This window comes from Colossoma macropomum, unplaced genomic scaffold, assembly GCF_904425465.1.
Source record: "Colossoma macropomum unplaced genomic scaffold, Colossoma_macropomum, whole genome shotgun sequence".
NCBI classification, from domain to species: Eukaryota; Metazoa; Chordata; class Actinopteri; order Characiformes; family Serrasalmidae; genus Colossoma; species Colossoma macropomum.
Window position 1 is genome coordinate 10220617 of NW_023494787.1, and position 288358 is coordinate 10508974.

General features: G+C 38.2%; 1 protein-coding gene across 4 annotated transcripts; it reads right to left on the reverse strand.

The window, feature by feature from the left end:
• Positions 1 to 64785: 64785 nt before the first annotated feature.
• On the reverse strand, positions 64786 to 223146 carry LOC118805344 (protein shisa-6-like). Of its 4 annotated transcripts, none has more exons than XM_036566076.1 (8): positions 222569 to 223146; positions 201825 to 201967; positions 193583 to 193675; positions 135901 to 135916; positions 131293 to 131308; positions 87732 to 87756; positions 82956 to 83108; positions 64786 to 65467 (listed from the first exon to the last, which is right to left on the reverse strand). In XM_036566076.1, the coding sequence occupies exons 1-8, from the start codon at positions 223144 to 223146 to the stop codon at positions 64794 to 64796; spliced, it is 1698 nt and encodes a 565-aa protein (XP_036421969.1). In that variant the 3' UTR covers positions 64786 to 64793. The 4 variants fall into 4 exon arrangements, with proteins under 4 accessions (XP_036421969.1, XP_036421966.1, XP_036421968.1 ...); XM_036566073.1 differs by lacking the exons at positions 87732 to 87756; positions 131293 to 131308; positions 135901 to 135916 and adding exons at positions 84711 to 84731; positions 88159 to 88221; positions 187113 to 187181; XM_036566075.1 differs by lacking the exons at positions 87732 to 87756; positions 131293 to 131308; positions 135901 to 135916.
• Between the last annotated feature and the right edge of the window lie 65212 nt (positions 223147 to 288358).

Consider the following 288358-nt stretch of genomic DNA (forward strand, 5'->3'; position numbering starts at 1 on the left):
GTGACCAAAATGTAAAACGTTTTAAATTCACTTGCACTGAAAATAATATGACTAGCTGGCATTTTGCCATACCAATTATGAGCTTGACATAAATGTTTATTGTTGCAAATAGTTATCACAAACAAATTTGTCATATTTAAAATTACATTTGGTTAAATGTCTATATTGGAATCTTTGCAGGTACTGACAGCCAATGGCCCCCTAGTAAAACTATAGCCCACTAGGGGGACAAGGCCCACAGGTAGAAAACCACTAAATGCTACTGGAACTTTGACTGTTGCCAGGGTCCATGTTCTATGACCAGATGTGACAAACATTGTGCTTTTTGGCAACAAACACTCAAGATGAGTTTGGTGTAAAAAGAAGGTTGGTTATCCAGACAAGAACCTCATTCCTACTGTAAAATATGCTGGCGGATCTGTGATGTTTGGGGGCTGTTTTTCCTCCAAAGGCAGCAGAATCGAGCTTTTGACATGGCCACCCCTGTCCCCTCGACTTAAACCCTGAAAAAGGAATCTGTGGGGTAAGCTCAAGAGGACAGTCCAAAAGAGAAGACATAGGATCCTGGAGAGATCATGTAGTGAAGTAAGCAGTGGTCTTTGCTCTGTATTCTCATCAAGCATTTTTGTCTAGGGTGCCAGTAATTATGAACATTGTAACCACAATACGTTTATTCTGCAGCCCAACCACAAGACATTATAGCAAGCTAAAGATGTGTATAACATATTTGAGTAAACATGGACCACTGGGCAAGATAAAAAGAAAATATATCAAATGTAAACAATATTGATTAGATACAGTATTAAAACATATATGCTGCACTTAGGATATGACTGAGTTCTGACAGCAAAGTGAATATAATTAGATAAACGTAGAGACAAATGATTGACACTATTAGCAATATTATTCTCATTTTTTAATTCTTTATTTAATTTCTGTATAATTAGGCTACCAGGAGTTTATAATCATGAGGGTCTAAATACCTGAAGGTGGAACAATATAGCTGTGAAAAAAGGATGTTTGATGTTTGAATTAGAGTCAAAAATGCAATTAAAAACTTTACAGCCAACACTGAATACTTGCTAGCACTAAGCTAGACGGCTCCGCTCTTTACTAGACCACACCCTGACTTCATTAATAACGATGAGCTTAAAACTCCTCACTGCAGAGCAAGAAACAGGAAAGGAAGTTTCAAACCACAAACAAAAGTGAGTAATTTTAAAAGTTCCAAAAGAGGTGAAGAATAAGACTGAAAGTGTTGCTGTATTGCAAGCAAAGGATTGATGGTGTAGACTGAAAATGAAGCTCTAAACTGCTGTAATATGTGAAGTTGGGCCTTACCTGAATCAGGCGTGAGCTGATTGCCATGGACTGATATCAGATCAAATCAGCAGCAGCTTTTAGATCCATCACACCACCAGCGTCAACTCTGATCATTCTGTCAGTGATTCAGTGTGGTAATGTATTAGAGATGCTCTCTCAGGAAAACTCCCAGCATCTTCCTCCCTCCTCTCATCTCTCTCTCTCTCATCTCTCTCTCTCTCTCTCTCTCTCTCTCTCTCTCTCATGACTGTATCAAGTACAGCACTGCCAAAGCACAATAACAACATATTATAACAACAACATCAAACATTTACGTTAATAACAATATTTATTAGTGGATAATAACAAATATGTAATACTTTTTATAATGTAAAATGTTGTTTATAATTGTCTATAATTTTTTTCTTATTTTTATAACATTTTGTTTCACTTACTTGTTATTAATCATAATTATATCAATTAATAATTATATCAATTATAGCTATTAATTAGGATCATAGTCATTATAATTATTGTTGTTGCTTATATTATTCTACCATATTCTTGCTGCTTTCATGATCTTGTTTGTAAGAAATATAATTATAAACAAACACAAAAAAAATATTCATTTGGATGTTATTATTATTATTATTATTATAAAATCTATAATATATTAAGTAGAATATATATATATATATATATATATATATATATATATATATAACATTAGACGCATGATCTCTCTCTCACACGCACACACACACAGACAGTTTCTTTCTGTCTATCTCACACAAACACCTCTCTCTCTCTCTCTCTCTCTCTCTCTCTCTCTCTCTCTATCGCTATCTCTCTCTCTTTCTCTCCATCTCTCTCTCTCTCTCAGATGGATTAATGATGACGAATGACATGAACACACACCCTTCAGCCTCCGCAGTGTGTTTCAGTGAGGACCACACTGAGCACATTTGCTGATTCTGCATGTTAACGTCCACTCGCTAACAAACAGCACTTATGGTACCAGACTGGACGCTGTCATATTACGTAATTATTACTATAATGTCGTCATTCTCATTGTTAATGTTGTGGTTCCTCAAAACTCTTCCAAGCTCATTGAGGATCAGAGAGAGAGAGACAGAGAGAGAGAGAGAGAGAGAGAGAGAGAGTGAGAGAGACAGTTCTTGTTGTAAATTTTTTTTAACAGATTGTAAGACTGTACAATGTTTACTTCTGTGTTCCGTCTTATTTAGTTGTTTTTAAAGGTATTTACTGATCTTCAACACAAGCTTTGATGGAAGAAATGTCTTGCTAATATAAGATGTTCTTAACCTGTACATTCTAAAACAATAAATCACCTGCGTCACTCATGGACAGACCTCCACACCCTGACTACATTCACCTCTTCTCAAACCCAACCCCAGTGTTATTAGTGAGTTAATGAAGAGAAGTTTCAGCTCTCTAAGGCTCTAAAGAAATTCACACATTTATGTCCAAACAGAAAGACTTCCTAGTACTTAATTTTGCTAAATTTGCTAAGAATCATGTAATTTTAGTGCTTTAAGTGCTTCTGCGAGAGAAAGAGAGAGAGAGATGTTTACTGCTCTTTCTGTCAATAATCAGGCTCTTGTGCCGTGTCTTTGTCTGAGTTTGATGTCACACTGGGCTCATTAGCACCAATAATCAAATTCACTCTGCTTTCTGCAAAACGAGAGTGGAAAAGCTTAATGAAGGCTTTCATTACAGGGAGAAACATCATTACTCCCCCTCCTCTAAAGCACTAAAAGGCAGTTTGATATTTCCTCTCAGTGATGAGATCATCCCTTTATTCCTCTCTTGTCTCTCCTTCTCCCATCAGTGGCTAACAGAGCAGGAAAGGATGGACACTGACCATCATCACATCAGTGTGAACATCACTGAACTGCAGTGAGAGTCTGATCAGCTCAGAGCTGTGAGATCCACAACAAGGAGACACAGAGACACAGAACACACACAGAAACCACTCAGCTATACATCACACAGCAAAGAGACAGAAAAAAGAAAGAAAGAAAGAGAAAGAAAGGAAGGAAGAAAATGGGAATGAAAGAAATAAATAAAAAAGAGGAAAGAAAATAAAGAGAAAGAAAGAAGGAAGGAACATGTCAAATATCAAATAAAAAAGAAGAAGGAAATAGGGAAACAGAAAGGAAGAAAGAAAGAAAGAAAGAAAGAAAGAAAGAAAGAAAGAAAGAAAGAAAGAAAGAAAGAAAAAGAAAAATGAAATAGAGAAAGATAGAATGGATTAATGGAAACGACAGGAAAGAGAGAATGTAAGAAAGAAAGAATGAGTAAAAGAAATAAATAAGCAAAAAGGAGAAATAAAATGAGAGAAAGAAAGAAAAGAAGGAGAGAAATAAAGAATTATGGAAGATGAAAGAAAAAGGAGTAACAGAAGAAGAAATAACAAAAGAAAAAGAAATAACAAAGAAGAAAGACCAAATTAAATAGAGAAACAAAGATAAAAGAAAAGAAAAAAGAATGAAAGACCAGATCCACCTAAATGAAAAATAAATAAAATAAAAAATAAATGAGTAGGGCAGCACGGTGGCGCAGTGGGTAGCGCTGTTGCCTCACAGTGAGAATGGCCTGTGTTCGATTCCCGGCTGGGTGACCAGGGTCGTTTCTGTGTGGAGTTTGCCTGTTCTCCCCGTGTCTGCATGGGTTTCCTCCGGGTACTCCGGTTTCCTCCCACAGTCCAAAAACATGCAGTTAAGCTAATTGGACATGCTAAATTGCCCCTAGGTGTGAGTGTGTGTGAATGTGTATGTCTGTCTGCCCTGCGATGGACTGGCGACCTGTCCAGGGTGTATCCTGCCTTCTGCCCAATGACAGCTGGGATAGGCTCCAGCACCCCACCGCGACCCAGAAGGATAAACAGTTTAGATGATGTATGTATGTATGTATGTATGAGTAAATTAATATATTAATTAGACATGAATTAGAATTAGAATAGAAAAAATAAACAAATACACATAGAAATTAATACATTAATACCTAAATGTAAATTTAATAAAACCTTACATGAATTAACCGTCTGCATTTACATATGTGTCTATTTAGTAATGTCCCCTCCTCACTAATTTTTACATTTATTTATTTTGTGATTTATGTGTTTCTTTATTAACATGTTTTCTTTTTTTTTATTCATTTATTTCCATAACTATTTATTTCTATATTTATTTATTTCCCTATTTACTTATTTCTGTATTTCCTTGTCCTTATGATAATAAAGGGGCTGTCTCAGTCATTTATATTTCAGTTTTGTTTTTTTGTTTTTTTCATTTTGGCAGATCTGGTCCTTCATAGAAACACAAGAGAGAAAGGAAGGAAGGAAGGAAGGAAGAAAGACAGAAAGACAGACAGAAAGAAAGAAAGAAAGAAAGACAGAAAGAAAGAAAGAAAGAAAGAAAGAAAGAAAGATAAGAGGGAGAAAGAAAGAAAGAAAAAGAAAGACATTATGAAATCAAGAAACCAAGCAAGAAAGTAAGAGAGAAAAAGAGAAAGAAAGTAATAAAAGCATGAAAGAAATGAAAGAGTGGGAGAAAGAAAGAAAGAAAGAAAGAAAGAAAGAAAGAAAGAAAGAAGGAAAGAAAGTATGAGCGAGAGAAGGAAAGAAATATGAGCAAGAAAGAAATGAGAGAAAGAATGAAAGAAAAGAAACAAATGAGGAAAGAAAAAAGGTGGAGGAAGAAAAAGAGAACAATTGTGAGAATAAGAAAAAGAAAGAATAAAAATAGAAAGAAAAAGAGAAATACAAAAAGAAAGACAAAAGAAATTAGCAATGAAAGAAAGTAAAAGGGAGAGATAAAGAATAAAAAACAGAAGTGAAGAGACAGAAAGAATGAAGAAGGGAGTCAGTTGTGAGTCGAGCGGATGTGAGCAGTTTTAACGAGTCCTGATCTGCAGCTGCAGCTGTGAGTGAACTTTAATCAGTAATCACACAATCACCCCCACATCTGCACAAAATCACATCATCCTCTTCCTCATCCTCCCCATCATCATTATCATCATCCTCACTCTTCAGTGTGGAGGAAAACGGGAGGGCATTTGTTTTAAAACACTCCCACGTTTTCTGTCCTCAGAGGAGTCGGCGCTGTGCAAATGCCAGAAAAACTGCACAGCACTTTATTTAATGTAGCAGATCAGCACTACAAAATCTGCTAATGCTGTTGGAATACTAGTAGTAAAAACTGTTAATATTGTAGTAAACCTGAGCTTTAGAGGTTTATGATTTTGAATCTCAAATGTGGATAAATTCTGCACATGCAGGTGCTCTAACACTAGAGGGCAGTAGAAGACTGTGCTCGGAATCAGGGTCTGCTGTGGCAGTTACCATGAATACCAGCAGTACAGAGTTCTGTATTGATCTTTATCACAGACTCAAACCATCAGTATCTCTTCCTTTAGTTCTAGTTTAATGAGTTTTGCATTTGTTTTTTTTTTTTTAAAGAAATCAGGCTAAAAGCTGACAGAAGACACAATATTACCAGCAATAACAAAACAAAATGTTTATTTATCATTGCTTGTTTATGTTTGTCATGCTTCTGTGTGCTGTGTGCCTATAGTAATATTATCTTTACATACACACACAAATACTTATGTATATATACATCAACAACAAAGAAAAAAGCAAACACTTAATTACAGTTGACAAAAGAACAGAATAAATATCAGCCCTGAGTTCAGTTAGAGTCGATTCACTTTCCCTAAAGATGCAGCACAGCAGCTGACCCATCCATGGTCCAGCCACAAATGAGACCAGTTGTACATAATCATAAAAATCAACCTAACAAGAAACTATAAAGCACTCAACTACTCAACAACTCCGGTGTGCTCAAAATATGCAAATGATTCACTTTGGAAAGAATGTTTGTTTAGAGTTTCTAGGATAAAGGGGAATTCCACCATTTTTTCCAAAATTTGGCAGAATTTTATCATTTAAATGATTATAATTTTCAGTGTTTTGATGTAAAATGCATTCTCCATTCTAGAGATTATCAGAGGCCAGATTCACAACAGCTTCCTAAGAAAGAAATTACAAAAGATCTTAAGATAAACGCTAAGAAGTTTGTAAAAATAATATTCTAGTAATAATTTTGGGAGTTCTCAAGAAAATTGTGATTGTTTTCATATGTAGGTTGCAGGTTTTTTTGTCTTACAGCTTAGGTTGTCATGTAGACTCTCAATATTACGCTACATTTTACAGAATACTAGATTTTTTCAAATTTATTTTTGTGATGTTCATTAGAAGCTGCCATTTAAGAGGTTTACCCTTTAATTCCCGCAGGATGGCCTCTGGATGCCTCCCGGTGGGGTTTACCAGGCACAACCTACTGCAGCGAGACTCCAGGGTCATCCTAGGACCCGCTGGAGGAATTATATCTCCAAGTTGGCCTGGGAGTGGCTCGGGGTCCCAGGGATTATGAGCTGGAGGAAGTTGCGGGGGACTGGGTCGTCTGGGAGTCTCTGCTCTCCCAACTGCTACCACGACCCTATCTGGACTAAGCGGTTAAAGATGATGATGAGGTTTTCCCTATCAATTCGTACAGTCTACAAGTATGAGACTGTCATAAGGGTAAGAAAATATTTGAGAACATACTTTTACATTCTTTTATATTCTTTGTTCTTATGATATATAAGAGATCATCTAAAAAACTAATTATGAATTAAGACTATTCTTTCTTTGAACTTATCTTCACATCTCTCTTAAGTATGTAGGTAAGAAAAAAAAGCACATTTAAGAAGATTTCCTTCCTAAGATACTTTTGTGAATCTGGGCCCTGAATTGTTCAGAGCAGTGATGATGGGAATGCAAAGCATTTTATGCCATTTAAAGTTTCCCCATAGAAAGCTATTACACAAACTGATTATGAATATCACTGTTCAAAGAAAAATATGCATCTCTATTTTGTCCATTTATATTTTTTCTACATCATTTGAACACAGCTGCTGTGCTTTACATTGCATGAAAATTTCCTGATGAATGGACCAACAGAAATGTTCCAAAATCACCTGGAATAAAACCCTTTTTACATTAACTGACATTAACAGTTAAAAAGAAGTTTTCGCCCTCTCCTGTAAAGTTACTGTTTTAGAAAAACATGTTTTTCTTTGATGCCTGTTTCTACCTTATCAACCACCTAACAACCACTAAACACCACCCTATCAACAAGCTGGAATACCTGGCAACCTCATAGCAACACCATAACAACTTCATGGAATTAGTATAATAATCAAGTTATCAAAAACAATCAGTGGTGTTCTACAACTGCTTTAATGTGTGAAGTGCTATCAGCTTTGTCGGCCCATTATATTCCTGAAGAGAAGCTGCTCCACACTGACCAGAAGACATTCAAGTTCAACAGAGCGTTATAACAATGACAATAACATGAACATTTGTCAAATAATAACAGTAGTAACTATGTTATTGATTACATTTTTAATGAAGCTATTACCATTATGATAATTATAATTATACAATCTAGGAAACTAATATAATTGTATATATATTTTTACATATGTGTAGTGTTGGGGGGTCAGTAGGGTCGGGCTATGGGGACTGTTACTCTCAGGCGGTGACATATTTAGCAGCAAGGGGGGCTGTGTGCCTCTCTCCATGAAAGATTCCTTTTTAGTTCCTGTTAGTTTTTCAAACTTTGGGATCATCTTTCTAAATTTATTTATGTGAATGTTCATACAGTGATCACAAAGCTTCTCCTCTCTGGGCCCGAACTTTTTATACCTGCCCTTTTCTATGGCCAGGCTGTGGTCACTGAGCCTGTACTTGGTCAAGATCTGTCTCTGCCTGGTATCTCTGACAGTCAGGAGATACTCTTCCAATTCATACTGTGTTTTTAGGGCCTGATAGCATTCCAGCTTATTCTGTGTTTTAATTTATTTTTCCCAATGTTTCCCAATTATTACTCCTGCTGTTTGTGATGATGTGATTAATGTTTAGTCTGGACAGTAAAGCAGTGCTGGAGCGAGGTTGCTGTTATTAGTAGGTAAACCCCTTTACACTGTCAACGCAAAGACCAACCTGCAGTTCTAAACTACTTCTATAACAGTTTCTGTTCAAATGCCAACATACCCTTGCCAAAAAAGTAGGAAAAAAAGAAAGGGAGTCTATCTTTCATGTGTATCTTGAGTGCAGTAGGAAAAGCCTTCAGTGAGACTTTACCAAAGCACCAGCACCCAGTCCAGGCTCAAACTGGCCTTTGAAACAGGGGCCTTACAGTGGTGTGAGCCACTATCATCAGAAAACCTCAGCATAAGATCCATGATGAAGGCTGACAGTGAACAGGTCAAATCTGCAGGGTAATGAAGATTTTGTTAGGAGCTGTTAGAGGGTTAATAAGCCTCTGAACCAGCTGACTGAGGGAGCTCTTCTCAGGGTTCAGTTCTTGGTTCTGTAGTGCCTTAAAATGCAGCGATTCTCTGGGGTTCATCTCCAAGGGTGTCCACAAATTTAGACATCTGTTTGAATGTTTACTAACAGAGGGAATCCGCCTAATTCCAAGATGCATGCATTGGTTGGTGTTTTTCTTTGGACTTTTAGGATCATACTGCAGAATTCTGCATGTAGGGCTTCTGTTGGATGCTTGTTCTATCTAGTGTAGTGGACCCCATCCCTATCTGTCTCTCTCTCTCTCTCTCTCTTTCTCTCTCTCTTTCTCTCTGAATGCTCAGAAGGCTTTTCTGTGATGTGCACATGTGCGCGCGCACACACACACACACACACACACACACACACACACACACACACACCCAAGCCATTCAAACATGACAGACCTGTATTGCCTCATGAATATTTTCATCATTTCTTACAGTCAGAAAAGAACCTATTTTTTGTGTTTCTAAAAGAGAGCGTAACACACCAGCACAGAGAGAACTGTTGCAGCTGTCACAGCGGTCAGCGTGAACCATGTGTGTGTCCAGGCTGCCGGTCATCAGAGCTGTCAGGCTTCATTCAGCCACTGCTGAGAACAGACAGGGCCTGTCACACACTGTCAGAGTGAGCAGACGCTGATGGCCTGGCTATTGTGGGTGAGCAGAGGGATGATGGTGGAGGGGAAAAATGTCATTTCCTTCAGGTAATGTCCTGCAGAGAGCAACAGCTGCCATACTGATTTTACACTACACACGCACACTTCCATGTGGACGATAGGGCAGGGAGTGGCAGATAGAGGTATAGAGCTGCGTAGTTTAGTGTTCATTCTGTGCTTCATCACACAAGACTCATGTGATTAGTGGATGAGTAGTTAGAAGAAGTTTCAGGAAGACTATGGATTAGAGTTTCCTCTACTCTAAGGCCCGACTCTAAGGCCGTGTTCAGACTTCAGGCAAATCAGATTTGTTTCTCAGATATTTTGAGATCACTCTCTCCACTGTTATTTGCAAGTGGTCAGATCAGATTTGTGCGTCCAGACATCACCAGTCTATCTGCATGAGTTGCTGTGGTAACAACTTAGGCATCAGTAACTGTGTAGCTACGCTGGTGATGTGGATTTCAAATGCGGATGCAGGAGAGATGGAGGGGCATCATCTTGCCCTCCAAACTCTTCAAAATTCTCTGGCACACACACTTTTTTGAATCCCAGGACTTCTGGATCTCTGGATTTTACATTGTCATTGTTTGTCACCTTTCCAGTGATGCAAAAGACACTTTGAAATCAGATCTGAGTGGCCGCAGCATCCAGATGCATCTGTAAAAATCAGATTGGAGCTGCTTTTCAAACAACTTCCAAATGTGGTTTGGATTCAATTTGCAAAAATTTAGTTTTTTTTGGCTGTCCAGACTGTCAAAAATCAATCTGGATTTGCCAATTGGTTTTGGGCTGTCTGAATAAAGCCTACACTGGAAAAAAAATTGCGTCTGTTTGTCCAGTCTACCTGCTGCACTTTGACCAGTGTGCCGGCTGCACTTTGTCAGGTGTACCTGCCCAAATTTGTCCAGAATGCCAGCCACAGTTTGTCCAGGATTCCAGCCACAGTCTTTCCAAGTACAACCTGCAGTTTGTCCAGGATACTAGATACAGCAACATCAGGCAACAAGGCCACATTTTGTCCAGCATACCAGCTGCAGTTTGTCCTGGATATCAGCAGTAGTTTGATATCAGCTGGAATTGGATATCAGCTGCAATTTGTCAAATGTACCAACCACAGTTTGTCCAGCATACTAGTTGCATTTTGTCAAGCGTACTAACCAGAGTTTGTCTAGCATATGACTTGCAGGATGTCCAGCAGACTAGCTTTATTTTGCTTGTGTACCAGTGCATCAAGTGGCCTTTGTCCATCGCACAAGCTGCAGTTTGTCCAGCATACTAGCTACAGTTTTCCTATGTACCAGCCACAGTTTGTCCAGGATACTAGATGCATTTTTCCCAGCATACCAGCTGTACTTTGTTCAGTTAGTAAAAGGTAGCCTTTACTCAAGTATGAAAACCAGAAACAGGCTAATAAGATAAAAAAAAAATCAGGAAGCAGACTCTTGAAAACACAGGTGCCAGGAGTGGTTCACTGGAATGATGGCAGAGAAGAAGTATTTTTGGTTCCCTAAAGAACTTTTCAATTGATGCTTTATTTGTGAAAGAGATGTTTGATGGTTTGAATAAGGTTGAGAAGATCAATCAGGCCAGTCAGCAGAGAACTTCAAGGTATTTTTGGAGTGTGCTCAGTTTCCAAGCCCACTGCCAATGTACAAACAGAAATAATAATAGGCGTCCTAATTGAAACTTGCCTGCTCATGTCAAAAGCGGAGGATACAAGAGACTCACCAGACCTAAAAGTATGAGATGAAGCCTTTCAGGTCACCTTGCCTCCACGTTCTTAGCTTTGATTTTCAAGGCATGTACCTGCTGATGTTGTAGCTACACCTCCAGTTTCTTCAGGCGTACCATCAGAGCTGACAGAGTCTGACACCAAGGGACGGGATCTCAGGAGGCTCCATCTTAGTGCTGACCTCCACCTCCTTCAGTGGTGTTGCCTTCTCTGTGTCAACACTTGTGCCCTCACCGTGCCTAATCTCCTCGGTTAAAAAACCTCCTTCTTCACCAACTGCTGACACAAATCAGATATGATTTCAGCTTCCATAGCAAACTCACTTTAGGACTACAGAAATCAGCAATCAACAATATATCAGCCTTATGGCACTGGTCAGACTGTTCCGGTGTAGCTGCAGTTGGTAAAGTTCTTCAAGCTAAACATTATTGGCAGCCAGACCCCTTTACACTGTCAACGCAATGCAGTCAGACAGAGAAAACACTAATGCCAGCACCATTACACAGCAATGGCCAAGCTGCAGTTCTAAACTGCTTCTATAACAGTTTCTGTTCAAACTCCAACAAACTCTTGCCAGAAAAGAAGAGTCTATCTTTCATGTGTATCTTGAGTGCAGTAGGAAAAGCCTTCAGTGAGACTGTACTGGCACCCAGTCCAGACTCTAAGGGCTCAAACTGGCCTTTGAAACAGGGGCCTTACGGTGGTTTGAGCTGCCATCATGGGAAAACCACCGCATAAGATCCATGATGAAGGCTGATAGTGAACAGGCCAAATCTGCAGGGTAATGAAGAGTCAAAAACACAGGCATGACTTTCAAAAATGAGAACTTGATATGAGGCTAGTTTGCTATCTATGCTTTTTGGACAACTTTGGAGTTCTTTTTACTATTTGGCCTGGTAGAGAAGTGCCATTAAAGCTTTTTATTATTGTTTTTCTATACCTTGAATTTACATTATGTAACTAGTTAAATGTTTAGAACATAGTATAGTAACAATTAAGTACAGGGCGGCATTATAACAACTTTAACAAGCTGGCAGCTGGTAATTACTCCTTTATATAACTAGGATGAATTAAGCATTTTCCAGAGCTCACTTGTTAGTGTATTAAATATAATAAGATTTTCTGGCTTTCATTATTATGCCTTTATTAACCTTATCAAGCTAATACTTGGTAATTAACTATCTATTTCTAACTATTTTATTAAGCATTAACTAGGGTGAATTAAGCATTTTCCAGAGCACTTTTATTTCTGTACTATACAAATAGTCATGTGCACTGCCTTTACCAAAGTATTGGGTATAGAATGTGCTTACTATCAATAACTCCAATAATAAATCAACAATTAGCTCTAAATAAACGACTCTAGTCAACATGCAAAGGTGTTAAGGTCTGGTTTATAGGACTTAGTTAAGCAGATAGTCTGCATAAACTATGTTTATTAACAGATATACTAGTTGATACCTAACCTATTTGATAAAGTCTAATCAGCAAAGCACTAGTATAGTCTTAGCAAAGCACTAGTTTGACATATTCATATGAATAAATGATGTGGAAAAGATTATGCTGCACAATAAACAAATAAAACATGGTTGTAATTCAGTTTACACTCTTAGCTGAAGAGGTTTTATATACCAAAAGGTTCTCTGACATACAATACTGGGACCTCTTTGGAGCTGTTTAGAGCCAATGTTCAGAAGCTTCTTTAAAGAATCTTACAGTTGCTGTCAGATCAAAACCCCGGATCTCCAACATAGTAACTTTACAATAGAAGTGAAAAATATTCTTAACTTTCAATGTCAGTTAATGTAATAAGACATTATTCTAAGAAATGTTACACTATTTCTTTTGGTCCATTCATCATGAAATATTAACAAAATATAAAGTCCAGTTTTTTTTTTATTTCAAATAATGTCAAAAAATGGCAAAAATGGAGATGTAAGGTTTTATCCAGACAGTGACAATATAGTACAAATACTTATTCATGATAAAACCATTTTACCAAGCAAGGAACCATTTAAGCATTTGAATGATTCTTTGGGTTGTCTTTCTATGTTTAACCCTCAAAGAACCTTCTTTTTTAGGGCAAAATTCCTAATAAAGTAGAAATTAGCAGACAGTTAATTAGCAGCTGTTGGCTTAATAACCAGCTACAGACTTGATCAGACTTAATAAAGGCGTGATAAAGGATACCTGAAATGTTGTGCAAAACATTGTGATGTTTAATACTCAATAAAAGTGCTCTGGAAAATGCTTAACCCCATTGTTTAATATGATACTAATGAGCAGTTATTTGCCAGCTATTTGATTGTTTAAAAGCATTAATTATGGGCATCAGAATGTTTCTCATATTACATAATAACACATATAATAACATGTCATATCGCTGCTGTTGGAACAAAACCTTGTATCTCCATTTTTATTGTTTTTCAGTTTTTTACATGAGTGAAAATGCCTGTTGTCCTTTACATTGTGTGTAAATTTTATGATGAATGGACCAACAGAAATGATCCAAAAAGTCTGGTTACATTGACTTACAATAAAAGTAAAGTATGTTTTTGCTTCTCCTGTAAAGTTACCATTCTGGAGATATGAGGTTTTGTTCCAATAGCAGCGATATGTACACCTTATGGACAAAAGTATTGGGTACAGCTTACAATTACAGGAGCTTTTACAACATTCCCATTCTAAATCCATAGCCATTAATGTGGAGTTGTTCCCCTCTTTGTAGCTTTAACAGCTTCTACTCTTCTGGGAAGCTTTCTACAAGATTTTGGAGTGTGTGTGGGAATTGTTGCCCATTAATCCAGAAGAGCATTTGTGAGGTCAGACACTGATGTTGGATGAGAGAAATACTAATAAATGGAAGGGTTTTGCTGTAAAATGCATTATAGATCACTTTCAAGAATTTTCATTTTCTAAATAAAATTAGCTGTTGAGAGTGAGCTTTGCATATAGAAGAAATATCAATGCAATGTTATGGTTAATATCACTGTTATTTGAGAAATGAAAGTTGTGTTTTCTATTATATGTCAGCTATTAATCTTTTCAAAAACTTCTTCTATCCAAAAATATCCAAATCAATATTCAGTATTTTGTAGTGAAACTCTTCAGTTACAGCAGGCTTTAATGTCTCACTGATAATAATGACTTTTAAAGGTTAAACATAAAAAGAAAATAATGCCATCCACTACAATAGGACTGTAAAAATCAAGGCCTGGAGGGCTGCTGTGCCATTCTAACACTCAGTTCAACATGAGGTTTATGGTAATTAGTTGATTTATATGCAATCAGAAGCGTTCAATGAGGAAAAGTACTACACCCTGCAGTGCTCTGCTTCTCTATGACTGCAGTCTGAACTATATTGAGAGAACAGACAATCTCCATTTGTACAGACTCAATGAAACCCAATGACACTGATAGATGTGGATCTGGACCCCACACTGTATCTTTCTACAATTAATTTAAAAGGCCTCGTCTACTGTTTGAGTCTGAATGAGTGGATATTTATTGCAAAAAGTATGTTGCATGTGATGTCTGGATGGTTTAGCTCAGTCTGAAGAGACAAGAAGCAAAAGAAACAAACAAAAACATTCATGTCCACAGAGCACAGGCAAACCGAGAATGTATTTTCTTCCTGTTCTGGAAGTTGTGTCCTTACAATAATTGCTTATCGCAATAATTTGGTTGTTTTGCTGTTAAGGCACAGCTTTTCATTTAAACTCGCAATGCAATATGAGCGAATAGAGGCCTTGTGACCAGCAAACAGCCAATAATACAAATGAATAATATTTCTCATGGGTGATTTCTGAACCTGGAGCATAACTACTTACCTCTGCAGTGTAATATCCTCACTTCATTGGTACTGCCTTGATTGCATAACTTTAACCAGTTTGCTCCTGTTGACCTTTTACACGTACAGTCTTAATTTCCTGAGAAAGTACCTGGCTAGTTAGATAAAGATGGGTGAAAAATTAAAGGAAAAGCCAACAAAAAGTGTCTTAGTAATGTGTTGGGCCTACACAAACCACCAGAACAGCTTCAGTGTGGCTTTGCATAGATTGTACATGTCTGTGAAACTAAAGGAGAGATAGAACACTAATCTTCCAAAAGATATTCCTTCAAATATGAAGTGTTTTGATGATGGCAGTAAAGAGCTGTCCAAAACATCTGTCCAAGGCTCCTGTAAGTGTGCAGCTGGGTTGAGCTCTGGTGACTGGAAAAGCCATTAGCATAAGATTTACACACTTTTCATACTCATCAAACCATTCAATGACTGGCACATGGTGTGCAATTACACATTTCCACCAAAGAGGTCTCTAAATCCCCAAATCTGACTTAAGGATGATTTGAACTTGATGAAAATGTGTTGTGTATACAGTCAGGTTTTGCTGAAAGACAAAACATTCTCTACATTTTTATGATGTTTTCACATTTATTTTGATATCAAAATATGTCTCGAATCTGCAGACTTGATAATATCCCTATAGAATTTATTTATGTAATTAATAATGACATCACATTTAAATAATATAGGCAAGCAACAACAATAATCCTTGATCTATAAAACATTTCACTCATGCTCGCATCTGGACCAAGCAACTAAATCATTCTCCGATGGAAATCACAGGTCTTTGTTTGCTGATCTGTCCGCATAATCTTTGTGTTTTAACATCTGACTCATGACAGACACTCTTATCGTCCCTGCAGCAACAACTGCTGCTAATAATGGAAGATAAAGTACATTAAAAGCAAAGATATGTGTTTGATTTTGACGCATGGATTGCTGAATGTATTTTGTCCAAGCAAAAGAGACCTGATTGGGTAAATTCAAAATGATGAATCAATCATAAAGAGGTAGATATCAAGGGGGTGGGGGTTGATGATGCTAATTTGACGGACTGCAGGTTCTAAAGTGGACAGATGTTTCCATAACGTCATAGTCCAAACGTGCCCTGAAAGCTTGCTGGACATTTTTATATTGTCAGACTTTTTAAGGCCCTAATTCTTAGTATAAGCACTTAACAAAAGAAAAATAACATTTTATTTAAAAAAAAATTATTTCTTGTGGGCCATTATGCATTCTAGTTATAGAGATGTGGGCCTTCAGATAGAAAAAGGTTGAGAACCCCTGCCATAGACAAAGGGTTAATCATCAGAGAACTTCACTCAAGAGATCATGTGTTGAATACTAATGCCTCTTATCACAAAGTACACTGTAGCAAAGTGCACTGTAAAAATAAAACTGTTGAGAGAACATACAAGTTTAAGGCAACAAAATGCCTTAAGATTAACGGGTTTCTCAACAGTTGCTTTTGTCGTCATACTTACTAATTGTTCATTTTTTCAACGAGCTTACATTTGTTTACCCAACATTAGTCTGCCAATAAAAAATTATTTCATTCAAAAAAAAAATATAGCCTATATTACAGCACTTGGCAGACACTCTTATCCAGCATGGCTTCCAGTCTAATCACATTAGAGGTGTAAGTTAATGTAGCATTAAGAGTCTTGCTCAAGGAGGCTTATTGGTACAGCATTATGCGCTTGCCTGGGCAGGGATTCAAACCCGGGCCTGCTGAGTGTAGAGCAGAGCTGTTACCTGCTGTGCTGTACAAACTGCGAGGTGAGGACAGGAATGGTGATATTTTATCGTCACACACCCTGTCTGAACAAGTATTTAATAAATACATTCTCGTCTTTAGCTTACAGTTGGTTTAGCAGCCCTCCACCTAGCAGACTGAGGTTCAATTCTTTGCTTGGAACAGAACCAAAAGTACCTAGACAAGACTTCTAATGGTATATTAGTTACCTCACTAACATGGTTAGACTGTAAGTATTTCTGGGTGATGGCGTCTTCTACATAATATAGGCTGTTTCCCCTTTTAACCCTTTAAATGGACAAGCCCCACTGTTTTATTACACACTTCTATAACCTAAGTGTAGTTGCACCTAACATAGATAAAAGTCCAGAAAAAAATTAGTCTTCAATATCGCTGCTACTACTGTTTTTGTCAAGGCAACACAACTTTGTCCATTTTTATAGATAACAGTGTGCTATACAGTGCCAGAAAATGCATAAACAAGTCTAATTGAGATGACTTAATAATTCAGCATAGTGTAGGATGATTTGGCCATGCAGTTTGTGTAGTGCTAATTGGTGCTGTATAAGCTTCCATTGCTTTTTAGCTACATTAGCCTTGTAGATCCTGTGCAAAACTGATGACATCTGGAGCAAAGGGACTATTATGTTAACGTGATTTTTCAAGGAACTATCACTTTGAGACATACTGCACAGACATAACAAACGCCCCACTTCATTCTCATGGGCAGTCTGGATCCAAGGCCATTTGTTGTACTCCTGCCCACGGTCTCGGAGGTGGGCAGTAAACACCTGACCCCAAACTCACCCAAATTACCGCTATGGAAGCGAACGATCCTTAGCCAAGGTTACAAATAAATATTGCTGTTTTTGTATTAAAGGACCAAGCCTGCAGGATAACAAAGTTCCGGTTCAGTTCAGGAGAACCACAAAGAACAAAGGAAATGAACAAAATGAAACAACAACATCAAATTTTCAGTCAATACGTATTAATTATTCATCTAAAGTATGTGCAACCAAGAGCATAAATCTCTCAAACTGCAGGCCTATCGTACAGTTATTCAGTTAAGATTTATTATTCAGTAACTACTATGAATTCTTCAATGACTTAAATGAATTATTCAGTAACTACTACAAATTATTCAGTACTCTAATTATTCAACAACTACTATTAATTATTCAGTAACTACTATTAATTATTCAGTAACTACTTGGTAACTATGGAACATATGCACTCTTTAAAATTTATTTGTCATGCACCTGAGTGGCAAACATTAGCAAAACTGTTACTAAGGATCCAATACATGCAAGGATATCATATGTTTTCCACTATTGGACAGACTAAGCATGTACACTAAAAGGCCAAAACTATGTGGACCCCTCTTCTAATTATTTGGTTTGGCTCTTTAAGCCACACCCCTTGTTAACAGGGGCATAAAATCAAGCATCCACCTATGCAGTCTCCATAGACAAACGTAAGGGGAACTCTTACAGATGAATCAACACATCTTTCAAACAGAATAAAACATGTTTGAATAAAATCTGTTCATTGCTGGTTGAGTATCTAATTTAACTTTCTATGCAGGCTGGGTATTAGATGTTTGTTGATGTTGATTGGTTTCAAACATCCCCTGAGGGCAGATCAGAGTGTTACTATTATTGTATTTTATTTTAATAATAAATACGAATGGATGCTTTTTGGTTTATATTCTGTTGACTTTAGGTGGTGATAAGTTTTAGAGAAGAAGGACAGAATATAGCTTCACCATCATTTACTTCCAAAGGTTACAATGCAAAGTTGGATTATAATAATAAATCATAATATATATATATATATATATATATATATATATATATATAATTTAGAATGTTGTATCTTATAAAATATCATAAAATATATTATTTGTTAAAATATTAATTCATTATAATGAATGTACAATGAACTACAATTTTTTTTTTCTTTCTTCTTTTTATTTTAGTGTTCTGAAAAAGAGTGTCGGCTTGCCCCTTGTAACTGAGTTGCAAGGGGTAGTGCTTGAAATCTTGAAATGGGGCTCTCAAATAAAGAAGAACACAACTTCATTAACAGGCTACTAGCGGTGCTCTGCAGGCAACCCTGCCAGTCTGCAGTGACAGCAGAGGAGGGTGAAGTTCAGCAACCTCGCTGCTGGGCTTTAGTTACATTTAGAGAATCACATGCCTTCATAGAGGGGGGTATGACAGTTCTTTATTATCATTCACCTCTAATTCTTTGGTGATATAAGGCTGAACTCAGCTATTTGCCAGCTTCTTGTTCCTGTTTCACCTTAAATGGAGCAGCAGTTACATTCTGGCACTTCAGGCATCAACACTGCTGGACTATTTAAGGTGGAATGGGAAATTCAGCTAGCTAGCTACCGAGACATTAGCATGCTGTTAGAGATTAAACTAACATAATACAGTAGTTATGGCAATTTTTAACAGAGAAAATTCTCACATTTATGGGTTTCTTTGGTCTTGCTGGGTTTTCTTTTTCCTAATAACACTCCATTTGGAGTGTGTCTCTGAAAAAACTCTGTTTGGAGGGCCATGCAGCCCTAGCCCTCTATCTCAACAAAAATCGGGACACCCTACACCTAGGCGCGGATGCGCAAAATGGAGGGCTAAGTGATAAAAAATATAAAACAGCCCACCACTCAAAAAAGTTATAGCTCTCCAAAGTTCCTCCTGTCTTTAAGTTACATCATCAAAAGTGGGGCTTCCCTTGTCCTTAAACCAGAAAATCGTACACTAGAGATTACAGCAGCACCACTGTAGGATGCAAGTAAGCACGTTTACAACAGATGTTCCATCCCCTTCAAAATGAATGCACACAGTTTGCCAAAACCACATACAGAATAACTTAACCTCACAATTAGCCCTTGTATTTGTGATAACATATGCAAATAGCAAAACATGATTAGTTCTTGATCTATAGGTGCCGATATGGGATGATATGGAATTGCAACACAAAGAAGTCATGACTCTGGAGAAAATCAGAAATTTCAGAGTGAAACTTAAGAGTTGAAGGGCTGTTTAAGTGATTTTTTCCTACTTTGGAAACTTCCCTGTTCCCTGTTCTAGTCATTGTCTTTGCCTTTATGTCAAACTAAATGTCTGAATTTCTTCATTTTGCATGTGTTTCTTCCCAGTTCTTTTAATCTGTATTGTTTTCTTTTGTTTTTGTAGATATCCATGCTGTTTCACCCTCTTTTCCAAAATACCATGTTGAGAAAGACTTGAATAAACAGACTGTGCAAATTGTGTCCTGCTTTGCTGCTTCATATGTTACGTCGAGGGGAAGACACAAAAGCGTTCGGAGCGTGGGGTCTGCTGGGCTGGGATTGAGATCCACAGCAGTACAGTAGTTTATATGAGCACACTTCATCAGCAGATGTGTGAGAGATGTGTGTGAGTGAGAGTGCTGGAACACAAGCCTTAACAAAGTTACGGTGTGTCAGTGTCTGTCCTACAGCAACAGGTAGAAAGGTGACAGTGACAGCGCCTTCAGTGCCTGGAGACAACATGAAGTGGGTGATCATACTGACAACACATGCAAATATCCACTGTACACACTCTCTCTCTCTCTCTCTGACATCTCTGAGACCCCTTCCACTGGGAGCACTGTGGTCGGGTTTTCATCATTTCTCTCGTTGACAGGAGCTACTGATTTATTTAACACTGTGGAGGAAGAGTTTGTGTGTGTGTGTGTGTGTGTGTGTGAAAAGAAGCTGATCTGTAAGCTTCTTTTCCTTTGGACACTGTTGCAATCTTTCTCTCTCTCTCTCTCTCTCTCTCGCTCTCTCTCTCTCTAGATTCTAACTCTCTCTTTCTCTCTCCTTTCTCACCCTTCCCTCTATAACTCTCTACTTTCTTTTCCTCTCTCTTCTTCCTTCTTTTTTCTCTCTCTCTCTCCCCCTCTCTCTCTCTCTGTCTCTCTGTCTCTCTTCTAACTCTCTCTGTGTCTCATTCTAGCTCTCTCTTTCTCTTCTTTTTCTCTCCTCTCTTCTTCTTCTCTATTTCTCAACTTCTGTCTGTCATTCTCTCACCATTGCTCTCTCTCCCTCTCTCTCTCTCTCTCTCTCTCTCTCTCTCTCTCTCTCTCTGCCTCAATCTGGCTCTATCTATCACTCTGTCACTATCTTTTTCAACCTCTGTCTTCTCTCTTCCTCTCTTATCTCATCCCTCTCTTTCACCTCCCCTCTCTGTCTCCTTCACCTTTATTGGCATGAATGTAATGAAATACACTGTTGCCAAAGCAGTTAATAAGAAACAAATAAAAAATAAGAAAAAGATGATATAATAGATTATAATAGAACATTAGAAAACATGTTATTTACAGGGTTATTAGTAATCAAAAAAAAAAAAAGAAAAAAAAGAAATTCTCTCTCTTACACCTTTTTATTTCTCTTTTTCTCTCTTTCCCTTCTTTCTCACTTTCTTCTTCTCCTCTTTCACTCTTCTTCCTTCTTTCCTCTCCCCTATCTCCTCTCTTACTCTTTTTTCTCCTCTCACTCCTGTTCTCTCTCTCTCTGTCTCCCTCTCTCTCTCTCTCTCTCTCTCTGTCAGTAGAGGTATCTCTGCTCTGTCCAATTAAGGCAGAGGGAAAACGAATCTGTCAGAAATGAGACCTGGCTCAGCCATTGATCTGTTTATCCAATCCCCCCTCCCTCCCCCCCACACACAGATAGAGAGGGGTGGTCTGTGTCTTAATTACAGCACACATACAGAGAGTATAGACTACAGAGATAAGTTGCTGCTCAAGCTTTCCTTCAATTGAGTCTGTTTTCCACATCAAAATGAAGAAAAAATGACCAGTCTTCTCAGCGTGAGCGCACCCGAACATGGCAGGACGTAATGACATATCGACATGCAGCGGTGAAAACGTCTTCAAATCCTCTAAGTACAGACAATCTGAAGGAAAATAACCCTTTCAGGAAAGAATCAGAGGCTTTAAATCATAGGCAGAGGCTGCACTGCACCCCCTACTGGCCAAAGCTGAAATTAGCATTAAAATTAGCCTGATTAAAAAGACTCAAAATGAGAAAAGAATAAAATGTCTCTATTTTTTATTTTAGGTAGTAGAATGGTGTAATTATGGGGAGATTAATGTAGTGTGACAATCTTCCTAAAACACTGACTGCTTTAATTAAATTCATGTATTTTTTACCCCTTTAAATGCCAAACGGTCACTAATGGGTCCTGGCATCCATTTTTCACTCCTATAACAACTCATTTTGCATTGTTTTCCATGTAGTTACTGAATAATAATGCTTAGGATATCATTTCCCTGGAATTTGAGGGGTTAAAATATGAAACTGGATGTTCATTGGTTATTTACCAAAGCTAAAATATGAGCACAGTGTGAAGTGTCTTTACATGTAGTGCCTTGTTGTTTGTTCATATGAATAGGTTCAATCTGTGCCTATGCATAAAAAGACCACACACTTCCAACACAAACCTTAAACTCTGTGCTTTAAGTTCTATCAAAGACAAATGGCTTTTAAAGTCATAATATCCATATCTGGCTTTTGAATTTCTTGAAATTAAATTACATTTCTTTCAGTGCTTTTACATGTTGGCCCATATAAGTTTGCCTGAGAATAAATGTTAAATTGATCAATCAAAAGATGTGGCAAAAAAGTGATTTTTTTTTTTCGTAAATAAAAGGTTGATGGAGCATGTAAACATTGTTATAGTTTCACTCCCCACTACATACAGTCCATATATGGATATTAAGCTGCAAAAATAGCCCATTTTGATTTCAGTGTTTTTGTGATGTCACAGTAACCAAAGCACTTAGACACTCACTAAGCACTTCCTTGTATCTACACTTGTTCATTTCATCAGCTCCACTTACCATATAGGTGCTCTTTGTAGTTCTCCAATTACAGAATGTAGTCCATCTATTTCTATATCTTGTTAGCCCCCTTTCACCCTGTTCTTCAATGGTCAGGACCATCTGCTGTGCAGGTCAGGACCACCCCAAACTGTGCAGCAACTGATGAGCTATCATCACTGACTTTACATCTACAAGGTGGACCAACAAGGTAGGTGTGTCTACTGGAGTGGACACAGTGTTTAAAAACTCCAACAGCTGTGTTTGATCCACTCATACCAGCACAACACACACTAATATCAGTGTCACTGTAGTGCTGAGAATGATCCAGCACTCAAATAATACCTGCTCTGTGGTGGTCCTGTGGGGGGTCCTGACCATTGAAGAACAAGATGAAAGGGGGCTAACAGAGGAAAGAAACAGATGAACTACAGTCTGTAATTGTAGAACTACAAAGTGCACCTATATAGTAAGTGGAGCTGATAAAATGGACAATGAGTATAGACACAAGTAGATGTTCCTCATAAAGTGTTCTGTGAGTGTATATCCATCTCTCAGCCCACCGTAGCTTAGCTCCGCCCACTCATGCTGAATTTATAAGAAGTGTTTCAGCCCTGATTGCCTTAGTAATGAAGCACAATACATGGCAACCAGTCTCTTTAATTCTAAGCAAATGAGAAATTGAAAAGTGGTCAGGTAGAAATAAACTATGGCTGTATTTGGTTCATAAACCACACAAACCAAATAAATGAATATCAGGAGAAAAAATTATCAAGAAAAATGTAGAATATCTATCCTTTAAATCCAATCTTTTAATCACATGGGGCTACTGATTTAACATGTTAGATGGGTTTAATGTTACATGTTTAACCAAGGTGTCAGTGTACAACCTTTCAGCAGTTTACACCAATCAGACAAGCTCTATAGTAGTTTTCTCCTCATATACTAAAGTTGCTTAAGTGCATACAGTAAAAACAGAGGAGGAATTTCTCCCTCAGCATGTAGCCGCTTAGAGAAGATGGCAAAACAGCATATTCGGGTACGTTACATATTGTTGCAAAGGCTCCTGAAGCCCAGTAATGAAGTATAGCTGCATTACATTACATCTCCGGACTGTTGACAGAATTGCTGAGCATTATTCTAAACACTTCAAATCCCACATTGAAATGATGCAACTGAAATGTAGGACTATGATTATGTCTCAGTACATAGTGAGATGTCTACATAGGCAGAATTTTAAGCCATCAGATGCACTTCAATTCTTAGATACCTTTAAGGAATGGCTCTGCCACAAATCAATTTTATACCATTCTCCACTCTCCCCAAATGTAGTCGATCAGTCAAGACATGTTTAGTGTTCAAATTTAGATTCTTTAGTGCAGAGGTGCTCAATCCTGGTCCTGGAGACTTACCACCCTGGAGAGTTTAGTTCAAACACACCTGGCTTTAATATTCAGATGTACCTAAAGGCCTTCATCACCTGAATCATGTGTGTTATAGATTAGGAGTGAAACTAAAACCTACAGGGAGGTAGATCTTCAGGACCAGAATCGAGCACCCTTGCTTTAGTGCGTCACTGGAGCCACGAGTCTAATGTAGCTAACACTAGAAGTCAATAGTCACCGAAATTTGTTTTGCTGTTATGTTGAATTCTGACAACCGGAATGAATTCAACTCTTCATATTCATGCACGTTGCATCAAAATATGGACTGGATTACATTCATGATTTCTGCTTTTTTATTTCATATATCATTAGTAGAGGAGTCAGAATTCAGCACATTATCTGTTGTCTAAAATGGCTGCGCTCAGTGTTCAGCTACATTTTCATAGTTCCCAGTAGGTCATATGGGGTTCTGAACCATATCAATAACTCTGCATGACTTCAATCAACACCTGGATGTGGTTTGTGTGGGTTAAGAGAAGTTTTGGGATTGTATTTATCGAAATGATTTGGATGATTATTGAGTGTCTGTTAGCAATGTTACCCTTGTTGCCTACAATGTAGTACTGTTTTAAACCACATGACAAGCTCACAGCAAGTTCTAGTTGGGGTTAAGTAGTAGTTGTTACATGACATTACAACTAAGCCTCCTTTAGTAAACGAAGGCAAATAAAGTAAATTATGTCTTTTTGTTCCAGGTGTTCACACAGATTTTAAGATGAAAAAGAGAAAACATCTGAAAACAGTGGTTTTCTTCTACTTCATTCGCATATTTCAGATGTTAGTTAAATAAGTATATTGATGAAATTGACATTAACAGTTTGTAAATCTGTAGTTATTCAGAAAAAAATGTTCCATATTTTACTGATGTGTGATGTTTATTTGCTGTTCTGCACTGGAAAAAATACATTTGTCATTGTTTTTTGACATGTCAGTTTTCATATAAAATTTGAGTGTGTATCTATCAATCTATTGATCTGTCTGTCTTATAGATAGATAATATGTAATGCTGTATGGCTGGAAAATATACTTGTTTCTCACAACATAGAATTATATTGTATTAACTTTATTTGCACTAATTTATCAGACTTTTCTAGCAAGTGTTACAACTGTAACGGTTATTGCAATTTTAATTTTTGATTATAAATATGATTATTATTGCTTAAACTAAAAAGGAGGTCAGGGTAACTTGGATTTTGTTTAAAGTCTACAGACCAATGCAGGGAAGAGAGGATGCTTCAATCAAAAGTAACTTTATTGGCTAAATATGACACTACAGTTGGATAACTGGCTCAGGTAATGTAACTTATTTCACAGTGTAAAATGGTATGCAAAGGTGGCTGAGGGCGCTCATTGGGAAAGCGACTCAGGCCTTAAGGACAGAAGATCTATAGGGCAACTTAACCTAACTAGCATATATCTAAAAGAGAATTCTTATCGAATAAAATAGCGTCGAACCTTGACTGCACAAATGAAAGATAGCCAGCCTTACTTTGAAGTCGGGGGACAGGACTGCGGGTCCTCTGAGATGGGTCGCTTGAGGATCGGCTGGAGCTCGCACGCTGGGTGTCTCTTCGCTGGCCCTGGAGTCTTGGTGGGACTTCGCACAGGCGACGCGCTGCAGTTGATGACCAACTCCGGCGTCTCGCCTGCCCGAGGATGAAGCTTGGAACCAGGGCAGTCTACTGGCGAGGATTCAGTTTGCCAGTCGAGGCGCGGCTCTGGCTGGGCTTCAGAGTCTCTGGGCTTCTTCTTAGGGCTGTTTGAGGATGGAGCCGGGACCAGGCCAGTCTTCTGGCGAGGATTCGGTTCGCCGGTCGAGGCACAGCTCTGGCTGGGCTTCAAAGTCTCTGGGCTTCTTCTTAGAGCTGGGGAAGTGCAGTCAAATTTCGAGGCTGCTAACCTGAATCACTACCTATCTTCGTCAGAGCTGAAATTCCTTACTTGGCCATGTAAAGAAATCTTCACTTTCTTCTCTAAGGTTGGGTTAAACTTAAAGGTATAAACAAAAGACAAACTACACAAACAACAAAATATCCAGATCTGATCTAAGCGTTCTAAACTTCTAAACTTTCTTTCTAACTGTGGTTGGCACAGGCTTGTGGAAGTTTCTTCTTTTTTCCTTGAAACGCGAGCTCGAACCAACTGGAACTGGAGTGCGCGCCGGTTTTACCCGGCTGTTGGCCCCTCCCTTCAGGGGTGGAGCGAAGGTGGTGATAGGTTCTCTTACCTAGCGGGTAATTAGATATTCCTAGTTCTCGATTCTGATTGGGGGTGGTTTCTCTGTGAGCACCTTCCCAGGGAACTCCCTTCTTTGTTCCCTCTAGATTTGAAAAGTTTAGTTAGACTTAAATCAAACAGTTTCAGATGATTGAATTAATTTCCTAAAATCCACACAGACAATTAACATTTGTGCGTCAACCTACAGTTTTTATCCACATTACCTGAAAACAACTATTGTAAAGGCAGAAATAGTCTTACAGGTAACCCTTTGGATGTCTTTTCATGGCAGGAGATTTAACACAGTAAAATCATCACTTCAAAGAATAAAATCAAGTAAACGAGAATAGTAAAATAGAAGGCTAGATATAATAAGTGAAAGGAAACCCTAGGTGCATGCTTAGTGTTCTAAAATCACTACTTTAAATGGTTATTTCAGTTACTTTCAGACAGTTATCCTACATATTTCTAACGTCTGGTAAAAGAAAGGAGAATACACACTTTAAGTAACTGGGTATACAAATACAAGCATCATCTCTTGCAAATTAGATAGGATTGATAGTCAAACATGCATATCAATGAGTGTTTCTGGGGTCCTTTGTGAGCAACAGTCCTTACAGCGGTGATGTGGTAATTCTTGTTTTCACCCCTTGGGGTGCTGTGGGTCCATGTTGAGATCCTCAGGGGATTTAGAAAGTCTTAAATTTTCAGTTCAGATTGTCGTAGCAGTCCCATTCTTGGTATGTCTAGTTTAGTTAAAATGAATCCTAATGAATGGTTGCAGTTTGGAGTGGATAAATACCTTAGAAATGTACTTTCTGTTACTTAAAGATAAAGTTGTCCACAGGACTTTGGAGAGCCATATGCCACATTCCAGAGGGGGGTGCTCTGTTGCCCCCTGGGTCAAGGGAGAGGGGTGCTGTTTCTTGATTCAGCCGTAAATTTGACTGAGTTTGGGGTTGGGAGTGTTAAGTCGACAGATTTACACTTTCAACTCCAGACTCGCTGGAGCCAAAAGGCCCTTAGCTTTTGGGTAAACACTCAGCTTGAAGTAAGTTTCAGCCAGTGTTCGCTACACAACTGACCCTTTGTCTGTTACAGTTAAATCCACCCATGGGGTAAATTGTAACATTGCACTTCCCGTCATTGTCAATGGAATTGCACATGAATGGTAGGTACTAGAAACAAAGTTCAAGTGTACGTTTGTAGCAGAGATGTATATGTTGTGCTCCCCCTGCTTTTTGTCATAGAATTGCACATTGCACGTTATAACAGTTGTTGGTATATAAATTACTTGTAGATTAGCATGCTAGATATTGCTATGCCACCTCAGGCTGCTGTTTCAAAAGATTAAATAATCTGTTAGCAGGCTAGCAATAGGTTACAATATATAGGCTGTAATGAGACCAATGGTTCAAACGAGTAAATACATGGTTATGTTATTGGTCTCTGATTAGAGTGTCTTAATAAGCTGTTTTATAAGGCTTTATTTCATTTTAGGCCTTTACTTTATCAATTGGCCTACTAGACAGCTGCAACAAAACCATCAATCAATCAATCAATCAATCAATCAATCAATCAATCAATCAATCATCAGAATCAAATCTATTGGCCAAGTATGTTGACACACAAGGAATTTGGTGGATGGCCGTTGGTGTCTGTCTAGTATTAAATGCAATATACAAACAAGGTACAAATAATTTACAGACAAAGCACAACATACACTATACACAATTTACAAGCAGTATGCAGGCCATATATGGACAAGTAATATACAGACAATGTACTTAGTTATTTACAAACAATAGACAATCTATAAGCAACATACAGATTATGTAGGGACAAGCAATATACATAAGTGTGTGTGGTAGTGGAATGTAACTGTGTCTGGGAATGAAACTGTGGTGCACAATGGTATGAATCAGAGGAGCAGGGTGTAATAACTATCTGGAGAAAAAACAGGAGTAGTAATGGCCCAGCAGATGATATTACTGGTCAGCTGTTTATGAGGGTGATTGCATGAGCAAAGAAACTGCTCTTGTGCCTGGCAATCTTAGCTTACAGGGTTCTGTAGCATCTGCCGGAGGGGAGGAATAAAGCACGCGTAGGTGCAACTACCAGCAAACTTTTTCCTGACACAGTGTCCAGGGCGTCAAAGTCAAATCCGGAAGAGTCTTCTCCTCAGCAAACAGCTGTTATTTGGCTCCAGCTGGGTAAACATAGAATGTTAAACAATTCCTGCCTGCACTGGCAGAGAGCCATGTTTGCTTGTTCTGACTGGCTATTTTCACTCTGACAGCCTATCAAAACACATCACCTGCAATTAGAGGCGCCCCAAACACCACAGCCTGTGAATTCATTTACAGTGACAAAGTAATCTCCACACTGGACCAGTAACTGCCCTCTCTCTCTTTCTGTCTCTGAATAAAGGTCCAAACCCAAACACATGCTGATAAAATTCTGTCTGAGTACGACTTGTCCTGATTCACAGCACTAAGTTTTGAATACAAACCTGACCCAGCCAGAAAACATTTCGTCCAAACCTGACCCCCACCAACTGGAGACCCAATAAAACTCCACATTTTAAATGACATCACTGGTTAATCAAGCTAAGCAAAATGTTAATATACTTCTGTGTACAGCTCTCATCAGATAATCAAGAAACAAGATTTTAAAAAGCCTCACTTTCAGCCATCCAAATACAAGTCTGTCAATCAATGCCTTTGAACAACATCCCCAAAAGTTTTAGTTCGCATAAACTTATATACAGCAGAGTGTAAAACTAAAGCAGAATCAGAATCAGAGCAAAGTATATTTGTACATACAAAGAATTTGTCTTCAGTTAGACAGTAGCTCACAATACAATACAATGCAAAAATGCTACCTATGTAAGTAAAAACATCTTAAATCAAGCATTTTTTCTCATTATGAGGTTAGCACCATCATACTGTATATTTACTGTATATTTCTATGCATTTCTATATACTATATTATATACTATACACTGTATATTCATAGTAAGATGCTATCATTGCCATGTACCTCAGCCCTTACTGCTAGTCACCTGTACTGTCTGGTTCCACTTCCTTATTTACTGTTATTGTGTTCTGGCATATTTGTCTAGTATGTGGAATACCTCCCTCCCCTATTGCCCCCTGTGTACTTCTATCTCTATTTATATTTTTGTAAGTATTAATATGTTTTTATATGCTTTATAAACTGTAGTACAAGAATTTCATTGTATTATTGAATGCATGCATGAAACTGTACAGAAAAGTAAAATGACATGTCAATGCAACAAGTCAGTTACACTTACATAATAACTTAACAACTTAAAAGTAAAGTGTACAAGTAAAAAGAAATAGGTTAAACAATTTAATAAAAATCTTTTATAATATAATAATACTGTTACAACCTTTGTGAGAAAGGCAGGGGACCCTGGGGGCTCGGGGATCTGGGGGATCCCTAAAAATAAATGTATTATGACGTTATGCTGTATAATGTGCTGTAGCATATTTGTAAATCAAAAACATTCTCAATTGGTAGAAAGAGTGAAGTGTTACTTATTTCTCAAAACAACAACAAAATAATTAATGAGCGGATGACTGCCTTACCAAACTAGAAAGGATCATTTCCAAATAAATAATTGTCAAACCAAACATTTTGTTGCCATTGAAGCTAGCATTAGCACTGCTATGGTGAGTGAGTTAGCAGTCAGCCAATGCTGGATTAGCTAGCCAATATGGGGCCCTCAAATATCAGTCCTATAATGAGAATATTATATTTACTGACTAGATGTAAAATGCTTTCACTTGCTTAGATATCATTTTTTGCAGTTTAAGCAGTAATCAGTACATGCCAAAATTCATTCATGTAGGAGACAGAAATAGGAGAATCTCGCATATGAAATCCAAACCTGACCCAAGCATGACAAATATCTGAGACAGGTGAAGTGATGGACTGAAATGAAAAATCTTAACTGAAACAGAAAACAAAACTGAGGACTAAAACTACAATAAAAACATATGATTTTGAATTGACGTAATCATGCTGACAATGTTTCAAAGGTGATACTTGCCACGTTTAGAAAGAGAACCAACCGGGAACTACAGGACCACAGCTTGCTAAAAACACTCTCAGAAATAGAGATAATAAACTGTCACTGGGGCAGTACCCCTCTTGTCACTGGGGTGGTTCCCTCAAGGGTACATCTCAGTACCTTTAGTCAGGGAACATAACTGTACCCTAATCCATTGAAATGATATTTTATAAATTGACTCCACACACCCCATCCTCCAGGCTTTTTATTTTATTGTTCTGTTTAAAACTTTAGGTTATGAAAAAGTAAAAATACATATTTTTTATCTGGGAAAAACTTATTTAAGGTGCACAATTGGAACTGTGCAAAACCTTTATTTCTAACAGTATAATATTAAATTAACAACATGTAAATGTAATGTTTTATTCCATTTTACTGCTAAAACAGTTTACAATGGGCATTAATACTGAGAAAGAGAGAAAATTCCCCACTTTCTTTGCTGGGAGTTGCTGGGAGTGAGACACACTATCTGAAGAAAATTCTCAGCATGGTAGAGTGAGCATCTCACTGAGCACTCTCTCTACCAGTTAAGTTGATCTCAATACTTCAATGCCTTTGGGAAAAAGTGGGCCCTGATGTAAACACACACACACAGACACACACACACATACACACACACACACACTTTTTCTATCTTCTAAACCGCTTATCATGTGATGCAAAGAGGAAAATATAACACTTTCCCAAAGGCATCTATAGCTGAATTCCAGAGCAACTCTGCTATAACAATGGACACACCTTGCTTTTTTATATGTACAGCTTGTGCATGTGGCTTTGAAACTCACTGCTCATGTCTAGCAATCTGGAGTTTCTCCAGCAGGAGGCACTATTAACACTGTGGTCATGTTTCTGGGCATCATTTAAAAAGAAAGCAACAGCCATGAACAAACAGCAAGAATGTGTTTACAGTAATACATCAATTAATAATCAGTTAATTAAGTAAAATTAAATCAGTTAATGCTAAAAAAGCATGTAAGCTAAAGACTAAATCTACAGCTGCAACAGAACATGTTTGTGTTTCATTGTTCATTTAATTTCCCCTAAGACTGACTAGCACAGGAGGACAAAGTGAGCAAATAGCAACTTTTCATCCTTTTTCTTCTCAGACATCATTTTCAGCCTTTTTCTCATTAGACAGCATTAGGAATACCCCGAAATTTTGGCCACTGGACATTTTTGGGTGAAAATGGCCAAGTGGTACTTCACGTTTTCACTGCTTTCTAATAATTTCTGCGATGCTGTGGGATCACGGGAGGTGTGACCATGCAAAGCGCAATGTACACAGGCTCTAGTATAAATTCACCTTTAAAGCTTTAAAGTGCAATGTTTCATGTGTCTTATTCCATGCAAATGCCTCAAGACTGCAGGTGTTTATTTGCAGCTAAAAGCTAAAAATTAAGTGCATTAATGTGATAAAACTAGAAACCAGTCACTCTTCTTAGTGAAGATCTCTTTAGACTAAGAGGCCTCAAGCTTGTAGCTGAGTGCTATGGGAACAGATTCTGTAACAGACAGGCAGAGATGCTAGAAAGATCACAGCACAGGCAGGGGGGACAGAGTGGACAGCCAAACCCACCAGAGTCTTTCGAGAGAGTGGCCTCATTATCTCTAAGATGTGAGAGACAGAAAAGAAGTGAGAGAGGGAGAAAGAGACTGAGAAGGACAGAAAGAGAGAAATGCAATAATGAAGGTTCATCCAGGTCATAGAGGAGCTTGTGGAAATTCAAAGGGAGCTTTTGATTAAGACACTGTCTTACCTACAGTAAAGTACTGACCATGTATGCACCAGGAAACAGTCATTCTGAGAGTTTGTTGTTGTACAGTTTCAGACAGAACTGTCCTGACTTTGTACTAAACCCAGAGAAAAACAGGACTAACCTACAAGACCAACAGTGTCCTGACTTTGTAAAGTACAGTAGCAGATTTAGAAAGTTTTTCCAGGGTTGGCAAAGTGGTCGCAGGGAGTTTTGGCAAGGTGGCATGTTCATGTCTACTGTCACATGGTGTACAGTCTGTTTAGTACAGATTGATATAGTGAACTATCTCTCAGACAACTGAGCAACCAATGTGTACAGTGAATCTGCTCTGATCAACTGTGCTGTGTGATTCAACTGTGCCAAATTTCTGTATAATAAGTCAGAAGTGATAGTCAACATTACATAATCTATAATTGCTATTGGAAAAAAAAAAACTTGTATCTTGTTGATTTTTTGTTATTTTTTTTATTTTGTGATAAAAGGACAAATAGTAATGGTCCAAAATTGCTTAAAAAAAGTTACATTAACTTACATTACAAGTTATGTTTACTTCTTCTTGCTCAAAGCTATGGAGGTACAACAAAATGTTATTTTAGAGCCAAAATAATTTTATACACTAACTTTTATACGCCATATATATATATATATATATATATATATGGCATATAAAACTGTACACACACACACACATATATATATATATATATATATATATATATATATATATATATATATATATTAGTGTGTGTGTGTATGTGTGTATTTAAGTACTACAAGGGGGCTATGCACCTAAGATTTTCATTCATCTTCGCACCTGTGTAAATGTGAATGAACATGATTTGAATGAGTAGGCAACCTGGTGGGAGGCTACCCACACATTTTCCAAATGTGTTATATCCCACAATGTCTTAACATGATAGCAGTGCATTCATCATTATACCTATTCCAACTCTGATCAGTGAGAATGCTAGGTTTACATAAATTCAACCAGCTCTGCAACACATTTCACTATAAGCATGCATCTACTCATCACAGTTCAAATCAAACAGCTGAGATGTTAAAGAAAAATAACAGCAAACTTAAAACCTAACCTATTAAGCCCCCAGGCTAAAGCATACTGCCATTAAAAAATGCTTATGGACCATTTGTATCTTGCCTTTGATGACATTATACATGGAAGTAGACATTTACTTTGATATTTTGACATAGTTTTTTTGGTTTTGTAGTAAAAGAGCATTGTAAGTACCAAATTTTCAGACCAAAGATGCAGCAAAACAAATATACAAAATGTCAGCTTTTAACACAAGCTGAGATTTTGTATATTAGTTTTTGACATTCTCTACAATTACAAGTATATACTCATTTAAATGTTAATTTCAGGGCATTCAATTGGGTCGAGATCTAGTGACTATAAAGGCTATAGAGTATGATTTACATAATTTTAACAGTCACTTAACCATTCAGTGACCCCTTGTGCCCTGTGGATGGGTGCACTGTCATTCTGGAAAAGACGACTCCCCTTAGAATAGAACTGTTTCATCATAGGATTAAGGTGATCAGTTGTTATATCTTTGCATTGATTTGCAGTGACCTCACCTTCTAAGGGAACAAGTGGAGCCAAAACATGCCAGCCAAATGCCCCCCAGAGCATGACAGAGCCACCATGATGCCTCACAAAGCATTTAGCAAGGGTCTACAAGCATTTAGTCTTGTACTGTTCTCTTGGTGTACACCACACATGCACTCGCCCACTTGTAGATATGGTGAAGGATGACTCATCTGACCATATCACTTTTTCATGTTTCTGTAGACTAGTGTCTCTGAACTCTAAAGCCCTACTTGAGCTGCATTAATTTTTACCAGAGGACGTCCGGTAATGCATTTTGTGCAATATTTGACTGGCCAATTCTTATGGGATAAAAGATCTGTGTAATTTCCACAAATGACCCCAAAACCTGAATGAAAATATCAACAGATGCCACACTTCCAAACAATAACAACACTTTGTATGGCTAAATTGCATATAGACTAGCTCAAGGTTAATAAAGTGGGTTCGCATAACTTACCAAATGCTGCCCAACAAGACAATGCAATGCCTTGCAAGAGGTGCTTTCAAGATATTCATTCTCCTTTACCTTTTAACTCAGCCATCACCAAAAAAGTTGTTGATTTCAGTAATCTTGTTATGAATTTGAGGATTAAGGAACTGGGTCAAATCAAGCAAATTTAAACTATTAGCCTTGTCTTCAGATAGCCAAAAAAATGGAGGTGCCATTTTCTATTATCCGGTTTTGTTATTGCATTACTGTGATGTAAATTCGAAAAGGACTGCCATTACTGGGCAGGGGTGGGAGAGGGGGGGGTGGACTAAGGACATCGCATTGCAGCTTTATACTGGGTTAAAATCTCATCTCATCACTCACAGCATCTCCCCGGGTAAAACTAATCAAGCTCCAATAGGGCTTAAAATATGCATTTGGCTTTGTAATGAGAAGTTTATTAACTGCACTCCTATTATAATATCCTTCTCTATGTAGGTGTGAATGGACTTTTCTTGCAGATACAATCTGATCACGCCCTGCATTGACATTCTCAGTCACCACTTGCTCTTCTCTTTTCCTTACATATCACTGTAATGCAGAAGCATCACAGTCTTGTACACTTTCAACCACAATTTCCAACCTTCTTGATCAACAATCAAGGTTGCTGGTGTCTGTTCAGCATTTTCATACATGCTTCAAAACATGGATGTTAATAGTTTGATTGTATTATACAATACACCTGTTTGTAAGCCATTTTATCACTGGTTCTTCTCTAAAATCTAAAATTTAACAAGTAAAATCAAACTGACAAAACAGCACTACAGCCTCCATGTATGCTTCCTGTGGTCAGAGTACTTTACAAGACAGTGGACTGCAGAAGCACAGAAGATGACTGTGAAGGCCAGTACAGGTCAAAGTCAATCAGGACTGTACTGCTGCTTTCATAACACATGTGATAATGGCATGCATGGTGTAAAGGGGTGGCTAGGGTTCTACTGAAATCCTACAGATTTCTTACCGAAATCTGATTGGCCACCTCACATGCCACGTCAAAATTTCTGCCATGTCATTGGCTTCCTCCTTGCTGTTGGGTGGGTATTTGCACCTTTAAGAGGAGAGTTGTTTTGCTATTGGCAGAACATCTCTCCCCACTCCACCCCCATCACCCAACCCCCCACCACGGTCACACTTTAACACTGCCACCCTGCTGAAACTCCCTGCCACCCCTGATACCATTTTCTAGAACTGCCACTGGATAATGAGAAAGGAAAGATTTATTATCATTAGCTCAGTTTATTAGTTTCAGAGTGGTACCAGAAATAAAGGCTATATTTCTTAGCGGAATTGCCATGGCTTGTGGACAAACCTTAAATGGAATTTTCTTTTAAACCACCAAGGTGGAAATACACAAAACCAACCAAAAACAGCTTTTCAGCCTCTCACAGAGATTATTTGTTTTGTGTGCTCAGTGTGTGCTCTGTCTTTGTCTGGTTCTCTCTCACTGTGGGAAAAAGGGGGAATAAATAAGTTGTTAGAAAACAAAGAGCTGCTGTAGCTCCTCAACTGTTAGCCTGGTCACTTCCACAAACTGCAAACTCCCTGTGGCAATTTATACTAAACCAAGCTCTCACATGATACAATATTGTATCACAAGGCCTGGTTAGTGGAGTTAACTAAGCAATGAAATTAACTGGTGTAATGCTGGTGGAAAAGGATTGGTATAAAGTTAAGTCAGTCAACTAATGCAAAAGTTGGTGGAGGGTTGGAGGAGGGTAATTGGTGTAAAGTTGGAGAAGATTAATTATTAGAGGAATTTGTTGGTGTAAAATTGGTGAGAATAAATTGGCATAAATTTAGTAGAAGTGAACTGGTGACAAGTTAGAGGAGCTCAATTGTTTGAAAGGTCTGAAGAATTGAGTTGATATAAAGTTGAAGAAGGTGCATTGGAATAAAGATGGAGGAATTAAATTAGTGAAATTTACAGGAGGTGAATGGGTGTAAAGTTGAAGAAGGTGAATTGGTGCAAAGTGAAACTCAATTGCTGTAAAGTTAGAAGAGGAGAACTGTTGAAGAATTGGAGGTGAATTGGTGTAAATCTGGAGGAAGTGAATTGGTATAAATTTGGTAAAAGTAAATTAGTGTAAAGTCGGATGTAGTGAACTGGTGTTAAGTTTGTGAAGGTGAATTGGTGTAAAGTCACTAGAAGCTAATTAGTGTAAAGTTGGTGGAAGTTAATTGTTGTAATGTTGGTGGAAGTTAACTGCACTGTACAAAAATACATAAAAAAGATCAAGCGGGAGAATTGCAGAGCAAAACCTGTTAATTAAAGATGAAGGAATTCATTGGTGTAAAGTTGGCAGAAGTAAATTAGTGTAATATTGGTAGGAGCAAATTACTGTAACATTGAAGGAAGTCAATTGCTGTAAAGTTGTCAGAGAGGAATTGATGTGATGTTAGAAGATGGGAATTGGTGTAAAATGTGATAAGGTGTTTTGGTGTATATTTGGTGTAGCCTTAGCTTAACTTAGCAGGGCTGAATTGGAGGTGTTTCAGTCACTCACACACACACACACACACACACACCCTTGCCATTGAATTGGTGTAAATGCAGTAAAAGTGAATTAGTGTAAAGTTGGTAGGAGGTCAGAGATGTCTTTTGTCTTCAGCTAAAAGTGTGAATTCAGTGGTTGTAATAAGAAGGAGATATGAAGTAGTGGAGTTGGACCCTGTCCTTGTAATACCACTGATGGAGAGAGAGAGAGAGGGAAAGAGAGAGAGAGAGAGAGAGAGAGAGAGAGAGAGTGAGAGAGAGAAGGGTGGTAGAATTGATGTTATCAGGTCATCCAGGGCAATAAGAGCAATTTTTCTCAGGTCATGAAGTCACAGAGAAGCAATAAACAGCTGCACTTCAATACAGTAAACTCTGTGTGTGCTTCCCCAACCATACCCTCAAACTCAAAGCGACTGTCAGCAGAGTGACTCCAAACACACTGAGACAGCGTTTGTGTGTATATGTGTGTGTATATCAGGCAGAGGCAAATCCTTTCAGCATGACACCAAAAGGAGTTATGCAATACCTGACATTCAGCAGAAAGACAAGATATTTGTCCAATAACAAACCGTACTTATACACACCCAACACTTCCTCTATTTTATGCCATTTTCTCACATCTACCACCTCCGTCTCTTCCCTGTTGTTGCTGTATTTTTATTTACTTTTTAAGCCTCAAGGATGTTTCATCTATAGTAATTGCTATAGCTATGGCAAAATCACCCAAAACAACCAGCCAAGATATATTTTTCGCTTCACTACCCTTAGCCTTGTTGTTATTTCAGTAAATTTTTTTCAGCCTATTTCCTCTCTGGTGTGCCAGTCTGTACTCATAAAAAGGATATTATTATGGCCATATAAACTTCTTTAAAGCGATAGTTTGTTAATAAAAACAAATTCACACAATTTTCTCCCTTATCCCAAATATAGTCATTCAGTAGTTTAATGTTTTTGCTACCTTCTGGCTCTGCCTTTTCAGTTAGGCTGTAATAGCAAGCCACTGCTTGTCCTCTGTTAACACTACATATTGTGTCCTGTCATTACTGTTCAATCATGGACATTGTTGCACCTGCCTCACAATTCATAGTTCTTCACATATCCATACAAATAATCATGGCTATTAATAGTATTTACTAATGTTCATGGATTTGACTCTTATTTTCACTACAGTATGATTCTAACAGTAGTTATTGGTTTTTAAAGATCTATTGGTCATTTATTACTAGTCAGTAACAGTAACTGTAACATTGTTACACTAACTAGTCAGTAACAGTAACTGGTTTTCAAAGAGTCATTTCTGTAGAGCTGTAACTGTAACATTGTCACACTTTTACTAGTCAGTAACAGTGGCTGTAATTGTAACATTGTAACACTGGTATTAGTCCATAACAGTGACTGTGACTGTGACACTGTTATAAATGTAACAGTGTCACAGTCACAGTCACTCTGTCACTAGTCAGTAACAGTGACTGGTTTTGATAGAGTCATATTTATAGAGCTGTAACTGCAACATTGTAACACTGGTACTAGTCAGTAACAGTTACTGTAACTGTAACATTGTAACACTGTTACTGGTCAGTAACAGTGACTGGTTTTCATACAGCTATTCCTCATTTGTTACTCTGACAGGCCTAGTGGTCATTGGTTATCATAATGCACACAATATTCTTTCATGATGGTCACTGTGTCAGATTAGGCAATCATAATACCAAATTAGTGCTGTGTTTTGGTCGAGAGACTGGCAACACTACAAGTTTTATGCCGACCAATCATCGTTTACATTCTTGTGTGAGTTCATAGGTCATCAAGGAGGTGAAAACTGTCAATTAGAAGCACTGTGTGCTGTTGGTGGTTTCGTGTTCTGAAAAGAAAAAGAAAAGAAAGAAAAAAAATGATTGTGGACACATTCCTGGGTGTCATGAAGAGAGCAGTATGGGCTGTCTATTCTTCAAAGAGAACTTAAGGCAACAAACGTGTTAACATATCAAGAACATTACGTAAATGTAGCTACCAGGTTCGCTGTGTGTAAACAGATGTTGTAAATACTATTTCTCGCCCAAATTTTTCTTTTTGGTACTCCCTTGAGGAAACGTCAGAAAGGCAGGGGTATTGTTGCCACAGCTCAGTGAGCCTTTCCTCTGTTTTGTTGTTCCACCTGACAGCTACAACAGCAGCATCCATCTTTCTCCTCACTGCGTTTACATATGCATGCCAGAGAGCACAATAGTCATCCTATTGGCTAATGTCAAGGAATGCATCATACGAGATGTCAAACTAGGTGGAAAAATAAAAAAAAAAATGAGATGCTAGACATTTGGTTGGACCGTCGTGGGGTTTCCCAGATAATACTAAGTTAAAAGAGATACATTTCTTTAAGTGAGCATTGAGTTTGACTGTCTAATAAAAGGTGGAATTGAGTTCCACAGTCAAGCAATCAAGGCATAATAATTGAAAAGGCCTCCACACATTTTCTGTTTTTTATGGAAGGTATTTGCAGAAGGCTGGTATCTGCAGATCTAAGATCACGTGCTGGAACATAAACAGATGTGATGTACATGTGTGCTTTAAGGTCATTTAGAACCTTAAAAACAAGTAGCAGAACTTTAATATCTATCTTGAAAGATGAAAGATAAGCCAGGGCAGTTTTTTTCAAAACAGGAGTGATATGATTTCTCTTTTTTGTTTTTGTTAGGATGTGCGCTGCTGCATTTTGTGCGAGTTCTAGAGGATGTATTGTTTTCTTAGGGAGTCCAGTAAGAAGAACATTACAGTTATCAACGCTGCTTGTAAGAAATGCACACATTGCTGTTCTTCGATTACGTCACACTACAAGACCCCTTCATTGTTCCTGACGCTCATATTCCGGCCTGATGCTGGAAATTTGTCAGCTGCAACAAAATTGTGTCAAAACTGGGCTGAATTTGTGTAGTTTTTTCAATATTTTTATTGTTGAATACTAGTCATAAGATCTTATTCATATTTCTCTTGTTGTATTTTTGTTTTGCTATTTGGTGTCAACCAGAGGAGGATGGGTTCCCCTTTTGAGGCTTGGTTCCTCTCAAGGTTTCTTCCTCTTGCTCTGAGGGAGTTTTTCTTGCGTCATCCTTGACTTGTTCATTTGTGACTTGCACCTTGATTTTCTGTAAAGCAGCTTTGTGACAATGCTCTTTGTAAAAAGAGCTATATGAATAAATCTTGACTTGAGCAGTCTATTAAAATGTACAATAAAGTACTAAAAACATTCAAGATGACTGTTAATCCCATTCTTTAGCTAAGCTAAACATACTTCTGACAGCTTCTTTAGATAACAGTGTGTCATACAGTGTCAGAACCTACATAAGTAAGTCTATTTGAGATTACCTCACAACTTTGTGTGTTTTATTTTATTCTTTATTTGCATTTTTACCCAAATTCTCCCCAAATTAGTCCCTGCCACAAAAATGTTAGGTAGGTCTCCCCTATACTAGGCTAGCATGTGCTTCCTCTGAGCTGCGGGGAGTGTCACCACATCTTTTCAAACTTCTGCTGATGCAACATCATTGGACAGCTCAACTCACTTGGAAGAGAATGCTAACTGTCAGTTCTTTCATATCAGCTAACAGACACCCACTCTTGTGATATAACAAGATGCAGGGAGAGGGAGGACCATCCTCCCCACCTGGGGGCCAATTATGCTCTCTTGGAATTTTGGCCATGGATGAATGTAGCATCGCTATAGATCAAATTTGCAATCTTCCAACCATAAGACAGTTGTGCCACTTGGGAGCCCATGATTTCACATGGTTTAAGGCAAGTGTGCAATGATTTTGTCTTTTTCGCACTACTAACAAATGGGGTATCTTTCATTACTTGTTAGCTTTATTAGCCATGTAGCTTCAGTGCAAAATTAAAGAGGCAAACTTTAGACATCAAATGTATCTTGGCTAATCAATCACATTCAGAGTAAGGGCGGGGGGTGGTTTGTAAATGTGACTTATGCTGAAATATTCAGGAGCTGATTGTCTTTCACACAGCCAAAGATGCTGGAAAAATCACAGCTCACAGGTGGATGGCAATGGACCCACTGGAGTCCAAATCAGTGGCCTCCTTGTCTCATTATCTCATCATGTTAATATGATGTCGATCACTGCATCATTGATTAACTACTAGTTTCCAGTTTTATAAGTTTATGTGTGAAGTTTCTAGGGCTGCAGTGAATGATTATTTCTAAAATTGGTAAATCTATGGACTAGGATTAATCACCTAATCAAATCATTAGGTGTTCACTGTTTCCTCTCACATCACATCCCACCATCAGCAATCAAAGCTTTGTCAGTCTTACAAGTATTTCTTTATATGCTAAAGCAAAAACAATGGTCGCCCCCATGCTTCCTGTAGTGTACTGCAATCTGTCAGTAATAAATAACAGATTATATAAACATTCTATAGTGTTTTTGTATTGAAGTAAAACATATGTTGATGCGTCTACTTTTTTGTCTCAACTTTGTTGACTATATCTTTCAGCCCTAGAAGTTTCCTACAACATATATCATCTTCTATGTTTTCATTACTCTGGCTCAGTGATGGAAACTGGGGTGCTAAAACATAAGACTAAGCATAAGACTAGCACAAGTGATATGAAATATAAGGAACCTGCCATCTTAAAAATGTAGTTTCGACTTGCACTCTATAAATTATGAGCCTTCATTTCCTGGGGTGAGATAGGCCTGACAATAAAGACAGACTCAGAGAAAAGATTTATGAACTGTGTCTGTATTGTTTGATGACATGAAGCTGCTTTTTTATCTTTAAGCTACTGTCTGCAAGAAGAGAATAATGAAATGATGTAAAGTGTCATGCTGGACTAGAGCAGATTAGGCCTGTTTCCCTGCCCGGCATCTGATTCAGCCCAAAGTCGGCTTGACAATTACATAATCAGAACACTGAAACTGGGAAAGGGTAACACATTACTGTAGGGCAGTACTCATATTGTGACATTAGGTTGTGTCACAACACTTTTAGGGGTGAACTGACCAAAACGTTCTTGCTCAGTGTATGTCACAATGGCATAACACTGATAACATAGCTTGCTAAATCAGGCTGGTTAAGCAAAAGTGAGCATTTTCTGTTCTATATAGGCTTCATTTACCAATTATATTATATAAAGAACCCTTAAAACTCTTAATCTTTATGATAATTAAGCCATTAAATGGCCAGTTTTATTACACACTTATATAACCAAAGAACAACTCAACCAATTTGCATTAAAGTCCCTGTAGTTACTGAATAATGAGCCTTCGTATGTAATAAGCCTGGGGTTTTAAGGGGTTTAAAGATAATTTAAACCTAAAAAAAAGTATTATTATTATTATTAATGATACTGTAATAATTAAGTAAAAATGAAGTAAAAATGATAATTTTTTATATGGAACATAATAAATAATAATATAAATAACAAAATAAATAAAATGTAAATGTAATTCATTTATAAGGAACTATGTAGTTAACTATATAATTATGTAATAACATTTAAACAGTACAGTAAAGAGGCAAAAATAACTCTTAATATGTATTGGTTAAGCTGTATTTTACTCTGTTGTCCTTTGGAGCCTGAAGACAGGTGTTCTCCATGCTGAGTGTGGGAACAATACCGTGCTGGAAATGTTGCAGGACCTTTTAAAAATATGCATAATTTTGCACATTTTGTTGATAGATTAAAACGCCACACACACACACACACACACACAGAAGGCATACAGTATTTACCAGACATTGCTATCCCAGGTGACTTACAAAAGTGCTTTGTTGTCTACTTGGAAATGTATCCTTAAGCCAGTGCAAACAATACCTTTGAGCCCAGTGATACCCATTAGTAAAACACTGCCAGGGCTAGGAGAGAGTGGTGATATCTGGCACAAATACACACAATATACAGATTTTTCTTTTAATTAAACGTGCAATATTACTGTGTATTTAGTGCTTTTCAAAGAAATGAGTCTTCAGTCTGTTTCGGGACTACAAGGGACAGCCATTCACCACTTTGGTGCCAGGACAGAGAAGATTTTTGACGCTTGACAAGCTGAACAGTTGAATTCTGGATCAGTTGCAGGTTTTGATGGCATGCATAGGAAGTGTTATTGGTGTAGAGGGAAAAGAGAAGAGGACCAAACACTGAACCTTGTGGAACACCAGTCTGCACAGAACCAACATGGATCCTCTCCATGTAACCTTATAAGCTCTATGTAATACTTCTACCCCTGCCACAATAATGTAATTGACTGTATCTGGAGCCTGGTGCTTGGGTGGGCAAGAGAAACAACTGATTATCTGGTGTGTTTGAAGATTTCTGAAAGCATAGAAAGGGAAGATACTGGTAAGTAGTTGCTGTTGTCGGAGTTATGTGGGCTTCTTCAGGATGGATACCACCCTAGTGGTCTTGAAGACACATACATACACGCACGTGCACATTTATTTTTCCAAATTCACAAATACATTGACGCTGGTGTTTAAGTGGTTTTTGAGTCTGGGGTGATATTTGAGAGATATCAGTGTGTTTCATTCAGCTCACAATGACCTCCTCAATGTCAACAGCATCAGCTCCTCTAATGCTAGAATTTTCCTCCTCTCACACTTCATCATGAGGGGGTGTTTACTGCATACATGAATTATTCATCTTCTTGTTTACTGTGTTGTTTTCTTACAGCTGTGACTCTTTATCTCTCCCAGTTTAGCAGCAAACACAAAAGGCAGCCGAAATCATTTAAAACAAGTCATTGAAACTTGATCATAAGTAAATTTGAGCACATTATGAAACAATCATTTCAAATATGCAAAAAATAAAGTAAAAGGACTGATAAAAGTCCTGACAAGCTTTACTACCAGCCTGAGTGTTGACACTGTAAACGCAGTTTGCTGTAGAATGCTTTTTTTGTTTGTTGATTTTTTGTCCTATGTGTATCACTATGTTCTACATTTACCATCCTCTATATGTTCCACCAGGTTCTATACCTGACATTCTGTATCTGTTCCACCATGTTCAATATCCACCATCCTGTATGACTCTACCAGATTCAATATCTACCATTTTTAATGCTTTACCATGTTCTACATCGATCATCCTGCATGTGTCTACCATGTTCTATTTCTACCATGATGATCACATTCCACAATGTTTTATGTCCTCCATCCTGTATGTGTTCCACCAAAAAGGGCGACTCTCCAGATTCAGGAAATGTTTGATCCGTATTTCTGTGCTGGATTAGCAAGGATAGAGAAACATATATAGAAACATCCAATTTGTTGCATGGGTGAGTTCATGAACCCCAGGGGGTTAAATAGATAGTGTTTCTAAAATCATAACCAAAGTTAACCAAACTTGTAAAGCACCCAGTGTTAATTCCAGAGGCAGTCACTGAGGGAGAAAGAGCAGCACCTCTTCCTTTTCTAAAGCAAGTGAAGACCTGAGACAAGAAGACAAAACTCACCAAAGTAGGTAGCTAATTGGTGTTCTAACCTATAAATCATTTGTGGAGCAGTTTCAGTGAAAACAACAGTAATTATATTTAAATATATTTTTTAGTTTTTCTCTTTTAAATGTCCCTCTTATTACATTGATTGTTTTGAACACAGACCGAGTTTAAGTCTTATCCTTATTACAGTAAAGCAAGATCGATGATTCAAAGCACATTTTCCTCACTGTCAGCTGTTTAATCCTTAAACATACAGCAGTCAACTTCATAAAGCAATTCGACACAATAAATACTTAACATTTTTTTTTCCTTTTCATTTTCTTTGGAGAGGAGAGGAAGGCCTGCGTACATTACTGTGCCCAGGGCCCAAAGTTGGGTGCTACCCTCTACATTATGGTTCCATATGAAACCAATGCTCTTACCCAAAAACCTGTTGGGAACCCTCTTTTCAAAGAATGCACTTGAAGTCCCAACAAACAGACTGTGAATTGGGCCCATTAATTTTAATTCCTCTCTTTATGACTGCCTGTGTGTCAGTCTCAGGCCTGGTTAACAACCAAGCGGCCCCGGCTAATGATGATGATGATGATGATGATGATTGCAATAATGGCTGTAATTATGAGAGTAATGATGGTGATTGTGGAGGAAAGAACACCTCCCGCTATGAACGGATGAACAGTGTGTACGTGTGTCCTTTCATTCCTCTGTCTAATGTTCATCCGCTTCATCTATTGACATTCTTTTACCTACCTTCTTTTTTCCCTATCTCTCCTTCCTACTCTTTTCCAATCTCTGCAATGACATGTTGAATTTTCTGGCATCATCACAACAAACATCAGTGAACCATCCACACCTTCGCCACATAACCAGTCCAGCAAGAAGCAGCCTTTTCCCATTACTTGAAAAGATCTTGACCCTTAGATGTCACACTTATCACTGGTGCTAATAAATGTGTCAAGTGATTAAAATGATTAATCATGATTAATCACAGTGGCTCTTATTCATCAAAAGCAAAAGAGAACACAGATTTGACTACCTTTTATGACATATAAGCTACTTTTCATCTGACTCGTTAAACTTTCATATGAAAATAAGTGGAGAATTGAGCACAAATGACGAATCAGCTTCAGTGCGTGAAATCAAGCACCAGTCTAACAGTACCTCATTTACATATCATTTACATGAGGCATGCTCTAATCCATGCAGATGTTTGGGTAGTGGCTTGTGGGTGCATAGCTATACTATGCTTCTAGGCATGATTTCAGTGAGTGCACTACTCCCCCTACTGACCAAACTTTATTGTTCGTAGTTAAAATGACAATAACTGCAAAAAATAAAATGTGAAATACAAACGTCTTAGTTTTTAAGATGGTAGACTGTTGTGATTGTGTGGTGTGATTATTTTCCTAAAATAAGATATTTAAATGCTATATTATTATAATCTATGAAATGCTTCTTTAATACCAGTGTTTTGTATTGTTTATTTTTTGAGCAGTGTCAGTAGTATAAAACAAAAGCAATATGTTTTTTAAATGGAACATGAAGATGTTACAGCAATTGTTTATATCAACGAGCATGCAAAAGAAGAACGTCCACTTTTGTGCCTGATTGTCATGTGCACAGATTCTTGGTCTTATGGTTATTTTCTAATTTTATTCTTATTATTGGCCTTATAATAAAAAAAGACTCATTTAATAAATAATAGTTTTATTTTGATAAAACTATTATCAAAATATTGATAATAATTTAAGTTAGTTAACCACACTCAATTTAAGGCCAGATTTGACTGTATGCAACTTTGATGAATAGGAGTGAACACAATTTCTGATTTTCATCACCGACATCTATTGAAAGCAACAGTGGGTGCATTCAAACCAATAAGTGTTCACAAATATTATCACAAATATTATCTATACAGTTGATGGTTCCAATCGTGATTGTAGCCTCTCATTTTCACTTATTTAGACCACTCATGGATCCTTGTTACAGTGGATGCTAGGTCTCTAGCAAGTGGATAGGTCTCTAGCAAACACTGGGCAGATATTTAAAGCTGTATTTCAATAAGAGAACTACACCCATAGATTCTATCCTCACAATATACAGCGCTCAAGCAGCTGGGCTTCAGCCTGCACCACTACAAATGGTATGAAGGACCAAATCAGGAAGATGAATTAACAGTGTTTGCAGAAAGAAAAAATATCTTTTATATTTTTGCCATGTTTTTGTTACATTTCTATATCAAAACAAACTGAAAAAGGGCTGAATTTTTAGACCAGAACCTGTTAATACACATTGTAAATCATGCTTAGGGCTAAAGTAATTCAATATGTAATTAGCTAGGTAACTCATCATGTAATTAAAAAAAATAATTACTTCAACTGTTCTTTTTGCAACCGTCAGCACTAGTATGGGTGCTATCATGACACTGGATCAGCTGGTTCTTTGATTATAATAGCTTTAGAACTCAATCGCAGCATGTTAGTGTCTCCTACACCTGTTCAGACTGATAAATGGTGTGGCAGTTAGAGGCTGTAATCAGGAATCAGGTGAAAATAGTAACCTGTACAGTGCATCATGCTGGTGGCAGATTGAGAACTACATAACACTATTTTAAGATCTAAAATATGAAATGGTGCATTGTACACTGCCATGTTCAAGTATTCAAGCAACAAGGATCACTCGAATAAAAGTAAACTGCTGTAAACAGACTCTTGTATGAAAATGTACATCACAAATTACTAAATGTTTTTAATATGATTTTTAAATTCTTGTATTCTGCGTTCAAGGTCCACTTTATTAGAAACTCTCAACTTGTAGTTCCACTGACTGGTCACTTTATTGGAAACACACACCTTGTACATACTTCTCCCACTGGCTACTTTATTAGAAACACTTATCTTGTACTTCAACTCAATGGCCACTTCATTAGGAACACTTATCTTGCACTTCCACTCACTGGCTACTTGATTACAAACACCCATCTTGTTCTTTCACTCACTGACCACTTTATTAGAAACATGAATCTTGTACTTCCTCTCACTGGCTTCTTTATTAGAAACATCTACTGTGCACTTCTCCCCGGACACTTCATTAGAAACACCTACCGTGTGCCTTTATTCACTGGTCACTTTATTAGAAACACCTACCTAGTGCCTCCTTTCACTTGTCACTTTATTAGAAACACCTATCTTAGGCCTGCTTTCACTGGTCACTTTATTAGAAACATCTATCTTAGGCCTCCTTTCATTGGTCACTTTATTGGAAACACCTATCTTAGGCCTCCTTTCACTGGTCATTTTATTAGAAACATCTACCCTCTGCCTCCATTCACTGGTCACTTTATTAGAAACACATACCTGTGCTTCCATTCGCTGGTCACTTCATTAGAAACACCTACCTTGTGCCTCCTTTCACTGGTCACTTTATTAGAAACATCTATCTTAGGCCTCCTTTCACTGGTCACTTTATTAGAAATACCTACCTTGTACTTCTACTTACTGGCCACTTTATTAGAAACACCTACCCTGTGCCTCCATTCACTGGTCACTTTATTAGAAACAAAAATCTTAGGCCTCTTTTCACTGGTCGCTTTATTGGAAACGCCTATCTTAGGCCTCCTTTCACTGGTCATTTTATTAGAAACATCTACCCTGTGCCTCCATTCACTGGTCACTTTATTCAAAACAGATACCTATGCTTCCATTCACTGGTCACTTTATTAGAAACACCTACCTATGCCTCTGGTTACTGGTCACTTTATTAGAAACACCTACCTTGCATGTCTACTCACTGGCCACTTTATTAGAAATGCCCACCTTGTACTTCCACTCACTGGCCACTTTATGAGAAATCTAATAGCCACCTTACAGGTCCACTGTGTTTGTGTACAGTTATAAACTGTAGCCCCTCTGTGGTCATGCAGCATTTACATATTTGTCAACCAACAAGAGAGAGTTAAGCAAGCTAACTTCCCTCCAGTTCCTCTAGAAAGTTTCTCTGTCTGAAGCCTGAACTTGACTGATGGTTTAAAAATGCATGTAGTCAATCCATTAATCAACCAGTCAGCCAAAACAGAAAGATAGAGAGAACAGATCTGTTCTTTTACAGAGGAAAAAGCCCATAAAAATAAACAAACACAAAATCCCATCAAAATAAATCATCTCTCTATTTGAATGTGCTCTTATCAGAAATGCTTCGCCAGCCTGCTCGCGAAAGAGACCAGAAACAAAACATCACTAATGCAACACTGAAAAAATGGTGTTGTGAATTTACATGATTCAAGTGTGTCAAGTTGCATATGAATAAATGAGTGTTACATCAACACTAAAAATGACCTGACCGATGGGTCAAGATCATAGCCAATCCAGGCATGTTGTAATGAATTGCATATTGGCTATAACAAACCTATAGTACACAATCCTCACGTGATTCTTTACCCATTTTCCTTTTGCGCACCAAATATGCCAGTGTTGTAGAGGTGCCATAAATGGACATTATCCACAACTTGCAGCAGTGAGGCATGTTTTTAGAAGTCAAACATGATTAAAATAGCAACATGTAACATATACATATGTTAAAGCTAATTGTAGCATATTCATAACATTATAAATTAGTACACATAAGTAGTCAAAACCACTAATCACATCTCAAAAATAAATATCACTGCAGTATTTCCTAATATATTTGGCAGCAAAATCATTGGACAGGTCAGTCAAATTAGATTATAAGATAATAATAAACATATTATGGTAATTTCTAGCATGCAAAAAATCTGTAATATCCAATTGTATTATCTACAAACATAAATATTAATCAGATCTGCCTCAGCTGATACAGAGTATTAAATGGGTCAGATAAAGGGGCACAAATCCTGGATCAGGACATCCCTCATCTGCACAAACCTTCAGTTCACCTCTTTTGGTAGGAATTATGTTGATGTAACTGACATTTGAATCATAATTCAGAGCACCATTTTTACTATATTAATGCAAAAGTATGGGTATAACATGGGCTTTGTGATCCACAACAACATGTGGTGACCAAAAGATAAACAAGAAATTTATGGTGTCTGCACGTTTGCAGTGGCTTTTCTTGCTTGTCTGTCCACAGAAATTTCACTTTATGTTGTCTGTAATAGCTGTGCAGTTACACATTAATAATACATGAATCAACAATGTAACTGCTGATGTATTCACTGTCACAGATTTATTACGGTTTCAAGATAGATATACTTTCAAGATGGCACCCTCAGAGGCAGCCATGGTATTTTCGCATCTTGTGTATTTGTTTACTGTACTTGTTAAACTTGCACAACTTACCTTTAACCAGAATGAGCTCCTATCCAGGCCTAAACATCGCAAAATTCATTTCCAGACCAGCAGAAATTCTTCAGACAAACTCATTGGGAGATCAGCAGCTGTCCTCTCGCAATAAAGACTCATAAAGGTAGAGAGCTCACGGGAGACACAGCAGCACACTTGCGTGACTTTGTAGACATGGATATCGGCCGGTGCTCCTGGCATTCTGTCTAACACGAGCTTACTCAGCAACAAAATGGATTACTTGAAACAGCTGGTAAGAATGACAAAAGACTTTTCTACAACATCCACTTTCTGCTTTAGTGAGATGTGTTTAAATGAAACTACTCCTGATGCCGTGGTGGAGCCCACTGTCAGTCAGAAAATGAGGGAGTATGTTTTTACATTGACCACAGGGGATGGAGGGACATAACTGTTCTGACCAGAATGTGTTCTCCTGAACTGAAAACTCTTGTTATCAGTTGCAAGCAAATTTACTCATCTTGCGAATTTAACTCTAATCTTGGTTGGGATCTATGTTCCCTCACTGGGACAAGCCAACTTAGCCCAACAACTGCTGGATGACTAGATTATAGATGTTGAAAAGAAACACTCAGACTCTTCTATCATCATTATGGGAGACCAACATGAATGTTTAATTAACCCAATATAAACAATTAGACAGTAAACAATATAAAAAAAAAACAAAACAGCTGCCCCACAAGAGAAGACAAAACACTTGACCACTGCTACAGCACCATCAAGGATACCAGTCAATCACCCAGGCCCCACTTGAAAACTGTGATCATTCCTTCATCCATCCTTTCCCCCCATATAGGCAAAAACCTAAAGCCAATAAAGCCTGAGGTGAAAGCAGTAAGAATGTGGTCTCTTGATGCCATAAAGGATTTGAGGGAATGTCTGGACTCCCACTGGGTTGTTGTAAATAACAACCTGGATGACTATGCACATGCAGTCATCTCTTACATAAGCTCCTGTGAGGAGACTTGCATGAAACATTAAAGACTATGTACATGTACAACAATAACAAACCCTGGTTCTTCAATCAGCTCAAGAAACCACACACAGCCAAGGAAGAGGCTTATAGGAGTCGTGATCATGATGCATACAAAAGGGCAAAGTATGCTCTGAACAAAGTAGTCAAAACTGCCAAACACAGTAAATGGAAATACTAGAGTAGCAGTTCTCCTCAAATGACTGACCCTCCATCTGGAATGGACTCCAGACTATAACAAATTACAAGCCTAAAGCATCAAACATAGCTGCAGACTGACTGCTGTCAAACCAGTGCAATAACTTTTATTCAAGATTTGAAGTACAAAGGACACGTCCCTGCCCCAAGTCTAGCTTCAGTCTGTTAGCTTCACACTGTCTGCAGCCCTCTGCACACCTCCACCCACCTGCTCTCACCTCCACAGCACCTATGTTCCCCATTCCACCACCTTCCATAACCATCACTGAACAGCACGCCAGCTGCGTTCTCAGAAAACAGATCAGGAAAGCAGCTGGACCTGATGGTGTCTCTGCAACACTCATTATTCTGTACAGCTTTCTCCTATCTTCTCTGATCTTCCAGCAGCATCCATCTCAGTGGAGACCAAGAGTGAGAGCCCTAAAGACTCAGACCAACCACCACCTCAACTGCCTCTTTCCCCAAGCCATCATCCTCTTAATAAGCAAGGCCCCTTCCCACCTGCTTTAAACTGCTGCACTTGCACTTTATTACACACACTGTAATATACATGACCACTGTATCTACCATAACATTATCCTTCTGAATACGAACGTTCCCCACTTTCCTACACTGTAGTCAGTGCATAGATGCACTTTAACTTGTTGCAGTAGACATCATTTATGAACATGTTTACGTTTATGTTTGCAGGTCCATTCTCTTTTAGCTGTACCTACTCTATATATGTACCTCAGTACTCCACTACTTGGTTGTTTCTGTAGTTATCTGCCAGCGCACATCCTTTTACCTGCAGTTCGCTTGTGTAATCAGTGAGAATGTGGTCTTCTATTTCATCATTTAAGTATATAATTTTCTATAATTATTTTATTGGACATTGACACCTGCACCAAGAGGCATTCCTTGTACACCTGGTACTTGGTGAATAAAAAATCATATTTTGATTCTTATTACCATTGTACAGTTTATGTAATTACACAAAGGTCTCATAATAGTTATAACATAATTTCTCTTATGTAATTACACATGTATAATAGGGTGAGAATAATTGATAACCATAATAATATGATAACCAAAGTTCTGGCTTTAAAGAATCTATCTTCATTTATTTTTAAATGAATGGTTGGTGTAATGTAGTTCAATCCCTCACCTAGGTTCACACCCTACACTATACCAATAAGAGTCCTTGGGCAAGACTTCTAACACTACCTAAGCCTACCTGTGTAAAATCATCTTCAAATGGGTACTTTGAAATTACACACGTAATTTGATCAGGTTACCATGTTAAAACATAAATATTAAATAGTAACTACATAAAAGTTGTACTTTAAAGTGGACAGTTTCTGCGAAACTGTTCTGTAACATACTTACAGATCAGCAAGTCAGATACTCCTTTTTAGGTAGTATATTATTAAAAAATGATGGTTCTTCAAAGGATTTTTAGTAAAGAAAATGTTTATATATATATAGAACCATAAACACTCAAAGAACACTTTGCATTAATAAAGGGTTCTTTGTACCATGAAAGCATTCTTTAGACTGATGCAGAATGTGCTGTAGATGGTTCTATATTGAACTTTTTTTAAAAGGGTTCTATATAGCACAAAAAAGGGTTCAGTTGTGACAAGCTTGACACTGTAACAATAGAGGAACCCTTTTTGGTTGAAGTTTGAAGTGAGTTCAGCATCAAACTTCATCCGTTTACTCACCAAGAGTGTCCAGCGGTACAAAGTAATGGCAATGTAATCTCTAGTTGGCCTTCTACAACCCTATTTTCAAAAAAGTTGGGATGCTGTGCAGAATGTAAATAAAATAGAATGCAATGATGTGTAAATCATGTAAACCATATTTTTAAAGGAAAATACTACAAAGACAACATTCCAAATGTTGAACTTGAGAAATGGCAGCATATGTTACCAAAACATGTATATGTGGTTCAACATTAATGGTGCCTTCACATATGTGCACGTCACCCGTGCCCTGTGCACTAATACACCCCTATACCATCATGAATATTGGCTATTGAACTATGCACTGATAACAAGCTGAGTGGTCTTTAGCCCAGAGGATGCAGTGTCCTTGATTTCCAAAAAGAATTTCAAATGTTGATTTGTCAAACTACAGGACACTTTTCCACTTCCCCTCAGTCCATTTTAAATGAGCTCAGGCCCAGAGAAGGTGGCAGCATTTCTGGATCCTGTTTATGTACAGTTTCTTCTTTGCATTTTAGAGTTTTAACTTGCATTTGTGGATGCAGTGATGTCCTGTGTTCACAGACAGTGGTTTTCAGAAGTGTTTCTGAGCCCATGCAGTGATTTCCACAGCAGAATCATGTCTGTTTTTAATGCAGTGCCACCTGAGAGCCCAAAGATCATGGCCTGCAAATACTGTTTTTTGGCCTTGTCCCTTGCATACAGAGATTTCTCCATGTTCTCTGAATGTCTTGATGTTATTATGTACCGTAGATGATGAAAAACAAAATTCTTGAATTGTTGCACTATTTGATCATGCAGTCTTTCACAGAGTGGGGAACCCCTCCTCATCTTTACTGCTGAAAGACTCAGCCTCTCTGGGATGCTTTTTTTTATACCCAATCATGTTACTGACCTGTTACCAATCAACCACCAGGTGTTTTTTTTAGCATTACACAACTTTACCAGCCTTTACCTCCAACTTTTTTGGAATGTGTTGCTGGTATCAAATTCAAAATGGGCATATATATTTTGGCAAATTTGACACTCAGATTAGGATATAAGTTTAATGTTTTCATGTTTTCATATTTTTTACCCACCCCCCACAAGCAGTCTAGGGTTAATATTGCTTGAAATAATATTGAAATTGCTTGAAATTCAAGGCAACATACCCTCTATTTTGACCAATTGTTATTTTTCTCTGAGCTAAACTGAAGCCTTTGAGAATCCAGTAGATGAAATAAGAAGGAAACAGAGAAGAGAAATGGAACATATCAAACATATTGATTGTTGGTGCTCATGTGATATCTCCCAGATTATAGTGCGCAAGCAGTAAAACCACCAGCGTGTGAATGTATATAATCTTTGACTCAGGAGCCTGACTGTAATATATGGAAACTGTGGCATGTGACAGCTTTGTGCTGTGATTTATTTATGTATTAGTTTCACTCTTCACTAGTCTCCCCATGTTGGCGATATGTGGACATGGTTTGTAATTTAACCCTGAGAAACTGCAGTTATGGCTCAGGATAACTGAAGCGTTGTGTAATTTTCTATTCTTTATGTCTTACTCAATAGCTCATTGAAGTGAGCAGAGAAAGTGTGTTGAAAGTGCAGATTCTAAACTCTCGAACCATTTCATATTTGTATATCCTGGAGAAATACATTTCATTCCTCACATCTGTGATGACCTTGACTTTGACATTGTCGTATATACAGTCTCATTTTGCAGAATGAAGTCAGAAGTGCAGAGTAGAACCTGTTACAATGTAAGTAAATCTGTAATAACATTGTAGTACAGCAAAACAATAATCACAACTGTAGACGATGCAAGATTCACCTGACTTGTGAAGTTCCCATGTGAGAAAACGAGTAATATTTCTCACTCTCTCTGTCTTGCTTTCCCTTTTACTCTGTTCTCCCTTTTTTCTTCTTTCTTACCTTCTAGCTTGCTATCTTTCTTTCTTTCTTACTCTTTCATTTTTCTTTTTATCTCACATCTTATTCTTTCTGGCTCTTCCTTTTCTTCTTCCTGTTCTTCCTTTCTTTCTTTCTTTCTTACTCCTTCCAACTTTTTGTTTCTTCTTTTTTGTTTCTTTCTTTAAACCTCTCTCTTATACTTTCCTTTTGTCCTTTTTTTTCTTTTTTCTGTGTCATTCATTTGGAATCTCTTACTTTCTTTCTGTGTCTCTCATTGTTACCCAATTTCTCTTGTTTTCTTTCTTTCTTTCTTTCTTTCTTTCTTTCTTTCTGCATCTCACATTCTGTCTCTTCTTTTTCTTTCTGTTTTTCCTTTGTTCTTTTCTTTTTTACTCTCTGCCTATCACTTACTCTTTTTCTGTCTCATAGTCTTACTCTTACTCTGCCTCTCTCTTTCTTACTCTTTCTCTCTCTTTCTTATTCTTTTGGTCTCTCTATCTGTCCCTCTCTTTGCATTATTAACCCTCTTGTTGTTCCTCGCTGTCTGTCTGTCTGTCTCCCCTTTCTCTACCTGTCTCTCTCTTTCTCCCTGCATCTGTGTGTTTGTGAAAAGATGCAGAAGATCCAGTGATACAGCAAGAGAGAGTGTAAGACAGTGAGAGAAATAGAGAGAGAAAGAGAAAGAGAGAGAGAGAGAGAGAGAGAGAGAGAGAGAGAGAGAGAGAGAGAAAGAGAGAGAAACTGACCTGCTGCATCTCTCTGCTGTGCCTCTTTTTCCATCTAAATGCAAATAGATACTCAGTATAATGGAAGCTCTATCTTCCCCTATTTACAGTCCCTGCAAGTAGGTGTTTGTGAAGAATTGTAACCACAACCCATTGTTCTCACGTCCAGAGAGATGTATTCCCCCCAGCTCCTCTGTGTATTTAGAGGGCAGAGAGAGAGAGAGAGAGAGAGAGAGAGAGAGAGAGAGACTCTCGAACCACGCAAAATTGATCCACAATTAGAAAGTAAACTATACCACATCTTACAGTTTTTGCAGCAAACTTTCTGAAAAATACTTTCTGGAGCTTGATGATGGATCGAACACTGCAGTTCTGGACCAAATCCGCTGGGAGAAATCATTCTCTGCAGTGTACAATCCCAGACCTATAAAGCTCAGCGTTTTGCAAGAGTTTCTCCAAGTTATGGCAAGTTTAGTTTCAACCTTCCTCCTGGAGATATACTGCCCTTCAGAGGCTACGAATCCTCTTGCTCTAGCAAAAAACAAAAAGAGATTGCTTCATGCAGGAGATGAAGAAATGATACTTCATGTTTTTACAGTTAGCCAGTACATGTGCAAGTACCATTTAAATCACTTTACATTCATATATAAAATATATTCATGCTCCTCCCACAAATGCATTCTTTCATAGCTACTATTGTTAAGTTGAACAAACTGTATTGAACATTGGCAAAAATCCTGTCCAACCTTTCACAGGTTCTGTCGAAGTATAATTATTTAGAGTGTATTATTAGTTTCATTTCACATTTTATATTTATTTAGTGTCCCTGTGCTGTCAGCATAGATTGAGTGTAGTTGTTTGTTTGCAATAATGCTAGCATTAGCAAGGTAGCAAAGTCTATGTTGTTGCTTTTTCCAGCCTATCTAGTTTTGATCAGCTTCAAAAACACAGTTCAGCTTGATAGCATCATAAGCTCACCAGACAAAACAATTAGTCACCTGTGATTGAAACGTACCTGAAAGTGTGTAATAGCTCCACAAGCACGAATAACAGCTGCAACTCCATTTGGCATGGACTGGACAAGTTTCTGCATGTAGGCAACACCAATGTTTAGCCACTCTTGCATCAAAGAATTGTGCAGTTCAGCCAGATTTCATGGATTCCCTGGTGTCTTACTCATTGTTCCAGGTAGTCTCACAGCTTTTCAAGAGGATTCAAATCTGAGGATTTTGCAGGCCGGTACAGATGTGTGAATGCTCCTGGATGCAAATCAGTCACATTCGCAGCTCCGTGAATGCAAAAATTGTCATCTTGGAATACAGGGATAGGAATGTTATGTTCATCAGTAAGATGGTGAGCAAAAGGCAAAACCTGGTTGTCCAGCAGCTCAATGTTGGCACTGTGGTTCAAATTACCTGTCACCTCAACTAAAAGACCAATGTCCGTCTAATTAAAACACCCCGGAACATCACAGAGCCTACTTTGTGAGCAGAAGTTAACAAAGGCCTCCTGCGTGTCACTCTGCTCCATATATTCATGGTATGCAGTTCCCTGCAGAGTGTTCTTTCAGAAATTGGTTGTGAAGGACCTGTGTTGACTTCCTCGAAGCAAATCTTGTCAGGAAATGAAGCAATTTTTATTTACAAGCTGTAAAACACATCAGCAGTCCCCATCTGTCAGTTTCGTCTTTTGGCCACAATTCTGATGAGAATTTGTGTAGACTGGAATGTTTGCCACTGCTGGTAGACCTGTATGCTTCGATACACCTGCAAGTTCAGCTACTTTCTGCACACTGTGGCCTTTGGCATGGCTAAATGCAATCACTCCTTTTTCCACAAATCAAACGAGACTGCACTGTATCACATCTTCTCAATCTATAAATTCTGCCGCACACCCTGCAGGTATTTATAGCCCAATCATCCTTGTGCAATGCCATCTGCAGAAACCTGGGGTAACTACCACCTTAAACACGCAAGGTGACAAATTTTTATTTCGGAGAGCTTATTTTACAATGAAAATCTAACATGTATGTAGACATTTTAAAGTGATAAACATTGCAGTAGTCCACTGTAAGTCATTTAGAAATTCTGACAAATACTGAGCTCTGTAGTTTCTAATTAGATTGAAAGTGATTTTCACCACCCTTTCTGCAACTACAGCTACAAAAATGCATTTGTATGCGTGGATAGCACTGTTCGTTTGAAGGAACCAAACTGCCTCAGTTTTATTGGTTGGTTTTATTGATTCTTATCAGAAACAACAAAGAGGTTAGTGCAGGATTGATGATGATGATGATGCATGACTGTAATATAGTGGCCTGAGCACAAAGACACTAATGGTCAACATACCACACATCATTCATGGGAAATGCAATCCTTCTCACTTAGAACCACTGTGTACAGTCTTGTGTAGTTATGTGACAAGCTTTCAGAACTTTTAAGAAATATTAATTACCAGCTTTTTAAAAGAAGTATCTTGATTCTCCACCAAATACATTACCTGTTTATAGTAAAATGACTCATCAGTACCCCTTTATATCATCACAAAACCCAAATGGTAACTATGGTAACTGAATTAGTGAAATGGTAACTAGAGATGAACAAAAAAACAGTGTTTCTGCTGGTAACATTTCTCCATGGCGGCCCACCACACCAAAATCTTTGTTCCATGGCAAAAAAAATCAGTCTAACCAATCTGTCATCTAATCCAACGCCTCAGTGACTTGCCCAGGAAGCCCATTTCTCCCCTCTCAGTGCACACATTACAGAATTCAGTTGGTTCAGCAGCACTAATAGGCTATATAACATTATCATTTAGCCAAGCTCTAAGTAAGTAAGCTCTAATAAAATGATCTTACTTAGGTATTTTCCAGACAAGGTAGGTAAATAGATCAGACATTTGGTTAGGCTAAGGGGCAACGACGCATCTCTCTCTTTGCTCTCTAAGGTCCAAACTGGGTTAGCTTAGCTCTTATCCCGGCTCTCTTACCTTACAGTAAAAGCCTTTCAGTAACTACGATTCAGCAGCCTGAGCTTATCTACACACTTTATGGCTGACTGAAGTAACATGACTACCGCTAATGGCATACATTTTTCTGTGGCTGCAGCAATGTGCACACACACCAGGAGAGATTCCCACAACAAACCCGCTAAGCTAGACTGAGTCACATACACAGGTGCAGTTAGGCTGTTGTTAATAAGTTGAGTTAAACACTGGAGACGGAGAACTTTTTGAGGACTTAATTTAGCCACTGCTTAAAAACATAGTTATAACTGACACTGAAAAATAACTGGCCTATATTAATACATATAATTATTAAGTGTTTGTTTACCCCCATAGACAGAGATGGAATATGGATTAGGGATGCAAGAAAGAGCTCGGAGATGGACAGATAACGAAAAAGAAGAGAGGATGCAATGAGAGGAAAGTATATATATATATATATATATATATATATATATATATATATATATATATATATATATATACACTTATATATTTAGTTTTTCAGTTTTTGGCATAATTTGGAAATGCCTGTTGCCCTTTACATTGTTTGTAAATTTCATGATGAATGGACCAAAAGAAACGGCCCAAAATGACGTGGAAAGCAGTCTGGTTCCATTGACTTACATTGAAAGTGACGTATGTTTACAAAGTTACCATTTTGGAGATACGAGGTTTTGTTCCAACAAAAGCAATATGTATATATATAGATGAAAGGCCACTAATGGACTTTGGCTTTTGGACTGTATGCTGGTAACAATCTGGATGGTTGTTTTCCTATTTGGCCCAGACAACATTTTACTTTTCCACTGTGCATCAGTCCATTCCAGAGCTTACGGAAAAGTCAGCTGTATATGCAGTGATATCCATCTCAGAATCATGCCATTTTTTGTGCGGTGGCGTCTGAGGGACTGACGTTCATGACCTGAAATACAAAAGAGGTTAAAATAGCTATAATCCTTGCAATCGCTTGTGGAGTAACATTACCCTTAAACTGTTGGATTTTTTGCTGATGCGTTTTTTTGGCAAGTGGCAAGCCTCAAACTTTCCTGGATGCTCTGTTGTGTCCAAGCATGACTGCATTACCTGTGTATGCTCACGCTAGACGACAGGGCAAAGAGAGAGTATAACATAGTGTGTTTCTTACGAATAAGAACTCAAAATATCAGATCTCAAATATCACATGACATGGACAAAGCTAAACTTACTGGACTGGTCCTGTTTGTGCTTTTATGCGCAGCAAAAGTGTAAACTGGGGATTAATATGAGGCCTCTGATCACACTAACAGATCATCTGCAACGTCAGCCGCTTCCAATCGAGTTCCCGACCTGAAAAATTGCTTCAGATCATGAAAATTTGTCGGAAGAGGCAAATTTAGCTTAAAATCAGGCAAAAAATTGTGTAGTGTAGGCCCAGCCTAAGATGCATTTTGAATATTATACGGCATTCTATAAATTCCCCCTGTCCCAACATTTTTGGAATATGTTGTAGGCATCAGTTTCAGAAAGTGATAAGGTAAAACGTTAAAAATCTTATCTTTGTACTGTTGCTGTTTAATACAGGTCACAGTGAAATATACAAATCACTGCTTTCTGTTTTTATTTGCATTTCACATACTGTCCCAGCTTCTTTGGAAGTTTGGTTTGTAGTTTCTGTTTTTCACACTGCCCGTTTGTTTCCTGTGTTATGATTATGGATTCTCCTGCAGCTTCACTGTATGTTTTGACCCTTGCCTGTTCTGACTACAATTTTTGGAAAGGATATAATAAAGTCTGCACATGTGTACAACCCACCACATCTGGCTCTCTAAACTCACTTGTAGATTTATTAGAAACCCCTACTTTGTGGCTCCATCTCGCTGGTGTACATTTCAAAACTATAGCTCATCTTTTAGCCCAATGTTTCCAAACCTTTAGTGTTTTTTTCTGTCACATAATTAATAAGATTTTCTGAGTTGAAGAAGGAGTTACAGCAGCAAAAGCACAGAAATATGGAGGGTAGGGGATACTCCTGGACCAGGGTTTAGAAACCTCAGCCCTAGCTAGCTTGTCAATCTGTAAATGAAAGCTTTAGTGGAAGTTCTGGCAGGAAGACTCTAATGCTATGTCATTCATTCATTACTCCTGACCAATCACAGGCCTGCACCTTTCTTTAAATGACTCGACTTCTGTACCTATTCTGCTGCATTCCTCCCACCGCCACCAGTTGGGTCCCTGTCTGGTTTTTCAGGGGGTAGACTCCGCCCCTGCTGTCTCTATCCTGCAGGATCAGCGAGTCTCTGTGCTCTGAGACCTGGATCGAGGACGGGACCCACACCAAAGACTCTTTAATTTCTACTGACTTGTTATCTTTCAATTTGTAAAATTTTATTGAAGATACAAAACCTTCGCTCTTGCCTCCTGAGTCTTTCTGGCAGAACTGGAAACCACTGCAAGTGGTGATTCCCACCAAGTGGACAAACTTACCTACAAGGATTTTCTTGTCCTTACTGCAATATTGGGACATAGTTTTCTGTTTTGATTAAAAATACAGACTCCAGCCACCTACTGGTGGGTGAAGAGTTATTTCCTTTCATGTAAGATCATGCTGATCTTTGTGGCGTGTTCAAGTGCAACTTTTCCTAAAGAATATGAGGCGACTATGAAGAGATGGAAAGTGGCTTTGGTTGGTGCCCTAATGAGAATTACAGCACACACAAAGACTTTTTTAGGAATTGGTGTAGCATTTTATTTCGTAACAGCTGAAGTCTTTGAACAACAAGAACAGCAATGCTACAAGACCACACCCAGTAAAACACGGCTGGGCAACTCCAGTCATGAAGGGCTACGGCACTGCACAGTTCAGGATCATCAACTTCATGAGATTTGCCTGGACTCCCTGTATTAAAATGTATGAGTCCATTTTCACTGTTACTGGCTTTAATCATTGCTCAAGTACTGTTATAGTAATTTAATGATCTGACTGATATGTGAAGACAAGGTTTCATCAAAGTTCAATCCGCAACTGAAATGAATTCATACTCTCTAACTTGGAATTTTCAAATCACAAACAGAATTCCTTCCTTCTATCTAATGAAAACTGAATATCTGACCCAAACTGTGGACTGATGAAACCAAAAACACCAGAAATGTTCTTCAGTTTGGACATCGGTGTCAAAAATTAAGAACTGTTAGTCAAAAAAAGGAAAAAAAAAGAAAAAAACAGATCTTAGCAGACACCAAGTATCATTCAACTGACAAAACAACTCGCTTTTCAAGCCTCTTTACACCTTGCATTAACATGTGTTACATGACCGGATCATATCAGGACATACTTTGGACATATTTTGACCACACTTCAAAAAATACAACATTTCTGTTTAATAATTAATGGACACTTTCATTGACCGAAGCATTGGAGGGTATGAAAAACAAAGCAGGATTTCTAAGTAGGCTGGATAACTTAAGCCAAAAGTCGAGGATTGTCCAACTGGAATGTTGCTTAGCTCCTATCCTATTGGATAAGCTTCCAATAGGAGAAGAGCTGGAATGCAAGAAGTCTCTTGTTTTGGGATAACTCGCCAAAACAACTCTAGCCTTGAGTATCCTCCATCTTTCGTTTCCCTGTTTATTCTCTTAGCCGCTTGAGTGATCCGATCGTAATCCACTCACAGTGCATACTCAACTCAGTGTGTTTAGATCTGGCTTTTCATACAGCTAAGTGAAATCCGCATGTTATCCAATTACCATAATTTTAACGCAAGGTGTAAACAGCTTCTTTACAGTCATAACTGGACAGTTACTACAATTTTTGTAGTAAAATAAGGAAAATGTGAATCTGTAACTGATGATAATCTCTGTAGACAACACTATGGTCAAGTCTGAGTTTATTCATAAACAGTCCACAAGTAGATAGTTAAAAATATACACACACATACCCTATTACCCTCTCACACACACACACACATTACTGTACATGTCTATGGCATTGAGGATATGACTGAACAGTTTGTTAATGCTAGAAATAGATATATTCACGCTCCGCCCACCAATGTATCCTTTCATAGATACAGTAGCGAGGTTGGCCAAGCTTTACAAAATGTTGGTAAAAATCCCATTTATCCCAATGAAAACCTGTCACACATACCTAAACACCTACATGTAGAGTTTAATTTGAACTGAGAATTCAACAATGTTAGGATGATAACCATTCAACCATTTATAATAACTCTTGTCTTAAGCCATTACAGCTACAGCAAAACTGAATCATCCCCTAATTTTATATACGCTTTGCATGGCTTATTTCTTTTTCAATGTTTGATCCTGGTTGTGGTCAGTTTTTGTTTTGTCATGTCTCATTCTTTGTGTACACCACAATATAATGTTACGCCAAATATCTTTGCATCTACTGCATCTAAATTCAATAAAAAAGATTTGAAGAACAAAACAGGTCATCTCACTGACCAGTTAGCTACCAATTATGAATCATGTCATAACTTGTTGTTCCCAAAATACTTTATATTGGAAATAAACCATTGCAAGTTTTGTTTAAGTTACCCTTTATTAATCCCACAACAGGGAAATTCACCTCTGCATTTAAATCATCTGTGCAGTGAAACACCCACATACACACTAGTGAATGCACACACACTAGGGGGCAATAAGCACGCTTGCCCAAAGCGGTGGGCAACCCTATCCACAGCGCCCAGGGAGCAGTTGGGGGGTAGGTGCCTTGCTCAAGGGCACTTCAGTCATGTCCTTCCCAGCGTCCTTCTGGTCACAAGGCTGGTTCCCTAACCTCTAGCCCATGACTGCCTTGCACTGTCTACATTGTACATGATATTACTGAATAATAATTCTTACTTAGTGTTTCTAAACTTCTGAATGGTAGTGCAGTGACCTTGCATACAGAAAAGTCCTTTATAATGAGTTATGCTCTAAAATGAAATTTTAATGAGTGCTACAGTTTTTCATAATGTTAAGTGGATTTTTCACCAGTGTTTTGTAAAGATTTTCCAATCTACCAACAGTAAATACAAAACAATGCATTCGTGGGCGGAGCATCAGCGTCGACAGATCATTTGTGTCTCCGGGGTCTGAAAAAAAGCGGCCCAGAAGCAGACAAAACTAAACTGACTCTTCAAACTAAGTCTACCACAGCGTATTTACAGTCTTCTACGCAGGAAACTGGCACGTAGCGCCTCTAAGAGGCAGATAGGAGCTGGTTGATATACCAAAAAAAGAGAAAAGAAAGAACAGAAGTACATGGAGAGAAAACAAACAAACAAACAAAAAAAGTTTCAGTCGATTGTGCTTTTTTAACCCTTACTCCACTTCTGTATTGAAATGGGGCAATGTATGCGTTTTGTTTTTGTTTTTTGTTTTTTTTTGTTTTTTTATTTTCTCCAGATTTTTATATCTATCAATATTCTCTAAAGCTATATCAAGGACTAGAATTACAAATCATAATAATTCTATTTATATATGTAGAAAGTCAGTACAGGTCTTATACTGTCCAGTCCTGCTTCTTTTGTTTTGAAAAAAAAAAAAAAATAGTTAGAAGTCTGTTTCTTTCTGCAGCACTGCATTTCGCTTCGTTGACCGTGTGAGTGTGTGTGTGTGTGTGTCTGTGGACGTGCAAAGCCCTTACGTTGGCTGAAGGAGTAAAATGTGTCTCCTTCTCCGGATGACCCAGAAGAGGCAGAAGCAGAAGGCTTAAGCTGAAGAAAGCAGGAGCAGGTCAAGGTCGGAGAAAGTGGGTGCAAAGTGGGACACCACACACGCATACACGCCACACACTCCGCACGCTGCTACAGCCTGTGTTTGGTGACCTCGCACTCTGCCGTTCTCTTTCTCCTCCACTCCATAATCCCATAAATCTTCATGTTCCTCTTTCTTTCCTTCTTTCTCTCTCTCTCGATTGACTTCAGTTCAATTCACTTCATTGCAGTAAGCTTTACTGGTATATAATAACTCTTTCCCTTTATTTTTCTCTCATTAACCTTTCTAACGTTCTCTTCCTCTCACTTATTGTCTCTCACTCACTCTCACTCACTCTCACTCCATCTCTCTTTTACATCATCTCTCATTCTTCTCATTCTTTCTCTTCATCATGTTCTATTCCTCTCTCCCTCTCACTCTCATTCTCTGTCACTCTCTGTCTACCTCAATCTATCTTCATCCATCTCCCGTTCTTCCATTCTCTCTCTGATTTCTTCCCTCCCACCCTCTTTCTCGCTTCTCTCATTTCTCCTTTCATTCTACCTCTCACTCTCTTCCTTCTCTCTCTCTCTCTCTCTCTCTCTCTCTCATTCTGCCTCTCTCTTATTTCTCCTTCTCTTCCCCTCTCATTCTGTCTCTCTCTCTCTCATTCTACCTCTCACTCTCTCATTCTTGTTCTCTCTTACCGTTCTCTCTCATTCTGCCTCTCTTTCATTCTTTCTCTTTCTTTCCCCCTTTATTCTCTTTTTCTCTCTCTATCTCTCATTGTACCTCTATCTTTGTCTGTCTCTCATTCTCTCTCTCTCTCTCATTCTCTCTCTCTCTCTCGCTTTCTCTCTCTCTCAGTCTTTCTCTCCACCACTCTCTCTCTTTCATTTTCTCTCATTCTACCTTCTCTCTCTCTCTGTATTTTGCTCTCTCTCTCTCTCGCTGCTGTTAGATTTTCACTTCCATGGTAATGTTTTGTTTATCTCTCTCTAACTCTGTCTCTCTCACTCCTTCATCTCACTCCATTATCTATCTACTACTTTCTCTCTCACCCTTCCTAACTCCAACCTCTCTCTCTCTCTCTCTCTCTCTTTCTCTCTCTCTCTCTCTCTATCTGTGTGTCCTGCTGTCAGACGGTCACCTCTGTCTTGCTGGCGGTGCGGTACTGGTGGTGCTGGTGTCCGGGTATGTACTGCAGGTGGTCGACGGTGTGTGTGCGGCGGGAGGCGAAAGCCTGCCTCCGATTGGCCGTCTGCGCGCCACTCACACTCAGCAGTGTGTTGGTGTTGTATGAAACGTCCTCAGCGTCATTTTTATTGGAGGTGGGGTGCGAGTGCATCTTCGTCATTTTGTAGTGGCGGTCCATTACGGGCGTGGTGGGCATGAACATGTCTGTGTGTGAAAGTGCCCGGGACATGGCCTTTTCACGGAAATTAGAGCGGCGTAGGGACAACATTTTATCCGGAGAGAGCAAAGGATCCTGGGACTGCAGACGGTCAGCCGACAGCAGCTGCTCCTGGGACAGGATGCGGGCGTGGTAGGGGGATGCGGGGGGTGCGTAGGAGGTGGAGGACGGCAGGGCGTGTTTGCGGGGTGTCCTGGGCATAGGAGGAGAGAGGACGTGGTCCTGGCTCATGGCCCTCTGGACACGACGCGGTTTCTGCTGCGACCTGTGGGGGATGCTGGGGGGCGAGTCCACGCTGAGCTTCAGTAGGTGGGACTGCAGCCCCAAAACACGGGGGGGCGCATCGGGCGAAAGGAGCTGCTGCTTTCTACTGTAGAAATCATCGAAATCCTTATCACCTGAGAGAGAGAGAGAGAGAGAGAAAGAGAGAGAGATAGAGAGAGAGAGAGATCGAGAGAGTTCAATATAAGAGCATTCGCTTTCCTGTTTCCTGCATCTTCCTCTTTGCTGAAATGACAGTATTACAGAAGCTTCCTAACCAGGCAAAATCTCTTAAATACTGCCCCAACTATAGGACCAACCCAGTGGTGTCCTAATTTCTGTTACAAGCTTCCAGCTTCCATTTCTACAGTTAGCCATTCCATATAGTTGAAACTGTGACAGGCGCCATAAGCAGTGCAGTATGACTGGCATTATGGTTGTACATACATCATATCACCTGTGAAAGTGACCTTTTTTCCCCTAAATCTGCAGTTTAAAACATCCCAGACACTGCAGACACATTATCCTCAATTCTGTAATGATGTGGGTGAATAATGACGAGACAGAGCTGGATGTGAGAGTTTAACGTGTGGCTGTTTATTAGGAGAAATAAAGTTGATGTTAGCGCAGCTTGCACAGCAACTAAAGCCTTGGAAAATGAAAAATTGAAAATGGGGAGTGGGAATGCCCCACTGAACATTTTTAACAACATTAGCTGTCTAGCTTACTAACTTACATTTTTAATGATTTTTTGATTACTTTTTTACGTTTATGTGCTATGTGCATTGATGCTTGGTAATAGGCATAACAGAATGTCTACTATATTGACCTAGATTGAGTAGTTTGGGATTTCCTAACTTGAGATAAGACTGTAAGATAAGCTATATTTCCTAAATTAAGATAGAAGTTGCTTATGTTATATGAATTAATGGAGTATCATATTTTGATTGTCAGATCTTAACCCCTTAAATGGCCCGTGCCCACTGGTGGGCCCAAAGTTTTATTGCAGATGTTTATAAGCTAAGAAGAGCTCAACGAGTTTGCATTAAAGTCCCTGTGGTTACTGGATAATAAGCCTTTGAATGTACTAAGCCTGGGGTTTTAAGGGGTACTTTAGGATTAAAGTTACATCACTCCTACATCACTATTTATTGCAAAGAAACTGTTTTGGTGTGTTGATTAGAACAATGTGGACTACAAAGGTTTTCTCTTCTTCCCCACTTCCTCTTCAGTTAGGTGCATTCACGAATGGCTTTTGATAAATAAAAAAAAATATTTTTACTTATCAGTTCTTGGCAGCAAATCATCGCAAAACTGCTGGAAAGTATTGTATGTGTGGAACACAACGTTCTGTTTTTTCTATAATATCTCCCCAAACAACACACACACAAACACACTCAATCGCTCTCAGGTATAGTTACTACATTCTCTCTTGCTTTCTTACCAGAGCAGAAAGAATGAGAGAGAGAGGGTGAGTGAGAGAGAAATTGGATCAAGGGATTTTAGAGAAGTGTAGCAGAGAGATTGACAGGTCTGTCAGTCTTGGTTCAGTTTGGATTGACCTGACAGAAATACAGAGTGGAAACACCAGAAAAAGATCAACATGAACAACATCAGTGGTATAAGCTGCCTTCCAAAAGCAAGGCTGCGGTCCAGATGGGCTGCATTTCTAGACTACTACATTATCGAAAGCTGCTCCAATCAGAAGGATCCTTGGAACACAGCTGAGAAACGCAAGCTACACTTCTGACCATTATCAAGGATTCTACTGGAGTATCCTAATGGTCTACTGTTACCCATAATCTTTTGCATGCACGCCTGACCCAAAGAAAGTTCAAGAGAAATGTCAACAGATAAAAGTTACTTATTAATCACTACGCTAATTACATTAAAGGCCAGTAAAATATATCTGCTGTTTCTGTAGTAAAGGTATCTGTTTCAGAATGTGTAAATTGAATGCAGGGTGTGAAATGCAACAGGTGTATTAAAAGAGCGTCCAGGAAAGGCCTGGTCCTTTATGATCACGAATGGTCATGGCCTGCCACTTTGACAAAAATGCATCAGCAAATAATCCAATCCAGTTTAAAAGTAACATTCCTCAGCCAGGGATTGTTGAATTTTAGGTATTTCAGCATCTACAGTGCATAATATCATCAAAACATTCAGGGAATCCTGAGAAATCTCTGTGTGTGAAGGACAAGGACAAAAACCACAATGGAGTGTCTGTGACCTTTGACCCCGCAGAATTCACTGCATTAAAAAACACCATACTTCTCAAGAATACTTCAAAAAAATGTTGTCAATAAACTGTGCATCACTACACCCAAAACTGCAAGTTAAGACTGTACTATGCACAGTCGAAGTCATATGTCAACAGCATACAGAAACACTGCCGACTTGGGCTCTAGCTCATCTGAAATGGACTGATGCTCAGTGGAAATGTGTATTGTGGTCTAATGAGTCAAACTTTCAGATTGTTTACAGAAATAATGCACATTGTGTTCTCTGGGCCAAAACATTAAAGAACCAACCAGATCATGACCAGTGTAAGGCCATGTATGATTGCTCAGCTGAAGTATAATAGAAGAATGGCAAAAAAATTACACTTTCAAAACTGGATCAGTTTGTGTATTTAGTCCCCAAACAGTTATTAAGTGTTGTGGTTGGTAGTGTTGTGGTGATGTAACACAGTGGTAAACATACTCCTGTCCAGACCTTTTTCTTTTTTGGAACGTGTTGCAGGCATCATATTTGGAATGAATAAAGTTCATAAGACATAAAACATCAAATAGCGTGTTTTGTACCATTTCCAATGTAATTTAGGTCAAACAGAATTTATTAATCACTGCTTAAGGTTTATTATTTCACATACCATCCTAACTTTTTTTGGAACAGGGGTTGTACATCATTCACATCAACAGTAGCAATGCTACGCTTGGGCCCAGTGGGCCTATGCCCACCCAATTTTATTACTGGCCCACCCAAACTGATTTACTTTCTGATTTACTATAAATATTTAAATCTTGTAAATAAATAGTTGGTGGAAAAATAATGAAAATGCATTTGCTGAATATATGACATTCAAGATGCCATTTGTGACAGTAATCAATCTAAATTCGAGTTAAACCAATACCTATAATGGAGAGGGTTTGCTTCCAACACACTCTCAACCAAACAGCAATGGTTTTCAGCACTGAATCAAGGAGCTATTCATCATGCTGGTACAAAATTTATGAGTTTACAAAGCCCTGCATTAGCAATGATGCTGTCAGCATTATGGAGATAAATGTGGAGAGCATTGTAACATGGATTTTCAGGATAGCATTCAGATAACACCTTTTCAATCTGTCTAAGGGCGTGTTTTCTTTTCATTGTTGCATGTGGAGCAAGGCATCGTGCAACTGAAAAGCATTTCTCAAGCCTGTGCAATCTTCTCTGCATTTCTGCATCTACAGTTGACCAATCAATATCGAGGATGCTCTCTCTCTAGTCAGTCTCACATCCAATATGGAGAAAAAGCTAGTTTTAGCTGTTGTTGAACACAGTGAATTGTATTCTTGCTTTTTTATGTGTTTTGTGCAGGTTTTCTATTTATTATTATATGTCAGTTTCAAAATGTTTATTGATCTTCAAGGTCTTTCGCATTCTCTCAAATCGCTTTTGTGCTTGTGTTTACCTAGCTGTCAATCAAAAGCATTAACCCGTCACCTAAAGAGCGCATCCCACTCTTGTTTAGTGTGACATGGCGTACCTTGTGTTTTAAAAAGTGCCATTTGAACTCTATCTAAATAAAATATAATAAATTGCTTTATAAATCGGTTTTCAATATAGCCTGGAAAGTGAAACATATGACTTACGCTCAGAGTTTACGCTGCCAAATGTTGGTGCTGGTGTCCAGGAGTGATTCCATTTGCTGGGCAAATGCTTAAATTACACCATCCATTGGTTGTTGGGCAAAATGTTGTTGGCCTATGACAGTACTTCCCAATCCTGGTCCTGGAGTACCACTGCCCTTCATTTAAGTGCTTCCCTTAAATTAATTTAGTCCTTCCTGAGTTGAAGTGGGTGTGTTAGAACAAGGAAACACTAACATGTGCAGGACAGGGGTACTGTACCACCAGGGCTTAAAATACTCGGTACCAGAAAACATTTCTAAAGTAACTACTAACTTTACTAAGTAAATACTTATACCTACAGACTAATCATTAAGCAATAATAGTATGTGAATAATATTACTATTACATTCAGCCAGGCTTTAAAGTAAAACCTACAGTAAGGTGAAAAACAAAGCAAATTTCCCCTCTCATTTTTTCCCTTTCTTTTATTCCCACTTTTTTCTCTTTTTCCACATTTTTGTTCCACCTTATTGTGAACTAAATCCTTTTTCTCTTTTAATCCTCATGTGTTCTCTCATTCCCCTCTTCTCTCTGGGGGTCTCTGGATGTTCTGGTGTCCTCTCCGACTCACACTGGTAGGTTTCAAACATGGTCACCCTGACAGTTACACCTGCTGGGCAGCTTTTACACATGCAGACAGAGAGAGAGAGTGTGTGAGACACAGCACCTCACAGAAACACACTGTTTCCCCCAAAGACTTCTACTAAACAAGTTTGTCACTCTAAGATTTAGCCTTATTGGAACATGATCTTTAAATCCATTCTGTTCTCTCATAGCTACTGTTATGATGTTGGAAGAGTTATAAAATGTACTGCACACCTACTTTTCTGTAAGAACAGAGACCTTTTCAGACCAAGTGCATTTTTTCTGATGGAAAAAAAATGATGTGATTTTTAAATCCAACATAGTTTTTTTAAACACTCTGAAGATGAATGAAGAGGATGGAACAAAAAGGATTCTTTGAGTAGTAATGAACTCATCTTTTTTTCTTTAAAGCTCTGCAACTGAAATGTGAACACACTGAGTACAAACATGCTCCAAAAAAAGAGCATGAACTGACTAGGATCATACACCATTTTAAAGCAGGCATGTCAAACAGGGGACCCTCTGGGCCAAAGTGCTGCAGATATAAGCATTTTCCCTCATCTAACAAATTGAGTTCATAAAGGCTTTGCTAATTAGCTCATAAGCTGAATTAGATGTGTTTAATAAGGCAGTGTGCTGAAGTCTGCAGTGTTTTGGACTGTGAGGACAGGAGCCTAACATGTGTGTTTTAAAGGGTGGCCGGGGTGGCCCAATTGGCCACTCCAAATGCCGCCTCAAATTTTTGCCATGTCATTGGCTTCCACCTTGCTGTGGGGTGGAGAGTTGTTTTGCTTTTAGTGGAACAACTCTCCAACAACCCCACCCCCCACCCCCAATGCCATATTGGCATGGCGAGTACATCTTCTCACTTTGCCATTTAGAGTAGAATTGTTTTGCTACTGCTGGAACAACTGTCCAACTCTCCAATCTCTCCAACTATCCCAGCCACTGCTTATATTTGTTTATCTGTTAATCTAGGTGTTGGGGTACTTCCCATCATTCCCCAGCCTTTCAGCTTTGGTCCACCGTAAAGTTTCTTCAACCTCTGCATTTTTATAGTCAGCACGTTGCTTGTTATATACCTGGTGTGCATTTTTGGCTTGTAGCCTTGTCACTCAAAAATAAGAAAACTAATTAAAAACTATAATGTCCACTGCAAATCAAAAAAATGAAGAATTATAGAGAAAACACTGGCCAAATACTGGCCAACTTCTGTTTTTGTATCTTCAATGCATGAAGGATGGTTTAAAAGTAGAACCCTTCTGTGTCTTTGGCTTGCAACACATTTTACCCCAACCCTTATATTCAACATCCCCATATAAAACATTATATGCTGAGCGTAGTCTACTGTTGTGCTAATTTAGCATTGCTAAAAGAGCAAAACTCATCTGAACAAAACAGTCCAGTCCAGTTTGTGGTTACTCTGAGTACGAACCAGTTTCAGATCATATCATTTTATTCTTATAGTTCTTGTAAATGAAATTAATCACTTAAAGTAGGATCCTGTAACAGGAGGCTAAGGGTCAAGCTATGTGACAGACAACAATGTAATAAACCTTCATAACAAGCACTGTTAACAAATTTAGAAAAACTTAAAACCTACTTGCTACTTGCTGGGACAGCAGTCACTATTTATGAGCGAGAGGAGTGTGTAGGATGTGAGTAGATAATGTAAACATATTGATAACAGACATTGGTACTTTGGCAGATCTGACATCATCTACACCAAATTTAGTTCCAGTCAACCTGTGTGCAAAATACCGCCTGGTATTCACGGTATCCGGGGGGCCCAAAGTTGGCTGGCTACTCCAGCACTGGCAGGCTGCTATCTCAATCACCATGCAGCTGATGCTAGCTTCAATAGCAACAAAATGTTTGGTTTAACAATTTTTCTTTTGGAAGTACTCTTTTCTAGTTTGGTGACACACTCATCTTTTGTCTTCAGTTTACAATTATTGTTACTTGTAATTACAAATATTACAAGTTTTTCAAATGTTTGCCAGGCAGTTGCTAGGCTATGAAGAATATGAAGATGAGTTAACCAGTTTGCCACAGTGCCACCCTGAGGCAGACAAGTGCTGCTGCTCTAGTAAGAATGCCAAAGACAGATGTTGGCCAACTGTGGGAGAAACAGCTAAACAATAAATTTGTATTTGAATGTCTATTTTACCCTAATTAACAGGATAGTTCCTTTTCAGAGAGCCCCCAGAATTTTTATTTTGAGACAGGTGTCCAAGGGGTTAATAAGGGGGTCCCTGACCTCTCCACGACCCCCTGTATTTCACACTTTGCTCTCATCTTACAGTGAACTGAAGAAATAGCAATATCCCCAAAGACCAACAGTATTCTTTATCTGCCAGTTCAATATAAGAAAATCACAAATATGAGCAGACAGGGGCTTTCAGTAAGGCATGTATTGTCTAAATAAATATGAACGAAATATTATATATTAATGTGTTTATACTGAAGTTAGTAGCTGAATGGATTACATCTAAATACAAAAAGTGTTATCATTATTTTATTATTTTTCTATTTCACAGTCTCAGTAAGTCAGTTTCAATAGTCAATCAGACATATTAGGTGCCAAGATTTTGCTTCTGTAGTTTAGCACTGGAGCTAAGAGGCTAACATTGCTAACAAACAATAGAAGTCAATAGTCACCTGAATCTTGTCTGTAAATACATCCCCAAAACTTCTCTCAACCCCACTTAAACCCCATCCAAGTCTTCACTGATGTCATACAGACTTTTCAGTGTGGTTTAGAAAGCAGTATGACTTACTATGAACTATAAAAACGAAGCAAATTTTACCATGTAGCTGAACACTGAGGGCAGCCATTTTGGGGGGGGGGGATTTTTACCCAATTTTCTCCCCAATTTAGTCATTTCCAATTTTACCCGCTAGTTAGGACTCCCCCATCACACGATATTACCAGTGCTAGGAGGGCGAAGGCTAACACAGGCTTCCTCCGAGACCTGTGGAGCCAGCCACCGCTTCTTTTCGAACTGCCGCTCACGCAACGTCATTGGACAGCCGAACGCGCTCGGAGGAAAGCGCCAACCGCCAGATCTGTTACGTCAGCTAACAGACGCCTGCGCTGACTAGTAAGTGATGGGGGGAGAAGGGGGGCCACCCTACCCACCCAGAGAGAGTGAGGCCAGTTGTGCTCTCTTGGACTCCCGGCTACGGATGGCTGTAGCATCACCAGGGATCGAACTTGCGATCACCTGATAAAAGGACCAACACTTAGACGGTTGCGCCACTCGGGAGCCCGAGGGCAGCCATTTTAAACAACAAACATTGATCTCTTCATGTGCACATGTCATGCAGGGATATGGATGCTACAGATGTTCATGATCTCTTTTGTCTCTTTTTATAATGTTAATGATGAATTTTAAAACTAAAGATATATGTTTATAGACAGAAGCAACACAAATCATGAAAGCTTGTCTGAAGTGGCTGTCCCCTGCATTCAGCTACACGGTGAAATTTATGTTTAAAAATTTAAGTTTATTTTTATAGCTCTCAGCAAGTCACACTGTGTCCTAAAACACATCAACAAGTCTATGTGCCCTTAATGAAGACCTGGATGCAGTGTGAGTGGACTGGGAGACTTATGGAGAAGTTTTGACTGAGTAGAAAATTGTGTAAATTTGATTTTTCAGCAAACTATTCATTTAAGGTTGGTACAGCAGCATTTACACATACTCAGTGTGTAAGAATATCAGTACACACCAGTACACACTGACTGTATGTTTGTATCCTTTGAGCAACCTGAACGTCTCCAAGCTTCTGTCCTGAAGGCTGTTTGGTTGGTTTTAATGAATGCTTAACGAGTCCCAGGGCCTTGGCTCTCACTGCCTGTTCAATAGAGAATTGGCCAGCTGCTGGCACTGACCTTCAGACAGCAAAGGTCAGAAAAGCATGCCCTCAGGCCACACAGTGGGACCTGGACACACCGACAACAAAAGAGCTCTATCGTTTCTTCAAATGCTGCCAAAGGGGGTGAATGAGGGAAAACAGTGTCAGTAGGAGGCGCTGTCTCCATCACACAGGGACTACAGTAGTTGTCCTCAGTCAAATCTATATAGTTCAGTGGTGTCAAACTGTGATGAACAGTGGAGTGATCAGCCGATGGCTCCTGGTTCACTAGTGTTATTAATGAACTGATGGCTCCTGGTTCACTAGTGTTATTAATGAACTGATGGCTCCTGGTTCACTAGTGTGGAGTGATAAACTGATGGCTCCTGGTTCACTAGTGTGGAGTGATGAACTAATGTCTTCTGGTTCACTAGTGTGGAGTGACAAACTGATGGCTCCTGGTTCATTAGTGTTCAGTAATGAACTGATGGCTGCTGGTTCACTAGTGTGGAGTAGTGAACTGAAGGCTCCTGGTTCACTAGTGTGGAGCAATGAACTGATGGCTCCAAGTTCACTAGTGTGGAGTAATGAACTGATGGCTCCTGGTTCACTAGTGTGGAGCAATGAACTGATGGCTCCTAGTTCACGAGCGTGGAGAGACGAACTGATGGCTCCAAGTTCACTAGTGTGGAGTGATGAACTGATATCTCCTAGTTCACTAGTATGGAGTGATGACCTGATGGCTCCTAGTTCACTAGTGTGGAGTGATGAACTGATATCTCCTAGTTCACTAATCTGGAGTCATGAACTGATGGCTCCTAGTTCACTAGTGTGGAGTGATTAACCAATGGCTGCTGGTTCACTAGTGTGGAGTGATGAACTGATATCTCCTAGATCACTAATCTGGAGTGATTAACCAATGGCTGCTGGTTCACTAGTGTGGAGTGATGAACTGATATCTCCTGGTTCACTAATCTGGAGTGATGAACTGATGGCTCCTAGTTCACTAATGTGGAGTGATTAACTGATGGCTCCTGGTTCACTAGTGTGGAGTGATGAACTGATAGCTCCTGGTTCACTAATCTGGAGTGATGAACTGATGGCTCCTGGTTCACAAGAGTGGAGTGATGAACTGATAGCTCCTGGTTCACTAGTGTGGAGTGATGAACTGATAGCTTCTGGTTCACTAGTGTGGAGTGATGAACTGATAGCTTCTGGTTCACTAGTGTGGAGTGATGAACTGATAGCTCCCGATTCATTAGTGAGAGCACAGGTGCAAATAGTTGTGCACCTGCTAGATATTGCTATAGTTGTGTGCTAGATGTTGAACAGACTGATTGAGTGTGTTGTGATATCAGTAATGAGCTGATGTGCTGAGTCAGGTGTGTTTAAGCAGAGAACACTAACACTAACCTTATTTCATTCAGAGAAACACACACACACTGAAAACAGCTGACAGATCAGGAGTTAAACAAGCCCAGTTGAGCGAGAGAGAAAGAGAGAGAGAGAGTAATGATGGCATTTTGCTTTTCTTCCAGAGAGAGATAAATGAGCTCTGTTCTTCTCAGAGGAGTCCCTCTAATACTGATTAAAGAGCAAACAGACAATCTCTCTCTCTCTCTCTCTCTCTCTCTCTCTCTCTCTCTCTCTCTCACACACACACACACACACACACACACACACACACACTTTCTTTCTCTTTCTACTTTCTATTTTTTGTAATGCACTTTGAGCTCTTCCAATTGTAAATGGCTATTATATATAGTTATTAGTTAATTATCAGTAATGTTTGAAATAAATAAACGTATTTATTGAACAACAATTGTCTTTGTCATACTCTCTTTCATAAACACAATAATTCACTAAAAGACAGGCAGTTCTAATATGGGTGATTGCAGGAATCTCCAAATTTATTGCCTCAAGAGTTCATATACATGAGCCATATATTAAAATGCAGACATACCCATGTGTTAAGACAGTTACTCCATCTATAATCCCCTATAAATTATGAATTATTTCTTTTAAACTGTAATGGGATTACTCATTACTCTTTACTTCTAAGTTACTCTCTTAAACCCTCAAAAATCTGTATCTACTGGAAAGTAGAAGAGAAAACTCAGTGGTCCCTTTTAGTATTTTATTTAGAAAGAAATAGCCAATCACTATTTAAAAGGCCTGTCAGTATCCCTTACTCAACAAGAAACAGCCAGTTATGCTGATTCAAATTATGAATAAGCAATGCTGTCTGAAAAACTAACCAGTAAAAGGTTCATAAACAGCCGCCTCAAAATAAAATCATTATAAACAAAATGTAAAGCCTCGAGAGCTGTTCCTAGGTGTAAATCTATTCAAACATGTGTAGGTTCTCCCCTCTTCAGCATGGGAGTATTAATAATTAGTTTAACCCTATAAAATCACAGGTTTATTACATACTTAGGCTTATTATTCAGTAACTACATGGACTTCAATGCAAAATGGCTGTGCTGTTCTTAGGTAATAGAAGTGTGTAATAAAACTGGCCCTGGCTACTTTTGGCATGATTAGATGCTTAGGCAGATTTATAGTGCTTCCTGACTTGCGATGAGTAATCATGTTACTGTAACACTGAAGATGCCCAGTTTTTAAACTTCCCAGAGACCAACCTTCCACAGAATACTACTCCATTAGATTAGATTACTAATCTATTTTCTACAAAAGAGCTGAAACCCTGCTGTTAGGATGGTTCTGTGCACACTGGGCTACTGGGAATGAGAGGAGTTGATTTAATTGGACTTCACTGTAGCGTGGCTGTTCATTCTCTGTGATAATGTATTCATTCTAGCGCCGCCACTTTTTATCATTTAGCAGCTGCACCGCAACTCATGAAAATATTATATATGCTCATATGAAAAATTTCTGCCACACTCAAACAGGCCAACACTGGGACCTTGTGCTATAGTTTCACACCTGCAGCATGATCATAAAAATAGAGCCTGTGCACTAAACAAAACTGTAAAGTATTTCTTTTCTCTTTCTTTCACTGTTAGGATTTTATTGCGAGAGCTTATTAGAGCACTTATCATATCCTGCATTATTTGTTTCAATTCTTTAGTTGTTTATATAATACTCTCTCTCTCTCTCTCTCTCTTTCTCTCTCTCTGCTGGGTGTTCAGTCATCTCTGAAGGACATGAACTACAAAAGAGTGAAATATCAAATATTCTGTGTGCAGAGCACTTACTGTCTAATCACTTTAATTCACTTACTCCTTCTTGCTCTCTCTGTTTCTCTCCATCTCTTCCCCCACCCTTTCCTTCTTTCTTCCTTATTTCCTCTTATTTCTCCTTTTTTCCCTCTTTCTATCTCTGTCTCTCTCTCTCGCTCTCTCTCTCTCTCTTTCTCTCTCTCCCTCATCCAATTCTTTCTCTCTCTTTGGAAAAGTGACTCAGTCTTGTCCATTAATGTATTTATTTATTTATTTTCTCTCTTGTCTGCTCAGCCTCTTCACTAAAGCAGATTTTCCTAGCAGAATTATCTCTTTAATGAACAGAAACAGGGCAGGACCACTGCAGGCTTGATCATCCATCATCTAACCTCAGGTGGGTAGTAACAAGTTACGTTGACAGTGTTCATGAGCAAATTAACAACTCAACCAATAAAGCCAGACTTAGGTTGCTTTGCTGATAGATGCTCAATGTACTAAGAAGTTCCACTGAAGTTCTAAAAGTTACTTCAGTAGTTTTGGGACCTGATCCATTTGACATGAAGGTTTTTTGTTTGTTTGTTTTGGAATGACACTTTTTCTTAAGTCATTATTTAATTGGAGCAACAATACTTTTATCCCACTCACTTGTATCCCACCCATGCTAACATTTCCTTCTGCTATATTGACAACACACTTCAAAGTGAGTTTATAAGACCATATAGGAGGATATAAGCTGTGTGTCAATCAATAGCGAGTTATATGGCAACATAGGCAGCATTTTAAGCCAAACACAAAGGCTGTTTGCTAACATTCACTACATGTCCAAAAATTTGTAGACAACCCAACGTTGGTTTGAAATTTACAGTATAAAGGTTAACAATATAAATAAATTCCCTCCTAACAGTGTCTACTCTTCTGAGAAGGCTTTACACTAGTTGGAACATTGCTGTGAAGATTTGATTGCATTTAGCCACAAGTGAGGTCAGGTACTGATGTTGAATGATCAGTTCTGGATCACTCCAATCAACTCCACTTCAACTCATCTCAAAGGTATTGGATGAAGCTCAATCCAGAGAATGCAGTTCCATTGCTCCACAGCCCAGTGCTAGGGCTTTATACCCCCCTAGCCAGTGCTTAGCATTGGTAACCCATTCTATCTTTTTTATGAAGATCATACAAGTTGAACACCAGAGTTCACTAATTAGAGGGGATGTCTGGATACTGTTGAACATGCAGTGCATTATTTTGGCCAAAATTTACCATTTCTATCCTGAATAAATCAGACGATCACAAAAATGCAACAACAAGCTTTCTCTAAATTTCCAAAGATGGTGGTTGGTGATGCAGAAAGTGAAGTGTTTTTAAATGTAGATTACTTCATTTAATGTGCAGTGTTTTCCTTTTATTTTGTCACAGAACTATAAAAGTGCTATTTAATTATACTTTTATTCATGTTGATGGACAGTTCTTAGTACACTGAAAGTTTTTTTAGATCAGCTAGTGAGCCCTGTCACCAGACTATTGTTTCATATAGCCAGCTAGCTAACTAACCTGGGCCCGGTTTCCCAAAACATCTTAAGCTGCTTTTCCACTGCATGGTACCGGCTCAACTCTACTCGACTCTACTTAACTGTACTCGCTTTTGGCACCAGCTACTTCGTGTTCCACTGCAGATATAGTACCCCCTCAATGTAGCTGGTCGTCATAGCGATGCCACGTGAAACTGGCATGAAGGAGACACATTTTGGGAAATACTACATCAGAGGTCACAACAAGACGATTCTTGTTGCTACAAAGGCGACCCAAGAGGGTATGCTAACCTGGTAGCTAACGTTAGCATATGTATTTAGAGTGACGATTATCTCTGAACAATCAGTTCTCTGCAGTTTTTCCATGTCACCTTTTGGTATCGGCTCAGCTTGCTTGGAACCTAAATGGAGTTGATACCAAAAAGAGTACCAGGTACCAGGTTTGCTTAATGAAAAGCCAAAAAAGAGTAAGCAGAGCCAGTACTATGCAGTGGAAAAGCAGATTTAGTGTTACAATCATCTTAAGACATAAAGAGTGTGTTAAGTTTGATACTTGTTTTACTATTCAAGTATGAACTCTGTGCTAAGATGCTTTTTTGGGAAACCCAGCCCTGTTCATTCACACCAGTAAAGAGTCTGAATTCTTCTGTTTGTGCCATTTATGAGATTTTTCGGGAGGATTTTCACTCAACTTTTTCCCCATTTCAGTCATGGCCAGTTTCATTCAGTACCTGCTAGTTCTCCCTATCACAAGATGCTACCTAGGTGAAAGGGTACAGGCTAGTCACTGCCGCTTTTCATACTGCTGCAAATGCAACTTATTGGACAGCTCCACAAGCTTGGAGGAGAATGCTAACTGCCCATTCTGTTATGTCAGCTAACAGATGCCTGCATTGGCTAGCATTGCACTGTGTGATGGGCTCTACTCACGATCTCTCATTGACAGGGCAAATGCTACAATGGATGCAGCACTCAGAAGCCCAACATATTAACATCTCACAGATTCATTCGGGAGCAGAATAAGCCCTCAGCAAACACACAGCTTCCACCTTCAACATCTATCTTGGTGATAGCATCTCTCCGTATGAATACAGTGATTATTATGTAGCTGTTAAAATGCCATTAGCATGCGCATCAGTGTTGCATGTAGAGTAGGAACGCAGATGGTGGTGTATTAAATTGCCATTAGCCAGCGTTAAATGAGAAGAAAAGTGAAATGAGAAATGGGTTTGAATTAGAGACATTCACACTGCATGATCTTTAAAAACAAAACATATCAGTGAGGACGGTTGTATATGCAGTTACTAGCCTTTAGGTTTGTAATCAGGGAGAATCAGATGCTCCGCCCACACGTTGAGCGCATGCCTGATTTTTTTTGTACATTAAACTGGCCACACCTCTTTAGATTTTGTCATTTTCTTTTTGATTGGCTGTCCACACACTTCTGTGCAATGGGTTGCGTCTGTCTGATTGGATTACAAGCACTCGCCAGCTCTGCACACTGTGACTGAGCCTTTCAGAGCAAGATAGTCATGGCAGAAAAGAACATGTCATGTATGGTTCTACATAGAACTTTTTTTGAATCTGGTTCTATATCGCATCAACTGTTACAATATTCTGATGCTATAGTTACAATATCAAACTTGTAACAATAGGAGAACCCTTTTATGGCGCTATATAGAGAAAGCTTCTACATAGAACCCTACACAACAGATTCTCAATCAATCTGAATGACCATTTCCCATGCAAAGAACCATTTGAGCATGCAAAAATGCATTGCTTTTACTGAAGAACCTTTTTTAAAGTTTGCAGTCAATCTGTAACAGTTAATACATTGCCAACAGTTACTTGTGTTCATTTTTCTAGATAATAGTATGTTACATCATTTCAGAAACCACATAAGCACATCTTAAGACTGCTTAACAACTCAAGATGGTTTGAGGGAAGAGTGATAATGCAGGTATGCAAGTGTTGATCAGTGAGCTATACCAGAGATGTTGTAAAGGAATAAGACCAGTAACTGGTTGAAATATGACAGGGAAAGCTAATAACACTCAACATGGCATTTGTTTATGGAGAAAGTATCATCCCTCAAAAAAAAAGAGCCAATCAGCTTACTGGTTAAGCTGCTAGTGGGAAAAGCTTCCCCTCTTTGTAGAAATATGTGCATGTGCAGTAGCCAAAAATTAGATTTTTTTTGTGTGTTATTTGAGCCAAACGCTATAAACAATTTCTGCTGTTATTGTCAGATTTTTTTCAGTGATTTCCAACGTTCATGTGGCTTTTAGTTTCAATTTTCTAGGTCTGTCCCCATTCATAAGGATAGAAGCCTGGTATGACTGGAAATAACTGCCCAGGGGCATTGTCAAGATGGCTGTTGAGTGGACAGACTTTAGGACTTTGGCTATACACTTCTATTACTTTTTGGCCACATTAGTCTTGTAGATTAGAAATGTAGTCTTCACTGATCGACTACATTTACGGTAAAACCATCAGTTAGATATTTTGCCAACTCATTACTTTAAAGACTATGTATGGACCCAAGACAGACTTTGTAGGGCATGCAGAGGGAGAGAGGGTCAGCAGAGTGGGGCGGTGTAGCAGGGGTCAGTGCTCCATGTCCAGGTCTCTGTGGCCAGGCAAGTAGTATATGGCTGCAGATGCCACTCTCATGGCTCTTTCAGTTTAATGTAAGTGCAGATGTGAACATTGCACTCCTCTTGCCTTTGTTTTTAATAATCATTGATAAGATAGTTCTTACAATAAAATGGTCCTGCATTAAACTTTTGTGGCTAACACAGTTTGATAGCTAACGAATGTAAAGCTATCATTAGCTAGCAGTAACATCAGCCAATGGTAACTTAATTTTAGAATTAGCTAGATATCATCTGGATATTTGCTTCTAACAACACGATTGTGTTCTTTTTTGACATATTTTGTCATGAATGTAACTGCCTATACAAAAACAATGAGACATTTCAAATGTACTACAATGTATTAAGGATATATTTTTTAAATATATTGACAATATAAAACCATATACTTTTAGTAGTTTTACTTTTTATTAGCTAGACAACTGCATGATAGACAATGTTAATCTTGCTAATCAGAGGGGGACCATCAGGGCCTTTTAGGCCTTCAGAAAAGGCCTAATGATTTCTGGATACTAAAAATATGTATTTTTTATTTATTAAATTCATGCTCATATTTAAACTCTGCAATCATAACAGTACTTCTCTTGTTTCATTGTAAATAGTTAATTTCTTCAAATTTCCAGCAGAAAATTGGCCAAACAGGATAGTTTTTCTCCATAGTATCTAGGTAAAGCTAAGCGAGCTCTTCTGTTGGTTATGATGTCAAGAATTGAAGGGAAGGCCAAACATGTTGGATTAACTATCAGCGTAATTACAAAGTTACAGAGGAATCAACCAATCATGTTTTGATTTTCTTTGCAGCACCAATTTAGGGAGAAAAAATGACTTCTGGAAGTCCTAGATACATCGCAGACTGAGTATATATGCTAATATATCTATTACAAGCCTTAAGTAAAACTTGGAATGACTTTTAGAATCATCAAATGTTTATGTTTTATCTAGAACTGCCTTTCCAGTTCCAGTTGTCCCACCTTAAACAGTGCAGTAGTTACATTCTGGTGCCTGTGAATTTTCCATTCCACCTTTAATGCTGAAGCAGCTACATTCCATTACCTAAATGCAGCACAATGCAACTGCTGCACCATTTAAAGTGGAACATAAAATTCAAATAAGAACTTTAGCCTCATCAGAAAATGTTCATGCAAATCACCATTAGCTTAGTGCCAAACTACTGGAATCCTATAGATATATGCTAGATATATGCTAGTAGAAGTTAGCATTATCATTGAGATAAGTTTTTTCCTTGTGCTTTTATCGGGTTTTGGCCCAAACTGAAGGTCTAACTCTGATAGTCACGGTTTGCCACTGTAGGTAATATTAGCTAAGACTATTTATATTAAACTTAATATATCATATTATGACTACATTAAATACAAGTACTAACTCTCATAAACTGAGTTGCCACTTTTATAGGCTAACTTACATTCATTGGGCATTTTCTCAAAAACACCTACCAAAAAAGTGCATTTTGTAGGTCTACAATTATTGACTGTAGCTCAGGGATGCGGAAAGTGGAGGTCCTGAGGGGGCTAGAGCATCCCCAGATTTCAGAATTGTTTTAACAGAACCAATAAAAAGACAAAACAGACTTTTTAAATAATTTCATTGTAGTTAAAACTTATATGTGCTTGTTTTAGGGTGGAGTTTTTTTTTAAAATTTTAATTAATTAATTAATTTAATTATCTACTGCTTTTTGAATAAATACTTTTTCCATCATTGTAATTATCTCATGCTCAGTATCTCATTATATTGTGCTTAATGTCAATATTGTTTATCATTCTTCATTTTCTGTGGTGTCCATTTTGAGCATGAGTAAAGGAGGAAGGTTGAGAGTGGAACCTCAAGCCATATCATACTCGGCCAGGCAGGGATGGACGACAGGGACAGGGAGGACGAATGGAATGCAGAAGCACCTACTTAAGCTGGTGAGAGAAGAGTATTTACTTAGGTCAGCTTTAACGGCCATCTCGTAGGAAGGCGGGAGGTGTGTGAGGTTCTGGAAGGAGCGAGAGAATGACAGGTCGTACGGTTCCGTCTGCGAGGTCAGGATGTTGTTCATTCGAGGCTTTTCTAGAGGGAGGGAGAGAGAGAGAGAGAGAGAGAGAGAGAGAGAGAGAGAGAGAGAGAGAGAGAGAAGCTTACAATCCCCTTCAGATATTCTGGCAGAAAAGGTGGAAAGAGTCTTAGGACATGATTGACCATGTTTCTGTCTGTGTGTGTGTGTGTGTGTGTGTGTGTGTGTGTGTGTGTGTGTGTGTGAGTTATTGTTAGAAGCAGCAGCAGAAGGAAGTGGCCAGATGTGGGCTGACCCCACAGTGTGTGTGGGTGTGTGTGGTGTGTATAGGTGCCAAATGTGTGATCCGTCGAGGCCGGCGCTCTGGTTGCAACGATATATATAGAAGTGAACTGGGTGACAAGTGCACCACAAAGCACTAACACATACACCACAATACAGTACAGAGCAAAGCACTCAGAGAGAGAGAGAGAGTGTGTGTGTGTGTGTGTGTGAGAGAGAGAGAGAGAGAGAGAGAGAGAGAGAAAGAATGAGATAGAGTGTGGGGCAGCAAGACAGAGGAACATAAAGGGAGAGGAAGAACATAAAAAAGAAAGAGAAGGAAGAGAGAAGAGAGAATGAAAAGTGACAGAGGGACACAGAGAAGGAGAAAGAGAAAAAGAAATGAGAAAGAAGGTGGAGTGAGGGAGAACAAGAAAGAGAGTGGAGGAGCATTAAAGAGAAAAAGAGAGAGAGGGGAAGATGGAGTGAGGGAGGAAAGGAAAGAGAGACAAAGAACCAGAAATAGAGAGAGAAGAGCCAGAGAAAAGAGAGGGAGGACATGGAGAGAGAAAGTGGAAAGAGGCAGACAAAGAAAGACAGAGGAAGGGAGAGAGAGAGAGAGAGAGAGAGAGAGAACAAAAGAGAGAGGAGAGAGAAAGAACAAAAGAGAGAGGAGAAAGAAGAGAATGTGAAAGACAGAGAAAGGTACAGTGAGAAACAGAAAAAAGGATAAACAAAAGAAGACAGATAGAAAAAGAGGTGGAAAAAGAAAGAATAAAAAACAGAAAGAGAAAGAAAGGAGAGAGAGAGAGAGAGAGAGAGAATAGGAGAGAGAATAGGAGAGAGACAGAGAGATGAGTGAGGAGAAAGAGAGAAAGTGATATGAAAGATAGAGGAAGAAAGCATGAGAGAAAAAGGACATGGAATCAGGAAGAAAAAGAATGAAAGACAAACAGAGAGACAGAGAGAGGAAAGGGACCATGAGAGTAAAAGGTAATAGAGGAGAGATGGAGAGAGACACTGAGCGAGGTTTGAGACATTAAGGGAGAGACAAAGAGAGAAAAGGAGGGAGAAGACAGAGTGAGGGAGAAAAAGGAAGGCAGAGGACATGGAGAGAAAGGAAGAAAGAGGATAAAAAGAGGGAGATAAGAGAGAGACAAAGGAAGGGGAAGAGAGAGAAAGAAATAGTGAAAGAGTTCATGCAAGAGTGAACTCCACTGAATAGAAGTCTGGTGCATTCAGTCTAAGCATAAAGCCTCGACCCCAGTGTGAAGCTGCACACTACAGTTACGGTACAACCACTGACTTCCAAAGGAGCTGCAGAGAGAGAGAGCGAGCGAGAGAGAGAGAGCTGCACACACAGTACAGCGAGCACGCATCACTGTGTAGCTACTTACCATAGTACTCTATTCTGTGGCCTAACAAACCCAAGTGAGAGAAGACAATGTCAGTATCAACAGCTGTTGTTTTTAGTTTAGTTTAGTTTACAACGGGGGTGTCACTAGAGATGTATGAATAGGGGGGTACGTTTTATTGGAAGGTCAGGGGCATACACCCCAAGTAGAAACAAAAAGGATCTATTCTTCATGTATTTCTAGATTAGTTCTAATAGTAGGTGTAAAATTAGCCAAAAATATTGCAATTTGGTCAATTTGGCACTGAGTAATATGGCTCCTGAAACCTTAATAGCTAGCTCTACTGATGTATTTTGAATAAGGCCTAATATTCTCTTTAGTATGCTTTTAACCAAAATTCTGTCACAACTGAGTATTTTTGAAACAGAATTTTTGCCTTGCCTTCATTAAGTTTAAAAAATGCTATTCATCAAGTTAACGATGGGCAGACAAGTTAGCAGCTTATCTAGAGTAATGATGTCATCTAATTATGAAACCTGACTCCATGCCTCTTTATAATGTGACCTAGAGGCAACATTTACAAAGAAAAGTGGGCCAAGAACAGAGCCTTGTGGCACACCACAGGGAATATTATGTTTATCTGAGACATGTTTACACAGACTAACAAAATGTTATTTACCAGTTAGATTTGGATAGAACCAATTTAGTTTCTACTAGCACTACATATAGTCTTAATAATGTACCCTTGCATGTGTAGTCTGTTCACACGAATAAAGTTATTTAACTAATCCTTGGTCTAACACATTCTCTATTAGTTGTGTATTGTGAGCTGTACAGGGAGTGGTGACAGTGGCTGCCTTTGCCTTGCACAGCAGCCAAGGTAGCACTGGATTACAGCCTCCCCAGGTCTTAGTGCTCTGATATCTCCATCTATTCCCCTAAAAGTCCCCTTAAAACTGGCCTAGCAATAGTCCTGACATTTGAATTATTATGTTTTACAGAACACAGCATATAACATTTTAATACCCTTACAAGACTGAAATCAGGGCATTTATTAGAGCATTTATCTGTTTATGTCTCTAGTTTAATACAAACATTAACATTTTGTGAATGTGGGGATATTTGTCTGCTATCTAGGAGGAAAAATGCTTTTACCCTAAAATTGCAGCTTTTATTAGAAGAAGTAAAAGAGGCCAAGGCTGATATTTTGGTTGCTGAGGCTAAGGTTAGAGTTGGGTTAGATGTAGTAACATTCAATGTCTTACAGAACCACATGGAGTGTGTGTCTGTATTTTTGTGTGCACACTTTGCGTAGGACTACAGCCAGAGATGTGACTCATCTATAATGGCAGTCTGCAAAAGGCTTTTCCACCAAATCACATTCAGGGGTCATTGAAATAACAGCAAAATTGAAGTAATTGTGGCTTTTTCAGTAGCTCAAGTGAACTGTAGAGATTCGATTAGCATACTGTTTTTGTTTCCTTTTTATCTGCCCTCCACGAGTTCTGTTTATTTAGCATTTCGACTGCTAATTTCCTGCCACACTGTCCCTGAATGTATTGGAATATCTGGACTTTCTGTAACCTTCAATCTATAGTTTGATAAAAAAAATCAAATGCACACATTTTTCCCCTCACCCTAAATGTGGTCAGTCATCTAAGAAATGTTTGGTGAACTTTACATATTTAGTTTGGCACTGAAGCTGTGGGCTAATGTAGCTAAAAAGCAATGAAAAATTTGACCCCACAGATTAGCATCAAGCAAACTGCATGTAGGTGTCGTGAAGGCTTATGAACAGCACCCTACAGTAAAGTGTTATTAACTTGCTTAGGTGCTTTCTGACACTGTATGCCATACTGTTACCTATAAAAGTGAATAAGTATATCATGTATACTGTATAGCCAAGGGTATGTGGACACCTTATTGGACAGCTCATTCCTAAACCATAGGCATTTATATGGAATTTTCTGCCCCGAAGTATATATTTATAAAAATATATAACTGTCAACAATGTTTTTTTGTATGCTGATGCATTAACATACTTTCACTGGAACTAAGGGGCCAAGTCCAACCCCTGAAAAACAGCCCCAGACCATTATCCCTCCTCCACCAAACTTTACTGTTGGCACTTTGCATTCCAGTAGGTAGTATTTTCCTGGTATCCGCCAAACCCAGATTAATCCATTAAACTGTCAGATAGTGTAGCGTGAATCATCAATTCAGATAACATGTTTTCACTGCTCCAGAGTCCAGTGGTGGTGTGCTTTATGCCACTCCAGCTGATGCTTGGCATTGCATATTGCATATGTTGCATATATAGATATAGTGATCTTAGGCTTGTGTGCAAGTCACTACCTGACTTGCAGCAAAAATAGTGTCCTATGGCAGTGCCCTGTTTAAAGTCACTGAGCTCTTCAGTATGACTCATTCTACTGCTAGTGTTTGTCTATGGAGATTGCATGGCTATGTCCTTGATTTTATACACGTTTTAGCAATGGGTGTGGCTGAAACACTTGAACCCAGTTATCAGGAGGGGTGTCCACATACTTTTGCCATATAGTGTAGCTATAAACAGTATGTGAAGCCATGAAGTCTGTACTTTTCTCTGCAAAAGCAAAGTCATTAAAGTCAGTGAGTGTGAATTCCTATTAATTTGCACTGAATGTGCAGTTTTGAGATCCTGCTGGCATTTGTAATTATTTCAGAGGGTTGTAATAGCTTGACATATTAATTAAAGCCACATCTCATTGCAGTTGTTAAATTTGAGTTTAAGTTTCAATGCATTGTCTTTACACAGAGGAAAAAGGACATGACATGAATGCTGGCTGGAACAGATAGTGATAGCAATAAAATAATTTAGTCAGTTCTAAAGGAAACAGGCAGGTAGTGAAGTGATGTTAAACTAGTCTCATTTGATCTTGTTTTCTGGTCTGTGTTAATATTTTATTGGTGCTGCAATGTGTAGCAATATACACACACACACACACATATATATATATATATATATATATATATAATATTAAATATGTGGCTAAAAAGTTAAATTAGAATCCATAATTGTACCATGATTACTAATTTCAGTTATTGTCTGCACAGCCAGATTTATAACTTTGTTATACACCATTTATATCTTTGCTTCATTATCAGTTACAAGCAATTTTGTCTTTTCTTCTTTTTCATTATCTGACATACTGACAACGTATGCAAAGAAAAAAAAAAGTGGGCCAAACACAGAGCCTTGTGGCACACCACAGAAATAATATTTTATCTGAGACATGTTTATAGAGAATAACTTTAACTTGAATCTATTCACACATAATACATATTATTGTCCCATTGTATGTGTGGACTGTTCACTTGAATAATGTTATTTAACGAATGCTGACACTCATACACACTATAACAGATGTATTTTGTGAGCAGTATGATAAAATCATATTTTCAACATATGGGAACTTAAAATATAAAGATTTCATGGGAAAGCTCTTACCTATTTTAGGTGTGTGTGATCCTGTCAGATCCAAATGGCTTGTGTAATCATGCTGATGGCTGTCTATTGGAGAGAGAGAGAGAGAGAGAGAGAGAGGCGGGGGTCAGATTCAAATAGTTTCCCTTTTCCAACACAGATGCAAGTGTCAGAGCAAAGTCCTTTTGCATTATCATGAAAATTATATATCTATTATTGTGTGATAAGGGAAATGGCAATGACTAAATTGACTATAAAAATGATGGATTATAATTGTATATTACTGCTAGGTTATTAGGTTTGGATCAAAACATCATTCATTTAAATACTAATACAAACTACGAAAAACAGGACTGTCTCATTTAAAACCTTTAACTGCCTCATATTAAACCTCCTACAAAATACAAAAGCCTGAGCTGCAAAGTACAAATCCGGAACTGCGTCATATAAAGCCTTATACAAAACACAAACCCTGAACTGCCTCATATTAAAACTTAAACAAAACACAAATCCTGAACTGTCGCATATTAAACCTTAAACAAAATACAAACCCTGAACTGCCCCATATTAAACCTTAAACAAAATACAAACCCTGAACTGCCCCATATTAAACCTTCTACAAAATACAAAACCCTGAACTGCCTCTTATAAAACCTTATACAAAATACAAAACTTAAACTGCCTCATAGAAAACTTTATACAAAATGCAAAAACTTGAAAAATTTCAATATATTGCACAAACAACCATTATTTTTTCTATATTTCATTACTGTATTGAAATTGTTACACACTTACAAGTATGATCATTTTGCAATGTTGCAAAGCTCAGTACTGGGATTATACAGGAGGAGAGGAAGTTCAATATGCGCGCAAGGCAAAATTCCAGAAACAGGTTAAGAGTTCAGTATGTGTCAGCACTTACAGGTACGTGACCCGGCTAATCTAGCTCATTTATTTTCACCCCCACGTTGCTCTTGGCAGTCACCAGTCATTACTGACTTTGCTGAGGGAGAAGAGCCACACTTATCACCGTAATCATGGTGCTCCATCACTCGCCTGTTCCCTCTCTCACAATCCCAGACAGATAAAACATCTGCTTTTGACTTTAAACATGAAATAAAGGTGTCATTTCACACTGTGCTCTACTTCAGTGTTTCTCATCCTAGTCCCATCCTAGAACACATAACTCTGTGGAAACATCCGGTGGGCCCCAGATGGGCGGGTGGGTTGAGAAACACTTCTCTACATGACTTATTGCTATACATTTGGCTTGTTGTAGGTACCATGATCAGATAATAAAAATAGGAACAGATAACAATAGATGAGATAGTAGTAGTATAGACTAGGTTAGTAGTATTCATTGATATTTTATCTTATCTGATCATTTTAACAATACGAAATATATACTCAGTTAGTTCAAACTGATGTCCTACACTAACAGCTGCACTATTTGAGGTGGAATGGCAATTTGAAAAAGAAGCTCACATTAGCCTTGAGAGATTAGTGTACAACAATGCGGCGACGGTGTGAATCTGGTACTGGCTGACACAACAGGCACTTTTTATATGTGAATCATGTAAAATGGACAGCAGTGGCAAAAAAACAAAAGTGGTGCCATGAAGACTAGAATGAAAAAAGTACTTAAGGAGGATGAGGACGTATCCGAGCAGGTGGGCAGTGCGAAACACTGACTTTAGCTTACTTGGCTAGTATGATTATGATGATGTCATGACAGTCAATATGCTTTCACCAGCTTTCATTTTATCAGCTACCCCCTCAGTGATCTCAGTGTCACTTGTAAATAATATATAAGAGATAAAAGAAATGAAGATGAAATTTTAGAAAACATTATTTTACACAAAAGCAATGCTGTGTGTTTGTGTGTCTGTGTTGCAGGAGAAATACAGTTAGAGTTTGGGTGTGCTGTTCTGCACCGTGTAACTCCTAGTCTGAAAATAAATCCCACTCCAGTCCTCTTTGAAGGTCTGCTTCTTAACAATTAGTTAACTATTAACAACCACTTAATAATGCAGTAATAAATAGAAACAGATCATTTGTAAGCAAGCTTAGCTTAGTAAGATATTGTGTAAATGTATAATTAAATGTTTGTTCACAAATTAGTAAAATATTAATTGAAATTCTTCAGTAAAAGCTTAAAAGGAAGCTTTTTTCCTTATGAAGAGCCACCAAATGTCCCCACAATGTCAAACATTTCCATGTTTTCATCATTTTGCAAACATTTGGTCCCCACAAAGAGCTAAATACTAAAAGCCAAAGTGAGGCATAGTGAATGCAATAGAAACTAGTCTCTGTGCTTACAATATTACTGTAACGCAAATACAATTCTTCTCATTCAAATCAGTAGCAGAACAGTTCTGAAAGAAGTAAACAGTAAAAGTAAAGAACAAAGTTGCAGCATCTTCACAGGTTTCCTCTCTGACTGGACCACCTGGAAAGATATTTAAGGTTTAAATAATATCCAATACTGATTCTTAATTATACCTGATACTTTCTTCATGTTTTCTGGTTGAACTTACTCAGAGGATCTGCTGGGATGTTCTCCTCCACCTCACACTCCTTCAGAGACGTGTTCTCCTCCCTCTCCCTCTTTTTGGCCTCCATTACTACTCCATCCTCCTCCATCATCTCTGCTTTCTCTTCCATCTCCTCATCTCTGATTTGATCCTCCTCCTCCAGCTCCACCCCCACTTCCTCATTCACAGCCACTATCTCCACTTCCAACTTCCTGCTTCTCCATCCTACTGTGCTCCTCTTCTACCTTCACCTCCATCACTCTCACCTCCTCCATCAACACCTTCTCCTCCTTCTCAGCATTTATCTGCCTCTCCTTCATCAGACTCCTAACCTCCTCCTCCACATTTCTCCTCCCTTTCTTCTCTTTCTTTATAAACTTTTTCCACTTAGTGCGTTTTGTGTTCTTAAGGTGGCGAGGTTCATTTAGCTTGTCTTCATCAGTTTGCGGACGAAAGCAGCAGAGCAGCATTGTGACAGCAGTTTCCTTCAGTGGTCAGCAGCCAAATGACCAGAATCTGACTTTTGGAAGTTTCACTGAATGCCAGAGTTCCAGAACCTGTTTGTGACATCACTGACTTTACTAATGTCACAGCATTTTATTGTGGTGTGTCTATCACAATACATTTTTTTTACCACTTAATTACTGTTGCCATGTTTATGAATAAAATTAAATGAAATGTTACCTTTATTTTATTATGCACTGACAGGCTAACTTGATCACACCTTGTATGATCACTGAAACACAATAAACAGTTAAAGTAAATGTATGAAATAGACTAATGCGTGTTTATAATTTCTAGATCCTCCTCCAGCCTTGATGAACATCTCTAACCACTTTGTTAGAGTTTCAAGTATCTTTAAATGACCTAAAGCAGGAATGAGCAGCTTTGATGAAGGTGACTTCCTCACTACTAGAGAACAAACTACTTTCCTCATCCAACATTTCCCATTTTCCTCAAGGCTTATATGATAATGAGTGGGGAGTATCTTAAATGCCTGGCATAATATCTGATAATCACTATACATAACAAGCATTCCACTATTATAGTCTGTGCAATAATGCTACCAAATTCAGTCAGACTTTAAATTGAAATCTTTACCTAAACTGCAGCATGTATGTCTTTTTATTCTTGTCAGCTGTTCATGTTTAAGGGGGAATCCAGATATCTCTGAAAAATTTTGAATAATTAAGTCTCTGATAAAAAGCCAGTCAGAACAAAGATCATTTACATGTAGCAGTCTTAAACAAAGATTTTGGAAAATGGTCATGTAATAACGGACTATGACTCACTTTGATGAGAAAAGCACAGATACTGGAAGCTCTTCGGTTGATCTCAGATTTTGCTCTGTCAGCTCACCCTACTCAGCCTGAATTTACTTTTTGACCCTTAGGTGTCCTTATGCAACGATGCACTCAAACTCTGAGGATCCGCTGTATGAATATTTAATAACACATCTCTGATTTGCATGCTAATAAGCTAATTTAGTGTCTCATAAAAGTGCTAAACACACTGACAAAATAAATGATGCAGTCTGGTTGGCCTCTAAACACTTCAGAACTCTTAATTTCGGGTGAAGCGGGAGGGGAACGTTGAGGGGAAGAGCTTCTTGAGGGGCTTATAGAGTTTATTACTGCAACTCCACCCTGGGTTACAAGGCTTTTGAGGATGAAGTGTAGTAGAAATATCTTCTCTTCCATTTTCCTAAACAGTAATCTAGAAACACTGGCTGAAAACGAGGTATGACATTGAATTTAACCCTTAAAAATAATGGATATCACTAGAGATTACAGAAGGTGTTGTAGTTTCCTCTTATTTTTCACTTAATTCACTGAAACAAACAGAAAATTTCAGTGAAAAGTGCAGATTGTAGACTTTTACGCATATTATATAAGCTGCTTATCCTCCTGAGTCATGGGGAGTGCTGGAGCCTATCTCAGCACCCATTAAGCAGAAGGCAGGAAACACCCTGGACAAGCCGTCAGTCCATCATAGGGCAGGCACACAGACATATACATTTACACCTAGGGGCAATTTAGCATTTCCAATTTACCCACGCAGACACAGGAAAAACATGCAAAGTCCACACAGTAAGGTCCCTGGTTGCCTGACTGGGGAATTGAACCCAGGCCCTTCTTGCTGTGATCAAACAGTGCAACATTGAAAAATCACGAAATATCAAAATCAAATCACTTCATAGTAACACTGTAATTCAGCCCTCTATTAAAATAGTATCACATTCTATTGCAGTAACATTAAGATAATGTCAATTTTCAAAAATGTGTCACATCATTTTTCATTTTGTAGTGACTTTGAAATTTTGCGAAGTATTGAAATAAAATCACGACATGTTGTAGTAACACAGAAATATCAGCAAAAATTGAAAAGTGAATCACATCAAATTGTAGTAATGTTGATATAGCCCAGAGATATTTGAAATTCTTGCTGTTTCTGTAGCAGTTATGGGTTTTAGGGGGATAGGTTGCTAAGCTGAAACCCTATCCTATTCCTTTCTCATCCAGGCTTGGGATCGGCAATGCAAAGAACCATCAGATCCCAAAAACAGCAATGAGATCGGTAACCTCTGGTACTAAATGCCAACAAGGACAACACAGAATGAACATTCATCCAAGACCTGAAGGCACTAAACACCACATGGGATAATACCAAAACCCTCACCAGAATCAGGAAACATTGGAGAAATCTTGCTGCCCAATATGTTACATAGTATGGGAGGATCTAAATCGAAGAAAGTTGATATAGCAGCAACTACTGAAAATTGTATCATGTCATTTTGTTACACACAGCCACTATACACCTATATATATATATATATATATATATATATATATATATATATATATATATATATATATATATCGTAGCGAACAGTGGCTGAAACTTTATCCCCAAGCTGAGTGTTTACCTAACTTATCAACAACCCAAAAGGGCCTTTTGGCTCCAGCGAGTCTAAAGTTGAAAGTGCAAATCTGTCGACTTAACACTCCCAACCCCAAACTCAGTCAGATTTATGGCTGAATCAAGAACCAGCACCCCTCTCCCTCGACCCAGGGGGCAACAGAACACCTCCCTGGAATATTGGCCACATGGCCCTCCGAAGTCCTGTGGACAACTTTATCTTTAAGTAACAGAAAGTACATTTCTAAGGTATATGTCCACTCCAAACTGCAACCATTCGTTAGAACTCTTTTTAACTAAACTAGACATACCAAGAACGGAACTGATACGACAATCTGGACTGCAAATTTAAACTTTCTAAATTCCCTGGGGATCTCAAGCATGGACCCACAGCACCCCCAAGGGGTGAAAATGAGAATTACCACATCACCACTGTAAGGACATGTGCTTATAAGGAACCCAAGAAACATCTTGCTTTGTCTGCTTGATTATCAACATTTATATAATCTGTAAGCAATACTACTTGTTTTTATTAATCTTGTTGTGTATTACCTAAATATTACCTGTGTCTTTTTCTACTATTAAGTGCTAGAAATATGTAGCATATAACTTTGATAACAGACAGACCCAACCATTTAATTGCTATGACTTTAGACCATTGACCAAGATGTATCCTGAATGTGGTTTTCTTTTGTTTTCTTCCTTTGTTCCTTTTCTTTTATTGTTGATTTTATTTCTTCATGCATTGGGTCATGTTCAGAGATGATAGGCAAATAGTACAGGTGTTCTTTGAAATGTGTTGTGTATCAGGTAACAAGGGTTAAACTCTCTCTTAGAAACATACCTGAATATCCTAATTGTTCCTTTCTTGATTTTGAAAGTTAAATCAATTTGATGATATAGGAATGTTTCTTTTTCTTTGTTTAAACTAGCTGAAACAAAGGAGGCAGTGATTCTGGAGAAGGCATTCCTAAAATTATGCACAACCAATCAGAGTTAGAGACAATGGGTAGCTAGTTAACCTTAGGTGAGAAGAACCTATCAGCACCTCCAAAGGGTAGGGCCTCCAGCCGAGCAAAACCAGAGTGCACCGCAAATTTCAGGAGTTCAGAGTCCTGCGTTCTCAACAAGAGGACAGCTAAATTTTAAGTTTGTGCCGGTCAGAAAGACAGGTCAGAAGTATTAGAACGTCTACACACCTTAAGTTTAAACCACCCTCAGAGAAGGAAGGTGGATATTTCTTGTCTGGACAGGGAGAATATATCCATAACTTTCGATTCTGCCAAAGAGAGGTAGTTAGTTAAATTAGTATCACCAGCCTCAGAACCCTGATTGCAACCTGAACCTCGCCAGTGGAGTGGGAGCGGTTCTGACGCCACGGAGACCCAGCATCGCACCCAGAGCCACGCACTGATCTGTGAACAGATCGACCGTCGAAAGGCTGCCCAAGCTCCACCCTCAGACGGCCACGAGACGCCTCTGCCCAATCACTGACGGAAAGGCACGTGCCCGCACGGAGATGCAGCATCCACGGCCACCGAGGAGATAAACCACCGCGTGAGTTCCCCTGTTGAAGTCAGCCCCCGACTCCAATGTAAGCTGGGTCCATCAATTTGCAGTCAGGGCCCTGACGCCAATTTATTTAATAAGAGAACTTTTAATAGGTACATCCAGCCATATAGTTATTCCCGTCCATACTTAAGTTAATTCTTTAGAGGCTCTCCCAAGCGACTTCCCAAACCACACTGCCTCATACCATTTAGCCATGAATCACTTTACTCAAGCTATTTTGTCTTTGTGACTTTCCTTACTATCACTTTGTTTTGTTTTCTTGTTTTATTTTCTATTGTTTATCATTGAATGTAGTCCAAAAGTAGTTTGATATTTAACCAATAAATTCCCTTTTCTGAAGCATCCTTGGTGTGAGCGTTTCTCTCTCTCGCCCTGGTCTGTAGACTTCAAATAAATCCGGGTTACTCCACACCCTTATATAAGGTTCTAGCAATAATAACATTAAAAATTGCAAAACCCGTTACTATATATATATATATATATATATATATATATATATATAGGCAGAATGGCAGAATATATGTCAACTATATCATAAAGGTCCTTAGCTCCTCATAAAGCAGCAAAGTATGACATTGCACAATATGCCTTCCACTGTGGGAAGGCCATAAAAGAACAGAGAGTTTTTCCACCTTATTCAGCTAAACTTTGTGAATGTTTTCACTCACAGCTGGGATCTCAGTCTGAGCTGATCTTGGAGATGCAGCTTCACACTAAACGAAGCAAAAACAAACAAGCTGAATGTTTTTAAGTGCAAATAAGATTCAATTCTTTGTAATTCTTTGCCAGCAGAACAGAAGAAGACACTGGGTAGCATGAAAGTAGCTTCAGGAGCTTCATCACTTCATTCAGAAGCTGAAATGCTGAGTTCCACATTTAACCTGGTGTTTATAACTCAGTTTGAGCTGCTTTAGGAGATCCTGATATTTTTGACATTTGTAGAAAAGGTCTGTTTGCTCTAACATAGCTGCTCTGTCAGCTTGGTTGTTGCCATGGCAACAGCAGAGCAATCCATCATGGGTCAATGAGTTCATGTCACCACCAAAGTTCTCAAATATATTTGTATTCACCTCTGTGAGTAAATCAAAGTGAATATGTTTCTCCAAAATGAACCATTTCACACCAATCCACTCTGAGTAACACTGTTTACATCTCAAAGATTGATTTATGCGGACAAATCATGTTTGATGTGCAGATTATGTCAGTTATACATGTGCTTAAATTAATTTACTGTCATCCGAATAAATCATGTTCAATGTGGTAAGGCCTTGACACTGAAAAACTGTAATGCATTAAATTTGTTTCGCTTCATATTGTAGTAATGGTGAAATATCAGCTAGTGGTAACATTGAAATTTTGGAAAGTAATGCAAATTGCATCACAAACTTTTGCTGTAATAATGGAATAAAGTTGTATCACATGATATTTAACCAAAGATTAATATTGATTCATGTCATATCACAGTAATACTGAAATAACACCAGATATTAAAATCATAATGACTCTTTTAGCAGTACAAGTATTGAAATTGTATCACATTACATTGAAGTAACATTAAACTATCACCAAGTGCTGAAACGGGTAAAGCCTGAGGTTTACACCCGTATTAAAGCAGTTCTGAGAGAGGGACAAAGAAAGAAAGAGAGAGAGCAAGTTACTGACACATGAGCAGTGAAAGCTCTGAAAGCTCAGAAAAACAGAGAGAAGTTTAGTTTTCTTCTGATATGTGTCAGAGTGGGGGGTCAGTTTGAAGTGGAGAGTTTGGGGTTGGTAGAGGGGCTTGTTAAAGCTTTTCCCCATGTCAGAGAGGAAAAACGGAACAAACAAACACAGCTGATTAGTCTGGAGACGACGGCAAACACAGCCCAATTACACCCACCCTGCTGCCGCACGCTAACACACTGAAAACACCAGCAGGGTTGGAGACTCACCGCTGCTGCTGCACAGGATCCATCATCCAGATTTGATCAGGGGACCAATTATACACTCACACACATACCCTCTCTAAAACAGAGTGCTTAACTTTGATCAGAAACAGCCTTTATTCCCCTCAGTCACACTCGCACCAGCATACGAACACACAAATACAGTGAGGGGAAACAAGTTTTTCAGATCCTTTTTTTTCTGTCATTTGATTACTTCCAGTGCATTTACCCACTTCACATTTACAAAGGTGATGTCTTTGGACTATAAACAAAAAGTATGTATTCATTAGCATAAGCAACGGTTAAAAAGTGTTCAGATGCTAAAAAATATATCATCACTGCCAAAACAAACCTTGTATCTCCAAAATGGCAAATTTAAAGAAGGAAAAAAAAAATCTTAACTTCTAATAAAAGTTATTATGAAGAGATTTTTTTCTTGTAATTTTGAATACATTTTATTAGTCAATTCATCATGATGTAACGTGAAAAAGTGATAAAATGGAGATACAAGGTTTTCTGGTGTCATTATAAAAGACCATTCGTTGAGGAGATTTCACGCAACAATAGACAACCATGGTGAAGGTGAAGGACCTTTTTAAAGTTCTCAGGGACAACATTATTAAACAACACTTAAATCAAAAAAGCTACAGAGCCCTACATACTTACAAATGACGGTTTTCAAGGGTTCTTAAGTAAAGAAAATGGTTCTATATATAACCATGAACGCTCAAAGAATAAGTATGTATGATTAAAGGGCTCTTTGAATCATAAAATGGTTCTTCAGATTGATGGAGAATGTGCTGTAGATGGTTCTATATAGAACTTTTTTGAAAAGTGTTCTATATAGCACCAAAAAGTGTTCTTCTATGATTGCAAGCTTAACATCATCACAATAGAAGAACCCTTTTTGGGATCTATGAAGAACTATTTACAGTACATTCTCCATCAATCTGAAGAAAGCTTTCATGATGCAAAGAAACCTTTAATCATGCAAAGGTTTCTTTGAGTGTTCATGGTTCTAAATAGAACCATTTTCATCAGTAAAGAGCCCTTGAGTGTTGCAAAGACCTTAAACATTCCTTTCCAGTAATTTGACAAAACTTCACGGAACCACAACTAACACACCTAGGGAGGTGCATCATGCAAAAATTCACAACATACTCTTAGACGAATGATAATGAAGGTAAGAGAGAAGCCAGCAGTCATCAGATGAAGTTGCAGGACAACCTGAAAGCAGCAGGAACAACAGTTACACAGAAAACAGTTAGTAATGAACTACACACCTTAGTTAAAAAGCTCAGAGATGTATGTCTAAAAGTTGCACATGAGCATTTAAACAAATCAGAACTGTTTTTATACTCTGATCTAATGAAACAAAAGTAAAACTCCTTAGAAATAATTCAGCTTGTCATGTTTGGAGAAAGAAGAGTTGTGTGAATGATCCCAAGAACATCACTACAGTTCACACACAACAGTGAAGCATGGAGGTGGGAGCATCATGTTATGGGGCTGCTTCTCTGTGAAGAGCACTGGCGCATTACACGGATCGAAGCACACATGAATGAAGCAATGTATCCGGAAATACTAGAGGAAAATGTTATCTCATTGGCCAAATAACTGAATCTGAGAGGAGAGACAACAACCCAAACATAGAGCCTAGCCAATCACATGACTTGAATCCCATAGAAAAGTCCATCAGACGAGTCCCTCATAACCTTGGGGAATCGAAGATAGTTTGCCAAGAGGAATGAAGTGGATATATGCACTGGAAATATACATTATATATTCTAAACAACAAATATAATGATAATATTTCCCATCACTGTATGCAACCAATACACATATGCACCAATGCATTAACAGGAATTGAAGAGTTCTTAAGCAAAAAACAATAAATGCCATCCTTTGAAAAAACAAGTTGACTGTTGTGAGCCATTCTTAACATATGCTGAGGCATATAACACATAAATCTGTTCAGTGAATCAGCGCACAGTATTTGGCTCAGGTGATGCAACACTGCCATGAACTGTTTTAGGCAGAATCTCAAATGGCTCCCTTCTCCTTACAAAGTGCAGTATGGAGGTCTTAAAATAATGTCTACTGCATCTAAACAGTGCACAGTCTGTCCAACAAAGAGCCACTTTGGATTCAGCCATGTGTGCACAATTAATACTAGACATACACTGCAATATTTGAGTGTAAAATCCAAAATTTCATAACTTACATAATGCACTATATAGGGAGCAGTGAGCCATCTGAGAAGCTTGCAGCCACATCGGCCCTTTGCAGATAAGATTAGAGACCTCTGTTATAGATATTTAATGCTGCCTATTTGCTTCTCAAAAGTATTGGATCTTGCCTGTCGAAGCAAAACTCTATGATGAACTGTTTTTGACTCATGTAGAACAGATTTAGAACTTTTACCCACACTGAAAGATAGAAGGGGAGGCTAGAGTGCATCCTGAGCATACATAGTGGACACAGGACCACTATTAACCACTTTCAGGCTTGGGTTGGATGGCCAACATCTAATGCATGCTATAATGCTTTCTATCAGTGTATAAAAGAAGCACCATGCTGATCCTTTTATCCCAAACGAGAAAGTATGCACTGTGATAGTGACTGTGAGTTGAGTGTGCATACATTCAGAATGCAGTTCAATATCACTATGGAAACGACTGTTATTAACTTGTTTCACCAAAGTGTGAAGTAAATACCTATTCATGTGTTTACTTGTTTAAATATGTAATTTGAGATTCAAACAAAACACAAATCTGCAAACATTTGGTGATGTTCTTTACCTACATCAAAGGAGATGCAACAACAACATTGAGAAATCACCTTACTAAAGAGAAATGGATTAAAAGACAGAAATAGCTGCCTTTTGCCTCTAAAAGTTAATTATTGCTTTTCAGAGAAAAAGTACACAGAGTATCCCAGATAAAATAACACCATTCATCAGTGTGGACAAACATCCTATTTGCCTTTTCATTTCAAAGCCTGGAAGAAGCAGTTCACTAACTCATGGAATTATACTGAGCTTAAATTATACTGAGCTTATCAGTGACTGGCAGTTGAAGCAGAAAATAAAAGATATTTGTGATTACTATGACAGACATTGTTGTGTCTTCTCTTGGTTATAGAAGAATCATACTTAATTTTTAAAATTTATGCATAAATAAGCATTGTTACATGTCAGATATTCCTTAGTGGACGTCACGAAATTGTCTACAATTGATCTTTGGTGCTTAAAATCCAGAGAAAGTTGCTTTGCGAGAAGCTAGGCTCTTTTGCTTCATACATCAAACCTAAAGTACGAAACCTGGATGTAATCTTCTTCTGAGCTTGTTTCGCCCCGATCTGATTTTTTTTTACCTAAATGTGAATACAGTCACCAAAGTAGCTTTTTATCATTTGAGAAATATTGCAAAAGTATGGGCTTTTCTATCTTAGAGTGATGCTGAGAAACTTGTTCATGCATTTGTTTGAAGCAGAATTGATTACTGCAATGCTCTTTTTCTGGGCTTCCTAAAAAACAATCCATCCTTTACAACTCATACAAAATGCAGCAGCATGGATCCTAAAAAAATGAGCGCTCATATCATCCTCATTCTGAAAGAACTGCACTGGCTGCCTGTATCTTTTAGAAAGGATTTTTAAGTTTGATAAAAATATAAAAAATCACAATATCTTGAAAAAGCTTTTTAAATGGAATTACTTTCACAGGAACATTGTATAATACTGACTGCTTAATCTTGATTCTCATAGCAACGAGCAGCCAATAAAATGTGACAAACAAGCTAATGATCACAACAAACTCATGGGTTAACTGAATTAAACCTGCCATCACAAGACAGGCTACAACAGAAACATTTCCAAAATGGAAACACAAAATAAATGGAAAAATCTCATTAAATATTCAGCTCTCAATGTAAATGTGAGCATTACAAAAGCTGGTCTACTAAGCTTGAGTTTGATCAACTAATTTACTTTATATATTTAATGAAGTAACTGCTTGACTAACATTGTAAAAGCCATCATTTTACTAACCATTTTAAGTGAAAAACGATTCGGATGGTTCAGCGAAGACTAACTCACATTTGAGCCGACACCGTCATTAATAAGTGAGTTCAGCTGATGGTGATGTTTTCTGTTTTGTCTTTAGAAATGGGTAGAAAACAACATCTAGCCCATCAGACTATCTGGTACAGGCAAATTTCATCACAATATCCAGAGTTTTACGTTCAAATCTTGTACGCTGACTCTACTGAAGACTTCACTGGGCCAGTGGTGAATAAAAACAGTTGCTAAGAATTGATAAGAGGACTAAGAAAATGAGGCAGGGCTTGAGTTAAACATGCACAAAAATAATTTATGAGGAATTTGTTAAAATTTAATCCACATCATTTTAGTGCCATTCTTGCTTTGAATTATTAGTCATTAAGAGGCAAAGGGGCTCATGCTCCACCACCAGCTAGACAAAATAATAGTACAGTAATAATCCAGAAGTTGTTAGGGGGCTCCTCGTGGCTGTGGGGCAATAAGACGTTGCTTCTGTCTCTAAATAATCATAAAAAAGTAAAACTATTGTTAAACAATATATCAGGCGCAGGGCAGCATATTCATATCCATTTTCTGTTACAGTTACCATGGAAGACATTGTTAGATGAATTAAACCCCTTTTAGACGTCTGGCTCCTATCACCACCACTGTCAACAGTTCTGACTCTGTAATTTTCTCATTTCACATCAAACCACTCTGAATGACTTTGTTTACATTTTAATGTTTTAACTATTCAGAAACTCTAAAAACATCAGTGAAATTCATCTTTATTGCCATTTAGGATAACTCTTTATAAGAGTGGAAACCTACCCAACTTTTTATAAAGAGAAAACATGATTACAGTGCACCTGCCAAAATGGAAAATAGAGATTAATCTTCAACTCATAACTATTCTCAAATCAGCTCAGAATAAGCAAATCAAAGATGAAATGGCCTCTGTTAGATCTGGGTGATGATTTATGAGAAGAGAAGAAAAACACACATTTAAGAAAATGAAAGCTGTTGTGGCCTTTTTTAAAAAGAAAAAGAAATCCAATCAGTTCAAACATATTCAGGTTTGAAAAGTGCTAACAGGCAGGAGGAAGACATTTATACACCTGTACACTGTAAAACAGATTTCCTTATCATCTTCAGTTTTTTAACTGATAGTAAGTCAACAGAGCATTAATCGGTTACATGTTAAACCACTCAGTCTTCTTTGTCAGTGTACTCATTAGGACGAGAGGCCGCTGGAATTTTGTCTTTATGCCTAGAGCTAGAACCAAGACATTAACATCAGACCCTTTAAGTCCTGTAAGTCATAAGATGGAGCCACCACCTCCAGCACCATGGCCAGGGCAACACTTTGAACTCTTCATCATGTCCCTCAAACCATTCCTGAACAATGTGTGCAGAGCGTCAGAGTGCATTATCCTGCTGAAAGAGGCCACCCCTGTCGGGGCATACCACTGTCATGACGGAGTGTACCTGATCTACAAAGATATTTATGTTGTTGGCATATGTCAAACTGATGTCCACATGAATGCACAGACCTAGAGTTTCTCTGGCTGAACACTGCCCAGAGCATCACTCTTCCTCCACCAACTTGACTTATTTCCACAGTGCATCCAGGAGCCATCTCTTTCCCAGGTAAACAGCGCACACATACCCAGCCATCCACATGATGTAAAAGAAAACAGGACTCATCAGACCAGGCCACCTTCTCCCATTGCTCCAAGCCTTGCCATTTCAGAGATGCACTGACCGAGTCATATGGCCTTAAGGATTTGGACCTTTTCAAAGTTGCTCAGGTAATCACATCTGCCTATTTCTCCCACATCCAACACATCGACTAGGAGAACCACATGTTTACATACCATCTAATATATCCCAGACCTTGACATGGACCATTGTCAAGAGGTAATCAAGATTATTCGCTTCATCTCTGAGTGGTCATTATGTTTGGCTCATCTCTGTACAACCTGGACATTTCAGCAGAAGTGTTATTGCTTTGGCACAGCCATTACTGACATGTTCAAAAGTTCTTTGAGTGTTGTTACAAATCTACACTGTAGGTGTTAATGTAACTATGGCGTTTTTACTGTGCCAGTAATCAGAATGATTTTATAACCTGTACTAGATTCCGTAATTAGACTCAACCCACCTACACTGCAAAACGTAGAACAGGGCAGAAGTTGATTTGAAGTGTTTTTTGAAGTTTGAACTGATATAAAATGTTGCTTTTGTTTATAAAAGCTAAAATTGCTTTAATTCAATGTATTTATTTGAGTTGAATATTAACAGTTAAACTGGTTGTAAGTATTTTTTAGGTTAAACTATTTTTTACATTGAAACAAACTGGGAAAGAAGCCTTTGTGTGCATGTTTGGCCTATAGCATTAGCACCACTCTCACTTCGCCACCATTTTAGAAAATTACTCAAGTTCAGAGGCATCAAGGCCCTGCAGCCATTTTAGAAACACACTCAGTTTGACCTAAATAGAGCACTCATCATTTTAGAGGAGTGTTTAGAGCTTTCTACACTGTCCTGGCCTGAGCTATGACTGATTAGCATGCTTAGTTTCTGTCTCTCTTATTAACCTGGAGTGTCTCTCAGTACTGGATAAGCTGGTACAAACTTTCTCTTCACCTTTAGAAGTCACAGTTATTATCCTTGAGTTTAAAAAAAGGGTAGTGTAATTTTATTTGAGTAATTTCTCTCTTATAATAAAAAATGCAGAGTTATTTGGTGCCAAAGTAGAGATTCTAAACTTTCAATCCATTAATGTTTGCGGGTAAAAGAAGAGACATTTTATTCTGATTTGAAGCTAATGGAAAGTTATTGTTGTGTGTCATATTTTTGGCATTTTTATTGGCATTAAAACAGCAGGGAAAAATACTTGAATCTGTTGCTATGGAACATAATGTTATTTCTTTTTTGACTAACTGAATGATTAATTGTGTAGTTTTGTAATTACACTTAAGCAATAGAAGAAAACGACAATAATGACACTAAACATCTTAAGGTTAAACGACATTATCTATACCACAGACAGACTTCTCTCTGGCTATAACAGAGCCATTAGAGCGTGATTACTTTTTAGTGCTGGCCATTAAATCCATTTTATAAAATTTTACAGAGAAAATCAGAAAAACTGAACATTAAATATTCAGCCAGAGCATTTGCAACCATCCAAATCTCTCTTCCTTCTTCTGTTTCCCAATTCATCTTTCTCTTTCCTTCACATCTCTCCAACCAGGCCACTGTTCTGTTTCTCATTCCCTCCTTTTCATCTCTTCTTCACCACTGTCTTTGTACTTCCCTCTCTCTACCTCTCTCCTTTACTCTTTACCTCTCTCTTACTCTCTCTCTCCCTTTCTCTATCTCTTTTTGTTTCTCTCTCCCATTTACTCTTTACCTACTCTCTCTCTCTCGCCTCTCCCTTTCTTTCTTTCTCTCTCTCTGTTCCTCTCTTTCCTTTACTCGTTAACTATCCTTTCTCTCTCTCTCTCTCTCTTCTCTTTTTTCTCTCTTTCTGTTTTTCTCTTTTATTTTTTTACTTATACATTTCTCTCTCTCCTATACCTTCTATCTCTTTCTCTTCTTTCACTTTCTCCTTTTCCCTACTTCTCTCTCTGTTTCTCTCTCCGTTACTCCTTACCTATCTCTTACTCTCCCTTTCTCTCTCTCTTGCTCTGTCTCTTTCTGGCTTTCTCTACCTTTATCTCATTCTCTCTCTCCTTTCGGTGTGTGTCTCTTTATCGCTCTTTATCTCTACCTCTCTCACGCTTTCTCCTCCCATTTTCTTTTTTCCTCATTCTTTTTTCCTCTTTTATTCTCTCTTTTTTCTCTGTCTGTCTGTCTATCTCTCTCTCTCTCACTCTCTCTCTCTGTGGATCACATAGCAGAGTATTTCTGACAGACCCTGATGACTTGCCACTTGTCCAAAATGTTGGAGACCTTTGTGGAAAATTAGCCACTGTCATTTTAAGAGAGAGCAGGCACTAAACGTGACAGCCGCTTCTCAGCATCTATAAATGTATTTGCCCTACATTGAAAAATCAGCCAGGGAACATGGCATTTCTCAGCCAGTCCACTGCCAGAGGAACACACTCCACTTCAAACACTCATTCAGCACTGACGGAAGTCTAGTCTGAAGTAGTGACTATGATTAACCCAATCAATGGTTATTAAGGTTAGCATACCCAGCACATAGCAACATTACAGCTCTGAGGTAATTTCAATTCTGATGTAATCATTTTATACTGATTTGTATTTAGTATGCATTAGAAAAGAATTACTCAGTAATTTATAGTAAAGTAGTTACTGTCATTCATATTTATACTACAAGATTATACTAGATTTTTAAATGAATCATAACTTATTTTCCTAATCATATATACATATTAAATAGCATTGCCATTGAATTTCATTTTAAACACATTTAAAATCCTAACAAATACATCAATGAAAACATGTATGAGAAAGTGAATGAACACCACTGTTAGCTCTGTGCTAACATGACACTGCAAACCTCATAGATACTGAATCTCACAGATAGCAGAAATTAGCGTCATCATAGTGATGTAGTAGTAGTGATAATTATAGGGAAAAATGCCATTTACAAGGATTATTAAAAGAGTAATGTCTGATGTACAATAACATATATGAAAAATTATATATGCACAAGAAAAAGGCAAGCTGACGATAAACAATTGAAATAACAGGAGTTTCCAAACAACCTAACTCCTAACAACTTGGCAAGACCTGGTAGACCCCCAAAAACGGTCACCATCAGACAAACAGTACTTAAAGCTTTCATCTTTGAGAGAGAGGAGAAAATCAAGCTCCACTCTTGCCCCAGCTTCGTAAACTGAACTTTGGAGAAGTGGCAAGTGTCTCCCTGCAGATTCCTTGAAAGCAAGTGTCCAAAAAAAGAATGGGAGTTGTGATAAAGACAAAGGGTGGACAAATTGAATGCAGAGAGATTTGAGATATTTAGCTGTTGAGGTTTCAATGTAATTTTCTGTCGTGTTCTTTAATTTTTTCCTGATGTTGAAAAATGAACAATTTTTTTGCCAAAGTTATTTTGACTGGAAAGTAAATACATGAAATTGTGGTCTTTAAATGATGTATAGTATTGTATATGCCATTTGTGATGGATGTAGGTTTCCTCTCTTTCAAGGATTTATATCTAATATCCTTGTGTAGAATATCTATGTTGAATAATCAGCCTGCACTGTAAATGATTAGACATTTTTCCTCAGTGATCTTGTTTTTTTATTATGTTTAATTGAGAAATTTTAATAGGCCTGGTAGCTACCATTAGTACATTACTACCAAAAACATTAATGGACTATTGTGTGATTATACAATGATAAATCCTAGTTGTTTTGTCTAGAAGGTATTGAACATTTACTTGTGTATCTTGTAAACACATAACTCTGCCTTGAACCCTAATGTAATTAGCACCAACACTTGAACTCCTCACTACCTTTCATGTTATTTTTATGTTAGTTACTGAATAATTTAAAGCAACAACTGCATAATATGCCTGGAGTTTAAGGAATTAATACTCAGTAAGGCATCCAGCAAAACATGATACCACATCAGTGTCTTACAGGAAATCAGTGTAAAACAACACCACCCCAACAGAAGTTCATATTTAGGGCAAATAATCCATCTGAGGAAACATGACCTCTGTCATTCTCCACCCATCCTACACAGTGAAAGAGACTGCATCACTAAACTGCATCCCAATCAGGAATCACAGCAGATCTGTTCAGTAATGACTTTCAAAAAGTTATTACACACCCACCAAATCACACCATACACACATACACTGGGGCTTTAGCTACTATTTGTTGAGTTCACTCATGCAGTTCAAATGATCTGACTGAATTCACTGGAGGCTAAAGCATACTGAATCTGTATGAAGTGTTTTAGTTGCAGAGTAAAGGATTTGTCAATGTATCAATGTCCAGTATACACAGTAATTGTCAATATGAACACTGATAATGTTCATTTATGACTTACAGCTCTGCTCTGACTGCAACAATAAATACCTTCATATACTTAACCAGACCCATGAAAATGTACAGTATTCATATACAGTAACTGTGAAAAATTCAGAGACCACCCTTCCTTTGTTTTTATGATTGACAGTCAAATGGCCACTAAGTACAAGTTATTAATTTGTCAGGAGATGTTTCTGAGGAGACTAGGTATAAGATAACTGGCAAATCAATGAAGCTTCTGATGTTTTTAGAACAATAAACTGGCTATCTCAGAGACTTCAACAATATATATATATATTTCTGGAAAGTATGTGGAAAAATATCTCTTCAGGCTTCTTTGAAAAATTTGAAAGCAAGTCTCGTGAAAAGAATGGAAGCTGTAATAAAGGGTGGAAACTAATTCCTGAAAAATGTGATGATTTATTCAGCTGTTGAGATGTTTTTGAAATTTTCTGTTAAATAGATGTTTTTACAATGAATAGCTTGTACTTAATGGCCATGCTGACTGGAAATTAAATAAATAAAGGGTCTCTGAGTTTTGGACAGTATTGTACCTTGGGTCATTAGTTGTTATTTTTTTAATTTACTCATAGTTAAAGTGATTTGCCTGAACTGACTTGAGGCTATTGTGTACCGAATCTGTTTACAAGGTGTTTTGTTCTGTTGAACAGCTATGCCATGGACTATGTGCATATCTATGCAATTCATATAGCATAATACACTGCAGTGGACAGAACACGCAACGATTAGTAAAGAAGCACCTATATTATTTAGGTAAGTCCAGTGTTACCAGAGTCTGCATTAACCCTTAATTGCATATCTTTTGTCTCTTGGGCCCTGTGACCTCTTTTCATCCGTCTACTTCATCCATTTTGTTTTCAGTTACAGTACTCTGCAGAAGTCATAGGCAGCCAGTAAGATTGTTAAAAACAATGCATAACCTTACAAACATAAATACAGTATAAATTAACTAGAATTTCTTGTTTTCCAAACTGTTATAAAATCACCATAAAAGTATCATACATTCCTGGCTACTAGTTGCATTACTTACACAACAATTGACCATACTATATTAATAATAGTAAAGTAGCATACAAAAAGAAAGAATTGCAGTGGTATATGGTACGATTATGTTCCCTACCTAAAGGTACTGAAGATGTACCCTTGAAGGTACCACCCCAGTGATAGTTTAGGACCTTTTTTTCTGAGAGTGCATCAGCACACCTGATTTAATTTAGTGAAGGATTCATAAGCAGAAGTATTGGAAAGTAACTGTAAATACTGGACTTCCTTGAGGAGAGATTTTGGAAATGACTAAGCTAAAAACATACATCAAATGACAATGTTTTATTTATTTATTTAAATTTAATTTAACGTTAGTGTATGTAATGTTAGGGGGGGGATGAAAATCAAATATATTTTATTTTAGCATGGTTTTGACAGTATTCCACTTTCATGGCAGTTTTGTAGAACATGCTGTATAAGATATAATTGTGTTTGGTAAGAGCTATGTAAGAACACTTGAAGATACAGCCATATTCCAGGCTTCAAACAATGTAATTCATTTTCTTGCATATTCTCAATAGATACAAGGCCTCGCCGAGTCTACATCTGCTCAAATTCCCCTGTGCTGTTCTCTTTCGATGTGGAGTGCCATGAGAAAGATATAAACTCTCACTTGTGAAACCCTTGAGGGACATAAACTTCTGATAATGAGGTCAGGTGGATTGGGGTAATGAGATCAGATTACACATTTCATCTCATTTGAATCACGAAAAATGTACTGCCAGTTATGAAGCTAAATAAATACTGATTTCCTAGCTTTCCCCCATTTTTCTATATTTGTAGGCTAATTGAAAGTGAAACAGGTCTAATTGCAGTGCAACAACATGCTCAGCTCATGTTACAGACACATTATCAGGTTATTACAATGACATAAATGTGTCATAAACATTATAAATGTTATAATAACACTTTTTAACAGCATGAATGTTTTTAGTCATAACAGAAATACAGAAACATGAGATATAAACAGAGTTTAGATGATAAAGAATGGCAATTCTTCCTTTATAGCCAGTATTACCCTTGTTCTTCTCACGAAATGAAGCCGGCAGACAGGCAGGAAGCAGGACGTCCAGGAGTTAGCGACATGCTGGCAAGGATAACCACAGATTTAACTGATGTCTCCTTTAATATAAAAGAAGTAACATCACTCAAAACTGCCTTTATCCCTGTGCAGTAAAGCCTGCCCTGTCTCCAGCGACGACATGAACCTGCTGGAAGATCCTGAAGAACCGGCGCTATCAAAGAGCAGACAGTAGCATCACAGGATACGCAGGACACACTCCCAACATCAAACAGTACAACTTCAAGCACGACAGATATCACAGCAGAAAGAGAAACGCTCTGTACAGTACACTTGTGCAATGTTCAATAAAAAAGAAATCCAGACTTGAAAAGAAATGACAAATAGAAGGTGAGTCAGCTCAGTTTTTCCTTTTTTGTTGTTTTTGTTGGGGATTGGGGGATGAACTAAAATAAAAAATAGGAAATAAGATAAATCTAGAACTTTGTGGCTGCAAGCAACTCTTATACAGTTGTATGCTCCCAGTCAATTTGCAAGTTTTGTTGATTTTTCAAGTGAAAATAAGTGACAACACATCCTTCACAGGAAACGAACTTAAATATGACAATTATCTGCAAATTTTAGTGCACAGTTTCTGTTTTTTTGATGTTTAACATATAAAAAATGCAGCATAAAATAGAAAATGTGCCATAACTTCTGCACAGGCCACTTTTTTGATATATTTTTTCCACCAATATGTTCAGCAAATAAACAGTGTGTATTAAAATGTGCAGATGTGTGTTCTCTGTACACTATTAGAAATAAAGGTTCTGTGCAGGTACATTTTTCATTCATCAAGGTACAAACAATGTAAATGTACCCTCAATGTGGTTTTAATGTTTTAAAACAGAGTCAAAACAACTTAGAAAATACAATGTCAATGGATTGTGGTACAGTTATGTTCCCTGACTAAAGGTACTGAGATATACCCTTCAGGGTACCACCACTGTGACAAGAGGGGTACTGTCCTAGTGACAGTTTCAGACATTTATTCTGAGAGTGCAGAGTATGTGTGAACTTATTTTCAAAAATCAAAAATCAACAAATATGCATAATTTGACCAAACTTTTGCATACGTCTTTATACAGTCAATGGATACTTTATTAGAAATGTGTCCCTCATAGCCCCCCTTGCTGGTATACAGTTAGAGACTGTAGCCCTTGTTTATGCACAGTGTGTGTTAGCCATCCTCTAGCTCAGTGGTTCCCAAACTGGGGTATGTGTACTCCCAGGGGTATACCCAATGACACCAAAGAGTACATCAAAAAATTTTACACAGATACTTTCCAATACAGACCTGTCACCCCTGCACTCCACTCATCCCCACAGCAAGAGAGCCTCACTGACATTGTTATGAGCAGATCTTTGAATATTGAATTTAATCAAAACCTAATGGCAGATTTCTGGATAGTGTTGCGCACACAGTATCCTAGTCTGGCAATATGCACTGTTTAAACATTAACACCCTTTACAACAGCATACTTATTGATACAGTGATGGCTGTATATTTATGAATCCACTTTTACATATGGCATAAATGCATGATTGATGAGTGAGTGTGATTTAATAACATCCAGCATGTTTAAATAGTTTGCTATTTTGCTCTTTTATTTAAAAACAACAAGACATGCCAGGAGAAACTAATGGCAGCAGAGTTAATTCATTATAACTGCAAAGTAATATGAGCATTTACACATAAATGAAGTGAATATCATTGATTAACTGTCATTATTAAGGCATGTATTTTCCTCATTAGCTGTGTAGTCTAGTTAATTTCACTTTCACAGATGATGCTCAGCTTGCAGTAGCAGTGAGTTATTCTTTTGTTGCCGCTATGATAAGCATTTAGTCAATAGCATTTTGGTTACATGTTTATAGTGGTGTTTTGTGTTGTGCTGTTAAATGTTAGCAGATGATGTTACTATGGGACTATTTACACTGTGGAAATAACATGCTATATCAAAGATCAGATCACATTTAATCAACTTAATCGCATGACAGAACAGGTATACACACACTCAGGATGCTTTATGATTGGATTATGACTGGATCACTGAAACCACATTTAGAGGTGGTTGAAGAGAGCTCTTGACCACATTAAACAGAATGGAATGCATTTTTATTATCCATATACAATTACATGAGTGGAAGCGCATCTAGCATATGAGATAATAACTACAGAAAAGCAAAGATGGGGGATACACAACTGAAGTTATCCACAAAACAAGTTCCTTTTTGCACTCTGGGGCATTCAAGCAGAGCTCATATCATAATGAAGGAAAAGTAAACAAAAGTAATATAAGCTGCATTCCAAAGCCTAGGCTGCGTATCTTGACTGCTACATCATAGAAGGCCATTCCAAAGTGAACAACCCTTCAAGTAAAGCCTAGAAATGCAGCCTACATTGTAAGTGATTTTGAGGACACAACTGATGTATCTTTCCAGACCTTCGGTTACCCACAGTTCTCTGTGCACGAACTGCACAAAGAGGGAAAAGAACAGGACCACAAAAATGATGGAAAATGAAGCCATAGGAGCAGAATTCGTTTTAAAAAGCAAGTTATTCACATCCTTGAATTCATCTTTGTTACCTTGCAAAGTGTAAAATGACTGATTAATTAAAGCATTCATCCATATATCGTATAATGTACATATATCATATTTTATTTAGAAGTATTTGTATATGTGTTGTTTATCGTACTACGTAAGAACATCTCCTCCATTTCCGTGAAGAAATGAAAAAGGGCTCCATTTTCTCTCACTGGTTCCCTCACAAGATTTGCACTGCAGGGGCGGGAACTTCCTGGTGACATGACCATGCAGCCTCATTAGTACTGTCCCATTTGTGTGACCAATAGACTAGTAAGGAGAAGTCTTCATAGGACAGTCCTACTGAGGACCCGCCCTACCTTAGCTGCAGCCTGGTTTTGGAAGGCAGCTATAGAAGCGATGTGTGTGTTGCTGTCCTTTTTTCTGCTGAAAAGTAAAATTGGATCTCATCTGGTCAAACCGGGGATGCATTTTAGGTAAAAAGTGTAAATAGAATCTGGCCAAAGTATATCCAGATATGGTCCAGATACAAAACATATATTAAAGAAAGGTGTAAACAGGCTCTTAGATGTATGTGATCTGTGGCACATGTTCGTGAATACTGACCATTACTGGTGCTGCTGCCTTTATAATCACAAATGATTCAAAGTTCACTCCTCTGCCTCCATATTAACTCCAGAGTGAACTACATCTATAATGTAGTAATTCATTGATATGGAATCAACCCTGATTTATTTACGCAGTATATTCATTTTTAGGTAAACATTTACAAAAATTTTTTGCACTTCCAATCATGGGTACAAGCAGGACGTTTGAGGGGGGTCTAGGGGAGTACAGGACAGTCAAACGTTTGGGAACCACTGCTCTAGCTTATAATTGTTGATCAGTTTCTGACCAAAGAGCTGTAGCTCTTCACTGTTTTAGACAGTTTTTGAACACAGAGCTGCACTCTCAACCAGCAATGACTACTATGTCAGTGTCCCTAGCTTAGTCCATCCAAAGATTTTTCAAAAGATGTTTTAACATTTCAAAAATGTTGCCAGTGTTGGCTATGGAAATATAAACATTTGAGAAATGTTGGCAAAACTTTTTGCTGTTTAATTTTAATAGAAAAGATTTTTGTCGATATGTGAAATTTTGGAAACATTTATTTTGGAAAAAAATAACGGAATAACTAATTTAGTGTCATATGACAGATTTCTTTGATGAACCTCTTACAAAAAACACAAACAGCATGGCGGAGAGGAAGAGACAAATACATCATAATAAAGATAAGCAGGTTATGGGGAAGTCTGCAGAGCCAAAGTACACAGGTAAACATTCAGGAAATTAGAGATGGAAATGTGCTAACTTTTTTATTATTACACCAAAACTTATGCAACAGCTATTTTTTTTACAGAAATGATGTCAGCAGTTCTATTGCTGAAAGTCAGTTTGATGGAAACATTGCTTGCAAGTTTATGGAAAATTATGCTGCTTATGACTTGGCTCAGAAGTGGGAAGTCAGAGTTTGGAATGTGTTAGAGGAACAAAGTGATAAAAACATGGATGACTCAATAAAATTGAGTATTCTAAGCATCAATTTATCCAACTAACATTAGCGATATAAGCAGTCAATGGTCAATGTTATAAATTTAACCACCTGCTGTGTCCATACATTGATAGAGCAAAAGGAAATCTGATTTAAAGTAGAAAAATGGCCACCACATTGACTTAACATCATCCGCTGAGCCTGGAGAACACCATTCTGACTTTCCCAGTAGGGATTCCCAGTTGAGGGGGCATTTTGTTAGATTTTTCCTAGTTTGACATGGGAAATTTTGAGTTAAGAGCTTTTGTTGACTGTAGCATTAGCTGCTGCCATGCTGAGAATCATCCATCAGCCAAATATCTGGTCAACAGCAGTGGTCAGAAACTGACTAATGATGAATGCTGTGGAGGGGGGCTGACAGATCAACAGCCTTCAGTCTGTAACTGTACATCTATATAGTGGACCTAATGTAGTTGTAAATAACCAATGAATGGAATTACAAGGCGTTTCTAATAAAAACAAACAGTGTGTTTACTGCATAAAGGTTCCACTATGGTAAGAATTTGTGGCTACAACCTAAAAAGCCTTTCCTGTGATATGCAAACGACTGCTCAATAATTACTATTCAATAATCTGGGCGCGTTTCTTTAAGGCGCTGATGAATTCTGTATTCAGTATTGTGAAATAGAGGGCTCTGATCTTTATGCATGCATTGCCAGGGAGTTCAGCAAGAGGCTGAGTGTTTCTTCTCAGATTATTCAGCAGCGTGACCCAACACAGAGCAGGTCATCACACACATGAGGGCGAGCAAAACTATTCTCTATAAACCTCTGCTGCTGCATTCGGACGTCAGAAATTCACCAAACCATAAAGGCACGTTGGTTGCGTCTGCAAATGCGCCTTCAGAAAGGCAGCAAAGCAAATCTCATTTACTCCAACTGGGCTTATACTCCGAACCCAGCAGCACAGAAATAGTGACACATTGGAAAAGAATGAATAAATGAAATTTGATTATGTGGCTTGAACAATATTTCAGAACTCACATATTTTAATCAAAAGTTCTTGCAACGGTACAATAAGCTCTGCATTCGACTACATGAGCATAATTACTGGAGATTAAACAAAAATCTAAAGTGAATCATTTTTTTAAACATTTCTCTTTGTCTGCTTATTGTTTGATTAATTGCTTGGCATGTTTTCCTTCATTTGTGACAATATTGCAGCATAAGGCAGCTATTAACACAGCATCGCTATGAAGCGCTTTAATGGTGGGGAAACGTCAGGCTTTGTGGAGAGGCTGCAAGCTGGAAAATTGCATCAGAAATCTGTAAACGAGCCGGCAATTATAGACGCCCTGACATTTCCCACGCAAGTGTCTGGAATGCATAATAATCTTAATATTTACATTCATCAGAGTGGTTTTCATTAAAGAGAGACTTTTTTCATAGAGAATTTTCTCTGAAATTTAAAAGAAGAAGACATCTGAAAGTGATATGTGGAACTGGTGGTAATGGCCAGGATTTACTAAGTACTTTTGATTCATTGTTATAAAAAGGTAACCCTTTATTTGGTGTGGTCCTTTGTAGATGATTAATAAATTCTTAATCAGTAATTCCTATCAGTAACACATCAACAACATATTAGTGAAGTAGCAGTAGTGAAGCATCTGAACATACTGAAGTAAATAACCTGTAGATGTTCTGTTGATACATTACTTATATTAAGTAGATGTATTGTTAATATGTTACTTCCATTGCGCAAAACCTAACCTTACCCAACCTTACCAAAACCTAACCCTAGCCCTGGCCCTAATCTTAAAACTACCCTTGACCTTAACCACAACCCAAAACCTAATCCTAACCCTCACCCTGGCCCTAATCCAAACCCGAACCTTAACCACAACCTAAAACCTAATCCTAACCCTCATATCATTGCTGTTGGAAAACGCATCTCCACTTTTTCTGTTTTTTAGTTTTTGACCTAATTTGAAAATGCCTGTTGCCCTTTACACTGTGTGTAAATTTCATGAAGAATGGGCCAAAAGAAACAGCCTGAAATGACTTGGAAAAAACTCTGGTTCCACTGACTTACAGTAGAAGTTAAGTAAGTTTTTTCCTTCTCCTGTAAAGTTATCCTTTTGGAGATATGAGGTTTTCTTCCAACAACAGCAATATGACATGCTTTTGACATGTTACTGAGGGTCCATTGAGTGTTTGTTTCATCTAAACAGGAGCACTCAAAATAGAGTGTCACCCAAATAAATCAGTAAACCTCAGTCATTAAACTTATTTAAAAAATGCAAAATGTACAATTGAGGCCAAAAGTGTACAAACACATAGGCTAAAAACATTGAAAAAATAGCTAAGAGACATTTATTTCAGGTTTTATTTACTACATCAGATTTCCAGTGGGTCAAAGGTTTACATACACTTTGTTAGTACCTTTTAATTGCTTAACTTGAATCAAATTAAATTGTATAACCTGTTCTATCCCCATTTTTGGTATTTATAAATACTTATTCCAACAAATATCAGTGGTCATGGCACTTTATGACATGAAATGATGACAAATGCAGCCTTTATGGGAACATATGCTAATGGTTATTTAAGTTGGTATGGCACTGCCGCTGTACAGTAGAGTGTTACCTAGTTTTGTGTTCTACAGTTTTTTCTGTCACCATATAAAAGAAGCTCCATGCTGCCTTTATTGTTAGATGCACTGTGATAGTTTATGAGTGAGTGTGAGCTCACTTTCTGAACCTATTCACGTTGCTATGGAAATGCTTATCATTATTATTATTCTTATTATAACATCTATAATAAACCACCTACAAGTATATTCCAATTCATTTTCATGTTCCTTGGAATGGTAGTTTGTGACCCAAACAAAATAAAATGCTCTGTACTGATCAAAATGCCAGTGATAAATTAAATAATCACATTATTGATGGAGAAGAATACATTAAAATGCAGAAATGGATGGTTTTTGGCCTGGGCATTAAAGAGGTATGAGTGGTCCACTTGAACGAGCAGAGTGTGTATGTGTCAAAATGTGAGTTATTCACTGATCAGTCCGGTGTTTGTACCGCTAATAAAAGATAAGCTAATGGAAAAGAATTAGCATGCACTGATCATCCTACACAATCATTCTGTCCATCAGAGGACAGGAAGAGAGGGAGGGAGGTGCTAAAAGCTGATGGATCTCAGAGGGTTTAACCTACTTCACAGAATTAACTTCACCTGCCTGAAAATCGTTAGATAAAAGAGCAAGATGTGTCATTACTGTCAGGACACCTGGTAATTATTCCTTGAATCTACCCAAAGCAAGCACTTAAAAAGTCAAAATGACTTTTTTTCTGCATAGAGAGAGAGACTTAGTCCAGTGAAGAAAGCTTAGTCCAGTGCCTATCCATCATTTCCACAGCTGCACAGCCAATTAACACAGCCAATTAACTGCTTGGCGATATGTTAACTCTGTTTAATGCTATTATCAGTGATACTTTCAGAGACTTCAATTTTTTGTCGCATTTATCATAGTACAAAGGATCTGTATGTGGATGTGCAGTGCCGTGAGAGCCAGCAGGAAGGCGAGGCCCGAACCCCATGTGAGGACGAAACCCTGTGAGGTTGGCAGGGAAAGCAGGAGAACTGCGAGGGAGTTGTGGACGGCCCACAAGTCCCGAGCCCCACCTCCTCGGTGCTGCCTCCTGTTCTGCAGCGAGGCCACTAGACTACACCTCACGTTCAACCCAGGCGGCTGAGCTGGGGCACGGGGATGGTGACGGGGAGGCAGAGCGGCGAGCTCTCTGACCCTCTCAGCTCAGGAGCTCACGCTGCCCTTAATGAGAAGCAGCTTGGGTGCCTTTAAAAAGAGGGGAGAGGTTAACAGAGAGGGAGAAGAGGGGCGAGCAGCAGCAGACTGCAGAACTGAAAAGCATGGTTTTGGAGAAAAGTCTAGCTTTAAATCCACTGAGAAGTGGCCATCCTCGGTTTGGTGTGATTTAGTTAGTATTTGGTGTGAGAATATGGCCGCTGCAGACGTCTCTCCAGCCACCAGCGTCCTTCATAAGCCTGGGGAATTGGAGCTTTCTTTCACAAACCCAAGCCTGACTCAAATCTCATGTTTTACGTGAAGCATCAGCCCAAACCCAGCCTCAAACCCATCTCGTGTTTCCTATCACTGTGTGAAAGAAGCTCCGTCTTTATTGTTGGATGCATTGTAATAGGTTCAGAATGAGCATGCATCCGCATTGAGAACATGATCATATCACTATAGAAATGCTTATTATTTGCTTCATCAAAGCAAAAATAAAAGCTGATGGAAGGGGGACTATATTTTTATTGTTTTTTATCATTTTTATTCATATCATTGCTGTGGTGAGAAAACCTCAAACATGGTAAATTTACAGGGAAGGACAAAAATTCTAACTTTGAAAGGAAGTGAATGAAACAAGCTTTTTTCAGAGTAATTTTGGAGCATTTCTCTAGCATTTCTTATTCATCATAAAAGTTATAAAAGTTTAACACAATGTAAAAGCCAGGTGGCATTTTACAAATTATGTAAAACAAAACAAAAAAAAGTAAAAAATGGACATAAAGGCGTTTTTCCTGATAGTGATAATATGTGTCCTTCTTTAAAATGCTAGTTTGTTACACAAACATTAAAATAAAAAACCAATAAGCTTTTTGCTGTTAGAATGTGTTCTTTACATGATAAAGTAAAAGCAGCAACAGCATCAGTAAAAAAGAGGAGTAGGTAACTGCATAAATAGCTGCTTTTTGCCTTTGATTTAAAAGGTCAGAACTGTGCATTAAAATGTTAAACATCTAACCAACTTAAACATTCAGAAGCTTCTTCCTCCCTGCAGTTTCATCAGCAACATTTTGAAGACTTATCAACCATGTTCTTTTCTGTAAGTCTCTTGAATTCCTATCACCCATGTTCATTTCTTTGATTCTCCTCACCCCGCCGCAGGGACGCGGAGAAATAGAGCCAATTAACTTCGGCTTGTGAACATAGCATGACTGACGCTAGCATCTGACAGCCGTCTCCCAGCATTTATTATGAGCCGGACTGATTTATGCTCTGCTGTCGCCATCTTCGGGGCTCCGAGGCCAGGCAGAACTTGGATGGGAGCATAGTGATGGAGTGGCTCCGGCAGTGGAAGAGCTGTGAGCACTATCGATTAGCTGCCTGAGCTAGCGCCTTCGCCCATAAAGATGAGCCTCGAATAAACACAAGCACTCCAGCTCAGGTAATAGGCTGCATTAATTACAGGCTGGTGGCTGTGGTTTATGCTCACTTCACATGCTTATTGGATGGTGCTGTTTACCACTTGTAAAGTTGTAATTACGAAGTCTTTGTGTTCAAGCACTTTGTATTCGGAAAACACACAGCCTATTTAGCAAACGCACTGTTGACTAGGGTGATCTGACAGTTTTATCATCACAGTGGCAACAGTCTTGACTAACAATATCATTTTTACATTGAGACAGTGATCAACAGCTTTGCAGTTAATTGCATGAAGAAAGCCAACCAGTATCAAACCTTTCTGAAAAAGAACAAGTCCAAAATGAGAATCTGAGGAGGAATGAATGCACAAAAGCAATAACTTTGATATCATATCTGTGCCAAAAGTGTCTGTAACTGTAAATTTTATATATATATATATATATATATATATTATATACACACACTAATAAACACTAATAAACTAATAAATATAGTGTATATATATATATATATATATATATATATATATATATATATATATATATACACTAATAAACTAATAAAGTATTTCAAATTATTTATCATTAAGTAATACATTAATGTTACTTTGTAAGATACATATAAACCATTACTTGACTGTGTTTTTTAAATAAATTAAGGTATTTTTGCAGGTCCTAATCTAAAGTCACAGTATTCCACCCTCTTCTGTCTCCTCCCACATAGCCCCACCTAATCATTATTGTTCTCACCTGTGTGTTGTTTGTTACCCCTCTTTCCCCAGGTGGTTTCTGTTCTTATCCTTGGTTACACCACCTCTCATTTTTCAGTTTGCCTTTGTCTGGTGTCATGTATATAATGTTTTGTTTGCAGTGTTTGTTTTTGCCTTAAGTTTAATGAAACTGATCGTCTCACACCTACATCCTTAATGGTGGTCTGTTCTGTCACAAATGGAGGCATCAAGGCAGGATAGACAGGCATTTATTGAGATTGCTAATGAATGAATGTCTCCTATTCTAGTGTATAGACGTGTTTATTAAGGTTGTTTATGGAGTAATATCTGCTATTATGCACTTTCACAAAAAAGGTATTAAACTGGGGCAGTACCCCTCTTGTCACTGGGGTGCTACCCTCTAGGTTATATCTTTAGTACCTTTGGTTAGGGAACATAATTGTACCACAATCCATAGCAGTTATGTCTTTAAAGTTGTATTGACTCTACAAATCCCATCCTGTCTCCACCCTTGATTGTATCATTCTGCTTTAAATTGTTAGGTTAGGAAAAGGTACAAATATGTACTTTTACTCTGGGAAAAAACATATTTAAGGTACACAGTTGGCCCCCTGTTGTACATTTGAAGGTGCATTTATAATATGATGAACAAAAATCTACCTACACAGTATCTTTTTTTCTGACAATTTTGTGAGTGTTTATTGAGGTAGTTTCTGGAAAAATATCCCCTATTCTAATGTGTAGAAGTGTTTATTCTGGTTGTTTATGGACTAATATCTCTTATTCTAGTGGATAAGATTGTTTACTGAGGTGGGTTATGGAGTTAATATCTCCAATTAATGTGTAAAGAAGTTTTTTACATGGCTTATGAGCATGTATTCAAATTGAATTATTTTCACTTTAAATGACAAAAATGTTGCAGATAGTTTACATATAACTTATACATCATTTGCAAAACAAGAAAAATCACTGGACTAAATGTCTTATGAGTCTTAAGAGTCAAGGACTCTTATCTGTACAGCTTGGCTTGTTTTCTTCCACCATAATAAACAGGTAAAGGCCTTTAATATGGTGGAAGAAAAGCTTCAACTTGTTTTATGTCATTTATGTGAAGTTGGAAAAGACATGCAGAGGAAGGTAGCTTCTGGCTACGGGCCGGCACAGTGGGCATCTCAGATAACACAGAGGGGGGAATGAGCTCAGGGTGTGAGGTGCTAGGCCTAGCGTAGCAGCTAGCACAGTGTGATTAGTGAGCATGCTGTGCTATGGCCTGCGGTGAACGGCCTGGTTATATCACTGCTTCCCTGCCTGGTTAACACCCAGCGCCGCTGCGGACGCTTAATGAAACACAAAGCTAACAGTGGGCATACATCAAGGTGATAACTACTCGCTAATTATGCTAACAGTAACAAACGGCAGTGATTTGGTAAAGCGGGGGATAAACGAGACAGTGAGAGAGAGCGAGAGAGAGAGCGAGAGAGAGAGAGAGAGAGAGAGAGAGAGAGAGAGAGAGAGAGGGGGAGTGAGAGAGACAGAGGGAGAGAGAGTGAAAGAGAGCGAGAGAGAGAGAGACAGACAGCAGGCAATGTTTCCCAGTCTGTGCCTTGTCTTTTGAGGCTGATATCAACTCTGAGTGCTAATTATGTACCACCAACAGCGCTAAGCTAAACACACACACACACACACACACACACACACACACACACACACACTCTACACAGTTTGAAAACTATCTTTAGTACACACAGCTCCTCAGTGGGGTTTTTCTTGTTAGAAAAAGCTCAAACTACATGTCTACATAGTGCATTTTCATGTCAGCTTTATTAATGTACAATATAACAGTGTTTCCTAAAGATCTGAAACAAAACTGGGGGGAGCACTGATGAGGCTGAGGGAGGTGATTTGGATATGTGGACATCCAGGGTTGGAGGGGTTACTTTTAAATGTATTCCGGTATAGATTACCGATGACCTGTTAAAAATGTAACCTAATCTAAAGGATTTCCATATGTAACATAATGTAACGAGTAACATTATCTGATAATAATTAAGGTTCAACTTCTGCTACCTTCGGAAAGACCATATGGATTTCACTTTACTAGGGAACACATATTGGGGGTTTATTAAGGTCTTGTTATTTGTTCAAAAAGCCTAAATAAAGCCTACCTCCAAACAGTTTATTCCCAATGCTTAAACTTTATTCATTTTTTTTTTTTTATAGCCAAGAATTTGAGTTAAGCCTTGGGTACACTTTACGACTTTTAAAGTCTATTTATTTATTATAAAAAGACTGAGCATCTCACACCATCTGACTGTTTTTGCAGATATTTTGACTAAAATATTGGGGATCACACACTAAACAATTAGAGATCACACACGATTCAATGCTGAAACGAACGGAACTCACTGAACTTACACAAACTTAAAGTCGAAAAATCAGACATGTCTGATATAGTCCAACTGGTCTGGAACAAGATCAGGAGGTAAACAATCTGAGTCTGCACCCCTCAAAAACTACTCGATTCTCCCTCCAACTGTCGACTCAAACTGACCCAAACTTCTGCAGACTAGACCCAACTACTTGGCCAGACTGAGAATTAGGGCTAAAATCAGGGTAAAAGTCGCGTTGTATAACCCCAGCTTTGGTAACATTGGTTATTTAAGGTAGTTTAATTGGTTTCAATGGTAACAACAACCAAAAGTAGAGAAATTGAACTCTTGTATGGAGGAGGTTTTGTTCTTTGTTTGCCAACAAAACATGATGAATAGGTTTTGAATTTGTGATGCAAATAGATTTATTAAAAATTTCTCATGTTTTTAACCTCTAATCACTACCTAAAACATTTTAGTGCTGGCAAAAAAAAAACTCATAGAGGAAAACTTAAGCAAGGATATCATCATAGGAGAAAATGGTGTAAGCTAAGTAGTCATTCTGTTTTTAAGATGTACATCCTTTGGCCAGCCAAGTGTAGCCAACATGTGGGAAACACTGTATAGTGATTGGAACTACAATATGAAAATGCAATACCAGTGAAATGCAGCAAAAGATACAGATAATATATTTAATGCATACATTTGTCCAAAGCAATAGGGTGAAGGAAGAGACAAGAGATAAAGGACAGAAAAAGAGAGAGAGAGAGAAAGAGAGAGAACTAGATTCAGAAGCCTATAAAAACACAATGAGGAATAAACGACCATATAGAAATCATAAAATTTATGAGGATGCTCAAGCTCCTCCAGTTTCCACAGTACATCAAGTTGATTCCTGATACGAGCCACTAACACTCTCACTGCAGTGGTCTAAAAAACACTTCTTTATAGATCAGCCTATAACACACATGCACAGTGACCTCTATAAAGAAAAATCAGCGAGTGAGTGAATGAAAAATTCACAGCAGGACTTCCACACAGTGCGAGGACAACATATTATGCTGTTTTTTTCCTGTAGATATGGCTTGGCTGTGCTGATACCAGAGGCGCAGAGAGAGATGAACCAATCTCTCAACATCACTCTACCTCAACCCTCCTGCTAGTGCATCACCGATATACATATATTCACTGTCATAAGAAATCCTGTTGCATTCATTTCACATTCATTTGAACAGAAAACTTCCAGTAACTTTCGGAAGTTACAGTTATTTTCAGTGATAACAAAAGCATTCTGTAATTTATACTAATGATTTCTCATTCATAGCTCATTGAAACAAGCAGGAAAATTCTGTGGAGCATGTAGATTCTACACATTCCATCCATATTCAGACCACAAGTTGAAGAGGAGATAATGATCTGATTTGATGAAAACTTGTTGTGTGTACAGCCTTGTTTTTGAGGAGGAAAAGAACTTCTGTTACACTTTTGCCATGTTTTTATCTGTTTTTTTTTCACAAACTGAAAAGTCAGAGGTGCAGATTTGAACCAGTTCATACTGAATGTAATCAAATAAAAACATATCGCTTTTGAAGTGATGATATGTAATAAAAATGTCAGTGATGATATAATAAAAGACACTCTCTCCTTCTCTGTTTCTGTTTTATTACTGTCTCTCTATTTCTTTCTCTTTCTTTCTTTCTTTCTTTCTTTCTTTCTTTCTAATTCTTGGGTGTCCAATCTTACCCACAAAGGGCCGGTGTGGCTGCAGGTTTTTATTCAGCTCTTTGAAGGCTGAGACCAACTGATTACACATGTAGAATCAGGTGTGTTTCAGCTTGTTTGGAATGAAAACCTGCAGCCACACCGGCCCTTTGTAGGTATGATTGGACACCCCTGCTCTAAATCATCAACAGTCTGTGTTGCCTTTTGACATTCGCGGACACATTTAAAGAGTTTTGTTCACATCCAGTAATAGTAGCTGTACATGAAAAACATCACAGTGAAAGAGAGAGAGAGAGAGAGAAAGGAAAAGTGGGAGATAGAGAGCAAGAATAGAGACAGAGAGAGAGTGTATACAAAAGTGTATATATATATATATATATATATATATATATATATATATATACACACACACACACGCACACACATGTACATATACATGTAAAAGCATTCACTATAACTCTATTTATTCTAACTCTATTTATTCTTCTCAAATTGTCATAGGCCAGGTCTGCACTACAAAAAAAGGAAAAAAAAATGTCAAAGACAAAATTGCAAATTGCGAACTATATATATATATATATATATATATATATATATATATGAAGCACTAAGTATAGCTTTATTTACTCTATTTAACAATAACTCCATTAAAAAAAACTTTAATAACTTTCACATAACTCCATTTAACAATACAACTCGATACATACTCAAAATGTTACACATCATACTTAAATTGAGTGTCACAAGCCAAGTCTGCACTACAAAAAAATAGAAAAAAAGAACCTTAGTAAGTAATCATATCAATGCAATTAATCTCATTTTTATTATAAGAATATATGTTTTACAAAGCATTTGTTCATGTGAAGAACAATTACCTTTATCACTCTCACTTATTTTATGTCCTTTACCTTCATTTATAGCACAGAACAAGCCTTGATAAGAGATAATTTCACCTGCTAAGGTTTTATTGCTTGCAGTGGAGAGAATACAGACAAAGAGATAGAGAGAATGTAGGAACAGAGAGAGTGAGAGACAGAGAGAGAACAGAAATAGAGAAACAGAGAGAGAGGGTATGGAAGCACAGAGAGAGAGAGAGAGAGAGAGAGAGGATATAGAAACAGAGAGAGAGTATAGCTACTGAGAGAGAGAGAAGTGCATAGAAACAGAGAGAGAGAGATAAAAAGTGTGACTTGTCTCCTCTCTCAGAGTGCGGTATCTGTAGATAAGGCAGCAGGCTGGTGTGGAGGGTGTAATATTATATTATTGGCTCTCATAAGCTCTCAGCCTCAGCCTTTCCCTCGCTCCTCACCAAACTGCTCACCTAGAACGGCCACAGAGGGATCAGCACTCGCTGCAGGAAAAGCAGCTAACCTGAGCCTCTGACGCTGATGATATTTCTGCACCATGCTCCTTAGAAGCCTTCCAGAGACCATGATAAAAACAGTTTCGCTTAGTGAGATCCTACACTTCACAAAACAGCTTTCATACCAGAAGAATGATTTCCATAAGTCTGAAAAGTTAGGCTGATGTTTAACCCTGTAAGACTAAAGCAGCCACGCCTTTGAATGTTTGACTGTAACTTGGCAGTATCTTGTGATTTCGCTAATGTAGAAATTAGTGGGCAGGCCATCAGATAATCTTAGCCACCTGTTTACTAGTTCAATCAGCAACTGACCTATCCAATCTCTGCATTCTTTCACAGCTTGCCATATATACTAAAATTATGGCAAAAATGGAAAGTGTGAGTTATGGCATCGAGCTATAGTACATTAATAAAGCGAAGCTACTCAGTCACAGCGATGGAGAGAGTGAAATCGTGGTGAAAATCTTTTTTTAATGGAAATTGATAAGCCACACAAAGTGTCTATAAAGTCAGGGGATGATTCAATCACAGATGCTTGCTGTAGGTGTAAGGCAGGGTGAGACCCCATCTATCCTAACAAGGTGATCTTTCACAATTAGCAGTTCAAAAAAATGAACTGTGTGCTTCCCATTAGGTTGAATGGTGTTTCTGCCAGCATCCTGCAAAGCTTGTCCAGGCTGTTGCTATGAAAGATGTTTATAGGTGGAGTATAGAAAGGTTCATTCTTTTTCTTTTACAGAAAGGCACAATGCAGCTACAACAGGAGCACACTGGATTTTATTCATGTTGTTGTTGGACTGTTCACTTTCACATGGTGCTTCTTTCTACTATGTTGATTAGCTGCTAAAATTATCCTAAGGCCAAGACTTGAAATGGTAACCACACATGTGAAGAATGATATATGTCTCCATATTCATGCATTATCCCAAAAATGGCTAAAAATATGAAGAAACATAACTTAGACTAAACAGCCATTGGTCAAACATAACTACCATAACTGCCTTCAAGAAACTCAACTACCTTACCTGCATGCTTTTTAAGAAACTCAACAACCTCCACAGTTCTCAAGAAACTCAACTGCCTGCATAGCCATCAAAAAATCAATCAGAAGAAACATAACTTAGACTAAACAGCCATTGGTCAAACATAACTACCATAACTGCCTTCAAGAAACTCAACTACCTTACCTGCATGCTTTTTAAGAAACTCAACAACCTCCACAGTTCTCAAGAAACTCAACTGCCTGCATAGCCATCAAAAAATTAAACTGCCTACATGGTCATTCAGAAACTCAATGGCTGAGACAGCCTTCAAGAAACTGCCCATACCATCTTCCCGAAACTCGCCTGGCTACACAGTCTTTAACTGCCCACACCATCTGAAAAAAACTAAAATGCATACATAATGTTTAAGGAACTCAACTGTCCAGATGGTCTTCACGGAATTAAACTTCCAACAGAGTACTCAAGGAACTCATCCGCCTACATGGTCTTTAAGAAACTCAACTGCCCACATGATCTTCAAGACACTCAACTGCTCATATGATTTTCAGGAAACTTATTTTTTCGTGTGCAAAAAGTTTGGGCACCCCTGGTCAAAATTTCTGTTACTGTGAATAGTTACTGTGAGTAGAAGATGACCTGATCTCCAAAAGACATAAAGTTAAAGATTAAATATGATTTTCAGAATTTTAGACAAGGTTAGTATATTATTTTTGCTTTCTACAATTTTAGAGTGAAAAAACTTTGGGCACCCCAAGAGATTTCAACCAAGGTCTCGGACCTTAACTAGCATGTTAGGGCTGTGGCTTGTTCACAGTCATGATTAGCAAAGCCAGGTGATGCAAATTTCAAAGTTTTATAAGCACTCTGACTTCTCAAACCTTTTCCCAATAATCTGCAACCATGGGCTAAGCAGGTGGATGACATTTTATTTTGAGTGGTCCTTTTTAGATTAAATAAACACTCAACCGACTTTCACTGACACAACAACATATCAATGATGTAGCAGCAATGAATATATTCAGTAGATTATCAAGTTCATATCTGTAGATGTTAACCAGAGAGGTCACTGAACATGCTGCTGACACCATTCTGTAACTGGACTTCAACTCGATTAGGTTTTGGTTAAGGTGAGAAGGGGTTAGGGTTAGGTTTTGGGTTCATTTGCAGGTTAGGATTAGGATTAGGACCAGGGTGAGGGTTAGGTTTTGGGTTGAGGTTAAGGTTTGGGCCAGGATTAAGGCCAAGGTTAGGGTTATGGTTTGAGTCAGGCTGAGTAAGGTTAGGTTTTGCGTAATGGAAGTAACATATTAAGTCAACTTCATGTAACATATCAACGCTACATCGACTTTATGTAAGTAATGTATCAACAGTACAGTGTCAAGATATTTACCTCAAAGTATTCAGAGGCTTCACCACTGCTACTTCACTGATATGCTGTTGATGTTTTACTGATAACTGAATAAGTGTTACCAGCAGTTTCTCTACAAACTGACACCCACAAAGCAAGAGAAGGCTATAAGAAGATGGTAAAGTGTAGCTATTTCCTCAGTTTGTAATGCTTAATACTTCATAATTAAGAAATGACAGTTAACAGGAACAGTGGAGGCCCAGTTGAGGGCTGGAAGACCAAGAAAACATTCTGAAAGAACTGCTCTAGGATTGCTAGAAAGACAAATCTAAATCCCGGTTTGACTGCAAAGATCTTCATAAAGATTCAGCAGACACTGGAGTGGTGGTGCACTGTTCTACTGTGCAGCGGCACCTGCACAAATATGACTTTCATAAAAGAGTCATCAGAACAAAATCTCTCCTGTGTCCTCACCGTAAAATTCAGCATCAGAAGTTTGCAAAGAAACATCTAAATAAGCCTGATAAATTTTGGAAACAAGTCCTGTATGTATGAAGCTAAAATAGAACTTTCTGGCTGCAATGATCAAAGGTATGTTTGGAGAAAAAAGGAGCAGAATTTCACGAAAAGCACATCTCTCCAACTGATAAGCACAGGGGTAGATCAATCCTTCTTTGGGCTTGGTTTGTAGCCAGTGGCATGAGGAACATTTCAGTTGTAGAGGGAAAAATGGATTCAATTAAATACCAGCAAATTCTGGAAACAAGCATCATACCATCTGCAAAAAAACTGAAGATAAAAAGAGGATGGCTTCTACAACAAGATAATGATCCTAAACACACCTCAGAATGGATTACCTTAAGTGGCACAAGCTGAAGGTTTTGCTATGGCCCTCACAGTCCCCTGACCTAAACATCATCAGAAATCTGTGGATAGACTTCAAAATAGCAGTGCATGCATGATGGCCCAAGAATCTCACAGAACCAGAAGACTTTGGGAAGGAAGAATGGGCGAAAAATCCTGCAAAGTAGGACTGAAAGCATTGACAAGCTGTGTACTCATCAAAGATGGGGTTACTACATACTAACCATGCAGGTTGCCTCAACTTTTGCTTTGGGCCCTTTTCTTTAATTGTTATTTTGAAACAGTAAAATAAGGAGATAAAAAGTAATCATGTCTAAAACATCAAAGAAATGTGTCATTTTTAACTTTGTTCATTTTGGAAATCAGGTTATCTATTACTCACTTAGCTATTCACAGTGACAGAAATTTTGACCTGGGGTCCCCAAACTTGAATGCACCATATGTCCTCTTATTTTAGTTATGCTCCACAAGAGCTCACAGCTATTGTTTCACCAACTTAGAGAATAAACAAGCCACTCTTACTCTTTCACTGTTTTTGTGTCTCTAAATCATCCACAACCTTTCATTGTTGCCTTTTGACATTCGCAGACACATTTTATGAGAGCTGTTAACTTCCAGTGACAGAGCTGTACGTGAAAAGCATCACAGAGAGAGACAGAGAGAGACAGAGAGAGGGGGAAAGAAAGCAAGAGAGATTGATAAAGAAATGAGACTTGCCTCCTCTGTTTGAGAGCTGAAATCAGTAGATAAGATATTTTTACTGTTTTAATCCCCATTCCCCCATAGTGGTCTAGTTATTTTAGTTTTGAGGGGCCAAGGGGCAATGTTTGTGGTGGACAGAGAGCCAAAACAGTATGCAAATAAAGGTAGGTAGGATTTACATCAGTTTTTATAAATATATTTAATAGCATGATACTATATATTGTCACTAAAGGACTTCAGTAATACAATTTTAAAAGACAAATGAGAATTTATGAAGTTATATATATTGTAAAAATATGTTTGCTGTCTCACTTAATGGGTGGGGTTAGGGTAACTTTCTGGCCACATTTTGCTATAGAGGCTGTTTTAACATGGAGAAAAAGCCCATCTATGGACTGAAAACCCTTAGGGCCATCTTACAAAGCATGAGGACTGTGTGGGTAGTTGAGCATGTAAATGTTCAGTTTGATAGGTCTTTTCCTTGTGTGCGTGCAAAAAGCATAATTACAGTGTTCAGGAATCAAGAGTTCTTCAGTGAAGGCAGTGGTTCTATTTAGAAGCATCGTTCTTCAGATTGATGGAGAAAGTGGTGTAGATGGTTCTATGAGGAACTTTTTAAAAACATGGTCCTATATAGCATCAAAAATGGTTCGTCTATAGTTACAAACTTGGTATTGTAACAATAGCAGAACCCTTTTTGGTGCTATATAGGGCAATACTTTTTTAGCACAGCTTCTGAATGGCTTTTAAACTGATACCTTTGGCACCTTCATCACACTATGCTGGACAGACTATGCTGGATACACACACAGACACACACACACACACACACACATACACACACACACACACACACACACACATATATATGTGGTTGGAACATGTAGACAGCCACTGTTACTGTGACTGGACATTGGAAAGTGCATTGACTCTGTGGAAATCATAGGAATTTCATGTTTGGCTTCATGCAAACAATACATTCAATTTTTGACAAAAAATGTCAATGGAGTGTTAAAAATAGTAAATAAACTGTGATATGCTTGTTTTCTTCAACTCATATAACAAATAAAAAATGCACAGCTTTTTATACTGAACAGTTCTTTTTTTAAGGTCATGTTGAAACAAATAAAAGAAGCTCAATTAACCGCACAAAATAATGTAATTGATCACAGTGAACTATTGAAATTGAAAAATGTAGAAATCTGACTTTTTCAGTTCTGTTTGATCAGCAGATGCTGAACTCAAAGCTATCTGAAACAGGAGACAGAATCTTGGAGGGCTTTGCTAAAAGGTCTGCATTGCTTATTTCACCAGGTGGACAGGAAACTTGCTGTCAGGCAGAACTTAGCACAAAACACACCAGTAACAGGTCTTCTGGGTATAAGATGCAGTTAAAAACTCTCTCCAGTATACATTTTAGGTGTTCATTTCACACCGGAGAGTTTGGCACGAGTGCTTGGAGCAAGCGAATCGTCAAACTAATGGGCTGAGATCATATTACACCCTAAGTTTTCTTGAACTGAGTAAAAATACCTAGAAATGAACTCAAATGTCTCACATGCCCATCTCATAGGGGGAAAATATCAGATTTATTGCCTTGTGGCAATAGCATAGCTTCTTCTGTTCCCGTATAATGCCTCTGAAATCTCAGCTAATATCAAGCAATAAATCTTCAGCAGTAACTCCTGGGAAAAACGATGATAACATCATTACGCACCAGTACATTCAGGAGGAAAAAGCCCTGTTTGTTTATCCATGTGTTGAGGGTTTAGAAGAGAGTAAGAGAGCAAGGACTTGTTTTAATTTGAAATGGAGTTGCAACATTGCTTTTCTCTCTCTCTCACTCTCTCTCTCTCTCTCTGTCTATTTTAATTAGTTATGGGTAGAGGCCATCTGTCCTCTCCTGATTGAGTTCAGAGACACCTTTACTCTTTAGAACTCTAGAGTTATTTTTGTCATAACAATTTGCTATGCTATTTAAATGTAATTACATAGTTAATTACATAGGTAGTTTATGTATGTTTTAATGTCAAAAAATGAACAAAACATGAAGAAAATGTTAAAATGTTAAAATGTTAAAACAAGACTGACTTTTAAACAAATTCAAATCATAATACAACTCTTTTTCTACCTACATAAGGGTGGAATGGATTGCAAGTTTAAAACATGAATTTTGTTGAATGTCTCTGCTTGTTTCAATGAGCTATGAGTGAGAAATAATTGGTAACAGTTACATAAACCTTGTTGCACAACTCGTGACAACACATGACATTTGCTGGACAAGTGTTGTCTTGACAGATTTTGTTCAGTAATATAACACTATCATGTTACCATTACCAGTAATTTTCATGACTGATGATAATGTTTGATACGACAGCTTATGTCAGATGCTATTTTGTGCTGTGTACTCTAGTTAGCCAGTGGTAATAGTAACATGACACTGTTATATCACTGGACATTATCAACACTATTTGGCCAAAAGTATGTGGATAGACCTTCTAATTGTTGAGTTCAGCTGTTTCCACCACATACATTGCTAACAGGTATATAAAATTAAGCACATAGCCATGCAATCTTCATACACAAACATTGGCAGCAGAAGAGTCATACAGAAGTGACTGGCCTACTTTGCCAAAAGTAATTTTGTGAAAAATCTGCCCTGGTCAATTGTAAGTGCTATCATTGTAAAAGTGTCTAGGAGCAACAACAGCTCAGCCGTGAAGCGGTACACTATGAAACTCAAAGAGCGGGCCACAGAGTGCTGAAGCATGTAGCATGAAAAAGCTATCCTCTGTTGTATCATTTACTACAGAGTTCTAAACTGCCTCTGGAAGCAACATCAGCACAAGAAATGTGTGCTGGGAACTTCATGAAATGGGTTTCCATGGCTGAGCAGCTGCTAACAAGCCTAAGGTCACTATGTGCAATGCCAAACATTGGCTGGTGTGGTGTAAAGCACACTGCCACTGGACTCTGGAGCAGTGGAACCACGTTTTCTGGAGTAATAGTTCATGCTTCACTATCTGGTAGTCTGATGGACGTAGGAGATGGCTACCTACTGTAAAGCATAGTGCTAACAGTAAAGTTTGGTGAAGGAGGGATAATGGTCTGGAGCTGTTTTTTTTTACAGTTTGGGCTAATAGTTAAGTTAATGCTACAGCATACAAAGACATTTTAGACAGTTATATACTTTCAACTTTGTGGCACCAGTTTCGGAGAAGGCTCTTTCCCTGTACAGCATGACTGTGCACAAATCAAGGTCCATGAAGGCACAAATCTTCTGGAAAGCCCTTCTGAAAGGGTGAACACTGTTATATCCACAAAGTGGGGTGCCAACCTCAAATTCATGCCCTTAATTTTGGAAAGAGATATCCAACAAGCTCATACAGGTGTGATGGTCAGGTGTCCACATACCTTTGGCCATTCTCCTACATGTTTATGGCATAGTTATGTCAATGTTATGTAGCAGGTGTTCGAGTAAAGTTACCAAATAATTTATTCAAAATTACAACATGCTTCTGTTATGATAATGTAAACTGTGACTAAGGGATCAAATAAGCTCTAATAAGCCATAAGTGTTCCAATAAGCTCATAGATTTGGTCTATATAAGGTGCTACTTCTGTCTGTCTGTCTCTCTGTCTGTCTGTAATGGACTTTGGATAAAAGAGATGTCTGTACAATCACAGTGCTGTCTGCAATCTCGCACCCATGCTGGGTCAAACTCAGACATAATGCAGCTGATCAAAGCAGGCCGGAAGGTGTGAAAGACGGTGAAATTAGACCTCAGAAAGCTCAGCCAGGCCGAATGGAGCCTGGAAAATGATGTCTACGGCTGCAGCAGGGTTTCAGACAGAGGAAAGCTAGACTATAGTGCACTTTACAATGCCAGAGGGTGTAAATGAATGGTAAACACCTGTATAAAAAAGATGATAGTGGGCAGCTAATGATCTCCAGCAGGGACTGGCATTATGAAAACCCCATATTAGCAATCAGAAACTGTTGGGTATGACATTTGGTGGAGCAAGAGCAAAGTCGGTTGACTGTGACGCAGTGTTTGTAGTTTTGACACTGTACTCAAGCACATTGGATTACAAATAAAACAATGTTAAATAGAAACTTTTAATAATAATTCACAAACTTAGATTTGAGAGTTGGGAGTGACTGCCCAGCTAGTTAGCTAGCTAGATAATTAGCCAGAGTTTGTGTGTGACAGGACATTAATATTACGCTAGCCATCTGTAGTTGTAGTTTACAAGTAGACTGAATGAACTGGCTAACTTAGCTAGCTAGCAAATCAAAGACCTCATAGGCTCTGAATTTTAGCCCTGTGGTTCCCGCCCTTTTACCCAAACAATCTGTGTAGTTCAATGCATGTCTCTGCATCTAGTTCAAGCATCTTCCTGTTTTTTATCATGCACCTTTTTTTATCACCCACCACTTTGCATTTTTTGGAGATTTTCTGCATCTTTCTGTTTAGCTATAGCTAGCTGTCATGGTTTCCCTCTCCCCTTTGTCATTATGCCCTGTCCTGGAGTTGACGGCATTTGCACTGTGGACACAGTGGGCCTCCAATGTTTCTATATATGTGCTCTCCAGTATTCGCCTAGCACATGCCTTTTGTCTGGGGTTGTCTCCTTTCATTTAAGGGACTACATTAGAAATGACAATGCAGCACATGTGCCGAGTGAAGACTTTAACCCCTTAAATGGCCAGGGCCTACCGGCGGGCCCAAAGTTTCATCACACACTTCTTTCACCTAAGAATAGCTTAGCTACTTTGCATTGAAGTCCCTGTAGTTAATGAATAATAAGGCTTAGTATGAAATAAACCTGGGGTTAATGCAATTTCTCAGTCTCTCAGTGGCCCACACACATAATAGAGGCCAGTCCATCCCTGCCTTTAATCCCATTAAACCGAATGCCTTGTTGGTGACACATTCTGAAAATTTGGCGATGTCCCATTTAACTCATTAAAATATGCCACTGGAGCAGAAACAATGAGCGCATGACCATGTTTGGCAAGGTAAAAAATGTAAGCTCTATTCTGCCTTGTGACACAAGTACATTTCTGAACGTTTGCTTTGTCAGATCATGTTCCTCAACATCAACATAAACAAAAGAATTGAGGAATCATATTATTAATGGAAAACAATATATTACACAGCAGATCTTCAATGGTTTATATAGGTTTGTGTTGGTCCTAAAAGGTTAAACCAGTGAGAAGCAGCAAGGTTGATGCATTTAGACTCTAGCGGGTCTCGACGGACTCTGGTCTAATCACACACACACACATACCAGCACACACATACACATATACCCACACACACACACACATATAAGCACAGTGTGAGCAGAGGGGAGGTGTAATTGTCCTAAAATGATAAGGGGCTTCTTCATGGCCCTCAGAAAAAGAAAAACGAAGAGATAAAGTGAAGAACCAGAGCACATCATGAATACATACCAAAGTCAGCTCAGTCTCCTCAGACAAACTCATTTAAACTCGCCTATTTACCAGAAATGTGTGATCAAGCACTGGGCTTTAGCCTGTTTTACACACTATTTTTCTTCTTTTATATCAAGCAAATTGAATATTTGTGTTCAGTACCTGCCATAACTAAAAAGCTTAGATCATTGAGTGTGTAATATATCACCAGTCAAAAATATAAAGATTCTCCCAGTCAGCCACTTTCATGCTTACGCTGCATTTACATTACAGTGAAGCAAGACGATTCTCGCTTCACCTCTCATTCATTTCTTTGGAGACAGGTAGCAGTTGTGCATGGGGGATTGTGTGGAGCAGCAGTGGCACAGAGGAAGAGAGAGAGAGAAAGAGGGAGAGCTACAAAGTTAACATTTTCTCAACTTTATGCAAATAAGAAGCGAGTTTTGCACGGTAACAGCCAACCAGATTGGTCAAATGTGTTACGTCCACATTCAAACTACACGCTGAGCTCAGTGTTGATGGAAGATGGGAGAGAAATTAGCAGGAGACATTTGCATTGGTTTACATTTTGTAAAAAAAATTATTAGACCTTCTCTCTTCTGCATTTACATAAACATATTTAACACATTGGTGACTGTAAGTAGAACAGGAGATAAATTATTACTGTTTGAATTTGACAAAAAGTCATGTTTGCAGATTTGATTGGCGGAGAGAAATACATGAGTTTGTCTTAATCCTGTGCCTCATGACCCCCAGAACTGCACAGTCTAACTCTTCCATGCCCCAACACACCTGATTCAGCTTATTAGGGGTATAATGATCAGTTGATGAGCTGGATCAGGTGTGTTAAATCATGAAATCTTTGAAACACTGCTTTATATCGCTGCTGTTGGAACAAAACCTCGTATCTCCAAAATGACAAATTTACAGGACAAGAAAAAAAAACTTACTTTACTTTTAATGTAAGTAAAAAGAACTTTTTTCCAAGTCATTTGGGCTGTTTCTGATGTTCCATTCATCATGAAATTTACACACAATATAAAGGGCAACAGGCATTTTCAAATTATGTCAAAAACAGAAACGACAAAAATGGAGATGCAAGGTTTTGTTCCGACAGCAGTGATATGTTTGCCGCATACTGAAATGCATGCAGACTGAAAGCTGTTGATAAGGTAAAATAAATGCCAATTGTATTTCTTTATTAATCTACACTATTGAGCAAAAGTCAGAGACAACTTTCATTTATTTAATTTCTAGTCAAACTGTCTTTTTTAGCATCAGGGGAAAAGGGAAAACATGTTTAACAGAAAGTTAGACAGATGCGTCAACAACTAAATATAATCATGTAATTAAAATATTTGGCTTCCTCAGCTTTGTCTTTATTAAAGCTTCTGTTCTTTCTGGGAGATTTGCTTTGAATTTTTTTGAAGAAATCTTCAGCGAGATTCTTTCACACTTTCAAAGTTCAAGTCTTGGAAGCTGGTTGCATTTTCTGCTTCTCATGACCCGAGTAATTCCAAGCAAGGATGGACAGAAACACCTGTATATTTTTTCAGATCTGATCCAAGTGTGGAGCTTGATTTTCTCCTCTCTCTCAAAGATGAAAGCTTTAAGTACTGTTTAACTGGTGGTGAACTTTTGGTGGTCATACACAATTGCTAATCGTCCAAATGTCTTAATAATTGTTTAAGCTCCAGTTTTAGGAGAGGTCTGTTTTTTCTCATATTGTCTGTCGACTTTCTGGTTTCTTATTCAAATGGATTATCTGGTAACACTTTATTTGGTGTGGTCCTTTGTAGATGATTAATAAACTTCTACTAGAGTATCAGTAACACATCAACAACATATCAGTGAAGTAGCAGTAGTGAAGCATCTAAATACATTGTAGTAAATATCTTGTAGATGTTCTGTTGATACATTACTTACATTAAGTAGATGTATTGTTACTTCCATTCTGCAAAACCTAACATTACCCAACCTTACCCAACACCTACCCCTAGCCCTGGCCTTAATCCTAACCCTAACCTTAACTTCAACCTCAACCCAAAACCCAATCCTAACCCTGATATGTTTTTGACATATTACTGAAAGTCTGTTAAATGTGAAGACCACTCAAAATAAAGTATCACTGATTTTCTTTTATATAATCCCAGAAATATGAATGCCTTGTACTTCATGGCAGTTTGACTGGAAATAAATGAAGGGTGGTCTCTGACTTCTTCACAGTATTATGTGTAAACCCTTATGTAATTTTGTAATTATATTTAAAATGTTTAACAAAATGATGATAGCTTATCTAAAGCTACCTAGAGTCTAAGTAGACAGCAGCTGGGGGGAAAGAGAAGAAGCAGACAGGCTTCACTGCAACTAGGCATACTAATCACCTCTGCCTTGTTTGTTCGATTGTGTTTACACACACTGTTATCCAAACAGCGGGATTTCATTAAGACCACAGCTCAGCAAATGTGTTGCACTGTTTATTTGAAAGTGTGCTGTTGGAAAAAGGAAAACGTTTGACGCCTCCTCTGTGCTGTGGAGGATGTGTTTATCTCAGCTGAATGAGAATTATGTAAAGCATTAAGCAAACGCTCCTCATCTGAGGGGGTTTGAACGAAATGTAGACAGAAAAAAATGAAATATTTAAATGTCACAAGAATCTCACTGAGAATCACACCAAACTGAGTTTCTTGGCAACGGTGGTCACCATGATGACTGAGTTACAAACTCTTATATAACTCTCACCCTCACATGCTCTCTTTCTCTCACTCTCTGTCTTTTTTTCTTTTTCATTACTTTATTGTGAAGCTTGTAACACTGCATGTGCCACTCATCATCAACTCTTAAACGTCTAGAGATACTGCTGTTTTCATCTGCCTTCAATTTACATTACATGTTTTTAAATTCAATTATGTAGTCACAAAATTAATTACATACTTATTTAATTCTGTATCAACAATATGAACAATAAGAGTGAACACCTTTGACTTTTTACCATCTTTTTTACTGTTAAACAATAAATAAACCATTACAGAATTGTAAATTAATTGTAAATTAAATAAATACTTTCACCCTTTAATGGCCAGGACCTGTTGGTGGGTTCAAAGTTTCTAACCTATAAATAGTCAAATTACATTGTAGCCTATGCAGTTACTGAAAAATAAGCCTTGGAATGTACTAAGGCTAGAATTTTAGGAAGTTAGAGCATGATAAAATATCAATATCAATTGCAGTAAGTACATGTTCATAAAGCATTTGTGGCATCTTCATAAACTGTACCATACCACTCCAAAACAGTTGTACAAATATATGTTCTCATTCTTAATACTGGCAATTTCTTCTGCCAGAGAAGTAGTTCCATCAGCTTATAGTGGAATGTACACTACATGACCAAAAGTCTATCATACCTATTTTTGCTTATTGGACAACTCATTCAAAAACCATGGCCATTAATATGGAGTTCGTCCCCCCCTTTGCGGCTATAACAACCTCCACTCTTCTGAGAAGGTTTTCCACAAGATTTTGGAGTGTGTCTGTAGGAGTTCAGTCAAAGTGCATTTGTGAGGTCAGGCACAGAAGGCCTGCCTCGCAATCAACACCCCATAGGTGTTTGTGGGGTTGCGGTCAGGGCTTTGTGCAGGCCACTGGAGTTCCTCCACACCAAACTCATCAAACTATGTCCTTAAGGACCTCACTTTGTGCTCAGGGGCACATTCCTGCTGGAAGAGGCAAGGGCCTTCCCCAAACCGTTGCCACAAATTTGGAAGCATATAATTGTCTTTGTATGTTGGAGCATTAACAATACCTCTCATTCGAACTAAACCCTGAAAAACAGACTCAGAACATTATCACTTCTCTACCAAACTTTATTGTTATGCATACCAGTAGTTAGCCCTCTCCTGGCATCTGCCAATCACAGATTCGTTCATCACTTCAGAGAGCATGTTTCCACTGCTCTAGAGTCCAGTGGTGGCATACTTTACACCACTCCAGCCAATGTCTTGGCATTGTGCATAGGGATCTCAGGGTTTTGTGCAGGCTCGGCCTTCGTGAAGCTCCAGACAGTTTTGTGGTTGTGTTGCTTCCAAAGGCAGGTTTGGAAAACTAGAGTGAGTGAGGCAATTTTTAGATGCTATGGATTTTAGTGCTTGGCAATAGCTCTCTGTAAGGTTGTGTGGTCTACCACTGAGCTCATGTTGCTCCTAGATGCTTCCATTCTACACTAATAGCACATACCGTTGACTGGGGCAGATCTATCAGGGAAGAAATTTCACAAACCGATATGTAGCAAATAAACCGATATGTGGCAAAGGTGACATTTTATGACACTGACAGGTTTACAAGTCCCTGTGCTCTTGAGTACAACCTATTCTATTGCAGATGGTTCTCTAAGGACACTGCTTGGCTATGTGTTTGGTTTTATATACCTGTTAGCAGTGGGTGTGATTGAAACTCATGAGCTCATTATTTGAAGGGGTGTTCACATAGTTTTGGCCACATATTGTGTAACTTTTTTGCCATGTTTTTGACATTTTTAAATGACACAAACAGAAACAAGTCATAAGTAAAAACTCAAACCTGTTAATGTAAATCAGATATAAATGTAATTCTTTATGTAAGAGATTCTTGTCACTTATCAGATGATGGTCAGTTATCAGTGATCATATAACAACATGAGTACAATGTTTTCAACATGTCAGCTTGTGTATGGTCTGAACTAACTGTGCTGTGTACTGTTTCTATAAATATGGACAGAATCTGTACAAAACTCAGGCTTCAAGATGGTTACTGCTTGGCTACATTAATCTTGTAGCTGCAGTGCAAAACTAGAGAAGCAAACTTCATACAGCAAATCATCTTAGATGATCGACTACATTTGATTTAAAGGGTAAAACTGTGATTTTTTATTAGATACATTAGATTTTGCCTGAATTATCGCTTTAAGGTTGAAGTTTGTTCAGAGAAAGTCATAGTGACAGAAGCCACATTAGGCCGTCTGGGAAGTCTTAAAATATGCACTTATCTGGGACAACTTGAGAGGGTTTTGGGTGGGTTAGCTACAGTTCCTGTACTGGAGTTTGACATAAGTGTGCACATACAGTAACGTTTCCACACATACGCTCTCACAGCAGGTTCAAAACGACAGTTGCACACACAAACTGCAAGTTCAAGGCATTTGTCTCAGCATGTAAGGACGAGAGGTCAGAGAGAAGGACAAATTTCACCTTCACAATTCCCCCTAGAGGACAGGTACACGTGACACACCTGAGACACACACAACGCTGCCTAAGATAGCAACAGCCACCACTACCTGCTTAAGATAGAACGTCCACATTCCACTGTACCGTTATAGCTCTTAAAGGGCCAGGAGCTGCTGACGGGTCTAGGCTTTTAATCGTTACTTTTATAACTTAGTAATAATTTCAGTTTGCATTGCTTTTCATGTGGTTGCTGAACAAAAACCTTTACTATGAAATAAACCTGACATTTTAGGGGGTTAATACAGGTACAGACACCTCTGAATGTATTTTATACATGTGATGATGTATTTTTTCTTTTTATGTCTTCAGCTACCTGTTAGCTTCCTAAGAAAGAGGGTGATTTGTAGCAGATTTAAGGTAGTTACTCCAAAAAAAGTAATCCCTTATAAATTATTACTTCCCTCAAATTGTAATGGGATTACTTTAGTTATTTTGTCCTGGAAAAAGTCATTTCAGCCCCTCAATTAGAAAGAAATAGACAATGACAGTAAAGATCATTTGATAGTCCTGTCAGTATTCCTGCCTCAACAAGAAACAGCCAATTATATGGATTAAAATTATTAATGTGTCTGATGCTTTTTGAAACAGTCAAAACAGCTACCTTGAAATAAGATCTTTATGAGTAAAATGTGAAGATTATAGAGTTGTTTCTGAATGAGAATCAAATCTGGACTGTTTAGTTGAGTTTGGGGCTCTCTAAGGCTACGTTTACACAGCAGGTAAAAGTGGCCCAAATCTGTTCTTTTTCCTCATATGTGACACAGATGTGTCATCTGTGTGGCAGTGTGAACAGCAAAAAACGCATTGAATCTGACATTTTCAATTCCGATTTGAGAGGCTTTCATATGTGGTACTGATGCAGATCGCAATGCAGATCGGATACGTATCTGAACAGCCAGATCGGAATTCATGCGACTTTTACGTCAATCCAACTCAACATTCATCATAATTCCGTGCTGCTGAGACTCATAAACATTTAGGTTGATGTTTCTGTACCAAAAAATTAGAAGACACTTACCGCAACCGCTCTGTGTTCGAAGAGATTTCAAATGAAACGGCCGAACGCGGCCAGAGGAGACCAAGGCTTCAGTGTCAAGGTTAAAGAATACGAGGACATGAACCAAAGAAGCGGATTTGGTGAGAAAATCAGATTTGGGTCACTTTTACCTGCTGCGTAGCCTAAGTGAGCTGGAACTTTATCTATCAGTTTCATATCAGCATGATTAAGATGCTCCAACAGATTTTTCAGCAAGTTACAGCACCTCCTGTGCTCATGCTGAACTGCTCATAATCACAAAGTTGCATAGTCAGCTGTTACATGTATCACACTTGTGTGCAAATTACAGATAAGGACAGGCATGGGAAATCTATACAGAGGAAAATTATGATGCATCAGGAGTCATTAATATTGTTCTCTTAGACATGAGCAAATCAAATAACTCAGTAAATGTATTACAAAAATATCAATTGCAACACTTTGAGTAATAGATTACTGTAACACATTTCTTTGTGCAGTGTTATCCCAACTCTGTGCTGTAGCAATGTGACATAATGATAAGCAACCAATGGAGTTGTATGTGGAGTTGGATTTTCTCTATTTTATACAAATAGAGTATGATGCAGTGAAGAAACAGTTTAAATGATTGGATAGTCGCTGTTGGAACAAAACTTGTGCGTCCAAAATAGTAACTTTATTAGGGGAAGCAAAAAACATCCTTAACTTGTAATGGAAATTAAGGCAATACGATTTTTTGTTACTTCCTAATGTGAATCGATGGTTAGATGTCACAGGTATCACTAGTGAACAAAAGTGTGGTGTCCTTTTAAATAAATATTTCTCAACTGTACCTCATTAAGCCAAGAAAAGAAATTCTGTTGAAAGTGCAGATTCTTTCAATCAATACTACATTTGTGTTTGTGAGTACAAAGGGAAATATTATGATCTGAATTTGATAAAAGTATTTAATGGTATATGGTTCTGTTTTGCATTAAGAAAAAATAACATTTAATATTTTTCCTATGTTTTTGACATTGACATTAAAATAAACAGAAAACGATTAGAAAAGCAGACTCAAATACCTAAATACACAATTTAAGTCTAATGTAAATGTAATTCAATATGTAACTAGAGAGAGAGAGAGAGAGAGAGAGAGAGAGAGAGAGATTGGATTAAAGAAAGGAAGAGAGAAAAAGAGAGAAAGAAGGGATGAAAGAAAACAGGAAATAGACAGACAGAGAGAGGCACAGATGGAGAGAGAGAGAGAGAGATAAAAGAAAGATATAGAGACTGAGATAGAGAGAGATAGGATAAAAAAGAAGTGGAGATAGAGATAGAGATAGAGAGACAGAGATGGAGGGAGAGAGAAAATGAGAGAGAAGTTGAGAAAGAGAGAAGAAAAAATAAAGGGAAAGACAGTCAGAGGGAGAGAAAGAGAGAGGAAATAAAAAAGAGGTGGAGAGGGGTAAGAAACAGAGAAAGTGTGAGAAAAGAAAAAAGAAAGAAAGAAAAATAGAGAGATAGAATAAAGTAGAGGTAGTGAGAAAGACAAATAGTAAGATAGTGGGAGAGAGATATTTAAATAGAGCATAAGAATGGAACGCAGAGAGAAATATGGACAGAGAGAGAGAGAGAGAGAGAGAGAGAGAGAGATGAAAAGAGGTGGAGAGATCAAAAGCATTACATCATAGAGCTAATGCATTAACTCTTAATGCTTTGGCTGCAGGTAATGTTTAATGTTTTGGATGATGCAGTTTTTCATTACCATATGCTCCCCACTGCCTTTGGCTAGAGGACCACTGCTTACTCACTCTGCATATTACACCCAGCTTTAAAATGCTGTTGAATATTTCACATTCATCACCTTATCCTTCCATTCTTCTATACATTAAATGAAAGCGTTTTCCACCACAGTCTGCCCCACAGGCAGCGTATGGCTGCACAACTGCAGCGTGAAATTGTAGAATATGACTGAGCATATGCTTAAGCTGTTCCAGTGGATGAAACATCATATTTGAACAGTTATTCCCATGTGAGTATAATACAGTCAGCTGAGAGGCTGTTACAGCACCACCACTGAGCTGCTTACTGAATATCCCATAAACACAACCACTAAAGTAGAATTTTCTACTGTCCACTTTATTACAAGCCTTACCTTTCCTTAATGCACTTCCAATCTCTGTTCATTGTATGAGGTCCCTCTACCTTACAGATCCGCTGTATAGGTGTTCAATTACATACTGTAACCTATCTGACATCACACACAATCTCCCTCTATCCCTTTCACTCCTGTTTAATATCTGACCAAAGGACTGCTGTTGACAAGATATTAGCCACTGGTGTTCAAGTCCTAGTAAAGTCTTGAGTCAGAGTTGAGTCTTGAGTCACTGGGGTTTGAGTCTGAGTTGAGTCTTGAGTCTCTGGGGTGCAAGTCCGAGTTGACTCTCAAGCCTCTGGGGTGTGAGTCTGAGTTGAGTCTTGAGTCTCAGCGGTGTAAGTCCGAATTGAGTCTTGAGTCTCAATGGTGTCAGTCCGAGTTGAGTCTGAAGTCTCTGCAGCATAAACCCGAATCAAGACTCAAGCCTTAGGGGTGCAAATCTGAGACTCAAGCCTGAGTCATGAGTCGCTGGTGTTAAAGTGGTCCTAGTTGCTGGGGTATAAGTCTGAGTCTAGTTTCGAGTCTCTGGGGTGTGAGTCTTGGGTCACTTGAGTGCAAGTCCGACTCAAGTCTCGGGTCTCTGGGGTTCCAGTTACTGAAGTGCAAGTCTGAAATATCTGGGATGTAGAGTTTGAGTCGAGTCTTGAATCTCTGGGGTTTAGTGTCTGAGTCGAGTTTCAAGTCTCTGAGGCATAGAGTCTGAGTTGAGTCTCAAATCTCTGGTGTACAAATCTGAATTGAATCTCGAATCTCTGGTGTGTGAGTCTGAGTTGAGTCTCGAGTCACTGGGGTGTATGAGTGGACTCTCAAATCCTCAGCAGGGAAGTCTCATTTCGCCTTATTATTAGCTGCAGGCACTGCATAGTACAAAAGTAAACCTTACTAAATACTTGCCAGGTGCCTTTCACTATAGAAACATCTTCAATCCTTCAAAAGGTTGAGAGTGGTCCACCTCCCAAAAATATCCAGCTCTGGTCAGAAACTGACCATTGATTAAGGTATAGAGGATGACTAACACAAACATGCACATGCACAAATGGGCTATAGCCTCTATAAGGTAGGGGTGTATATAGTAAATTTGATCCCACTTAGAAGTCAGTATTATTAATGATTTATTTTAAAACGAGTACAGGAAATGTAGCCCAGCAGCAGAGCAAGTGAGAGTGCTGTTTTTATAAAAAGTGAAAGGAATGTGCCTAAAAGCAGTTTCATTGATGCTGGGGTTTCTCACTGAGATTCCATCCTCTACTGCTCAGTGAAAGGTCCTGTAATTACTACTATCTGTGTGGAGAAACAGACAGTTATCCACAGCCCATCTCTCCTCTTTCTGCCTGAAAAAAGAGTCAAATCCTAGCTCTCTGACTTAATGAATACAAGCTCTAAGCAAAATCCACACTAAAATCTGTTCTATCAGGCAAGAAAAAATTGTGGAGCAACCTTTATTTATTTAATTTACAGTCAAAGTTCATCATTTTTTTCAAGCCTCAACAATTAAATACAATTTTAAACTTTTCAAAATTTGGTGTGTCCATTGTCCACCTTTATACACCTTATATTATTTTCAGCAGACTTGCTTTCATTTTTTCAAAGAAACCTGCAGGAATATTTTTCCACACCTTCAAAGTTCAGTCTTCAAAGTTGGTTGCACAAAATTGTGACATAATTTGCAAGGTGTGCACTAGTTTAATGAGTCTGGCTATGTTAGCAACAATGGACCACTAGCCACCACACCATGGTGTATGTCGTGGCTATCCAGAGTGAGTCAAGTTACTATGGAAACCTTGATTTAGAGTGGTCCAGGACATGGGTGCCATAAGAGCAGCAATCTCTCACACACATGCACCGCACACATCCACAAGCACACAAATGCAGAAGCCCTTTGCACAAGCAGGCACACATAAACACCAATGCAAGAGCTGTTATGTGATTTTATTCCACACACAGCACAGAAAAACTTTTACACCAGCACACGTACATACATACATACTCACATACACAAACATAAATGTACAAACAGACATCCTGAGGCAAGACTGCTCAGGCTGCTGTAACCCAGGTGACCATGAATAAAACCTGCTCATACTGCCAGACAATCTCATAACCCAGTACTTCTCTATTGCCTCCACTGTCAGAACCCCCAACACTCCACATTTCAGCTACAGTCTTATATAAAAGTCACACCTGAGCCATCAACATAAAAAAATGGAGGGCCTACCATCAGGAAGGGGTTTTTTTTAGTTAGAGAACAACTTAGTAGTTACAGTTATCACTAGAGAGCTTTTCATAATCTTTTTAACACTAAAGTTGAGCATATACTACACAACTTTAAATCAGAGACACATCACACAGAGCATCACATATCTTGTATTTTTGCCTTGACTGCCTGTACACTAGACCAGCGGTTCTTAACCTTTTCCACTTCAAGGCCCACCTATTCATCACCAGAAAGCATAAGGCCCATCATACAGCAAACTTCTTCTACTTAACAATGTCATTTTCTCTCATTTCTCAAATGCTGACCTAAAGAATAGCTTAAAAATCACATTGTCCTTTTGATTCCAATCATAGCAACCAAAAATTGTATTGATCTAACAGTCACACTTCCTGTGAATACCATGTCTATAAGATAGAGGCATTTATAAGATATTATATATATATATATATATACATACATTATATATATACATGTTTATACATATCACTACTGTCAGAGCAAAACCAATCTCCAAAATTAGAACTTTACAGTAGAAGTAAAAAACATGCTTTACGTTTAATGTACGTCAGTGGAACCAGAGTTTTTTCCAAGTCGTTTTGGGCCATTTCTTTTGGTCCATTCAACGTGAAATTAACACACAGTGTAAAGGCTAACAGGCATTTTCAAAGAATGTGGTTACAAAAATAGACATACAAGGTTTTGTTCAGACAACAGCGATATTTTTAAAAATACACTACACAGCTATCTTTATTATGTGTTATAAATTTTATTATAAGTAGTGTTTATAACATGTTGTATTGTCAGTGCCAAAGAAAAAAAAATGGCCTTATATAAACAAACACCATATTTTTTAACAACTTACATATTATATAACCTCTGGAGTGGAATAAAAGATAATAGCTCATCAATCATAACATGTTTTTTGCAAGCTTCAAGTAACAATACACTTGTCATTAGATTGTTATTGACAGACATTAATTTAATTTCACTAAATGAACTTCATGGTTGTATTTGTGAGCTATAAGTTCTGCAACACAAATTTTATAAGTGAAATGTAAGGGTAGCATATTACGGTTCTAGAAAGGGGCAAAAAAAGCTGCTTTGTTTGCTGTTTTAAGTATGATATACAATTTTAAGTTTGTTTTAAGCTATGCAGCTAAAAGAGAAATGTTGCCATATGAAATATCCATCATGGAAGCTCTTGATAGAGTACAAAACAAAGAGAGCAGTGCTCCTGGAAGTCAAAGTTTAGAGTGAGTTTCTGTCGCATGATCGGCAACTGACTGAATGCTGGAGAAACAGAGCCATGTGCAGGTTCATTATGTATTAAGTCTCAGAGATCTGGTTTATTTTTGTGGTTTTGCAATATTTTAAGTTTATGTTACATGATTATTTAAATGTAATTACATGTTTATTACATAGTTGCAATGATTTATATTTACATCCAATTCATATTTTTTATCAACAGTTCAAGATTGCACTTCTGATTGTTTTCTGTTTGTTGTTATGTCAAAAAAATGACCAAAACATGCCAAAAATTTGAAGGATGTTTTCACACACACATACCAATATAAGACCATCTCACTCTCCACTTCTTGCAGTTCCAGATTATATGTGACACTGCATTTAAATAAAATTGTTGCATTTCACTGAAATACTTCACTTGATATAACTTATATATCTGACTACTTGCATTCTTTGCACATTTTACTTATTAAACAATATTGGCTGCTAGAATTACTGTATCAACCAAATGCTGTATTCCATTGCTGTTCTGGCTGCCACATCAATGACTGCTATGCTCATATATGCTAGGCTGTCTGCTGATCTGCTAAAATGTCATAGTTTGTTACATCCTCCTTTGCACAACTCCACATACTTTAAGTACCATGTAAGTACCTGTGTTCTGCTTTGTGTTTATTGTATTTTTTTTTCTGTATTTATTGCGTTGTATTGTCTGCACTGTCTGCTCTGTGTATATTGTATTGTTTTGCACTTGTGGTCCTGTATTGCACCATGGTCCTGGAGGAATGCTGTTTCATTTCACTGTGTACTGGTATATAGCTGAAAAGACAATAAGGCCTCTTGAACTTGACCTTGAACTTAAACAATTAAATGTATGCTCATAAAAACAACAGTAATATTGTTAAACTTCTTCAGGTTAATGATATCCAGTAAGCTTTTGAGGCATTTTGGCACTCTGAGTGGGTGGACTCTCCTACTCTACCGTGATTCAGTTAGAAAATTAACCATCGGAATGGGATCGATTTTTGGAAATGTTATTAAAGAAAAGTAATCTTGGCTGTAGGATTGCTGAAACTCTGTTATTATCTTAAGGTAGGGATGAGTGCCTAATGAAAAGCTGAAACAGTCTCTGCAGACTTAATTTGTCTATGACAGACAGGAGGCAGGAATGAATTATAATAATGGTGAAATGATATAATGAGTCAAACGCTGAGATTATTTATGCTGACGTCAGTAGCCCTGTTCCAACTTCGTCTCTGCAGAGTCATTTTATTAAAACGACTCTGAGCTTTGGGGATTCTCAATATGACATCAATCTTATAAAATTCAATCTTCCTAATCATGTACAATATGATGAGGAGTGTTTCATATCCTGCTGTTCCCAGAAAAGAAAAGACATTTCTGAGGACAACCAAGAAAGTTCAGTGAAACAGTTCTATTTGACTTCAGGTACATCAGTCTTACTTCATATGAAACAATGATTTAACTTAAACAATGATTCTGCAGTTGTTTCCAAACTATTGTATGCACATATTGACACTCTTTTTGCTTAACAATTTGAGGTTTAAACAGCTGTAAAGTATAAGTGCTGATGAGTGTTGATATTACAAGGGGATAAAAGCATATATTTATATGTATGATATTGTCTTACTCTAAATAAACCTGCTTAGTCTTTAATATGCCTAGTAAAACTGGGAGTTTATCCTAAAAAGAATCAATTCTCAGACTCCAGGCATTTGGGAATTGAGAGTCAACTCCAAAGCTCTGAATTTGATTCCACCCGATGACATTAAGGTTTACCTATCACTGTCACTGCTCAGACAGCTTCCATAACATATACATCTATAGATGGGCTGTAGTTTACTTTAGACAAAGTAGAAAACAAAGTTAAATGTAAAATTTGTAACAAAAAAAGTGACTTTGGTGCTCATGCTGCATTGCTTTTCCGTAGTAGCAGCTGCTTACACACAATAGGCATTCAACTCAAATAATACTTAAATCAGTCACTGTAGAGTTGATTCATAGAGTTGAATGAAAGCAAACCAGTTTCTTCTTACTACATGAATGTAATTGTTTTTTTAAGGTTGTAATTTTTCACAGTGTAGCAGTAGCGTTAGCTATTTGGTTTCTTTCTGCATTAGCCAGCCAGTGGTGGAAAAAACATTTAAAACAGCCTTTCCTTAAGAATCCACCCAAAAGCAGTTGTAGATTTTCGAAGGTTCCTCTTCAAAATACATCATCAGAAATAGTCTTTAATCCATAAAATCTCAAACTGGAGACTATGGAGTCACTGTAGAAGGTAAACAGGCATGTTTATAGCAGATGAAACAATGGTTATTTTTTGGCCAGAGTGAACCTAAGCAGGTAAGATTTTTGGACGTGTGCAGTTCATTTCCTCACCAGAACAATCTAGTTACTACTACTACTCCTAATATTGCTACTCTCTTAGCAAAAAGGGCTCTAAATTGCACTAAAAAGTCTTCTTTGACTCATGGAACCCATAGTGGATCGCTTTTTGGTGCTAAATAGAACCATTTTTAAAATGGTTACAAATGCAACTTGGTTAATACCTTCGATCTTGTCTTTTTAGTTGCTCTGATTGTTTTAGTGTCTCTTTGGGTAAATAAGTTTTACAGTAGCCTTGAAAAAAATACAATATATGCAACTGTGACCTTGAGGGCACACTATTGCATCATGGGATATAATGACTTGCAACACTAGGGGCCGGCAACTCTAACACCAACATGGGATATCAGCATATCAGCAGAATCACAAACCTGAAGATGTGTGTGTGTGTGTGTGTGTGTGTGTGTATGCATGTGTTGTCCTGTCTAGATAGTGTCATGTTCTAGAATCTTTTCACACTGTTGTGCACTTTATGGAGTCCTGTCTTGTGTAACATGCTGTTGTTGTGTGTCACATAACAAAGAGTGACATTTCATTTCAATACATACAATTAATATTGAGGAATGACAATCAAGACCACTTGACTTCATTTAACTTCAATACTACAGTTTTGACCACTTGGGATTTCCACTGTTTTGACCTAATTATCACAAACTGATCAGAATGCATTGTTTAACTATGAACTGGTAAATCTCAAATAAACAGGGCACTGATTGATTCATTTTCCTGGCCTTCTTACCTTTAAAGCTGTAAGAAAATCTCCAGTTTACAACAGTTTCTACCTCTTGAGCTTTCCACCGTTGTGGCCTAATTATCCCAAACCTCAAGGTGGTTTGAATTGATTTTTTAATTCCCAAATGCATAAAATGCCTACAGCACACTATTGTACCAGTTTTGCTAAAGCTCCTCTGCCTTACAGGATAATGTGGCCCCATGGATTTCGTACACCTTTCTCTGAAGTGCACCCAGTGATAGGCATGTCCACAAGTGCCAACAGCAGGCCAAAAATGTCATGCATTGAATTTCCATCATTCAGTAGTGTTGATGTAATACATTTTTTTCAGGTGCAACCGACTGACACATGTGAAACATGTAAATTCAAAGCACCACTTTTTTCAGTGTGCGTGTGAGTCAGTGCACAAAAAAGAAATCATTCCTTGAATTTAAGCATGAATAAGATATATCAACTAAATATTATTCACTTTTCAACATTTAGTCTGTCCACCTTCTGTCTATATTACAGCTTCCATTCTGTTCAGGATACTTGCTTTCAGTTTTTCAAATAAATCTGCAGGGATATTTTTCCAAACCTTCAAATTTCAGTCTTAGAAGGTGGTTGCTTTTTCTGCTTCATCTGATCCAAATAATATTAAACACATTCAATGACGTTGAGGTCTGGGGAGGCCGTTCCATTGATTTAGATCTTTGATTTATTTGCACATTTTCTTCTTTTTTGTCTATATTTCTTTTTCTCAGTAAAGGACAGCTGCACATCCTTTCAGACTCATAGTGTTGAGTTGTCTTCTCACAGTGGAAGGATTGACAGAAACACCTGTGGATTCTTTCAGATATAAGGAAAAATAGGAGCTTGATTTTCTGCAATCTCTCAAAGAATAAACCCAGTCAAGTTTTTGAACTCCACATTTGGAAACTCTTATTTTTCACTTATTTTTCTCTGACTTTACTCTTTCATATGCAAGTGGATTATCTTACATCTAAACTCCTCTGAAATAACACCTGAAAAGTCAAAAACTCGTACTTAATGGACATTTAAAATCGAAATTAAATAAATTAACAGCACCCACTCACTTTTGCACAGTACTCTATGTTTTAAAATATGTGTAATGTAATGTATCACTGCTGTTGGAACAAAACCTCTCCAAAATGATAACTTGACAAGAGAAAGAAAAAGACATTCTTTACTTTTAATGTAAGTCTATGGAACCAGACTTTTTCCCATGTCATTTTTGGCCATTTTTTTGGGTCTATTCATCTTGAAATGTAAAAGACAACAAGCATTTTAAAATTATATCAAAAACTGAAAAATGAACAAAAATTGGAGATATGAGGTTTTGTTCTGACAGCATCAATATATAATATATGTAATGTGATATATGTGATACATGGTGTCATATATTTAAGAATATATTAGGACATTTCTGACACAACAAACATTTTTTCCAGGAAATGATCAAGTAAATTCAATGCATCACTGCTTTCAGGGCATAAAGTACAGTTCACTCCTCTTGTTCATCACTCATTGCTACTTTGCCACCTTCCTTATGCAATATTGAGCCAATTACTGATCCGTTTTGTGGAAATAAATAATAAAATAAGCCTTGCACACCAATTTTCTCCGCACAATGGAGATGAATCACTAGGTGGATTCCATTTGTGTGGACTATGCAGCTTTGATCGTGTGCTCTTCACCCTCCTGTGTGGTAATTATGTATGTTTAAAATCCCATTTTAGCAGTTCCCCACATGCAAGGTCAGCGCAATGAGGCCCCCAGGGACCCCAGGACCCCTTCAGAATGGCTCCTGAACTGGCAGGGCTGGAGGTTCACCTGGTTGCAAAGTGGGAGGGAAAATATCTTCCACTTCTCTTCTGCAATTAATGACCTTCAGAGTCAGAGTGTTATTACACACAGGAGACCCCGTATACAAGCCCGTTCGGGACGAAGGATATTGTTGCTAGTCTGGTAATTGCATTTTCTTTGCAATTCTTGTGGGTTTCCTCTGGTGGAATGGTACTACAGTACAAACACACACACATACACACACACACACACCTGCATGTTTCCTTAATATCACTTACAGTATGTAATTACAGAGGTGGGCGTGAAATGATGGAGTGCAGTAATACGGTGTAAAAATGAAAACAGCTCTACTGGGCCCAAACACACACACACACACACACACACACACACACACACACACATCCAACATGATAAGCGTATGGGGGAGGGAGTTATTCCTGTGTACATTAATTTTAGATTTTATCACCAACAAATTCTATAAGATTAGGATATATTTTATTAGCCTCACTCTCAGTGATGTTATGATGGATATCAATCTTCCAGTGCATTATTCTCTATGCATAAACTGCAATACTTTTCAACCAGTGCAGTTTCTAGCTGTGGTGCAGTGTCTAAGTATGCAGTGCATGCACTTGAATATGGACCCATGCATGGGGGGGGCAGTGAATTGGCTTGGCTTCTTGTGTTATGGATGCAGTGGAATAGCATGCCTGGTAGAGTATGCGTGGTATCAGGGGCACTTTAACCTGCTCGGAGGCCCAGAGGCTACAGGTGGTAGTGGGTCCCATGAGTCTAGTTACACATAGCATCCAAAACTTACAACCTTTCTTTTAAAATGAAGGTCCACACACTGTCAGTAGCTTCCTATACTGCCATTCACCATCATTCCATTACTGGAACAAACTTAAACAAAGATGAAGTTAGCTTCTTATCTGCCAGATTCTTTTTCAAATTTTCCACTCCACCTTAAGTGGTGGTGCCTTCTGAGGCCCGTGACTACTGCACCATTTAAGGTGGAACGGAAAATTTGAATAAGAACCTAACAAATAGGAAGCCAGTTTCAGCCTGACCAAACTTAAACCCAGAAGCAAACCACTAAAAGCCGGTCAAGATTTGAAATTTGCACAGAACTTTAGATTAAATTCAACTTGAGCTCATATATGCTAGCTGCACTCTGTCCAGTCTGTCATGTGATGCTTTCCCAGCAGTGTGTGGTACAGTTTACTCTGTAAAACTATCAGCATCACCAAATAACCAAGGTCCTCTACAAGCTGTTGTCTGATTCAGTGGCATAGGAAGTGTCAAACTAAACTTTTGGGTATGCTTGTGAAAAAATGGGTAGGCTAAATAATGGTAGACAAAACTTCTAAATGCATGGACCCAAAGAAGATGACATTTGATAAAATCAGACCTGGGGTGTGCAAACCTGAGTAAAACAATACAGCAAGTTAAAAACCTAAACCTAATTATCGTAGGTAAAGCAAATTGCAATGGTGGGCATGAAAAGTGTTTATGGTATCTATATTCTTGTCCCACCTCTGATGCATTTAAGTAACATTAGATGTTTGCGTTGGCATTTTCACAAAGCCTGTTTCAGCCTTTGTACTAAAAGAGCACTGTAAACATCAAATGCACAGAAACCTGATAATGATGGTTGAAAATGACATGTTGTATTGGACAGAAACTCAAGTTTGACAGTCCTCAGTTACATCTTTTAACCACAGCTGGAGCTTCAGATTCAAACACTGGCGCTCTGATAACGAACTGAGCTTGAGGCGATGACGGATAACAGCGATTGCTGTGCAGTGATTGGTGGGCTTAGAAAAGAAGGCAAAGCTTGGTGAAGAGCAATTTGATTGGCTAAAATACAGTGACAGCACTCAGAGAAAACAAATCAAATTTCATTATATTAAAAAGTCAGCTTAATAAATATTCTTTCCACATTTGATTGGGTAGGCCTGTTATCAATCTGAACCGGGGAAAAATAATAATAATAATAAAAATGGCCCTGAATTGCTTGGTGCCTTTGGGCTTCAGCCCAGGTAAGCCATTGCATTAAATCCCCCTGCATGGTATGTATTTGAACACAGCTCGTGCTTTGGAGGGCTAATGAATCACCCCTGCTTCATATGTTATCAATGCATAAAGAGCATCTGCTTCTCCAGTGCAATTCCCAAGCCCTGTCTGACCTCTGCCTGGCATGAGCAATGCACAATGTCTTGTTTTGCAGAATGTCTTGTTCTTTATTCTTATCAGGCTAAAGCTAGAGTGCGAGCTGCATGGCAGCATATCCCAGATACAATACAGTGTCTTTGACATTATCACCAAAGAATATGAACAGGTAATAATCATCTGAATTCTAAATGACCAGATGTGATTGTAAATGCAAGTAAAGGGTTACCTTTCAGTTGCAAGTGTACTCATACATGTTACGTGTTATGAATACTTGTCCTGTTAATCAGAACTCATAAACTGAGTATCAGTAGTAATGTAGTAGTAATAATAAACAGTATAACAAGACAGAGTATTTAAAAGCAAGTCAAATAAGCTGAAGAAGGCCTTTGTCAGCTTTGTCACAAAAAAATAAGGCCTGGTCCAAACGCTTTGCATGTTATGCCACTGATTTATAAGAAATTGGACAATGACTCTGTGTTTCAGTCTTGTTTTGGCTCTGATCTCCAGCGTAATGGATTTGAACTTACACAGTGGCTATGAGGTTAAAGTGCACTTCAAACTAGTTGTAATTCCTACATGCCTCATCCAAAATAGACATATATGGCAACTAATTTTAATGGGCAAAGTCTTTAAACACTTTAATCACCATAACTATTGGCTTATTGTTGAGTTAATCTATGAAGAACAAATAATAAAATTCAAGACTGGGCTTAAAAGCCCCCCTTTTACTACCTGTGTTCCCAAGAAATTTACTAATCACTTTTATTTTATTATTTATGTGTTCACTTTATATGTTTTTACAAAGCTGTTGTTATTTCTCCAAATGTAAAGTCTTGCACTTGGTACTGAAGAGGCAAGAAGCAGATGCCACGCGAAAAAGAAATGTCTGAAGAATCCTCCAAAAGGTTGCACTTTGAAATTGTAAACATGATTATAAGAAGGTGGAGTGTAAACTCTGCAGATGGCACTTTGAATATGATGTAGGCTGACCAAGTGTGTGAGGTGCTGTCATGCTAAATTACAGCCAGCCGTGCATAAAAAGTGTAATAAAAAGTTGAACAGCACAGATATTGAGATGAAAGCTTCTGTTTAAGTCGCAAACTATTTTTGGAGTGGTCAGGGTCCACTCCAAAGCCTATTGTTTCATGCCAGATGGCAGATTTCATATTCTGTCATAGTCAGAAATTATAAACAGTAACCGCAAGAGTAGAAGAGTGTCTCTAAATCTGTTTACCTGAGCCATGCTGTGTTTAGATACTGAGGCTGTGATTAATCCAGATTTAGATACTCAGACTGTGATTAATCCAGGAATAGATACAGGTTTTAGATAATGAGGCTGTGACTAATTTAGGTTTAGATTCTCAGACTGTGACTAATCCAGTTTTAGATATTTAGTATCTAAACCTGGATTAACTACACAGACCTGTGATTATTCCAGGTTTAGATACTCTGGCTGTGATTGATCCATATTTAGATACTCAGACTGTGAATAATACAGCTTTGGATATCCTGGCTGTGATGAACAACCAGTCACATGAAAGATGAGTAGTCATCAAAGAAGGAAAACTCTCCTGCTCAAAGATGTAGACAGTACAGCTTTCATAACAGTAAAAAAACAACATAATATTATTAAATATTATTATTTTCCATTTTACTTGTCCCACAAAATTCTGAAAATTGTTTTTTGTCCAGGATCAGCTATTAAAGCAAAGTTTTGATGGTGGCTTTGAGGACAGTTCAGGACAGTCTCTCCACATTCACACAAATATTACAAGATAAAATAATTATATTGACTCAAAACTTATTGGGGGCTTTTTTCCTCCTTCAACATTATTATTGCCAAAATAAGCAACTTGAAAAACAAAACTGTGTTAATATAACATATTTTATTCATTTTGTGCTGACATGGTTCTTTGCCTGGTGAAATGATTCTTTGATGGAGAATGTGTTGTATATGAACCTTTTGCATATTTAGAACCTTTTTGAAAATGGTTCTGTACAGCACCAAATAGGGTTCTACTATTGTTTCAATGTTAAGCTTGTAGTTAATTGCATTACTCCTGTCAGCGCAGAGAGAGAGAGATTGTGAAAGAGAATGAGAGAAAGTGCCAGCAGTGTTGATGTTTGGTGTGCTCCTTTTAATGAGATCATTATTATGTATATTTGCGATATAGCCGTAAGACACAGATCTGATTACAGGAAGCGGGATATCTGCGAGAGAAAGGTCGTCATGTCAGAGCTCTCGGGTAAAAGCACTTTAATTCCATTAAATAATTTGACAAGCGTTTATGGTTGTAGCCGTGAATTAATGAGTATCGCATTTGTCCATCCCAGACGTGACAGAATAGTGCTGTGAAGCAAGAGATCAGCAGGGAAAACTGTTGCTGTTCAGTGTTCGAGGTTTGTCGTGTCCTTTCAGTATCTTTCATTTGACTGAGGTTAATATTTCAAGAGCCTGCTGCAAACTGTAATAAGGGGTCTGTCACACTGTAAGACATGACACCAATAAAATCTAGGACAAGTTCTGTGTCAGACTGCAAATATTTAGCATTGACCACTGGCCTAAGACTACCTGAAAAAAAAAACCACTCTGTTTGGGTCATAAATCAGCTCCACGCACTTTTTGCTGTATATTATCCTATGCCACCTTCCTAATGTTGGATTGTAAACCTCTAGAAGTTTAGCTCTTTTTGAACATGTGATATACATATATATATATATATATATATATATATATATATATATATATATATATATATGTGTGTGTGTGTGTGTGTGTGTGTAGATTTCCTGGACATATGACATACTGTCCCCTGAAAGGAAAGTGTACACTGTAAAAAATTCATAACCATATTAACAGTAAATAACAGTAAAATAACCACAAGACAAATAATTTATTTATTCCCCATGTTTGCCATGTATATGCACAGAATATTTCAAGTATGCATTTTAAATGCAAATACATATTTTACAGACAGTTTAACTCTTAATTGTTACAATAATTATGCTTATAAATCACCCACACATGACCCAAAACATTTTTGTTGAAATGTCTGCCTTTTTTCGCTCAGTCGCTGTCATGTCCCATAATGCTGTGCAGTACAGCTCAGCGTCAACCTCACATCAATTTGCTGTGTTATTACAGAAAATATCTTAAGTTAATTGCACTATAGATTGATAAATAGAGGATATTACTGTGGAAAATTAATGCTAATTGTCGTGAAATCCTGGCAGTAATTAACAGAGGCTTAATCCCTATCTGGAAAACCGTAACAGCACTAAGAGCAAAAACTCAAAGCCAAAAAATCATTTTTAGCCAGCATCATTGTGCCAAACCTCTTCTCTGTTAAACTGATTTCTATTGGTTTGTAAAGAAGCTGTTTTTTTTCCTGAACTTAAATGAACTTTTATTTGTTATGAACTGGTGTGTGTGTGTGTGTGTGTGTGTGTGTGTGTGTGTGTGTGTGTGTGTGAAGCTGTAGTGCTGATGATCTACTTCTAGTTTGGAGACTCAGAGCAGAGATCAGGGCCGCTCTGCAGAATGCTCTGACCCCAATAAAGAGGTGTGTGTGTGTGTGTGTGTGTGTGGTGCACAGATTGTGTCCATGGGGCTTCAGTTTATATTTGTGGGACCATGCACTCTCTGCTCTGTGTGAGCCTAACCTCCTCCTCCTCCCTCTTTTCTCCCCTTTTCATGCTTTGGAGGCATTGATAAGGAGTTTCTGGCTGATGGTGATAACCAATAATCAACACCTTGGGTAACACTTTATTTTGAGGAACACGCTGATTTTTTCATTGAAGGCCCAATTAGACACTTCTAAATGGTTTATGCATTAAGTTTTCTTCATTATGACCTGTTTTAGTCCTGAGCTGAAGGTGACTTTGCAGCAGTGCTGTGCTTTGACTGCTTTGATTGGCTCTCAGAATTGAATCTTTGGAATTATAACAGTAGTTTAATTTGTTGACAATTGGCAATGTTGTTTTTTCTCTACGAACATTATTTACAAAAGGAGCAATATAAAATGCTTTATTAGAAATAAATGCAGTTAATGTTAATGTGATCAGTAATTAATGAGTGGCTCTTATAAATAAGCCATTTTTAGTATGGAGTTCTCTAAACTTTGTAGTTATTGTTTAGTTAATAGTGAAGTCTTCTATTCATTAGTTCACTATTATATACTGAGTAATTAATCAGTACTTTTTGGCTGTTTCCATCTGTTGTAATAATGCACAATAAAGACTCTGTTAATACCTCAATATGCAAAATATTGAGCATTAAGTAATATATTTTTTAAAAAACAATCAAGCCTCTAATTGGTGGTGAGTAATACTCTACTTTAGAATATGGAACACATCTTTAAGTATTAGTAAATTATTATCTCTAATGCATTAAACTCCATAAACTGCTTGAAGCTATCTAGAGCATAAAAGGATAGTATTTTGGCAATCATACACTAAAAAGATGTAAATTTATGATTTATTTTTGCCCATTATCTGAACAAAAAGGTCTTCAAGCATTTATTGTGCATGATTACAACTAACAATGAGATTGTTGAGATTTAGGGATTTTCACATAACAGACTCCAATTATCCATGACAGAACAACACCTAAACAGCCTGGAATTAGCCAGAAATAAACTGAATACCATTCACCAAACAAAATGGGCTGTAAGATGCTTTACAGACTGACTGGAACAAAACAACATTAATATTGATCTAGCAAAAATGACAACACTGAGCTAAACTTGATATTGCGGCAGTTTTATTGCTCAGTCCGTACTTCAAAGGCCAAGGCTTAAAGCAGTGAGCTGAGTTCGTTACTCTGACGTGGCAATAAGCTGCTTGTTAAGGAAGTATAATTTGGTAGAATGAACTGCTAACATTAAAACATATTATTTAATTATTAATTATTAATTAATTTATTTATTACTTTATTTATTTAGCTGTTGTATAAAAGCGATAGAACACTCAAGGTTGTGTGCTATTGCGAATAACATCACGGCTGTGATGATCTATAGCATGATGTTGTTTCGCGATAACACATTCCATCTTGTGTTCTATTGCTTAAGTAACACATACAAAAACATATATTTATGCATTTATGTTATTTTATGCATAGACAGTATATTAATTAAGTACTTTAATTTCATTAAAGGGGGGTTAAATCAGGCCATTGAGCAAATGTTGTGAAAACTGAGGCTGATGGTTGCTTTATTTGCAACATTCACAAAAATACCTTTTAGATGTTGTATTTTTTATCCTTATGTGAACTAAAGAATAACGGAAAAATATCACAGCTTAAACATTATCTGGGATGATTGCTAAATTTACACCAAAACCCTGAGCAAGAACATCAATAGGAGGCAGACGCTTGTTGTTTGAATGAGGCATTCAGTAAAATTCTGAATATTGCATTTTTCACCATAGATGATGCTATTATACAGTTTAGAGTATGGATTGCAGGGATATGTAGTTTTTTAGTGACATTTAGTAAAAAGCAGACATAAATAGACTGCTTTAAGCAATTGCTGCACTTTTGCAGCAGAGGGTCTGAGAGGGCTTAATGCATAGTGAATAAACTATTTAGAAGTGTCTCATTTGGGCATCAATGAACCCCTAACATTTTGGCAATGCTTTTGTATGGCAATTATTGATGCTGTTTGTCTACAATGGAATGCCTGTGTCAGTAAAAGGTGCACCTTAAAGTAGCTAAATTCATGAATTAGAAGGGCTCAGTACGTTTGAACATATAGTCATATGCGAAGGTTTTGGTGCTCCAGGTCAAATTACCGGTTTTGTTGATTTTCTGAATGAAAATTAGTACATATTGTATGTAATGTGATCCCAAAATCAATCATAATTATGCCTTCACATTTATCAGGGAACAATATGTCAGCTGCAAGTGTATCAACATTTTCTTCTTCTGTATTATGTGATGCTTATAGTCTCTGGACTGCATCCTGTATTTTTCTCCCACTCTTTTTACTCTGTCTATTTCCTCGTCCTCTGATCCTGACATTAATTACCCTACACTGAATCTACTTATCTCTTTCTCCTCCCCCCTTTCTCTCTCTCTCTCTCTCTGCTTCTCTCTCTCTCTCTCTCTCTCTCTCTCTCAGTTTCTTGAACTTATCGACAGTTGCGGAAGCCCTTGTGTTTTTTTTCTTTTGTGGCTTTCCGTAGCTTTCAGCAGCCATTGAATGCCTTTCCTTCAGATCACGTCTCAGAGTCAATGGCATCGAATCGAACAGGCAGTAATGACACCAACTGTGGGAAGCTGATGAAACAAGACTGGAAGGCAAAATGCATTTCTGCAGAGACTGCCATGGGAAGAATAACGTAACCTATATATACAGAGACAAAAACACTCTTTTAATAACTGAGCACTCTTTAAAGTCCCAGAGAACACAGTGTAAAACACTGAGAGCATTTGAATAGTACTATGTGTTATATGAAACATTTAGGAAAGTTTGAATGAAAAAAGCCCATAATACACTGCTTAAAAAACAAGTCAAGTCAAAGTTTGTTTATATAGCGCTTTTTACAACAGGTGTTGTCACAAAGCAGCTTCACACTGATCTGAGAACTGTCTGGCACTGGCCTAATAATCTGATCAGTCTGCTTGATTGACATCTGTCAATCCAGAGTCAAACAGAACTAAACGTAACCTCACAAGCAGAGAGAAATTAGAGAAACAGACTCTACATATGCAGGTGGTGATCCTTCTATGCTTGTAATTAAAGACACAATAGTGTTCAATTGGGGACGAAGATTTTAGCACCATGGATCACAAAGCAAGCAATATTTCAGCACCACAGACAGATGTACATGCTAAAAACAATACAAATGACAGCACTGTGGACAGCGCCATAGCTTATATAAGAAACAATGGCATGGGCAGTGCATTTATAGAGTCCAGCAATGATCTCAGAAAGGGGTGCAAATTTGGTCTGACATATCGGGGGACCAGCGTAAAGGGGCTATAGCTTATACAGAGCACTTCAATCATAAAACTGGCTAAAGAAAAATGCACATCTACAATTGCACTAATAAAAACATGAAAACAAATAATATTATTGACAGAAATATCATACACATTAAGTATAAAGATTCAGTTTTTCTGCGTATTTCAATGGCTTTTTTCCTTTGTATTATGTCACTACAATTTGTAGTCTGATCTGCTTGTTGCTAAAAATAGTTTTGCAAATTACCGATAATAATATATAATATAATGATAAGAATAATAAGGAAGGACTATTAATAACTGTTACAACATAAGTCAACAAATGATCATAACACAATAATGTCTGGTTTGGTTATTTGGTACCTGCAAATTAACTTGCATAATTTTAAAAAGCAGCAGGAGCACGTCCCATCTGTCCCCTCCTGAATTTGCCCCAGTGATCTCAGAACTTGACCCTTGCTCATCCTGTTTTTACAGTTGATTGGTGCCTTCTGATTATTATTATTTTATTATTATTTTTTTGTAAGATTTTTATGTTCAAACTGCTGTGGATATGTCCATATGTTATACATATGCTATAATGTTACTTTATAATCTTTGTAATCTTTATAATTTGATTTGATTAAGCACCTTTTTATGACTTCAAAATGTCACTCACTCAAAATCTAGCATTTCTTTTCTTTAGATTGACATCTTGTACATCTTCTGTCTGTATCTATCTATCTATCTATCTATATATATATATATATATATATATATATATATATATATATATATATATATATATATATATATATATATATATTCTATCCCCTGTCTACTCTGCATCATTTATCTGCCTCAGACTCACTAATGGCATAACTGGAAATGTGTACAACTGTATATATCATACCTTTTATTTTTTATAACATATATTACTGTACAAAGAAGGAACGGTGCAATAATGATGGATATTAATGTGTATATTATGTATATGTGTATATGTTTTGAGTCTAATGTGTGTGTATATATATTTTTTGTTTGTTTGTTTTTTATGGTATCACACCTGTGTAAAAGTGATTTGATTTGATTAGATTTGATTTGACATTAAAACTGTTACATGGCAAAACTTGTTGAGTAATTTTACATTTACCTCCCTAATCTCCAAGGGTCTCCACATTTCTCGATACCAGCATCCAGCTCAACACACCAGCTAATCTCCTATACAAAGCTATTTAATAAAAATAAGGTAAAATGCGATTTTAAAACTGATATAAAACAATATATACAATATTTGGAAGATGTTCCCTTTTGTATAGATGGTAATGCAATAGAACACAAAATGCCAGGATAAGTCTTTAGTGACTTTTTTTATATATATATATATTTTCATATTGTGTAAGGTATTATAAGTTTGGGGTAAGTTTGGATTGAACTTTTTTGAAAAGAGTTTGTAAATATGTGTAAAATGTGCCATAGATACACTGAGTTTCACTGCTGGTTGAGTTTAAATGAAAAACAAAAATCATGAATGGTGAAAGATGAGGTCACTAAAAGCAGTGTACCAAAGCAATGAAAGCGGATCCACAAATAAGTCCACATAAACCGCTGCTGTGCTAATTATGTGAAGACTTTTGCAAAATTGAACTCAGTATGTTCACAATAAATTTAAACTAAACCCAATACCTCTTGCCATTATACAAATAAGATCATGCAAACAGATACCCACTGCTTACATTCACTGTTGAGAATGAAGCATGTCTGGTGCTGTACTGTATGCTATTTTATGTTTTTTGTAGAAACTATGTAAAAATAAAATAAAAGTCCCACAGAAACTCTGTTGCAGGTTGAAGGGAGTTTGTGAATGGAGACAGCAGGTTTTAGATGTCATCCTCAGAGGAGTCAGAGACAGCTGAGTGAGAGATCAGATAGAGCCCACAGAAGAAAAGAAACAGCATCGCGCTCTAAAAGTGCAGAAGGGCCACCATCCTTTAAATGTCAGGTTTAGACAGAAAAAGACAGAGATATTCAGGGTCATCTCACCAGCAGAATGACCTGAATTCAATGCCTGAAGGGTTCTTTTTCTGTCTCACTCTCTCTCATACACACACACACACACACACACACACGCACACACACACACACACACACACACACACATGGTCCTTTGAGTGGTGCCTGCCTCACAGACTACAAGTTCAATTAATTTCACAGTTGGTGCTCCATGGTGGTCATGGTGAGTGTGTATGTAAGTGTGTGTGTGTGTGAGTATTCTGAATGGTACAGGCTTTAGGCTGACATTGCTCCCCTACAGAGAAAACACTCGCCTCAGGCTAGATCTGTTCAGATAGGATCTCTACACACAGCAGTACATCACACACACACGTACAGTGTATAGGAGGATGAGAAAGGCTTCCTCATGATCATCAACACATTTCAGACAGAAAATACATTTACAGTGAACTACAGCCACAAAATAGTCATGAGTTTTCTGTCTTTGTCTCTCTCCCTCCCTCTCTCACTCTCCCTCTCTCTCTCTCTCTCTCTATCTCTCTCTCTCTCTCTCTGTCCCTTGAAATTATTATTTGCGTTGCTCTATTACAGCAGGCCAGTGAACATTAAGAGCTGATTGTGTAATCATCAGTGATACACACACCCACACACACACACACACGTTCGGGTGAAGGGTCGTTTGTTCTGGTGATTAAAGGCGTAATGAGAGGAATTAGCCTAAGAGGCTTTTCACTCTGTCTCTTAACGCCTTCACCCTGTAACCGCTGACATTACAGCAAATGGGAATGGCCAGCAGAGGAGCAGAGGACAAATGAACTGCACGAGTGAGTGTGTGTGTGTGTGTGTATGGCTGCAGTGTGTATGTGTGTATGGCTGCAGTGTGTGTGTGTGTGTGTATGTATGGTGGCAGTGTGTGTGTGTGTGTTTGTGTGTGTGTGGGAGTGTGTGGGTGTGTGTGTGTCCCATACAAAACCCTAGTTTGACTTTCAGCTATGATATCTAGCCTGTCAGACCAGACAGAGTTTACACACAAATAACCCTCAACTTTCTCTCTCTTTCTCTCTCTCTCTCTCTCTCTCTCTCTCTCTCTCACACACACACATACACACACACACACACACACACACACACACACAGTAGTAGTTGTTGAATAATGTGTAGTAGTTAGTGAATTATATGTAGTAGCTATTGAATTCATAGTAGTTGCAGAATAATTTACAGCAGCTGTTAAATAATTTATATTTATGGATAATTTGTAGTAGTAAGTGAATAGTTTATAGTAGTTGCTGAATAATGTGTAGTAGTTACAGAATAACTTGTAGTAATTACTGAATAATTTAAATTGGTTACTGAATAATTTATACTAGGCAAAATACAGAATCATTTATAGCAGTTTTTGAATAATTATTAGTAGTTAATAAATTATATCTTGTTGTTCCCAAATAATTCATAGTAATTATTGAATATTTTACAACAGACATGGACTAATTTATAGTAGATACTGAATAATGTATAATAATCTATAACATATAGCAGTTACTGAACTATTTATTGCTGCTACTGAATAATTTATAATAGTTAATACACTTTAAGATTAATATGACAGGAGTTAGAGGGATTACATTTTTAACTCACTAAAACATGATTCATTAAGATGTTCTGTGTCGTGTAAAGTGTGCATTAGATATGTGTGTAGAAGACCACCAGCAGAGTTCTCAGCCCACAGATCAGCTGTGATTGGTGTGTGTGACGTCAGCTCTCTGCAGCGCTGCAATCACCATTTGTCCTGAGCCGAAGCCTCTTACTACCACTGTGTTCTTTACTGTTAATTACTGAACTTAACTCTCATCTACTCCTCCACTCAGCACTCATAGCATATACATAAAATTGCAGCTTTTCACTAAATCAGCACCTTCATGTACTTTGTTCCTCTTCAGTTTAAAATGTGGGCCATTTCTATATAATCTAGGCCTTTTTTAATCTCAGTCTGTGAGTAACATTGTGCCTGAGTTAGTATGGATGTCTGTAGGGGAGCAAATGTATGATGTCACTGTCGTAAAGGAAAAATATACTACAAAACATCTGTATATATATAATAAGAAAAGTTCAATGAACCTATTCATCATTAACTGTCCACATGTAAATGCCAAGAGCAGTTGATGTTTTCAAATGTGCAAAAAAAGGCACAAATTAATAAAAACGGAAAAAATATGAAATTTCCAGTGACACTATACAGTTACTAATAAAAGTGCTTATTAACTTAGCAGTAAGTAACCAACTCTCTCCATAATAGTTCTTCATTAATTACTCTTCTTTATAATAAACTGCTATGTTGATTAAAGTGTAATGAATTAGTATTTAGTCTTCAACCACTGAAGTAACTATATCTTTAATGGCTAGCCACCTTACTAATAAGTAATCAGGCACTGACATATCAGTTCTCCATTAATTACTCCTCAATATAATGAACTGCAACACAAATAAAAAAGAAATAACTTAATAATAAATCTTGAACCATTTTGGTAATATATAAGGTTTCCTTAATTAATGCTTAACTACTTATTAATTAACCAGAAAGTCATCAAAACTTACCAGAAAATGATTATCACTGTATCAAATCACTGTGCTTGGTAACTAGTCTTGAACCTTTGGTATTATTTATATTCTTTGATTAACACTGCTCTTACTTTGACATCCTTGATAGATTTTTTAATGATCTATTAATATTCCCTATCATTCTTAGTGAACCCACAGGTTGAAAAAAAACACAACGCCCATATCACTACAAATAATTATTTAAAAGATGGAAATGACTGGTTGCTTGTTATTGATATTGGAGTGTTATTTACCAGTTAGTTAAAACAATAACACTTTACTTCAACCCTGCTATCTAACATGCTATAAACATGTCATGGAAGATGTCATATAACATTAGTTGTCAGGACAGATTCCACACAGTAATATCGACCTTATTCTTACACCCCGTGGTGCCTGGAGTGACTTCTGGATAGAACTTCTGGAAATATGTTAAACGCTAATGTCATCCCAACATGCTATGTTAGGTGTGAAATGTGGGATCAAATAAAAATGTAGGCACAGCATTTTTTAAAGTAGGAGTTCTTTACAATGCATTAAAGAGCAATAATACTCTAACCACTACGGTGTGTTAGCACCAAGCTGAGATTAGCCCAACACTACATTTAATTTTGATATCAGCTCTAGTTTAAGTACACGCATTTTAAGCTCATAACAGGCATTCAAGGTACATATTTACTTTGTATGTCTCTGTTTTTAAGAAAGTCCTCAAAGTCTATCTTGCCAACCTAGTCTAGTGAAGGTAGAATATATCCAGTTACAGAGAATACAAAGTATAAACAAGTTAAAGAGAGTCTCTTAGCAGCAACCAGTGACGTCCAACAGGCGATTCGTTATCTAGCTGCATTAATCAGCCATGAATTTCAATGATAACAACTAAACTTTTTCAAGTAGTGACTACAAAGCGATGTTCATATGTCTTTTGAAGCACAGTGCTTTCTTGAGAGGTCTATGTTTGTAGAGTTTCTTTTCTTGCCATGCTTGCAATGCAAGCATGCACTTAGTCCCAGAAATGCCTCAGAGACATTTAGGGGACGTAAAACAAAAACTTAAAAAGTAAACACACTTTCTTTGACTTGGCTAAAACAGCAAGGACACTTCTATTTGCCAACCAGATATTTCAGCCACAAACTCAAAATACAGTGGTCATGTGGACAACAGTGTTATGTTCCCATTACTGTGTATTGTCATGACAGATGTCATAGTGCTTGATGTCATGAAGGGCTAACTAGGGTATACTTAGCGAAAAATAGCATGTGACACAAGCTGTCTCAACAAACATGAAGCTGTCGTGAAAAAAAAACATGTAATCTGTCATCACAATTATCAGTATTGGTAAGATGACACTGTTACAGCACTGAAAATCTGTCAGAACGTCTTATGATTGCATATAACATCTACCAGGACATGTATATTGTATGATTATGTCAATGTTATGCAGCAGAGTTCAAATAAAATGTTAAAACTTACTGCTTGGCTAGTAAGAGCCCTTAAGCATTCCTGAAGGAAACCTTAAGCATGTACTTACCACAGTTATTAAAGATTAGTTACTATATTATTACAATTTAATCAACATAGTAGTCTGTTATAAAGAGAGTAATTAACTTGATTACCTATTGTTTAGGTAAAAGCATTCATTCAACATATTATAAAGTGTCACCAGGTCTTCTTATGACAGTAATGATATACTGCATATTGGGTTGTGCTAATGTTTACACCTGTTGGGCAATATGTGATTGACAGAAGCATCACTTTGACAAATTACAGTAATACATTTACTTTGCACTGAAAGCCTACAGTTACACATGTAGCCCATTTGCTAATGCACAAATTATGCTAGCCATCCTCTTTCATCAGTGGTCACTTTCCAGCCACAGAGCTGCTCTTGGCTGCATATTTGAGGTTGGTGGACTACTCTCAATCTAGCACTGATGTGAGACAGAACAAAAACATCAACACCGCTGTACCTGATACACTCATACCAGCACTACAATATCACTGTTCTGCTGAGAATGTACCACCACCCAAATAATATCTGATCAACAGCAGTCCTCTTGTCAAAAACTGACCAGTGATGAATGGTCTTGAGGGGGCTAATACATTTTTTACAGCAACACATGGCCTATAGTCTGATTGTACACCTACATAGTAGACATTTAAGGCAGGTGGACTTTAAAAAGTGGACAGTGAGTAGAAGTATAAGGGAGCAGTGTCTACTAAAGTGGACAGAGAGTGTTCCTTTTAACTGACAGAGCGAAATTAGACATTTGAGACAATATATTTGAGCCTTTAAGTTCTGAGGTACAGTATCTAATTTGCAATCAGTCGCCTCAAAAAAAGTAACTTTCTTCAAAGCAGCAAGCCTTGCACAAATATCCTGCTGATGCAGTTTAGTGTTGATGCTGAAGCTATTTTAGTTCTCCCTCATATGACATGTGGACATGGGGTAGAACAAACCTCCACACTAACTGGATTTCACTTGTCACTACCAAGTTTTATTTTTTTCATCCTTTTCATCCGATTCAGCTCCAGGCAACACAAGCGTAAGGCAGAGACTGATCATTCACAGCTTAAACCACCACTTCACTGAACAGTGTAATCCTTCAGGTACAACGTAATCCACAACACCAGTTCCCGTTCTTCAGAAAAGATCAGAACTTAAAGGCGTCTTGAGCAGAATATTTTCAATTAAAACTTCAAGAATCACAAACATCATTTGCAGTGCAAAGCGCAGATCATATAGGGGTCATTGCTCCATGCCATACCTATCTACCATAGTAGGCATCATGTGTGAGGTTATTTCTGTTTATATATATGCATACAGTTACAGACTGTAGATAAAATTTATAAACCACCTTCTACCCGGTTCATCACTGGTCAAATTTCAATTGACATGACCACTGCTGACTGGGTGTTATTTGAGTGGTAGTCTATTCTCATTTACACTGACATGGTACTAGTACAAATGCATCAGGCACAGCGGTGTTGATGCAGTAGTGGTAGTGGTTCACTACCTAAAACCATCCAAGCCAAAAGCAGCCATGTGCAAGCCTGGTATTAATGTACCAATGAAAACCATATCTCCAATATTCCATAGCTGAATTTCATGATATATAACTAGACAATGCTTGAGAAGATTTGGATTTGAATAATGTCTCAGTCCTATGCTATATATACACAGGCATGTTTTAATGGTGCGATAATGTTGTGAAGTTTCTGCTAAGGGAAATGAGGTGAGGTAAAGTGTTCATGTATTATATTTGCAGGGGAACAAAAATGCCTAACGCCACCTCTGGTTTCTAATAAAGCCAGTGAGTGTACATGCAAGTGAAACCAGTTTACTTTAAATGTAATAATATTTTAAACTTATTTTCACTTAGAAAATCAACAAAACATGTAATTTGACCGGGATGCCTAAACTTTTTCATATGACTGCATGTTTTGTGAACACATTATGAGTATATAGCCTTTGTTGCTGCAGCTTCTGCAAACTGACCACAGTAAATCCTGAATGGAACTTAAACAGCATGATTCCTTTGCATATCATAAAATAAGCAAATGATTAACATCACATTGGGCTACAGTCATGATCTTGATTGCATTTAAAAGGTAACACTCTCAAGTTATTCCCCAACCATCAGAATTACAGACACAGAGTAACAGAGGCTTAAATGGAGGAGTTTATTTCCACCTGATTCACAGATCTCTAAACTGATCTGACTCTTGCTGTGTTATCAGATCACATGTTTTAGATTATGATATCTCTATGGATAGCAGCCAGACTTGAAAGTAAGGACCCACAGATTTTGTTTGCTCACTTAGTGCTTATGTTGAAAATGAGATGATGGTTACTGCTGTGAATAATGCATCACAAAATCGTTTGCTGGAATCGACTCGTGAGATTTTCTAATATTTTAGCACTAGTATATTGCATCACCATACTGCTGGATGATTTATGCATAAAAATGATGTTTAAAAAAAGAGAAGCAAACGCTTCAGAGGAAGTGTGCTAATACTGGGACAGTGATCTAGATAAGGCTAATTACTCTGCAAAATCCTCTAGGTTCCTAAAAGCCTCTGTTTTAAAGCCAGACATTTGTCCGGCTGAAGTTTTAACACAAAAGATGTGTCCAGCTGAATTACACATGGATTGGACTGCAGAGCCAAATTTTCCCAGATGCCTTTGAAAATGTCTCTCTTTCTGTCTGTTCTCTCCAAAAAAGAGCCCTGCACAGTTTAGCTTTTTTCTCTCTCCGTCAGAATGTGAGCTTCTGAATAATGCATGAGTTTTATTAATGAGCTTATGGAACATGCTCAAGTAACGTGAAGAGGAGGAGAGAGGTGCACTCTTTTTACATAAAAAGCCAAGCATGTGTATATAACTCCGTATTAATAATTAGGCTGTTGACCGATGTGACATTGAAAGAAGCATCTTGTATTCATCAACACAGCCCTCCTCTCCATTATTCAGTTATTCAGAGGGGAGGAAACAATACTCTTGGCCTGATAGCAGAACCTTCACATAGGTGAGATAAAGTAAGAGCATCCATAAATGTTTGCATGTCTTCTTGCTGAACTTCTTGTTTAAGGCATTTTCAGACAGATGACCAATGAGTCCTCAGAGGAATTGACTCAAAGGAATTTACTGTCAAAAATTCCACAAGAACATTATTAGTCATGCTTTTGTTGGGTAGTAATGGATGTAGGTTCTGTGGACAAGAATCGTCTATTTTGACAGGATTAACTGACTAACATTGACGAACAAACAAAACGGCCAATCACAAACCATGAAATGTTGAATACATTTTTAAGATAAAAGTTGTGAAGGTCATAAACATTGTTTAATCAGGTGACAACATTTTGCTCTGGAAGGCTAATTTTTAAGAAGGTGTACAGAGCAGGTTGCTACTGGGACTGGTTGCACGAACAGGGCTTGTGTTTGATAGCAAGCTAGGTTGGTTGTAACATTCTGGGCAACTTTAAGACTGTTGAATTTTAAGAGTGTTGCACCAACTGGTTGTGATCTAAATTTTCACTGATTGTGGGCTTAAAATTTATACTTGGAAGTATGTGTCAAAAGTGAAATAGTAGGACAGCAGCACTTAAACAACCAACCTGACTAACGTAACTTATGTTTATTAACAGCATGTAAACTGCTAACCATGCTACGCAACTACATGCAACAAAGCAGACACACTGCATACATTTTAAAACTCTAGTTAAAACCAAAGTGGAGAGTTGTTTCATTTTTTAGGGTCAGAAATACCTTTCTCTATTTCTTCTGTGTATTTGCTAGCTGCTTTGTATGATATAGTCCTCACCCTGACCATGCTAAAAGTAGACGTAGAGCTAGCAACTTAGCAAGTGTTTAAAACAGAAGCATATTTGAGGGGAAGGGATCAAAAACCCCATAATATATATTTAGATGGGCATGGCTGAAAAAGGTTGAGAAATGCTATTCTACTGTGCACTGTCCTCCCGAACCATCGGTAACATGCCAACAGTAGGTAGTGTGCAGTCATTTTGCTTAGCAACCCAGATTTCATAGCAACTATTATTGCTCATGTTTTTCACATGAACATAAACAGCTAAGACTGATCTTAATTGCAGCACTTGTATTTAAGGACTTGTGTAAAGTCCTCTCAGCTAGTCTTAGCTATGACTAACTTAGCAGTTAAGACCATCTTAGTGGCCATCTAGGTGACCCCTTTGCAGCTATAACAGCTTCCACTCTTCTGGGAAGCTTTTGACAAGATTTTGGAGTGTGTCTGTGGAAATATTTGCCCGTTCATCCAGAAGAGCATTTGTGAGGTCAGACACTGATGTCGGACGAGAGGGCCTGACTCACAATCTCCTTTCTAGTTCATCTCAAAGGTGTTTGCTAGGGTTGAGGTCAAGGTTCTGTGAGGGCCAGTCAAGTTCTTCCACACCAGACTCACCCAGCCATGCCTTTATGGATCTTGCTTTGTGCACTGGGGCTCAGTCATGCTGGAACAGAAAAGACCTTTCTCCAAACTGTTCCCACAAAGTTGGAAGCATACAATTGTCCAAAATGTCTTGGTCTGCTGAAGCATTATGATTTCCCTTCACTGGAACTAAGGGGTCTAGGTCAACGCCTGAAAAACAACCCCAAAACATTTTCCCACTTTACAAACTTTACAGTTGGCACAATGCAGTCAGGCACGTAATGCTCTCCTGGCATTCGCCAAAGCCAGACCTGTCCATCAGACTGCCAGATAGAGAAGTGTGATTCATCACTCCACAGAATATGTTTCCACTGTTCCAGAGTCGAGTGGCAGTGTGCTTTGCACCAGATCATATACATATGCATGTATGTTGAAAATTGAGAAAATTGAACAGTATTCAACCACCTTCACCTGCAGAACAGTGTTGTTCAGTCTCAGTACAGCTCCCAAAATGCACATTCATGCTTTTTTCCTGCTCAAATACAATCTGATTTAGGCTCATCACCTGGTTACCAACTGATCTGTCTGTTGAGAAAGACAAATTGATGCAATGAGAACCAGCATTGGGATTGAATTCGATTAAAACTTAACAGCATGGTAGAGTGGTCCTTAACCTTACTTCAGCAGAACAACAGAGAGTAAGAGAAAGAGAGTGTAAATGAGAGACAATAAAACACCACACTGAAAATTCTGAAACACTTGAAAAGTTACTATTTCAGAGATTAAAAAGGACATTTTCACAGTTTTCACACTCAAATTCTTGAGCCCAAAGGTAGATCCTGTTTGACAGAGGAGCTCATTATTGGATTGATTGCATAATACCATACAGGACTTTTGTGCAGTTGTTTAATGTTTCTTCAGTACACTGAAACGGTGGTGAACAGCAGTTGTTTGATGCATAGTGTGTCCTCATGCGGGAGCCTCTGCAAACTTCAGAGGATATTTAGCCATGCAGGACAGCTTGAGATGTGCATCTTAAGCTTAGTGTAAAGACTCACACCAGTTTCAATCTTCCTCGCACCCCACAGCATCACTTCCCCTTTTTTGAAACAAGGAGTACCATAACAGCATGAACTATTCATATTATTAAACTTGCAGTGGTGGGTATGGATAGCTTTCAGACATTTCAGGCACTGCACTAAGGTTCATTTGAAGTGATCACAACACCACTGTTATCAAAAGGAGTCCAAAATCTGCTCTCTGGATCTGTGCATGGAGGAAAACACCGGGGACCGGGGATTGGTCCTCTAGCTTCGAACACAGCTATCATACTTGACAAAAACAAATCAAACTCTCTGGGTGCATAGTCTCAAAAGACAAGAGCAACACATTTAACTCCTGGTTATGACCATATCCCAGCAAAGAAGTTCTATAAAAAAGCAGGACATGCACACTTTCTCTGCTAAATATGGGTTTAAAAAATACCACAGCATAATATCTGACACTGTATGACATACAATATTTTAGCTATACAGGGTCTATTTCAGATTATTACTTGCATGTAAATAAGCCAAGCACTTTTTTGCATTTTTACCATCACTAAGAAAACATACTGTTTTTTGAATGGGTTTTCTGTATTTTACTATTAAATAATGGGTTTTGTCTAGCACACCCACTGCTGCTTAGGCTTAGCCTCTCCTACAACTCACAAAAAGCAAGACATTAAAATCAACGTTTGAATGTTTTCTAAACTAGACAAAATACACAATAAGAATGTTGTAAAATCTTGTTTTTGACAATGTTCTTTTACAGTTTTTCTGTTTCTGCAAATGGCCACACAATTACATTTGAGTAAATGAGTAAATGTAGGTAGTTACTGCTCACCTCTGACTACTTCTTGGCCTCGTAACTCCAGTACTAAACACAGAACCAAACGTCAGACACCAAATATGTCTTGGCTGATTGACTACATTTGGGGTAATAGTGTAAATTAGATTTTTTTCACCAAGCTGCTTCTTCAAAAGGTTGAATGCCTGACTGTATACCATTTTGAAGCAGATAAATGATGGAAAACAGAAAAGGACTTTCATTTGTGGCGACTATTGTTATTCTGGAGAGGCTTTCCTTCAGTATGTGCCACTATAGCCATCCACCACTGAAGAAGCTGCTTTGAGTGCAACGGATGAGTGGAATATCAGGTTCCTCATTTCAGATAAAAACCTCTTCAGCATTAAATTAATGCATGCTCTTCCAGTTCATAAGGCAACATATCAAATTCAGGTAGGGTACGATCGGTGACCGAATCTATGCAAGTACGTACTTGAGCACATCCCAATCCCATTTTCTCCAATACACACACACACACACACACACAGGCTCAGGCTTGTGTGTGAATATGATTTCACTGAGTAAATACTCGGTCCACTGGTGAATAATGCATTAGGTCTCAGCTCCACTCTTAGAGCCAACACAAGTGGACTCAATTCAAGTCTATAGGCTTCCCCACTGCTTCTTCAAGTTTTAATGTTGTTTGAATTTATGACTTTATGACAGCTAGATATGCCATTAAAAACATGAACCAAGAGCTTTTTTAACTTAAAGGCTGAAAATGTCAACATTAATTGCAATTACACTTCATGATGAATTTATAAGTCCATATATGCAGACTTTATTCTCTTTAATAGAATGGAAATGTGCATCCTCATTAAATTAAGAGGCAAAGAAAGAAGTAAAGAATGAGAAAGAGGAAAATCTATTGCAATTCCAACAAGTGAAGCATTTGCTCTTTCAACTATACACTTTTCTTTCTTTATTTCTATCTTTCTGTCTTTCTTTCTTTCTTTTTAATGTGTCTTCAGTGAGCTGTGATGGAATCGGCGGTTGGATTTTGATTCATTTTTCATGAAACATGGTGTCATAGCACTGCGAGTGAGGGCAGCGTTTGCAAAAGATAGACTAAACAACCTCAAATATGCAAAAGTGCCCTAAATAATTCACTCCGGTTTAGTGTTCGGTGAAGGTAATATTTCATTCGGTGGATATTAAAAAAGCCTACATGTCTTCATTACACAAGCAAGTCTCACTTTTTTTTCTAGACTAACCAGAAGACTCTTGTGCTGTAGAGAGAAAATGAATTCTGTCCTGGTTTCTTAACCATAGAAGGACTGAAGAACAAAATAAAAGGAAGAAAAATAACAAACGAGTGCCTGGAAACAGCAGAGCAGTAGACGGGTTATAAAACAAACAGAATTGAAGCAGTAAGAGGGAGGTAGTGTTAGGACTTTGGGTGCTGTAATATTTGGGATGCAATAATGTTTGGAGCCAAGGCACAGTAGTTACAGGTCAAGGTGAACATCATGGCAAAAAGTACAACAACTTATCTGAAGTCATTATCGTGATACATAATATCCCAGTATTTAGCACCACGTTTAAAAATGAGATGAAAAACTGTGACTTTTAGATTGTTAACATCCAATCAGCTACTTGTAATATGGCTTCATTATACCAAGTGAATGGCTGAGAGGCATTCCATGAGTACAAGTATTTCCCAATAATGGTGCTCTGAACAAGGTTTTTTTAAGCATGTTTTTTTGCCTGTGACTTAGCAATGACAAACACCCGTTTAAAAATGCGCACAACTGTATTACAAGTAACAAGCCAGTATAACAACAAGCATCCCAAGCAAACGACAATGACAAAATCAAAATCAATGAAGCACCAGATATGAATGACAACCCTGTTTCTATTCTATTAGAACAATGTATTTAATCTGCTATGAGCTTCTAATATTGCTTTTAATTGTGTTACAAACATGTAGAATGTGCAACTATTTCTCTCAAGCTTTTAGCTAAATTCATAGTTTATGTTTTGTCTTGATGAGAAGACTTGACATTTCCAACATAGACATCCTGAAGATTTTACTTTATTTTGTATCCATTACATACAGGAGTGCTAGATCGGTTATTTTTCTCTGCGGAGTGTAAATAAACGTTCTTGTTAATTTGTTTTTGTGCCAAAAATTTCTCAAAATCTAATAATGAAAATCAATAATTGGTACACTGTATGGCCAAAAATATGTAGACACTTGATCATCACACCTATACAAACAAATAAATGAATATCCCGTTCCAAAACCAAGGGTATTAATATGAAGTTGCACCCTTTGCAACTGTAACAGCCTCTGTTCTTTGGGAAGTGTGTATGGGGTAATCTGTGCCCATTTACTCAAAAGAACTTTTGTGAGGTCAGGCACTGATGTTGGAGGAGAAGGTCTGGCTCACAATGTTCCAATTAATCTCAAAGGCGTTCAGTTCGTTTGAGGTCAAGACTCAGGCCACTGGAGTTCTTCCACACCAAACAGGTAAATATATGTCTTTATGAAGATCACTTTGTGCACAGGGGCACTGCCTTGCCACAAAGTTGGAAGCATATAATTGTTTAACATGTCTTTGTATGCTGTAGCATTCCTTCACTGGAACAAACCCTGAAAAACAGCCTCAGGCCATTATCCCTCCTCTACCTAACTTTACTGTTGGCACCATGCATTCCAGTAGGAAGTGTTCTCTTGGCCTCTGCCAAAAACAGATTGGTCTGTCAGACTATTAGCTTGCAAAGCACGATTCATCATTCCAAGGAACCCGTTTTCACTGTTTTAGAGTCAAGTGGCATCATGCTTTGCACCACTCCAACCGACGCTTGGCATTGTGCATAGTGATCTTAGGCTTCTGTGCAGCTGCTGCATTTGATACATATGAAAAGCAAATAGCATATAGTCATATTGTTAAACTAAGAGGGTTTACAGTGTCTGGGGTTTGGCATAGTTTTAAAGCTGGGGGAATTATATTGATTGTGGCAGCAGGGCAGTGATATTTGGACTCAAGTTGTGGTAGGAGTGTTAGTGTTTGGAGCAGTGTGTTAGCTGAGAGTAGTCTAACAGTGAAAAGGTACATTCAGAGTCCCTACTGAATACAGCACACACCATTACCCTCTGCCTGACACAACCTTCAATTACACACACAGTCAGCAGAGATGGACTGGTGGACAGACATGAATGTGTGTGTGTGTGTGTGTCTGTGGGCACCCAAAAAGTGCCTCTTTTTTGCAGGGCACAGACTAGGCGAGTTCAAAAAAAGGCTATGAGACATTCAGAACCAGTTTCTTTCCTTCACATCTACACACACATATATACAGACACCGAGGGGAACCCTCAGGGACTTCTAGTCCAACAGAGAAGTACAAGGTAAAATAAAAGTTAATGTCTGTTACAAGTTTCACATAAAACACTGAAGGCCAGACATATGCACGAGCACAGCCGCAGGACAGAATGTGCCTTGATGTGACTTCAATGTGCATCCACAATGTGCCTGGATTTAATATTCGATTTACTAACATCAGTTAATCAAGCAAACTGTGCACAGCCCCACCCACCGCACACTCCTGAGGTGCAGGATTTGAAAGGCTCTGTGAAATAATTGAACAGTAAACAAACTCAAGACAAAAGAGACACTAAAGGTTCAGTCATGAAGAGATAATTATATTAATAAATAAAGTTCATTCCCACCAAAACATTCTGCGAGGGTGTAATTCTACTCCATGAAAATCGAGCTGGTGAAACACTGCGGCCACATCACAGCATGTCTTCTCAGACACATATATCTGGGGGCTGTTTCACGAATTTTGGAGCATTTACAGTGAAGAAACATAGCAGGGTGCATTCATAAAGCTTTTTGCCAGTGATCAGATCCAAAATATTTTGATTTCAACTGCATTGTTGTAGTTAATAGAAGCTGAATAGACATTTTAAAGCTGTTTGTCTCAAACTACTAATTGTGGTATATTTAAAATGCAAATGTAAGAATGATCAATAGGCTATTTAGGTCTTTAGATTTGTTGTCAATAATTAAATGGTCTAAAACAGTCAGGTTCAGTGTGGCACAGATAAATTAAATAAAGGTTAGATTTGGAGGAGGTGCTGGGTTCACTTGTCATAATTATAGTGTTATTCTATTTACTGTTTTATTCAGTTTAATATTGTGCATGTTAGTCAAAACAGCTATATTAAAACATAAAGGAGTCATAGCACTATATGTACTATATATGGTAAGAAGATCTAACTGTCTTTATTCACGAAGAAGTTTGAAGAAAACATGATTAATAACATTTAAACATTTGGTCAAAAATCCATTTTGAACAGTGAATGTTTTTAATGGACTGAACTATAATGTAATGGGCTCAGGGGAGGTCATGATTTCACAACAAGAAGTGCTCATAAAAGGTACACAACAACACAGTGTGAATAGTGGGGAGGTCATCAACAGCCATGCACCTTGCTGTACAGTACACTCAACCCAACTACATAAGCCCACTGCCCAACACACAGCAACACAGGTAACACATATACACAGTTTAAACTAACTGAACTCAAAATAAACAACAAAAACAAGTCAGTTTTCCAGAGGGCACACGTCTCACATGGCCATGCCTCCTGAGATTCTCACAGCAGCACGCAGCCCGTAGTGGGATGCTACAGTAATCATAATAATGACACTCTCTAACATTTACAGACTCATTGGTAATATTTCCATTACTAGTTCATGGCAGGAATCAAGAACATTCCACATACTCACATATGAATACAACTTTTAGTCTTGTGTGCCAGTTTCGTACAACACATGGAAAGAATGAATTGCACCTGATACTGGTGCAAGAGGCTTGTACATCAGGCACAGAATGTACAAGCTGAAGCAAATGTCAGTGTTTAATCTAGAACAGCCAAAAAATGTTGATATAAAGTGAAGTTTGCTTAGTGATAATATACTACTAGAATTCCATATAGGTGCTATCAGAAATAAGCATTAATGTAGGTGTTTTTTTCCCCTTCTTTTTGATGAGTTTTGATATGTACAGCTAGAACTGAAGGCCTAACTCTAACAATCATGGTTTGATGCTGCACATACACACACACACACACACACACACACACACACACATACACACTGTAGTAGGCAGGTAAAATGAGTCGACACCTGTTATACATAATTCCCAGGTGGATTCCTTAAGACGAAAGTGTGGATTTCCATTCTTATTTAATGAAATTATGCAGTAACTGAGGTTTTGGAGAAAGACCACACTTAAAGCTGCCCATCATACTTCCCAATATCCTCACTGTTCTCCACTGAAGCACAACTGATATATAAGTTAGCCAATGATATTGACAACCTGCAGTTTTATGCAGACTATACAGCCACAAAATGTTGGTATCAGTCAGACCCTATTCTCTACCACTAATACCCTCCTACACTAAAGTCTCCTATCTTTGATTTTCATTTGTTGTTTATTTACTTAATGCATATACACAGTACTTTATTTACTCATGGCATTTGCAAAATGTAGCATATTTTTCCTGCCTTCATCTTTTTCCCTTGTTTGTCTTTTTGCTTCTCTATTGTTTGTAATTGTAGGGAATATTTCATTTTGCTTCTCATCTTTGTTTCCCTGTTGGTTGCTAATGATAAGCCTGTTTGTCTCTTTCTGACCACTAATTAAATGCTGCTGAAGAAACACCTCTGTAATGGATCTGAGTCTAACAAACTCAGTGTCACAAGACACAAATGGCAGAACAATAGTGCTGATTCTATTTTTATATTGTAATTTTGTTTTACTTGTCTTAGCTGGCCACATCAGTCATGGGTCAAAGAGAGTAAAACTCATGATACCAAGCTCAGCACTAGAGGAACATTTAAAGACAAGCTGGATCTGTGTATATTTTAATTTTTTTCCACTAGAGCAGAACTAATTGAAGTGCATTCTCTCTTTCTGCTTCGCTGCTTCCAATGGGGTCCTGTTATATTACGACCAATTAAACATAAATGAAATTTATGAAGGTGTTCATATTGAAGGTGACAGCTAATCTAAATCAAGGTTTTCATTTCAAAATGTCCTGTATCTTTTTGTAACAGTTTTGGATATTTTTGAAAAGACGAACAGCTTGTGTATAGTGGAAAACCTTCTTAATGTCTCTAATAAAAGTGATATTTATCATGATATAGCTCACTTCCAACAACATATATTATAAAAAAGGAAAAAAAAAAGAGGTTTATAATGTGTACTGGATTCTGACACTTGAAATACAGATTTGATTTTTTAATATTTTATTATTTTTTATTGCACAATCTCACTAAGTAGTGTAAATGGAACAAATGACATAACAATGGTGCTGAGATTCAATTTTGATATTGTATTTTTACTTGTCTTGTATGATGGCATCAGTCATGGGTCATGAAAGCAAGTAAAAATCATGAAACCAAGTTCAGACCTAGATAAACATTTAAAGACTAACTTAAATCATCATTACATTAAAATGACATCAATGCCACTGATGCTGAGGCTCTGCAAAGATGATCACAACAAAGTTACTGGTGGGAATAGGCTCCTCTTTGAAGAAGAAAACTGACCCAATTATGCAAAAACTTGGTATGCATGATATCTACATGCATCAAAGATATTGACACCACAGTATTAAAGGCTGAAACTCACATACTAGCACTGAAGATATCCATGCTAGAATGAGCTTTGAACTATCTTTGCTGAAAACAACCATGAAGCACTGGAGAAAATGTAGAATATTGAAAATCTAAGCAGATGGTGTGATATCATGATTATTGGTTTGCTAGAGAGGGAAGTGCAAGAGGTGAAATAATATCTGCCTATAGTTTTTTCACACATCAACAGCATTTCACGTCTCAAACTACTCCACCTACAAATGCATTCATTCATAGCTACTGTTGTGAGGCTTTGCATAATGCTGGAAAAAGTTGAATTCAACCATTTTTAATGCATCCAGACATGCCTTCTAATTAGTGTATCGGTGTATATTTTCATTTTTCCATGAGAGTAGAACTAAATGAAGTCTCTGTTTTTAGCATTGCTGCCACTTCCAAAGTGGTCCTGACTTGTAACGTCCAACTAAATGTAAATAAAATGTATAAAAGTGTTCATATTAAATGAAAACAGTTAACCTACATGAAGAGTTTCATTCCAAAATGCTGTATATCTATTTGTCATTTTGGATTTTGCATGGAAAGGAAGAACAGCTTGTGTATAATGGAAAATATTCTTATCTCACTAATAAAAGTGGTTATAATCATAATATAGCATTGATATCCCATATACATGTTCAGAAATACAGGTACAAAACTGTCACTGGGGCAGTACCCCTCTTGTCACTGGGGTGGTACCTTCAAAGGTACGTCTCAGTATTTTTAGTCAGGGAACATAATTGTACCATAATCCATTGAAATTCTATTTTCTAAGTTGTATTGACTCCACACACCCCGTCTCGTCTCCAGGCTTTTTATTTTATTGTTCTGTTTTAAAACTTTAGGTTATAATAAGATACAAATATGTACTTTTCCACTGGGAAGAACTTTTTAAGGTGCACAATTGGACCTTATCCAACTGTTGTACCTTTGAGGGTACATTTATATTTTTTGTACCTTGATGAACGAAAAATGTACCTGCAGAGTACCTTTATCTCTAACAGTGTATGTGTGAAGCTCACTCTCCACAATGCATAAAAAAAAGAAAAAAAAATCTTGAAAGTTGTTTAGAATGCATCTTGGAATGTAACACTTCAAATTCAGATTGAATATGACTTTATTATGTTTTATTCCAGAATCTCACTAAGTATGTACTAATGTAGACCTATGCATGTCTTATTCTTTTATCATGCTATGCATTTCTTGATTAAAAGAGTAGTTTTAATGAGTAAAAGTAGGGCAAAAGCTTTGGTACTCTACTTCTTTGATGAGGTTTTGCCTTTTTCCACTTCACAAAATATTGGGTGGGTCTTGGGACAAAGTGTGCGTCTACATGTGGGTTCTGGCATGGTGCGTTTGGAGAAGCTACTGTAGCAAGTTAGTGAAGTTAAGGGATTTGTTGTCATTTTCCCCATCATACTTGCCATATAGATCACCACTATGACAAACCAGAAAACAACAACAGAGAGAAGCAAACAGAGGCTTAGCTAGTGGACGAGTTCATTTCTGCATGTCCTAATTTACCTCTACAACAAGGAGAACAACATGTGATTGAAGTGATCAGACTGGAAGCTGATTTAGATGAAGGTTTGAAATGCAGCCATGTCCCTCAGGAGAAGAGGGAAAACGGGTCAGAGAGAGAGAGAGAGAGAGAGAGAGAGAGAGAGAGAGAGAGAGAGAGAGAGAGAGAGAAAGAGCAGACATTGAGGACTGTGGTTGATGGACAGCTGAGATTTGGGAGGTTTCACCTCCTTTTTTTCTCACCCAAATGTTACAACCACCAGTATTCTCCCAAGACTTCAAGGGCAGAGGTAGAGAAGATTGATTCCTTCTGGGGGCTGACATTGTGCATGTGAGTGGGGTGTCATAGATCACTTTGTCTAAGATCAGAAAGAAAGAAGTTGAAAATTGAATTTAAAAACAAGGAAGGGATTTGTGCAAAACACGATGAATATTTACGAGGCTATTTGTCAAAAAACAAGCAAGAGATTTGTGCAAAACACGAGCAATATATACGACTGTATTTGTCAAAATTTTGGTGGAAAATGAAAGTGCGCTCGGCGTGTTCTCAGTGGGACTGTTGCCCTTTTCAAAAAGACCTGCATCTGCATTTCAAATCTCAATCACTCGATCCACTCTTTGATTTTCATCCACAGAGCAAACAGATGTTTAGGCAGAGCCGCTGCTGCTGCAGCCCCCCACAGCGCACTGAATTACCACCACTGCTCCAAACACAGAGAGAAAGCTTTCACTCTCCTGCCAAATAACGCACTACACTGAAAGCGAATGAACAGGCCTGATGGCCGTGAGCTCTGCCAGAAAGGGAGACCCTTGATCACTGTCAGCCGTGTCATTTAGATGGATGGTGTGGATTGGCCCGGGCCGTTACCGGGTGGCCTCTCCACAGCAACGCTGTCAAATAAATCTGCGCCGGTCCACCATCAGTTAGTCTCCGGGGCTGACCCCGGTGATGGATCACCGTGACGACAGAGAGACGGACAGGTAGGCTGGACCCGATGGAGGAGTGTTACAGTGTAATAGATTGGACAGAAATAATACTCTACAAGCCAAATGTATGTAAGCAAGCAGTGATTTGTAAGGTTTCATAAGCCAAATTGCGAACACAACACAACGGCTCTTATTCATCAAAGCTGCATATGATCAAATCTGATCCTAAACTGAGCGACAGTTTTGACATTCATCTGTGTCAGCTTTGGCATACGGCTGGTACACACTTAAAGATGGTTCTACAAGGGATCTTTAGTGAAGACAATGGTTCTATTTAGGACCATGAGCTCTGTATAGAACCATTTCATGCTTCTTCGCAATGTTTCTTCTCATGTTGAAATGGTTCTTCAGATTGATGGAGAATGTGTTGTTTGTCGTTCGGTATAGAACCTTTATGAAAATAGTTCTACATAGCACTAGCTTGACATTGTAATAATAGCAGAACCCTTTTCGGTGTTATATAGAACCATTAAAAAAAAATACAAAGAATCATTTAAGGATGCAACAGTTCTAGAAATCATGGATCTACGTAGAACCATTTCCTTAACTAAAGAACCCTTAAAAAAAGCCTTTACATTATGAGTTAACTGAATTTAGAACAGCAAGTTAATGAAACAAGGATCTGTGTTTTACACCCTATCAAATGATTTTGGGAAATTCAAATAACTCAAAATTTTAAGGCAGCCTGGATACGAACTTTTGCAAGTTAATACCCCAAAATGTTTTTTACAGTGTTTAAATTTGAGCATCCATCTAAATGACACTATATATATATATATATATATATATATATATATATATATATATATATATAGTCCAGCAAAACTAGTCTTCTTTACAAACTTTTGGCCTGTAATGCAACTCTTTACGCTTAGTGCCCTAAACATATTGCTCTACCTGAAGCATCTAACAGTTTGAGGTTAAAATGAAGCATCTCACAGATGCTTAGCAAAGCAATTTGCATACACAGGTGGTTAGACTAGCGAGAGTTGGCAATGTCTAACGCAATGCACAACCCCCTTTATTCACAGCACAGCAACAAATAGTGTCATGCATAAAATTAGACTTGGTAAAAAATGTGATTCTTAATACAAGCATACAGAGAGATCTACTTTTGCCAAAACTGTTTGGTCGTGTTTTCTACTGCAAGCTAAGTGATATTCATGTCTGAACTATTCCCTGTACCTGCACTTTCAGCACAGAATCTGTGCACTGTTCCAAACACGTTTACTCTGTGACTGAGTGAAGCACGTTCGTACTGCAAACCACCTTATCACTGAAGTGTCAAAATCAATAAGTGGATTGCCTGTGGCCTCGGTTACACCATTATCACTGAGGCATATGTTGAATTCCAGAGAGATCCCATTTGTTTGCTGTCTCTGGCACCATCTAGGTGATAATTATCCACTGCCAATATGATTCTTATGCATATCTTCAGCCATATTACAGCTACAAGTGTCATCTTCTTGACACTGTGATATATGTTATGGAAGCAATTTTGTACAATTCGAGGTGAAAAGTCTTACAGCAATGATTTATGAACCTTCTATCCAGTGCCAACTTTAGCAAAAGTCATAAAAAATGAACTTTGATGATATTAGCAAAGCAAAGGCTGACAAATTTCATTCTAACTGCAGGAATTCATCCATTCAGTTGAGTTAGGAAAAATCAGTCGAATTAAGAAAAGACAGCCTTACTTTAAGTGTTCTTGGCAGAAAAAAAATCCTGGAACCCTCTAAACTCCACAGCAGAGGCTGCCGGCCACTCTGGATTTCACAACATGGTCAGAATTTACTGAGGTGATTTCCAACAGACTTTCAGCATGAACTGTATTTGTTAGATATGTCAGATACTTTGTTTCTTACAGCCAAATTCATATGCCTTTGCCAACTCAGTGGTCCAAGTTCAAGTTCCATTGTGGATGAAACATAAATCTCAGTCGGGATTGACAACTTGGTGAATTATTTTAACGTTTAATACTAATTCGGTAACACTACTTGATATATTATGTTATGCTACATAACACTGATATAAGCATGCCATAAACATGTCATGGCATTAGCTGTCATGTGAGTCTTGACAGGTTTTGTTCAGTAATATAACAGTGTTGTATTAACATTACCAGTAATTGTCATGACAGATGATGTAATGTTTGTATTGTTATATCAGTTTATGCCCTTTGCTTTCTGGTTTAACTCCAGCCCAAATTTCCCTTCCTACAGTCCTAGAGTCTGTTCTTATACTACAAACTTATGTTGAAGGAATAGTTCAAACCCACAACATCACCAGCATATACTCCTAAAAATAAAGGTCTCAAAAAGCTTTGTTTGGATCGACGCCATAGAAGAACCACTTTTGATTCTCTAAAGAACCTTTCAATAGATGGTTCTTTAAAGAATCTTTGTGGAAGTGATGCATTTCATACGTAAAGAATGTGATCTAACAAAGATGAAAACAGACCTCACTAGCTACACATTAGAACAAAACAAAACACATGAATATGAATATAAATGACATCAGTAGTGTTTTATTGTTACTCTGAATAAACAAAGCACTTAGAATAAGTGCATTAATTATTTTAATACAGAAGCCTATTGCGCTCTGAACGATCTCACATACTCACTTAAAAAAAATCACAGTGGATCAACATTAAATTAAGGCTCAGGCATCTCTTATATAGTGATAGAACACACTAACACATAGAAAACTCTGATTCAACACGTCAATATGTTTCACTGTGGCAAGGAAGAACATGTCCATGCCGAAAATAATTTCAGGTACCTTCGCTTCTGAATTGACAACCAGCAAGATGCTCAGTTTAATAGGAAAAAAGAACCTCCACATACATGTAAAGATTCTTTACCAATTAAAGTGTTCTTCCTAGAATCCAAGCCAAGAACCATTTTGAAACTTTCATTTTTAAGAATGAAGATAAGAGCAGGGAAAAGATTAAGCCTCGCCAGACCATGACCCTCTTGGAGCTCTGCTTAAAACGAAAGAAGTGCTAATTACTAACGACTAGAGCGGATGATTGATCCCAGAGATGTAAATCACTCAGACAGGAGGCTGTGTGAGGACACACACACACGCATACAGCCAGTCAGTCACTCTCTCAGGTGCTGTGTCTTGTGAAACAAGAGAGACAGCGGCTGTACTATGACAAGGCATTTGGCTTTGATCATGTTAAACATGGCTGAGGTAGTCTGCGGTGCTGATACAGGCTTGTAGTGAAAGCAGATAATAACTGCCATTAAAATATAACATCACCGGTTCTCGCAGTGAAGTAGACTACAGTATACAACAGTAACCAAGTTAACAAGGCTCCTTCCATGATTCAGTAATTATGGAAACACTGTAGATTATAGGCTGTCCAAATGTTTAGAAAATTCATTTAAAGTATTGAAGTCTATTTAACATAATAGTAAGACAGAAATGAGCCACATAAACATATATATATATATATATATATATATATATATATATATACATGCATTTTAATTGAATTAGTCTTTCCAAGACTGATGGCTTGTTAAATTAGCTTATGACCTCTTTTATATCTGAATTTATATTTGAATATAAAGTTGTGTTAATAAATCTAATTTAAAATATAATAGTTATAAGCTGTACGGAACAGACATGCAGAAAATACTGAAAATGAAAAATTAATATTTACTTTGATTCTTTAGATTAGGTTTCCCACACTTTTGTCTATGTGCCTCATTAGCTTTCCTGTGTTTTCATTGAAAGTGGCTTTGTTTGGCTTGAAATTTAAGGTTTATATAATGCAGTATCTGTTAGAAAGGTGTGATTTTGTAATTCAGTATTTTTTTATGTCTTTGAAGATTAACCACGTGGGACAAAATTTAACTTAATATAATTTAATATTCATAATTCAAGTATTTTGTACCCAAAGGCACACTCAGCACCCAACAACTGCGAGTTGTTTGTTAAAACCACCATTTAATTCCAAGATGAGTTGAGTCAAGTTGTTAAGGCGTTATATACTGCAGCAGGGGGACACAAACAGACCCATTCATTCAGCCTAATCTCCTTCCCAAAAGAAATTGGTGTAGAATGTGGATATTCCTCACTTAACAACTGTGATTAAGATGCTCTGTGATGCTGTAGTGCCTAAAACTCCTTGAGCAACACTAATGAACTTAATCTCTGGTGTTTCTGGAGGCCCAACAGGGGAGTTACTGAAGCTGCACTGAGAAAGTGGGAGGCAATTAGGGCAAAAAAACGGCTTTAGACAAACGCCTACAAGCGGACTTAATGAAATTGAGGAACAGCAACTGTAAGCGTCAGCATTATAGCTCAAAGTGAACACACACACATTATATATATATATATATATATATATACGTAATCACTGCGCACAATATATATATATATATATATACGTAATCACTGCACATGGTTGAAGATCTTAAAGAATTTGAATTAATCTTAGGGGATAACATGAATAACTTCCCACAGAAACAGAAACTGACTGGTCAAGATGGTCACAGTACAGTAAAAACTGATTAGATTAATTAGAGGGCTAATTTGCATGTGTTTGTCTTCAGAGTTATCAATATTTAAAAGCTTGACATCATGATAATGATTAACAAACAATACACAGTGCATAACCCAAATGAGAAACAATGCAACAGTTCTAGTTCTGGTTCATTTCAATTGTTTCAGACAGCTGCAGCCGTCATAATATCTGGGATTAGCAATATATTCATTTTTTTTGTCATGTTATGCCACTTTAAAGCATCCAATTTGGCTAATTAGCTACATTGCTTGTTAGGCAGCTTGACTTACTGGCTGATATGAAACAATATAATGCACTGTTGTCCATACACACTTGTCAACAATTACATAGAATCATCTGTAGAATCAAGCAAAGCTTATATTTTCTCAGCAAGTCTTGTCCTGCAGAGGTTAGCATAAATGCTAATAGTATTAGCTTCCTACCCTTCTTGTGTCCCGTTATCTTTACAAAGTTGTAATTCTAAAAGTAATGTCCCATCAGCATAGCATCCTAGTTTATGGTCTGGTTATCGGTGATGTACTAGTGTAACAGACTTTATCCTCACCTGGATATATATAAAGTAAACAATGTGTTATCTTGTTGCTGGTTTTGGCTGCAAGTGTTACCAGACAGACAAGTACCATTATGTCTTGATACCAATCTAAGCAGGTACCAAAAACCATAAGACAAGAACCTTTGGTACTGGACCGATGGTCGATGAAAAACACACAATTCCAAATTTCTCATGCTAAAGGTTCCAGTGCTTAGTGAAGTTGGAAACTGCCCTAATTAGTGTACAACTTAAACCTTCAAAAACAAACCCATTGCAGCTTTTTTTCTTTTTACAGAGCTCTACAACATCTACAGATCAAACCTTAAAATGCAGTGTTGGTTAGTCACCAGGAAAGTGTTTAGAGCTATGGTTTTGGTGAGGAATTGGTAGGACCTGCTTTGAGAATAGAGAGTTACATACTGTAAGACAGAGGAACGTCCAGCTCTCCCGGCCAGGACAGCCCACCCAGGTCATCCACAGAGTGCTGGGCTGCAAGAAACATAAAACAAATCATGTTACAAATTTTAACCTTTTCACACCTACATTCAGGTTTTTCTATTTTTGCATATTTTATGGTTTTATATTATATTATAGTAACATCAAATTTTATAACTTGATCTACAGATTCAGCACAACCTCAGCTAAAGAGACAGCACTCAATAAACATACACTCGAATAAGAGATATTTGTCCATAAACAAGCAGAATAAACACTTTTATATACTACAAAAGGAAACAATAATAAGGTCACAAACTCTACAGTTTAGAAGCATAACAACAGAAATGTATTTCTCTTATATCAGTTTCTAGCTTGCCCTGAATAAGCTGCACATAATTTTGTCACATCCACTGAGAAATGACAACTGATCATTTCTCAGCATGTCGGCAGAGTCTTTACTTTAGAGGGAATGCAAATGTATAATTGTGTATCTCCAGCATATCTGTGGAAATGTATCTCATGTTTCTTGATCACATTTTTAGAGGCAGGATGTAGAATGGGAAAAGCAGTGGCCCTAAAATAGAACCTTGTGGAACTCTACAAGGAAACACTACAAGCATTCATATTTGTAATAACCTCAATAAACACGCCTAGATTCTAGAATAGGGGATAAAAGTTCATCAGCAACTTCAACACCACTTTACACCACAACATGATATACTAATATATTAATAAACTCTCAACTGTGTAGCCCAGAGTTTTTCAACCTGTGGCCTGTTATGACGCCAAGGGTCCTAATTTGTACTTTTTCTATGTAGTGTGTGTCTGTCTTCTTCAATGATGCAAGGAGAACGGAAATGCACAGGGCTGATCTTTATCAGGGGGAGCCATCTTTAAAAAGGATGTTTTCAGGAGGAAGCGGCAGTGCTTTGCTTCTGATGTGGTTGCGTTCCGTTGCATTCCCATTTCCCCAACCAATTTTTGGAAAATTTCAGTCAGAGAGTGTACAACTTACTGTTGCTTTGTTGCCTGTTTGTTGAGATTTTCATAAAGATAGTTTACAGTGTGTTGATAAAGCATTTAAAGCAAACGGTAAATACTGAGTCAATGTGGCTGCTTAGTTACATACCTCTTACATATAGGGTCTCTTATAAGGAAGAGAGAGTTACTTTTGTTACCATTTGTTTTTTCCTGGCTTGCTTTAGTCAAATTAGACAAATTTACTAAATTAGGCTGTATTTGTCTTTGCTTTTCTTTTGTTTGGTTATGTAAGTTAGTTTCCCCTAATCTAAGTTTAGTTTTGTTTTGTTTGTTATTTTCCCATTTTCTCCTCTACTGTTCCATTTATTTTCCCTCCTAATGACTTTGCTCTGCTTGAGAATACTTGAAGAAAATAAAACAAATCTGTTATTATCATAACACTGGTGGGTACATATATGCTATATGGACAAAAGTATCGGGACACCTACACATTGCACCTACAGGGGCTTATATGACATCCCATTCTAAATCCATTGGCATATATGATAGATGTATGGCATAATATGGAGTTGGTCCCCCTTTGCAGCTATAACAGCTTCCACTCTTCTGCAAAGCTTTCAACAAGATTTTGAAGTGTGCCTGTGGGAATTTATGCCCATTAATCCAGAAAAGCATTTGTGAGGTCAGACATTGATGTTGGACGAGAGGGCCTGGCTCAAATATCTGTTCTAGTTCATCTTAAAGGTGTTTGCTGGGGTGGAGGTCAGGGCTCTGTGCTGGATTTCATAAACCTGTGGCAATGAGACTGAATGAAACACCTGAATTCAAACATTAACAGCTGTGTCCCAATATGTTTGTTCAAATTGTGTAGTTGGGGAACTGGGAGAGCACAGATGCCACTTTTTTTATGTTGTGGCCTGACATAGACCGGATAACAGGACCATGGTCCCCCAGTTGGTCATGGTGGTACGGACCAATATCAGTCTTGTTGTATTTATTTTTTAACTGCAAAACTTCATTACAATATATAAACATTTATTAATCATCAAATAAATTCAGTCAAACAGGTTATGTGGTACATCAGTCCTTTGAAGAAAGCCGATGCTCAGAAGTTGAGCTTGGAAGTTGGTCAAATTAGCAAGGCAGTCAGTCTGATAGACTTAAAGACATGTTTACACATCCACATTGATCAGTTATGACACGCTGCGCATGCATCCAGGCTCATAAATACAAAAAACACAAACACATACATATTTATACACAGCAGTTTGATGTCCTTTTTCATTACAACACACTTTGGTGTTATTTGACTATAAACAATTAGCCTCAGCCTGTCCGCTATCATTACACCCAGCAGTTTTAACGCAAAGCAGTGCTCCAGAGTCAGCTAAAACCATCAGAGCGTGTGTGAGAGTGTGAGCGAGAGAGTGTATGTGTGTGGTTCACCCCATTGCTCCGTGGCCACGGGAGAGCTGCTAGAATGGAATTAAATCAGGAGGATTTAAGTGCAGAAGCAGATTAAGGCCCATTTGCATGAACCGCCGGGACTTGGTGTGAAGATGAATAAGCAAAGATTTAAGCAACTTGTTAAACTACAAACTCCCACCCATTTTATTAAACGCAACTTCAAACTTCATGACCTCTGACGGGGCCAGCAAGTGGAGAATAAAACTCAAGATGCAACAAGATAGTCTGCTCCGTCTGACAACGGCAATGCATACTAACATAATGACAGATGACATACAGTGCCAGTCAAAGGTTTCAGAACACCTTGGCATCTTTTGAAATGTAAATAATCTCACTGTTGTTTTTCATCTAAGTAAGAAAAACCACCTGTACAGATTTTGACAAGAAAACACAGCAACCTTTGGCATATTTAGCTTCAACACTCAGCTTCATGTTCATCAAAGTGTCTTCCCTGATTAATTTTGCCTAAATAATGATTTGACAATTTTCTTTTCCACTCTATTGTTAAAAATACCTATTGAAACACTTTTAGCCCAAAGATTCACTTTTAGGCCCAGCTAAATGACTTGAGTGCTGACGAGAGCTGACATTGACACAAATATATGTTAAATAAGTTAAATCAGGGGCGCTCAAAAAGAAAACAATACACACACATAAAAAAAAAATAGGTAGGCCTCAATCTAGTTTTTGAAAATATATAACATTCCGCAATATTTTATTAATGAAATACAGAAAAGACACCATTTAAAAGGAAAATATAGTTTTAATAAATTATATAAAGTATAAAATTATGTTAATTCTTTGATTAGGTGAGGGAGTGAGGTTCAAGTAACTTTCTAGTGGGCAAAATCAAATGCCTTCGTTGGCCAAATCTTGGGCAGCGCTGTGTTAAGTAATATTTAAGTTATTGTAAACTGTAAAAGAAAGCATGATTATTTTTGTTAAAAACAAAGTTTTGACTTGTACCATATGCTTTAGCAGGGTTTTCGGACTTCAGACCTGGTTTATAGCATTGCACAGTTTAGCGTTTATCCCGTTCTGAAGCTCAAACCCACTTGAACAATCTTCATAGAAAAGCATTGACCAGTAGAATAGGAGACACTGGAGTAGCCACATGCTCAGTATGATCAACGTAAAGTGTTGGCCAGATGAGTTGGAGTGGAGTTTGATATCCAGAACTGATCATCCATCATCAGTACTTGACCTCACTAATGCTCTTTATGCTCATTGAAATCATATTCTCACAGGAATCTAGTCACAGCAAACATCTAGTGTAAAGCTTTCCCAGAAGAGTAGAGGCTGTTACTGCACGCTGTAAAAATAATTTTAGCGTAAACGTTTAGTAAAAAGTTAGTGTTCAGATGCCTTAAAATTTTGAGTCAACTGAATTTTGAAAAGTTACCAAAATAGGAATCTGTGTTTTTATGCCCCATCTACTTATTATTTGAAGTTCAAATAACTCAAACTTTTTAAGGCAGTCCGGGCACTAACTTTTTTAAGTTAAAAATCCAGATTTTCTACAGTGCAGCAAAAGGGGGACACGCTTGCTATTAATATTCTTGACTTCAGAAGAAATACTGGATGAGCAGGTGTCTACATACCTTTAGATATATTGTGTATATATAGCATGCGTATAGTTGTGTGCGGCTGAGTGGCTAAAGTACAGTAGAACCTTCTACATTACAGCTCAGAGCTAGTGAGGGTGCTGATTGTACAGCACAACTCTCTCTCTCTCTCTCTATATATATATATATATATACATATATATATATATATATATATATATATATATATATATATACATACATTATCTCTCTCACTGTTTCTGTCTCTCTCTTTGTTGTAAGTCTGTGTGCTGATGATAATGTATTGGCATTCACTTCTTCTGTGGGAGCTCACCATAGACAATAGAGACAATGAAAGAGAGAGAGAGAGAGAAAACATGTTTGGCAAAACCCCTTTAACTCTGACAAGCTGTTTCAGTCTGTTAATTAGCTCTACGAAACATCATTATTGCGCTGTCAACATGATTCTCTCTCTCTATACACACACACACACACACACATACTCATGTAACCCCAGCAAATGCTTAGAGAAAGGACAAAATGTTTGTGGGACATAGTCTTGTTTTTTTTTTTTTCTTTTTGTCTCTCTCTCACTCTCTCTCTCTCTCTCACTTAGTTTCTATGTTTTTTATCCCTCTTTCTCACAGCTTCTTTTTCTTTTACAGTCCCTCAAGTTCAAGGTCTTAACTAGAGCTACGTTTCCCAAAAGCATCTTGAATTTTAAATGGTAGAGGAAGCATCAGACTGAACACTCTCTCTACCAGTTATGATGATCTTAACACTAAAGGTGCTTTTTGTGAAATGTGGCCTGTTTCCAAAAAGCATTTTAGGTAAAATGATGCCAAGTCCTGAAACAGTTTATCTAAATTACACTGACATGCCCATCAGGTTCTAAATATTATTCGAGTAAATGTGGGTAACACACTCAAATGTACTGTGTAATTGTTTTGGGTAAAAAGTTGGTAAGTGCCTATAACTAAATCACACTGAAATTATGAACAGGTTGTAGTTATTAAGCTGATACAAGACAAAGTAACGTATCTAATGGATGTTTTGAGTAATAAGTGTGATTCAGTGTAATTTAGCTAGACTGTCTTAAAACATCATTATATTGCCCAACAGAAATGATCCAAAATAATTACCTAGTACTTTGGGATTTCTTCTCATACTTACCTGGTTAATAACTGGAGCTTGAGGGACTATAAAAGAAAATGTTACCCTCTGGGTACTTGTCTCATTTTGTCTCTACACTGCATAAAACAAAACTTTAGCAAGTGAAATTATCAAATAATGGCAATAAATCTTTGTTTTTCTGATAAGATCACTTGTCTCACTTGTGTAAGATTATTTTGTTTTTAAAGAACTATTACCTTCATAAGTCTCACTTAGAAACATACCCTTATTTTAAGTCACTAATGGCACAAAACAAGCACAAAAAGTCACTCATCAAGTTTTTATGACTGTTGTGTCAATCAAATATTGTATCAATACTTTTGGCATTAAATTAGGGCTTATTGATTAGCTTCAACAAGTAGTCCCCTCCTACAGTGAGGTCTTACTTCTAAGTTCAGATCTGAAAGATGAATGCAGAAGTTGAATTTTCTGTTGGTTCATTTGGTATGCAGACCTGGCACAAGATGGCTTAATTTGGCTTAATTCAGCTTAATTAACTCATTTTGGGTCTCAGATTACAGCAATATAGTCTTATCAAGAGACTTGGATGAGATAAACAGACTTACACAGAGTTTAGACGAGTTTAGACTGTATTATACATAGAGGAAGCCATATGTCAACAACATCTAGAAACACTGTTGACTCCTCTGAGTTCAAGCTCTTCTAAAATGGACTGATGAACAGTAGAAACATGAACTGTGGTTTGACAAGTCAACCTTTTAGATTGTTAATGGAAATAACAGACATTCTGCTCTCCAGGCCGAAGAAGAAAACAACTATCCAGATTGTTACCAGCATAAAGTTTGAAAACTAGAGTCTTTCATGGTAAAATACAGCATCGAAGGCCCTGTAAGTCTGCACAAATGAAGTCCTGGCAAAAAACTGCAAAAATATTCCACTTTCAAAACTTGTCAGATTTTTTTGCCATTTGCCAATATAAGTATCTCATTTCACATTTTTTTTTATTAATTTATTTTTTTTTGTGTATCTCTTTCTTTCTCTCCCTCCCTCCTTCCTTCTATGTAACTCTCTTTCTTCCCCTCTCGTCCTCCGGTTGCTGTCTTTCCCCCAGGCCTTCTGAAAGAGGTGTGCTGTAAAAAGCAATTAATTTAGGCCCTTGGTTGGTCTGCAGTGTAAACCAAAGGCCAGTGTAACTTTTAATTGAGCTCTACTGATTCATCTCTGCTGGACTCCAGAGTTATTCAACACCTTCAAGTGTGCTTTTGTTTATTAAAGTGATCCAGAGACGTAGACAGAGGCAGGTACCTTTCAGGTGTCCTCTACCCAGCGTGACAAACCCAGAGGAGATGAAGTTGTGCATGTCCTGACCACTGCGGAAATTATCCTTCCCATGATGCCCTAAAGGGAAGAAAAAAACTCTTTCAGATGTAGCATGAGGAAGAAATTTCAGTCACTTTGCATCATTACAAGAGCACAGTCTGTGTGTGGAAAAAAATATGAAGCAGTGAGTATAAAAAACTTAAAAAAGTATTGAACTGCACCAAACAATCTGAACCACAACAAACCACAGAAATCACAGCAAACCATCTGGACAACATCAACTTTTCTGAACCTCATCTGACCTTCAAGAAATAAGTAAGAAAGAAAGTGGTTTCTAAGCTCCATTTTGTCATTGCCTCAATTTTGGAAATAAATATTCTGACTTTTCAAACCACAGCACACCATCTGAACTATACCAAACAATCTGAAATACAACAAACCATCTAAACCACATCAAACCATCTGAACTACACCAAACCATCACAACTGAACCTAACCATCTGAACTACACCAAACCATCACAACTGAACCAAACCATCTGAACTACACCAAACCATCACAACTGAACCTAACCATCTGAACTACACCAAACCATCACAACTGAACCAAACCATCTGAACTACACCAAACCATCACAACTGAACCAAACCATCTGAGCTACACCAAACCATCACATCTACACCAAACCATCACAACTAAACCAAACCATCTGAACCACAGGAAACTATATGAACCTCAGCAAACCTTCTAAACTACACTCAATCATCTGAACTACACCAAATCATCTGAACCACAGCAAACCATCTAATTTTCACCAAAGCATCTCCACCGCAGTAAACCCTCTGAACTTCACTAAGCCATCTGAACCACAAGAAACTACTTGAATGTCAGCAAACCTTCTGAAGTACACCAAACCATCTGAAATACAACAACCCATCTAAACCACTTCAAACCATCTAAAATACATCAAACCATCTGAACCACAACAAACCATCTGATATACACCAAGCCATCTGAACCATAGGAAAATATGTGAATGTCAGCAAACCTTCTGAAGTACATCATACCATCTGTAACACATCAAATCATCTGAACTACACCAAACCTTCAGAACTACACAACTACACTAAAACTACACTAAAGCATATCCACCACAATAAACCCTTTGAACTTCACCAAGCTATCTGAACCACAGGAAACTATCTGAACCTCCGCAAACTTATTGAAATACACAAAACCACATGAAAGCCATCTAAATTGCAACAAACCATCTGAACTACAGCAAATCTACTGAACTACACAAAACCATCAGACTACCTGACACACAGCAAACAATCAGAACTACAGCAAACTGCAAGAATCACAATAAACCTTATGAACCACAGCAGACCTTCTAAACCACAGCAACCATATGAACCACATCAAATCATCTGAACTGCGACAAATCATGCCCTACACCAAAGCATATGAATTGCAGCAGAACGTCTGAACTACACCTAACCGTCTGGAACACAGCAAACATTCTTCTGTATTCATCACACCAACTGTTAACTTCCAGAGAAGCTACTAAAGCAGTTTTCTCTGAATAATTTTCCTTCATCTTTAACTTTCATTTTGATATTCTTCACCTTCAGCTTCAAGTGTACCCACATAAGGCACAATGACACGTACATAGCACAGGCATAAATATTGATTAACATGTTTAAAAGGCAATAGTTGAGCATTTATGAACAGCTTACATTAGAATTGGCAATATGACATGATGTTTTATGAAGGAAATGGTTTTGTATTGAAATTCAGTAAAATGCACAGATAAAGAATCCCTCAACACTCCCTCTTGTTGATAATGGTTCCTCATGCTTTTCTCATTGTCATTACCTCAAAGGGTATATCACGTCCAAGGACAGGAACACATCTATTATGATTTAGCTTTAATTTGTCATTTTTTTCCCCTTGTTGTTCAGAGCTTATGAAGTCCTTATGTCGGTATTTCAAATAAAATGTTACAGCTTCATTTTCCTGACAGTTGCCAAAACCTCAGTGTGTTTTTAGCCAGCAGGCAAAAGGTGTAATGAGACAGGGGTCAAAATGAAGAAGCACATTAAGTATTCATGCTCTGTGGTGTGAGGCAGGGGTATACTCTGGGTCCTATACAGGTTTTTTAGAGGTCACTCTCCCACAAGCTCTCAGAGTGACACATACACACACACACTCAGTGAAGCTGTAATAAAAGATACTTTGCGGGGTCAGAAACCTCTGCCTGCTCTTCCAGCAGGCAGCAAAAAACTTGAAAATCTAATTGGATGGTAATTGAGCTTGCTGACCAGGGCTCTTGACACCAAGGTCAATAAAAGGTATCTACAAAAAACAGCCATTTTGAAGTGGTGCGTATGTGTCTAAATCACTAAGAGAGCAAGAGAGACAGATCGAAGGGTAGAGAGGGAGTTTATGGCAGAACGTGTGTTGAATAAAGTGTCCCATTAAAGACTATTTAGCCTCGTCTCTGCATCCTAAGAGTGGAATGATAAGGGAGGATGGCTGAAGTGCTTCTCTGACGTGTTTATATGCGTTTCTATGTGTTAGCGACACCTCTCATTCCAGCAGATATTGAGAGCGCTATTGTTGCCGCTCTGTTGGAAGCCAGCTACCTGCGAAAGGCCAATCAATCCTTCCATCAGCAAACTGGGAGAAACACGGAGAGAGCAAGGGAAGCGAAAAAGGATGAAAAGATGCTCACATTTTTAACATGAGCAGGGCTTCCGTTAAAAAATTAGGAAATTTGCTTAAAATGTGCAATTTTTTTAATGAAATGGTGCAATTTTTATTGTTCCTCTCATGTTAAAGAAGTGACTATCTTTTATCCTTTTATGGCTCCCTCGTTCACTTTGTGTAAGTAAAAGAACATGCAAAAGAATTACTGTTAGCATCAACTACAGTTCGTGTGAATTCCTGATGATGACGTGACAGTTCTGTGCTGCAAGGCACGAGACAAGTCACGCTCAGTGTGTGTGGCTTATACACTGGAGAGATTTGAGCCTTTATTAGCACTCAGTAGAGCAGTTTTGACAGCGCTCTGTCAGCTGTACATGGTTGTAAGTAGAAGGGAACCCTCAGGGCCTTCTAGGCCTTCAGAGAAGGTCTAATGGTTTCTGAGAGCTACAAAAATACATGTCTGTAATTTTTACTTCATGTTCATTTAACTGAATTATTGTGTTTAAACTCTGAAAGCATTACAGTACTTTCTACTTTTTCACTCCTTCACTACCAGCATTTAGAAACCAATAATTACATCAATAAGTCAATTCAGGCATTGTAAGTTCGGGATGGAAACAATAGGGTCAAATTGTTCATACGCGAGGCAGAAAAATGTCTAGTTAGGAATTGTTTTTTTTGTGGTATCTAGGTAGAAATAGCTACCTAGTAGAGCTGTCCTATTAATTTGGATTTCAAGAGCCAAAGAGAAGACATAGCACTAACAAACTGCTAGAATCCCATAGGGATGCTAGCAGAAATGAGCATCATCGTTCAGGGTTTTTTTTCCCTTAAGTTTTGACGAAGTCTGGCATTTATAGCTTGAATTAGAGGCCTAGCTTTAACAGTCACAGTTCACCACTGGCTGTAAGAGACACCAGACGGCCCATTTATTTATGACTGAAGTCGCTGTCCCACTTCAGTGTTGCCCACCAAGCTCCTGGGAACGCTCCCCCCAAGCAAACAGTTCTGAGAGGACATAGTGCCACACACATACTTTCACTGTTTTTTGCTTTTTTATCCACCTCATCCAAGCATTAAAACGTCTTTTGCAATATTTAGACATTGTCTCACATTTCTGCCTTTTCCATCCAGATTTTTATGCACATTTTCAAAATATGCTTCAAAGAGGTGGATGGAAAAACGTTTATGTATGCTACACTTCCCCTCTCCTGGTGATCAGCAGTTGGACGAGTCCATAGTGGACTTTTCCTCCACAGTCCAGGCTCCACCTTGGAACCTGTTTCTAACCATTGCTTTTAGTTGTGGCTTGTTTCCCCACTTATGACTTGGACTGTTTATAAGTAACTTCCACAGAGCAGGTATTATTTGGGTGGTATATAATTCTCAGCACTGCAGTGACACTGACGTGGTGGTGGAATGTTAATGTGTGTTGTGCTGGTATGCGTGGATTAAACATAGCAGTGCCACTGGCGTTTTTAAACTCTCCACTTTTTTTGTCCACTCACTGTCCACTCTATTAGACATTAATAGTCCTATCTTGTTGGTCCACCTTGTAGATGTAAAGTCAGGGACAATAGCTCATCTGTTGCTGCACAGTTTGTGTTAGTCATCGTCTAGTCCTTTATCAGTGGTCACAGGACGCTGCCCGCAGGACGCTGTTGGCTGGATATTTTTGGTTGGTGGACTATTCCCAGTCCAGCAGTGACACTGAGGTGTTTAAAAACTCCAGCAGCACAGCTGTGTCTCATCCACTCAGAACAGCACAACACACACTAACACACCACCACCACATCAGTGTTACTGCAGTGCTGATAATGTTCCACCACCCAAATAGTACCTGCCCTGTGGTGGTCCTGTGGGGGTCCTGACCATTGAAGAACAGAGTAAGAGGGGGCTAACAAATTATACAGAGAAACAGATGGACTACATTCTGTAATTGTAGATCCACTATGGTAAATAGAGCTGATGAAATGGGCAATGAGTGTAGAAACCGGTTGGTGTTTATTGTACTCTTTCATTAACTCAATTCTTGCCAAAAGTGAGTGAACTGAAAGAAAAAAAATGTTGACACCTGCACAAGAGAAATTCCTTGCACACCTTGTGAATAAAAGATTCAGGTGCTGAAAAGGAGAGACGCACAATACTAAAAGCCAGCCTAAGCCTCTCTTTTGTTTCTGAGATGAGAGCTATTTCTGGCTCTGACGACGCTGGATTTCATTTTTACCACACAGAGACGCAGACGGATCGTTTTTGCGGAGGAACCTAAACTTAGTTTGGCTAACAAAGAGGATGCAGCTTTATTCAGAGCTGATGGTGACCCACTCTCAGGTCCACGTGAGGCTGAATTTCCGCAGCAGTGGACCACATTCCTGTCCTGGATCAGCGCAAGCTGCGAATGCCACTGCAGGTTATTAAGCTGCTCCTTAGGTGCCACTTTAGCACTTTATCTCCACCTCTTGCTTGTCCTCTGAAAGGAACTTGAGTCAAAAGTTTGGACATGCATACACATAAAAGAGTTTCTCGTTGCAGGATTTAATACAGGTGGTCCCTTATTTTGGCTATTTTCATATTATTCTTACTATTATTTATGTATATCTCTTTAATAATTTACTGTTTAACAATAATGGAGTGCCCAGAACTGAGCCATGCAGAACACCACAAAATGCTGTATATAAGTATCCAGTGCAACTTGGTAATCATTGAGCACTTAAGTAGGTATACTTAAGACATAAAAACAGTGAAATAATGCATATGGTATTCTGCAGTGCCCAAATTGATGAAGCAACTCAAAACCATCTTGTGTTTTAGATAAGCCCTCCTTTTGTCTTGATCCAGCATTGGCATACACTCAGCATTTACTCAATACATACATGAGCAACCATGAGGGATACAACAAGCTTGAAGAAGATCCACATATGGTGAGACTTTGTAAAATATAACTATATCTTAGCAACACAATTTTAGATTAAAAGGTCTTCAAAATAATAAAAAACTAGATAGATCCAAACATTTGAGCTCTACTGCAATCTATGTTACAATCAATAACACAGGCACAAAAGAAATATAAATCCACCCCAGTGGAGATGTGAGTGCTCATATTTCAGAATATGTTCAATATATTCCTAATTGTTTTATATGTTGTCAGTTTTGGTAACTCCTTTTTTACTTAGTTCCCTTTGACTTTCTCCTTCCTTATTCAAATGGAGTCTCATATCTAATGTCCACAGATATATCTCTAGAAAAATGAATGACTTGTAACTAATTTTGATTTTGAATAGAAATGAAATAAACAGTTTCTGCAGAGTACTGTATATTGGTGTGTTTATGTGTGTGTGAAAGCTTTTTTTAATAGAAGCTGCAGTTTTTTGTGAAACACACACACACACACACACACACACACTCCCCTCTCATACAAACATTCTTAAGAAGGGGAATGTCTGATTCAGGCACATATGCTCACTGTTCCTCATACACAAAGATACACGCTTTGTTAATGTGTGTGTGTGTGTGTGTGTGTGTGTGTGTGTGTATGTGTGTGTGTGTTGCTGTGACACTCAACAGCAGCAGTATAAAGTAACGGAAACTGGGACATTGGAGTAGGACACTCAGCAACCCTTCAGTACACATACAAAATCAGCTCTCTCTCTCTCTCTTTCTCTATCTCTCTCTCTCTCACATACACGCACACACACACACACACACACACACACACACACACACACACTCACTCACACACACACTTCTGATTTACACAGCTGAGGTGGATGTAAGTGACACACACACTTCTTCACTATGCAGCACTTGATACTCTACATTTATGACATTAACGCTCTTTGATTTAGAATTAAAGCCCACACTGGTGGTTCATAAGTCTCACGGCTGCTCTTAAGCTTTTATAACTCTGAAACAGATCTGAAGCATTCCGAAAGAAAAAAGGCCTTTAAACTCTTCTAACGTGAGCCAAGTTAACTCACTGAGAGGTTGTGGGTTGCCAGATATGTGTATTGATATAACAAACTCCTCTGCTTAGGTCGTGCTTACATCTGCTGGATCGAGAAATCTGTGGTTCCACCTTTTCTTGGGAGTTTTATTAATGTGTTTGCCAACTCTATATTAAGGCTTTAAATTGGTTTGAGTGGTTTTGTTGTGGATGAATGTGTATGCCGCACCATGATAGGTTTTTCCTGTGAACTGGTGTGTATGCGATCTCATGATTGGGTTTGTTTGTACAATGTATGTTTACTAGGACTGGTTTTGTTGTGAATAGATGTGTATGTTGGACCATTGTTGGTTTTGTTGTGGATGGGTGTGAATATTTTCCTTTGATTTTGTTGTGGGTATGTGTAAGGTATGCATGGCCTACTGTGATTGTTTATTTTTTTATTATTTTTAACCCAATTTCCTCCCCAATTTAGTTATTACCAGTTCCCCCTGCTAGCTAGGTCTCCACATAACATGACACTATGAAGATGGGAGGGTGAAGACTAGCATGTGCAACCTAAAAAAGTTATCGTAAGCGCCACTGCATCTTTTCAAACTGCCACTAATGCAATATCATTGGACACTTCAACGTGATTGAGGGAGAACACCAATTGCTAGTTGCGTGATGATGAAGTGTCTTGTGGAGAGGGGGGACCAAAGAATGAAAGCAAGGCCAATTATGCTGTCTTGGACTTCTGGCCACAAGGGACTGAACCTAGGATCATATATAAGGTAAACCAAGATAGCGCATGACGAAGTCAATGGGATGAAAAATGATACAGTTCCTGTCTTGCGTCATCCACTTTACCCGTCCTCCTTCTCCTGGGACAACAACAGCAGCCCGTGCAGAACAATCTGGCAGCCAGCTGAACAGACCTGAAACAAAACTGTTTTTGTTCAAATCAGCTTATCCGAAAATGTGTGTTTAGCCTCAAAGTCGCAAAACCCTGGGTATCACAAAAATGGCCAAATTTGCTGTAATATTGAAAGGGGATAAATTACTATAGACTGGTAAAATGGCCAGAATTTCCCACTGATGTGAATAGAACTTGAGTCGCATGGAAGCCACCCTTCCTCTTGCCAAAACGAGACAACTGTAAAAATGTAAAAGCATTATCACCTTGCATCTATCACCTCATGGATCCACTCTGTTCAAACTTATGATCTGACAATAGGGCCAATGCTTAAATAGCTGTGCCACTCAGGAGCTAACCCATCATTAGTTTTGTTGTGAATGGGTATGTATGCCATATCATGATTGGTTTGGTTGTGAATGGATGTGTATGCTGTGGCATGGCTGGGTTTGTTGCTACACAGCAGCGGTGACCAACCCTCCTCCTACCTACACTAATTGTTCTAATCCGGCCAATCAAGAACTTCTGAAATTGTTAATTAGCTGGAGAAGATGTGGCAGACTGTGGTTCAAACTACAGTCCACAGGAAGGTAGATCTCCAGGACCAGAGTTGGTGACCACTGCAATGTATGCCATATAGTGGTTGTTTTTGTTGTGGGAGCGTGTGTGTGCCATACCGTGATTGGTTTTGTTGTGGATGGGTGTGTAGTGGTTCTTCATGCTGCTTTCTTTAGGTGATCCCTCAACAGTGGCCATGTTCTCCTGTTCATATTGGGAGATGGGGACGGGACCCTGCTGCCTCAGGATATCTGCCAGAGCCCTAAACATAACATAAAACACAGCAAAGGTAGTGAGGCGTGAGAGCACATGAACACACACACATTGCACATATTGCTCATATAGTGACTGGGAGGTTGGGCTAACCTGCTCAAGTACACTCATCTTTTTATTACTGCTCACAAAGGTGCAAAATATATACATGCACACACAGAAAAACAATCAAATACGCAGTCGCATGCATGTGTGCACATGCAACCACACATGCTCACACACATACAAACATACATACAATTTTGAATTAGCCCCCTAAATGGACAGAGCTCACCAGCGGGCCCAAAACTTCATTACACACTTCTATAACCTAAGACTAGCTCAGCCAGTTTGCATTGAAGTCCCTATAGTTACTGAATAATAAGCCTTAGTATGTAATAAGCCTGGGATTTTAGAGGGTTCATATCTTTGATGTAATACTGTAGCCAAGTAATGCTACACATACATCTTAACCTAACCCTAATCTTAACCTCAGCAAACAAAAGGTAAAAAAGTCAAGTGGCTTTTTTGTGAGGACTACAAAAATGGCCTCAGTTCCACAGTTTATTTTCAATTGGTCTCATATTTGGTCCTCACAAAGGACTAAATACAGAAACAAACACACAGCTCACATGATGAGAGGTTCACCTAATCTGCTACACTCATCCAGTTTAATTACTACTCACATTCTCTTAAGAAAGAATAAAAGATGGACTATATTATACATCAATTGACAATGTCACACAATGTGTTTAAGATAAAAATAATATGCAAATGCACAAAAAACAAATATGTAAATGCGCAAAACCAGTATAAAATAAATGACTGAATATTCTGAACAAAACAATTTGAATTAATATTTTGAAAAATCAACCACTTCATACATTTATCTTTTGTCTATATGCACAGGTCTGTGACCACTTTTGCCAGCTTTATCAGTAGACGTTTTAGTTTAGTCTTATTGGTGACTTGTTTTGTGGGGCTTGCTCTAGCTTTTGGGGGCTCTAAGCAGGAATTTTTTGTGTTCTCCCATCATGCAAGATGATGTACTGTAAAATTAAAGGCCAAAGTATAATGATGACTACCACAAGCTTGCTCAATCAAATTAATTTATATCTGGCTAATTTGTATATTGCTGATGATGTGATGCTTATTTGTGTATCTAATAAGTTGCAGTTTAAATTACAGATCACCTTCTCAGCATTCTGGATCACGGACTCTGTCTCACCACACCTATTTTTATGCTTAGTTTGACGTAACTGTGGTGGCAGTGGTGACAATGTTGCTTCTTTATGTTATAAATGATTTACTTTCTACAATTTTTTAGGTAGTTTGTTTTTTTTTGTATTGAGTCTTTTTCATTCTTTGGCAACTCCACCTGTTTCCCACATTTGGCTGTTTATCATAAACGTCAGGCTTTTGTGTGCATGTGCATGAGGATTAATTACAGCCTGTGTATCTAAACCTGGATTAATCACAGCTTGAGTATGTACACCTGGATTAATCACAGCTTGAATATTTAACCCTCACTTAAGAGTGAAAGTTGTTAGGCATGGTTGTAAAATGAGTTAATTGCATCTGTTGGATTTGGTGAAGCTGAAAGTCAGAAAGTCTGTCCAGTTGAACCCACTTTTTTAGACAGACCCCAGGTCCATTACTTATTGTTGTCTGCAAGCCAAAACAAATGGCGTAATACCAAAAAACAAAACATACTTTTATCTTTTTTTTCTTGTACATTTTTGGCTCCAGAAGCATATCTTCTTTTTTGAGACATAATCAGCTAGTTAACTTTTTTCACCTCGCTCAAATATCTTCGACCAAGGGTCACAGTGTGTTTTCTCCACTGTACACACCTGGGCCAGCCAACGAGGCACTTGATAATTAGCTATTAAGTTGAATCAGGTGTGCACGATGAGACAAAGTGTTGCATCAGCACTGGGATTGGAAACCCCTTTCTTAAACAACACAATGGTGCTTAATGGTAATAACCCTGAAGGTGGGACTCCCAGGCAGATGCAGGGCCCTAGGCAGCTGCTTATGTTGCTTATTAGGTAGTTTTAAGTTTAGGGAAAGTTTTTGATGATTTTGTACACTCAAATGGCATTTTTGAGTTGAATTAACTTATTGCTATTTAGTTTAGTCCATTGCTATGGCAACTTTGAAACCCCACATGAGAAATGATGACATTTCTGTTGGTTTTAATTGTTTCTTTCTCATTAAAGTTGCTGAACAAATGTGTGAAACTGAGTGAAGCTAAGTAAGCTGCAAAATACAGTAACGTGTGTTTTTTTAACACGATCTTGTTAGATAAAACATATATTTCTTTCCTATTGGCTCCTGGCTCCATCTATTTGCATATTGAGTGTTTCTTTCCATTTGTTTTACTCACCGTCAGTGTGCTTTCATTCCACCTAGGCTGCCTTTCCTCAGGTGTATGTTCTTTTATATATGCTTTACTCAGCTGCCTGACATTGTGTTGTTGGCTAAGAGTGAAGGTTATTGTTCTCTTTGCTGATGAGTGGCTGTTTGTGTTGGTCAGTGATCATGTTCACAGTAAAGGTTAACTTTTTGGTATTTGGAAAAGTGGTCAATCACTTAATTAGAAAAAAATTCTCAACTGCCTAATGAAACATATTAAGTTAAGTTGCTATTTCAAGACATTAAATTAAAATAATTAGAGTTTACGAGTTGCACAAACGTGTTTATGTTAGCCTAAGTTTTCATTACACATTACTTAATTCTTTTAAGGCAATCAGCTTCCTCAAATTTTTTAAGTAAATTCAACTTATCGGGGCTTACAGTGAAACTGTAAAGTGATGGTTCTAGTAACTGACTAGTAGGCATAAGTCCAGTTGATCTATCCATGCTCCACTCACAAATACATTATTTCATAGCAACCGTTGTGAGGTTGGACAAGCTTTATAGAATGTTAGCAAAAATCTCATTCAGCTTAATGAGAAATCATAATACATGCTGGCTAATCAAAGCTAGGTCTGTTAGCATTGTTCACTTTCATTCAAAATAAATGTTATTTGAAATAAATATCATTCTCTAAATGTAGGTATGTTGACAGATACTAAGTTAGATACGTTGCCAAAGTGGACAGGTCAGTTGTATGGAAGAATAACCCTTAAAACTTTTCTGTATTTGGGACATCTTCTGTAGGTAGGACTTTCATCAGCACTCCAGTCTAACCTGCTCTTATATCAACACCCAACCCACAACAAGCAAATTAAAAACTGTTCTTTGGCTTCAGTGACGCAGGTTAACAGGGGCCACTTCACCACTTTGGTACAACACTACAGTAATGGAGCCTCAGGAGACACCGTCCCTATTTATAAAACACATGCAGTCGCTTCTGAAAGACTTTCCACACGTTAGTCAAAAAAATACAATAAAGGTGAAATTGGATGACCTCATTTTGTCATTTTTCAGATTCGGCCATGTAGCACCTTCAGATTCACTCTCCACCTCCTGACCCAACACCTAACTCAATAAATAATGTGGACAAAGGCAATTATGTGGAATTTCACCCAAAACAGGGTCATTTAAAAAGAAAAATGTAATAAATATATCACTGCTGTCAGAACAAAACCTTGTATCTCCAAAATGACAACTTTACAGGAGAAGCAAAAACCATACTTTACTATTAATGTAAGTCAATGGAACCAGACTTTTTTCCAAGTGATTTTGGGCCATTTTTGTTGGCTCATTCATGATGAAATTGACACATAACGTGAAGGGCAACAGATCTTTTCAAATTATATCAAAAACCGATAAAACAAAAAAAATAAATAAATTGAGATACGAGGTTTTGCTCCGACAGCAACAAAATAAATAATATATAATGAAGCTAATGTTTGCTGACCCAAACTGTTTTGTACATTTCCACATAAGCTTCACAGCACAGATTTGCCCAAATTTTCAGTCATGAAATTCAACTGTATGTCAACACGGTGAATCTATATTACCAATAATATACTATGACACATTAAACTCATAGTGTGAATAAGTAACACTATGCATCATTTATCTGCCTTGTTGTGACCAAGTGTAGACTAAAACCCAGTGCTTCCCACACATAGGTTATGCTATGGCAGTGTACACCCTGCCTTTATTTTGACACATTGAAAAAATACTTTGCAATAAAAGAACATGTTCTGACTTCCATCTGGCTGCTAAATAGATGCAGCTCGGGCCAGGTGAGAGTGAAGGTGACAGCGGGAGAGAAAGCGCTTGAATAATGTTAGCTAACAGATGGATATTGAGAAATACTGTAAGATGAACGCAGGGGAGGAGGATGAGAGACAAGCAGCACAGGAACCCTGACCACTTTGCAGTCTTTAGGCCAGCTTTCACCTTACTGAAATACAGTCAGATACATGGCTACATATTAGGGAAGTGTATTTCAACCATTTCAGCAGACATTATTCAGTAGAAAAGGTGTTATTCAAGTCTAGCTCATGTTTTTGTTTTTAACCTTTAACCCTTTAAACAAAGTGGATTGTTTTGTACACTGTGTAGTTGCAGGCAGACTATATAATCACAGAACCAGAGAGATAGAAGATCCTCCAGTCAGTTATAGAGTGTATTGATTCACTATTTTTTCTTCTGCTAGAGTACAAAAAACAGCCGCTAACAGTTTAAAATAAGACGCTCTGATAGAAATGCATCCGAATTGTAGTCCTTTATATTACAAAGAAAGATGAAAGAAAAAAACTGAGCTAAATACCAAATGGCAGTGCACACAGTGCACCAGGTATATACATATACATGTATGTACATCAAGGCTGACTGATGATCACCTTCTGCCACCTCACCATTACCTCCCATCTCCTATGAAAACTGCACTCAACTGCATGCCTCCATTTGTGACAGAAGACCAGACCACCATCAACAATGTAGGTGTGAATAACAAACACTGCAAAGTGATAATGAAGCAAATGATACCAGATAAAGGCAAACTGAAACATGAGAGTTTCATATACCAAAGACATAAATAGAAATAGGCTGGGAAAGGACGAGTAACAAACAACACACAGGTGGGAACATCAAACATAAGACTGGGCTACACTGGAGGAAGCAGCAGAGGGTGGAGCCAGAAACAGGACGCTGTGATTAGGAGCTGCAGGAATGACTTCGTAATTTCTGAACTATGATCAAGTAATTATTTATATGTGTCTTACAAAATAGTGTTTATCTATTAATAAATGATGAAGAACTCTAAATACTTCATTAGTTTATGATTTGTCAATTATGAAGGCACAGCAAAAAGATGTTTAACTTTTATTATTATAAAAAGTGTTATCAAACCTTGGTATTTGTACTGGAATAAAAAAAAAAACATGTTACTCTCACTGTTTGTCCTCTGGAAAGTGCCATTTGCTTGTGTTTCTCTCTTCATGCTCCGGTTCTCAACTCTTTCTACGCTGACTCAACATGCTCAACTGGCCAAAACAGTGATGACAAGATCCAACTACAGCCAACAATGAAGGACACACCACACAAACCACATGCAAACTTTCGCCACCAATGCTCATTAAAGGCCTGATGGTGTCTGACAGTTTGGTTTAGGCTTGGTTTGTCAGAGTCCTCAGAGGTGGTGTCTTCTGCCCCAACCCCATCACCCCTAAGTCCCGGCCTATGCCTCAGCATCAGAGCATATTTCAAACCTGTGGGAAGTCCACCTGTGTACAAGGTCTGTACATCTAAAAATACAGTATAATAACATAATCAGTCACAAAAAAGCTATTTTGTAACTTTCCATATGAGCCCCGCTATGCAGATTTGTACAAATTTCACAGTCATGAGATCCTACTGTACCTCCGGTTGGGCCGTTGAAGCCCAATGCTCCAGAACTGAGTACATCGCCCAAGGAGGAGACCATTTTGGCCACACAAAAGGAGCCTGAAATGGCGTCTTAACTGTGTCAAAGTCAGAGCATGCAGCCTGCCATGTGCTCCCCAACTCTCAGAGAGAGAGAATGAGAGAGATAGAGAGCAAGAGAGAGAGAGAGAGAGAGAGACAGTGACTTTGGGACGATATATAAATAGTTTTTCCCTTCCAGGAGGAGGCCTTTTTTAACAGAAGTTCTGCTCCCATGTAAGCGACCTGGTTTTCTGTGGCCCAGTTGGCCGAGAGAGAGAGAGAGAGAGAGAGAGAGAGAGAGAGAGAGAGAGAGAGAGAGAGAGACTCCACTGTTCTGTGTTTCGCTCCACACTGGGACACACTCTGCGGGATTCAGATCACTTTAAGACTTTTACTGCCAGGTTGCATAAATGTAAAAGCATTACAGTAAAAAAAAAAGTATTGAAAGTTTTAACACCACCTCAAGTTTATACACTTGAAGCTCAAGGTCAAGGTTGTCTTACACAACATACCTTGTTCTAGATATGCAAATACAATCAAACTTTATAATAGTCCAGTAAAACATAAAAGTACAGGATCAAAGGTAGCATTGTACAAAAAGATGAAAGATCTGACACCCTGCAGAGTTCAGTTTGAAAGAAAATCTGACACACAAACCTTAGCTGGTACCTAGCTGTTACATACCCATATATATATATATATATATATATATATATATATATATATATACACATATGTGTGTGTGTGTGTGCGTGTGTGTGTGTGTGTGGCATGTGTTTGGGAGGGTTGGGGGAAAGAAATACAATCCCACCCCCATCTTCCAGCACACACCGACATAGATTCATCCTAATCTTGGACTAAATTGCAATGTGTGGGTGTATCGCCACTGCAAATCCTTTTTAGTCCAAGACTAGACTTAATTCATGTCTTGCAAACTGATCCTATCTACTATTAAGTAACCAAAACCACACACTGACTTTGCAACTGAACGTGGGAAGGCACATGTCCAGGCTAGGGCTAGAACGGGAGTTATATTCAACTCAATTCAGCCCAGGATGGTAAATATAGAACAGAATAAAGACAAATGTGATTGTATTCAATTCAATTTAGTAAAATTCTATTGTACTTGCTTGTTACTAGAAACAGTCTGAGCAACCACGACTCGAATGAAAAAACTCCTTAAGAGCATGAGGAAGAACCACTGTAGTGCCAAGACACAAAAAGAACAACTTCCTAAGAGGAAGCCATCCTCATCTGGGCCACATTTGATGCTGCAGTTAGAAAACAAGTCATACAAATTTACAGGGAGGATTAAACAGAGCATCTGGGAGACACACCAGTGACTGATGGAAAAGATTGTCAAACATCTGGAGGAGAAGCTGACTGTGTAGGACATATAATGTATGTTTGAACACATTCAGGATGGTAGATATAGAACATGGTGGGCACATGCAGGATAGTAGCTATAGAACATGCTGAAACACATACAGATGGTAGATATAGAACACTTTAGAAAACATGGGATGGGACATATAAAACATGGTGGAACACATACAGGATGGTGGATATAGAACATGATGAGACGTACATGATAATAGATGAAGAACATAGTGGAACAGATACAGGGTGGTAGATATAACAAATGGTGGAACACATACAGAATGGAGTGTATAGAACATGGTGGAACACACACAGGATGGAAGATATAGAACATGGTGAAAAACACAGAATGGTATATATACAACATGGTGGAACAGAGAAAATGGTACATGTAGAACATGATGGGACACATACAGAATGGTAGAACGGTGGAACTTATACATGATAAGAGACAGAACATAGTGGATAACTTACAGGATGGTAGACACAGAATATGGTTCAACACATACAAGATGGTATGCATAGAACATTGTGGAACACATACAGAGTGGTAGATATAGAACAGGGTGGACACATACAGAACAGTAGATACAGAACATGGTAGAACACACACAGGATGGTAGATATAGAACATGGACCAGCATAATTCTTCTGCATCTCTTTGAAACACTCAAGTTACAGGCAACACAAACCATATGACATCATAGGTTATCCAGACGATACATGATCTGTAGACATTTCATGAACTGTAGTATTCATTTTTTCTCTCTCACTTTTTTTTCGTATTTTCAGCTGTTCTCTCTCTCAAACTCCCTTTTCCCCTCTTTCTTTTATGCTTGCCCCCTTTCTTTTTTAGACTAGTATCTTTTTCTTATTTTGTTCTCTCTCTCTCTCTCTCTCTCAAAGTATGCTCAGGTTTATGTGTATATGAACAATAAGGCATTCTTGAATGACCCTCAGATTCTCTTGGCTTTCTCCATCTCTTTCAAGGTCAAAACTGGACTGAAGCCATATGAAGCTTTCCTCCCTGCAATAAAACACTACTTATGCACAGACTTTTAGCAGCACTTCACAGTTTTAATACTCAAGCCTGACGTTAATCCCTCGCTCCACTCGTTTACAGCTTTCAAGGTTACTGTTTCCACTGCAGCTCATGGTGATGGCCTGCTGCCATCAGAATAACAGCAATGAATGAAAACTCCCAGAATGCCTTTCTGTAGGCACAATGAACAGTGATGGAATTTCACCCTGCCCTGTCCAGACCATACATTAACACTAAGGCACAGACATTAAGTAGCTTAAGCTGAAAATGAAATTCTCATGTGGCCAAAAGTTTTGAAGAAACATTAATATTGCATTTTAACATATTTCATTTCTCTTCAACTGAATTCCAGAAGGGGAACCCTCATGACTTTCTAGACCTGTAAAGAAGGCCCAATGATCTCTGGTAGCCAAAGAAATACACATGTATTTTGTAGTTCATTTTTATTTAATAGAATCATCATATTTGTTGTGTTTAAACTCTACAAACATGCTAGTAACACTCTTATTTCATTGTTAAGATTTGGTTGGAAACAAAAGTGTTAAGATGTTGAAGCCCACAACAGAAAATTGTCCAATCAGGATTTTTGCTTAGGCCTTTAGGAGCTGAACAGAAGGCCTAACACATTAGATTAACTATCAACATAATTTGGAAGTGACAGTGAAATCAACCTTTCACATTTGATGACGTGTAATTTGGTAGGAGCAATTTTTTGAGAAAAAACATCACTTTACACCTTCTGCAAGTCCTAGAGACATCACAGATGTGCCAGTTGTATGCCAGGGCACCTTACTGAAAAACTACAACATACCAAATAAGATAAATGCTTATGTCTTAGTGGTAACATAGTATTAAACATCTTGAACTGAAGGCCTAATAGTCAACAGTCACAAAACTGCATCCCATTGTGCATCTATTCTGAAACATTCAGGCAGTATGGTGGCTTCTACTGCTTATAATTAGTAGTTTGTCCATTTTTATAGATCAATAGAACAGTAATAATATATCATATAGTATCAGAAAACACATTAGCAATAGATTTACACTACCCTCAGTAGACAATGGATGGTTTTGTTTTGATTAACACAGAATGGACAGGTTTGTTCCTGAGTTCATCTTGTACTGCAGCTGTAACCAGATGCACCTCATTCCTTCACTCAAATGCTCTGGAGGACTTGATTGCATGTATATTTTTGACTTGCAGGGTATGGGACGGTACAGTAGATGATTATAAACCTTCCAAAACCACTTTAAGCCAGGCACCAGCTGGACCAGTGGCCTGTAAACTTCACACAACAGTAGCTCCTGTCAGGGCATAGGATTTAACACTATGTGTAACAGTTCTGTAAAAGCCACTGGAATGCTAACTAAGTAAAGATTTATGAGAGGTGTGTTGAAAACAGCCTCCTTCATTACTGTATCATCATCAAGCCTGGCCTGCTAATGACTGCTCTCATATGGTATTCATTACAGTGAAATATAGCAGAAAGCATGAAAAAGCCTCCCATATGTGATGAAAGTGCTGTGTGCCAAAGCTGATTGGAGTGTAGAGGTTTGGACTGAGGCCCAGTTTTGGGTCTCATTGATTGGTGTCTCCACAAGGAGCCTTACGTGCATCTTCAAGGTCATTATACTGAAGCCTCAGCAAAGTCGAACCGCCAGAAAATGTCATGGTGTTAGTTAAAGGAGTACTTCAGTGTTTTTTCACACCTAATCTTTATCTGCTACATTGATTAGCATAGAATACCATTTGCTGAAGCATCTGCTCATTGGCTTCTATATAAGAGAGGAACAACAGGTTTTCTGTTCTTTTATTAAGTAGAGGAAAATTATTGCCTGTGGTAATCAGTCATATGCTACAGATGCAGCAGATAAAGATAAGGTTGAAAACCCACATCTTACATATTTAATTATTTCTTACACATAGCTCAGTAAATCAAGTGGAAAAATTCAGCAGAATTTTAGGCTTTTACAGATTGGTTAAACTTAGCATTAAATCCTTTCCCTTTATGTGTAAAGTTTTTGGGCTGCTGGTCTTGCTAGGCCTTAAAGTGGTTTTGGAAGGTAGTTCTTGCCATATTAAAGCCTGAAGCTTGTTGGTAAAGTTGTGTGTATGCATTTTTACTCGAGCTAATAATGACAGCAGGATATTTTTGAATGAGAATATTTTATAGAAAGGTCATTTACTGTATATATTTATATCGAAGTATACATATGAGTGGAAGTATGCAGCAAGAGTTTCTAATAAATTGACCAGTGACTAGATGTACAATGTAGGGGTTTACAATAACTTGGCCAGAGATTGGAAGTTGAATGTGGGTGTGTCTGATAAAGTGGCCAAGGAGTGGAAGTGCAAGGTGAGGGTGTCTAATAAAGTCGCCAGTGAGTGGAAGTACAAGTTGAGGGTTTCTAATAAAGTGGCCAGTGAGTGGAAGTACATGTTGAGGGTTTCTAATAAAGTGGCTAGTGAGTGGAAGTACAAAGTGAGTGTTGCTAATAAAGTGGCCAGTGGGTGAAACCACACGTCAAGGGTTTCTAATAAAGTGGCCAGTGAGTGGAAGTACAAGGCAGGTATTTCTATTAAAGTGACCAGTGAGTGAAAGTACAAGGAAGGGGTTTCTAATAAGGTGGCCAAGGATTGAAAGTACAAGGCAAGGGTTTCCAATAAAGTGGAAGTAAGTGGAAATACCAGGAAGAGGTTTTTCTTTTTGAGTGTCTTCAGCAGGTGTCTTGGGCAGAAGAGGCTCAATCAATATTTTATCAGAATGCTTGCCACGACGATAAAGCTGTATGGTTTCACACAAAGCCATGGTTATATCATCGTCTGGATGATCCGAATTTCAGCGGGTTATTTTGTCTGATGAGGGCTGGGAGGGTGCTGGGTAAAGGAATCCTTTGATGGCTTTAGCAAAGAGCTAAAATAAACTGGCATTTGAGGCACAGAGGCTTACTAGGCCAGTGGAATATGTTGGGGGGAAAATGTAGGACTTCTGATCTTAATATGGCAACAAGTGAACAAATATAAAAATAGCTTTTCTGCTTTTTGAAAATTAATCTGCTCACAACTAATTGGGGGCCAATTTTAGTGTCAGCTTTGATCAAAAGGTTCCACAGAAATCGTACATTCTTATCACGCCTTAGAAATCTAGAGTTGTTATTTTTAGAGATGGGGCCGATCCGATCCTATATCAGTACCGAGTCCGATATTGATGTCATTTTACTCATCGGATATCAAACGGACAGGGCCGATCCACTTACCGATCCAGATTACCATGAACCCACAGCAACTGTAGTCTGTTAACTGAGTAAGCAAATAACATTACCTGTCGGTATGACCAAATATGATATTTCAGTCTGGAAACGCCAAAAAGCATAACTGCTACTTGTAATATTTGTAAAGCCAGCAGGCCAAGGGGTGGAAGTACAGTTGTACCCGGAGTACCAGGAGTTTATGCTAGCCAACAGACAGGAAGACGCCACCAGGCAGCAACTCTTGCTGATGCAGAAATGCGATACACTTTCAGCAGACAACCCAAAGTGATTACAGAGAAGTTGCTCAACTTCATCATACTCGATGACCACCTGCTATCTGTAGTGGAAAATGTCAGAATTTGCAGCCTGTTGGAGCACTTAGAGCCCAGGTATAATCTCCCACCCAGAAAATACATTTCAGAGACTGCTATACCCGAACTGTGCAACCGAGTGTCATTAGTAAGCAGCGTGCTTAGATGTTAAAGCCATGAGCTTCACAGCTGATATTTGGACCTCAGATGTGAGCCCAGTGTCTCTCATAAGTCTCACTGTACATTGGGTGAACTCAGAAACATATGCACTGCAGAGTGCAGTGCGTCAAATGAGTAAGTGCATGGAGTCATACACTCGCAGTTGAGCTGCAGCCTTCATTACAGATATGCTTAGTGATTTGAAGATTAAACACCTTAAATACAACTTAAACACAATACGAACAACAATAATGATAATATTAAAATAAAAAAGCTCTGGTATTGGAATCTGTATCGGTATCGGCTGTCGTGTATGAGAATTGGATCGGAACTGAAAAAACGTGGATCGGCCCCTCACTAGTTATTATCATTTTGATGTACTATTCAGATGTGATTACATAATTCCATAATGAATTACATAATCATTACAAAATAATCATATTTACATTTGTATTCACAGGTTTGAGTCTGCATAGACAAAATAAAAGTGAAATGTGGCAAAAATTCAAAGAACAGAATTTATTACTGCACATAACTTTTCATTCAAATTATAATGAAATATCTCATTTCCTACTTACAAACACCACAGATTTTCTCTGCTTGTTTCAATAAGCTATGGGTTGAAAAAGAATACATCTAAAATTCAACCTGTTTGAGAAATGATTGACATAAAGTGAAGTGAGAAATTACCTAAAATGACAACCTGCTTGTCAACATGTACGAACAAAGAAACAAAAAAAGGAATAAAATGAAGTACTATACCAATATTTGACTGAGAGAGGGGAGATGGTGCTGATTTACAACTGACAACATGGGTACATCAATTGCAATTGCATTTATCTACATATTGCTGCCGTCGGAAGAAAACCTTGTCTCCATTTTTGTAGTTTTTCAGTTTTTGACAAAACTTGAAAATGCCTGTTGCTCTTTACATTGTGTAAATATTTCATGATAAATGGACCAAAGAAAATGGCCCAAAATGACTTGGAAAAAGTCTGGTTCCATTGACTTACATTAAAAGTAAGGTAGGTTTTTTCCTTCTCCTGTAAAGTTACCATTTTGGAGATACAAGGTTTTCTTCTGACAGCAGTGATATGCAGGTTCTACTCTGTTTAATTTAATGGTAATGTGTAGCATAATTTAGTTCATACAATGATTTATTCATTTAGTAGCGTGCTGTTCATGTCATCCACAAAAACAACAGCAAGCAGTAACTTGCAGCCTAACCTCCTTATATATCTGAGGTCGAACTATCATCAAACAGTGGAATATTAGAGTAAGCAGTCCAAGTCTTTAGGGACAGTGATCTACAGTGGCAGAGCTAGTGAAGAGAGTACCAGTGAGGATGCAGTCTAGCAGCTGCTTTGATTGATCTTCCTAATGCGCTTCTCTCTTAGAGGCAAATGCATCTCTGCCTAAACCAGAGCTTACACACCAGCCTATATCTCATTACCATTAAGAATGCACACAAGCCAGGCACTCCCAGGGGAGAAAACATATCAAACAGGCTGTCTTACAAATGAGCTCAACTTAGAGCATGCACACACACAAAGAAACAAACAAATGCACACACAGGCACACTTAAACATCTTGGTATATGCACACCCAGCACACACACACACATACTCAAACTGCAAGCATGGCAACAGCTTTGGCATTAGGCCAAGATCAGAGAGCGATCCCTCTTTTGAAGCTTTTTGATTCAGCTGCAAGCATATGAGCTGTATAATATGTATAACATCAATGCTTTCCCCTGACAAAACACTAACTTACATTGCATGAAGTGCAAAGAAACAACTACTGCCTGTTGACTTCTCTCAGTATTCCAGAAAATGTACAGGTAAGTGCAGTTGGATGTAGGTAAATGCTAGTGAAAGTGCATGGATGCAAGTAAGTGCAAGTGATCTCATGTTAGACAAGTGAATGCAGACAAATATATGTGAGTGGGGAAAAATACAGATGTGTGTAGATGTGTGTGTAGGTGAATTCAGGAGGATGCAGTAAGTGTGGGCAAATACAGATGAGTGCAGGTGAATACAGTTGGGTGCAGGCAAAGACAGATGAGTGTTAGTAAATACAGGTCAATGCAGACAAATACAGCTGAGCACAGGTGAATGCAGGTGGATGCACACAAATACAGTTGAGCGAATGTGAATGCAGGTGTATCTACACAAATACAGGTGAGTGGATGTAAATGCAGATTAATACAGGTGAGCACAGGTGAATACAGAGTTCAGTGCAGGTAAAGAGAGGTGTGTACAGGTGGATGCAGGCAAATACAGGTGAATACAGACAAGTGTATACAGGGGTATATACTAGAGTACAGGTGAATGCAGGTGAGTGCAGTCAAATACAGGTGCATGCAGGTGAATCCATATAGATTTAGACAATTACAGGTGTATACAGTAGAGTGCAGGTGACTGCAGACACATACACGTGTATGGAGGTGAATTCACATGGATTTAGATTAAAGCAGGTGCATGCAGGTGAATGCAGCTATGTGCAGATGAATACAGGTGAATGAAGTTAAAGGCAGGTGGATGAAAAGGAATGCAGGCATAAATACACCAATATAGGTGTGTACATGTAGATGCAGATGAAAACAGGTGAGTGCAAGTGAATGCAGACAACTACAAGTCACTGCAAGAAAAGACAGTTTTATGCAGGTGGATGCAGGCAATTGCAGGTATATACAGTAGAGGTGAATAACGGTAATGCCAGACAAACAGGTGAGTGCAAGTGAATGCAGACAACTACAAGTCACTGCAAGAAAAGACAGTTTTATGCAGGTGGATGCAGGCAATTGCAGGGATATACAGTAGAGGTGAATACCGGTAATGCCAGACAAACAAGTGAGTGCAGGTAACTACATGTGCATGCAGGTGAATTCGCATGGATTCAGACAAATACAGGTAAGTGCAGGTAAATGCAGGTGAATACACATGAGTACAGGTGAATGCAGGAGAATGCAGACAAGTAAAGGTGAGTGCAGGGGAATAAAAAGTGAGTGCAGTGCATACAGACAAATAAAGCCAAGTGCAGATAAATGTACAGGTGAATACAGGTGCTCACAGGTAGTTGCAGGTGAATAGATACACATGCCATAGAATGATGATGAATTTAGCTGTGATGCAATCTGATGCAAAATGCACACGCTTAGTAGAAAGACCAGGTACTGTGTTTCTTTAATTCAAAGCTATGACTCAAGAGCTTGAAAGGAGTAACTAGACCAGAGAGCTACACCTGTTTTCCATTTGGTCTGATATCATCAAGCTGAATAGATTCACAGATCCATTCATCCATTCAAGCAGTGCATGTCTGGGCATTGAACTGCAGCATTCACTGCATTTCCCTCAACACTTCAGCAGCCCACACAGGAAACGCGCTTCTATCAACCAGCACAGACATGAAACAAGGCTATGAAGTATATTTACTGTATATAAGTGTAAACACAAAACCCAGGGACTGAAGATGTATCAAATGGGAAAACAAGTTTGTATACATGTTAAAATCACAAAGAAACACAAAATCACCTAGAACACAAAGCATTCAGCTGTACGTCTTTCAGAAAGTGATTTTCCTTCCCAAACTCATCATTTTCCTGGGACTCATGTTTAGGACATTGCTGTTGTTCCTGGGACTGAACCTGTTAATTCTTAAAAGTCTAGAGTAACGTGGTGAAATACGTTTACATTCCGTGTCAACAGGTTTGACTCTGAAGTTCTATTTTTTTTATTTTATTTCAATATTTTTTATTGAACTTTTTTTTTCATTCGTTTCAGTGACTCTTCTTCCAATTACAAGCAAAATGTGCCATGAATTGAAACCACATGCTTTTGTTATCACTGGAGAACTGCAACTTCTAGGGGTAAAATTTTCCCTGCTTCACCGACATTGACACAGCATTCCCAAACCCTTTATGAGCTCAGTCAGGTTAGCTGGGAAAACACGCAAACATGTAATCTGTGAGGTGTGAACTTATGGTTAGGATTAAAAACGGTATCAGAATAGCACCTAACAGTCCATATTTATCTACTCTACTGTCGCCATGCTAATGTCATTATAGTCTCTGGGAATAGTACCATTTCTAAAATGGTAACTTTAGAAGTGAAGAAAAAATGTTCTTAACTTGAATATATGTTATTGTGTTTATTTTTTTAAGTAATTTTTGAGCATTACTATTGGTCCATTCATCATGACATGTTCACACGTTGTAAAATAAAGCAAATAAAAAGAAAAAAAACAGTTCTATAAAATTGATGAGATGATACCTCATACACTTTGTTTACATACTGTGGATTTACAGTACTGTGCAAAATTAAAAAGGCCACCCTTCTTTTTTTACCATCAGGAAAGCAGAAAATTCCACAAAAGCCTCAATGACTACATAAAATTTAACATATTCAGTATTTTTGTTGCTTTCATTTAATTTGTCCAACCTTTGCCTTCATTTCAGCTTCCTTTCAGATTTTCAAAGAAGTCTGCAGGAATACTTTTCCACACCTCCAAAGTTCCCTGCCCAGGCAAGCCCACCACTCTACACTAAGACTCCTGCTATATTTGCCTACGTCTCTGATATGAATGTCACCCTGGATAAGATTGTCTGCCAAAGACATAAACGTAAATCAAAAGTTGTTAAGACCCACATTTTCTCCACATCTTTTAATAATTTTTTGAACTCTAGGTTTGGAAACTCTTTCTTTGACTATCTTCCTTTTACAAATGTATCTTGTATCTAACCTTCTCAGAAATATCTCTTAAAAAAATAAGGGTGGTCTCTGAGTTGTGCACAGTACTGTATATTTTGTGATGTCTTTTGCTTACTATATGTATTCTGTACTGTCCATTAACATGAGCACAAATTCTGCTAGGACAAGTCTACATTCCCCAAGTGTACTTGGTCTATAGAAAGCAACTAAAACAAAGCTGTTCAACTCTATGAATCAGAGCATGCTCTGTGCATGATAACTCCATTATGGATTGTATAACTGGATCGCTGTAGCTAACTTAACCACCTTTCTTCCAGTAAAATGAGAGCACTCGAGCTGTGCGTTTGTGTGGCCTACTTCTCCAAACTTCTGACTACACTGCCTGCTTTATTCTTATAGAACAGGTCATGCTTTGTGCTGTTAAAAACACCAGTCACCGTGTTCCGCCGCAATCACCCCATTTAGCCCTCCACACCTGCAGCCCGCAGTGGGACGGCTGACACAATGTTCCAGCGAGAGCTGCTCTGCATGCGCCTAAAATGGCTGTAACTTCAACAACGACGAAGATGGACTATCCAGTTCAGAGGAAATCCAACGAATCTGCACCTCACAATGTGCTTTGAATGATTCACAAGTAGTTTTTTCGAACGTGTAATAGACGCTGCTTGTCTTGAGTTTATATGCACACTGCATGGTCTTTTGTTTCCACTGCTCTATGACATTTTATTTAAAGGACTTGATGATGAGATAAAGTGTTTAATTAGTTGCTCTACAGCAGGTAAAACATAAAACCGTCACTCTAACTAATACAGTGGCTCTCAATCATGCTCCTGCATACTTTAGGCTTTTCCCTACTCTACCACACCAACGTCAACTCAGAGGAGGCTTGTTAATGAGCTAATAAATTTAGACAGATGTATTAGAGCAGAGAAATACCTAAATATGCAGGGCAGTGCTACTGTAGGCCAGATGAAGCCAGGGCATGCAGACTTGTTATCTACAAAAGTTGTTATGATCCTGCTGTCAGACCAAAGGCCACTGTCAGACCATAGAGCAAATGACCTAGTCTTGGTTTGGATTTCATCTGACCATGCAAATTCAACTCATGTTATATAGTAGAGAACTAAATAGATCCAAAATTGATGGATGTACTGAGAAAACTGAGGGATGTTAGCTGCAAAAGTCATGTTAGCTAGCAACAGAGGAGCTTTTCCTATTAAAGGGAAAGTATGAAACCCATTTTCCATGTACCTCACGATCAATGTGCTAACTTACTAAAATACCATGAGAGAATACCTACAGGTTTAGGATAACATTTCATTGACTTGGATTTAGAACAGTCATATGTCTAGGAACAGTAATAGTAATCCTGATTGTACAGAATGCTTTGGGTTTTCTTAACAATAATGCAACTGTGCAGAGCTCCATGATTTAACAAAGAATAAATGCTGAATAGATGTATTGATGAAGGAAATGCAGTAAATAGTAACCTGATATTATATTAATTCTCTATGAATATTAACGCTCCATCCACGCAAACCATCTCTTATCCGTTGGCCTGCCTTAAACTGCAAATCCACTGCCCTATCCCCCAAGTTTTGTTTCAGACCTGTGATAAACGTACATTGGCCCAAAGATCGGCTTAATGATGTTGCATATGTTAGCAAAATGAATGCTGGTCCTACATTGGTCTGATATTGGTTGCCGACCAGTGTTGGATGGTTGGCCTGACATTGACTGGCGGCCACTATTGGACCATGGGCCTACACTGGTTTGACATTGGGTGTTGATCAATTTGCATTAGTGAGGCAGGGGCTTGGGAAGTCAAGAATAATCAGCTTCAAGTTAACTTTTTACCATTATAAGGCTTCAGCAAGTAAAAGCTATAAGCATTATTTTTGATAACAGGTAGCTATAGGCTGTTAACATGACCAACATTTTACTACTATTTAAAATAGTTTGCCAGCAGGCTCTTGCTGTCTGGGACAGCCTTAAAAGACACTATATTCCATCTTTAATTATCCCACATATTGATTTAATGGCCTACACAACACATTCCCAGGAACAACCAATAGTTGTTGTCAATGCAAAACACTGGAGAAACATCTTGAAACATTAATGCAGATTGTGAAAGACTTTTACATGGCCAAGTCACTCTTCCACTAGAAAAGAGCATCTGCACCAAAGTCTTCTTCCTTCTCGCCAGTATAGTATATGACTCAGAACTGATTACTTAATTTACAACATAATCATTTAGCATGGTTATATACTGCATGACCACCTACGAATTATCCAATCACTGACCACTTACCAGTTACCCAATTACCCTTTCAGGTTTATTTTGGCCAACTTCCTCTTCAGAATAATTGCTTCAGGCAATTTATAACAGCATTGTTCATGAGGTCATATGCTGCACAACCTTTCTCAAGTCTAGCCCAAATTATCCCTAGGGGTCAGTGCTGTTGGAATGGCCTGTAATGTAACACTATTTGGTTTGACACTAGTTCAGATGCACAAACTGACTTTTTCACCAACATAAAGGTTTCATATGTTTATATACAGCATGAATACTTTCTTTAGTCTGCCCCAATTCACCCCCAGCATTGAATTAAACAGCTACCGTGTTGAATTAAAGATCAATAAGGTTGAATTAAACTCTTACAGTAGTCCTCTATTTTTATCTGCATACTTAAATTGTTAAGCTGTAAACAAAGTCATTCAGATTTTGATATGGAATTTATTATTTTATACATATCATGAAACATAAATCCAGAAAATAAAACTCTTTTAGCCTTTTAAAGCAATGGTTCTCAAACTGGTTCTAGATTTTTATTCTAACTTGCAACACATAGAGATAAAGCAAATATATGGATTGTCTGGGGATCCCTGATGACTAATTTGAGAACCAGAGTTTGATGCACCATGTAAACAAGTTTCAAAACATACTGTTCGCTCCCCAAAACAGTGTGGAAATTATAATAGAAAAACAGCATTTGTAGTTTTGGTCATTGTTGTAATAATACAAATATTCACATATGACTGCCCTACAGCAGTTTAGCCACACCCATTCACACTGAAGTTATAAGGCGTGTTTCAGCCCGAACTGCTTTTTGAAGAGGCCACAATAAAGAGGAGCCAATTAGATCAAAGATCATTAACATATCATCGCTGGCCAATACAAACTTATTTCTCCGTAATATAACTACTCAGGAGAAGGCAAAACATTCTTAACTTTTAATGTAAGTTAATGTAAAGAAATTTTATTCCAAACAATCTTAGAGCACTTTGATTTGTCCAATCAATAAATGTTCACACTATGTAAATGGCAGCTGCTGGATTCAAATACTACAGCAAAAATTGAGACACAACAATAAATACCTCTTTTATTCTAAGGGATGAAGAGTGGTTGAGAATTGATGATATAAAAACACATTATGACTGGTTTTGATACATAGAAACACACAAACATGGACATCAAGAAAATCAAGGAAATCATGCAATACACAGACCCTGTAAGATTAATATTGAGAAATTATTCAGAAACTACTATGAAACTAGTAAATAAGTTACGTACTTATCAGAGTGAGGAACTGAAGTGCGTGCCCCCATATGTAACCTAAAGGACAGTTCTCAGACCTAGATTAAGCCTAAGTGTAAACTTTAAAGGATCTCCAGTTGTGATTCATAAAGTTTAAAGGGGTTATGGAGTTTAACCACTTACACCAAAGTCTATTACACACTGTTATAACATAAGAATAGCTCCATTATTTTGCATTGAAGTCCCTGTGGTTACTGAATAATAAGTCTTTGTATGAAATAAAGGGTTAAGTGTGAAACTACAATTAGATCAACACCATTTCAAGACAGCTCTCTCTCTCTCTCTCTCTTACCTGTGCACGTTCATCTCCTGCGGCGGCCTCGTAGCTTTGTCGTAGGCCACCTTGGCGGAGATCCCGAGCAGGACAATGAGGGCGATGACACCGCAGGCGATGTAGACGGTGGTGTTTGTTCGGTCCAGTGCCGGGTCATACACTTCGCCAGTGGGTGCCGGGGAGGGTGGCTGGGTTTTGATCCAGTCAGGTGTGTTGTAGTTGGTGCAGGCACGCTGCTCCAGCCGCTTGGCGCGAATCGGGCAGCAGAAGCGCAGGAAGCAGGAGCCACAGCAGTAACGGTGGTCCGTGTTGTTGCAGGCAAATTCTTTGTCATACTGACCGCTAACATCATAGTAGCCAAGGCATGTGTCATGGTCTCCTGCCAGCGTGGGTGGAGAAAGCTGCGTTATTCGTCTAGGCAATGCCGTGCCAGGGCCGGTGCCGGTGGTGGATTTGATGACGGATGGAGCTGCAGTGCCATTCACTTCCTTCACTTTTCCACTCTTTCTTGGTGGACCTTTGCTCCTTTTGTTTGCATTCAAGCCACACAGTGGGTCCAGGTAGATGAGGAGCAGCAGGAGGTGCTGAATGCCCATGTTTTCGTCACTCTCGAAAAGGATGTGTTAATTAACAACACACTTTTTTATGCTACCACTAGTCTAACGCATTGTGTGTCAGGATTCAAGAACATGTCAGATCGTGTAATTGGAATATATCTAAAAAATGTGCCTATTACAAAAAACTGGCTTGAAGAACTGTATGTAAAATATATATATCGTCCTTAACATCGACATACAGATGTTGCTTTTAACACATCTGTTTTGAGAGTGTGGTTCAATTTGCTTCATTTACTCATTTGCTCTGATTACACGCTTCTTCTTCTTCACTTCACGAGAGGAGACTCCAACACACAAACACACCCAAACATGCGCCTTCATCTTTCCGCAAGCTAATTTTCCATGCTACGTCATGGTCTGGGATTTTGATTTTTCTGACCCCCACTGCAAAATAAATGAGTTTCATCTGAACCCAGGTCAGGTCAGGTCAACAAATACAAGACAGCCGATCATGCCCGGGTGTGTCTGTCGGGAAGCCCTCAGTTTGTAAGTTATTTGCAAAAAGCCCTCAGTTTGTAAGTTATTTGCAAAAAAAACTTGGTCAGGCACTGAAATCTTCTCTTGCATCAATGCTTCGCATGTGGTACTTATCTGCAATCAGGAGAAAAGGAGAAGAATTCTAACCATAGCTTTTATTTTGTGGCACAATTGAACATCTTGACACAGATTCCTAATATGTACAGAATCCATGCCACTGTTTCCATATGCTGCATTTGAGTATGAAGACCAGTGGGATTCCAGTAGAGACCGGCAAAGACATGCAAAGATCACATTTCTAAAGTCCTGTAGTAATTTCAGAACCACCCCACGACACTCCAATTGAACCTAATAACCTGTAAAGCCCATTCTGTTGAAATGGCTTATAATTTAATACCAATCCACTGGGTTTTCTGGTAAAGACAAGTAAATATTTCAGCACCAAGATTATTATAAAGACATGAAATGAATTCAGCACCATGGAGAGCACCAAAGTAATACTGAAGATCACATTTTGAAACCAAAGCACCACTCTTTAAATGAAGACATGCAACAATCTCAGAAGTCCTGCAGTGACTTTATAGCTGTGAGCCTCTAATCTAACCCATTCTGAGCTATTCTGATGGAATGGCTTACAGTTTACTACAAGATCCAGGGAGCATTTTAGTTAGAGATTCAGCAAGATCGCACCATGCACAATCAGCCAGTCTACCCTCAATTTCAACATCATGCACAACACAACACAGTTTTAACTATAGAAAACAATAATAAAGTACAACTATAAATATGTGTAGAGCATTGCATGGTTTAGAGGTTCATTACAAAGACTAGAAAGGACTTCAGACCAATGGACAGCACATCGCAATCCTTCAGTCTAGCCTGCAGGGTCTATCGTGGTGGAATGGCTTAGCGTTTAATGCCAGAATAGTGAGCATTCCAGTGGAGACTGGCAAATATTTCACCACCTGAGTTGGTGAATGATGTGCAATGCTTTCAGTGCTCTGAACAGCACCACAGGTAGTATGAAGACACGCAAACATCCCAACAGCATAACTATAAAAAAGAAGTTCAGAAATTATTTTAGTTCTGTAACCAACACTATCCATTATAATACCGAAGAATTCCAGTAATTAAGAACCAGTAATGATTTCAGCCCCACAAAATTTCAGAACCATGGACATCTTCATACTTTATGAGAAGACTGTGATTTCAGCACCTCGAACAGCTCAACACTTCATAAGAATTTGGTTTCAGCACTGTGGACAGCATCAGCCTTTAATATAGGCGATACCATAATAAAAGCAACAATAACATAATAAGAAGTCTTATCAAAGTAGGGTTGAACCTGTGACTCCTATCAAACTACAGTATGCCACGAGTTTAGCAAAGACAAATCAGCCTTTAAGTGTAATGCTGCTCTAAATCAACTGCCATTTTCAGAATAATGTTAACCCATGTTCACTGAACAGGAAGAAAAAAAGAAAAGTAGAGTGATGAATGGAGGAGAAGAAGGCAGCACTTACTGGCCGATGCGTCCGGCTCCGGGCTGTTCCATCTCTGCCGCTGAGCGCAGCGCAACTTCACTGACAGAGACAGAGAGAGTGAGCGAGCGAGTGAGAGAGAGAGAAAGGGAGAGAGAGTGAGCGAGAGAGGGAGGGCAGAGAGAGAGAGAGAGGGAGGGAGGCGGGTCGAAGCGGAGAGAAGCATTTCTCTCTTTGCCTCGGTTTCCCTCTCTCTTGCTTTCGCTGATTCTTGATCTTGCTATTATCTCTCTCTACTCTCCTCTATCTCTCTCTCCTTCTCACTATTCACTTTTTCACTGTTTTCCACCCTGTTTCGTGCTCGCTCTCTCTCTCTCTCTCTCTCTCACTCTCTCTCACTCTCTTTCTCTTTTCCCCCATGTGTACCATGCAGACCACCAATACACCAGGTACCACAGCTGATTACAAATTATTGTCCAGTAGTTAATGCCTGGCGATGCCTGCAGGCTATAGTTGACTACACTACACAGAGAGCAAGAGAGGGAGAGGGAGAGAAAGAGAGAGAGAGAGAGAGAGATGAGCTGCTGTTTGATGAAGTGAGAGGATCAATGTTGTTTACAGTAAGACTCCTGCTGATTGCAGTTTTTCTGAACACAGACAGAAATCAAACTTGAGAGAAAATAACATCACTCACCATCGAACCACAATCACAGAACCAAATAAGGGTTAACCCCTTTCACTGAGATAGTACTCCATGTCTGTTATAGATGCTGTCGGAACAAAATCTCCAAAATGGTAACTTTACAGGAGAAGCAAAAAACATACTTTACCTTTAATGTAAGTCAATGGAACCAGACTTTTTGTCCAAGTAATTTTGGGCCATTTCTTTTGGTCCATTCATCCTGAAGTTTACACACAACATAAAAGGCCACAGGCATTTTCAAATTATGTCAAAAACTGAAAAATGACAAGAATGGAGATACAAGGTTTTGTTCCAAAGGCAGCAAAGTACTGTTAATTATTCAGTAATTACTATTAACTCACAGTAACTACTATTGATTATTTAGTAACTACCATGAATTAGTAGTATATACTATTCATTATTCATTCACTACTAATGATTATTAAGTAATTACCATAAATATTCTATAACTACAAGTTATTCAGTAGCTTCTATTAATTATGTAGCAAATGCTATTACTTATTTAGTAATTATTATACATTCTAGAGTCATTACTGCCAATTATTCAATAACTACTATGAAATATTCATTAACTGCTCTCAATTATTCAATTATATCTCTTTATATTATGTAACTTCTGTAAGTTATTCAGTAACTACTATTAATTATGCAGCAAATACTATTATTCAGTCTATGATATTAGTATCTATGAATTATTCAGTAACTACTATCAATTATTCAGTATCTATGAATCTTCTGATAAAATATACTACTATTACATCAATAATTATTGATATAAATGACAATTGTTCTATAAAGCAACATAGTTTGTAAGCAGTCTGCTTGGTTGTGGCTGCAAGGCAAAAATTATTCTAAGAACAATACAATGGCTTTCATAACATGGAACATTAATACAGAATTTCATTGTTGTAGGTATATTGTGTAGTTTACAATGACTTTGGGTGTGAATTAACCAATCAGATGTTTCAGCCAGATCAGTTTCATGAATAATATCTAGTGTTGAATTAAAGACCTACAGCTACAATAACCTACATTTAATATTAAACACCTAATTAACCTACAGTTTGTATTTGCAGGTGTTAATTCAACACTGTAGATGTTAATCCAACACTGTAAGTCTTTAATTCAGCACTGTATGGCTTCCTTCTCCCTCCTCCTTACTCTCCAGTCTCCTTCTGCATTTCCTCTGTGGTCCTGATTAACCTCTTAGTCCTTCCACCAGTGTTATGTTTGTTTCCCCTCCATCCTCAATGCTTCTACATTTCTCTCATGTATGAGTACCTCTCATTTTTCTCTCCATCCTCTATGTTGAGTGTTTGTTTTTTATTTTCTTTGTGTGTGTCTTTTTGTTTATTTAGTGTTTCTCTTTGTATTTATGTTTAATAAAATGATTCTACTTACATCTACATCCTGCTTCAATGCCTCTCTTTTGTAACACATACATTGTAAAGCAGTGGTCTCCAACCCTGTTCCTGGAGAGCTACCTTCCTGCAGAGTCTAGTTCCAAACTGAATTTGCAACACCTACTCCAGATAATCAATCTCTTCCCAAGTCCCTGATTGGCTTGATGTACTAGAGTTAAGTAATGGGGGGGTGGCAGGGCTGGAGGACCACTGTTGTAAAGATTCTGTAGCATTTTTATTTATTTTATTTTTTTTTTTTATGCATCCAAACCAAGAACCCTTTAGGAACCAGCCAATGCACTGAATACAACACTGGCACAGTTCAGATGTGGTCATTTCTCCAGCACTGACATCACTCTGATATCTGACACTGGCCATTTCCAGGCAATACCCACCACAGAACATTTAACCCAGATGTGTTAAAGCGGAGGTCCAGAGGACAGAGAGAGAGAACATGACTTGCATGGCTGAAATCTGAGAGCAGGCTGAAGGTCGGCATGACTGAAACGTGACCTTTTAATCACAGAATAATGAAGGAAGCTGTGTTTGGACACTAGAGAAGAAATGACAAATGTGAGGATGATATGAAAGGCAGCGAGATGATGACATGAGGTTATTAAAAGGAGAGAGAAAGAAAGAGAGAGAGAGAATATAATAGCCCCTTTGCAGTTAAGGGAACAAAACGTTACGCATGAAGGAGATGAGACACACACACTCTTTCTTTCTTTCTCTCTCTCTTTCTTCTGTTTATCTCTCTCTTTATATGACTTTCTTTCCGTTTCGATCTCTTTCTCCCTCCCTTCTTTCTCTTCCTCTGTCTCACTCTCTCTCTCTCTCTCTCTCTCTCTCTCTCTCTCTCTCTCTCTCTCTCCCTACATATCTCCCTCTCTCTATCTCTTACTTTCCCTCCCTCTTCTCTTCCTTCCTCTCTTCTCTCTCTGGGACATTGTCTTTGTCTCTTTCTCGTCCCCCTCCTCCTTCTCCCTGTCAGTCTCTCCCCTTATTATCGGTCTATCTCCCTCTCTCACCTTTCTATCCCTCTGTCTCTCTCTCTCTCAGCTCCTCTGAAAGGGAATACTTAAAGCAGTGGGGGTCTCTGCTGAAGTGGTACAGTACAGGGCTCAGGCTGTGTAAGGACAGAAGAGCGGGATGAGTTGCAGACGAGTGTAAAGGGCAGAGTGATCGTGCGTTAGACTTTCCTTTCAGAGTGTCCAGCTCAGCAGAATCACACTGACAGGTAAAGGAGGCGCTGACACGGTGCAGAGAGATGAAACGACACAACCAAGAACAGAGCAGATTAATCACACGAGCAGTTCCTGAGAGCCTACATCACTGCATCTATCTATCTATCTATCTATCTATCTATATATATATATCTACAGTTACTATCCCTTTACATGCATATAGTTATTTATCTATCTTTCTATTCATCCATATTTCACTCTAGCTGCAATACTTTCCAATAATTTCCAATACAATCCTTCCAACACTATGAGTCTGAAAGGATGTGTAGCTGTCATGAACAAAAAAAGACAAAAAAGTAGAACATTTGCAAACGAGAAAAAACTGCTGATGTTCTCAGACCAACAGACTGACCACCCTAGAGTCCAGATCTCAACATCACTGAATGTATATAGAATTACTTGAACCATAAGAACCAGATATTGCAACCAAGACTTAACTTTGTGGGGGTTGAAAAAATCCCTGCATATTGCAACGAATGGCAGCTGTAATAGGGCAGCTACCTAAGGCAAAGGGTGGACAAACTAAATACTGAAAAATGTATTGTTATATTTAGGCTTATTTTTTGTTAAATATGTTTTCTGACTTTTTTTTCTGGCACAGAAAAATAAATAAATGGTCTGTCTGGCTATTCATTCCTTTTTCTCACTCTTTCGGTTTTTAGGTGTGTTTGTTTTCTCTCTACATTAGTGCGTGGTGTAGGAGTGTGTGTTTGTTCTGCAGGTTGGAGTTGTATTTCTGCATTTCTGCACACAGATCAGCTTTTAGATAAATATCACACTCAGAACTCATCAGTTACTCAAAGCAGGAAAGGCATTTTTCATATAAAACTGACCTTACTGTGACATCCGGACAGCATTCGTGTTCTGAATGTGCATTAAAAGGTAATGGTGATGGACTCAGTTAGCAGATTAGGCGATTTTTATTCTTTTTTCTCCCCGATTTAGACATAGAACTGGGCTAACCTGTTTTTTCCATTTTTCTCACAAATCTAGAAATAGACTGTGACTCATCTGTTTTTTTTGCCCATTTTTCTCCCCAATCTAGACACAGACTTAGACAAATCTGTTGTTTTGCTCAATTTTCTCCCCATTTTAAACATAGACGTAGACTAATCTGTTTTTCGTTGCCCATTTTTCTCTTCAATTTAGACATAGACCTGGATTAATCTGATGTTTTGCCCATTTCTCTACCCAATTTAGACATAGACATATCTGTTTATTTTTTTCATTGTTCTAGATTAATCTTTTGGCCATTTTCCCCAATTTAGACATAGCCCTAGACTATCAGGGCCATCCTTCCACCTAGAACGAGCAAGGCCAATAATGCTGTCTTGCCACGGAAGGCTGTGGCATCGCCGTGGAAGTTATGATCTCCTGAAAATAAGGCCAATTTTTAGACAGTTGTGCCACTCAAGAGCCTAGACCTGGACTGATCTTTCCTGAAAGATTCCTATCTTTAAGGCTGGTCTTAATCTGGACTCTGAATGTGCTATGTTAGGTGTTGGCACTGTGCCAGCAGTATTTGCAGTCTGACAGTAATAAACTCACCTCCTGTATATCCTTTTGGAGTGTTGTCCATAATGTTTCAGTGCAAAGTTACGTCTTCCTTGACTGGAAATGCACTGCTCTGTCTGAGTGTTTTAATGTACGGCTCATCTGTGGTCATTAAACACAGCTGCACGCAGCCCAAAGCCTAACTGTCTGATTATGTAAATGTGTGTATATGGGGAAAAAAATATTTGCATGCACATTTGTGCAACATATTGTACACAAACAGAAAAATACAAAACTGCGAACAAGCGCTCATATATACAGATGCAATGATACACGTACAATTATACACACATTCGGACCCCCATCAGTAGTGGCATCAGAGTGTGTTATTAGATGTTTGGCTGTATCTTGTTGCAGCAACACACTGGAGACCACTTGAGCAAAAGAAAAATGAGGCGATTTTATCATCTACTTATTAAAAAATACAGTAACATGACTGTCTGTGTCAGAGTGAGACACACATATCAATAATATAGCATCATTAATCACTTGTTTCCAATACAACAGTTAAAAAAATATAGTCTGTCCCACTTTTATTAAGCGTCTGTTATAAATATATAGTTACAAGTTAATAATACCTGAAACAACAATGTAACTACTGATTTCTTTACTGTTACAGATGGACTACAGTAGGATAGCTGATGTAAATACACATGTTTTTACTGAATTACACAAGTATATCTTGATAGTTGTAAGAACATATTTTGTCCTATGTAATTACACATCTGTAGGGTAAGGGTAATTACATTTGTATGAACTGCTGTATTTCCAACAAGATTGTAAAAGTAGGTGTGTAATTACCTACATTATGAGAACACATACACTGCATCTGCACTGCCAACTTAGCTGTTGTAGTCTGCTTGTGTTGTGACCTGGTAACATAACCAACATTCTGTTTTTGTAATTTGATGCCAACCAGCTCACCAACCACTCAACACTCATTAGAAGTAATGCCAGCATGCTACTGCCCCAAACCTGTGTGCTGTAAAAAAGAGAAAGATACAGGTAAGGAATACATTCCTATACTTTCCAAAATTTAAGGAAGCTTTCTAGTTTTTTGCCATTTAGCTTCATTCACCCCATTCACTGAGGACTCACTCACAGGTGCCCTTTAGTGTTTTGCAGTCATGTTTTTGAAATAATGGGAGAAATAGGAAGTTATCAGGCTCCCCTTAGACAGGCTCTGTACTGAGCACCTAGTTATCGCCTGCTAAGCTTAAAGTCACCACCTGTTTACTTTTATCACAGCAAGACCAGTTTTACTGGCAAGTTTTAACATAAAATATCACCATAATGAACAAAACAAAAACACGTTATATGTATCCAAGCCTATGCTTTAGCATTGAGATAACATGTTCTAACAAAAATGCCTGAACTGAAGAGAAATGATGAAAAATAAGTAAATAAGCGGTAATTAAGAGAAACTAAAACCTCAAAGAAATCTGGGTCACCCCACGATCTTCATCTCCATTATGAAAAACAAAAGATAAAACAGATTCATTACAGTTAAACGTGCTTATTTATTTTTCTTTTCAGCATTTGCTCTTATATATCTGGCTTATTTTATAAAGCATTCTACTTCTTGAACAAGAAAGATTGAATATTTATCAGTGAGGCTCACTAACCACTGTTACATAACATTCATATACTCTTCTCATGTCTAGTTTATGGGCAAAAATACATTTTCTTTGTAGTACATGCTGACAATAATTAAGGTAGTCAACACTGCTGTAGAAAGCCACAGGAAACTAATCTAAAAATAGTAAAACTTATGCTAGTTTGTTTGCTAACTTAACAGCTCCTTTATTTCTTCTAAGCCCAAAGACAGGGTGTGTGGAGTCCCTACAACTTAAATCATTTGACTGCTATGAAATAAGGTACAATTATGTTTCCTAACTAAAGGTACTCGAGATGTATTCTTGAGGGTACCACCCCAGTGACAAGTGTAGTATCACCCCAGGGACAGTTTAGTACCTTTGTCGGAGAGTGTAGGGCCACTAGCAGAAATCCTGTAGTAAACTTTAGTAATTGTCAGAATTACAGAATCTTTTAGAGCTTACATATTATTATAGATCATTTTGTAATGGTATGTTCATGAGTTAATGTTTCCATTTTCAATTTATTAGAGAATTCAACACTTAAAAAAAAAGTATTTGTGTCTTTAGAATGAGATGGCAGAGTTCATTCATTTTTTTAGCAACATGGAAATACTAATCAAAAACTTTGGGTGACATGGGGTTAAATGATCCTTTTTTAAATTAAATAAACACTCAACAGACTCTCAGTAACATATTAACAACATACCAATGATGTAGCAGCAGTGAATACATTCAGTAGATTATCAAGAGACTTTTATTTAACTATGCAAATAAAATTTGTTTGTAGTCTGCTGAATTCAGTTGTTTTTCACTTTATTTGGAGTCCAAGTTGATATCTGTAGATGTTGACCTGAGAGGTCACTGAACACGTAGCAGGTTTAATACACGATTGGACCTAAAGACCATTGTTGTACCTTTGATGGTACATTTTCATTGGTTGTACCTTAGTGAACAAAAGTCCACCTGTACTGTAGGTTTTTCCATGAGTCTGGCTCACTGTGCATATTCAAAGGTTTGCTAGTATGAACAACAAAAAGTTACAAAACAGAAAAAGAGGATCAGTCTGCAGTCTGTGTTTTGTTATATGCACACAAACACACATACACACAAGCTTCATTGTAGAGGAAGAGGTTTTTCAACAGTTTTTATGCAAAAAGGCAACAATTACCAGTGCACAAGGGAGAAAGTAAAGAGGGATATTTTGGCACATATTTGAACAGGTCACTCCAGCTCTATTCCCAAGCATTTAAATAACAGAAATGAGCCACTCTGAGAGATTCCCCTTGTTAAGTAAACATTAACACCAAACCACTAACAGGTGTTGATTGGCGCGGAGTGTGTGTTGCCATGGCAGTGGAGCAGAAAGAGCACCGTGGGAGGGTTGACGCCAGTGTGTCTGTGTTGAACGGAGTTTAAAAGTGTGTGTTTTGTGACTGAGCTTGCTGAATCAGAAAGCAGCCAAAAGAGCAGCAAATTAAAAAAAGAACACTCCAGCAAATGAGTCCTCCCTAGAAGAATTCTAAATCAGCACCTTCATATTCACTACCAGTCAAAACTTTATACACCTCTGATTGATACCTATGTATGGATTTATTTCTAAAACTATTTTAAATATATAAAAAAGGTACAGTTAAGGTTTGATGACCAGCTGAACAATTTCTTCTCAGAAATTCAAGCTGCCCTGTAATCCAGGTGATGAAATGACAGTTTAACTCATGAAATACTCAGGAATCAAATGCAGGCCCAGGCCTCCATCCTCACTTCTATAATTTAAGAATGGTTTAGCTGTTTTCCATGTAGTTACTGAATAACACATCTTAGGATGTAATGGGCCTGTTCAAGTTAAAGGCGCAGTATACTGGAGAACAACTGTTGATATTTGAACTCAACAGCAAAACATAAAACATACTGAATTGAAAGTGTACGTTGCACCTTTAAGGGGTTCTTGAGCATCTTTTTCTTATTTTATTTAGTTTCTGCTTGTAAAAAGGACACAGTGCAATCTACAGAAGATATACAGGCAATTTATGAGTCTCTAGTGCCAAATATAAGAGATGTAAAATGACTCAGACAGCTAGAATTTGAGTTATACAGGATGAAACATTTGTAACATGAAAACACTGGTAGCACTTTGCACATCAGTAACTGGTAAGAAATCTGCAGTAAAATGGTAAAATACTGGTAACAACTTGTACTAACTAAAAAATGACATGATAATTATCTAATTGTTAATTGTTGTTTTTATTCATTTTATTTTAGGTTTGCCTTGGTGATGCCTTTATTATATTGTAATGTAATGTTGTTGTCAAAAAATTTCAAATTAATTGGCTACTCATTACTACTTTAGTAAGCAATAAATAGATGAATGAAATGTTTTCCAGAGCACTTTTATTTGTTTATTATACACACCGTCACTGATGTGGCACCCCAAAAGAGTACGTCTTCAGTAACTTAAGTAGAAGAACATAATTGTACCATAATCTATTGCAATTACATTTTTTAAACAATATTGACTCCACACACCCTTCTTTCAGATGCCTCTGACGCAGGACTTTTCTCCTGTCTTTTGCTAGGAGTCCCATTTTTTCTATATCTTTCAATAAGTTTAGTTTTAGAATTTTTATTTCCCTTCTTGCCCTTTTTCCCCTTGATTATGCAATTTGGTTATCTTATAAATGAAATTGTCTTTAGCTATTTTAGACACATGAGAAAGGAATTTGCAAGGCAGCTAAGGTGTGTTTGTGTAATTGTTTGTGTGCCTCTATGAAGGAGAAAGTAATGTCAGTAACACATTTGGGAACAGTTTTTGTTCAGAGGACCCAGCTGTAACCCATTAGTTTTAAGAGTGGAGGAGGTTAAAATGGCAGTAAAGTGCACAAAAGTCAATGGCTGCCTGAAGTCTGGAACCCATGAGATGCTGGGTTTCTTCCCTGGTGATGTTCTGCCAGGCCTTCACTGCAGCTGTGTTCCGTTCCTGCTTGTTTTCCAGGCATTTAGGTTTTATCTTCAATGAGTGAAATGCACGCTTGATTGCATCCACTACAGCTGTTTTCCATTGTCTTTTGGTGTTTCTGAGCCCACCAGAGAAAGTGGGTTCTTTATTTTTAACAATGTACCAAAAAGTCAATTTGGTTACACTTTTATGTATGTATGTATGCATTTATTTATTTATTTATTTATTTATTGCTATATCTCTTATGGGTTTGATTTGATTGTATGACCCAAAGAGAGTTTGCTTCACATGCAGTGACAGCTCTTTAGACTTCATATTAAGAGTTAAAGGCAACAAATTGACTCTTTTATTTGTAATTGGTTGTAATTTCCACACTGTTGATCGGATTTGGATATGAACACCCAAATTAAAGCTGCAAATCTGCACTTTGAGCTGATGTTCACTGTTTTATTTAATTATGACTCCAATCTGCTGTGATAGACAGCTAAAATAACAATACATTTGTCAATGTCCAAACGTTTATTGACCTGACTATACTTATCTCTGATGACATAATGCTGCCACTGGAGAGACAATAAAAGATCTGTTTAGCTTGTATTCGGTCATTAGTGTTTTGGTTTGGAAGTGTGAAGGGAAAGAAAGGAGTCTATACATTTTTTTTTTTTTTTGTGGGTCTGGCTTTCTAGACAATGAAACATCATCATGGAAAACCCAAAACCAACAACCCTGAAAACATCTTCAGATGTTTTCAGTTTTTCTCCAGAAATTCCACCTGCCCACACAGTGTTGTAGGCAGCAGAGAAGCTTCTAAATAATTCAGCAGGAGTCGCCTTATGTGGAAGATATGTTAGTGACAACTTTTTTTCCTTCAGAAATCAACTGAAGCACACTGGTTGATTCAGTACAAAACCCATTCCTGACTCCTACACCAACACTTTGTAACACATTCAGACAAAACACAGTTGATCAGACTCTATGTGCTTGAGGGTCAGTAGATTAGGGTTATATACTTATGTGTTGTGTGACTTTTTATTGTTTGATTCGAGCTGTTGCACTGAAAACAACCACGAAAGAAGCATTCTGGCAGCAAACGTCCAGCACAAATTAACACACAAGAAAAATGGTGCTTTGAATTGACATAAACTTCAACACAATTGCTGTTTTTCAGTTTCTTTTAGAATGAATTATGTAAAAGTGCTATTTTGTAAGTGTACAGTTTTTTCACTGCTGTAATGGACAGTTCTGTAAAATTACAATACATATTCCTTTTCTTCATGTATGGAACTCTCCACAAAATTACAGTACTGTGCAAAAGTCAGATATTCAATATTTAGTGTTTCCACCTTATGCCTTTATTACAGCTTCCATTCTTTTAAGGAAACATGGTTTTAGTTTTTCAAAGAAACCTGTGGGATGTTTTTCCACACCTCCAAAGTTTAGTATTCAAAGTTGGTTGCATTTTCCAAGTAATCCCATATACATTTAAAGAGTTCAGTTCTGGACTCTGGGGTGGTTAGTCCTTTGTTCTGAGAACACCAACAGCTTCTTTGTTTGTTTTGCGAATTTTCTATTTGTCTCAGTAAGAGCTTCTTGACAGCTACACCTCCTTTCAGACTCATAGTGCTGAGTTGTCTTCTCACAGTAGAAGGATGGACAGAAACACTTTTTTCTGTTTTTTTCTGATCTGAAGCAGCTGTCCCAACAGTCATTGGGTGGAAGGCTGGGGCAAAACATATCGTTTCAAAAAAAAAAAGCTGGTTGGCTGAGAGATGCAATGCAATTAGGCCACTGACTTAAATTGCCATTAATCTCATGCTAATGACATGTCTTTACAAATCTATTCAGAGGTGGGTAGTAACTAGTTACATTTACTCAAGTACGTGTACTTCGGTAAAATATTGATGGATTTTTACTCTCCTAAGTATTTTCATATCATATTACTTTTACTAAATTGAGTAAAGGAATCTTTTTACACTGTTACACTTTAGCTACACTTTTACTACTTCAATTTTTTGTGTTTAATTTCACTTTGTTTTGAAGGTGGTCTTATTTATACTGCTTTGTGACTGGTTACATCTCTGACTTTGGAGCTTTGTATTTTAGACCAAAAGAATCCCAAAAAGAGAAGAACAGAGCCGCACAATCTTCAGATCCTGTGCTGATAAATGCTGGACGTAGTACGAAGTTTCACTGCACTCAGTATGTCAGTAGATGTTTAACCTGCTTCTTTTGTATTTCTACTCAAGTTGTTTTGGGGAAAGTACTTTTACTTTTTCTTAATTATTTTATGCAAGTATCAATACTTTTACTTGAGTATTGATTTATGCTCTTCTACCCACCTCTGAACCTGATCATGATCAGTGTTAGTGTTTGTTTTGATGCTGCTTCAGTAGGTGCAGCCTAGCAGTATTTGTTAGCTAACATCTCTGAAGAACATCAGGCTGCTTTCATACCCAGTTCATTTTCTAAAGACTGAACCACAGTTTGATTTTGTGATATTTTATCTCTTTCCTCTGATTTGGATAATGGACTGCAAGGGCTAAAGAGGACAAACACATGGGTGTTTGTTTATTGATCAAACGTTTTGCAGGGATGCAAGCGCTCTGGTATTCTCATATTCACCACCAGGAAAATATAAATACAGATAATAGAGATGCTTATCATCTTTGTGAATACCAAATTAAATTTAACCGATCAGGTCGCTGATGCTTGGCCAAAAATATGCTCCACGATCCAAAATCAAATGCATATCATTATTTTATGGCTTGTTTTGTAGATTGTGCAAACAGAACAGAGTGAAAAAAAACACAGAAAAAAAGCACAGTTCACTCGTTTGGTGCTGCCTGAATTCGGGTGGAGCCACATGTCAAAACTGAACTAAAGAAAAAAGTTGGACAGGTCCGCACCAGCCAAGGCAGGTCTGAAAGCGCCTCCCAGCTCAAACAGCTCTGCCAATCAGAATCCCCACTGCCAAGTTTTACTCAGTCTGTTCATGCTGGTCAGTGCTTTATGCCGCTTAGGGAAAGTGGAGGTTTTTATGTGTGTGTCCTGAACTCAAAAAGTAGTAGGGCGTCGCCACAGTACTTTGAAAAGTGGTGGGGCAATTGCTCGCTCGCCACTGTGGTTCTGGCAGCCCTGTGGTTCCAGGGTTTGCTGGAGCCTATCCCAGCGGTCGTTGGGTGGACAAACAAAAAAAGTTTAAATTATTATGAATTTGTTATTAAAAAAATGAGTTATTGAGTGATGAGTGATTAAAAGCATGCAAATAACTGTTAATGAAAGGATTTTCGGTGCATTTACAGATTTTTCCTGGCAACTTTGCTGCAAAAGCCAGTATAATATTCTAATGTGCTTAATTGTGTTTACATGAATGCTGCTGAATGAGAACGCTCTGGAATAAGTCTGTCGATAAACATATTTGTTACATTCATTATGAACTGGAGTTAATGTGCTGAATTAGTGATGGGTTTGTGTATGCTCTTTGATTACAGTGTCATATGCACTAAGAAGAAGGAGCACGGCTGTGTAAACAGCTTTCTGCAATGCATAAATGTTTCTGATGGTATGATGCTTATGATAAATTGTGATATGTAAAAAAAGTGTGTATACAATGTTAGGACATTGAGATTGAGGCAGTTTTATACATAGTGCTGTGCAAAGGTCAGAGACAAGCCTTTTGTTTGATTTCCCTTTGCATTTAATCTCCAGTCAAAATGTCCATTAATTACAAATTATTCATTTTCAGGAGAGATATCTGAGAAGATTAAATATAAGGTAATAAACTTGCATAATGTTGCTGCTCAAAGAAAAACAAGTATCTCCAAAATAATAACTTTACAGGAGAGGTCAAACACTTTCTTAACTTTGAAGAGAAGTTGCTGCAAAGAGATTTTATTCCAAGCAATGTTGGAGCACTTACATTGCTCCATTAATCATGAAATTATATTAAAAAAAAGGAAATAGACAAAAAGAAGAAAATGAGCAAATCATAGAAAATGCTGATGTTCTTAGAACAATGGACTGTCCATCCCAGAGTCCAGATTTCAACATTATTGGATGTATTTGTGATTATGTGGATTGTGAGAAGCAGAAAATGCAACCAGCTTCTAAGACTGAACTTTTAAGATAGATGCAACACCTTCCAGAAAATACAATTTTTAAATTTTAAATTTAAAAATGAAATATTTACTGTACTATAATCATTGAAGAAATTGATATACTGACTATCTTTCTGAAAATACACAACATTGTTTCATTAATAATATTGTATATTTTGCTTGCTTGTTTGTTTTAGATTGATTCATGAGCCATTAGCTAAATAGAAATATGGTAACTCTAACTTCAGGTGTTCATTTTCAACTAGTTTTACATTTAAATTAAACATGCATTGATAGCGATACTGGTAACGGGAATCGGTCAAATACTACGCTCATTTACTCATACTCTGCCTCATAGAAAGGCACCAATACCAGCATCCAATATTCACTGACACCAGTGACATAAGCCTACATTCTTAAAAAGATGATGCTTTAAGGGTTCTTTAGTAAAGAAAAAGGTTCTAAATAGAACAGCTCAAAGAACTATTTACATGATCAAATGGTTCACTGCATCATGAAAGTGTTCTTCAGATTGATGGAAAATGTGCATGAATGTGCTATAGACAGTTCTATATAGAACCTTTTTGAAAAGGGTTCCTCCATTGCACACAGAAGGGTTTTATATATAAAACCTAATAGGGTTTTGTTGGGTGCTACATAGAGCCCTTTTCAAAAAAGGTTGGCATTGTAACAATAGAAGAACTGTTTTCAAAATGGTTCTATATAGTATCATCTACAGCACATTTTCCATAAATTTGAAGAACGCTTTCATGATGCAAAGAACCATTTAATCATGCAAGGGTTCATTGAGCGTTCAAGGCTTTGTGTAGAACCATTTTCTTTACTAAAGAACCTTTAAAGCACTTTCTTTTTTAAGAATGTAGTGTACACTGCCATGCTAATGAACAAATTCAATGAAACAAACTCAATGTTTTTGGCAATTGAGAAGTCCTTAGTGATTTCCTGTGTCCATTGGTCAGTTTCACACAAAATGTAGACGGACAAACAAATCCACCAATTATACAGAGTGAGAGGCAGAGAACATGTATCAACCCCACTTCATAGCCTCATCATTCCAGATGTGAGTCCCATATGACCTTAAGATATGATGGAATGGAAAGGGCGACCCTAAAGATTCAGGAAATGTTTGAACCATATTTCTGCACTGTATTATCACAAAGAAACATTTAGGACCCCAGAAAGTTAAACATTTTGACTTGGCATATTCCACACTGCGTGATTTTAGCCTGTTCTTAAACACACACAAACACAATCACAACCACTTCCCCAATACTGGTGAAGACATGTAGGCTAGCAAAACGGAGGTGAAAAAAAAGTTTACATTTGCTACCAAAATCCGTATTTAATGACTTCAGTCTGTTTGATTAATAGCCCGGTGTAAACGTTGATACATTGATTCTTCAAACTGTCTTTGTAAAATAGGCTGTAGAGAGACTGTGTTGTCTTACCGTATATATTTCAGTCTACAGTTTGGTTAGCTGAGCTGCTCTAGCTCAGATTCTCAGCGTTTTTGTTCAGTACTCAGTGCTCAATGTGTTGATTTGAAAGAAACAGGTTCATTTGAACTTGTCTGCAGACAGAGCTCAACTGCAGCTCAAACAGCCAAAAAGACTTCAACAAAACATGAAATCTTTGGATTAGCCTCATGATTCTTGCTGTCACTGTGCTACAGAGATTGTTGTTGAAAGAGACAGATGAAAAGCATCAAAACTATGAAACATACTTTATTTATAGCTGTACAGAAGTGCTCTTCTGATGTGAAACAAAACCTGCTCTTCTCTACTGCAGTGCTACGTGATCCAAGGTAACTAATGTAGCATATCTAGCTAATGCACTTCATTTAAAATCAGATAGATTATAATTATTTAATTGTTAATCATGGTCGTTTATGCCACTACTTCATTGTAAGTATGTAATTCACTATGGTATTGGGCTCAGTATTGTTGAGTGCTAAAACATTTTCTTACTCTCAGTCTGAAAAAATGGTATCAATGCATCCCCAGCTTGAATGGTGGTATGTAAAATTTAGCCTCCAGATGCTGGTCAAACTAAACTTCCCCCCCCTTAGTATACCCTTATACAGACCACTACAGGTTAATCCCTTAAGCCCTTAAGGCTTATTATTCAGTAATTACAGGTACTTCAATGCCAACCGAAAGAGCTATTCTTAGGTTATAGCAGTGTGTATTAAAACTTGGGCCTGCTGGCGATCCTGGCCATTTAAGGGGTTAAGGGGTTAAGTTGCAGAGCTAACTTCTGATTGGTTTCCCCAGATCTTCCACAGTTCAGCCAAACTGAGTGATTCAGGTAAGATTTGACAGACACGTGGTTTGCAGTTTAATCTCTTTAAGTTGTTCAGGTTTTTCCACTTCGGTTGACTGCATCTTGGAGTCTTTGAAACTTCAACTCACTGAAGCTTGTAAAGACATACTGCAGTCAGACAGCTCCTGAACGGACTTCTAACTTTCCACCTCCCCTCTATATCATTCAATCTCTGCCTCTCTCCGTCTCTTTCCATCTCTGTCCATCTCTTTCCGTCTCTCTTTAAAAGTTCTATCGCTCTCATTGGACCAATTAATCAAAAGTGCCAGCGCAGGACTTCCTCTAATAAGCTCAATTAGGCATGAAGGCCTGGACTTTCTCACCTTTCACTGGACAGGACAGATAAAGAGATGGATGGAAGACTGATAGATAGATGGATGGGTGGAGAGGTAGGCAGAAAAAAAGAGACATGAATTAGCATCTGAAGGAGAGAGGTGAGCAGATCTGTCTATATTCCATCCTTCTTTGACTTTTTCTAATTTTATCAAGTCTGTCTCAGCCTAACCTACAGGGCTAACAAAATGATCCTGACTTTGGACGGTGATTTTTAAAAAAGATCCATGTTTCATTTTTAAAGCTGAATGAGTGAAACCCTTTCAGTACCACTTTACAATAAGACTACCTTATAAAGGGCCTGCTTTTAAAAAGGTCATGAATGGTTATTTATTAGATCAAGACACATTAACAATATAATTAAGCAACTCTATCAAAATAAAAAAGGGCATGAGTGACCTGTTGCTTGCCAAATAATGAGCTCTTTGTCTTCTCCATCAGTCAGAATTAAACCTGTCAGCTTTGTCAGATATTTGCTAATAAGTTACTACCCTTTAACCACCAAGTAGATGTCTTACTAGTCAGAAATGATCATTTGATCATTGGCCCTATCATCAGGAGATTGCAAGTTCGATCCCTAGTGATGTCACAGCTGTCTGTGGCTGGGAGCCCAAGAGAACATAATTGGCCTCGCTCTTTCTGGGAGGGTAGGATCTCCCCCTTTACATCTCCCAGCACAATAGACCTCTGAAGGTGTGAGTCATGCTTGTATTTGCCAACCCCAGGTTTGGCAACCCCGGAAGTTACATTTCTCTATGGTAAAAATTAATAGGATTTTTGAAAGTTGCTGCTATCACACACTGTGGTACACAACAATTCTCCAAAGCTGATGTTATGCTTCACATAAACCATAAAATGGCATATTTTATTGGTAATACTTTTTATGTAATATGTTAAACCTCAGCAAACAAATGAAACCAAATGTAAAACTATTAAAACTAGCAGAAATGCCATATTTAGGTTTGTTCCCTTTTTATATTAATTTATTTTCACTTAGAAAATCAACATGTTCATGTCCTAAGAACAAACCTGTGTGTGTGTGTGTGTGTGTGGGTGTGTAGTCCCATCGATTGCTGAGTGTTACATGAGTGACACAGTGGTTTGTGTTGTAGCAGACACAGTTTCAGCTCAGCAGGAGCACACAGGTAAATATGAGTGCTGTCAATTCACCTGCTGTAAACAACAACAACAAAGAGAAATAGCACTCAGTGGGAGAAAAGACTGAGTGCAAGCAGGGCCAAATATTGTATCATCTATCAATTCATCACTGCCTGTAGATGCTTTATGCTGTATCTCTCTCTCTCTGTCTCTCTCTCTCTCTCTCTCTCTCTCTCATTTTTTCTTGCTCTCTTTCTCAGTCTATATAAACTGTTTCCCAAAAGCTTTGTTGCCACAACCAATATCACAGAAATTTTGCAAAGGCGAGAAAACCATCTATTATTTCATATTGCAGGCCCTCTATCTGATCAGTCTCTCTTCCTCTGTCTGTCTCCTTGTCTCTCTCCCTCTCTCGCTCTGAGATTCAGATTCAACTACTTTTACTGGCATGAACTGTAATTAACAACTATAACGAAAAGAGTTCTTAATACTAATGATGCTTAAAAATGCCATCACCAATACGCAGAAGGAAACCATTTTTGTTAGGTTTTGGTTGGAAACAAAATGGATAAAATCTAAAAATGCCCAGCAAAACATTTTCTAATCAGAATTTTTCCTTGTGGTATCTAGGCAGATACAACCGAGTGAGCTCTCCCATTGGTTAGGCCTTTAGGAGCTGGACTGAAAGCCTTCCAGATTGGGTTAACTACCAACACAATTAGAAAGTAACAGTGGAATGAAATGCCATTTTGATTTACAATGGGTGGGACCAATTCACTCCAGGCCTTCTGGAAGTTCTAGATACATAAATGACGGTCAATATGAGTGGTGGCCTAACCAAATTTCAGTGAGTTGTGAGAAATGGGAAACAGCAGGAGATCTGTGCTCTGGGCTCTGTACTGGAGTCACTGTAAAACTGCAACATATAACTTAATGTCAGTTACAAGCTTGAAATAAAACATATAGAATTTTCACAAGTTTCAAATGCCTGCACTGTAAAAAATGGCTTGTCACATCTACCTAAAAAATTGCTTCATGTGGTAACAAGCAATTGAAGTAGTTTTATTTAACTCAAAAAATTACATTGACTGAAACAATCGTTCATTTAACCTAAAGTATTTTTTAGGTTAAATAAAACTAGTTATTTTACTTGTTACCACATTTTTTTATTTTTTTGGTAGATCAATTAAATTTTTTAGGTAGATCTGACAAGCCATTTTTTGCAGTGTGTGTTTAACCTACAGTTCAGTTAGCGCTAATATACAACAAGAAAATTGGCATTAGGGGTGTTTTTTCCCGATTTTATTGACTGAATTTTGACATTTGTGGTTTAAAATTTATGCCTAGCTCTAATAATTATGGCTCATCACTAATATGGTCAAATTTTGGCAGTTGCCCTTACAGAGAATTCACATGATTTTCACATGTGGATAAAACATTTGTGGTTTTTACAGTCTTCACATAATGAAACTGTTGTTACATGAAAAAAAAATGTGTGAACATGGTTTTTGTACATGTGAAATATATATGACTTTTCTATAAGGTTGAGTTGGAAAAACCTGAAAGTACATATGACAAAATCTTTTGTACAGTGATGCACACTGCTGTTAAATTTATCTGTTCATGTAAAAATAAAGGAGAAACTGAACAGCAGTATTGACATCAGCACAGCCTTGATGGGACAAGGGGAGAGAAGAAAGACAGAAAGACTGACAGTGACAGAAAAGGGCAAAAAAGGAGTGAAAGGCTTTGATCTGCAGGCTCTCATCTCCTACTGGATAAATTATTGAATTATGAAACACTAAAAGACTCCAACATGGAAGAGGAGGAGAGGTGGAGGACAAGAATGGGAGACTTGCCCACAGTGTGTATGTGTGAAATGGTGCCATATGTGTTTATAGAATGGACCCAGTTGGCTGTTTTTCAATGAAGATTAATTAAAAAGGCATGTCCAAACACAATCCATACAAAGCAAGTGCTTATAATAATTAATCTGCACTTAAAAGATCATAAACAGTTCAACTGCAGTTAAACTGCATGAGTGACTGGCTTAGTGTATTGAGTAACTTATGTGTAGTTACGGCTAGATGATAATACACCAACCATGGACACTTTGTTAGAAACCTGTTGTATGTCCACATTACTGGTGTACAGTTAAGGACTATAGCCTGTTGATGCACAGTTTGTGTTAGCCAACCTCTATTGCTTCATCAAGTCATTTTTTGTGGATGGTGAAACACTCTCAAATTTGATCTCTGCTAACACCCTGTTGTGTAAATTAAATTATCTAAACAAAAACTACAGCATGACAGTGAAGAATGCTTGACCACTTTTACTAACTAGATACTAACTCACTAATTAGCTACTAAGAGCATAAAATATAGCTGAAAAGGGTAACACTTTATTTGGATAGTCCACTTTAGATGCTTTGTAGATACTTAATTTACTTTCAAGTTACATTCAACTAAATATCTACTAAATTGACCATCATTTTCTTTAACTCTAATCCTGGCTCTAATCCTAACCCTAACCTTGACCTCAGCCCAAAACCTAAACCCAACAGTCACCCTGGTCCTAGTCCTAATCCTGATCCAAATACTAACCCTAGCCCCACCACTGCTTAGGATCAAGAGTTTCAACAGATAGTCTGTTAACAATTTGAACATCTGTAGACATTCTATAGTGGACTAAAGTGGACTATCCAAATAAAGTGAGACCCAGAAAAGTCATGAGGATATTAAATTGACTTACTATGATTGCTTTGCCCTAATGTTGGCTCTGGTATCAATATGAGTAAAAACCATCTTCGAAAAAATGACTAAATTATTAAACGTCTGAAAATAATGCTCTAAATTTCTTGAGGAATGATGTTCTAATTTCAATTCAACACAACAAAAACAAAATTGACCACCAACACAATTAAAAAGAGACAGAGGAATCAACCAATCATGTTTTGATTTACAATGGATGGGACTAATTTTTTGAATAAAAAAAAAAACCTCAATCTTCTGGAAGTCTCAGATACATCACTGGCAAATGAGTTGTAGTCTAACCAGGTTTCAGTCAGTTGTTAGAAATAGAAAACAGTGGAGGCAGCTTTATGTCAGTGTACTTTACTAAGGAACCTGGGATACCATAGCAAAGTAACAGCCTAGCAACCACCTGGGACAACACCTTAGCAACCACCTGGGACAACACCTCAGCAATCACCTAAGATGCCACAGAAAAGGTATAGCTGGGATACTATAGCAACAGGCTAGCAACACTTCAGCAACCACCTGGGATTTCAGAGCAATGAACGAGTAACACTTTAGAAACCACCTGGGATAACATAACCACCGCTAAGCAACACTTTAGAAACTACCTATTAATTCATGATAACAGCTTTGTCAAGCCAACTTAAATATCCATGAATTTTCCACAACATACAAGGTAAAATATATATTACGACACTCAACAAAATCTTAAAATTACCTCCCCCAAAAGTTCATGATTCAGTAAATATATCAAAGTGGTGTTTTTGCCATTGTAGAACAACAGGTTATGGCAGCACATATGCAGCACAGGTTTTTTCCAACCACCATAGCTGGTTAGCGGATATGTGGGCAGAAACTAGTCACTGATGAATGAAGAACAGATGGGCTACAGTCTGTAACTGAACACCTATATAATGAACCTATAAAGTAGGGGGAGCTCATAAAGTGGAAAGAGAATGGAGAGGCTGGAGGGAAGCGTAGATTGAAGTTAGACTGAATAAATGGTAACATTTAATTTTGAGATTACATTGTAGGCACTTTGTAAATGGTGTCTTTGTCTTTAACTTAACTAATTTTTTTATTATAAGGAACTATTGAATATCTGGAGTGGGGTTCATATCCTAAACTATTAAAATATGTTGTTAAAATTTCACAAAATGTTTTATTTACTATAAAGCCATGTGGATCCCAAAGCCAGTCAGATCTGTCCAATCGCTAGACCAGGCAAAATCAAGGAAAGCCAACAGGAAAAGAAGATTAATTCAACTATTTGGACGCAGATCCGGTGAGCCACAAGACCTGTTAATTCAGATTACACATGACTTACTAAGAGTGCAGAGCAGTTCTTTCTTGCAGTGAATGAGTAAATGTAATGTGCAGATGTCTTTACTGACCATCATATTCTGTATAAACATGTTATCGGTTGTAAATGATAGTTAGTGTAGACAACAATTGTATTGAGATATTAGCTATTTAAAAGAGACCTCACAAGCTAAGGTAGCCAAACTGAAATGACTCTCCTTTGGCTAACATTACTGCTGCTGAGATGTTGCTGAGCTGTGCTGTGCTGTTTTGATTATGGGCATATAGACAGCAGGAATGTTGTATTTTGTAGCATTCTGACTGAAAACCTCCAGCATGCTGCTTGGTTCTAAGGGTAAACTTGACTTTGTCAGCATGTGATGCTGCAGTGCTGCTTACTGAGTGCCCCCTGTATGAAGGCAATGCGAAATGTATAAAGCGAGGCATGTAGTGCAGTTAATGCCTCTGGTTTGCAAAAGGTTTCCCCCTCTCACTTACAACAAGAGCAGCCTACTAAAAATGCTTGAAAACACGGATGTACATTTGTCAATTTCAGCAATAATGATCATACAGCTGTTTGTATAGTGTATCTGTAAGCACAAAAGAGCAGTTGCTACACAGACATCATTCATTTTGTCCCACTCTCAGCTTCAAAATTCTTATTTACTTTTTTAAGTTGGCTCAACAAAGTTAATCTACTATTCTTCGTTGTAGTTTCTTATGCTTTTTTTGCACCATTTTCATAAGTCGCAGTTTTCAAGTTAGAACCACTTTGCAGGTTTGTAGAGCCTATACAGAAATAGTGTGCTTGTGCTTTTGGGACTGATCACATGAACAGTTTTCATACAGCATTCATTCAAACAATTTTTCCCTATAATAAAAATAAGAAAATTAAATAATCAAATAAATAGAAATAAATGGCTGAAAATTCAGATCTAACTGCCACAAATGATGTCACAAAGGACATCTCTCACATTGACCCTCATAGACATTACATACACACACTACCACACAAACATGCAGACATGTTAGCAGCCACCTGGGATAGCATAGCAACAGACTAGCAACACCTTATTAACCTGGGATACCATGGCAAACACCTAGAAACACCTTAACAACTATCTGGGATAACATAGCAATTGCATTGCAACACCTTAGCAACAACCTGGGATAACATAGCAACAGCCTAGCAACACCTTTGCAATGACCTGGGATTCCATAGCAATTGTCTAGTAACACCTCATCAAACACCTAGGGTAATATAGTAACATATTAGCAACCACCTGGGATATCATAGTAACAGCCTAAGAGTGCCTTACCAACCATCTGGGATAACATAGCAACAGCCTAGCAATACCTTAGCAACAACCTGGGATTCTATAGCAATTGCCTAACAACACCTTAGCAACCACCTGTAATATTATAGTAACAGCCTAAGAACATCTTACCAACTACCTTGGATTCTATATAAATGGCCTAGTAACATCTTAGCAACCACCTGGGATAACATAGTTACGCCTAGGAAACCCCTTGGAAATTCATACCGATGGCTTTTATAGTTTATCCATGAACTTTCAACTACTGGTTAAATTTATTTAACAATGGCCTGTATTGCTGTGATTAGTGTTTTATTCTTGGGTTATGTCCCTTTTTGGCTCTATAAAATCTATATTCATAGAATTTATAGATTTTCAGAATCTGTAAATAGATTTTATTAAATCACTATCTGGTTGATTCCACTATTTTTTTTTTTATATTTACAGACTCTGATTTATTTACAGTGGTGGTGATGTGGCCATTTTATTTACTATCCAAAACAACCAGAGACACTACATGAGTCTTCTTAGTATGCAATATTGATAATGGGAAAATACTAGTAAATCTCCAAAAAATGTTTCATTTTGAAACCTCACAACAGTAGCTAGGAAGGAATGCATTTCTGGGTGGAGCTTGGATAGATCAATTAGGTAATAAGCTGAATCAGGTGTGTTAGATCAGCAAAACACCAAGTTGTACAGTGTAGGGGGGCTTCAAGACCAAGACTTAGAAATGCAGCGGCAACGCTATGGAGATTAGAGCATTCTTCCAAAGCCTCCATCACTGCCCTCATTACATGCCTCTGATGAAAGAACATACAGTGCAGGAGGACAGAGAGAGAGAAAATTAGCAGCCAGCACAAACTGCCTCCCAGCAGAGAGAGGGAGAGAGAGACAGAGACAGAGGGAGAAAGAGAGATCCTTTGAAAACTAATTGATTTGTGTCTAATGACGCTGAAGTATTAGGCCGGTTATCATCCGCTGCAGGAAATTAATTTTCAATACTCCCCGACTGATAGTCCGACATTTCACTCAGAATGATACGGAATAAGAGAAAATCATCGCTCTCACACACACATACACACACTGTGTCTTTGTCTCTCCAGTGTTCTAGGAAACTGATTTACACTGTAGAAAAGCATTATTTGCTTTTATACTCTGTAATTTTTCTCAGAAGGCTTCACTGTGTATTGGTATTGCACTGTACAGAACTAGTCTAGGCTGTAGTCAAGCGAATAACGCTTTAGAGAAATTACATTTACATTTGATTTACATTCTGTTTCGACAGGTTTGTGTTGGCACACATTGTGTATAGAATTGTTTCCACAAAACACATAACAAAATGAAACAGACTACACAATTCTTTGCTTATATCAATGAGCTATACATGGGAACTATTTAACATCAAACTACAGCACATTTTTTGCAAGCACCCAAAACAAGTGCAAGTTCTAGAGCAGGGGTGCTCAATCCAGTTCCTTGAGTTTAGAGAATACCAATCCAACACACCTGGCTCTAATGTTCAGATACCCCTGAAGGCCTTCAATACATGGACTGGGTGTGCTAGATTACAGTTGCAGCTAAACCCAGGACTGGCTACCCTTGTTCTACAGTTTCAGAACTGTATTATGAGTCACTAGTTTAAAGATAAAACAGATCCTCATCAGTGATTTCTTCTCCATTACAGCAGTAAACTTTGCCGGGGGGGTGTGGGATGTGTCTTCCTGGGTTTAGGATTACAAAAGGCAGAATGGTCAGAAAGCTTACTCTGTAATTCCTACAATGGCCAAAATCCACTTTACTTTGACAGGAAAGGGCCATTTGACTAATATGTAAAATGACTAAGCACAGGTTGCTGTTTTTGCATGACGCATAGGTGCAGGCGACTGACAAATTGCCAAGACCAACAAAAACAGACCCAAGTGAAACAAAAGAGTATGAATGTTGACAAATATATCTTGCTTACTTGATGACCATTGAGTAGTAAAAATTATTAATTGTGCTAGGATGCATAGCAGACCCCTCCATGGCATTCCTCAGCCCATCTCTTCACAACTGATGTAGCAAAAATCTGTCAAGAGATGATGAAAGATTCTGACAGGGTCAAATTCTTATATGTAGAACTGTAAATGTTAAAAGTTGACAGTGTATGTTTGTTTCTAGATACTATAGTCATGTTTCAAGGGGGGCTCTCCCACAGTGTTTTCCACAGCACATAAACTTTTCCATTTGTTGATTAGCCCACCTTCAATGTGACATGTGATGTTTCAAATTTTATTAATTCTAAAAAAATGCACAATTAACACAATTTTAATCCCTTATAATCCTGGGTTTATTACATACTAAGGCTTATTATTCAGTACAACAGGCACTTCAATGCAAATTGGCTGAGCTATTCTTAGGTTATAAAAGAGTGCAGTGAAACTTTGGGCTCAGCAGTGGGCCCTGGCCATTTAAAGGGTTAAACAGTCACAATAGAAGTAAACAGGATATTGCCACAGGTTTCTCATTTATTCTACAGCAGTGCTGGTCATAAAGTCCTATTGAAATTGTACTTCATTTTTTCTGCTATATTGCATTTCTGAAAAAAAAATAAACGAGGTTCATAGTGTCAGTTAGTATAAGACATGTGGGAAAATGATGTGTATCAGTACATTTTCACTGTTTTAAAGTTTCATTTTGGCAAAAAAAATCAATGTCATGGTTTCTTCTGTCCCTGTCTTCATCTGTTTCTTCCCCTGTGTTGTAGCCATGTGCTTTTTAGCCATGTGCTTGTGTTTTTGTTTTGATTCTTGTGCTCCACCCTTTCCCCCACCTTCCCTATTATGATCCTCACCTGTCTGTAGTCTCTGTCTCCTCCCTCTCCCAGGTGTTCCCCATTCGTTCTAGCCTTTATCAAGCCCTTTGGTTCGGTCAGTGTTTACTTGTCACTTTGTTAGGTGTAGTTGTTGTGTGACTTGTGTTTGGTTTGCTCAAAGTGTTTGTTAAGTTTAGTAGTTTCTTATTTTGTGTCTAATGTTTCTATTAGTCTGTTTTGTTCATTAATATGTGCTTGCAAGTACATCCAGCCTCCTTGCTCACTACACACATGACGATCAAATTTACACAAATTTTCCCTTACCTCAAATATTGTCAATCAGCCAAGACATGTTTAGCTTTGCACTGGAGCTAGGGGCTATATAAAATGGACAAAAGTACATCACATAGCTAAAAAACATATTAACAGCTTGTCTTAACTTGTAAAAGCAACACTTTTGTTCATTTTTATAGAAAACGGTGTCTTACAGTGTCAGAAGCCACAAAAGCAAATCTATTTGAGATAAATTAACAACTCAACGCAGAGGCAAGCGTGTCATGGTTTACACAGGTAAGTTTCAAAATGCCATTTGGTGAGGCATAAGCTTTCATTGCTTGTTAGCTACATTAGCCTTGTAACTACAGTGCAAAAGAAGCAAACGTCAGACTCCAAACGTGTCTTGGTTTATAGTGAACCTTTGAAGAAAAATTATGCCAAGTTGATTCACTGAATACTGCAAAAATAGCGAAAGTATGACTATTTTGGTCAAACTTGCTCTGTTTTGGTCTGTAGCTGCCTATATAATCGGCCTTTAATGAGCCTGTGGGATCTCACTTTTCTTACTGATTTCTTTTTCCTTTCTCCTCCTGATGATGCTCTAATAGGTTGTGTATGGAGTCTATGTATTAGCACCCAGATCAATTCTCAAAAATGCATGATTCAGGAAGTGTTTACTATCTGGAGGAGGATCTCTGACATGCATGCAACTCAAGTTGTTCCCAAAGACAAATCAAATTGGCCTGAAACTATGCTACATCAATGAGATTAGAGAGAGAGACAGAGAGAGAGAGAGAGAGAGAGAGAAAGAGAAGATGTGGTGCCAGAACAACAACAGAGTGTTAGAAACAACTGCACAAATTTCAGTGCAAGATTCATAACATCTTATAAACAGCAGAAAGGAACTCACTTTAGTTAAGGGTCAGAGAAAATACACATACCTGTGTCAGTACAGTGTCATGGCTTTGAAATAGGATTATAAAAGTAAATCATAATAAGAAACCTTCACATTATAACTACTATCGTTGATATTGCGACCGGTCTCACTTGTCACGTTATGTAACATGGTCACCATGGTCACTATGTGTTTGACATACCAACAAAAATGAACTGAAAGTCTTATGTAATTGTCATGTTGCCTTACGAACTTGACCTACAATGATGTGTTACTTTGTACTTTGTTACCCCGACACTGAATCAAACCGTCCCATCCCCAACACCCACTCGGGTGAATGAATGGAGATTTTACTGTAGAGAGTCTAAGCCTCTTGGGTGTGTTTCAGCAGCCCTGTCTTCATTTCTCTCTCTCTTTCAGCTCTGCTCCAGTGTGGCTGTCTGAACTGGGTCACATCTGTATGGAGACAAACTGTCACCTCTCTCTCTCTCTCTCTCTCTCTCTCTCTCTCTCTCTCTCTCTCTCTCTCTCTCTCTCTCTCTCTCTCTCTCTCTCTCTCTCTCTCTCTCTCTCTCTCTCTCTCTCTCTCTGAATGAGGTCTAGGGGAGGAGAGAAGTAGCACTCGTTTACTTTACGGTTCTCTGTGGTTTGTGAGAGATCAGAGCAGAGAGCTGCGGCTGTGTCATAAATCAGTCATTCTACACATGGGAAATATGCCACCGTCACGCTTGCTTGCTTTCTTTCTTTCTTTCTTTCTTTCTAACCTTTGTTTTTCTCTCTTATTTTGTTCTTTTCCTTATTCCTTCCTTTCAGATGCATTTTTCTCAAATGAAAACTGCATTTGTTTAATTTAAATGACAGTAATTAAATGTACAGTTACATTACCATAGCTGAGTTTATCTATCTATATATCTATCTATCTATCTATCTATCCACTACAGCCCCCTATAGATTATGTTCAAATTGTTAACAAACTATCTGTTCAAACTGTTGATTCTAAAATGTGGTGGGGATTTGGACCACGGTTAGGGCTAGGACAGGTGAGGGTTGGGTAAAGATTTTGGGTTGAGGTTAAGGTAAAGGTTAGGCTTAGAGCCAGGATTAGAGTTAAAGAAAATTATGGTCAATTTAGTAGATATTTAGTTGAATGTAACTTGAAAGTAAATTACATATCTACAAAGCATCTAAAGTGGACTATCTAAATAAAGTGTTACCATATATATCCCTAACACTGAACATAATTTGTGGCTATTTAATTAGTATCTGAAAGCAGTTTTCTGAGCCAGAAATGCATGCATGCATAACCAGAAACCTTGATAGTCTGTTTGTTGGGGAATTATTTTTATATAGTCTTTAATTCATCCAGTTATCATCCATTTTTTAAAATTTACACAAAATATGTCTTGAAAGAAGTCTAAGTAGACTGGATATGCATCAAAGTGAAAACAGAACAGTAGGGGTATAGATGAATATATGTAATTAAAGAAGTAGTTAACAGATGGATGAACATGCTAACATTTAAAACATGGCTTTTGTGTATTGTTAGCTTCTATCTTAGCATTTTTGGTTATTAATACTTTTAATTCCATCTATTTACTCTGAAACTGCACTCTGATCAATTATTTGTGTTAAAGTCTACAAATGACTGTATGAATGTACCATTTAAAGTGGTTGGAAAAAAATTGCAATATTGATAGTTTTTTGCGTCCATGTTAGCAGTCAAATTGCCTAGGATGAGTCATCAGACTCTCAGCTGCTTAGAAACTAGGCTGGATGAATCCAGAGATAAAAAGGGTGGAGGAGGGGACAAAGTCAAAGCCTGTGGTTGGACCCCCATTCATCATGGATGACAAGATTGGCTGAGAAAGCCATTGTTGGCTGTCAATCATCCTGGAGTGCTAATCAGTGTGGATGTTAGCAGAGATATAGAGAGAATGAGGAGAGAAACAAAATCAGAAGTCAATTTACAAGACATTAGTTCTGCTCAAGTAAAGCCAGAAAATAAACCTTTGTTGTCACAAGGAAACCTATTTTTTAATCTAATTAAAACCTAATTTTTAGCTTTTCTATTTTTCTTTTTTATATCATTTGAGAATGCCAGCTAACCAAAAGAAATAGGTCAAAATTATTTGGAATAGAATTCATTGACTACATAAACATGCAGTGCTTTGCAAAAGTATTCAACCCCTGTGCTGTAGGTGCTCCAACTTTACACAGACACAATTGCTTACAATTGGGCTTTACTTGTGAATCATTACAGTTCACCTTTTCTGTATAAAAGACCCTCTTAATGCAAGCATCATTTGTCAGACTGCAAATCTGAAGGAAAACTGAAAATAAAGACCAAAAAGCATTCTAAGGAAGTTAGAGATGTAGAAAATGAGATAAATATAGATAGCAAAAAGCTACAAAAACAATATCCAAGTGTTTGGATATCCCAGTGAGCACTATTGGATCAATTGGGAAAAAATGGAAGCTGCATCAAACCATCCAGACACTGCCTAGACGAAGCAATCCCATGAAACTCAGCGTCAGAGCAAAAAGGGGACTTGTGAGGGAAGCCACAGAGAAGCCACTATTCCTTCAGAGGAGCTACAGAGTTAAATGGCTGAGACTGGAGTGAAGATGGATCAGTCAATAATATCAAGAGCTAATCTCAAAAAAGCCATTACTGAAGACTGTGACACATCACAATGTCTGGAGTTTGCCAGAAAGCATCAGAATGACTCAGCTAAAATGTGGGATGAGATTTTGTGGTCAGATTAGACAACAATTGAGCTTTTTGACCATTCCTCAACAAACACCATCCCGACAGTGAAGTATGGGGGTGGAAGCATTGTGTTGAGGAGATATGTTTCCTTAGCAGGGACTGGGCATCTCGATAGGTGGATGGTGCAAAATACAAGGAAACAGTGCAAGACAACCTGCTTTAATTTGCTAACAAACTAAATGGCCAAGTCAAAGTCCAGAACCCGAACAACCTGGAAGATGTGCCAGGAAGAAAGAGCGAAAATAATTCCAAACAGTGTGCAAAGTTGGTAGAAACAGATTAAAACTGTTATCGCAGCAAAATGTGGTTCTACCAAGTGCTAGTCTGAAGGGGTTGAATATTTATGTAAGCAGCATTTTCAGGTTTGTTTTTTTTGTTTGTTTGTTTGTTTGTTTGTTTGTTTCTAGAATCTGCTAACAAATAATACATTTTAGTTTTGACAATGCACTTTGACAGCATAGTGGTTTGCTATAAAAACAATCAAAAGTGTAATTTGTAATGCAGACGAATCTGATGACTATTTAAGATTTTGGAGTAAATAAATACAATACAAAGGCAACACTTTAGTACAGGAGAACAATACTGTGCTCTTCCTTGTAATGCTCTTATTAAGCATTATAAAGCTTGTTGCTGGCAGCTTTTTGCTACTTCACTAAGCAATAACTAAAGCAAATGAAACTTTCTTCAGAGTTTACTTTATTACTTATTACTTACTTTCATTTGAATATTATCTCTCAATCATATCCTTGTGCTTGATAAGGGCATTATAATGGACACCTAAAATGTTGTACAAAAAAAGTATGATGCACAAATTACTAAAATGCCTAATTTAACTTTAGGCAATTTAACAGCAATTAGCTTGATAAAGCTTAATAATTGCATTACATTGACATTATAATGTCCTCCTATATGAAAGTGTTTGGCATAGATATAAAAATGTGGCATACTGCACAGGTTCAGGTAGAATAGATAGCAGGAGACCATTTAAGTGGCAGCTGCAAGTATAAAATATGTGCATAGCAATGACCAGGTAGAGTATGCACTGTGTGCATTTATCTAGCGGAAGCAGTAGATCCCAGCTGCCCATTTAAAATGTCCACAGACGTTCAGACTAAAATAGAGAGCCACTGAGACTGACAGCGAAAGACAGCAAATGAGACAGAGATGGACAGACAGGCGTATGGACACAGACAGAGTGAGAGACAGAAGGAGAGTGTGTTTTGGGAGTATTTATAGACGCCGTTCGTGGCCGATTAGAGCCAGTGGCCTGAACGGGATCAATGCAATCAATAGCAGCATTCAGTCAGATATCCCTGCAGGCTGGAGTTACAGCTGCTGATCAATGGCTTTACTGATCCCATTCAACCTAAACCAGCCAGACCAATCACAGCCTGCAGCCTCTAATGACACATCATTACACTTTTAATGGCCTATGGACGGTTTCATTAATCCACTCTTAAAATGCCTCCACATGCTGGATAGTGTTGTAGGGCCCACTTCACACTTGATTGCAGTAAAGAACATAGGTATGTTTCATCACGACTGGAGGAAGCTGTGATTATTGAAATTTGGACATTTGTATGTTCAAACGCAGTATTTGTTAACTTAGTCACAGTGAAATCATCTGAGTCTTCGTGGCTTTTAGGGAAAGATTTATGTAATGCTTACTTCAGTTTCATTTAATAGAATCATCATGCATTTTGCATTTAACCTTTGCAAGTATTGAAGTAGTACTCCTATTTCCTTATTAAGGTTAGTTAAAAAGGAAAGGGTTAAAATAATAAAACACCCAACACAACCTTATGTACTCTGATGATTTTTTTCTGAGTAGATCCAGCCACACTAGCTATCCCATTGCTTAGGACTGGACTGAAGTCCTTTCACATTAGATTAATTACCAAGACATTTAGAAAATGACAGCAGAGTCAACCAATTAAGTTTGGATTTACAATGAGTGGGAAAAGTTTCATGAGAACAAACATCATTCTAGGTGTTTGGAAGTCCAAAATACTTTACTGTATGTGAACAGGAGTGGTCATCTAACCAAGCTTCTGTCAGTCCTTAGAAACGGAAAACAGTGGCAGCTCTATGCCACAACTATTTACTGTAACATAGGTAAAATGTAAAGGTAAAATATATGTTAATGCCTGTTAGCAGCTTTTAATAAAAAACCCATGGAATGTCTTTTTTTTGTCTTTTGCAGATCAGCAATTACTTAGTGTTAACCTTCTACAGAGAATCCCATAGGAGTGCTAGCAGAAATTGATATTATTGTAGAGGTGTTTTTTCTCCTTTTTAAACTTCTTTAAAAAGTTTTGAAATTTATGGATGAAACTGAAGACTTAGCTATATTAGCCTTGGTTCGTCACTGCTTTAACAAGTGTTACATAAAGGCATGCAAAGTTGGAAATTGAAAAAATAAGCTAAAATGTGTATTACATCTTGTCATTTGTCCTATTTGCTAAAATTTGACCCTAAAAACAGATTTTTTTTTGTTGTTTACTTTTCATATTAAAAGACAGTGCATTTTGTTATTTGTATGAGTGGATAAAATAAGCTTTCGTGCCAATATTAACTTATTTGCACTTGACAAAACATGTCATATGACGAGGAGTGCCCACACTTTTGTATACAACTGCATCTACTCTCCCAGTGCAGTCACTTCCCAGTGTAATCAAGTCAAGGCCACTTTTTCATGCAGTTGTCACACTGATAGCACTTGCTGGAGAGAGAGAGAGAGAGAGAGAGAGAGAGAGATACTCAAATTCATGACCTTCCCCTCTTCTTTTCTTTTTACGCCTCCCTCGTTTCTGCTCCCTCTCTCATGTGACCTCCTCTGCTCCGTCTTTCATTTCAGAGAAAGGACATGCACTCTCGCAAGTACAAAAGAAACACACATGTTCAGCCATGCTGGTATGATATGTGTGTGTGTCAGTATGTGTTCACTTTGTCACTTTGAAGTCCATTCACACACACAGAGTAAATGCATCATGCATCTACGCACATTCATGGACACAGAGCAGACATTTCAGTCTCAGCCCTTCCAGCAGTGGGCCATAGTGACCCTCAGGACTGTCCAAAATACGCTCACAAGCTGACAAATGCATCGTGCATTTACACACATACATAAACAGTGCCTGTGCTTCCAGCTTTGGCCAATATAGACCACAGACAACACAGACCTGCTAAATAACAGCATCACCATGCTAAAAGACATGTCCTGTTAACGTCATCATCCAGATAAGGACATCATCCTGCTGGGTACCAGGACCAGCATGCTAAAATACCTGTCCTACTAACATCATTTTCCAACTAACCACACTGTCCTACCACCTTGCTAACATAACTCTACCATTAACATCACAGTCCTGCTACCTACCATCACCACCCAGAACTGTTCTAACCAGATTAACAACAGCTAACAACACCATCCTGCTAGCCAACCACATGCTTACAGACAAGTCTTGCTAACATCATTATCGAGTTAACAAGACCATCCAACTAACACTACCAATCAACTAACAGAATTCTCCTGCCAACATCATCTTCCATCCACCAAAAATCTACACTGCTGATGCATTGTTCTGCAACATTGTTCCGTGCCTTCCATAGAATTGGTGACAGTGCACAGCTGATGGTGCCATGCAGCAGTATAAATGTTGCCATGCCTATGGCATGTTAGCTAGAATTTTATCCTAAAATATTTTGACTATACGATCTTATTTCTAATAATATGAGTTCCACTAAAATTTGGGCGCATGAAAACATAACTTAGGCTTCAAATGACCATTCATTCAGTGTCTATGTTTGAGAAAACATCAACATCCTGTTTAATCTACCGCTATAGTTGATGGCAAAAGTTGGAAGAATTGAACTCTTGTGTAATGTTCCTCATACCACTGCAGTCAGTGGTGCATTGCTGCCAGCAGTGACAGAACTTTCTGTCACAGCTTCATTAAAAACAATAAAACATTCAGTTTGCCATCAACCATCTACTAACTACATATAAACCCAACATAACATAAAACCCAACATTTTTTGTGGGCAGTCGTGGGCTGGAGGTTAGGGAACCAGCCTTGTGACCGGAAGGTTGCTGGTTTGAACCCCTGAGCCGACAGAATATGACTGTGGTGCTCTTGGGCAAGGCATCTAACCCCCAACTGCTCCCCGGGCGCTGCGGATAGGGCTGCCCACCGCTCTGGGCAAGTGTGCTCACTGCCCCCTAGTGTGTGTTCACTAGTGTGTATGTGGTGTTTCACTGCATGGGTTGGTTAGATTGCGGAGGTGAAATTTCCCCATTGTGGAACTAATAATGGTCACTTAATCTTAATAACTCCACTGTGTTTATAGCTCCAATAAAATGTGGATTCCTCTACCAAAACCCTGGTGCCTGAGCTAGCAGGACCTGCTAACAGCGCTAACATGCAAAACTGATGCACCCACCACTCTAGCACTGCTGTGGCTAGACGCTAGCTGACACAATCACTGACAGAAACACCCAACAACACATTCTGCTAACCTCACCACTGCTACCAGTACTGTCCTGTTAATTGACACCATATTGTTCTCTAGCTGTTGTTCTTACCATGCCAACAGAACTGTGCTAACATCATCTTCCAGCAAACCTCTCCACTTTTTTAGCAGCACCCCCTTGTAATAGTGCTACCATTATTCAGGCAGCTTTAACCCCATCTCTCCATCTCTCCATTTGGACTAAGGAGAGGAGTATGAATGGATGCATGTTACTCCATTACTGGGAAGCTTGCAGTGTGTTAGCAGCACTTAAACACACCATTCAGGGAAATGGGGAGAATATAAATGTGGTGACTCAGCAGAATATGGACAGAGAGGAACCTTAATGAAAGTTAAAGGTACCCTCCACCAGACCTTTTCTAACACTTACACCCATTAAATTCTGCGTACCTCCACGAGTTCAGAGTTAGAGCCGCACATACACAATCAGACAGGCTGCTTTTTAATTTACTGCAGGGGAGGAGAGCTCATCTGTCTCCTTTTGTATCAAAGCAAATATAAATTAGCCATTTCGCCGCACCTTCTCCTGTCGCTTACTCTAATATATGATCCATAGCCCTGCTTTGGCATTATTGTAATAAATTAATCGACTGGTTTGTCACCTGTCTTGTGTTGCTGAGAGGCTGCATTCATTTTAGCACTGCGCCAGGCTTTGAGTGGAATGAGACTTTCCCATCACAGGTATGTGTTTGGTGTGTGAGTGTGTGAGTGTGTGTGTGTGTGTGTGTGTGTGTGTGTGTGTGTGTGTGTGTGTGTGCGTACGTTTTTGAGCACTAGCTAAACTTTCATATGTACGAATCCTCTCAGATCTTTTTAAATCCTGTATTGCTATACTGTGCCACAGTTGAATTACTGAGAAATGTAAAAGTTAAACCCCTTACATAATGTAAATAAACAACTTTAGAAGCCCTGAGCATGGTTACTCTTCAGAAGCAAATGTGGAGCTCGCTGGTGCTACCTGTGTTTGGTGCTGGTACTGCAAGTGCGGCACAAAAACAGTCCCTTATTTTTGTCCTTTTATATGCAGTCCAGGCTGTTCTGGGGATATAGAGAGAGACAGAGAGATGGGGAGATAGAGCAGTGTGTTGAATGTCAGGGAGATATTTTGAATGGAGTTGCTGATATTACAGGAGAGCGGATAAGTGTTAAGGAAATGAGGAAGTTGGTGAGGACAGGTAACCATATCTCTCTCATCTCATCTCATCTCATCTCCTCTCCTCTCCTCCAATCCCTCCTCCTTTTCTCTCCTCATCTTCTTCTTTTCTGATGGTACTGGCTGTCCAGTACTGCAGCACGGGTACTGTCTAATATTGTCCAGTATTGCACTACAATGAGAAGCAAAAAGTTGACAATAATGACATGAAATTCCAGATCAAATGATAAGCATTAGGCCACACTCTCTTCAAAAGGTACTATACAGTTACTGTGGTGGTACCCCTCTTGTCACTGGGGTGGTACCCTTAAGGGAACATCTTCAGTACCTTTAGTTAATGTATTTGAACCATATTCCATTGCAGTTGTAATGTTTAAGTCTCCAGGCTTTTTATTTTTTGTTTTGTTTTAAAAGGTACAAATATGTACATTTTCTCTGGGAAAAAAACTTATTTAAGGTACACAGTTGGACCGTAAAACCACTGTTGTTCCTTTGAGGGTACATTAACATTCTTTGTACCTTGACGAATGAAAATGTACCTGCACAGTACATCTTTTTCTGACAGTGCACATTCACATGGACATTGTTGTATCTGTAAAAACCTTGCCTCCTGCCATTAATTTCAGTGAGAATGATGCGCTGGCAGACAACAGAAGTCAACACATGGCGGTGCAGGAAAATTGTTACATAATGCGTTTAAAAAGTTCAGCAAAGTTGACCTTTTGAGAGAGTGCCCTCTGACATAGCCATGCATCAGCCAATAGGATATGGTGTAGGGTGGGGCTTCTTTCAGTCATGTCCATTTCCAACAAAATGGAGGTGCGCAACTGTCTAAGCGTTGGCCCTATCATCAGGAGATTGCGAGTTTGATCCCTGGTGATGCTACAGCCATCCGTGGCTGGGAGTCCAAGAGAGCACATTTGGCCTTGCTCTCTGGGTGGGTAGAATGCCCCCCCCACCCCTTCTCCTCCCATCACTCAACAAGATGTTGATTAGCTCAGGCGTCTGTTAGCTGACGTAACATATCTGCCGGTTGGCAGGTAGGTACAAACAATGTAAAAAAAGGTACAACAAGGTTTTAAGGGTTTTAAGGCCCAGTTGTGTACCTTAAGTTTTTTTTTTTCCTAAGGGCAAGGTAGATATTTGTATGTTTTCCTAATCTGATGTTTTAAAATGGAACAATAAAATATAAAAGCCTCAAGTAAAGACAGGCATGTGGAGTCAATACAACTTAACCATGTAATTGCAATGAATTACAGTACAATTATGTTCCTTAACTAAGAGTACTGAAGACATACCCTTGAAGGTATCACCCCAATGACAAGAGGGATACTGCCACAGTGACAGTTAGTACTTTTTCCTGAGACTGTACATCCATCTCCAAAAATATAGTGGGACAATTACTGGTTGGTTTAAAAAGTCATTTTTGCCTGCTTTTGTTGATGAATATCAAAATGACTTGTGAATGCAACTTCAGCTTACAAGCATGTAATTTGTTGTGTTTACTCCTCCAATTTCAATTGAGCATAAGCATCTGGACAAAAAATTGAAAGCAAAGTTGTTTGATGTTAGCATTTGGTCCCAAACCCTTTACAATACCTGCCTCAGGTCTGTGACCCATTGACTTTAACAGATACTTGATAAGTCTACTTGGAATGCTCTGCCAAGTCTTTACAGCAAGGCTAGTTTTTGGGGTGTTCTGACTTCAGGTTCCTCTTCAACAGGTTACAGGTATGCTCAGTTAGGTTTAAATCAGGAGACTGGACTTGGCCTGACTTGGCCACTTGTTTTTATTAAGTGTGCAGAATGCTTCAGGTCATTGTCTTGCTGCATTATAAACTTCTTAAACTTATGGACAAGATGTTTATGTACACTTCAGAATTCCTTCCACTGCTACCATCATCAGTTACATCATAGATGAAGACCAGTCAAAGTGAGTCAGTCGAAGAAGAAAGTCCAAGCCATAGTGCTGCCTCCACCATGCTTCACAGAAGTGGTGAGCTTATGGTGATTTTCAGTCCATACTCTCCACATCTTTTACCATCATTTCATCTTTACCTTATCTGTCTATAAAGCTTTGCCCCAGATCTGGCTCACCTCTGTACTTCTTTGTGAACTCCAGCCCTTGTGTTCTTGGAGCTGATTGGAGGTTTGCATCTTGTTGTATAGCTCCTAATCCTTTTCTTGAAGTCCTCTGTAAATAGTGTATACAGACCACTCCGCATTCTGTAGAAATTCTTTTGTTTCTTTGGATGTTTTTGTGGGTTTTTCTTCACGGATCTAACAATGGTCCTGTCATCAGATGCTGTGCTCTACCTTGGATGCCTGATTATCAAAAATTGCTTACATCATGTTTACATCATTACATAATTACTTTTTCATAATGTTCAATACTATTGCTTGTGGAATGCCCAGTTCTTCAATTGTTCTGATTGGTATTTGTTTTAATCTCCTTTTCAAAACTCCTTTGAAATTGTCAGTTCTCTAGTTTTCATCTCATTTTGTACCTTTTACATCAAAATGAGATGCCTAATGCAAACTCCAGTGATTACAACCAACCCTATGTGCTACACATTCATAGCTCCTCACAGTAGTTACAATTGATGGAACATCTGAGCAATTACAATTACAATTGCATCGTCTTTTTGTTATGCTTGACTGGAATAAAGACATTTAAAAAACAGCAAAGCACCTCCTAGGCTGCAGTTATCTAATGCTTCTTGTTTCTTTACCTAGCATCTCTTTTTTTCACCTGTCCTTTCCTCAATATTCCTGTAGTCTCTTCTTAACACTTTTCTTTTAGCCTCCTCTCTAATCTCCATTTTTCTCCTCTCATGATGAGCAGAAGATGAACTTGCAGACCTGTGCTCATCTAGTGTTTCTTTTTTCCATAGCTAGCATCTCTTTTTCTTTCCTCTCACTTCCTCTGCTGTCCACACCTTCAACTCATATTGGGGAGATAAGAAAGCACCTCCCGGCCTGCACTCATCTAGTGCTTCATTTTTCCAAACCTAGCATCTCTACTCTTCTGTCCCTCATTCTCCTCTTCTCTTTAGCAGTCTTATCTCTTCCTGACACACACAGACAGACACACTATTGTCACTTTCTCTCCTGCTAAGAGAGAAGTCATAGTGAAGATGTGTGCCGTCTGGCTGCGCGGATCGATGATAAATCAATGCGGTCCGCTTGTTAGCGTTTGCGTGTGAGAGAGCAGCCTGCATTTATCAGGCAGGCACAGTCTAATCTGAGCCAAAACCCAACTGCTGAAACCCTGCTGCCACAACCCCACTGTAAAACACTGCTCTGTCCAAACGATGCACCTCCCAATGCTTACTTCTTACTGCTAAAACTGTAGTACCAAAACCCATTGCCCAAAAAATCTCACAACCTAAACCCCACTACCCATACTCCACTGCCCACACTCTACTGTATAAACTGCACTGCTCAAACCCCAATGCCTCACTGCCCAGACATTACTGAAAAATTACCACCACCAGGGGCTCCAGAGTGGCACAACTGTCTAAGGTGTCTAACCCTATCATCAGGAGATCATGGTCCTCCCTCTCCACCTATCACTTAGCACGATGCCAACCAGTACAAGTCGTCTAACCACCAGTTTTGATGTAACAGAACTGGTAGTTAGCATTCTCCTCCAAGCACATTCAGCTGTCCGGTGATGTTGCGATAGCAGCAATGTGAAAAGATGTGGTGCAAGGCTATATTCTGCTAGCCTTGTGCTAGCTTCATGCTAGCATGTTAAGCTGTCCAAAGACATTGCGTTAGCAGCAATTTGGAGAGATGTGGTGGAAGGCTAGCTTGTGCTAGCTTTATGCTAGCCTTCACCAGCCTTTATCCTAGCACTGATGGTATCATGTGATTGGGTAAGACCTAACTAGTGGGGGGAATTGGACATGACCAAATTGGGGAGAAAAAAGTTCCCACTACCAAGAAACCCTGCCCAAAAATCAAAGCTTAAACCCCAAATCCCACAGCCCAAAACCCCATTACTCAAACCCCACTGCCATACCCCTCTGTCCGCACCCACTGCTCAAATCCCAATGCCTAAACCTCACTGCCAAAACTCTACTGCAAAATCCCCACTGTTCCTAACCCAAATCTTTAAACTTCACTCTCCAAAACCTGTTTGTCCAAATCCCTGTGTTAAACCCCAACTGACCAAACCTCACAGGCCAAATGCTACTGCCAACCCCCATTGTCAATGCCTGACAGCCCAAGTCTCACTTTTGAAACCTCACTGTTCAAACCCCACTTTCAGCCGTGTTTTGCTAGTTCTCCACCCGCTGTATCTTTCTTTCCTTTCACTGTCTATTTCTTCACTCTCTTCCTCCTGCCTTCCCTCTTTGTTCAGCCGTATCTCTCAGATTTTAAATCCTGCCAGCCAGATTCTCATGGCCCATGGCAGGGTGTTTGACGTGTCATGCTGGTTTTGTATAAGTGCAATGTGAAGAGAGTTCAAGTCGTATAGAGGAGATTGATAAGGGACATACAACAGGTATGATAACTCATGATACAGAGAGAAACACACTGTATAAAATACATAGTCAAAGTAGTTACATACACAGAATGATGGTTAAATTCAAACATTTCACTTCTAATATCAACACACTTAATATTCTTTCATTTCTTAATAAAGTCAGCCTTGAGATGCTTTTGAGCAATGCAGGATACCCCAGGATATTTATGAATTGCTTTTTCCAGGATAACAGCACCAGGAATACAGATAATAAACATCAGCTGGAGAAGCCAGATATTATGCTAACTTTATTATTTTACTTTTTTGCAAATTAGTGATGCTCCATATCTGACCATGTTACTAAACATATTCACCTTCACCTACCTTCACCATTACCTATTTGTATTTCTGAACCCATATTCCTTAGCTTTTAGTTTACTAGCTAGCTGGTTAGTTCTCTGTTTTCATTTAGTTAGCTAGCTGGTTACCAGACAAACTAACTTTAGGTAGCTAGCACATCAGCAATGTGTATCACTAGCTTAGCAATTTCTTCTAATTGAAAAAACAGGATTTTAAGCTAGTGAAGTTGCTCAAAATCCTAGGTGGTTGCTAAGGTGTTTTTAGGCCATTACTTTGGTGTCCCAGGTGGTTGCCTAGGTATTGCTAGGCCATGCTATGGGGTCCCAGGCAGCTGCTAATATGTACGTATATATGTGTACTAGTATGTATGTGAGCCTATACGTAATGTCTATGAGAGGCATCCTTTGTGCCATCATTTGTGGCAGTTAGATTTGAATTTTCTTAACATTTTTTAAGAGAAAATATATTATATTATATTATGTGTTTGAACAAATGCTAAATGATGTAAACTGTACCTGCAAATGGTCCCAAAAGCACAAGCACACTGATCTTGTATACACTTTATGATCCTACAGAGTGTTGTGGTCCTAGCTCGAAAATTGTGATCCATGATAACAATCCAAAACAGCACAGAATAATAAAACAAAGAACAGTTTTTTCAAGCCAGCTTATTTAGTTGATCTGCTATTAACCCTTCACCTTATGTTTTATCTCTATTATTTCTTCATAAAGTATCTTAAAAGTTAGCTAATTCTAACTTTCAGAGCCAAAAGATAAATGTTAACCAGCTGCACTGATTGGACTGCAGACAGAACCTTATAATAGCAACTTAATATGCGATTTTCAGGAACAATCATATAACTTCTAACATTCATGCTGGGAGAGAGAGGGAGAGAAAGTGAAGTGGGGCAGGGTAGTCCTGTCCTGCCTGGTCCTGGGGCAGCAGAGCTAATTTTGGGGAGGAGTTAATTTTGTCCTTTTCCTCCATCAGATGGGCAGGCCTGATTAATGCTCTTCCTCATCGTCATCATCACCATCATCATCATCATTGCCTCCGACAGAACCAGGACACACACACTTCTCCCCATGCTATGTACCTCTCTCTCTCTTTCTCTCTCACTATCTCTAGCGCTCTCTCTTTCACCCTCTCTCTGTCTCTCTTGCTCACTCTCTCACTCTGTCACACTCTCTCTTTCTCGCTCTCTCTTTCACTTGCTTTCTCTATCATTCTCTTCCTCTTGTTGTCTCTCTCTTTTGCTCTCTCTCTCTCACTCTGTGTCTATTGCTCTCTCTTTTTCACCTGGTTTCTCTCTCTCTCACCTTCTCTCTTGCTTGCTCTCTCTCTCTCTCTCTTGCTCTTTCTCGCTCTCTTGGCATGAATGTTGCTACATTTTTGCCTAAGCAATTAACACTAACGATAAATAGGAGAAAGAGAAACAGCAACAATATGAACAATCAAAAAAATAATTATTAGAAACACTCTTATTGCTTATTGCTGTTCTAAATACACAGCAGTGAAAGAGACACATGATTGTCCATAGTTTGCTTAGTGATGAGTGAACCCAGTGCTTCAGCACAATCTGTTTGACTACTATTACCCTGTACACACACACACACACACATACTTACATAATTACTGGGTTGTGGATGAGTGAACATCAGCAGTGCAAACTCTTTTCATTGCTATGGAGTCTAAATGTTGACAGTAGCTTTAGAAAAAGAAAGGTAAGCCTTTACTTCAACTCTGCTATACAGTATTGATGAAACCATGTCATAATTGCAAATGTCATGTGTTGTCATGAGTTATTATGATAGATTTTGTTCACCCTACATAAATGTTTATGAATGCTTATTCCAATAGACGTCATATGCTATAAACCTGACATTTGCCAATCAAAGTTAGCTAAAGTAGCCTTTATGACAGATTACATTTCATGGAATAAGCTATTGTACACATTTATGTAGTTTTATGTCAGTCGTCATGACAAGATTATGTAGGTGTCATATAGGCTTATGAACAGCAACCTACAGTAAAGTGTTACCAAATAAATAAGCAAAGAGTGGTCTCTAACTTTTACATGCTACTGTGTATAGTGGAGAGTGTCATGTAACAGTGTCATGTTGCCATTACTGTTAATTGTCATGACAAATGTCATAATGTTTAATGTCATAACACCTACAAAGGGTACACTTAGCAAAAAGGAGCATGTGACATAAGCTGTCATGACATCATACATTATGCCATGTGTCTTGACAATTACCAGTAGTGCTAACATTACTCTGACATGTTTATGGCATGTTTCTGTCAATGTCTGTCAATGCCTGCTTTTCTCCTCAGCTGTACAAAACTGGCATATAACCTCAACATGCAGTTGGATGCTGTTTATTTGGCTGTGCAAAAATTGGTTGAAGATACAGCTGATTACATATTCCACTTTATTCCAGTTTATGAAAGTTTGAGAACTCGTTTTTTCTGCCTTTTAAAACTTGTGTCTCAGAAGATGTGTTATTGAGAGATTTCCTTTAACAATGACAGAAGATACAGCTGATGTGCCTAAAACCTTAAGCCTTAAATCCTGAAAGTATATTTACTACCAATAATTACATTTGACTTCACTTGACTTGACCTCTCTGGGCCAGATGAACATGTGAGAAAACATGCTACAAAAATTAGAACTTCTACCTTGTACTTCCACTCACTTTATGAGTCAGCTTTATGAGGTCCTTTATATACAGTACTGTGTAAAAGTCAGAGACCACCCTTTGTTTATTTAATTTTCAGTCAAAATGGCCATTAAGTATAAGTTATTAAATTTTCATCAGCTGGAAACACATGTTTGAAAGAAAACGGCATAGACTCAACAACTAAAAATAATATCACACTTTTTTCAGCATTTAGTTGGTCCAATTTTTGCTTTTATTACAGCTTCCACTCATTTTTTGGAGAAATCTGCAGTGATATTTTTCCACACCTCCAAAGTTCAGTCATGAATTTTGGTTGCATTTTCTGCTTCTCGCAATCCAAACACATTCAGTGATGTTGATGTCTGGACTCTGGGGTGGTCAGTGCATTGTTATGAGAACACCAGCAGCTTCTTTGTTTGATTCATAAATGTTCTTTTTTGTGCATTTTCTTTCCTTGACAGCTACACATACTTTCAGACTCATAGTGTTGACTTGTCTTCTCACAGCGGCAGGATGGACAGAACAACCTGTGGATTTTTTCAGATTTGAAGCAACAGTGGAGCTTGATTTTCTCCTCTCTCTCTTTTTTTAATTCATTTTCCTCTTAGTTTCCCCTTCTTTTTCAAAGTGGATTATCTTATGTCTAATTTCTCTCCAGAGAAAATCAACAAATTGTACTTAATGGCTGGTTTAACTGAAAATTAAATAAATGAAAGGTGGTTTCTGACATTTGCATAATATTGTAGGTGCACAATGACAGATTGTTGCTGCACAATTTATCAACCCACATCTACCACATTCAGCAAATATAATTTTCTGACCCCAGAACCTCTGTTTCATTATATATCGTTAATACATATTTGGATGGTGGGCCAATGGGACACAGTGTGTCACCCTGGTGTGTTGGACCCTGGTGGCCAAAAATATCAGTGGACAGTTTCTGACCACAGAGCTATTTTTATATCTCTATGGTCAGAAACTGTCCACTGACATGTTTGGCCACCAGGGTCCAAAACACCAGGGCAAAACACTGTGCCCCATCGGCCCACCATCCAAACTGTCCACTGATGAGGGTTTACACCAGCAAGGTAGAGCTACAAGGGAGGATTATCTTACAAATTAGCCAGGAAGTGTAAATCTATGTATCACAACTCAAGACACAGTTACAAATGTCTAAACCCTGATTGTGAGCTCAAAGCTACTTTGTCTTCAGTAGAGCTTTGCAACAGTGCCCGATCAGAGTATCATTTGATCTGGAAAAACTTTTCCCTCCAAAGTCACTAACTGACCTATCACACACACATACACACATCTCTGTCCTCACTTACTGCATTCATTCATATTCAACCAATAACCAAAGCAATGAAGTGAGGTATTAAATGTTGACCAAGTCCACAGGCTCATAGCTCCTGTTCCCTCTCCTCACATCCCAGGGTGAAAGCTTTGGCCTTTTTAAACTGTGTTGATATGGAGTTTCATATTGAGCCGTTTCTATTCAGACCAGCTCTCTGGAGATTGTGACCTTTAGGAGATTACATTATGCAGATTATTATGTGGGTTATTGGTGACCTCTGCTGAGCTTCATTGCCATATTTATTAGGGTGGTAGTTGCTCTCGATTCAACACTTTAGTTCTTTATTTATTAGGACTTCGGTTGCTGTATATGCACTACTGCAGTACCTTATTTATCAGGATGTTAGCTTATCTTTACACACCAGTTCAGTTCGCTAGTCTTATTTATTAGGACATTATTCTCCACTATTCATCACTTCAGTTCCTTAGAGAATAAGGAACTGAATAGGGTTCTCTTTACACACGTGAGTGTAATGTAAGGGAAGATGGGGGGAGGATGGAGGACCCCCAAAGTTGAAAAGAAGTGATTTTGTCCCTCACAATTTAAGGCTAAAATACAGTGTATGGCAAAAAGAATGTAGATGCCCCTCCTAATAATTGAGTTCAGATGTTTCAACCACACCCATTGCAAGCAGGTGTATAAAATCAAACACATACTCATGCAACCCACATAGACAAATATTGGAAAAGGATGAGTCGTACTAAAGAGCTCAGTGACTTCAAACATGGCAGTGTCATAGGATGCCACCTTTGGCACAAGTAAGTTCATGAAATTTCTGCTCTGTTATATCTGCCTTGGTCAACTGTAAGTGCTATTATTGTGAAATAGAAGCTTTAAGGAGTAACAACAGCTCAGCCATGAAGCAGTAGACAACACAAACTCACAGAGTGTTGAAGTGTGTAGCACATGAAAATCGCCTATGTTCTGTTGCATCACTCACTATAAAGATCCAAATTGCCTCTGGAAGCAACTTTAGCACAAGAACTGTGCAACAGGAGCTTCATGAAATGTTTTCATGACTCAGCAGCTGTACATAAGCATGGAAACTATATGCAATGCCACACATCGGCTGGAGTGATGTAAAGCACACCACAATTGGACTCTGAAGCAGTTGAAACATATTTTTTGGAGTGATGAATCATGCTTCACTATCTGCTTGTGTGATGGATGAATCTGGTTTTGCCGAATGCCAGATGAATGCTACTCATCAGAATGCATAGTGCATTAAACTTAAGTTTGGTGGAGGGGGGATAATGGTCTGGAACTCTTTTTCACAATTTGGGCAAGGCCCCTTAGTTCCAGTGAAGGGTAATGTTGATAGTATAGCATACAAAGACAAAGACACATTTATATGCTTCCAGTTTTGTGGCATTATACACTTCCAGTTTGGAAAGACCCTTACCTGTTCTAGCATGACTGTGCCAGAGTCTGATGTGGAGGAACTCCAGTTGCCTGCACGGAGCCCTGACCTCAACCCTATTGAACACTTTTGGGATGAAGTGGATCAGTGTCTGACCTCACAAATGCTCTTTTGACTGAATGGGCACTAATTCCCACAGACACACTCCAAAATCTTATATAAAGCCTTCTTAGAAGAGTGAATGCTGTTTTAGTCACTGTTATAGGTTCCAAATCCATACTAATGCCCATGGTTTTGGAAAGAGATGTACTACAAGCTCATATAGGAGTAAGGGTCAGATGTCCACATTCTGTTGACCACTTAGTGTATAAATAATGCAATCATTTCATAGAATTTACAAAAACAAAGAAAGTTCTTAAACTTCTAATGGATTAAATAACAACAAATTATAAGGTCAATTTCTATATTCATTTGGATGTTAGTCCTTTTTTAGTTCATCTATTGGTACTTTGCAAATCCGGGTTTAATGTAAGGGGGCGCGGGTGCGGATCCCCAATGTCCCCATCGTATGCAAAGGTCTACAAAAGTCATATGGTCAAATGACATGTTCTGTTTATTTTTTAAGTGAAAATAAGTTAAAACATCCTCCACAGAGAACACACTTCTGCACATTTTAAAACACATTCACTGTTTATTTGCTGAATTTAACATTTTGTTAAATAAATAAATAGTAGTCTTTGCATTATTTATATGTAACGATTTTATATATATATAAATATATATATATCTATATATATAGTTTTTTTTCCAATGTATTAAACTCAGCAAAGTGCACTAAAATTAGAAAAAAAGTGACATTTAAGAGTGTTCTCTGTAAAGGATGTGTTAACTTAATTCCAGTTAGAACATCAACAAAAACATAATTTGACCAGGGCTCTTAGGCACCTAAGCACATTGTTTAAAGGCATTTATTTTGGCAATAAGTGTGCTTGTGTTTGTAAAACACAATGTATCATTAGAATAAATCCAAATAACCATAAATAGAGTAAAAAAAAAGTAAGAAGAATTGCTTGTTTTCAATCTAATTTATTCCATCACCAGCACAATTAACATAAAAAAGTATTGATTAGCCAAACAAGGTTGACATAAATCAAATCACTACTTATTGTGTTAATGTTATTTGTATTCATTGTAGTATGTTTCAGAAAAAAATTAATGCGTACAAAACAGATGCACAGTAAATATTTGTAAATTTGTAAATATCAGGTGCCTAAAACTTTTGCACTGTAATATATATATATATATATATATATATATATATATATATATATATATATATAAATTTGGGCACATCAGGCCATATTACTATTTTGTTGAGCTTTACATTGATGCACAGTTACTTTACATTTGATTAACTTACAAAATATAAAATATTCATGTTTTGCTGTCTGAAAATCATGTCTAGTGTGCTAGATATCATCAGTTATACATGTGCTTTCATAAATTTAGTGTTGTCCAAGTAAATCACACAAATAAAGTAAATCAGAGTTTATGATTTGGCTGCACAGTTGTGTCTGAAGTTTCCACTTATAATTTAGGGACATTTACATGCAATGTTGAGGTCAGGAACAATTAATTGCAATATTTCTGATGGTACATAAAGGCAGCATTCATTGTTGACCTGAACTGGGTGTTACAGATAAGTAAAAACTAAATTGTGCAGTGCTGTTGGTCAAAGTGAGATTGCAAAGCCATTCCATAGAGATGGCAGTCGAACTGGGTTTTCAAGAGCCAATCACATTAAAAAATTCATGCAAATTTACTGCTTACCCCATTTGTCTGAATGGATTGCATAAACTGGTTTGTAAATTTGTAAAATTCATGTATCAGAGTTCAGTCATTTCTGGAAGTAGCTGCAGTTTCCTTTCTACTCAACATTCATCGACACTGTTGCATCAGGCTTGCTGTCTCTGGGGGCTTTCTACTCACGAATCGAGTCAAAGGGCAGGATTGAAGAGTGCTTACAGACGGAGAAGAGGAGAATTAAAAAGCCCCCAAACGGCCAAGGCTGCCCAAGGCCCCCATAAAGAGAGCGAACATGGCAAGCTAAAGGTTAGCAACGTCAGCTTGACTGCAGCTAACAACAGAGAGAGAGAGAGAGAGAAGACAAAGAGAAATACCTTTCTCTCTGCTCCTCCTGAAAAAGTGTGAAATTCGGTTTGAATTGTCTTTTTCTCTCTTCCATCCCTGTGCTCTCAGCCGCCTGAGAAATTAGAAGAGCGGAGAGGAAATAATCTCATTTTCTTTGATGCGTGTGGCTGCATATTAGTCATTAAACATTAACGAACTGCCCTCGTCCGCCCTGCATTTCAATCACTTCGCTCAACTCAACAGAAGTAGCACACGCCTATAGGAAGAAGACAACACAAGCAATGTTCATTTATAATGCAAATTAAACGGCGCTGCCTGATCCTATGCAGGAAATGTAATTGGGAATTATGGAAATAATTTAGCTGCTACCTGAGATAGAGCCGTGATTGACTTTAGCCGGAGTTCATTTGCACTCTAATGGAGGGGAGCCGAGGTGAGGGAGAAGGCAGAGAAGGAGGATAATGAGGAAATAGGAGGTATGTGGGTATCAAAAGGGGTGGTGGGGGGTGAGGGGGCTGAATGTGTCTGCAGTGAACCGAAAAGTGCAAGCAGCAAAGTTGGAAAAGCGGTGAGGGTCTGCAGAGGATGATGGGATTACATAGACCAAGGCAATATATAAAAGTTTCCATTTTGCAGAAGTGTAGCAGGTGTGCACGCTTTTTCGAAATGTAAGCAAAATGCCCACTTAAGGATTTGGTGTCTTTATTATGACCTGACAGAGGGGAAATAATACCAATGTAAAAATAAAAAAGACATCTAATTCAAATTACTTAAAACTGGCTAAACACTACAACAGACCAGTTTAATACCAAAGCATAGGAGTTTCACTCCAACAGAGAATGGGTTAACATCAATGGATATGAGTTTACTACCAATGGATATTGGTTTACCACCAAAGGATATAGGTTTAACACCAGAAGAGAATGGTTTATCAGATATGGGATTAATACCAAAGGCTATGGGTTTAACACCAGAATAGAGTTAGTTTAATACCAGAAGAGAATAGTTTAACACCAAAGAATGTGTGCTTAACATCAGAAGAAACTATCAGTAAACAATACAGGCTTAACACCGGAAGAAAATGGCTTTGTGTGTGTGTGAGAGAGAGAGAGAGAGAGAGAGAGAGAGAGAGAGAGAGAGAGAGAGAGAGAGAGAGAGAGTATGGTGCAATGTCTGTTAATCAGTCAGTAACTCTGGATATCATTGCTACAACTAGCAAAGATGGATGTAGTTTGTAAGAGAATGCCAGAAACCCACTGATGGACAAATTATGAGTGTCAGTCTTGATCCTGAACTGCTTTCCAAATGACTTCCAGTTCTTGCTGCAGCGCCTCTTCCAAATTCTTATCAGAGTTCTTTGCTGCCTGCTTTTCCCTCCATCTGGATCTGTCTGTCTCGGTTGGTTGCAGACCGCCAGCGTATTAGCAGCTAACAAGCTGAGGAGAGTGCAACACAAACAAATAACCAGACACAAACAGATAAATAGGTCAAAAATAATGGCCAGGAAGTTATGAAATACTCCACAGAGGGGCAGGAAGGGTCTCTTTCCTGAACAGCTAGTCACTGTCTATTCTTGCTGCCAGCCTGGGTTTGGTACTGCAACAAAAGAAGTTTGCAAAAAACAATAAGAACAACAACAATAACCTTGCAAGACCACAGAGACGTGCAGCATCTGTTCTTACAAAACCTAGAGCAGTTTTTTTCGCTGTATGAAAGTCTATGTGTGTATCTACACCATACCAGAGACATTATATTATAAAGTTGCCCAGAAAAGAACAACAGCAAAATAACAGAGTTCTGAGGAGTGCTTCACAAAGCAGGATTTTCCTGTAAAACTTGGATTCAAGCCAAAAGTGATGACTGTCCAATAAGAATGTTCCCTGGCTCTTCTTCACATTTAGCTCAAAGAAATAGTTCAGATTACATTTACACTATATTTCCCTTACCCCAAGTATAGCTGATCAGCCAAGGCATGTTTGGTGTCCGAAGTTTGCTTCTTTAGTTTTGCACAATAGTTACGTGACTAAAGTAGCTAACAAATAATGGAAGCTTATTTACACCAATTAGCACTGTGCAAACTGCATCACACACATGCCTCAAACTGTGTTGAGTTGTTAAGTAATCCCCAACAGACAAAAAGCATGGCGAAAATTTAGCCATGCAGTTTTCACAATGCTAATTAATTGCTTCATTAATTCATAAAGCAGCCCACTTGAGACACTAAACACGTCTTGGCTGATCAACCACATTTGGGGCAAATTGTGTAAATCTGTTTTTTTTTTCCTCTAAACTGTTGCTTTAAAGTGCCTTGCAAACCCACTGACTCTATAACGTCACCTTTGCTATGTACTGAGTCACATGAACATCTCAGATTTCAATTGAACTGATCTGAAGCCAATATTTGCTTTTCCTGTCACATTTAAGAGTGAGAACTGATCCTAGATCAGTTCCAACCCATGTTGACTAAAATTAAATTGCTTCCACCATAGCCTGTAGTGTAGGAGCACACTGAAAGAGTTCAACTCTACACTCACAGTCCGCTTTATTAGAAACCCCTATGCTTTACTTCCACACACTGACCACTGTATTAGAAACATCTGCATTGTTCTCTCACTCACTGGCCACTTTATTAGAAATGCCTACCTAGTACTTCCACTCACTGGCCACTTTTTTAGAAACACCTCCCTTGTGCTTCCACTCACTGGCCTCTTAATAAGGTCCATCCACCATAATGAGGTACACTGTGTAGGACTTGGCTGATCAAATACATTTAAGGCATTTAGTAGCATCAATTAGATTTTTCACCCAACTGAAACACATCTATAGAATATTGCCAGGAACATGGGCTAAAAATGGAATCACATTTACGCACATGGCACCAAAAAAAATCCTGTACAAGAGCGCTAAAGGTTTTTCGCTAAAAGAAGGAAAAGGAGGGTGTGATAAGAATATTCACAACTTATATCTTCCACATTCAGGCTGGAAAAAGGTTCTGCACGTCATTCTGATGGCTATCAGCTACTAAAGACTCAAAAACCTTCTCATGTTCAATAGAAACACACCAGAGATTTACTCTCCAGTGTAGTCAGCTTCTCTCTCTCTCACTCTGTCTCTCCCTCTCTCGCTAAAAACTTCTCGGTGTCTGCCCCATCGCTTCTTCCTTTCTTTTTCTCTCTCTCTCTTTAATAATACCTGAAGCCACAGTTCAGATTATTCACTGGGCCTAAGAGACCATTCCAGGCAGCCTAGCTTTTTTTCTCACTGCACACATTTTAATTTTACCCCAGATGCCCCTTACTACAGAATTACACAAACATAAGACTACCAAAAAAATCTAATATGAATATTACAGAATAAATAAATAAACATTTCCTGAAGACGGGGCACATTTAAAAAAAATTGAGGCAGTTCCACTACTGAAATTGGAAATCTATGCAAAGCAGAATATGAGAGAGAGACACAGAGAGAGAGAGAGAGAAAGAGAGAGAGAGAGCATATGTGTGTGTGAATAACTGAAGCTAGTTCTGGTGTCAAAAGCAGCCATTAGAACAGTTACAGGCTCTTAACACCACATATGTTTTCATCAAGTATCTCATTACAACCCCAGTCAGCTCTCTCCTACTGCCTCCTCTATCAGATCCCTCTTTCCAGAAATCTTCTGGCAATTACTGACGTTAATACCCCACACACATACTCCTGTATTTACATATGAAAGAACAGCCTAATTCAGCTGTTTGAGAGTTACATATGATTTATTTTAACAGTCAATCCAAACATCCTCCAACTCATACGAGCTCTCTGCTGGTTAAAGGCTTTAGACTGTAATATGAAATGTATTGCCTTCGCTGTGAAACTCTCCAGTCTCCATTTCTGTTTGTAAATTGCTCCTCTTACTTCTTATGTTATTTTACAATTTCAAACTAAATCTTTTTGTAATTGAAAACATTAGAAAATTAAACATTTTCTAGCACTCTAATGTTGGCTGTCGGCTTTAGACTATTTAGAAAAGGTAAATGAATTCCAAACATTCCAGAACATTGGGAATGGAGAAGAACATTCAGAATGTATAGGGGAGATCACTGTAGAATAGTGTGAATGGGGAAGAACATTCAGAATGTATAGGGGAGATCACTGTAGAATAGTGTGAATGGGGAAAACGTTCTAGAATCATGTGAATCAGGAAGAACATTCTAGAACCACGTGAATCAGGAAGAACATTTTAGAACATCATAAATGGAGAAGAATACTCTAGAACAGCATGGTTGGGGAGATCATTTTAGAATAGTGTGAATGGAGAGAACATTCTAGAACATTGTGTGTCAGAGTATATTCTAGAACTGTGTAAATGCAAGTAAAGTTTCAGATAGTATGAATTGGAGGATAGCAGTCTAGAACAGTCTGAAGAGTGTTCTAGAACAAACTGAATGGGTGAGAACTTTGTCTTTTTTTCTCTGTCTATCTTTTGTCTCTCTGTCTCATTCTCTTTTGTCTCTCTCTCTCTCTCTCTCTCTCTCTCTCTCTCTCTCTCTCTCTCTCTCTCTCTCTATTATCACTGTAGTCTATAGCTGCGCTCAGAATAGCTCCAGAGTTTGAGGAGTGGGTGAATGTGCTTCTGAATGAATCGGGGAATGAAGTTCAACAGCACTTCAGTCAGAGGATGATGAGAGAGATGTGTTGCATTGGTGGAAAGGTCACAGTGGGTCTTTCTCCTTGCCGGTTAACCTCTCCTGAAGTGTGTTAAAGGGAACCCTGACTGTTAAGACATTGGTAAGCCTCAATAAGGTGTACATGTCCAGAACTGTAGAAACATGCTGTATAAAGCAAGTATATTTTTATTATTAGAAATAAACAAACAGACTAGTAATATGCCAGTAACATACCACTTTTGTTACAGCATCAAATTGTTGCTCTTTGTCTTGTCCATTAAGTGAAAAATAGTGCCCTATAGATGAAATTTAACTCAAATGTACTGTGGTGTCAGTGTAAAAGAAGAAGACCCAAGAAACATAGTACTTTAAATGTGTGCTCTTTTACTGAAGACAGTAGCAGAGGAAACCCACCAGTCCGTGCTGGCTGAGTGGCTGAGAAGCAGGCAGGTCACCAGTAGCCATATAATTCTAGTCCTTGGTAGATATACAGACTGACCTAATTTAAACACACAGCCCAGCGCAACACAGCTCACACAACATCGTTGCACTTCTTAAACTGAACATCAGCAACTTATTTCCATATTTAAGTCCCTCCTACTGCTACCACGATGGTACCCATAGTGCTCTGTGTTCACTGCTCTACATGGCCACATTTCCCGCGCATCCACTGCTGAACAAGCTGAATGGGGACTCTACATTGATCCCATTTAATGGTCTTGGCAACCTACAAAAAGTCCAGGCAGAGCCCAAGCAAACTCAGCAGAGACTCCCTGGACACACAAGGCACACTGCCTCCCCCTCACAATTGCTGTGCCGAAGGGGTTAAAGAGTGTTCACTTTCCCAGTAAACACGCACAATGCGGGCGCACGCCAGATCAAGATCCTGGGGTACACCAGGGCTTTAGAGCTATAGTGCTCTATCCCCATGGACCCCCTAATAATAGCCTAAGACCATTTGCAGAAAAGATTTTGCTGAATTCTTCACAAAATATCTACTGAACCAGAGTTCATTCCTCAGCTAAGACCTGATCAGGATTGGTCAGGTATGTTGATGTTTTACCCACACAGACACCACTGTCCCACCAGATTTACACAATGATAATGATTACGGATATTTATGTCTGGATTATCAGATTGACTGTTGTAGTGTGTGAATAGATTTAACTGAATGTTTCAAAAAGTGTTATGTTAACAGATCAAAATCATTTTAAATGGTGCACCTTTTTGAGCAACCTTTTGGTGCCTCTTTGCAGTGGGTGCACACTGGCAGTTACCCAGGTCGCTTGTGATAAATCTGGCTATGAGTAGCATTGTCAAAGACATGAATTGTTAAGGGTTCACCAAAGTTTAAAGGGATTTTTAAACTTAGAAGTCTGTAACACAAAGTGTTGAATTCCATTAAAATAAATGTAATGTGTCACTGGGCCTTAACAAAGCCAATCACTGTAACATTGTGTCTGCGATAATCTATCGCTTAGTGTGTCTGAGCTGGTTCGGGTCAGGGTTGGGCTTCAACAGTACCATTCATGCCTGGTTGGCTTATGTCTCAAAGTCACGGATATGAGTTGGGTTCAGACTTCAGTTTCACTTCCCGTCAGACATCTACACTCAATGCGAGTCCTGATATTATTAAATCTGTACAGTGAGGAAGTCAGAGCTATGTTCAAAGAAAGGCTGCAGGGAAGAAAGCAGGAGAATCCAGGAGGATTTAGGACCGCACTGCTAGAGGCAATGCCCAGTGAGAGGACGCTGAGAAAAGACTCATATTGAAGGGAAAGTCACCTGCAACACATGGCTCTGTGTGTGTGTGTGTGTGTGTGGGTTATAGCAGTCCCCTGGAGGCTCAGCACTGACTTCACCAATAAAGCCACACACTGGCTGGGTTAACGCCAGGAATACACTTCAAATGAACTCAACCCCACAGAGAGCTGTTCTGTGCTGGGAGCCCACATGTGGGCTCTGTGTGTGAATAACGTTGATGAGCATATTGCTCTGAAGATTGTCAGTTCCAGTGTCAGATAAAGCTTCTTTCTTTCTCTCTCGCCCTCTTACCCGCTTTCTTTCTTTCTTTCTTTCTTTCTTTCTTTCTTACTCTCTACCTATCTCTCTTTCTTTCTCTCTATCTATCCTTCTCTTTCTTTCTTTCTCTTTCTTTCTTTCTTTCTTTCTCTCTCTCTCTCTCTCTCTCTCTCTCTCTCTCTCTCATGCTCTTTTTCTCGCTCTCTCTTTTTTCTCAATATAACAACTTATTTTGTTGTGTTACTGTTTTTCTGTTTGGTGTCAGTCAGAGGAGGATGAGTTCCCCTGTTCAGTCTTGGTTTCTCTCAGGATTTCTTCTTCTTGCTCTTAGGGAGTTTTTCTTGCCACCATCGTGCTCGAATGTCTCACTCTGGGCTCGATCTCAGATTTCTGTACATCTGCTTTGCGACGATGCCCATTTTAAATTCATACGTTTGAATTTCTTTCTCTCCCTCTCATCTTTAATTCTGCCTCTCTCTACCCCGCATCTTATTCTGTCTTTCTTTCTCACTCTCTCTCTCTTTCTCTCTTTATCTGTTTCTTCCCTTTTTTTCCACTCCCTCTTTCTCTCTCCTCTATCTATTTCTCTGTTTCTCTGTATTTGTTTGTCTCTCATCTTTCATTTTCTCTCTCTTTCTCTTTCTATCTCTTAAACTGTTTCTCTTTCTTAATCTTTATATTTTTCACTTTTATTTTTTTTATTTCTCTCATTCCCTCTTTCTCTCTACTTCTCCCTCATCTCTCATTCTCTCTTTCTCTTTATCTTTTTCCCAGCCCTCTTTCTCTCCTTCTACACTTCTCCTCATCTTTCTTTTTATTTATTTCTTGGTTCTCTCATTCTGTCTTTTTCCCTACCTCTCACTTTTTTCCCTTTATTTATCTCTCTCTCTTTGTCTTTTTCTCTCTATCTCATCTGTCTCTCTCTATCTCTCTTCCTCTTGTTCTCTCTCTCTTTATCCCCAATTTGCTCTTTTTCATCGTTTATTCTTTACCTGTCTATTTCTTTCTCTCTTTCTTTCTCTCTATTTTAATGTTTCTTTCTTTTTTCTTTCTCTTTCTCTCATTTTCTCTCACTGTCTCTCTCTCTCTTGCTCTTAAATGAGTCATTCAGTCAAAAATGCTAATGTTGCAACAGCAATAAATGAAAGAATTCTGTAAATGACCTCATGTTAATTGGTGACAACAGGATTCCATTCATTTTTAGCCAGGTTGGCAAGTTAGGCTGAGCTATTCCTTTAAACACACCACCCACTGTTCTCCTTCTCTACTCCTGCCCTACATATCACCATTTCTCTCTCCAAGTGTGTGTGTGTGTGTGTGTGTGTGTGTGTGTGCGAGCGAGTGTTTGTGTGTGTGTTTTATGAGAGAACACTAACTTCACCCTCACCTTTCACAATCCTCTCACGCCCACTTAATAAAATGATCTGTGAATTTCACAGCCCCACTGGACAGATGGCAGCTCAGGCCCGTGTGCGTGTGTGTGTGTAGGGCCAGGTTGGGTCTAGGCCAAGTTTGGCTATGAAGACACCTTTTATCACAGCTATAATTAGCCCAAGCAATTAGCCATAGCTGTAAGCTGTGCCCCACTCAATTACACACACACACACACACACACACACACACACACACACACACACACACACACACATACACACACACACACATACACACACACACACACAAAGTGGTGCTCAATTAGAAGCAGAAGTAGTCATGTCCTCCTCAAGGTGATCTGTCCTCCAGGGCATCTGCTGCCTTCTCCAAGCCAAAAGCAAGTATCTGTTCTCCACAGTCAACCTGCTCCACCAAATACTTTACAACTTTACAACTCCCAAAACTTCTAAATGCCTCAGAGAGAGCAGAAGTATTAATCCCTAACTTCCAACTGAGTTTGAAGTAATGGAGCAATGGGATTAAATATAATATAGGATTACTGTAAACATATTTCATGATTGAAATCATGGTTTAATTGTAATCCTGATTATTTTTAAGACTAGGTTTTAAGTTTGGTGCACCTGGATTAAAAGATAAACTTTGAATTAATCCAAGTTTAAACTTAATCTTAAATTGGTGCAACCCAGCCTTTGGGCTTCAAATGCAATGCTGCTTGCAATGCTATGCTACTGTTCTGGTCAATCAAGTTGGTCTGATGGACCCGACAGCAATGAACGTGACTATGACAATGTTTTATGACCCTAGAGCTTTTTAAAGCAAAGAAATTGAATGTTCTTAAATGACTAATTCAGTCTTAGCTTTTTACTTACTGAAAACAAATCTGGCAGAAGGCAGAAAGACCCACAAACGAACAGCAACTGAGGATGACTGCAGTAAAGGCCTGGGAACCCATCTCAAGGGAGGAAACTAGTGCAATCATCTGGTGATGTTCATGGGTTCCAGAATTCAGGCAGTCATTGAGTGCATTTACATGCGGTCAATAATCTGATCATAATCATATTTCTGCAGTTATCCAATTATTCAAATGGTCATGTAAACACTACACTCTGATCTAGAAATCTAATTAAGAAATCCAAAAAAGAGAGCTGGATTTTAGCTCAGTAATCAAATGTGTCAGTGCATGTATACTTTTACCTGGATTTCTTTTGGATTTCTCAGTCTACGCATATGCCGAACAGACGGTTGTACCAGAAAATAAGCAAGTGGTGTTGCATTTATGTTACATCTTCTTCTGTGAGTTTATTGGCTTGTTGCAAAGCAGAACTCCGATTACTGCCTCACTCATGCAAACCTGGAGTTTTCACATTATCTAATTACTCAAGTGCATATAAATGTGTTGATTGGATTATTGACAAAATCTGATTTTCTGCAGTTATCGGATTATTAAGTGCATGTGAACGAGCTCACTGACTGCAAAAGTATTAAAAATAATCCTTGTCTTTATAATTGTTAGTTTGTCCAATTACTTTTGAGCCTGTGAAAATGAAAAGACTATGTAAAAATGGCTGTAATTCCTAAACTGTTAACACAATATTTTTGTTAAAGCCTTTAAATTAAAGCTGAAAGTCCTATTAATCACACCTTAATTGCTTCATTTCAGATCCATTGTGGTGGTGTACAGAGGCAAAGTTACAAAAATTGTGTCACTGTCCAACTACTTATGTACCTGACTGTATATATCCTGACAAAATCCAAATGCTACCCATTCTCATGAGTTTAAATGGGATTTTTTGCCAACATTTTGTAAGGATTATCCAACCTGGCAACAGTTGACACAGAAGGAAGAATTTGTGCTTCGACATCAGACGCTGATCACATTCACAGTCAAACTCACACAGTCAGCTGTTGCAGGTAGCATGAACAAATTAAGTACAAGGACAGGCCCTGATAGTATATATAGAGAAAATGTATTTTTAAATGCACTGAGGGGAATTAATATTGCTCTGTTAGAGATATATGAGTAACTGAAGTGAAATAATCCTCCTTAACTCAGTAACTCTAATGGGTTACACTACTTTGTTACAGGAAAAAGTACATTAATGTCACACATCCGGCATGTTCTCAGAGAGACATGGACTCCATCTCCCAGACTCCTCTGGGAGATCACATGACTTCTGACTCTCTATCACGCTCCTATCAGCGTTCTCAGTCACCCGAATACTAATATGTCAGTCATATGACTCGTAGTTTAGTATATAAGCCCGGGCTTTAGTCATGTCTAGTTGCGAGGTATTGTTTCACTGTAAACTACTGAGCGCTCGTCATCATTGATTGTATTCTGTTTTTGACCGTTTGCTTTGTTTTTTGACTCTGCCTTTTTGCTCAATCCCTTTGTATTTTTGCTGGACTGTTTTGAATCGTGTTTTGACCTTTTGCCTGCCTCTACGACTACGTCTTTTGCCTTACCCTTTTGTGTTTGTTTGTCTGGTGTTATGCTTATCGTAACACTTCTGCTGGGTTTGCTAGATTTGACCATTGCCTGTTCTTTGACTACGCTTTTGGATTTTGATTCTGGAAGTAAACCTGATACTCTCCTTTTTATCCGCGAGTGTCTGGTTTCTGTTGATTCGTCACAATTAATGTAATACATTACACTGTACCTCAACCATATTACCCCATTTCTGACCATTTCAAACTTTATTAGGCCCATTTGGATTCTTCATTTAGAGGACAAGCCCCCCTTGAACCCCCTTGAACCGGCATACGAACAATGTCCATTTCTGGTGTACTTTACAGTGGCTACAGAACCATACATACACACACATACACACACGCTTCTCAGAATGATTCCAGTCTAGTGAAAGGAGTTCATCTATATCTGTGACCTTCTCTGTTTCTGACAAGTTTAGATACATCATCTCTGACACAGGAGATAACTATCTGACCTTGTCTATGCATTGGATGCTGTGTGTGTGTGTGTGTATGTGTGTGTGTGTGTGTGTGTGTATAAAGCATATGTTTCTCATCGGTGCATCTCAAGCTCAAAACGGGTAAGAGACAAGAACAGTGCTGTACTAACATGCATACAAATACACATATGGGTCACTTGCATGGACATTAATGTAGGAACGACAAGATGTCTGGCCACAGCTCACTGGCTCTGGTACTCATGGTGACCAGGCTTACCCTGATCATAAACCCAAGGTGCGCTTCCCCAGCAAGGTTTACTACTGCAATGATCCTGTGCTGACTTCTTCCTAAAAGCGTTCCAGAGGCTGGCCTGTTTAACTCTATTTTCAAGAACAATGCCAGCAAACAGTCATAAAACAATGTTCCTGCATAGAGCACCATAAAAGAAGACCCTTCCAAGAGTGTGTGCCCCCCATCTAGACTTACAATGAGGTAAATGGGTATTCCACAGGACATTCATAACATTACGTGATAGAGTGGTGGAGACTGCTTTATCACCCTAGTTGCCACCCCATGCAGAAGGAGGACAAGATATGCGACAGGTACCAGGAGATTTCCTCATAAAAGTCGAAGCACCTCAAATTTTCCATGGAGTTGCAAATTGGGGATCTCTTGAGTTCCAGTCACCAACTTCTGAGTTGGTGCTTCATGCTTCAGCTCTCTGATTGATCCCACTCTGAACTCAATCCCAACCCAAGGACCACTAAAATGTAAATATGGAAAGCATTCCTTTCCAATACTAGAATATAATTTGGTATAAACTCTACAAAGATAAGTTTCTCATTGATGTATGTAGGAATACATACATCTATTTTCATTAGATTTCTTACATTATTTTGGTTCATTTGACTTATTTAACTTTGTATGCTATTGTTGTTTTCTTTTCTACATGTATCGTGAATTACATGTTTTACCAATTGCTTTATTATCAAACTTAATGTGATTTATTATTATTTCAACCTCAGATTCCTTGGCCTTTGCTCATTTTCTGTGAAGAACATATAAAATAACACATTTTCAGTGACATCACTGTACAGCCCCTACACGTTTATATTACACAAGTGGTGTTGGGGTGAACCCACAGGGAATAAAAGTATGGAGGTGCTGTGTTCCTTCACTCTGTCCTCCTCCTACATGGCCTGCTGTTAGTGTGTGTGTGTGTGTGTGTATGTGTTTGTATATGTGTGTGTGTGTGAGGGTGGACAACATGGACAGGCTGCTGACTGACTACAGCTGCTGAAGAAGAACACTACACTGGCCACTTGTGACATTTTAAATATCCGGTATTTTTACATAAATTGTTATGGCTGTATTGATTTAAAATAACAATAATGTCAAGAGTCTTTGGGGTGCAAATCCGAATCAAATCTCAAGTCTCTGGGGTCCAAGACATGTCTTGAGTCTGTAAGGTGTGAGTCTAAGTTGAGTTTCGAGTCCTTTTGAGTTTTGAGTCCAACTCACTGCATTTTCTGCATGTTGCACTTTGTTGTGTTCATCAGATTAAAGGTTTTCTATGCTGAAACACCCAATATTTGAAGCCATGTTAAACCTGTCACCACTGGGAGCTACAGGAGAACAGCATTGCAGTACAAACTGACAGGCAAAGTCACACGTAAATTTGGAAATTTAAAAGTTTTATTTATTCACCACATTAAAGTTGGGAGTCTGAATTAATTTTTTTTTTTTTTTCAGGCTGAAATTTCATGGGAAATATAATACATTAAAAAACAAACTCTCCTTTCCTCTTAAATGAACCTTGTAAGTGAGCATGTAAGTTCATTCAGCGCTGAGGTGGATTTAGTAATTCTGGGACTCTAGGCAAAAGAGGAATGGGGCCCCTGAATGCATCTTAAATAGAGTTGATAAATGTAATATTTCACATTTTGAGATTGTTACAAGAATATTATAAGCTTATTTCTTATGATAACACAATAAGTTATCATTAACTTATATCTCACATTTTTTACCACAGTAATTTTATTAAGTGAATTTATCTCAGTGTATTGGTAAATAATTTTTCTTGTTGTAAGAAATAATGCTTGAAACAAGCAAAATTAGCTATATGTATATTTTAGAATAGGTTATTTAACATCAGTGTGCATGTACAGTATATCTGATTTGTATTTTCGTGGGGTCCTTGGATCATGGGGGCCCTGTGCAGCCACCGTTGGCTAGTGCCCTGTTCAAAGCACAATTCAGATCAGTAAACACTTATTATTGACCTTTTTACTCAGGTTAACAATATAGAGCAAATTGTATGTGACTTACATTCTTACTTGTGTTTTCTTGTTCAAAAAGAAGCTTTGTTAGATCACATTCTTTACATGTCAAATTAAACAAAACAGCAGTGCTGAGAAATCACATGGTTGATGGAGAAGAGCAGATTAAACAGCTGAAATAGCCACTTTTTTGCATTGACATTAAAGGGCTAAGTCTTGAGTCCAAGTCGAGTTGTAAGTCATTTAGAAGCAGTCCGAGTCAAGTCAGTCAACATGTAAGTCCCCAGCTCTGACAAACAAACACACTCAGACATGGTGGTGACACCCCTTGCTGAATATGGGCTAGTTTGCAGTACAGTGTACGTGTCAGAGAGTGTGTGTGTACTTGTAGGCCTCTGAGGAGCAAACCTACATATAGTGACTTCACCCTCCATATCAGCTCTCAATCTGCCAGCAGTGCAAACACCACTAATAAATCAGAGAGAGAGAGAGAGAGAGAGAGAGAGAGAGAGAGAGATTGAGGTTGAAATGAAGATGAGAAAGCAGTGGGGGGTTAAAAAGAAGTTCCCTCAACCCTGAAGGGGAGAATCCGATGCTAAAGTGGGGCATGTTACTGAGAGCAAAAGAGAGAGAGACAGAAACAGAAACAGAGAAAGAGGCGTGGTTCCTGCAAAATCCTCCCAAAACTGTTCAGTAGTTTAGTGAAAGCCCTTAAGCCAGGCATACACTACACCATTATAACCCGGTTTTAACCTCGACTTGTCCCTTCCAATAAATTTCCCGAAAGCAGATTTCCAGGTCTGGAGAGATTAATGGCACAGCTTATCTGTCACAAAGGTGCCTCAAGTGGTTCTTTGAGCGATGCCATAGAACAACCACTTTTGGTTTCTTGAAGAACCATTTTGTAAATGAGATATGTGATCATGAAGAACCTTACTGTGATGTGATAGGTCTTTTTACTAATTTAAGCGTGCTTCCTTGCATTTTTACATTATATGGAAGGTCCTTTAAACTTAAAAAAAAAAAATCACACTTCTAATCTCCTTTACAAATATGCTTCTCTGAAGAACCATCCATTGAAAAGTTCTTTAGGGCAATGGATTTAAACTGGTCCTCAAGGACCCCCAAACATTCCAGATTATTGCTCCAACCCAACTCACAACACATACGAACAGAGCAAAAATAATATTAAATATGGAACGTCTAGGGATCCCCGGGGAACAGTTTGAGAACTGCTGCTTTAGGGAACCAAAGTGGTTCTTCTATGGCAGAGGCCTTCAAATCAGGACCTTGTATTAGCCAAAGTATGTCACATAACTAACATCACATAACTAAAGCACACCAGCTGAGTTATCACGGGCCACAGTTTACTGACCTCAAGCGCTGCCCTGTGGCCACATCACGCCACGCAGGAGTTTGGTGCTACTGCGTTAAATGTAACCCAGAAAGAGACAACAAAGGCTACGTTCACATTACCAGGTTGAAGTGACACAAATCAGATTTTTTGCCCTAATGTGACTCAGATCTGATGTTTTCAGGGCTATGTGGTAAACACACAAATCTGATCGTTTCAAATCCAACCTGAGGCACTTTCATATGTGGTCCTAGATCAGATACGTATCCGATTGGTGGCCATGCAGCCTTAATGTGAACGCTCAGATCAGAATTCATGTGCTTTTTTCCACTGTGTTTGCGCCATCATTCGGCGTTACCATGGCAGCAGCGCCGAACAGAAGTTAAAGCCTGTAAAAGGTGGAAAAGCAACACATCTCACCTTTTTGCCTAATCGTGAAGATGAGAGCTGATTAGAGTTAATTATCTTCGCAGCAAAGGCTCGTTCTGTCCTTCTCGTTAGTTTGTTTGCTGATGATGCACGTGATTCATTCACGTAACATTACTGAGTAGGATGTGTGCATGCGGGTCATTTCAGGATGCCGGTTCATTCACATTAATGACAGATTTGAATCATTTACCTAAACGAGTGTGAACCGTCGTGTCAGAGAGATCGGATTTGAGCAAAAAATCGCATTTGAGCAATGAGGCTTGTAATGTGAATGTAGACAAAAAGCCATAATTAGTGATGTGGTTTAAATTTACACTGAAAAAGGCGGTCAGTCTAAAGTCCTTAAGACAAACAGACAAACACTGACCATTTATTACCTCAGCTAGCGTTACTAGCCTAACATCATAAATGATTTCACCTTGTACCTTAAGATTAAAAATGTTGTTTGTTAAGAGTTAACATTATTTAGATTACACCAAATGTGATTAATTCACTAAATGATTTTGAAAGTTTTATTCTTTTTGTGTAAAAATGAGCTTGAGCTTAATATTTATTGCTTTTTCTGACACTTCTATATGGCACGGAGCTTCTCGTGCTGTGTGCAATAGCTCTCAAATCACTGCTTAGCAGCCATGTTTTAGTTTGCAGCATGCCATTGTTTTCCAGATCTGGTCATAAGGAGACCACCTA

What these genes read in the sequence shown, in the direction of transcription:
- LOC118805344 (XM_036566073.1), bottom strand. Translation starts at nt 223,146, where the DNA reads ATGGGCATTCAGCACCTCCTGCTGCTCCTCATCTACCTGGACCCACTG. An exon ending in CAGGAGATGAACGTGCACAG is followed by an intron (nt 201,968 to 222,568) that starts GTAAGAGAGAGA and finishes TGTTATGTTTAG; the next exon opens with GGCTCTGGCAGATATCCTGA. An exon ending in CCACAACAAAACCAATCACG is followed by an intron (nt 193,676 to 201,824) that starts GTATGGCACACA and finishes TCTTCCCTTTAG; the next exon opens with GGCATCATGGGAAGGATAAT.